Genomic DNA, 241,613 nt, shown 5'->3' with positions numbered 1-241,613 from the left:
CAGGTGTATCTACACTACCCTCCATCTGCAGGGGTACTGAAGACATAGTGCAACTTGGCATCTTTGACCATTTCCATCAGAACTCTGGCCGCAGTGTCCAGTTTACTGTCCCACCCGCCGAATTCTCCATTTGCATCAATGATACAGTTGAAGCCTTTGGCTAGAATGACCAGCCTGGACATAGCCAGCAACAGTAGAAACTACTGCAGGATGGCCAACTGCTTACTCTTTCCCACTAGGGTATACACATTAATTACTAGATTAGTGGTGCTGGAAGAGCACAGCAATTCAGGCAGCATCCGAGGACAGGCAAAATCGACGTTTCGGGCAAAAGCCCTTCATCAGGAATAAAACACATTAATTAGTCTCAGGGGAGCATTTTTGTATGTAAAGTTCGTGATGAGGAGGCGTCCGCCCACCATCACTTTAACCTCTGAGATGAAGTTGCCTCCTTGCAGCGGGATACCCAGGCCAGAGGAGCTGTTATCATTGCTACCCTATCAAATTGATGTCCCATGGGCCCACAAGCTCAGCCATCTCCTGTAGCTGCTGAGGTGTGGTATCCCACACTCCTACAGAAATGATATATTTGCTTTACCATTCAGCTAGGAAAGTTAATGCTGACAATTTTAACACCCATTTAAAGTTTGAGGTTACCAGTGTCCATTCACCAATGGTCCTGTCCATGGGGCAGCTGTCTGCATCCCTGTGATGTGGGCAAACTGTTGAACCCTCGCATGGCTGAGGTAACTGTTCAGATCCTGCCCGGGAGCATTTCCCAACTCTGATGTCATCGAAGTAAGCCCAGGGTCCGCAGAGTTCAGTTCTGTGTCTGACAGAGGGATTGTCAGAGGATTGCGGCTCCCAGTTACTTGGAGCCGTGGGGCAGTGGGTACCCCCTGGTTCTCACCAGGTGGGGGCTGGGCTTTACCAGTCCTCTCGGGGGTCCATTATTTTTGGGGTGGAGGCGTACTCCTCTCCTTTTCCCCTGTGGCGTTCTGCCTCTTCTTTTGGTGATGACCGTCCTTCTGCCCCTCTTTGCCATCTGAATAGCTGCTAGTGTCGTCATCATGTAGTTGTCATTTCCCACTTTGCTGTGAGGCTTTGGAGGCCTGGCGGGTTTTCCTCTTCCTGTGTTTACTGCTATTCACTCCTCTACCTCTTCGGTTTCCTCCTCCTCCATTGCCTCTGTCTGTACAGCTGGAGCTTGGGTCAGTTTTTGTGCCTCCACACTGGCTGCCGTCTGTTCCACTCCAGCTTGTCCTTCTTTCTAGGTGCTATTTGACTCAGTTCTGGATAGTGGTGCCTTGTTGATCCTTGGGGGTCCACGGCTGACATTGCCACCTCCAGCCAACTGAGTATACGTTATGTTCCCCCCCCCCCCCTTCCTGGGCACGCCTAATACATGTGGCCTGCCTCCCCACACAGGTTACATCTTTTGGACTCCTTGCAGTCCTTGGTCAGGTGACCTTCCTGTTTGCAGTTCCTACAGATCGTTACCTTACAGTCCGCTGCCATGTGTCCTGCCCTCCTGCAGGTTTGGCACATTCTAGGCTGCCCTGCGTATCAGGTAGCCTCTGCTCCCTCCAATCGTGAAGCTGTTGGGTGGGTGGAAGATATTCGCACTGGCGTCCACCTTCAGGGTCACCTTGACCTGCTGCTTACTGGTCCAGATTCTGAATGGGTCCACAACATCAGTGGTGTCTCCTTCCAGCTGCACACGCCTTCCCAGGAAGGTCAAGACATCTGCTGCTGGAACGTGTGGGTTGTACATATGGATTGCAATGTTTGGCTCATTGTGCCAGCTCTTTGAGAAAAAGTTATTCAGTCACTTGCATTCCCTGTCACCTTCCCACAGCAACAGTAGGGGGAGCACCTCTTGCACATTTCAGTATCAGATCCTCTCTTTAATATAGGCCCAATTATATTATGGAACGCTACATTCTACATGATAATTCAGGTGCTAATCTTCCAGGATTGTCCTGAATTCTCCAAAAATAAATGTAATCTCCTGGGCACTGCGAGGCACAGACCTAGAGAATTCCTGGAGGAAGACATGTGCTGAGAAAAAAGTGTGTATTGTACCTTATTATGATTGCAACAAATGGTAATTAATACTGGACAAGGCATTGGGCATAAAATGTTAACTGTTTTCTCTCCGCAGATGCTGCCAAACCTGCAATTTTTCCAGCAATTTCTGTTCTTGTGCATTTCAGATCTCCAGCATCCACAATTCTTGATTTATCCCAGACTAAGATATGGTTGACAAACCGTAAGTTTTACACTTCTTTTGTTTCCTGTGGAGTTCAGTCAGTGAACATATTCAGAGGAGGCTGCCGATGTACTTATAACAACAGAGCACAAAGATTATTACACAAAATAAATGAACTATATTACATTGTAACAATGATGTGGAAGTGCCAGTGTTGGATTGGGGTGTACAAAGTTAAAAATCACACACCAGGTTATAGTCCAACAGGTTTATTTGGAAGTACTAGCTTTCAGAGCGTTACTCCTCCATCAGGTAGCTGTGGAGCTGTTATCTAGGTCTGTTCAATAGACCGTTTCAGTTGCATGACACTGTGATCTTTTTCTCTCAGTTCTGTGTCTTACGATCTTGCTCCACAGTTACAATAGACAATAGGTGCAGGAGTAGGCTATTCTGCCCTTCGAGCCTGCGCCACCATTCAATATGATCATGGCTGATCATCCTTAATCAGTATCCTGTTCCTGCCTTGTCTCCATAACCCTTGATTCCACTATCCTTGAGAGCTCTATTCAACTCTTTCTTAAATGAATCCAGAGACTGGGCCTCCACTGCCCTCTGGGGCAGAGCATTCCACACAGCCACCACTCTCTGGGTGAAAAAGCTTCTCTTCATCTCTGTCCTAAATGGTCTACCCCATAATTTTAAGCTGTGTCCTCTGGTTCGGCACTCACCCATCAGCGGAAATGTGTTTCCTGCCTCCAGAGTGTCCAATCCTTTAATAATCTTATATGTCTCAATCAGATCCCCTCTCAGTCTTCTAAACTCAAGGGTACACAAGCCCAGTCGCTCCAGTCTTTCAGCGTAAAGTAGTCCTGCCATTCCAGGAATTGACCTCGTGAACCTACACTGCACTCCCTCAATAGCCAGAATGTCTTTCCTCAAATTTGGAGACCAGAACTGCACACAATACTCCAGGTGTGGTCTCACCAGGGCCCTGTACAGCTTCAGAAGAACCTCTTTGCTTCTATACTCAATCCCTCTTGTTATGAAGGCCAGCATGCTATTAGCCTTTTTCACTAACTGCTGTGCCTGCATGCTTACCTTCATTGACTGTACAAGAACACCCAGATCTCTCTGTACTGCCCCTTTACCTAAATTGATTCCATTTAGGTAGTAATCTGCATTCCTGTTCTTGCCACCAAAGTGGATAACCATACATTTATCCACATTAAACTGCATCTGCCATGCATCTGACCACTCACCTAACCTGTCCAGGTCACCCTGTAATCTCCTAACATCCTCCTCACATTTCACCCTGGCACCCAGCTTAGTATCATCAGCAAATTTGCTAATGTTATTACTAATACCATTTTCTATATCATTAATATATATTTTAAAAAGCTGCGGTCCCAGCACTAATCCCTGCGGTACCCTACTGGTCACTGCCTGTCATTCCGAAATGGAGCCGTTTATCACTACTCTTTGTTTCCTATCCGCCAACCAACTTTCAATCCAAGTTAGTACTTTGCCCCCAGTACCATGCGCCCTAATTTTGCTCACTAACCTCCTATGTGGGACTTTATCAAAAGCTTTCTGAAAGTGTGGGACTTTATCAAAAGCTTTCTGAAAGCTTACCTGATGAAGGAGCAACTGTAAAAGCAGTTTTTACAGTCTCATTATGTATATCAGAAAGATTATTTCAATCCTTATACCCCAATCTTATAGACACACTACCTTCATTGAGGGCCATCCCTATCTCCATGTTGAAGCTCCTTATTCAGCTGACATGTCTTATAATTGGTTCAGCCATTATCATGTTGAATGGTAGAGTATGCTTGAAGTATATTGGGTACTGTTTAATGGGATAGTCTCTCAGAGGAAAATAGAAGTGGCAGTCAGATTTTGGGTACTGAGAATGAATCTTACAGTAAACAGGATTTGTCAAGATTTAAAAGAATAATTGTCATAGGGGACTCTCCTGTCAGGAACAGAGACCGGAGATTCTGCAGCCATGAGAATGATTCTAGTATAGTATGTTGCCTTCCAGGTGCCAGGATTAAGGATGTCTGAAAACGCTTGAAGCATATTGTTGATGGGGAGAGTCAGAGCTGGAAGTTGTTGTACACATTGGTAGGAATGACATAGTTAGGAAAAGGGTTAAGGCTTTGCAGAGTGTATATAAAAGGTAAGGTAGAAGGCTAAAGAGCAGAATCTCAGGTAGTATTCTCTGGTTTACTCCCAGTGCCATGTTCTAATGAAAGTAGGAATAAAAAGATAGGACATATAAATCAATGCTTGCTAAGATAAATCAATGACTGAAGAGATAGTGTAATGAGCAAGAGTTTAATTTTAGGATCCTTGGGATCTCTTCTGGGCAGAAAAGATCTTTTCAAAAGGGATGAATTTCACCTGAACTGGAAAGGGACTAATATCCTGGCAGGGAGATATTTCGGGAGCCTTTAAACTAGTAGAGAGAGGTGGTGGAGGGTTTCCTAAGTAGCAGTAAAAGTAGAAAGAAAGATGAGAATCGTTCTGAATCAGAAAAGAGTAATTTAAATAGAAAAGGCAGACAAAAGCAAGTCAGAGGGTGAGGTGACTCTAAAGAATTAGACTGCATTTATTTCAATGCAAGGGGTCTTACAGATAAGGCAGATAAACTCAGGCTGTGTATACGAACATGGGACTGGGATGTCATAGCCATTACAGAAACATGGCTGAGGAAAGAACAGGACTGGCAGTTCAATGTTCTGGGTTTTAGATATTAAAGGAAGGATAGAAAGGGAGGCAAGAGAGGAGGGGCAGTGGCATTTTGATTTAGGTAAACATTACCACTGTAGGTAGAATATTTCTGAGGAATCATCCAGTGAAAATGAAATGGGTAGAAATAAGAAAAGGATGATCACTTGATGAGATTGATTTGATTTATTATTGTCACATGCCTAGGTATGGTGAAGAGTTTTGTTTTGTGTGCAGAACAGGCAGATCATTCCATACAAAGATCATAAAGTGATTGCACAGAGCAAGGAATACACAGTTATGGTTGCACAGAAGGTGCAGAAAAGCAAGATCAACATGAGAAGTCCATTCAGAAGTTAATACAGCAGGAAAGAAGGTGTTCTTGAACCTGTTGGAATATGTGTTTAAGCTTTTATATCTTCTGCCTGATGGAAGAGGTTGGAAGAGATTATAACTGGGGTGGGAAAAATCTTGGAAGATGTTGGCTGCCTTTCTGACATTGTTGTGCCTTCTTGACCATCATATCAACTTGGGTGGGTCCAGGACAGATTATTGGTGATGGTCATTACTAGGAACTTGATGTTCTCGACGATTTCAACCTCAGTTCCATTGATGTAGATAGTGGTATGCCCTCCCCCTTGCTTCCTGAGGTTGATGATCAGCTCTTTATTTTTTAGACAGAGTGTGGGTCGTGTGTGGAATGAACTGCCAGAGGAAGTGGTGGCTGCAGGTACAGTTATAGCATTTAAAAGACATTTGGATAAGTACCTGAATAGAAAAGGTTTGGAGAGATATGGGCCAGTTGCAGGCAAGTGGGAATAATTTAGTTTGGAACATGGTTGGCATGGATGAGTTGGACAGAAGGGACTGTTTTCATGTTGAATGACTATAAGATTGAATGGCCTACTCCTGCTCTTATTTTCAATGTCTTCTATGTTTTATTTTCAGCAAAGTTCTGTACATACACTCAGTGCTTTATTCTCAGTTGCTATCCCTTCCAGAGACCCTAAAGCAGCCTTTAACAGCCTTCTGTTTCTGGAGATTATTCCAAGCAACTGAGGACATTCCCTTTTTTTAGAGACTACGAAAATAAGAGCACCTCTGCTGTTTGTACCTTTTCTCTTTGAATTAATCTGTGTATGGACCTCTCTCTCCCTGATTCAAACTCAAGTCAATAAACAGTTTAACAATTATCTGTCAGGATCTTGCTTCACTAGCTAAAACTGCATGTTTTTCCTTGTAAATGCTGTCTTTAGCTCTCCGTTTAAATTGTTCTTCTAATCTTTTAAAAAACACATCAAACCTCAGTAGAATTGTAAGCTAAAATTAATTTGTCTTCCACCTTAACCTAAGATTCAAAATAATATTATATGAACTTTCTTCACAAAACTTTTTATCAACTATATTTATTAATTCTGAAAATATTAGCGATGTGGAAAAAGGTAGGTTGACCAGGCCGTGGTCAGAGGTAGAACATCTTACATTTAGACTTCCAGGAGTATGGTCACTGAGAGTTGACAACCTTTGGCAATACCTTCACAAAAGTCATGTTGCCGACCATTTGGCAGCACCTTTATGTATACATTGTTGGTCCCTTTAAAATTTAACAGTTTGTATCTATTCTGATGAATACTAGATGAAAAATGTCAAGAAGTATATAATTTTAACTCAAATTCTGTACTTTCAAGTAGCTTTTCGTCGTTTCATTTTTAGACAAGAAATGATTGCAGCTGGCTAGTTTAGTTTGATTTATTGTTGTCATATACACCAATATACAGTGAGAAGTTTTACTTTGCATGCTATATAGGCAGATCATACCATATAAAGTGCAGAAGAGTAGCAGGATCCCTGGACGGATGTGAGGGGAGCGGTGTGAGTGGAGGTTTTGCACTTCCTGCAGTGGCAGGGAAAGGTACCAGGAGTGGGGTGTGGGCTGGTGGGGAGGGGGTGGGGAGGGGGGAGGGGTGGGGGGGGGGGTGAGCGTGGACCTGACGAGGGAGTTGCGGAGGGAATGTTGTATACATCGCATCATCCTTCGCCACTTCCACCATCTCCAAACTGACCTCACCACCAGCGTTCCGGAGAGACCATTCTCTCTGCAAAACCCTTGTCAGGTCCAACCCCACCCACCAGCCCACACCCACTCCTGGCACCTTTCCCTGCCACTGCAGGAAGTGCAAAACCACGTCAACACCACTCCCCTCACCTCCATCCAAGGCCCCAAGTGATCCTTCCACATCTAACAGAAATTTACCTGTACCTCTACCAATATTATCTACTGCACGCATTGCACCCGATGTCGTCTCCTCTACATTGAGGAGACAGGATGTCTTCTTGCGGATCGTTTCAGAGAACATCTCTGGGACTCCCACACCCACCAACCCCACCACGCCGTGCCTGAACACTTCAACTCCCCCTCCCACTCCATCAAGGACATACAGGTCCTGGGTCTCCTCCACCCCAAACCATTACCACTCGTTGCCTCGAGGAAGAACGCCTCATATTCTGCCTTGTGACCCTGCAACCACATGGGATAAATGTGGATTTCAATGGCTTCCTCATTTCCCCTCCCCCCACATTATCCCAGTTCCAAGCTTCCAACTTGGTACTGCCCTGCTGACCTGTCCATCACTCTCCCCTCTGACCTATCACCTTCTCCCTCACCTTCATCTACCTATCGCTTTCTCAGCTACCTTCCCACCAACTTCATTCCCCCCTCCCATTTATCTCTCAGTCCTCGGCCCACAAGCCTCATTCCTGATGAAGGGCTTATGCCCGAAACGTCGATTCTCCTGCTCCTCGGTTGCTGCCTGACCTGCTGTGCTTTTCCAGCACCAAACTCTCGACTCTGATCTCCAGCATCTGCAGTCCTCACTTTCTCTTATCATTTAAAAGGCATCTGGATGGTTATATGAATAGGAAGGGTTTGGAGGGATAGGGGCCAAATGCTGGCAAATTGGACTAGATTCATTTACTCAGCATGGATGACTTGGACCAAAGGTTCTGATTCTATGCTTTACATACCAAAGACACTATAACCTGAGCTTCTTTGTCAGAAAATAATTGAAATTTTCCCATAGAGCCAAATTTCACAAAATTTTAGACATGCCCATGGCACAAATACCAATATGTAAACAAAAATTCAACCAACTAAAGAGTTGAGGGTGAAGCGTCTAAAGGGAAGATGGTGCCACAGTAGACTAGTAAAACAACTGAAGGCTAATGTTCTGTGGACACTGGTTTAAATCCCACCATGGCAGATGATTAAGTAATTCAAATTCAGTTAGTGATTAGGGACAACAGGGTGTGATTGTAAGTGAGGCAGATAGGGGGATCCTGAGTTCAAGAATGCAGGAGCCTTAGTTTTTGACCTTAACTAACAAGTTGTATGGATGAGGAAAAGGGCTGCAGGGAGGATTAACAATGGTACCATGGTGCAGAAGGCCATTCAGGAGGGGGGAACACAAAGCTAAGTGGGTAGTTATAGCTGGATTCTATAATTAAGGGATAGATAGTACCATTTGCAAGCCGGATCAGGAGTCCTGCATGGTGTATTGCCTGCCTGGTGCCAAGGTGCAGGATATCTCTAACTGGCTTGAAAGGATATTGGAGCGGTTGGAGAAGGATATCATTGTTGTGGTCCACGTTGGGACAAACAACATAGGCAGGGCTAGGATGGGGACTATCAAGCACTAGGAATGAAATTAAGGGACAGTTGTTCAAGAGTTATAAAATCTCCGGATTACTGCCCGGCAAATTGGGTTTGGGATAAGAAAATAAGAAAAACATGTGCCTCAGGGACTGGTATTGGAGGGGAGGGGGGAGGCGGGTTCCATTTCATGGGGCATTGGCATCAGCTTTGGAACTGGGGGGAATCTGTACCAATGGGATGGTCTCCACCTGAACCAATTTGGAACCAGTGTTCTAGTGAAAAGGATAAATAGGCTGATCACTAGGACTTTAAACTAGTGATTTGAGGATAAGGGAGAGGGAAAACAACAGGAAGTACGATGGTAAATAAAAAGGTAAGCATGTGTGCAGCAGGGTTTAAGTTCAAGGCAGACTATGACAGAAGTAAAAAGGAAGAATAATTCAGGAGATATTATTAGAGATGTTGGAAATCATGTGTAAGAAAGTTAGCTGAATGCTTGTAGCATTTGTAACAAGGTCGATAAGTTAACGGCACAAATTATTGCGAATGAATATGATTTAGCAGCCATTACGAAGACATGGTTACAGGATGGTCATGACTGGGAGTTACATGTCCAGGGGTATCAGACTATTCAGAAGGACAGACTGGAAGGTAAGGGAGGTGGTGTAGCTCTGATATTCAAGGATGACATCAGGGTAGTGCTGAGAAATGATATCGGTTCTGTGGAGAATAAGCTTGAATCCGTCTGGGTGGAAATTAGAAATTCTAAGAAGAAAATGTCACTGATAGGCATAGTCTATAGGCCACCAAATAAAATTGGGGTGAGCAATAAACAAAGAAATAACTAATTCCTGTAAAAATGGTATGGCAATTATCATGGGGGATTTTAATCCACGTGTCGATTGGTTGAACCAGCTTGGTCAGGGTAGCCTTGAGGAGGTGTTCGTTGAGTGTATCCACGATAGTTTTCTTGAACAGTATGTAATAGAACTGATGAGGGAGCAAGCTATCCTAGATCTGGTCCTGTGTAATGAGACTCAAATAATTAATAACCTCATAGTCAGGGATCCTCTTGGAAGGAGCGATCACAGTTTGGTTGAATTTAGAATACAAATAGAGAGTGTGAAGATAAAATCTAATTCCAGGGTCCAGTGCTTAAACAAGGGAGACCAAAATAGAATGGTTGAGGACTTGGCTAAAGCACACTGGAAACAAAGATTTTATGATGGGACAATTGATGAGGACTTTCAAAGCCATTTTTCAAAGTACTCAGCAAAATTATATTCCAGTGAAAAGAAAGGACTGTAGGAAAAGGAGTAATCTGCCATGTGTGTCTAAGGAAATAAGGGAGGCTATCAAATTGAAAGAGAAGGCATACAAAGTGGCCAAAAACAGCATGAAACTAGAAGATTGGGAAAACCTCAAAGGTCAACACAAAGCCACAAAAAGAACTATAAAGAAAAGTAAGATAGAACATGAGAAAAAAACAAGCACAGAATATAAAGACAGATAGCAAAAGTTTCTATAAATATATAAAATGAAAAAGAGTGGCTAAAGTAAACATTGGTCCTTTCAAGGATGAGAAAGGGCATTTATGGGATATGATGAAATGGCCGAGGCATTGAACAGGTGTTTTGTGTTGGTCTTCACAGTGGAGGACACTAATAACATGCCAGTAATTGTCCAAAGAGACAAAGGTAGGTGAGGACCTGGAAACAATCATTATTATGGAAGAGGTAGTGTTGGGCAAACTAATGGAACTAAGGATAGACAAGTCTCCTGGCCCTGATGGAATGCATCCTAGGGTACTAAAAGAGATGGCAGGAGAAGTAGCAAGTGCACTGGTGATAATTTTCCAAAATTCGCTGGACTCTGGGGCAGTCCCAACAGATTTGAAAACAGCAAATGTGACGCCACTGTTTAAAAAGTGAGGTAGACAAACGAAGGGGAATTATAGACAGGTTAGCTTAATCTCTGTAGTGGGGAAATACTTGAGTTTATTATCATGAAAGAAATAGCAAGGCATCCCGATAGATATTGTCCCATTGGGCAGACGCGTCATGGGTTCATGAAGGACAGGTCATGCTTAACAAATCTTTTGGAATTCCACGAAGACATTATGAGCAAGGTGGACAACAGGGACCCATTGGATGTGGTGTACCTAGATTTCCAAAAGGCCTTTGACAAGGTGCTGCACGAGAGGCTGCTACATAAGATAAGGATGCATGGCGTTACGGACAAAGTATTAGCATGGATAGAAGATTGGTTGACTAACAGGAAGCAAAGAGTGGGGATAAATGAGTGCTATTCTGGCTGGCAATTGTGGACTAGTCGAAAGTGAGGACTGCAGACGCTGGAGATTAGAGTCGAGAGTGTGATGCTGGAAAAGCACTGCAAATCAGGCCGCATCCGAGGAGCAGGAGAATTGACATTTTGGGCAAAAACCTGATTCTTGATGAAGGGCTTTTGCCTGAAATGTCAATCAGTGACTAGTGGTGTGCCTCAGGATTGGTGTTGGGACCGCAATTATTCCCAATTTATATAGATGATTTGGAGTTGGGGACCATGAATTGTGTGTCAAAGTTTGCAGATGACACTAAGATGAGTGGCAGAGCAAAGTGTGCCAGAGGACTGTGAAACTTTGCAGAGGAACATAGACACTTGAGTGAGTGGGCAAAAAGTCTGACAGATGGAATACAATGTTAATAAATGTGAAGTCATCCATATTGGTAGGAGTAACAGTAAAAAGGATTATTACTTGAATGGTAAAGAAATTGCAGCATTCTGCTATGCAGAGGGACCTGGATGTCCTTGTGCATGAATCACAGAGGGTTGGTCTGCAGGTACAACAGGTAATTAAGAAGGCAAATGGAATTTTGTCCTTCATTGCTAAAGGGATTGAGTTTAAAAGCAGGGAGGTTATGTTGCAGCTGTACAGGATGCTGGTGAGGCCACAACTGGAATACTGCGTGTAGTTTTGGTCTCCTTATTTGAAAAGGAGGTTGGGGGGGGGGGGGGGGGGGGGTTCAAAGGAGTTTGACTAGGTTGATTCCAGAATTGAGGGGGTTGGCTTATGAAGAGAGACTGAGATTATATTCATTGGAATTCAACAGAATGAGGGAGGATCTTATAGAAACATATAAAATTATGAAGCGAATAGATAAGATAGACGTTGAGAGGATGTTTCCACTGGCAGGTGAAACCAGGGCAAGAGGGCATAGCCTCAAAATTAGAGGGAGCAGATTTAGGACTGAATTGAGGAGGAACTTCTTCACCCAGAGGGTTGTAATTCTATGGAATTCCTTACCCAGTGAAGTAGTTGACGCTACTTCAGTAAAAGTTTTAAAAGCTAAGGTAGATTTTTTTGAACAATAATGGAATTAAAGGATATGCTGAGAGTGCGTGTAAGTGGATCTGAGACAATGAAAAGATCAGCCATGATCTTATTGATTGGCGGAGCAGGCTCAAAGAGTCAGTCGGCCTACTCCTGCTCCTAGTTCTTATGGTGTAATCTGAAATCAGTTTAAAAAAAAAAGATAACCTAATGATAACCATGTCATAAATCTCATCTGGTTCACTTAAAGGAGGGAAATCTGCTATCCTTACCTGGTCTGATTAAGATGTGACTGCAGACCCACAGTAAAGTGGTCAATTTTAATTGGCCTCTGGCACTCTCACCTATGACACCCACATCACACAAACGAATTAAAAAAGAAACCTCCCCATTAAAGAAGCTTCCAGCACTTACCCCACATTAGTGTGGCTTTTATCACCAAATCATATTTTTCTACATTCTTCTGACACCCTTCCTCTCAGAATCTTGTTCTATTCATTTTGCCTTTCACCTACAACCCTAATTGCCTACTATAAATGTACCATGCTAACTTTCTTAGCGAGAGATCTCTGTGCTTTTCTCAGCTTCTGCTTGTGTAACTGGCTTTTCATACTTGGTTAACATCAACCTCCATCTTAACTTATCACACTCTTTACACTTTTGAGTTCACTACGTTCCTCAATCCTTTGTGTGCGACGTATTGTCACATCGGTGAAACGCCTTTAGACATTTTACTGTGTTAAAAGCATTTTGTAAATGCAGGTTGCTGTTGAGTAAGTGGTGAAGTGCATTGGCAAAAAGTGAAAAGTTTGGAACGCTACTGATGATTTGATCCGCGGTAAAAACAATGACTGCAGATGCTGGAAACCAGATTCTGGATTAATGGTGCTGGAAGAGCACAGCAGTTCAGGCAGCATCTGAGGAGCAGTAAAATCGACATTTCGGGCAAAAGCCCTGCCTTTCTTCCTGATGAAGGGCTTTTGCCCAAAACGTCGATTTTACTGCTCCTCAGATGCTGCCTGAACTGCTGTGCTCTTCCAGCACCACTGATCCAGATGATGATTTGATCCGTTTCAAAGTATATCTGAAGAAAAGCATGTCCATAAGATATCCAACTTCATTAATTTTCTATCAGGAACTCATCTGCCTAGTACTTAGCAAGTTATATCTGTTCGAGAATTACGCAGATGAATGTGAATGGGTTGCGACACCACACTTCTCATTCACAATTCAATTAGACGTGCGTTCAGCATAAGGTTGAGCATCTGTAATGGTTTCCAGGAAGGTTCATCATGACCACGCGATAACATATACATTCACTTTCCCCCAAGAATCCTCGACTGTGACCACTTGCTCGCTTGATAGTACGTGCATGCAGACACGATCCAATATCTTGTCAATCATTGTCTGGTCTGACCCGCCTTCGCAGCATCATATGTAGATGAGCACGTGACGCATTATGACGCAGCCTATAAATAGAGGCTGTCAGGCGTAGGCGTGGCCTACTGCAGATCTTGGTCAGAGGAGACATTAACGAAGTGGTAAGTTGTAGCGAGACATGTAGCAATTTAGAATTACAGCCACTGAGCAATAATATTTGATCAACCACTATGTTTGCGACATAGTAAATTTTGCATCCCTATTTAATACAAAACGTTATACTTGCATCACATTTAATGTTATACATTAAGTGCTGTATCACGTCATGTATAAAATTGAATGTAAGTGTGTATTGGTATCGTGATACAAAGGGATACATTTTACTCTGTTGCATTACTGCTAAAGTGATTGTGTCACTCTTTTAGCAGCATTCTAAGTCTTATCCAATTGCATTTATCTATCGGTAGTGCAGCTTTTTAAAATGCTAAATTGATGTAATTATTGTGTAGTGTGTTGTTCTTGGTGAGATGGCGGAGCCGGGGCTGTCCTTTCCTGTAAATCGAAACAGCGCTGATAATCTCCACCACAATTTGGAAGTCGCGTTGGGAGGAAGGGTTCAGAAACAGATGCGATTGAGTCCTCTCCGTGATCTTGCTGCTGACAGGCGATGGTCGCGTTTTTCTCTCGCCTCGGGTCCTGCCTTTCTTGCGCCTGGCACCATCTGCGGAATGCGAACGCTGCCCTCTGCTGTGTAGCGCGGTACACGTGCATGTTGTAAGATGCTGCGGCAAATGCAGCGGAGGTGGCTTTCTTGCCTGGGTTGGATACCCACCTACCTACTGTAGTCCGAAATCATACAGTTGATGGTAAATTCCCATGTTTGAGCTCTGACGAAGAGTCATGTAGACTCGAAACATTAGGCTGCTGTCTCTCCATGCTTGTTGCCTGACCCGCTGTGATGTAGATTCATACAGCACGAAAATAGATCCTTCTGTCCAACCAGTCCATGCAGAGCATAAATCTCAAACTGAACTAGTCCCACCTGCCTGCTTCTGGCCCATATCTCTCCAAGCTTTTCCTATTCATGTACTTATCAAATGTTACTTGTCCAAATGTTTTTTAAACATTATATTTGTATCAACATCCACCACTTCCTTAGGAAGTTCATTCCACGTGCAAACCACCCTGTTTTTAAAAAAAAACCCTCATGTCTTTTTAAAATTTTTTGCCTCTTGCCTTTAAAAATATGCCCTCTTGTCTCAAAATCTCCCATCAGGGGAAAAAACATCTACCATTAACTCTACGTATACCCCTTGTTACTTTATAAACTTCTATAAGGTCTCCTCTCAACCTCCTACGCTTCAGTGGAAAAAACGTCCTAGTCTTTCTTTAAAACTCAAGTCTTCTGAGCCCAATGACATCCTTTTTGTTTTCAGTGCAGATTCTAGCATCTGCAGTAGTTTGCTCTTCCAGTGCTCGAATTTGTTTCAAAAACTGTGAATTAGCAAGTTTTGAGAAGATTTGTAGCTCAGGTTGAGGTTCTGTATGTAGGTTTTGCTCACTGAGCTGGAAGGTTTGTTTTCAAATGTTTCGTCACCATACTAGGTAGCATCATCAGTAAGCCTTTGGATGAAGCACTGGTTTTATGGCTTGCTTTCTATTTGTGTTTAGGTTTCCTTGGGTTGGTGACATCATTTCCTGTTTTCTCTGAGGGGATGGGAAATGGGATCCAAGTCAATGTGTGTGTTGACCTGATCAATGCCCAAAGAGCCCCACTCCTAATGAATTACGCTGGCACTCATTTTGTAAGATTCCACAAACACAAGTGAGATGAATAATCAGCTGTGCTTTATTTGGTGACACAAAACAAAATCAACAAACACATTGACTTGGATCCCATTTGCCACCCCCTAAGAAAAAACAGGAAATGACACCACCAACTCAAGGAAACCTAAACACATAAATAGAAAGCAGGCCATACCACCAGTGCTTCATCCGGAGGCACCCTGCTGATGTTACCTAGTATGGTGACGAAATGTCTGAAAATGAACCATCCAGCTCAGTGAGCAAACCTACATCCAGAACTCTGTGAAGTAATTTGATATTATCCCAGGAGACACAATGAAATGAGGAAAATGGTTTTGTGCAGTTTTGACCATTTTGAGGCAACTAACGAGGACTACAGAGATCTGTCTAGATTGAATATGAGTGACTAAACATTATTTTTTTAAAAGCTAAGCATAACTAGCATTTACTGCTGTATCCTTATTTTCATCAGGAATTCAAGATAACTGAACTGATAGAAATCAGAAGTGTATTACTTTGAGGAATTTAGTAGAATTTTTTGGTTTTTAACTTCCAAGGCATTCGCCTTGGTGGTGATCAAGGCAACAATTAACACAGATAGTAAATTTTTATTTCTACACAATAGTGATGGTGGATTTATATTTCTGAAAACTCCGGATTAATGCAAAGTTTCCCTCAAGTGAAATGATTATGGAATGGATTTTTGAGACAAAAGCTTGAAGCAAAAAGTGAACTTAGTTAACTACTATTATGGCTTCTTTATGAATGCAAACACTGCTGTCTATTGGATATTTTTTTAACTGCCCTGTGAATTACTGACTATTGAAAATTTTCCATTGTCAAATCTTGGGATTCTTCCTGCTTCTGCTTGCTGTCTCACTGGGCCTGGTTTTCAAAGTAAAAGTTTGAATCGACAATTTTATTGTATGTTTGTACTCCTAATTAGATAGAGCCAAGGTTTCTGTGATTTTCTTTTGAATAAATGAAAGCCTGCTGAGTCAAGATCTTTGGTTAGAGTTGCCCAATGGGGTCAGGTAACACTTATGGCAAGAAAATTATATCACAGAAAGGAACTGGTTGGCCCACTGAAGGTATTCATGCTGTAAATCTTAGTTGCTTTCATTTGCATGAATTCTTTTTATGTAGGCTTTGTCTTCAAATATTCATGCAATCGCATTATTAAAAAAAAATTAAAAATACAATAGATGTCCAGAAGAAATTTAATCCAGCATTTTTAAATTACATTTTCTTTTTCAATCTCATTCATTTGTCATGCTGCATGGAGCATTCTACAAAAGCAGGGTATACAAGAAAATTTAAAATATGATCAAAATTGCCTCCCTGTTTAGTAACATCAAACTGCCCTTTTTAAGTCTTGTTGTACACTTAAGTAAGCAAAATGTTGCAGAATCTGGAAACCTGCAATAAGTCAGTGCTGGTAATACACAATGGATCTGCCTGCATCTGTGGGACAAGAAACAATTATTTCCAGTTGTGTATATCCAGTTTTTAAAACCCTTCTGTCACCTGTTAGTTTAGTGAAGCTGTTAATTACAGCAGGATGCAAGGCTGCATTTTGAGCCCTAATCATTTGCTGACAAAATAAAATTCAGGATTCTGTTGATGTGCAATTCACCCTTTTAAAGTTAAGATTAGTGATAATATCAATGTAAAACTATCACAAGATTTATTACAAGGTGTTGATGAGTCACCTTCCACTGTTCTTTACAGCTTTCCCTGCCAATGTGCCAATGACAATGGCAGAATGTTAATTATTTTAAGTATAACAGTTAGATTTTAACTGGCAGTTAGTGTTACAGTGCTTAACTTCATGTATTGCTGTCTTGGGAACAGGAAAATCGCAGAATGGACATTTAAATGAAATCTTTGATTATTCCTGGACATCTGGTTCACTGCTTATTTCAGAAGACTGTAGGTGACACCTCAGCCAATTTATCTGTTAACTGTGTTTGCAAAAGCAATTTAGTTGAGCGAAATGGTGTTTACGCAATAATGACTGTGCTTTTTCTGGTCTTGTGTAACTGCCTGTTGAAATTTCTTCTTCCTTTCTCATTGGACTGATGTCAACTGTGCAATGTTACCAAATTATGTAGATTCCATAACCACCACCCTCCAGAAATGATTCAGTTTAGCTTGCTTACATTTTTTTTCTCACATTTCCTTCCTATTTTATCTCTCCACTCCCTCCCTTCCCTGCCATGCAAGTACAACTAACCTGGAGTTAGACATGCATAATTAAAATTTGCACTTTGCTACTGCTTATCCCATAGTTATTTTTTGTGAAGATAATAAAGGAGTTTTCATGAAAGTTATTGTTCATTGTATTTTTTATCTTACGGTATTTCCAACAGTTTAATGGAGGTGGGCATTAACTACAGAGTCACTGTTTCTTATTGAATAATTTATATAAATCATGAGATTCCAGAGTTTCTGAACAGCCACAACTTGTCTCCGTGTTGCAAAGTGGTTGGTTAGTTTAGTTGAATGGATGGCTGATTGACAACGTAGGGAAAAGATGAGAAGAACTAGACACCAGGTCTGGGTTGGAAGATCCGTGTGCTTGTAAAATGGTGATTGGGTGGTTTCTTGGAGACCTAACAGTGAAGGATATGTAGGGTAGGCTGAAGATTTTTAAAACCGAGTGGAGGGTTACACGATCCAAAATGGATGATGGATAAAAGGAACTAAAGTGCCAGTTATATAATTTAAACATTAGCATTTATCAATGAAACATTAGGGAAGTTGTACCTGGAAATGGTTAAGGCATAATCATGGGGTATGGGATTCCCAGGGATAGAGATGAGAGATGGAATTGGACAGTCTTGGAAATCTGTTAATTCTTAAATTTGAAATCCAATTTGGAACAAAATACCATTTCCACTGAGTATTGCTAAGCAGTTGGGAAGAACAATGTCACTATGGTTGGGGTGTGGAAATGTTGGAGTGGGGAAGTAGTTTGAAGTGGTTGGCATAGTGGAAAATAATTTGACTATTGAGCTGGAGAAAGCTTTGCATCAATGAATTGATATTATTTAACGTTGCAAACCACTGAATTCAGTGTGGTGATAGAAGTACAGCTGAATATCGGCTGACATATGAAACCTGATTTTCATCCAGTGGATGGTATGTGCAAAAGCAGCATAAAGAGGAGGACTGTTTTGAATTGGACTAAATATTGTAGGGCAACCAAGCTGTAGTTGTATGCTGGTTATGTTGGGTTATGAGAATAGAATTGTTACAGTGAGGGGTTGGTGCATAAATGACAAGGCTCGAGTGGTCTCCCTAACAGATCCTTCAGGCATCTGGAATGTTCTATTCCAAGCTGCACTTTCCCCACTGTAACCTTCATACGTTCTCCGGTTCTGGAGTCTGTGGCAATTGAACAGTAATTAGAGCACAGATTTAAGATCATTGACAAAAATTTGGAGAGGAGCTAAGGAAAGAAAATGTAACTATTGCTCCCAAATAAATACAATCTACCCCATGAAGTCTCAGACACCTGGAAATGATGAATTGTGATCAGCCTTCAATTCGCTAAATCCATACATAACATAAAACACTGGAGATGTAAGCACGTGCAGGGTGGCTGCCAGGAACATAAAGCATTCTACCCATAATAACAGGTTTAGGCTTTGGATAGGCTGAGGTGAATGTCTGGAGTTTCAGAATGTGATGTGAGAAGCCAAAAATAAAATGGATCTAAATAGATTGGGAAAATAGTTGCAAATAATAATCAATGTGGACAAATGCAATTTAATGAGATGAGGTAAGTGGAATGAGCAGTATGATATAAATTACATTACCCTAACCTGCAGAATATCAGGGATTGAATGCTGTTGACGGAAAGCTTATTGAAACCAGCAGTACTGTGTGGCAGTAGCAGTGAAGGTGAGTCAGATTTTGGAATGCATTACCAGCCTGAGATAAAATGAATTTTAAGTGGCCAGTCTATAGGGAAAAAAAAGCTTGTACTGCCACACCTGAACTCTGCAAATAATTTTGGTCAGTGATTGTAAAAATATCCAGGTACTGAATAAATATCTGATTTAAGAGATCAGAGTTAAAGTATAGATAAGCTAAGAGTTATTTACTGTGAAGAAGGTTCAGAAAATATTATTCAAGAAGTGAACAGATGGCTGGAACGCTAGTGCTTGTAGAAGCGATTGAAACCCTCCTCATAGAAATTCAAGGACAACCACCTTTGCCAAACTTTCTGTTCATTTTGGGAGCCCCTTTTCCTATTTTGGGAGCAAATAGCTTTTGACATACTTTCAGCAAGGCTTTGAAATTATTATCGTTGAGGAATGCTGGAAAGATGAAGTGCAATTTGAGCTTGGTATTCTTTCTAAAAGCAATTTCTAAGGCAACCATATCATGATATATACAAATCAAATGGAGTAAATTAATTAATTGGATCATTCAGACTGTGATGTTTCATCAAGCCAATCTGGACAGACGTACCAAAGAATGTATCTTTTAAATTGAAGTTTGCAGCTTGTTACAAACTTGTTTTATCTAATTTGTTGTATAATTAAATAAAATAATGATGTATTCATACACATTGCAGAGATCGTTGGACTTCAATATTTAACAATTCTACTTCCTGATTTGTAATAGTGTGCTTCTTGGAATGTTTATAAGGTGTATGTTAGACTGATGTGAATATCTTTTCTCCTTTAGCAGCAAAAATGGCATCCCTCAAGGAGAAGCTGATTGGGCATTTGGCGACAACACAGTCCAGTCAGTCACACAACAAAATAACAATAGTTGGTGTGGGTGCAGTAGGAATGGCATGTGCTATAAGCATCTTGTTAAAGGTAAGATGGAATTTGGATGTGGTAGATCATTTGGAGTTGCTAGTTTTTCATATTTAGATGGATTTCTGCAGTTCTGAGATCCTCCAAGGATGGATGATCTTGTGTGCCATGGAGTGTTATCACATAGTCATAGGCAGGACCTTGGTGTAACATCTCCTATACAAGAATGAATCTCTAACAGTGAAATACTGAGGTAGAATATGGGCCCAGACCTCTGTACTCCATTCTGTACAATAAAACTTAAATCTGCAATCTTCTGAGTTTGAGACATGGGTGTAACCTGACAGACAGCTTAAACCCCAACTTTCTACAAGAGTACTAGTTGGCTAGGATTCACCTACTTGAGATCTAATCTGCCATTTGTTTCAAGAATATTAAACTTTGCAGTTTATGGAATTAGGTATTGCCTTCATGATAGCTGTAACCAATATTGTTGTTTGCTTCAGGACCTAGCAGATGAGGTGGCTCTGGTGGATGTAATGGAGGACAAATTAAAGGGTGAGATGATGGATTTGCAACATGGTAGCCTCTTCCTTCGCACCCACAAGATTGTGTCTGGCAAGGGTGAGTACAAGATCAGTGGGAAGACAAAGTACATAATTATTGAGTGCACACGGAAGTAATGTGTTAACATGTAATCAGGCTTTGAGTTGTGCCAACAACAAATAGCAGTGCATGCACAAACATCCGGGGTGGGAAGGTGGAGAAATGGGTTAGAGGAAGGAGTAATGATGCTCATTTGAAGAGCGTGTGCAGGCATGAAGGGCTGAGTGGCTACCTCTTGAGTCTTCACAATTATGATTGAGTGGTAGAAGACTCCAAATGTGAAGCATAGACTGGTCTGTTTCTGTTCTGTGGTTTGTGTAAAGGCTTTGAAGTTTGTCAGCCTTCTAATGATGAAATAGAAACTTTGTTTATGGGCCTAAGGCCTGGGGTTTAGGGCCAGAATGTTAATGCATGTGCAAATATTGTGTAATAGGGAACTAAAATATGGGGCTGTTGTTTACCTTGATAGTTTGCAACAATGAGGTGTGTAACACCACTAAATGTTAATGTAACTGTTATTAATTTGGCAGATTACAGCGTGTCCGCTGGATCCAAGCTGGTTGTGGTCACAGCTGGTGCTCGGCAGCAGGAGGGTGAGAGCCGCTTGAATCTTGTTCAACGTAATGTGAATATCTTCAAACATATAATTCCTGACATCGTCAAGAACAGCCCAGATTGCATCATACTGGTTGTATCCAATCCAGGTGAGCATTTTGTAACAGTACACAAAGTTTGACCATAATTGTGCTTGCTCAGAGTTGGAGAAAATGCAATCCTTTTTCTATCTTGTTGGGGTTGGATAATTGTTTAAGTTCTACTTTGCTGTGATATAATTTCCTTTCTGAAGTTGTCTCCTACATCTTAAGGACAAATTACTTTTATGATCTACTATGAAATAGTTTGCATAAAATTGAATTATTAAAGTTAATAACTAGAGGGCATTAACAGCTTCAGTTGGAGCCATCCTTGACCCAGTAATCCTCACTATTCCACATTTAATCTCTTTGGTTTGTTAATATTTCACTGCCAGTTAATTTCACGTTTACTTTCATTGGTTTTAAAATCCTTGAGTCAGCTTTGGCTTGGTTTACATCATTGACATACTTTGTGACAAAACTACACCACTGTCTTTATTTGTCTTCCTTTATTTGTTATGACAGCCCAACTCTACTTTGACATGCCTCTAGTAGTTTTTGGTTTAAGTTTCACTCCTCCATGTTTTAATGGCTTTTTCTTGCATGGTAACTCAAAGCTTCACCCTTTTCGTAATGGCATCAATTAGTAAAGTTATTATTTTTCAAGCCCAATCTAATTGGCCATCTCTACACCCTTGCCATTGTTACATATGCTACTATTTGTTCTGATATGTAAAAAGTCCTGCCTGTCCACAATTTTGCAAGTTAGTATCGACAGACAAAGCTACCTTCGTCAAAACACAAGTGTTCTATCTTCCCTTCCCTGACTACTTTGTTAGATTGAATCAGATGATTTTTGGACACTGCCTGAGTTTGAAGAGTTTCATTTCTGTCTGTAGTGTACTTGATTCAAGATTTTGTCTATAGGTGCTGCCTTGCATGTACACCTTCAGGTCTACTTGCTACAGGTGCTGCTTCAATTTTGGCCTTTCAATTTTACTTACACTTTGACTTCAGTAGCAGTCTCTTCAGCCTGCAATATGTATTATAGCCCAACATGGACAGTACAGGGATGTCAAGCTGCTGGTTGGCAATTTGGAGACTAAGTAAATAGGGTGGCTCAATCTGGATGTGGGTATTTACTTTCATTTTTAAATGGGCTCTCACTGAGGAATCTGAATGAAGAGATTGTGAGTAAAAATGAGCTGGTGAGGTACAGGAGAAGACTGAAAAATAACTTCCCTGATGGAATGTGCAGAGCCAGCTTTTCACAGTAAAGAGCACTACCACTGGAAACTGCAAACTATTCATGGTAAAGCTGCCTCCACAACAAAAACTACTCCAGGTTCAGCTTACTGTTCAGTCATGTGCTAAAATGAGATTAAAGGGATAAATCTCTAATGGAGGCAAATGAGCCTTTTCAGTAATCCCATGAAATAGTTCAGCTGTTAACTGTTTATGTGCTGGAATTAACAGGAAGTTTAGTGGCAGTGAGAAATGGGAGTAGTAGACCATTGGCCTTTTGAGTTGCACCATTATTCAGTCATTCAGAGTGATCGTATCTTGTATTTCTCCTTCAGACAATCGAGGTGAAACGAATGAAAGAATTTATCCCAATGTCATCTGCTAGCATTGTTTAATCAAAGTTATCCATTTTCTAGAGAAATGCAGACTGCTTATTTAGCTACAGACTGAGTACATGTTTCTCTGTATGGTTTGGGTAAGAAGTTGCTTTTGAGGGTTATTCTATGTAATTACATGTTTCTTTCTTTTCCACTAGTGGACATTCTGACCTATGTGGCGTGGAAGCTGAGTGGTCTTCCCATGCATCGTGTTATTGGCAGTGGCTGTAACCTGGACTCAGCTCGGTTCCGATACCTAATGGGAGAGAGATTAGGAATCCACAGCTCCAGCTGTCATGGCTGGGTTATTGGTGAACATGGAGACTCGAGTGGTATGTGTGTAAGAGGCAGTCCAATTTATACTTAAGGTTACAGATGAAATTGAAGTAGGTCAAATGTCATTTGGCTGTTTAACATGGAAACAAATAGCTCTATCACTGATTCACTTAGTTTGTTTCCAAAAATGTCTGCAGCCTGATATTTGGTCACTTTGAATAATACCAGCAAACATTTTTGGCAGCTTTCGCTAATGAGCATAACTTGTGAACAACATTTATTTGGCTGACAAACTACTTGGCTATACTCTCAGGACAAGGGGTTGCTCTATCCCATCCCATGAACCAGTGGACAATTCTATTGTAAATTTTTTTCAACTGCAATAAGTGGAAAGGTTGAAGCAATATAATCTCGTTGTTTTATCTGGAATTTAAACTAGGATCTCTCAGCCAAGATAAAATTAGAAATCCGGTGGAGGATAATCTTTAGAAGTAGAGGATTGATTGCAGTCAGTTTAAAAAAAACATATATACAAGTTCTACTTTAGAATAATGTTTGTAGTTTCATATTGCTGAGGGTCATCTGTTTTAGACCGCATTGTTAAATTACTTCAGGAGCAGAAGGTTATTTTGCAGAGCTCTGTAAACCATATAACAAAAAGACCAGATCGTCTGTCAAGTCAGTTCTGTTTGGTTATGTTTGTGAAGCATCATGACTCCTAGTGCTTCTCTCCTACCAGTTATGTAATCTCAAAAGTAAATGCTACAAATACTCAGTTGCTCTGGTACCATGTTGAGATAGAAAAACTCAGTTTCAGGTCAATGATGTTTCATCAGACTCCCACAGATCCTACCAATCTGCACTTTTTTTTTGAGGTGGGGGGGGAAGAGGGTGTTTTTTCATTGAAAATAAATTAGTATCTAAGCCAATTCAAAAGGATATATTTCTGGGTAATTTCTTGTTGAAAGTGAACCAAATTGAATTTCAGGTAATGATGGGGATCATGAGTATAGTACTCCAACAACTCGTCTGTCCTTTCCATGCAGTAATATTTTTTATATGCCCTTGGGAACCACCTTGAAAAGACTTTGGATAATGATGTAATCCAAGAAGGAGCAGGCATGTTTGGTCATTTTGTCCTTTCCTGTAATCCTTTCAAATGAGTTGCAAAGTGTAAATTCCATTCCATCTCAAAAGAACAGTTTTCCAAACTTCATTTAGACTTGTCAAGAGTACTTTTTGTTGCATAACAGAATATGATGACTGGTGGATTATATTGGTGTTGTTACTTATTCACCTTGTTTTGTTTTATCATAGTGCCTGTGTGGAGTGGTATGAATGTTGCAGGTGTGAACTTGAAGGAACTCCATCCTGAGCTAGGAACTGACAAAGACAAAGAGAATTGGAAGAAAGTGCACAGGGATGTGGTGGACAGGTAAGAGTTGGAGAGATCTGACAAACTTGTATTGTGGCCATTAACTGGAATGTTAATGAAGTCTCCAAATAGCATGGGCACACAACTTCTTAGTGCAACTTTTTGACAGGTTCCACTTCTGCCCTGTTGTTGGAGAGGTTATCTGGGTAAAAAGGGGGTTTAGGGTACACTCCAGGGAAAGAGTGAGAGGGGGCAGAGAGAGCCCGGGAGGTCAGTCATTTGGAGATGGTACCTGGGCTCGATCAGTCCAGGACTGTTCTTGGCAGCGTTTCAGGAAGTAGAGTTCACTTTTAATCACTAAACAAAAGACGCGATCAGTGTTGGAAACACATCATTGATGTAATGTTTCTATCGGGACCGCGAGACCACCTTCGGATAATCTATATTCCTCACCAATATCACAAACAAAGCTCACATCCTAAGAGAGGGTGAGAGGAGGATGATCTTCCAAAAGTGAATTAGTTGGAATACAATTGAACTGAACTGCAATATTGCTCAATGATTGGAAATTTACATCTCAGCAGGAAACTGCACAAACAAGCTTCATCTTTGATAGTGTACAAATAAAAACAGTCCATTTTTCATGTACTTCAGCTTGATAAATACACTTTACAAAGGGTATTCCTCCATCTTGGCAAATGGCAAGTCATCTTAGTTAAAGCATCCAGCTCTGAGATTATTGATTATACACAGTATATGCATATTTAAATATACAATGTTAGTTGGGTCTGAAGCAGTACCTGTTGGATACAGGAGGAAGGGGTGGGGTGTGGGAAGAAAACTCTCTCCTGTTACTTCCAGCTATTAATGAAAACCACTGAACTGTTGATTGGGGAGTTCACTTTTTATTGCTTTTTCCACAGTGCTTATGAGGTGATAAAATTGAAAGGATACACTTCCTGGGCTATTGGGATGTCTGTGGCAGACATGGTAGGGACTATTATGAAAAATCTGAATAAAGTGCACCCTGTATCCACAATGGTTAAGGTAAGAAGCATGTTTTGAATTTGGTAAGCAATATGACTATCAACTGAACTGTTTGTGTCATTGTGCCTGCCTTTGTAGGAAGGCATGAGATCCTGGAAGAGGAAAGTTGAAATAACTGAGTAGCAGCAATATTCTGATCATCCTATTCTTTCTCTAGGATTTACATGGTATTAAAAACGAAGTTTTCCTGAGCCTTCCATGTATTCTGGGTAACCATGGAATTTCTAATATTGTGAAGATGGTGCTGAAACCAGATGAAGAAGCACAGCTGCAAAAGAGTGCTACAACCTTGTGGGATATTCAGAAAGATCTGAAATTCTGAACCTCTCCCCTCTAGCCTTCCTCGACAGCAGTAACGAAAGCAAACTTGCTGCATGTAGCCCCTTGTAGGAAATGGGCAGTATCCTTGTTTACTGTCTTTTTTGTGATCACTTCTGACCATGAATTGCCAGACTTGCAGAGAACCTTTCATGTAATGACTGTCTTCCTCACTTCACTGCTGTTAATGTCTTAAGTATTTATGTAGAGCAGGCAGCTATGTATTGAATAAAACCATCAGATTAAAAAAAAGTTTGATCAACTATCTGTGTCATGTGTTTAAGTTTGCAGTATTAAACTCAAGTTCTAGTTTGAAGGGAACAGGGAGGATTATTATGTAGGTGACAAGAATTTTATAGATGTATGGAAGACTTTGACAATAGTTAGGTGTATATAAAGGCTGGTGCAGAGTGTAAGTAGTTCTGAATTGTTCTTTAACTCAAGATTGTGCTATGAAACACTGTGGATCCAAGATTTAGAGTAACTAGGAAAGTGGACATATGAAATTATTTTGCTTAAAATGCAACTGGAAGACATTTCAACTTTTCTACAACAATGGGGCCTGCCTCTGTGACTGTAGATCATACAGAAAATCTAGAGGGATGTTGCCAATGCAGGACATAGCAACGTGAAATTGAAGTTCAAGCATGTATCTTGTCCTGGAACTGTAAAAACCTGAAGGGACCTTCTGGTTTTCTATTGTCTTGGATAAGCAGTTTAGTTTAAAAAAATGTTATTGAATCAGTTAAGTAAAGTCGACCACCATTTCTCCAACCCATCTGTCAATAAGTTTGGAATTTAAAGCTTTATTCCAATTTAAGGTTACAGGTAAATACAAACTAAATAATTTAGTGGAATATGTTCTATGAAACTGGTTAATTGCAGACAAACTAAGTTGTTAGATCTGATGAGTCAAAGAAAGAATTACTTAGTACAAGTCACTAAGACCTGCTGTTTTCCTTGCTTTCTGCATCAATGCTCGAAGCTGGAACTGTTTACGAGACAACAGTCTTACATGCTGCAGAGAGAGAACAAAACATTAACTTTTGCAGTGACCACAAAATACAAATTTACAAGTAGTACTGTTTCAAAAGCAGGGTTTTTGATTTTTAAAAATTCCCAGAATAGTAAAAGCAGGGTTTTTGATTTTTAAAAATTCCCAGAATAGTAACAACTCAAATGACACTTGTACCTGAGATGAACATTTATCCTAGTTGCAATGAAGGATCTTAATCTTGAGTAACAAAGCATAGCCTCCAAACACTGGCAGTGAAATATTAATAAGAATTCGCAATAGACTACTATAGGCCACTCCTTCACAACATTCCCTCTTAAGACAACCCCTGAAATCAATCTAGTTACCTTCTCTAAATGGTTTTCAATGCAAGCATATCCCTACTGAAGGCAGCAAAACAGCATACAGTATTGTGGTGCACTCACATCAATGCCCTATATGGTTTACCAATTCCCAACAGTACATATCATTTGCTTTACAATAAAGACAAACAAACATTCTCTGCCTTCCTTGCATCAGACCTGGAAAAATTACAGAGGGAGTTTGAGTTAGGTACAAAAGGAAAATGGCAAAGAGAAGATTGTCCCCATTTTGCTTAATGCTGTCATCTTCTGTTACAAAGAAACAAAAGAATGGTCATCACCAACATCTGCTGTACAACAGTATAACTCAATGTGGAGACTAGAAGTTTGTAAAGTAACCAATGAAAAATGAGATGTGGCTCCTCAAGCTAATATTGGGTTTCATTGATGGAAACCAAAGAGAGATCAGAGGGGGAACAGCAGAGAATTAGAACAGGTAGCCTGAGCTCTGGGTCATGCTTGCAGAATGAATGGATATGTTTAACAAAACGATCATCCAATCCAATTTTGACTTCCTCCATATGTCCACCTCTCTCTCTTCTGTGCTTGCTTAAGTTACAGCTCTAACTTGATTTCAAGTTCTGACATGTCAGCATTTTCTGTTTCATATTTCTGACTTGTTTTGGTTGCATATAAATGATGAGAGTATGTAAGAAGCTCCAATTTCAACCTCCCCCTGAGAACCAGAGAAGCAGCATACAATTAAGCAATCCCACAACCAACACACCAGAGTTCTGCAGTCCTGCCACACAGCTGAGATTGGTGAAGGTCAGTTTAACAACTAACCAGAGGTGAAAAATCACCATCGTCCCAGAGGACTATAAGGCTCCACTCTCATTAGTGAGGGACACTGGTGTTGGTTAAACCGGAGGGTCACCATGCTTCAGATAGGGGTAAGAGTTTGGACCTTCATGGTAACTTCATCTTGTGTGGAAATTGAACGTGCATTGCTGGCATTGCTCCATAATCAAACCAGCCAATTAAGCTAATTGACCTTCAAAGCAGCTCCTCAAATGATGGGGGAACCCAACATATCAGTGAAAGGACAAGACTGGAGCATTGGTAACTATCCTTAGCCAGAGTGTCAAGTTAACTATCCACCTTGGCCCCTCTGAGGTACCCATCACTACAGGACAGTCTTCAGCCAATCTGGTTCACTTCATGTGATATCAAGAAATGTCTGAAGACATTGCATATTGCAAAAGGTTTGGACCCTGACAACAGTAGTACTGAAGACCTCTGTTCCAGAAGCCTCTGTGCACCTAGCTAAACTGTTCCACTGCATCTGGCATCTTTGTAACAATGTGGAAAGTTGCTCAAAAATGTCCTGAATTTTTTAAAAAGGACAAATTCACTCCGGCTAGTAACAGCCCCAGGCTACTCTCAAATCATCAGCAAAGCAATGGAAAGTATAGTTGACAGTACCATTAAACAACATTTACACAGCAATAAACTACTCACTGATGCTCAGCGAAGGTTCCACTGGGTATTTCAACTCCAAACCTCAACAATCTTGGACCAAGAAAGGTTAAACTTTAAAACAGAGGTGAGAATGATTGCCTTTGACATCAAGACAGCATTTAGCTAAATGTGGCATCAGGCCACTCTGGCAAAGCTGAAACCAATGGGAATCAGGAGAGGAGGAGCAGCTCCTTGCTGTTTGGAGTCATGATAACCACATTTGGTGTTGTAACGTGATGTTTGTGGTGGTTGGAGGTCAATCAAGCCAGACCCAGGACATTCCTCCGAGGAGCTTCTGCAGCAATGTCCTCAGCCAAAGCAACTTCACCAGTTCAATGGCTCTCCTTCACTCAAGATTAGAAGTGGGAACATTTGCAAATGATTTCACACTGTTTCGTGCCTTCAGCAGCTCCTCAGATATGAACATACTCTACATCCATATGCAGAAAGATTGTACAAAATTTTTGGAGGAAGAGGGTGTTGATGAGTGGCAAATAACACGTACATTGCACAAGTGCCAGACAATGACCATCTCAAACAAGACAGAATCAAGCTATTGTTCCTTGATGTTCAATGGCATTATTATTCCTGACTTCCCTACCAACATCCTCGGGGCTTATCATTGACCAGAAGTTGAATTGGGCCAGCTGTTTCATCAGTTGCTGACACTCTTAATTCAAAACAGAATTTAATTATTTCAATAGGAAAATTGCAAAGATGTGGAGAAAGAGCAAAGTGTAGGACAAATTGAATAATTCAACTAAACTGTCAATGCAGACACAATAGGCCAAATGTTACCTGCGATGAGTCGATTCAGCCAATATCATTTGCCATTCCATTTGCTTTGGAACAAATATAACTTAATAACAACTTCAATCAAATGTAGTTATATAGTTTCCCCTAATGTAATTTAAAGAAAACCTACAAAAGCTTGGTTAAAAATACAGCCAGACAGGCAGAGGTATTTTGGGATGGAATTATAAAGCTTAGACAAGAGCAGGTAAAGGTACAGCAACCAGTGGTGATCCCAAATGGGTGCTCATAGGGACAATATTAGATTTGTTGAATTAAAAGAGGTTGCAGTAATAGGGAGTGACCAGGCTATGAAGTGATTTGAAAACAAAAATAGGTATTTTAACAATTGCGTGGCATTGCTTAACCAAAATCTAAATATAGATCAGTAATGTCAGGTAAGTCATCCGTCAATTTGAAAAGTAAAAGGACAAGAGAGGTGTTGGTGAGGTAAAGCTCGATGCCAGAGTGTATGCAGAAACGGATATCATATTTAGCAGGTACTGTTGTGAGGCAGTATGCACCTGCTCTGTAATTTCAGATTCAAGCTAAATTTATTGAGAACAACAACAACCACATCATTTTAACAATCATTGTCAGGACTCCTCTGCATAATTTTCTTATGTTAAACACGGTCAGATGCAGTAGTTAAAGAAAGAAATAATTCCCAAGTCAGTTTGGTTTTAATTACCTTCAAAAAGACCTCCAGATCAATGACATCACGTCGCAGTGCTTCACCTAGGTAGAAAATGGTGTCCTCAATGGCATTCTCCTCAGCATAAAGATTAAGGATCTGTTTGTAGAGGGGAGCTGTTGGTATCACCACCTCATCAATGTCGTTATTTTCAGACTGGCTTTCCATTTTCTCCAGTGCAATGCTCAGCTCATCATCCTTTTTCCTCAGTACTTCAATATTCTTCTCTACATCAGCCTAGGAACGTGACAGTTTTGAGTCACTGAAACCTCAAACGGTATAAACAGTTACAGCAATCAGACTTTTATAAAATATTGCAGAGTTGACATGATAAAAACCAGGAATATAACTGAATCCAGGTGGCAATTTACAAGACTGATTTCAAAAATATGTGAATATAAGTCAGAACTGCGCTTGGACACTGTTCATGTTAGTCCAACTGAAAAAAAAACTTAAGACCATGTATGTCGAATGAAGAAAAGGTCATCAGACTGCCTTACACCTCTGGAAAAGGAATGAAAAGGGAAAGAAATTTGCTGGTCTCTGTCGCCAAGATATTTTGCTGGTGCCAGCATCAGCAAATATGTATGCAAATTAGCTGAGATAATTGATATATGCTAAATTGTAGGTCATATTGCAGCCATTAAGTATTGTACATGCTAAATCCAAGATCTATGTGGCGTCTCTGTTCAAAGGAGAAGGTTCATCATTCACATTCACTGATAAAACCCAAATATTGAACTGGGCTATGTTTTACTGTGCTAGTGTGAGACCTACCATGTTAAATTACTGGTTTGGAAAAACAGTAATCCTCTTCTGGACTCACCATTTCTTGGTCCAAGTTACTGACCATCATCTCCAGCTTCTGATGGCCTTTTTTCAAGTCTTCTTCTGTTCGTTTAAGTGCATCAAGTTCAGCCTGAGCACGATCCATTTCTTCTTTCATCCTCCAGCGCAGTTTATCACTAACTGCAGAGATCAATGATGCACGAATCATGTCTTCAGTGATGGTTCCATCTCTGGCAGGACCTGTAACAACGACATGTGGTTCCAAATACCATAGTTCCTTGAATAATTTTCAGATGCTATCTATAAAAACAGACATTACTGCAAACTTAAGGATTCTGGGTAATCTTAGATGGAGGATGGGAAAATGTTGTGGCTGTAGAAGCTATTCCTTTTTTGAGGTATTATCAGTGTTGGAGCTGATTTCCTCATATTCTAGAATCCCAAATTATGGTTTTATAAGCCATTGCATTATTTTGGAACTTTGGGGGAAAAAGGATCAAAACAACAGCACTTGAAAAAGGAGAGACACAAAGGCAGTGATCACATGGGAAGTGAATCAAACAGAAATAAACCTGCACTACTGTCTGACCCAGCAAAGAATTTGCACAGCTGACTGTTCTGTTTGATTTCAAGTATCTCTGGACATCAGAGCTTGTTCTAAGAAAAATTAACAAACAGACACATTCACAGCTGACCTCGGAAAAACCTATGTGGGAGAACTGACAACAGGGGGCAACTAAGTGGCTTTTTAAAGTGCAATCTTATTGTTTTTATAAATCTACAATCGTGAGTAGAGTGGGTTTTATTGAGATCTGTCTCTTGATTAAACTTCAAAACCATATAAAATAGGTACTAAGTTAGCCTGGAGCAGTTTTTTTTTTAAAAGAGCATAGTCATAGAAATGTACAGCATGGAAACAGACCCTTCGGGTCCAACCCATCCATGCCAACCAGATATCCCAACCCAATCTAGTCCCACCTGCCAGCACCCAGCCCATATCCCTCCAAACCCTTCCTATTCATATACCCATCCAAATGCCTCTTAAATGTTGCAATTGTACCAGCCTCCACCACTTCCTCTGGCAGCTCACTCTATACACTTACCACCCTCTGCTTGAAAAAGTTGCCCCTTAGGTCTCTTTTATATCTTTCCCTCTCACCCTAAGCCTATGCCCTCTAGTTCTGGATTCCTCAACCCAGGGAAAAGACTTTGCCTATTTACCCTATCCATGCCCCTCAATTTTGTAAACCTCTATAAGGTCACCCCTCAGCCTCTGACACTCTAGGGAACAGCACCAGCCTGTTCAGCCTCACTCTATAGCTCAAATCCTCTAACCCTAGCATCATCCTTGTAAATCTTTTCTGAACCCTTTCAAGTTTCACAACATCTTTCCGATAGGAAGGATACCAGAACTGCTGCAATATTCCAACAGTGGCCTAACCAATGTCCTGTACAGTTGCAACATGACCTCCCACCTCCTGTACTCAATACTCTGACCAATAAAGGAAAGCATACCAAACACCTTCCTCACTATCCTATCTATCTGCGACTCCACTTTCAAGGAGCTATGAACCTGGACTCCAAGGTCTCTTTGTTCAGCAACACTTCCTAGGACTTGTCATTAAGTTTATAAGTCCTGCTAAGATTTGCTTTCCCAAAATGCAGCACCTTGCATTTATCTGAATTAAACCCCATCTCGTCAAGATCCTGTTGTAATTGGAGGAAACCCTCTTTGCTGTCCACTACACATCCAATTTTGGTGTCATCTGCAAACTTACTAACTGTACCTCTTATGCTCATATTCAAATCATTTATGTAAATGACAAAAAGTAGAGGACCCAGCGCCGATCCTTGTGACACTCCACTTGTCACAGGTCTCCAGTTTGAAAAACAACCCTCCACCACCACCCTCTGTCTTCTACCTTTGAGCCAGTTCTGTATCCAAATGGCTAGTTCTCCCTGTGTTCCGTGAGATCTAACCTTGCTAATCAGTGTCCCATGGGGAACCTTGTCGAATGCCTTACTGAAGTCCATATAGATCACATCTACCACGCTGCCTTCATCAATCCTCTTTGTTACTTGTTCAAAAAACTCAATCAAGTTTGAGAGACATGATTTCCCATGCATAAAGCCATGTTGACTATCCCTAATCAGTCCTTGCCTTTGCAAAGAGAGAAAGTGAGGGCTGCAGATGCTGGAGATCAGAGCTGAAAATGTGTTGCTGGACAAGCGCAGCAGGTCAGGCAGCATCCAAGGAACAGGAGAATCGACGTTTCGGGCATAAGCCCTTCTTGCAAAAACATGTACATCCAGTCCCTCAGGATTCCCTCCAACAACTTGCCCACCATCGACATCAGGCTCACTGGTCTTTAGTTCCCTGGCTTGTCCTTACCGCCCTTCTTAAACAGTGGCATCACGTTTGCAAACCTCCAGTCTTCCAGCACCTCACCTGTGACTATCGATGATACAAATATCTCAGCAAGAGCAGTAAGACAGTGTTATTTTCTGGATCCGCGGAATGTTAAGGAGCAAAGATGGCCTTGAGTAGAGCGATGTGCTCTTCTTGTAGGATGTGGGAGGTAGGGAGTTTCCATGTTACTGACTATTTCTGCAGGAAGTGCATTTGGTTATGAATCCTATCGGATCGCATGGATCAGTTGGAGTGGCAATTAGAGGCAATGAGTAATTTACAGGAGCTGGGAGTGCAATGGATAGTAGTTGCAGAAAGGGAGATAAACTTAAGATACAGTTTCAGGTAGATGGGTTACCTCCAGGAAAGGTAGGAGGGTGAGGCAGGTCGTGCAAAATCTCTTGCGGCTATCCTCATCTCAAACAATATACTACTTTGGGAAATGTAGGGAGTGATGGTTTCTCAGGGGAATGTAGCCATGGTTTCTGGTACCGAAACTAGCTCTAAATGTAATGAAGGGTCTGTCAGGTTCCAAGCGATGGATTGGGATAGGGGACTCTCTTGTCGGAGGCAGAGACAGACAGACATTTCTGCAGCCAACGAGACATAAGAAAAGTGTGTGTTCTCCCTGGTGCCAGGATCAAGGTTATCTCTGAGAGGGTGTAGAATATTCTCAAAGGGGAATGGGTCCAGGAGGACATTATACACATTGAAACTATTGACATAGGACAAGGAAACGATGAGATTCTGCAGAGAGAATATAGGGAGTTGGACAGGAATTTAAAACCGAGATCCTCGAGGGTAGTCATATCAGGAGGAGGAGGTGGTGTAGGAGGTGGAGGATGAGGTGGTGTGTGCGCGCGCACGCAAGAGAGGAGGGCAGTGGCATGTTTGGTTAGGAATAACATTATGACTACTTAGGGAGAATATTCCTGAGGATAGTCAGGGAAATTTGGTGGAACCGAGATATAGACAAAAGATTATCACCTTATTGGGATTGTACTATAGACCCATGCCAATAGTCAGTGGGAAATTGAGAAACAAATTTGTAAGGAGATGTCAGTCATCTGTAAGAATAATAGGGTGGTTATAGCAGAAGATTTTAACTTTACAAACACAGACTGGGACTGCCAGTATTAAGGGCTTAGATGGAGAGGGATTTGTAAAGTGCGTACAAGAAAATTTTCTGATTCAATATGTGGATGTACCTACTAGAGAAGGTGCAAAACCTGACCTGCGCTTGGGAAATAAGGCAGGGTAGGTAACTGAGGTGTTAATGGGGGCACACTTTAAGGCCAGTGACCGTAATTCTAATAGTTTTAAAATAATGATGGAAAAGGATAGACCGGGTTTAAAATTTAAAGTTATAAATTGGAGTAAGGCCAACTTTATAAATGGTTTTAGACAAAAACTTTCAAATGTTGATTGGAGCAGATGTTTGCAGGAAAAGGGACAGCTGGAAAATGGGAAGTCTTCAAACATGAAATAACGAGAGTCCAGAGACAGTATGCTCTTGTTTGGATGAAGGGCAAGGCTGATAAGGGTAGGGAATGCTGGATGACTGGAGAGTTGGGTTTTGGTCAAGAAAAAGGAGGAAGCGTATGTCAGATAGAGAGAGCAGAGATCGAGTGAAACCCTAGAACAGTATAAAGGCAGTAGGAATATACTTAAAGAGGAAATTCAGAAGGGCAAAAAGGGAACATGAGATAACTTTGGCAAATTGGGTTAAAGAGAATCCAAAGGAATTCTACAAATACATTAAGGACACAAGACAGAATAGGGCCTCTTAAAGATCAACAAGACTGCCTGTGTGTGGAACCACAGGAGATGGGGAGAGATACTAAATGAATATTTTGCATCAGTGTTTACTGTGGAGAAGGACATGGAAGATATAGAAGATGGGAAAATAAATAGCGACATCTTGAAAAATGTCCATATTAGAGGTGGTGGTGCTGGACAGCTTAAGATGCACAAAGATGGATAAATCCCCAGAACTTGATCAAGCGTACCCTGAATTCTGTGGGAAACTAGGGAAGAGACTGCTGGGCCCCTTGCTGAGATATCTGTATCAATGATAGCCACAGGTGAGGGGCCAGAAGATTGACTAAGGAAAAGCCAGGGAGCGAAAGATCAGTGAGCCTGACATTGGTGGTGGGCAAGTTATTGGAGGGAATCCTGAGAGACAGGATTGACATGTAGTTGGAAAGACAAGGACTGATTAGGGATAGTCAACATGACTATGTACTTGGGAAATCGTGTCTCATTAACGTGATTAAATTTTTTTTTTGAAGTAACAGAGGATTGATGAGGGCAGATGGACCTCAGTAAGTCATTCAAAAGGTTCCTCGTGGTAGACTTGTCAGCAAGATTAGATCAGCTGGAATACAGGGAGAACCAGTGATTTGGATACAAAACTGGCTTGAAGGTAGAAAACAGAGGGTGGTTGTTCAGACTAGAGGCCAGTGACCAGTGTGCCACAAAGCTTGATGCTCGGTCCAGTGCTTTTTATCATTTATATAAATATTTTGGATGTGAACATAAAGTGGTATGGTTAATAAGTTTGCAGATGACACGAGAATTGGAGGTATAGTGGACAGCGAGGGAAGTTGCATCAGAGTACAACAGGATCTTGATCAGATGGGCCCATGGGCCGAGGAGTGGCAGATGGAGTTCGATTTAGATAAACATGAGGTGCTGCATTTTGGAAAGGCAAATTAGGGCAGGAATTATATACTTAATGGTAAGAACCTCAGGAGCGTTGCTCAACAAAGAGACCTTGGAGTGTAGGTTCATGCTTCTTGAAAGTAGAATCGCAGGTAGATAGGATAGTGAAGGTTGTGTTTGGTGTGCTTGCCTTTATTGGTCAATGCATTGAGTATAGGAGTTGAGAGATCATGTTGCAGCTGTACAGGACATTTGTTAGGTGACTTTTGGAATACCGCAAGCAATTTTGGTCTCCCTGATATCAGAAGGACGTTGTGAAGCTTGAAAGGGTTCAGAAAAGATTTACAAGCATGTTGCCAAGCTTGAAGGGTTTGAGCTACAGGGAAAGGCTAAATAGGCTGGGGCTATTTTCTCTGGAGAATTAGAGGCTGAGGGGTGACCTTATAAAAACCATGAGGGGCATGGATAGGATAAATAGATATTTTCCCTGAGGTGGGGAGAGACAATAGTCCAGAACTAGACGGCATAGGTTTAAGGTGAGAGGGGAAAGGTTTAAAAAGGACCTCAGGGTCAACTTTTCCATGCAGAGGGTGGTGTGTACAATTGCAACATTTAAAAGGCACCTGGATGGGTATATGAATAGGAAGGGTTTAGAGGGATACGGGCCAAATACTGGCAAATGGGACTTGATTTAGAGTCAGAGATGTACAGCATGGAAACAGACCCTTCGGTCCAACTTATCCATGCTGACCAGATACCCCAACCAATCTAGTCCCACCTGCCAGCACCTGGCCCATATCCCTCCAAACCCTTCCTATTAATTTATTTAGAATATCTGGTTGGCATGGATGAGGGTCTGTTTTCATGCTGTACATATCAACGATTCTGTGACTCTATTGTCTGTTAGAATCTGCTCCAATTCTCAAATGATCATTTGGACACCTTTTCCCTGGTCATTTCAAGAGTGAAGAGACAGGTAGATATAAAGCTCATTATTTATTCCAAATTACATTCATTTTCAAAAACCACTTCATAGAAGCAAAGAATCAAACATTTTAAGGCAGGGACTCTACAAAAAGCAATGCAGTCACTTTGAAAGACCACCTGCTGTTAAAAACAGCACAGCGCAGGAACTTACAACTTGGACAAATATCAATACACAGGAAAATACACATTGACCAGGTTCAAGTTACAGGATAAAAATTAAAATTAAATTTAATAATAAAATTCACACTTCTCACCTTATGACTGAGGCAAGGTCATTGATAAAGCAGCTGAAGGTGGTTTGGCTGAGGACACTACCCCAAAGGAACATGTGCAGAAACGTCCTGGAGCTGAAATGACTGACCTCTAACCACCAAAATCAATTTTTCCTAGTCAGGTATGACTGCAATCAGTGGAGAGCTCCTCTGCCGCTCAGATTTTCATTGACCCCAGTTTGGCTGGGCTCATTGATGCCACTCTGTCAAATGCAGCTTTGCACACCAAGGGCTGTTATTCACACCACACCTCCTGAATTCAGTTCTTTTGTCTATTTTTGAACGGAGGCTGTAATGAGGTCTAGAGCTGAGTGGCCATGGCAGAACCCAAACTGGCCATCAATAAGCAGGCTAATGCTAAGCAAATGCTGGTAAATAGCATTGTTAATAACCCCTTCTACCACTTAGAGTCATAGCCATAGAGATGTAAAGCAAAGAAACAGACCCTTTGGTCCAACTTGTCCATGCCAACCAGATATCCCAACCTAATCTAGTCTTATTTGCCAGCACTTGGCCCAGATTCCTCTAAACCCTTCCTATTCATATACCCATCCAGATGTCTTTTAAATAATGTAATTTACCAGCCTCCACCATATTCTCTGCCAGCTCATTCCATACACACACCACCCTCTGCATGAAAACATTGCCCCTTAGGTGTCTTTTATATCTTTCCCCTCTCACCTAAATCTACGCCCTCTAGCTCTGGACTCCCCCACCTCAAGGAAAAGAGCTTGTCTATTTGTCCTATCCAAGCCCCTCATGATTTTATAAACCTTTATAAGGTCACCTCCCCTCAGCCTCTGACACTCCAGGGAAAACAGCCCCAGCCTGAAGCCATGGGCGGCACTGTCTTGTCCTCCAAGTAGACCCAGTTGTGATCTATTACTATAAATTTACATTGTAAGATGTATTGGTGGAACTTTCTGACTCCAAATTTGACTGCTAAACCTTCCTAGTGTATCTGGGCATATTTACACTCCACATTAGCCAATGTCCTGAACGCATACACGACTGGGTATTTCTCTCTATTGGGCCTCCTATGAACCAATTCTACCCAGATGCCATATGGGGAGGCATCGCATGTCAATACGTGATCTCGCTTGGGATCATAGTGTGCCAACACCTTAGAACACGATAGCTGTTTCTTCACTTTTCTGAAAGCTACGGCTTGGCTATGAAAGCATTTCCAAGGCTGACCACTTTTTAAAAAAAAATTGATGCAAAAGGTGCCAGGATGGAGGCCAGGGCACCTTCGACTGCCCTTGCTTTATCTCCCAATGAGTGTAACCTGGTCTTGTCAGTTCTGTAGCCCAAGCAGGTCATTTGAGGTGCCTGGAACAAACGTTTTTCCCTATAGGTGTACACTGTCTGAGAGAAACATCTATGTCCAAATTCTCTAAGCGCTCCTTATTGGTCTTCCCTGTTATTAGTACATCATTGAGATAAATGACAACCTAGGATAGACAGTGTACAATGTTCTCAGTCATCACCTGAAAATTCGCAAACAACAGTCTCGTATACCACTACAAACCCTTATGGGTATTAATTATAGCGTACTTCTGGGAATCCTCACCTAATTGCAATCGTATGGCTCATGTCCAGCTTTCTGAAGGACAGCCTCCCAGCCAGCTTTGTGTATAAATCCTCATTGAGAGGGATTGAATATTTATCCAGCTGCAAAAGCAGTTTGTTTAAAATCCCTACAAAGGTGAACTGACTTATTGAGAATCCCAATAGGTACAACTGGTGCTGCCCATTCCATAAACTGGACTAGTTTGATGATTCCTTTGCTTTCCAACGTTCTAATTTCTGCCTCTACTTTTGCCCATAAGGCAAGTGGTAATGGGTGGGCCTTGCACTATTGTGGAATTGCTTCCTGGTCAACATGCAAAGTGACTGTGGCTGCTTTGATAGTCCCTAGACCTTCCTGAAAAACATCTGGTTATTTAATTTGGACTTCACTCAGACAGCCATTTTCTAAGTGAAAAATGTTGAGCTAATCTAGATTAAACTTTCTCAACTAATTTCACCCCATCAAGCTTGGGCCCATACCTTTTACTAAATTCAGTGGGAACTGAACCAGTTGCTTCTCGTAAGAGACCAGAAACAAAGTTGTACCCTTAATGTGTAACGGTTCCCTGGGACAGGTTTTAGGTCTAGCCAAGATCTTGTGCAAACTTAAGGGTTGGAGTACAGAGTGAATTTTGTTAAAGACTGGTTCTGTGATTACTGAAACAGCTACGCCAGTATTGAACTCAATCAGAACCAGGTGACCACTTCACCAGATGTTTATTTTGATTGGTTGTGATTTGGACATTGCTAAGCAATTTAATGTTCCAAACCAGCTGTAGGTCGACTTCCTAAGGTTTGCACTGTCCTGGATACAACTCTAGGAGTTCTCTTACTCAATTTAGGTCTGGTGGGATTGCTGACTCGAGACCACATACCAGCAGCAACTAAAATGGCTTGCCAGCTCAGATCCTCAAGAAAACATAACCCATTCAGCTGAGGCTTGACTTTGTTTTGGGGCTTTGCTGTGGACTGACCTAGAGTCAGTCTGTTCAGGACATGCCCTGAGTGACACTATGCAATTGCCTTTCCCCAAGCTCAACTGGACTGCTGAGGGTGTCCACTTCCATTGGAATACACTGCAACTCATTTGCTCCACTCACCGATGATCAAGAGTAGACTGACAGAACAGTAATTGGATGGGTTGGATTTATCCTGGTTACTGTGTATATAACATACTTGGGTAATTTTCTAAATTGTTGGGTCAATGTCAGTGTTGTGGCTGTACTGGAATAGCTTGGCTAGGTGTGCAGCAAATTCTAGAGCATGTCTTCAGTACTAGTGCCAGAATGTTGTCAGGGCTCATAGCCTTTGCAGAATCAAATACCTCCAGCTGTTTCATGATATGACATGGGAGTGAATGGAGTTGGATGAAGACTGCTGCAAATGCATCAGCCTCATCCCTTGCACTAGTGCTGGGCTCCCCAATCATTGAGGATGGGGTTATTTGTGAAGCCTCCTTTTCCAATGAGTTGTTTAACTGCTCTCCATCATTCATGACTGGATGCGGCAGGACGAGGTTTGATCCAGTGGTTGTGGGATAACTTAGCTCTATCACTTGTGGCTTGTGCTATTTAGCATGCGAGTAGCCCTGCCTTGTAAATCCATCATGCTTACAGCTCATTTTTAAGTATGCCTGGTGCTGCTCCTAACATGCTCTCTTGCACTCCTCATTGACTGAGGGTTGATCCTTGGGCTTAGAGGCAATGATAGAGTGGGGAAATATGGTGGGCCATGTGGTTGCAGATTATGGAGTACAATTCGGCTACTGATGGCCCACAGTGTCTCAGATGCCCAATATCAAGTGGCTAGATCTGATTTAAAGTCTTTCCCATATAGTAGGGTGATAGTGTCACATAACACAAGGGAGAGTATCCTCAATGTGAAGATGGGACTCCATCACTTCAAGAAAGTATGGTGTTCAGTTTCACCTATCCTATCATGGATGATGCATTTGGAGGCAGCAGATTGGCGAGGATGAGGACAAGTATGTTTTCCCCATATTTATTGTTTATTCCCCAATTTCCACAGACCCAGTCGAGCAGCTATGTTCTTTAGGACCCAACTAGCTTGGTCATTGGTGGTGCTGTGCCACTGTTGGTGATGGATATTAAAGTCACCCACCCAGAGTATATTCTGTGCCTTTGAAATAATCACTATTTCATCCACTTGGTGATCAAAGCAGAGGAATACTGATTCAGCAGCTGAGAGAGGACAGTACATGGTAATCAGCAGGTGGTTTCCTTGCCCATGTTTGATCTGATGCAGTGAGACTTTATGGGATCCAGATTCAAAATTGAGAAATCCCAGAACACTTCCCTCCTGAATGTCTACCAGCATGCCGCCACCTCAGATGGGTCTGTCCTACCTGTGAGACAGAATGTTCCTGGAAATGACAACCGAGTTTGGAACACTGTCTGCAAGAAATTATTTCAGGGGTATGAATGGGTTAGGCTGTGACTGTTTTTAAAAAAATCCATCACAAGATGTGGGCATCATTGGCTAGGCTTGACTAGTCCGAGACATCTCTCCATATTTTTGCATTAATTCCCAGATATTGATAAAGACGACATTGCAGGACTGACAGTTGTTTGTGCTGTTGTGTTTACCGGAGTTTTGATGCTTGTGGTCTGTTTGGTTTAACATATTTTTTTGCAGTTGATATGATTAACTGGTTCAATAGAGTGCTTCAGATGACAGTTAACAGTCAATCACATTGCTTGGGTTTGAAGTCACACGTACACAAGAACAGGTAAGGATGGCAATTTTTTGTTTCCTAAAGAACCAGCTGGATGTTTATAACGACCAACAATAGTTTCACTTGGCTTTTAATTTCAGATACCTTTGAATTCAAATTACACATCACCCCAGAGCAAGGATGGCAAAAGGAGGGTAGGAATAAGAACGTATTTCTAAAATTAGTTTTTAATATAAAAAGATCTTTCCATTACTATTTTCTATTTGAAAAAAAAACTCATACTAACAAATACACACACAATAAAAAGTAATTTAGACATGCTGGTTTTATAACCCAAGAAATCTCAATTTCTTAATACTAGAATGAGAGACAGGTTTTTCAATGCAGAACTGTTGCTGGTGGCTGACTGAAGTATCAAGTTGTTTTTAAAGAGTCAGCAAATTTAGAAGATTCCTCACTGTTAAACTTAATAAGGCTTGTCGTGCAAATCTGTTAGATGCCAGAGGTCAGCTAAGGTTTCTGTTCCTGATATAGCAGAGTGACATTAAGAAGTGCTCTCAATAGTCTCATGTTCAAATGCTGCACCATATAAATCAGTACATGTGGACTCGATCCCTAGTCTGTACCGAGATGGATGAGTTTCAGTCAGTGTACTAATTAGAATATTACAATAAGTCTTTGCACCTTGCACTCAGACGGTGATGAAGTTGTATCAAACAGGGTTCTTGCTCTTGATGACTTATGTTTATTGGAAAATACATACAAGGCCATCAAGCAGTGCACAGGAACACATTTTGCTGTGGTGCCTCAGTTTGGGCTCATGAATGTAAAATGCCCACTTGCCAAGATACTCAAAGATATTGTGCCAATGGACTCTCAATGAACGTGTTCAAGTGAGAAAGTTGGTGGAAAAACTGACACCTGACAACACGACTGTCTTGACTGCGTTCAGTGCCGGCACTTACCAAGGCAGAATGCAGACCCTTTCCTCTGCACAATGATCAACAGTACCAAGCCAACCTTTGCGTGAGCATCTTTTTAAAAGAACTAAACCACGAACCAAAAACTAAGATTTAATCACATTTTTTGCTTAGTTATTACAATTATTTTCAAGTAACTAAAATGCAAAATGAATGGCTCCCTTACCGACAGCTGCAGCAGGTGACTGGCTGGGATATGGAGTATGTTGTGCAGTGCCTGTAGTTGGAGGATATGAGGTTGAATGCGGATAAGGATACACAGGAAAACCACTGGAAACAGGAAGGAGAAAGGAAAGTATGAAGTTATCATTGCACCATATAAAACTGACAAAAGACGACGACAGTACCAGTAAAGTGCACAAGCAACACACTGACTATCAAAAAAAATCCAAGATTTTGTTAGAAATTAGGAAACATAATAATAAAACATAGACTGTTTTTATTGCAGCTTCCAACTATATAATCAGAATGAGTATTTAGTAACCAGAAAATAACAGGCCCAGATTTCAGCTATTATAAATAAATTTATTTGATAAGCTGGTAATACCCACAAGTAATACCCACAAGTAATACCCACAGCACAAGTAATACCCACATCTCAAACTATTAATTTAATTGCAGCAGCTACAGAACCTGCCCGCAAAAAGCATCTGTGTACCATCAAAATTAAAATGCATCAATGCATTACAGTTGCAAATTCAGTCAAACTGCAAACTTGCCCTCCTCTCAAGTCTCAACTGTGGACATAATGCTTACATCTTGGTTCAGATGGTTTCCAACCAACCTGTTCAGAGGTGTTATTACATACTTCTGGAGCAGGTGGGTTTTGAACCAGGCCTCCTGACTCTGAGGTAGAGACACTAGAGCCCTCTGAGAGTTTCACAAAAGGGCCAGCAGGAAATAATTCCTCACTAAACCAAAACAATGATCGTCATAACCATGAGCAGCATATCTTGAAATTTGTTGCATTTTCATATATCTTTTAGAAACTACTCAATTAAACTTCTATACTTCAAGAAACATGTGTCACTTTTCAAGGGCATTGCTTCAGGTGAATGCAATTCTTGCCGGGCCAATCCTCATGCTTTTCAATTGTTTATTTTCATACTGTTTATTGACACCAACGATCCACTGATAATTTCTTAGTACACATACTCATCGCTAATTTATTGTGCAATAAAAAGCTGACTTTTAATAACTAAAACTATTTTAAAGCTTTTTAAAAATGTACTAAAAATAATTTTATTCAATTCTTTACATGTATTTGCTAGCTTTTAATCACTTTTAGAAATATGATTGACCCATTTTGCCTTTGAAGTAATTTTTATCTCTCCTTCCAGGCTATCATGGATAAAAAATGGACTGCTCTTTCCCCTCTTCCACCTCTGGACTTGGTGAGATTTCATATCTTTATCTTTCCAGTTCTATCAAAAAGGACGCTGACCTGAAACAGTAACTGTTTCCCTCTCCACAGATACTACCAAAGTTCAGTATACCAACTGTTTTCAGATTTAATTGGGCCTGAAGCTAAGCCTAAATGAGTTGTAATCATAACTTTTCCAGAGTCTGATTTACATAGTTCCCAATGTTACCTTATACAGCTATTCTATCAATCAACCTTCTGAAAAAATTACAAAAGTTCAGAACATTTAAGTGATACAAGTCTTAAGCAATAACCATTTTTAAAAATAATGACTAAGTACTTTCCTATGACATTACCAAATTCCCACCTTGATTAGAAATACAACTAGGTCAGCCATAGAAGCTGCTCGACTACAACAGCAGCTCGGTGGGTATTCTGCAACTCACCTCTGACGCCCCAAAGAGTCATTCTCACATACAAGACACACCAAAACTACATTAGAATATTCCCAGCTTACCTTGGTTAGGCATGGTTTACACACTAAATGATTAAGAAAAATACAGTAAAAATATTATTCAGGACAATACAATCAACATGACTGACATCTCATCTGCTAGCTGAAACATTTACTCCTTGCACAACCAGTGTCCCACAGCTTCACTGTATATCTTCACCAAGATGCATGACAGAAAATCATAAAGCCTTAGTCTGCACCTCTCAACAACATCATCTTGAAGGACAAGAGTTGCAACTATATGGAAGCTGCTTTACTCCAAGTTTCCCAATGTTGCACACACCAACTTTACTTTGATGTACATCTGTTTCTTTGTTCTCTCTGGGTCAAAATCGTGCAGCAGTCAACGTTAGTCTTGTTAAAGCACCTTCAGCACAGAAGATGCACAGGTAGTGGCAAGGATTAGGAGGAGTGATCACCATCAAGTTGGTGTGGAGCTGAAGCTCCGTCTTCATATAGGTTGTGGTAGTAACACCGTGCTCAAATGGTAACGATTTAGTGACTTGGAAACTGAGCATCCATGATGCACTGTGGGTCATCACAAGAGCAGAACTGTATTCAACCCTGTAACCTCATGACCATTACCATCAAGTTGAGAGATCAGCCCAGCTCAAGGGCATACCAGGAGACACACCCAGCATAGCTAAAAGTGAGGTATCAACATGGTGAAGCCACAACTTGGGACTACTTCCACGTTAAACAGCAGAAGCAGCATGCAATAGACAGTGTTTAAAAAAATCCCACCACTAACAAATCAAATCTAAGCTCTGCAAGTCCTACCATTTCAAGCTGTGGATTTTGGTGAAAGCAAGACAATTAATAGAAGGTAGGAAGTCTCACAAATATGGAGAAAGTGAGGACTGCAGATGCTGGAGATCAGAGTCAAGTGTGTGGTGCTGGAAAAACACAGCAGGTCAGGCAGCATCCAAGGAGCAGGAGAATCGATGTTTCGGGCATAAGCCCTTCATCAGGAGTGAGGCTCATGGGCTGTGGGCTGAGAGATAAATGGAGAGGGGGGATAGCTGAAAATATGATAGATAGATGAAGGTGAGGGAGAATGTGATAGGTCAGAGAGGAGGGTGAAGCGGATAAATGGGAAAGGTGATGGACAGGTCATGGAGGTGGTGCCGAGTTGGAGGCTTGTGACTGGGATAATGTAGGAGGAGGAGAAATGAGGAAACTTTTGAAATCCATTTGAATCTCATGTGGTTGCAGGGTCCCAAGACGGAATAAGAAGCATTCTTCCTCCAAGTGTCGGGTGGCAGGGTTTGGCAATGGAGGCGGCCCAGGACCTGCATGTCCTTGACGGAGTGGGAGGGGGAGTTGAAGCGTACAGCTACAGGGCGGTGGGGTTGGTTGATGCTGGTGTCCCAAAGATGTCCTCTGAAACGATCCACAAATAGGCATCCTGTCTCCCCAATGTAGAGGAGACAACATCGGGTGCAACGGATATAGATGACATTAATGGAGATACAGTTAAATTTCTGTACCACAAATGTCCCCATTTTCAATAATAGGGAAATTCAGATGTAAAAAACAAAGCTGAGGTATTTACATCCATCTTCTCCTGGAACTGTTACATAGGTGATTAACTTCAGGCTCCAACATCCTCAGCATCACAGATGCCAGTCTTCAACCAGTGTGATTCATTTCGTGTGATGCCAAGAAATGGCTGAGAGCACTGAATACTGTAAAGCCTATGGGATCTGACAGCATTCTGGCAAAAATGCTGAAGACCTGCGCTCCAGACCGCTGAACCCCTAGCGACTGCTATTCCAGAACACTTAAAACATCTACCCAACAATGTGGAAATTGCCCAGGTGTATCTTGTACACAAAGTAGTAAAACAAACCTGATCAGCAAGTGTTGAAAAGGGGTCGTCAACAGTGCTATCAAGCAGCACTCCCAAACAAATACTGACTCAGTTTAGATTCTGCCACGGCAGTCTACTCCTGATCTCATTATAGCCCTGGTACATACATGGAAAAAACAGCTGAATTCCATGATGAGATGAGTGTGATTGACCTTCATATCAAGGCATTATTCAACTGAATATGATATCAAGATGCCCTACCAATGACAATGATAGGGATACTCCCCACTGGTGTGATTCACACACAAAAAAAATGAGGATATGGTTGTTGTTGGTCAATCATCCAATGACCTTCTCTCCATCATGGGATCAGAAGTAGGGATGTTCACCAATAATTGCACAATTTTCAGCGCAATTGATGACTCCTCAGATACTGAAGCAGTTTATGCTCAAATATAAGATCTGGACAATATCCAAGCTTGGGCTGAAAAAAATGGCAAGTAACATTCACACCACACAATTTGAGGCCTCGATCTATCTCCAATAAATGTCAATCTAACCACCAAGCCGTGACATTCAATGAATGATTTTTATTATCATGTGTATTTTATAGTGAGAAAAACAGTAAAATACAGTGAAAAGCTCTTCAAGCAGAAACTGTTTCCATAGAATCCCTGCAGTGTGGAAACAGTCCCTTCAGCCCACTAGTCCACAATGACCCTCCAAACAATAACCCACCCAGACCCATTCCCCTATTAACTCTACACTTACCCCTGACTAATGCACCTAACCTCCACATCCCTGGACACAATGGGCAATTTAACATGGCCAATTCACCTAGCCTGCATATGTTTGGACTGTGGGAGAAAACCAGAGCACCCAGAAACCCACGCAGACACAGGGAGAATGTCCAAACTCCACACAGTCACCCAAGGCTGGAACTGAACTCTGGTCCCTGGAGCTGTGAGTCAGCAGTGATAACCACTGAACCACCGTGCCACCCTTCCATTGTTACCACAAACCAGTGCCATTTTGAATAGTGTTAAGAATAAGATAAAATAGAAAGAGATAGCTTTGAAAGAGTCCATCTGTCCTGAACCAGCTCATCAATTATCATCTCACCATCTACACTGGACTCAACCAAAGCCACCACACTTTAGGTGCCATTTTTCACTGCTGGGTCAATTCTCCACTGCCACCTGCATGGACCTGCCAATATTAGAGTCGCATTTCTTACCAACGGGCCCACCTCGATGGTGCTGTGATGCCCGTCTGTGAATGGAGCAGCCACCAATTCAGTTGCCAGGTCCCGTGCTCACCCTGCAAAAGTAGGGGCTCGTGCTGGGCCCACTCACCACGAGTTTATGCTGGGCTTATGGTGCTACCAGCACTAACTCCCACACTAATAACATCCTGGAGGTTACCAGTGACCAGAAACACAACTACATTATCCACATAGGCAGTGGCTACAACAGTATGCTAGGAATTCCAGAGCAAATACCAAATCTCCTGACTCCCCAGAGCTTGTCCATCATCTACAATACAAGTCTGAAGTTTGATGGAATACTCCCCACTTGCATGGATGGGTTCAGCTCTAATAGCACAAGCAGCTGACATCGAGGACAAGTTAGCCTGCTTGATTGGGACCACATTCACAAGCATCCACTCCCTCCACCACCCACGCTCAAAAAGAGCAGTGTGCACTATCGAGAAGATGCATTGCAGAAATTTACCAAAGATCTTTAGACCGCACCTGACAAACCCACATCCATATTCAATTAAAAGGACAAGGACACAGATATGTGGGAACACTACCAACAGCAATTTCCCCATCAAGCTGCTCAGCAGCCTGACTTGGAAATACGTCACACTACTTCAGTGTCACTAGGTCAAAATCCTGAAATTCCTTCCCTCAAAGCATTGTGAGTTAACCTACAGCACGTTAACTTCAGCAGCTCACCACTACCTTGTACTAACTCTTCTAGTGACGGACCACAAATCCTGGCATGCCAGCGAAGCCCATGTTCCAAGAGTGAATTAAAGGAAAAAATGTCACCATTCATGCTTGATAGTAGCAACATATATCATTGACGAGATGCACTCCAGTATCTCACCAAGACTCCTCCAAATGAACGTTTCAAATTCCCCCTTCAAGGGCAAGGACAGCAAATGAATGTAAACACTAGAATCTGCCAGAGTTGCCCTTGAAACCACAGACTATCCTAACTTGGAACTACATCACCGTTGCTAGAATTTCTTTGTAGCAGCATTGAGGGTGTCCCTATGCAGCCTATGGACTGCAAAGGTTCGTGAATGCAACTCATCACTACCATGTCCAGAAAAATTAGTGTTGAATATTAACTGCTGGTCTAGCCAGCAATGCCACGTCAAATAAAAAATTGAGTAGTAGCAGCAACCATGCAACTCCATCTTGGTGTTGGTCAGAGGATATAATATTTTAAATTTGTTTTCATTTATCCTGATTTCAAAACACAACATGCTGTTAAAATTTGCTCATATAATCAGGTTGAATTATTTGAGACACAAATACTGTTTGGGTTTTACACTGGTTTATTAATCATCTTGCCCAAAGCTTGGTGGACCAAGCATTCATTGGAGGATAGACTGCTTAATCCTTGATCCATCAGTGCGATGAATCTTTCATACCCACTCAATCAGGTAGAAGGGACTTCAGTTTACCAACTAACAATGTCATCGTCTGGAGTATGCTGCTGAAGAGTATCAGCCAGAATTAAGCGACCAAATATAGCATACAAATAAATATCTAAATAGCTTTTGAATGCAAATCTCTTTTGAAGCTCTTGCAAATATAAATCATACCCAGCATTGGTGTGGCCAGATGGATATGGTGTAACTCCAGCTGGCATTCCAGGCATATAAGAAGCTGAAACAAAGAAAAAGAAAAATCAGAACACATTAATACAGAACCTTTCAGAACACAGTCATGCTAAAACAGCACATAATAGTTTGCATATCTATGTCTTTCCAATGGTTACTTTGTAAAAATGGCACGTGCTTTACATTAAACATTTACCCAGTGTGTATAATTCACACCATGAAATTACGTCAAATTTGACCCAGTTATATAATCTACCCCATCTAATTACTAACATAGAATGGCTACAGTGCAGATGCTCTTTCAGCTTATGGCTATACCAGTTCACTGCAAGAGCTCCTCAGCTAATCCTACATCTCTGCCTTTTCCCAACAGCCTTGTAACAAATCTGATTCGAATGATTGGACAATAATTTATTTATTTTGGACCAGCATGAAATTCAATTTGAAACAACTTCCTTTCTTATATCCTTTTGCAGGTTTCCTTCACATTACATATTTCATTACAGGTCTCCATCAGAAAAAAATAATTCCTCAGGTACACTGTTTCATTCCTACTTACGTATAGGAAATGCTTAGTTTCTGCAAATATTTCTTTCTATGGATACTGAGCTACAAACATGCACATTACTCCATAGCACACAACATTACAAACACTTGTCTAGGTGCTATCAGAAATACAGGCAACTTATTTATCTTCAAATTAAATGCCTTTAAGCATTTCTGAGTACTGTTAAAGAACCAAAAACCTGTTCCAACCAAAAAAAACAATGTAACCATGGCTTACAGAAATCAATAAAAGCAGGTTCAACTGGACTATTATATTGATGCTGTGATTCCGTATTTAATTTTTGGGCGGCACAGTGGTTAGCACTGCTGCCTCACAGCGCCGGAGACCCGGGTTCAATTCCCGCCTCAGGCGACTGACTGTGTGGAGTTTGCACGTTCTCCCCGTGTCTGTGTGGGTTTCCTCCGGGTGCTCCGGTTTCCTCCCACAGTCCAAAGATGTGCAGGTCAGGTGAATTGGCCATGCTAAATTGCCCGTAGTGTTAGGTAAGGGGTAAATGTAGGGGTATGGGTGGGTTGCGCTTCGGCAGGTCGGTGTGGACTTGTTGTGCAGAAGGGCCTGTTTCCACACTATAATGTAATGTAATGTAATCTAATCTTAATTGTACTATTTCTTAATTTTAAAAGGCTCTCAGAAATATTAAAACTAAACTGAGAACTTTTCATGGATTAAGTATGTTGCCTCGAGTACAAATTACTATAGAAACTAAAACTAAAGAGCAGCTAATGAATTAATATTTTGATTGTGACAAACTACATCCACTTAGACTAATGGAGATAAATATATACTTCAAATTCAAACAATTACCAAATGAAAACCCACTTGGTTGCAGTTGGTTTCTCTACAATTTAAAAAAAATCTGAGTGGGACTAAGTGACTTTAATGAGACTAACTGTACTATCCTTTTATTCACACTGAAGTCACCAGAATTCAATGCACCAAAGATGCTGCTGATTGACAATCCTCACAGAACACTGCAGACAGCCATTTTGGAATTCTTTTCCTTTGCAATTGGTCAATGTAGTGGAAATTGGGCAGGCATTGCTTCTGGCTTGCACACCGAATTACAATCTCACTCTTAAGAAATCAGAGAACTGCACGTTGATACAAATGGACAAATATAATAAAACAAAACATTTTAATCTTCACCTAGCTGCGCCAGATCCAGAACCAAGAAGATATCCAAGGAAGGGACACTTATGAAACTAAATCATGCAAAGAGTAACTAGTATGGATTAAATATTTGTGAGGAGCAGCATTTGTTTAATACACTTGTTCGGATTTGTTTTTAATTAATTTATCAGGTTAAATGCCAGTTACATGGCAAGGACAGATTTATTACCTAGCCCTAATTTCTCTTGAAAAAAACTGATAATGAACTGTCTTCTTGAACTGCTACAGTCTACTTGCTGTAGCTACCACCACAGCACTTTCAGGTAAGGCGTTCCAGGATTTTGAGCCAGAGAAAATGAAGGGTTCAAGTCAGAATTGTGCGTAAGATCGTAAGGAACAGAAGTAGACCAAATGACCCCTTGAGACTATTCTGCCATTTAAATACAATCATGGATAACTTGCTGCCTCAATTTCACTTATCCACCTGCATCAAAGCATTTCTAATGTTGCCTTGAACATACATCCACAAGCCAAATATTTCCAAACATTTTTTGAAGAAACTTCTCAATTCAGTCTTAAATACTCAACCTCCGTGTCTTGATTCCAGACTTGCCCCCTCAGCGCACAGTAAGTCAAACCCTTCAGCACTTAAGTTTCAATTACACCTCTTCACATTCTTCTGATCAGACAGTATAGACCCAAATTACTCAGCTGCTCGTCACAGGGCACATGATGCAAGATGTGAGATTAACTTTTTTTTTAAATCAATTATTTTATTGCTCAGAAATTTGAATTTGAACTGGTGACATACAAGTTTTCTGTCTGTCTGAAGGAATGTAATGGTTAACTTGTATTTCTGTACCCATGGTGATTTACTTTAAAATGGAGTGAGAAAGAGCTCCCAGAGTGCAATGGGTTTTTGTTTACAATGGGAGAATTTTATGAACACATCAGGGAAACAGTTGCGCATTAGGCTCTAGTTTAGAATGGTAGGGATTGATTCTTTTCCACTGTTTAAGGGAAGATACCCATAGCTCGAAAAAGCAATTGCTCCTGAGAAAGGGAGAAGATAATTTAGAATTGTTAAAAATGATTTAGCTCAGTGCAAGAAGTTTAGTATAAGTTCAGACCAGAAGGATTTGGTTAAAACCCTGAAAGGGTTATTTGAGACTGAGAAAATTTAAGCTTAGTTATATGAAAAGTCCAAGAAGATGCTGGGATCTGAAGGTAAAGTTAAATTCAGACATATTGGAGTGATAGAGAAGAGAATTCTCTCTGGTGACTACTGAAAAGTGGTTATTTTTTTGGTTGATGGGATTATATTTTCAATTGCATATTTAGAAGCATTTATTTCAAAATCTTTAAACATGTACGTTGGAGTCAGTTGTGCCATACGAAAGCAGACCCTTCTGTCCAACTTGTCCATGCCAACCAGAGATCAGAAATTGATCTAGCCCCATACACCTGCATTTGACCCATATCCCTCTAAACCTTTCCTATTCATGTACCTATCCAGATGTTTTTTAAATGTTGAAATTGTACCAGCCTCCACTACTTCCTCTGGCAACTTATTACATACACGCCCACCATCCTCTCTGCAAAAAAGTTGCCCCTCAGGTCCCTTTAGTATTTTTCCCCTTACACCTTAAACATAGGTCCTCTAGTTTTGGGCTCACCTACGACAAAAAGACCTGGCTATTCACCCTACACATGCCCTTTGATTATAAAAACTAAGGTCATCCCTCTGCCTTCAACACACCAGGGAAAACAATTCGTTTGGTTTATTATATTTTATCGCATTTTAATTTGTGTAATAAACTTGCTTTTATGTTAAATTCAAATCTGCAACATTGTGTACTTACATTTCAGTAAGAGATCATGAGGTAAAACCAAAAAAAAAGTCAGATTTCAATCTGAAGTCCAATAATGTCAGCTGGTATCATAACAGACATTGCTGTCATTCGAAGAACAAATGTAGTGAAATTTCTACTTTCCACCTCCAAAGCAAGTATATCCTTCTTTCATTGTGAAGGCCAAAAACTGTGCACAGAACCCAAAGGTTCCAAAAAAAGTCCAAATAATTATAGCAAGACTCCCTTAGTCTATAGTCCAGTCCCCTTGTAATAACGATCAACATTCAATTACCCTTCTGAAATTTCAATCCCAAACGCCGCAGCCTAGTTATGGAACTGTAGTCTAGCTGTAAACTCACAATAAATATTGAGGAGAAAGGTCAGTAAAATGACTAAATAATCAAGGAATTGTTATCAATAGCCTACACAATTAACTGAATGTGTCTTTACTGATAATTCATTATCTATTACTCTGAATTATGCAATTTTCAAACATAATTATAAACATGCTGTAAAGAAATAAGCAACCTTTGCCCAGCCTTGATTTATCTTGTTATTCCTGTCCTGTTATGAAATGAATCTCATTCTTTCAATGAATTACTCTTTTAAACAAAACATATAAAAGGTGCCTATTTTGGACATGAGCCAGATCATATTACAGGAAAAGGCAAACAGAAAAATCGAGGGTACTGCTAATATGGCCAATGTGTTATCCAATCCAAAGTGTACTTTGATCTGAGGCCAGTTAAGAATTGACAGCAAGAGTCTACAGTTTATGTAACAGGCAGATTTCCTTCCCTAAAGCTCATTACAAAGCCAGATGGGAAATATAGAGCTGCAGAGCACAATGGGGACATCAAACAAAGAAGCTGACAGCAGAATCAGAGTGCAGGAGTTGCCTCATTTGAATATTACCCAGACTTAGGGAAATCAAATGCAGGTTCATAAGACCCATGCTGCCATTAACTGAACAATGCATCCAGATTTGGGGATCAAACATGCAATCCCCAAACTCAGTCAACTAGGACCTTCAACATTTAGCAACCATATAATTTGTGGCAAGCATGTTGTATAAACAGAAATGGTAAACCAAGAACTACAGTAAAACAGCAGCATCAAACAAATATTGCCTCGACAGGTTGGAACGCAGGCATAACTTTGGCCAAAACAACCAGGATGTGCGTAATCTTGACAACATGACGGAAGTCACAATCTCAACTTTCACTGAAGTAGGCAGTCGACACAGTCACTTTCACAGAAACAATCCCATCAGATTTTAACCAAAGTAGATCTTGCCACGAAGTGAGTACATTACGCAAACCCAAAGCAAAATCAAAAAAGGTTAAAAAAAATTTATTCCTGTCTTTTCACCTCATCTCACCTCAAAGGCAACATTATGTTGACTGAAGACTTGTTTAAAGAAAAAAATACATCTGCCACAGTTTCAAATCATGTGGGCCTGCTCTCTGAAATAATATGACCAACATACAATACTTGTATTCAGAAGTGTCCTCAAAGAAAACATCCTGAAGTCTTGAAAATGGAGCCAGCACTCAGACCAAATGTTACGAATGAACATACAGGTTAGGAATAGGCTACTCATTCTCTTCAGCCTGCTTCAGCTTTCAAGATGACCATGGCTGATCTGATTACTTCACTTACCTACCTACCCTAGGTAACCTTTTCATCCCTTGCTTAGCAACAATCTACCAACCTGAAAATATTTGAAGATTCCACTTTCACTGGCCTTCAAAGAGAATGCTTTGAAATTATTTACATATTTCCATAAATATGGAGAGCAATACTGTACACAGTTCTCTAGATGTGGTCTCAACAGTGTTCTGTATAACAAACGCATAACCTCTCTACTTGCATGTTCAATTTCCCTCAATAATTGATAAAAAATCTATTAGCTTTCCTAACTACTTGCTTTACCTTCATATAAACCCTTTACATTACTAGGTCACCCAGATTCCTGTGCAACTCGGAGCTTTGTAAACTCTCATCATTTTTATAACATGCTTGATTTTTATTCTTCCTGCCAAATTGAACAATTTCACATTTCTCCACATTATACTCCACATGCCAGATTTTTGCTCACTCAACTTATATCCCTTTGTAGCCTCTATGTCTTCTTCACAACTTACTTTCTGACCAATTTCTGTATCATTAGCAAATTTGGCAACCGTACCTTTTGCACCGAGAATACTGTATGCAGTTCTGGTCTCATCTAAGCAAAGATATTCTTGCCATAATAGGTAGTGCAACAAAGGTTCACCAGACTTGCTCTGGGATGGTGGACCGTACTATGAAGAAAGGTTGCGCAAACTGGGTCTGTAATCTCCAGAGCTTCAAGAAATGAACAGCAATCTCATTGAACTTAAAATTCTTAAAAGGGATAGATAGGGTAGATGGAGATAAGATGCTTCATCTGGCTGGGTAGACTAGAGCTCGGTGTTCAAGAACATTTCTGATGAAGGGCTTATGCCCAAAACATTGACTCTCCCGCTCCTTGGATACTGCCTGACCTGCTGAGCTTTTCTCTTGCCACACTCTGACTACAACTGGGGAGGGGGGGGGGGAAGCACTATTTAAACCGAAGTAGGATGCCACTCAGATCCAAGATGGGGAGAAGGTTTTCAGAGGATTATGGACTTTAGCAATTCTCCACCACAGAGGGCTGCAGAAGTGCGGTCTTTGAGACAGAGATTGATAGAAAGGGACAGAATGTTTGAATGTTTCACACTGGAGCAAGGAATCTAAAATTGTGGGGAAATTTGATCATAAAACAAAATTTAAGGATTTGTATCTTAATGCACAAAATATTTGGAAAATAGATGAACTAATGGCACAATTCAAATTTAATGGATATGATCTTATAGCCATTATGGAAACACAGTCACAAGGGGGTCAAAATTGGGAACTCAACACTTGGACATTTGACCTTTTCTGAAAGACAGGAGAAATGGCAAAATTGGTGGAGTAGCACTGACAGTAAGAGATAAAATGAAGACATTTGAGGCTGAGATAATGTAGTCCGATTGGAGAGAGGTAAAAAAGAAACAGCAAGGGAAAGAAGATACCAGTAGCATACCAGAAGTTCAAGAGTGTCATCGGGTGGAGAGGTAAGTGTAATGGCCACCTTTAAGGAAAAGGTGCTGGAGCAGCTGAGAGGTGTGAAGATGGATAAATCACATGGATCAGATGGACTACACCCAAAGTTCTGAAGGAGCTAGCTGAGAAGATTGTAGAGGCATTGGTGATGATCTTTCAGGAATCACTTAATTCAAGGAGGGTGCCAGAGGACTGGAAAATGGCTAATTTAATGCCCTTGTTGAAGAAGGAAGGCAGGCAGAAGACATGACATGACACCTAAATCGTGGATAAGATTTTAGACTCAAAGTGTGATGCTGGAAAAGCACAGCAAACAGGCAGCATCTGAGGAGCGGGAGAATCGATGTTTTGAGCATAAGCTCTCCATCAGGAATTATTTTAGAGGCCATTATTAAGGTTGAGATTGCAAAGTATTTGGAAGTGCATGGTTAAATTGCTGAGACAGCACGGCTTTGTAAATGGGTGGTCATACCTGACAAGTCTGTTACAATTCTTTGAGGAGGTAATGAGCAAATTAAACAAAGGAGAACCAGTCGAAATGATCTATTTGGATTTCCATAAGGCCTTTGACAAGTGCTGCACAGGAGGCTGCTAAATAAGATAAGAGCTCATGTTACTGGGACAAAGTACTTTGGGATTGGCTGACTGGCAAAAAGCAGAGTGGGGATAAAAGGGTCTTTTTCAGGAAGGCAGTGCAGTAACTAGTGGAGTTCGAGGTCATCCATGTTGGGACCACAACTATTCACATTATACATTCATGATATGGACGAAGGAACTGAGGGCGTTGTTGCTAAATTTGCAGATTACAAAATAAAAACCAAAAGAACTGCAGATGCTGTAAATCAGAAACAAAAACAGAAGTTTCAATGGGCGGCACGGTGGCTCAGTGGTTAGCACTGCTGCCTCACAGCACCAGGGTCCCAGGTTCAATTCCAGCCTTGGGCGACTGTGTGTGGAGTTTGCACAACCTCCCTGTGTCTGCGTGGGTTTCCTCTGGGTGCTCCGGTTTCCTCCCATAGTCCAAAGATGTGCAGGTCAGGTGAACTGGCCATGCTAAATTGCCCATAGTGTTAGGTGCATTAGTCAGAGAAAGATGAGTCTGGGTGGGTTGCTCTTTGGAGGGTCGGTATGGACTGGTTGGGCCGAAGGGCCTGTTTCCACACTGTAGGGAATCTAACATAATCTAATGTTGCTGTGGGTCGAGTGCCACACAGGGCTGATCATGTTAGGATAGCAAATCTCTTTTCCTATTTGGGACTTCAGACCCACAGAATTGCCCATAGAGTAAGGTGCATTAGTCAGAGTGAAATGGGTCTGGGTGGGCTACTCTTCGGAGGGTCGGTGTGGACTGGTTGGGCCGAAGGCCTACTTCCACACTGTAGGGAATCTAATCTAAAAAAAAGCTGCTGCAAAAGCTCAGCACATCTGGCAGCATCTGTGAAGAGAATCAAAGTTAAAAGTTTTTGGTCAGGTCACCCTTCCTCACACCCTTCTGAATGGATAAAGAAGTTGCAAAAGGATTAGAACATGGGAAAGTGTAAAGTTATGCACTTTGGTCGGAAGAAAAGAGGAAAAACTATTTTCTCAAGAGGAAAAGGTTTTGGAAATCGGAAGTACAAAGGGATTTGGACTCTTAAATGTTAAGATGCAGATTCAGTTGGCAGTTAGGAAGGCAAATACAACCTTAGCATCCATTTCAAGATGGATGGAGTACAAGAGCAGAGACGTACTATTGAGGTTGCTTAGGACTCTTGTCAGAACGCATTTGGAATACTGGGTGCAGTTTTGGGCCCTGTATCTAAGGAAAGATGTGCTTGCCTTGGAGAGGATCCACAGGAGGTTCACAGAATGATCCCTAGAATGAAGGACTTGTTATACGAGGAACAGTTGAGGACTCCTGGTCTATATTCAAATGGAGTTGAGAAGGATGATGGGCGATCTCATTGAAACATACAGACAGAGGGGGGCCTGAAGAGTTGGATGTGGAGGTGATGTTTCCATTAATAGGCCTCAAAGTGAAGGGATAACCCTTTAGAACTGAGAGGAGAAGGAATTTCTTCAGCCAGACTGTGGTGAACCTGTGAATGCATTGCCACAACTGGCTAGGGAGGCCATGTCATTGAGTGTATTTAAGACTTTAAGAACTTTAATAGGTTCTTGATTAGTAAAGGGATCAAGGATTACGGGAAGACAGCAAGAAAATAGAATTGACAAACATATTAGCCATGATTTAATGAGAGCAGACTTGATGGGCTGAATGGCCTAACTCTGCTCCATATCTTAGGGAAAAGCTATACATCAACAAGTAATAAGAGCATGTAAATAGAATAGGGAAACATTGTGAATGACCTTGATCGTCATGGTGATAGGGTCAATCAAATTTGAATGGTAGCTACGACACTTCGTCTGGGATAGTTTCCTAGAACAATATGCCATAGAGCTAACCAGGAAGCAGGCTATCTTAGATCTGGTAATAGGTAATGAGGCTGATTTAAATGACTTCAGTTTAAAAGATTTCTTAGGAAGTAGTGATCAGAATATACCAGAATTTAATATTCAGTGTGAGAGTAACTTAAATAAAGGGAATTACAATGAGATGAGGATACAGTTAGCTAAAGTGAACTGGCTAGACAGTTTAGCAGGAATGACAGTAAGTAAACAATGGCAGATATTTAATGATACAATTCATGGCTCTCAGCAAAAACATATCTCAATGAAGAGGAAAGATTCAACGAGGGAGAGAAACTATAGCTAACCAAGGATGTTACGGAGAGTATCAAGTTCAAAGAATAAGCATATAAAAGAGGCAAAAGTCCTGAAGACTGGGAAAGATCAGAATTCAGCAAAGGAGGACTAAAAAAAATTAAAGGCAGTGAAAATAAACTCTGAAGGTAAACTACTGAGGAATATAAAAAACTGACAGCAAGAGCTTCTTTAAATACATAAAAAGGAAAAGAGAGGTCAAAGTGAACAAATGCCCCTTTGAAGGTAAATAAGACACGGTCATGGGAAAGGAGGAAATGGCAGAGGTGTTAAACAGAGATCTTGCAACAGTTTTTACGGTGAAAGATACTCTGAACATCCCATCAATACTAAAGAGTACAGGAAGGAATTAAGTACTTCTCCAGTGTTGGTGATGGTATTATTAGGTAAACTAACGGGGCTAAATGCAGATACATTGCCTGGCCCTGACTGTTGCATCTTAGGATCCAAAAAGAGGTAGCTGCAGAGGTAGTGGATGCATTGGTAGTAATTTTTTAAAAATGCATGGATTCTGGAGAAGTACCAGGGGACTGGAAAGTTGCCAATGTGACAGCTCTATTCAAAAAGGAAGAGAGACAAACAAGAGTAACTATAGGCCAATTAGCCTAACATCAATTGTTGAAAAAATATTGGAATAAATTATTAAGGAAGCAATAGAAGAATATTTGAAATCCATAATCTAATCAAGTAGAGAAAACATAGCTTCATGAAAGGGAAATAGTGTCTAATTTATTAGTTTTGAAGAAGTATCAACCAGATTGGATAGAGAGAAACCAGTAGATATATTTGGGCTTTCAGAAGGCATTCGATAATATACCTCACAAAAAGTTACATCATACAAGAGCCCACGGTGTCGGAGGTAGTGTTTTGCATGGCTAGAGAACTGACTCATTGGAAGCAAACAGCAAGTGGGGATAAGGGGTTCTTTTTCTGGTTCGTGACCTGTGGTTCCACAGGGATCATGTTGGGACTGCAACAGTTTAAAATATATAAATTAGTGACTGAGAGGAAGGAAGTGAATGCAGTGTGGCCACATTTGCAGACGACAAAAACTGCTGGAAAGGCAGGTTGCAAGAGGGATATAAACAGTTTTCAGAGATATCGTTAGGTTAAGTGTGCAAAAAGTTGGTAAATAGAGCATAATGTGAGAAGACGTGAAGTTGTGCATTTTGGAAGGTAGAACAATTGAACACAGCATTGTTTAAATTGAGAAAAACTGCAGAAAGTTGCAGGGAAAAAGGGCCTTGGGGATTAATAGTAATGTGTTCATGAAAAATTATGCAGTAAAAAATTACTTTCTCAAACAAACATATTGTAAGTGAGAATTACATTGATCTAAACTTTATAGATAATCAAACAGTGAACTAACTGACACTTGGTGGAAACTGACTGCAGCTTAGACACAAGATTTTCCTTTCTCTTTTCTTGCCATTAGAAACCCAGACATTACACCTCTTGGCCTCTACCTCATCCTGGTAATGTGCTGCTGGCTAGTGGCAACACAGTAACACAGATGCAGAAAAAGTGGATCGAGTATCGGACCAGAAGTCCAGTATGACCACCATCTGGGGTCATAACACAGTAAGATTGAGGCATTTATTTCTTATGTTCACTGGCCATAACACTAAGCAAGCAGATTTTAAAATTTTTTCAGAATGTGGGAGAAGTCCAAACACATACCAACAGGAAACATAGCACAAAGTTGTGTAGAAGTAAAGTTTAATCATGAGCAATTTCACAAGGATTATCCAAAGTTAGGAAGAAATCTTGAGGAGTCAATGCAAACGGATATTGAACATACAAGGAAATTCCACCCCCTAATTCAGACTTACTAAAACTTCACTCATCTGCCTCCATGCATTCAGTTGATAATAAAAGATACATTGCAAATTGTTAGTCATCAGCAGATGGCAGCTCTGTAATAAAACAGAACTGAAGCGCTTAAAGGGCAATACATGTAATCTAAGACATTCAAATAGAGATAGTCTAATTGAACTATATAAAAAATGAGAGCTAGGTTTATTACATCCATAAATTCAGATAAAGCTATGTCTATGTCCCTTTAATCAGGTTTCTGCCCGACACTGCACTAAACCCATTCTTATCAAAGCCATGAATGCCATCTGTGTAATTGTGAAAAAAGCAAACTATCCTTCAGCAATCCTGACTGATCTGAAGCTTTTCAGACAGTTGACCAAATTATAGATTTCCTCCACCTCCCAAGTCTGTTAATCAGCTGGGTGAGGTTGTACTCACCTGGTTCCATTGTATTTTAAATTCACTTGTGAAACGTGGGTGACAAAGGTTGGCCAGCATTTATTGTCCTTCTCTAGTTGCCCTTGAGAAGATGGTGGTGGTTAGATTGTCTCTCACCGGAGATAATCATTGCCTGGCATTTGAGTGGCACTTGACAGCCCAAGCTTGGATATTGAGATTTTGAACATGAATGGCTTCAGTATCTGCAAATGGCGCTGAACATTGTGCAATCATCAACAAACATCCCCACTGCTGACATTATGATGGAAAGGTTATTGGTGAAGCAAATGAAGATGGTTGTGCCTAAGACATCACCCTGAGGAACTTCTGCAGAGATGTTCTGGAGCTGAGATGACTGACCTTGAACAACCCCACAACAATCATCTTATTTGCCAGATATAACTCCAAACAATGGAGAATTTGCACCGTAATACCGATTGATTCGAGTTTTTCCAAGACTCCTTGATGCTACATTCAGTTGAATGCAGCCTTGTTGCCAAGGGTTGTAACCTCATCTCTGGAATTCAGCTCTTTTGCCCATGCTTGAAGCAAGGCTGTGGTGAGGTCAGGAGCTGAGTAGCCCTGGTGGAACCCAAAATGGGCAGTGAGCAAGTTATTGCTGACCATGTGCTGCTTGATAACACCGCAGATGACACCTTCCATCACTTTACTGATGATCGGGAATAGACTGATGAGGTGGTAATTGACTGGGTTGGATTTGCCCTGCATTTTATGTACAGGACACATTTGGGCAATTTTCTACATTGTTGAGTAGATGCCAGTGCTGTAACCATATAGGAAGAGGTTGGCTGAGGAGTGGCAAGTCTAGAGCATAAGCCTTCAGTACTACTGCCAGAATGCTGCTACTGCTCATGGCTTTTTAACATTATCCAATGCCTCTAACCATTTCTTGATATCATGTGGAATGAACTGAATTTACTGAAGACTGGAATGTGATGCTGGGGACCCTTGGAGGAGACTGATTATCCTCTGGGCAATTCTGGCTGAAGATTGTCATAAATGCATCAGTCTTATCTCTTGCACTGATACATTGGGCCCTTCCATCATTGAGATTGGGGATATTTGTGGAGCTACCTTATCAATGGGCTGTTTAACTGCCCACTACTGTTCAGTGTGGCAGGAGTGCAGAGTTTAGATCTGATTATTCATTGATGGGCTCGCTTAGCTCTATCACTGCCGTTACCAAGACACTATTTTTAGGTATACCTGCTGCTGCTCCTGGCATGCCCATTGAACCAAGGTTGGATCTTAATTCTAACCAAAGTTGGATCTTAATTCTAACCAAAGTATTAACTGCAAATGGCTTCCCTTCCCACTTCTGCACCATTAATGTTTGTGTCCTCCAAAGAAATATTCTTGGCTCCCTTGTAAATCTCATTTGTATGTTGCCTCTCAGCAACATTATTTGGAAACAGTTTTCACATACAGATTGGTGTCTTCAGCATTGTTCTCCCTCTCTGGATTCCTACACTGTTAAATTATCAAACTGGATCAGTAGAAATTTGCTCTAATTAAATATTGGGAAGATGTCCTTGAATCTAGTTACAAACTCTATTCCATAACCATCTCACCCCTCTCCCTTGCAACTTTGTCACAGACTACCTCAAGACGAGTTTCCAATCACATAAGACCATAAGTCATAGGAGTAGAAATTAGGCCATTCAGCCCATTGAATGGCAGAACAGACTCGAATATGGCTGATAGATTTTTCAACCCCATTTTCCCACTTTCTCCCTGTAATTTTTGATCCACTTGGCAATCAAGACCTTATCCATCTCTGTTTTAAATATACTCAATGAACTGGCCTCTCAGACTTCTGTGGCAATGAATTCCACAGATTCACCATACTCCGGGGAAAGAAGTTTCTCCTTATCTCTGTTCTAAAAGGTCTTTCCTTTACTCTAAGGTTTGTCTCTCTTGCCAATGGAAACATCTTCCCAATATCCACTTTGTCCAGGCTGTTCAGTATTCTGACAGTTTCAATCCCCCCCCCCACCATTTTCACTTTGCACGTAGTCACCTAAAGGTGTAGGTTTTTCTAAAACACACCACCATTTCCTTTCCTTACCATCCTGCTCGACAAAGCTCCCACTCTCAGATCTTCTCACTAGCTTCCACTCACCACCCCTCACCTGAACCCTCACTCACATCAAGTAAAGATCCAGAGCAAGAATTGGTGAGTAGGACACTCGATGAGTAGGGAGGGTCTAAAAGTGAAGCAGACAGTCAGAAGACAAGTGAGTTGTGACTGATAGCGAGTTAAGAAGGTAGGGGGAGGAAGTGGAGAGTCAGAGTTGTGGGAATTGTTGATTTAAATACAGAAAGCAACAGACAGGTAAAAGGTGAAAGTTAGTAGGAGTTAATAAGAGCATTTGGGCCAGTCTGTTCAAGGCAAAGGGTGGAGAGAGTTAAAAGTCAGAAACGTAACACATCTGCTTTTCACATTTCTTATGGGAAACTGATTTTCATTTGGAATATTTTCATTTAGCATGCTATTTTTAAGAACACACAAGGGGATAGCTGTATTGTAATGCATTCCCATCCAGATTCCATATTGTACTCTCCTCAAATTTGAGATCATTCAAAACTCTGCTGCCTATCTCTTTACTTGCACCAAATCCTATACAGTCATTACCCCTCTGGTCACCGACCTACCCTGACTTCTGGTTAAACACTGTCTTAACTTAAAATTTTCACTCTTGTTTTCAGATCCCTCCTTGATCTTGTGCCTTTCTGATGTTTGTACTATCCTTCAGTCACACATCCCTCCAAGACCTCTGCACTGCTTTAATTCTCACCTCTTGAGAGTCCCCGATTTTAATTGTGCTGCGATTAGTGGCATAATGCCTAGCATCCTAGTTCAGATATTTTCTCTCTAAATTTCTTTCTCTTTTAATTTAAGAGATTCTTTCAAGCCCACCTCTTGAGGTTTTACTCATCTGTCTTAATATCTGCTTCCTGTAAAGTGCCTCGGGGGAATATCTTATTAGCTTATAGGCACTTTTCAGGTTCTTGTTCTTGTTGATGTAGCACGGAGTCATTATTGCAAGAGAGAGAACAATCAATCAAGGTTTCTCCTGTCCATAGATTCCACTGACTATGTTGCAAGTGGCATATTGAAGTCAGCTAAAGATGAATTAGATTTAGTTACAAATATCCCTGTGAAAGTCCCTGCTGTCAAATAGTCTAATATTTACTGTCTAGGCAATACAACAAGATTTTGACAGGGTTTTGAAAGATAACTGTAGAATAACAACCGATTATTTTTTGTGGGGGGGGGGGGGAAGAGGAAGCGAGGACTGCAGATGCTGGAGATCAGAGCTGAAAAATGTGTTGCTGGAAAAGCGCAGGTCAGGCAGCATCGAAGGTTTTTGAGGTCAGCAGATGCTGCAGATCAGTTTTTTGAGGACTGCAGATGCTGGAGATCATTCCTGAAGAAGGGCTTATGCCCAAAACGTCGATTCTCCTGCTCCTTGGATGCTACCTGACCTGCTGTGCTTTTCCAGCAACACATTTTTCAGCTATCAAGAGACAGTCTTAAGTACTCATGGCTTCAACTGAATAAAAGTTAAGGTCCCTGGTTTAATCACATTTTACTCAGTAAACAACTTACTGGTCGGAGGTCCTGTGGCTTGGTATTGTGAATACTGTGGAGTTGCAGCTGGTCTCGAAAAGACTGGAGGCTCCTCTCCAAACATGACTATCATCACCTGAATCAGCCCATACAGGTCAGAATGTGGCTAGAGGAAGGAAGAAAATGCACTGAAATAGTTTCATTAAGTTTCCATTTAAACATTTCACATTTCCACAATGGTACACAGTGTGAGCTATATTTCCATATCATTTGATTTATTATTGTCACGTACCTAGTTAGAGTGAAAAGGTTTGCTTCGCATGCAGTACAGGCAGATCATACCATATAAAATGCAACAAAGAGTAATTGAACAGAGCAAAGAATACAACGTTCCAGCTGCAGAGAAGAGCTCAACACCAAATTTAAAATTTGAGAGGTCCATTCAGAAGTCTAATAACAGTGGGAAATAAACTGTTCTTGAAACTGTCAGTAAGAGTGTTTCAGTTTTTACATCTTCTGCCTGGTGGAAGAAGTTGGAAGAGATTATAATTATGTTGGATGCCTTTCAGAGGCAGTGAGAAGTGTAGATGGAGTCATGGAAGGAAGGTTGGCCAATTTGCCTGATGGATTGAGCTGTGTTCACAACTCTCTCGTAAAAGGAACAGAGAATTGCACCCTGGATTTAGGTCAATTGTGACAGTTGAAAGGAATGCTAATAATAAGAACTGCTCATCAAGTGTAGAACATACCATAAAAGCAATGAAATTCAATTAGCAATTCAAAGGAGTTGAAAATAATCATGTTCAATGTCTTATATTGGTTTTAACCAATGAATAAATGCTTAAATATATAGTCACTACAGGGAGAAAAAGTTACCTGGCATTATTCTGGGACTGGGCACCACAATATTCAAGGTATCATATTGTAGCATGGAGATCAGAACCATATATTGAAACAAAAAGCATCATTTTCATAAGTGATACAGACATAGCTTCCACACTTGCTCTTAAACAAGTCATAAGATTGCCAATAAAAATGCTAATTGGTTCCTCAAATGAGAATCAGGCAAAATTTCTGAGATCTTTTCTCCTTGATCCTCAGAATCCTGTGTTCTCAGCTGAAATGCAGCTCTGATTTCAGTCATATCACCAGGCCAGGTTCCTCTATTTCCAGATGTGAGAGCCAGCTACTTCTGCTTTGTAAACCATCGTAATCTCAGAGACTGACAATCTGATCTTTGGAGCCTGAGCATTTTAGAGGGCCTTCATATACTATGGATGCATTGAAATACAGCTGCACTATGGCAGAGCTGATACAGTATAGAGGTATGATTTAGTGAGTCATAAACAGGTCAGGTGGCACCTGCTTTCTCACTCTCTGGAAACATTGCCTTGGCTGTATTCAGCAGGCCATCCTGGTCTTGCTACTATCCAACATACTCACTCCATCCCAAAGCACATGACCTATCAGTATCTGCATATGAGCATTGACTGCCAATGCAATCTCTTCCCAACTTTACAGGTGCCAGTATTTGCATGGAACAAGGAAGAACATACCAGTGTCTTCTTTAAAACAGCACAATACTTACATGTTTCCACTCATGCAGGTAGGGGAGATAGATCTTCCCATTAGCATCAACATGTTTTCCTGTTTTAATCATCATGGTGCTTGTGGGTTTTACAAAGCAGATAGGAGGGTTGTAAGGATAACTGTCCAATAACCAGAGGCACACAGGAATGTTATACATATTGCCTGCAAAGACATGAAAGAAAAGATTGAAACAAAAGCAGAGTTATAAAATCACTTAAACAAATTTGTGGGGAAAGGGAATCAATCATTCCAAATACTCCCACATTTTGTAATGAAAACCAATTAAATTAAAATCAAATCAAATTTCTTACCAATTTCAAGAACTGGCATGCTGCTGGGTCAGAACGGTGACAATAAGCCCATGGTCAGTGAAGACAGAGACCCTGAGCTTATTTATCTCCTTCGTTCACCTCCAACCCTCACCTCTAGGATGCATGCAGCTTTCCCCTTCAGTAATAAAGTTAGAGCCCATGAGTTTATTGGTGTTATCAAATTATATTTTGAAAGGAACTTTAATTTGTTAGACATGCTGCAGTTACCCAATCTCTCAGTCTTTTGATTGCTTTCTTTTCCCCAGACATTCCGAAACCCTCCCTTAAGAACACCTCTAACATAAAGCTTGCCCCTTTCATTACACATGCATCACTCACATATGCCCATCCACTTATCACCCCCAGAAGACCTTTTGCACTGCCAATCCTCTTCCAGAAGGACTCATATGATGCAAAATCCAACAAACTACTCTTTACACCCAATTTGACACTTGTTTTGTAGTCATTCAGTTCTTACCTCTGTAGCTGACCGGGATAGTCCCAGTGAGACTCATCAGCTCTTGAGATGAACCATTGTTAAACACTGAAATCAGACAGGGAAAACCAATCAGCAATTTAGGCACATTGAAAAAGATCAATGGAAAACTACGAATGATTCTGAAAGGGTTAAACTTCACCAACACCTTGTAGGTTAAATACGTCACCTAGTGTAGCATCTTAGAATATCATAGGATGTAATGAAAACTCAACAAATAGTTCAACACTCGGAGTAATGTAGAATTGTAGTTGGGTAAGGAGGTAGTGGTTATTTCAGAGCATTGAATAAATTCTTACTCTGTTAACACATCATGTAAGCACTGGGAGCTGCACTGCTATCCCTCTGGTCCAACAGTCACTAAAGCTCAATGCATGGATGCACTAATGTCAAAAGGTAATTTTGGAAGAGGAAGAAGATATCCTCAAGTAGCATAATTCCATTTCTCAGTCATAGCCTGCCACTTAAAGCATCTCTTATAAGCCCAGATGGAAGCCAAGCACAGGCAGTGGAAGGTGAAAACATCAGCATTCAGAGCTCTGTGCCTCTTCCAACAGCACCTGCAGCAGACTGCACAGATTGAGCACTAGACTATTTAGCCACCTCAAGACCCACAATTCCAGAGCAGAATAAAGTCTGCTTTGGTCTTATCAATCTTTTGACCCTCAGCAATTGACTCTTATTCTTTAAGTGGAGAAGTACAGCGGCACGGTGGCACAGTGGTTAGCACTGCTACCTCACAGCGCCGGAGACCCGGGTTCACTTCCCGCCTCAGGCGACTGACTGTGTGGAGTTTGCACGTTCTCCCCGTGTCTGCGTGGGTTTCCTCCGGGTGCTCCGGTTTCCTCCCACAGTCCAAAGATGTGCAGGGTCAGGTGAATTGGCCATGCTAAATTGCCCGTAGTGTTAGGTAAGGGGTAAATGTAGGGGTATGGTTGGGTTTCGCTTCGGCGGGTCGGTGTGGACTTGTTGGGCCGAAGGGCCTGTTTCTACACTTTAATGTAATCTAATCTAATAATCAAGTATCTAGTTACTTGGCGAGTGACTAGTATTTATTATATTTCTAAGGTTCAATATATCATAATAACTGGTGGCAAGGGTAAGAAAATACTACTAGTTTTGGTCAGAGTCAGGAACAGAAGTGAGACTGCTAATGAGGCAGTAAGGGGACCCAGAAGTCAACAGCCTCAGCATTTGCAACAGTCCAGCAGGTTTGAGGTTCTTTCAGCTTGTCGAAATGAGGTGAGAGCTGCAGGATTTGTCAGTTAACTAACCATTGCACCTTGAAAAAGGAAATCGTTCAATAGAGGAGGACAGGCTGATCTGGTGGCAGTACGGAATAATGCCAGAGTGATTGACATTGTTCTTTTCAGCAAAGAGTAAGTGTCTAGTTGGCTATTCTGCCGAGACTCAGAACATCTGCTAGGGTTGAAGAGAACCTGCAATGGGAGGGTGAGGATCTAATCATTGTTATCCATTTAGTTAGCCAACAACATATGGAGGTCAAAGGAGGAGGTTCTGCACAGTCAGTTTAAGCAGCTCAGCACTTAATGCAGAACATCAAAACATCTGCATTATAAGCTGAGCCACGTGCACCCGGCACAGAAAAATCAGACGAGAGAGATGAATGCATGGCTCAGACTGGTGGGGGGTGGGTAGTACGGCTCTGGTCCTTCCGCCATTGAACAAGTCTGGGGAAAGTGGGATCTTAGTATTAGGATGATCTCCACCTGAAATGTGCGCTCATGTTTTTGTGGACCACATAGCTAGTGAAATAGGGAGGATTTTACATCAAATAGTGAGGAAAAGGGATTAAATTCAACAAGATTTGTAAATAAAGAGTAAAGTCAAGGCCAAAAAGAAAGGTATTTGTGCAGAAAATGATAAATGTATTGCGTCAGGAAGTGATAGCGGACAAATCCAAGAACCACCAACACAAGATTAGAAATTACAACAAGAGTAAAATAACAAATTAAAGGCTCTGTATCTGAATGTATGCAGCATTCCAAAAAAAAAGATGAACTGAGTGCGCAAACAGAAATAATTAAGTACAATCTGGTAGCAATTATAGAGATATGGCTGAAGAGGAACATAAATTGGGACCTGAACTTTGAAGGACACTTAGGAAAGGTGGGAAACTAGCAAATGCTGGAGAAGTGGCTCTGCTAATTAATGATGATATTAGCAACAAAAAGAGGCGGAAGTGACAAATTCAGGAAATCAAATACTAAAGCAGTTTGGATAGAAATGATAAAGAGCCTGTACTCCAACAGCTTTCTTAATAAGAACCACACAGTAGGTGGAAGGAAGAAATAAGAGCTTTTCAGAAAGGCACAATTATATGGAAGATCTTAATCTACATGCAGACTGGAAAAGTCAGACGGACAAAAAGTAGTCTAAACATGCTCATTAAATGTTTTGCAGATAGATTGTCAGAACAACAGGGTATGGAGCTGACCAGAAAGCAGGCTGTCCTAGACCTGGTATTAGTCAGAGATGTAACAGACCCTTCGGTCCAACTCGTCCATGTTGACCAACTATCTTAAATTAACATAGTCTCATTTGTCAGCACTTATACAGACATTGAGATATGCAACACGGAAACAGACCCTTCGGTCCAACCCGTCCATGCCGACCAGATATCCCAACCCAATCTAGTCCCACCTGCCAGCACTGGGCCCATATCCCTCCAAACCCTTTGTATTCATATACCCATCCAGATGCCTTTTACATGTTGCAATTGTACCAGCCTCCACCACATCCTCTGGCAGCTCATTTCATACATGCACCACCCTCTGAGTGAAATTGTTGCTTCTTAGGTCTCATATCTTTTCCCTCTCACCCTAAACCTATGCCCTCTAGTTCTGGACTCTCCCACCCCAGGGAAAAGACTGTCTATTTATCCTATCCATGCCCCTCATGACTTTATAAACCTCCGACGCTCCAGGGAAAACAGCCCCAGCCTATTCAACCTCTCCCTCTAGCTCCAATCCTCCAACCCTGGCAACATCCTTAAAATTCTTTTCTGAAACCTTTCAAGTTTCACAACATCTTTCCAATAGGAATTGCACACAATATTCCAACAGTGGCCTAATTAATGTCCTGTACAGCCGCAACATGACCTCCCAATTCCGGTACTCAATACTCTGACCAATAAAGGAACGCATACCAAACGCCTTCTTCACTATCCTATCTACCTGCGACTCCACTTTCAAGGAGCTATGAACCTGCACGCCAAGGTCTCTTTGTTGTTACGACCTTACCATTAAGTGTTTAAGTCTTGCTCAGATTTGCTTTCCCAAAATACAACACCTCACATTGATCTAAATTAAACTCCATCTGCTACTTCTCAGCCCATTGACCCATCTGATCAAGATCCTGTTGTAATCTGAGGTAACCTTCTTCGCTGTCCACCACATCTCCAATTTTGGTATCATCTGCAAACTTACTAACTATACCTCCTATGTTCACATCCAAATCATTTGTATAAATGACGAAAAGCAGTGGACCTTGTACAGATCGTTGTGGCACTCAATTGGTCACAAGCTTCCAGTCTGAAAAGCAACCCTCTACAGCCACCCTCTGTCTTATACCTTTAAGCCAGTTCTGTATCCAAATGGATAGTTCTCCCTGTATTCCATGAGATCTAACCTTGCTAACCAGTCTCCCATGGGGAACCTTGTCAAACACATTACTTAAGTCCATATGGATCACGTCTACTGCTCTGCCCTCAGCAGTCCTCTTTGTTACTTCTTCAAAAAACTCAATCAAGTTGTGAGACATGATTTCCCACGTATGAAGCCATGCTGACTATCCCCAATCAGTCCTTGCCTTTCCAAATACATGTACATCTGTCTCTCAGGATTCCCTCCAACAACTTGCCCACCACTGACATCAGGCTCACTGGTCTATAGTTCCCTGGCTTGTACTTCCCACTTTTCTTAAACAGTGGCACCACGTTAGCCAACCTCCACTCTTCCAGCACCTCACTTGTGACTATCAATGATACAAATATCTCAGCAAGAGGCCCAGCAATCACTTCCCTAGCTTCCCACAGAATTCTAGGGTACACTTGATGAGGTCCTGGGGATTTATCTACTTTTATGTGTTTCACGACATCCAGCACTTCCTCCTCTGTAATATGGACATTTTTCAAGATGTCACCATCTATTTCCCTACATTCTATATCTCCCATATCCTTTTCCACAGTAAATACTGATGCAAAATACTTGTTTAGTATCTCCCCCATCTCCTACAGCTCCACACAAAGGCCGCCTTGCTGATCTTTGAGGGGTGCAATTCTCTCCCTAATTACCCTTTTGGCCTTAATGTATTTGTAAAACCCCTTTTTATTCTCCTTAATTCTATTTGCCAAAAGGTATCTCATGCACCCTTTTTTCCCCTCCTGATTTCCCTCTTATGTATACTCCTACCGCCTTTATGACAGACTAAGGATTCACTTAATCTGTCCTGTCTATACCTGACATATGCTTCCTTCTTTTTCTTAACCAAACCATCAATTTCTTTAGTCATCCAACATTCCCTATACCTACCTGCCTTTCCTTTCACCCTAACAGGAATATACTATCACTGGACTCTCGTTATCTAATTTCTGAAGGCTTCCCATTTTCCAACCTTCCCTTTACCTGCAAACATCTGCTCTCAATCAGCTTTTGAGAGTTCTTGCTTAATATCATCAAAATTAGCCTTTCTCCAATTTAGAACTTCAACTTTTAGATCTGGCATATCCTTTTCTATTACTATTTTAAAACTAATAGAATAATGGTCGCCAGCCCCAAAGTGAGACCTCAGTCATCTGCCCTGCCTTATTTCCTAAGAGTAGTTCCCTAGCTTCCCACAGAGTTCCAGGGTACACCTGAACAAGTCCTGCCGAATTATCCATTTTTATGCATTTTAAGACATACAGTACCATCTCCTCTGCAATATGGAGATTTTTCAAGAAGTCACCATCTATTTCCCCACATTCATATCTTCCATGTCTTTCTCCACAGTAAACAGATGATTGCAATCAATAGGATTTACTATTAATCTCATCATGATGGTACCTCTAGGTAGAAGGCACCATAACAAGACAGAATTTTACACAATAGGGAATGGGTCTGAGACGATGGTTAAAAATTTAACAAAGAGGAATTATACAGGACATGAAAACACAGCTGACTAAATTGATTTGACAAATTGGATTGAAGGATAAGTTATTAAAAGTACTGGGCAGACATTTAATGGGATATTTCAGAATACCTAAATGAGATACATTTCAACAAGTAAGAAAAATTCCAACAAACAGACTCACTGTTTGTGGTTAACTATGGCTATTAAAGGCAGCATCAAACCACAGGGAAAAAAAACACATAATTGGGCAAAGATAGATGACATGTCAGAAGATAAGGAAAAATATTAGTATGAGTGAAAGCTAACCAGAAATGTTAAGCTAATTAGAGTTTCTCCGAATATTTAACAAACGAAAGTTAACACAGTGATTACTGGCCCTATAAAAAATGAGACTGAAGAATTAATAATCAAAAATAAGGAAATGACATATGAACTGAAAAGCTATTTTGCCTTCGTCTTCACTACGACCGATATTCCCCTCCAAACCATTAGCATAAATGACGAAAAGCAGTGGAACCAGCACCGACTCTTGCGGCACAACGCTCCTTACAGGTCTCCAGTCTGAAAAGCAACCCCCCACCACCACCCTCTGTCTTCTACCTTTGAGCCAGTTCTGTATCCAAATGGCGAGTTCTCCCTGTATTCCACATGAGGATACAGAAACAGCAACAAATGAAGTAGTACTGACTAAATTTTCAGAGCCGTAGGCTGTCTAGGTCCTGATGGACATTATCCTAGACTCTTTAAACAATTGGCTCGTGAGATAGTGATGCACTAGTTTTAATTTTCAAAATTTAAATAAAACTAAAATTTCCAAATGTCTATTCGGGGACAATCCTATTGGACTGGAGGTTAGCAAATCCAACACATATGCTCAAAAAGATGACAGACCAATATAGGGAAAATGTTAGAAACAATTATTAAAGAAATTATACAGGGCACTGGTTAGACTGTAACTGTAATGTACAGAGTTTCTGGTCACCTTATTTAAGGAAGCATGTAAACACATTGGAGGCAGTTTGGAGAATATTTAGACTAATATTTGGATTGAGGGAGTTGACTTATGAGAAAAGACAAGCTAGGTTTGCATCTGAAGTTTAGAAAAGCAGAGATGATCAGTGAAACATATAACATGCTGAGGGGTTTTGAGAGGATGCAAAAATCTAAAACAGGGAATCACTGTTTAAAAATTAACCATTACCTATTTCAAGTGGAGATTAAGTGAATATTTTCTCCAAAACCCATAAATCTTTTAAACACTTTTCCTAAAAAGATTGGATGAAGTAGAGTCCTTGAATATTTTTAAAGCAGACTGGGAGAGATTCTCATCAAGCAAGGGGTTAAAAGTTTATCGGGGTAAATCAGGGAATGCGGATTTGAGGTTACTAGCAAATCAGCCATGATTTTACTAAGTGATGCAGCAAGTTGATGGGCTGAATGGCCTACTTCTGCCCTCATTCACGTTTGCATGCAGAATTTCGTTAGATTGATGCCCAGGAACACCAGTTTTGCTTTTGGTCCCCGTTACTCTGACCAGCAAAGGAAGCTACACTGGAAGCAGAACAATTTTCAAAAACATTGGATAATGCAATGACAGACACACAATGTACATATGATCAGTCACCTTGGTCAGCTGCTACACCAAAACATTTTAGCACTAGCTTGGGAGGATCTTTCAATAATTGGCACCTCTATGGACTGGTAAATAATGCTTGTTTATGGAATATGGGTATCACTGGCAAGGCCAGTATTTATTGCCCATCCTTAATTATCTTTTACTCAATGGTTTGCTGGGCCTTTCAGAGGACAGTTAAGAATCAGACCACTGTTGTTTATGGTCCTTACTGGGTAAAGATGGCAAATTACTCACCATTGAGACATCTGTGAAGCAGATAGAGTTTTACAACCAATTAGTAGTTTTACAGTCACCAATTCTGATACCAGCTTTCTATTCTTGATGTATTTATCAATACACCCTCGTTGCCATGGTGCAATTTGAATCCATCTCTGGACCAGTATTTCAGGCCTCCGGGTTTCTAACTCAGTAAGATAAGCACTGAAGTATATCCCCGAAATATAAGCAGTAGCACTGACACTAAACAGAATACTGACAGAGAGCAAACATGCACATGGGGCGAATATCAACGCAACATTAACAATATATCCCAGCGCATCACTAACACAATTGGTGAATTGTATAAAACCAGGCCATTCGAGCCGGCTGTTATCTAATATGTGGATGTATTGTTCTGAAATTTGAATAGGTCCAACTAGGAAAAGTGTTTCTTCCCTCTGAGCACTGATTTACTTTTTAAAAAGACCTATTGGCTGAAATTTTCCAAGCATCCATGGCACCAAGAGACCTCACACAAAGCAGACTGTTTATCAGAAAGTTACCCTTTAGCCAATGAAATGGTATGGGAGAGATTACTCTATTCGGTTATTTGACAAAGTAACAAAGAAGATTGATGCAGCTAGTGTTGGTCCTGTTTTATATATATATATAAACATTCAAAAGGTGCTTTACAAAGTACCACATAATAGACTTGGCAGTTTTAACAGAAGCCTTTGGATTAAATGGACAATGGTTCCAGAAACACTCAAGGACAGAAAGCAGATAGTAGTAACTGTGATGATACAATGACTGTAAGGTATATTTTGTTCTTTTTCTTAAACGAAGACAGGTTGAGACAGAGCAACCAAGCAGTCTGTTCCAAGCTAATAAAGTAAACAGCTTATGAGGCCTTGGAGTTTTTTATAAAAGAACAAAAATGTTGGAATAGAAGCAGTATGAATGTGTGCAGTAGGGTTCCCACAGGATCAGAGATTTTGTTTAGATTTCAGTAGTTATTGGGGCTTGAAGTCGGGTGTGGAAATGTTACATCTCTCTTGACGAAAGCAGAAAGCTGGAGCTCTTTCTGCTGCCAGAATCACATGGGAGATGGAAATGTGTTGCTGGAAAAGCGCAGCAGGTCAGGCAGCATCTAGGGAACAGGAGAATCGACGTTTCGGGCATTAGCCCATCTCTGATCTCCAGCATCTGCAGACCTCACTTTCTCCTCAAAGAATCACATGGGAGACAATCTATTTTATTGAATGTGTCTACGCCAAGGGTGTGTTCATAGAATGTTACTAGATTGTAACAGCTGCTGTTTAGTAGTTAAATAAACTATTATCCTGTTAAGTTTTTCAAGAGAGTTAGATCAATTCTTCTCTTTTGTTTATGAACTGGGTTTAAGAACAAGTGTGTTTTGCGACCAATTGAATTACAAATCACATCCTATTTGCACAAACAGTCCTCTCAGCACTTAACAAGTACCCAATTCCCCAAATTTCACGTTCTCAAACTTGTATTTAAATCATCTTCTCTATAACTGCATTGCATACTGCAAAAGCTATACACGTTCCAAATCCCACATCACCTTCGGCAGTCTTCATTCCTGACCCTGCTCTATTGCATATTCACCTAAGCTCACCCTATTATTGGTAGCTGTCAATTCAGCTATCTAGGCCCCACAATAAGAATTCCTTCTTTAAATCACTCCCTAAGTATATCTAATCAAGACTGTAGTTACCTCTCATAAGCTCTCTTGACATTTTTATCAATTACAGCTCTGCCTAGCATATTGGAGTGCCTTGGGACATTTTTCAATGCAAGGTCTGCATAAGGATTGGTAGCTCGGTTGGCAGTTGCTGTAGTTGTGAGTTAATTCATCAAACTGGGAATTGTAGACGTTTCAAGATGTCTAGATAACATCTTCAGTGCTATGGAGCCTCCTGTGAAGTGTTGCTCAACTGTGTCTTCTCGAATTTATTCAGTTCTGTTCCTGCTGGTTCCAGTTGTTCATTGTAGTGGTCGGCATATTGGGTCGAGGTCTATGCGCTTGTTGATGGAGTCCGTGGATGAGTGCCATGCTTCTAGAAATTCTCTGGCTGTCCTGTTTAGCTTGTCCTATGATTGTTGTGTTGATCCAGTAGAATTTGTGATCTTTGTCATCTGTGTGTATGGCTACTATGGACAGCTGGTCGCAATATTTCGTGGCTAGTTGGTGTTCATGGATGCGGATTGCTAGTTGTCTGGCTGTTTGTCCTACAGAGTGTTTTGAATAGTCTTTGCATGGCATCGTGTAAATTACCTTGGTCTTGCACATGATGAGTATAGGTCTTTTGTTCTGGCTGAGCGTGGCTGTTGGCTGAGCGTGGCTGTCAGTTTATGGCTGTCATGAATCCGAGTGGTCAGAGAAGTCTAGTTGTTAGTTTCGAGATGGCGTTCATCCATGGACTTAGACCTAGACCCAATATACTGAGCACTACAACGAACAACTGGAAGCAGCAGGAACGGAGCTAAATAAATTCCATAAGCCAGTATAGCAGCGCTTCACAGGAGGCACCAAAGCACCGAGGTTTCATCTGGACAGGGGATGAAACATCTGTAATTCAACTTTCCAGCTCAGCGAACATATCCACAATTATGACATTTCTCTGTCTTGAGAGAACATAAATGCTGCTACTTCACATTGCAGAACCTCTCTTTCCCAATCACACTTCATTGGCTAAAGAGATTGAGACATCTTGAGGCACTATAAAAACACAAGATTAAAGTGGTGCTGGAAAAGCATAGCAGGTCAGGCAGCATCCGAGGAGCAGGAAACTACAAGTCTGAGGGATTTTGGAGTACATTGTAGTGTGTCTACCACGGAGATCGGAGGCACAGGTTCAAATTCCACCTGCTTTAGAAGTGGGTCATAACATCCCTGAACAGGTTGGTTAGAAAATATTGAAGCGTACAAATCTTTGCTTACAACCACGAATCTGAGGCAACATTCTTCTGCAGCTGAAGAGCTCCATACCATAGGGGCACAGCATGCCAAGGGGACAGATGGATGATTAACCACAACTCAAGCCTTTGTAATGAATACACCTGAAAGTGTAGCAAATTTATACTAGCATCTTACTAGGTTGGTGAAGAAGGCATTGTCACTTATGTAGTGACCAACTTTTATCGATTTCCATATTTCATCATTTAAAGTGCTGACACCTGGTTTGGGCTACAATTCCCCAGGCTCTAGCTGCTCCTGGTACCCTTGCCTAAGTATCAGCTCATACTGGCTATTTGATAATGTGGCATCAGTATTAAACACAACTGAGCCAAAACACAGTGGTTGGCCTCCAAGTACAAGATTTCTATTGCTAACCCAGGGTAAAGGCTAGATGGATTTTAAAAATATCACATTACCAAACCTGGCTTCTTCCTCTTATTCATTGATTACTGCCATAATCAAGCAATTCATCACAGGAGTCAAAATGCCTGTTCAAGGTAACTATACACATTGGTTGTTGCATTGACTACAGTCAGACTAGTCTGAAAACACGTTCTGGAAACCAAGCAGACTTTGGCTACATGAATTGGAGGCTGCCTGAGAATACCAGGTGTAAAACACTTTTGAAGGGCTCATGTGGCATAATGGATGTGCCCTGACTTTTTGGCCAGCAGCCCAGATTCAAGTCCTGCTTGCTTCAGAGGTGTGTTTATATCTCTCGATAGGCAGATTCAAAACATGTACTGGCTATTTGTATAAATTTAAATATCACTCACCAAATGCATCCAATGCAGGCTTGAGGTCTTTGTAGGTAGAGGTAACATTCAGAATTTCCCTCACTGTCAGATCCCTGTATTTATACTTTAAAGAAAAGCAGTTTAATCCTAAGCAGTTTCCACAAAATCACACTGCCCCCTCAAAACGCTCACTTCCCACCACATTCTGACTGATTCAATCTCTCTCCACCCAATTACCCTCTTCCCTTTCACATCTCTCATTCCCCAATTCTCCCTCCCACGTTTCCTCTCTTCCCATTCCTTGTACTAGCGCAATTTCACATCACATATTGCTGTCAAACATACACTCATTTTTGCTCCCATCTCCTGTTTCCTCCCTCACCATCATCCATGCAACAGTTACCCTATTCCATTGCTGAGTTCCCTCACCCACCTTCCCTGCGCCACCATCTCACACTACCAGTCTCATGGCCCCATCATGTGCCATTCTCTATTGCCCTGTGTAAGGTTCACTTTCAATCCCTGTGCCAGGTTCTTATCAAGCCATACCCACCTCAATCCCCTCCCACACGCTTCCCCATCTGAATCCCTCTCTCACTCACTCTCCCTCAATTCACTACCCCTATAACCTTACATACCTCTCTCCCTCCCATCCAGCCTCCCCCAACCCTCTATCCCTTCCCAGCCCCTCTGTGCTGCCCATCTCCCTCCCTTCCCCACTTTTGTCACAGCCTACTCTCCACCCCAGTCAACTCCCCTCTCTGTCCCCCCATGCTAGCTTCCCTCCCCTTTTGCACTCCCCACTCACTCTCTAATATTCCCTCAATCACTCCCCCAACTCCCACCATTCCCCAACTCATACCCCTCCCATTCCCACCCTCTCCCAACTCCCAATCCTCCCTGTAATTATCTCTTCTCTACCTTTGATACCATTTTCTTCAGCATTCCTTCAGGTACCGCCATTGTTTCAGCCTCTCCCCTCCCTTGCTCACTGTTTACTCTTCTCTGCTTCTAATCGACATCAACTTCCCCCTTCCGCCTGGCCTCAGCTGGACCGGAAACCATTCAGCATCAGTCTGGGCATGCGCACACCGCTCAATTGGTTCCGGAAACCAGGATCAGTGGGCGGGGCCTTGCCCGTGAGCGGGGCGGTGCCATGGGAGGGGCCTTGGCTGTGGTCGGTGCAATGTGTCGGAGACACCAGAGATGAGCTCATTGCAGCGGACGGGCTGAGATGATGGATGAGGGGTCAATTGTTAGGTCATAGTAGTGGACGGAGCTGTGACTATGGGCGGGGTTATGGTTGCGGGCGGGGCCAATGCCTCAGGCGGGACTATGGTAGTGAGCGGCCCTGATTCTCCCTCTCACTGAAACACTAATTTGGAGATGCTGGTGTTGGACTGGGATGAACAAAGTTAAAAATCACGCAACACCAGCTTATAGTCCAACAGGTTTATTTGGAAGCACTAGCTTTATAACACTGCACCATGTTGTATTCTCCACCTCCTTCACAGCTTATAAACATATCAGTGCGCAACCTGTTGGCTGGAGGATTCAAAACTGAGCCCTTCCTTTTCGGATCTACACCTTTCGAAATGAGTCAATTTGGTCCTGAAATTAAGGTTGGGGGTGTCTATCTCAACCAGTCTCCATGCAAAACTTGCCCTGCTCCAACGACCTTCTGAACACATTTATATTAAACCGCAGACCGTTTCAGGTCGAAGGAAAAATCGAACTAACGGTGAAAGGCTAACCCCACCTTAGCGAGATGAGTCCAACGAGTTTCTGGATTCATGTCGTAGGTGCTTGTCCCAGCTTTCAAAAACTCCCCACCGATCCTCGCGGGGAGTGGACGTCATTGATTGGCCAGTATTTGTTGCCGAACCCTAGTTGCCCTTGACTTTGAAATTGCAACATGATCTGTTCCGTCATATATCGAATTATAATGACAAGCGCAATTAATGAATTAGTAATCTATAGCTGTAAATTCATAATCCCACAAAGCATCAGGGTGATTTTAAATTCAGAGAACCAAGTCAATCTGAAATATTTTTTTTAAATCGGTAGTAGTGCCTATCAAATTATTAGTCATAGAAATCCCTCTGATTCACATATTATATCGATATAGTCTGTATATAGTTATCATTAGCATATTTACGCTATATCGGGCACTTTAACATTTCTATTTTTGTCTGGCGATACCAGAGAGGTTTAATAGGTTCATCTATTTTCACTTTACCTGACTGGCAGTGTCTGTTCAACCAATTTTTATGTTACATTAATTCCCTAGATTCCCTACAGTGCGGAAACAGGTCCTTCGGCCCAACACGTCCAGAAGAGTAACCCACCCAGACCTACTTCCTTCTGACTAACGCAATGGGCAATTTACCATGGTCAATTCCCCGAACCTGCACTTCTTTGGACTGTGGGAGGAAACCGGAGCCTTCAGAGGAAACCCACGCAGACACGGGGAGAATGTGCAAACTCCGCACAGTCGCCCCGAGGCTGGAATCAAACCTGAGTCCACTGGTGCTGTGAGGCTGCAGTGCTCACCACTGAGCCACCATGCTGCCCATTGGTTCACTGAATTTAAAATCACCCTGATTCTTTGTGGGATTATGAATTTACAGCTATAGATTACTAATTCGTTAACTGCACTTGTCATTATGCACCGCATTGATTTTCAGTATTTACACAGTCCAGCCTCGGCGAAGCCAGGGTAGGAATTCTACACCATCTTGATATCATAGAGTCACAGAATTGTATCAGCTTCACATCCACAGTAATAATTATCATTAAAGATACTGTATTTGCTATGCAATTAGTTCATGCATGACCTATGTTTTCTGACTCCCTCAAATATTCTCTTTTGTTGAGAAAATAATTGCTGATGTGGATGGTGGTCACAGTATGTAGTGAAGTCTTCAACTATCAGTCAATTAATCTCTTCCTGGTGTATAACTAAACTGTATATTTTACGGAATCTGAAAATATTTCTCCACCTTTTGTGATTAATTTAGAAATGCATGTAAATGTATTACATTTAAAGTAACACGTCAGAAACAAGTAGATATTTTCATTTTATAAATAACATTGCAAGATAATACATTTATTTCAAACATTGTTTGAATATCATCACAGTCTGAGAAATTAATATTTCCTACAACTATATTATTAAAACAAAATGCATTATGAAGTATTATAAATCTTGGTTATAAAATTATACTGTTGTTTTCACTTATTACGGTTCTTGGAAGTCACTGTGGCTGAGAGAGGTGGGTGGTTCTACTCTGTTCTCTTCTATAGCTTCAGCTGTGGCATTACATATCAGTGACTTGCAATTTGAAACTGCAGAGATCTATCTGGATCACTCCGCTACACTTTGAGAGCCAGCAATATACATGACATACAACTGTGGGATGGAAATTTTCATGCATTTACACTTCATCTTCATTATAAAATTAGTGAATGACTGTGTTAATTGATAATTGCATTGGTCTGGATATTTTTGATTCATGAAGATACCACAAAGAGCCACGGTTTGCACATACCAGTTATTCCGTGTAGTGTGATAGCACTGTTCGTAATGAATGGTGATCAGAATGCTCTGAGAACTTCTTTCCATAGAACTTCCTTTTTTTAAAATTTAACATACACCTGAACAGGCAGTGCTACTACAAAGCCAAGCTAATACATTTATGTTGAGCTAGTTGGAAGACAGCAGTGGTTATATACAGAACATGACTACATATAAATCAAGGTGTGCAGCTGCCAGTGACAGGACTTGGGTGTTCTGGATAGAAATAGGGTAATGTTAAATGCTGGAAGTTGATTGCAGGTTCCTCAGCTTTGCCAGCTGTCACTTACAATTGTTCCAATCAGCAGCTTAAATTTTTAGCTGCTGAAGTAAGCTTTGAAGGGTTGCTGCACTGCTCCGCAGCTTTGCTTCCTCATCCTCAGATAGCATTGGTGTAGTTACATTCACCACTCCAGCCATGGTCAGTATGCATGGTAAGCTGAGGAATACTTCAGCACTGATTTCATACCTGTCCTGTAGGAAAAACATAAATTGGGTTAGTTCTCACAGAATCAGAGCACAGCTAGGCTAAACGATGATAGTTTCCTTTCTATCTTTTTCTCTTCTATTCACGTATTCTTACTCAATACTCCTACATTTTAAAACTAGGTCAGCCTGAAACCATTCACCAGTCTCGAGGAGATATTGGTTTCAAACAACTTCAACTACAGAACCAGAATACATTAAGTTAGCTGTTGCACCATTGACTCGTTTGTTCTGCAGGATTTGCTTACATTGAAACCTGGAATGAGATTCACCCGATTGATGTTCTCATACATTAGCTCACTTAGTCCAGGATTTGACTGCTTCTTGAATATCTTTGACTTTACCATATTATTTGGTGCAATGTTCCAAGCATCAAATGAAAACATACTTTCTAATAATGAAACATGGGAACAGCCATTTAACACCTCCAGACTATTCCACCAGTGAACATTTAGATTAAGTCAGGATAGATATATTTATCTATCTTGATTCCATAACACTTATTACCCTTGGGTAACAAAATATCTATCAATCCCAAATGAATTTAATTTTTAAATTTGGCTGAATTAAGGGAATAGCTCCAAATTTACATACCAATGACAAAGTTTTTCCTGTTATCAACATTCAACAGCCTAACATTAATTTTAAGTTGCAGCTCCTTGTTTTGGATTTATCCATTCTACAGGAAACAGTATAATTCTATTTATCTAGTATCACACCATTCTCTTCCATACTCAACCAGTCTAGGCAAACCATCCACATCATTCAACTTACTTAGCCTTGAAACTATTCAGATGAATCAGTATTTAGCCCCTAGCAAGGACAACATACCCTTGTTAGGAGAGTGAGGGCAATGAGCTTCCTGAAGTGTCTGCAGCTTTAGTGTTCTTGTGCCAAAATTCAGTTTATTCTTCTAATGAACAAGAATTGGCTTCAACCCTAATTTTGGATGACCCCCATCTCAAGCCTGTTGCTAAACAAAATTTCTAGATTATATAGCTAGACATGTTATAATTATTCCTTATACCTCATTCCTTTCACATTGTCACTGGTTCTCCGAACCCCTTCCAACAAATTTGGGGCATGTATATTTCATGTGACTTGATGAGCAACAAGCCTTCGTATTGTTACCACTCCATTGTCCTTGTTTTATTTGCCAACATTCAATAATTTTAATTATTTCTCAACATTGTCTACTCATTGAAAATAGTGAACCATCATTAATTCAAGTTCTTTCTATCTGTTCTGGGTATTTTTCACTTGGCATGTTACACTTTACATTTCTAAACATTATGATTAAGCAGAATTTTTGCAGATCTAGTCAGAGGAAAGGATTTAACTTCAGTGATAGTGCACATCGCCAACACTCATAGGTTCATTGATTCATTGATGAAAAAGCCACCCAAGGGCACCTAAACTATAACAAAACACCCACACATAATCAATCTATTAAGAAGATAAAATTACATTCAAACATTATTTTCTTTTCATAATAAATGCAACCAATGTTCAAAACAGTCCATCAGCCAGCTCAAGCATTACTTTTGCACATTGCTTGGTTGCTCTCCTAGCCTCCTGGATGTGCACATAGACCACAGCAGGAAGTCAGAACCATCTTGACTAAGGAAATGCTGCAGTCATCCAGACACATTGTCATTTCACTGTGGGCCTGGAAATTAATGGAAACTCACCTTCATTAGGGTGGAGACGGAATGTGAACGTCCCAGATTTCTCAGGATCGTCTCAGTTATATCAGCCACAGATAGACCAACTGACCATGACCTCTGACCTTTCTCCTTTAACCCTTTAAAAACCCTGAAATAATAAACAAAAACGAATCTGAATCTACAAACACAGGTGAATTGCTTTTGACAGTCTTCTTCCAAACTGTTCAAAAGGCTAATTTCCAGACTAGTCTGAGTACCACAAAACCTCACAGGACATTTATGCTGGTAAAACTGAACTATGCAAACTAGAAGGTTCAAGTCTTAGATGGTTAGTTTTTGCTGAGCTCTCTGATTCAGCCAATGCTGCAGTCCAAGCACAAGTCTGCTTCAGTTTTCTCAATTACAACAATGATTACACTTTAAAGCCACAGTATGACTGTGAAGTGCTGAGACATCTTAAAGGCATAAAAGACACCATATAAAGGGAAGACCATTTTCATTTCTCAGTTTATGGAGGAAAAGGTTACTTGAACTCCCATTCATAATCATGATAACTACTGGAAGATCATCAGTGAAATTATCACAAGGTCTAGATCAGACTCAGCTGCATTTTGTTTCCATTGCAATTCCCAATGGCTAGACTAATAAATGGAGAATAAACACATTACGTATTCAATTAATATCCCATGGAAACTTTTTATTCTTTTGTGAGATATGGGTATCACTGACTAGCCAGCATTTATTATTCATCCCAAATTCCCCTTGAGAAAATGGTAGTGAATTGCTTTCTCCAACCACTACAGTCCATGTGCTGTGGGTTGAACCACAGTGCCCTTAGGGAGGAAATTCCAGAATTTTGACCTGGTGATACTGAAGGAACGGCGATTTATTTCCAAGTCAGGATGCTGGATGTTTTGGAGGGGAACATGCATGTAGTGGTTGTCCTATGGATCTGTTGCCCTTGTCCTTCTAAATTGAAGTGGCCATGGAGTCATATAGCTCAGAAACCGATCTTTCAGTCCAACCAGTCCAAGCTGACAATAATCCCAAAATAAATTCATCCCATCTTATCCCTCCAAACATTTCTTACTCATGGATTTATCTAAATATCTTTTACAAATTGTAACTGTACCCACATCCATCAATTCCTCTGGAAGTTCATTCCACATACAAACCACTCTGAAAAAGTAAATTGCCCTCATGATATTTTTGCATCTTTCTCCTCTCACCTTAAAAATGTGACCCCCTGTCTTGAACTCCCCCACCCTAGGGAAAGGACAGCTACCATTCACCTTATCTATAACCCATCATCCTCCTGGATTGTAACTCTCCTAGGACAGAGTTTCAGAGGCTCTGTGTTTTTATCTCCATCAGGGAGATGTGGACTGAAGGAGGGATAGTGCTTCTCAGTGAATGTCCCACTGAAAGTGTAGATTTGTGTCTTGTTCTCTGACTTATAAAAGGACACCTCCAACCCTCATAGTCCAGACAGATTCGACTTTTCCTCGGATTCACCCTCAGCTCTAAGTGTTTTGATGATTTCTCAGGAGCCCAGTATGTATTCCCCTTTCTCAGATTTGCAGAGATTTTTCCCTGCCTGTCAATGGACTCCTCAGCCATATACACACATACACACACATCTTGTTTCCTACCTCCACCTCCTAGGAATGTTTCCTAGATTTGAATCCCGCTGAGCCCAGGATACAGGGACAGCGATCAAATCTCTCTGGATTGTCGGGAAGTTGCTGCCATTCCTCAGTGTTCCTCACGGTGCTCAGGTCCTCTGACAGAAGGGCAGGATGGGGTGTGTTGGTACAAGCTGACTGGAGCTTCACAAATTCTCTTTCACTCTGATACAATAAGAGGTCCTGGGTTTTAAAGGTGCTGCCTTTGGTGAATAATCCAGTGCATCTTGTAGATCGTACAAACTGGTGCTACTGAACATCAGTGGTGGAAGGAGTGGTTATGGTGCCAATCAAGTGGCCTGTTTTGTCCTGTATGGTGTCAAAGCATCTAGAGTGTTGTTGGAGCTGCATTCATCCAAGCAAGGGAGTGTTTCTTGTACCTTGTAGTTGGTGGACAGGCTTTACAGAGTCAGGAAGCGAGTTACTCAATACAGTATTCCTAGCCTGTGACTTGCTCTTGTAGCTACTATATTTAAATGGCAAGTGCCATTGAATGTCTGGTCAATGGTAACCCCAGTATGTTCATAGTGGGGGCTTTCCATGATAGTAATATCATTGAATGTCATGGGGCAGTGTTAGATTAACTGTGGTGATGGTCATAGCCAGGCATTTGTGTGGCACAAATGTTATTTTCCACATGTCCACCCAAGCCTGGATATTGCTGCATTTGAACATGGACTGCCTCAGTACCTGAGTAATTGCAAAAGGTGCTGAACATGGTGCAATCATTGGTGAACATCTCCACTTCTGACCTTATGGAACAAAGAACAATACAGCACAGGATCAGGCCCTTTGGCCTCCAAGAATGCACGGACACATTTTGCCCTTCCATACCAAAACTGTCTTCACTTAAAGGATCTGTATTCCCCTATTCCCTTCCTATACATGTATTTGTCCAGGTGTTTCATGAATGCTACTATTGCGTCTGCTTTCACAATCTCCTCTAACAGTGTTTCCAGTTACTCAGCACCCTTGGCATGAAAACTTTGCCTTGCACATCTCTTAAACCTCCCCCATTGCACCTTGAACCTGTGTCCCCTAGTAATTGACCTCTCCACCCTGGGAAAAAGTCTCAATTTCCACTCTATCCATGCCATTCACAAACTTCTATCAGGTCACCCCTCAACCTCCTGCGTTCCAGTGAAAACAAACCCAGTCTATTCAGCTTTGAAACATCAGCTCTCTTCTCTCCTTACAGATGCTGCCAGACCTGCTGAGATTTTCCAGCATTTTATCTTTTGGTTTCAGATTCCAGCATGCGCAGTAATTTGCTTTTATCCAGTGTTTAACCCACTGCCACCTCTCTTCCAGGAATGCCTACCCTGAAGAAGTACTGCTCTTCTCTCCGACAGGAATTTTGTTTGTCTCTCTCCCCCTGTCCACCTTCACTGCTTTCCTTTTCTCTCAGTGTTAGACAAAGTACTCACTAAGACTTGCTTCCACAGCCATATTTCCTTCCTCAGTGACTGTCTTCGCCTCCGACTTACTCCACGTGGATTTCAACTCAAATTCCACCCTGTATGCAGCCTCCAGGATTACAGGTACTTGCACGATATACAACACTTTTCCAACTGCTGTTCTCGCCGCATTCTAAAAGCCACTCTCAAGGCCATACGCCACCACACGAAAGCACTCGACACCTCTCTCCAGACCTACTCTCTCTCAAAGCTGTCCTGGTCCACAGTTTCATTTCATCCTTCATATTATTTGACGCCTTAACTCCAAACCTTTCCTGTTTCTCTCAGATGTTAAGGAATGCAAGCTTAAACTTCTCATCCACACCCCTGCTCACCCTCCACCTTCCAACAGTCCCAATCCCTCGAACCCCATCTCTTCCAACCCCAGCCCTTGCCATGTGTTCACCATACCCTCTGACCTTCCCCTCTCTGAGGCTGAGCGTGCTGTTCTCAGCAAAGGACTCAGCCTTGTATCCTTACATCCCCACCTCAATGAATTCCGGGCCCGACATGATGCTGAGCTCTTCTTCCATTGCCTTCGCCTTCGTGCTCACTTCTTTGCGCAAGAGTCCTCCTCCCGCTCCACAGATCCTTTTGCATCCAACATTCCACCTCTAATTGGACACCCCCGCCAGGACAATTTCCTGCCCTTGATCTTTTCATTGACAATTGTCGACGGGACATTGGTCACCTTAATTTCTCTGCCTCTCTTATCCATTCCAACCTCTCCCCATCCGAACTTTCTGCCCTTCGCTCCCTTAGGTCCAACCCCAACCTTGTTATCAAAACTGCTGACAAAGGGGGTGCTGTTGTCGTCTGGCGTACTGACCTCTACCTCGCAGAGGCTGAGCGCCAAATCTCAGATTCCTCCTCCTACCTCCCCCTGGAGCATGGGCACACCACTGAGCATCAAGCCATTGTCTCCAACACCGTGACTGACCTCATTTCCTCTGGATGCCTCCCCCCACAGCTCCCAACCTCAGTCGCCCAACCTCGGACAGCCCGTTTCTACCTCCTCCCCAAAATCCACAAGAAGGACTGTCCCGGCAGGTCCATTGTGTCAGCATGCTCCTGCCTCACTATTTCCTCCTACCTTGACTCCATCCTTACTTCTTTGGTTCACTCCCTCAACACCTACATCCGGGATTCCTCTGATGCCCTGCAACACATTGACAGCTTTCAATTCGCAGGCCCTAACCACCTTCTATTCACCATGGATGTGCAATCTCTTTACACCTCCATCCCACACCAAGACGGCTTGAAAGCTCTTCGCTTCTTTCTCGAAAAGAGGCCCGAACAATTTCCATCCAACACCACTCTCCTCGGCCTGGCTGAACTTGTTCTCTCTCTCTCAACAACTTATCCTTCAACTCATCGCAGCTTTGACAAAGGGTCAGTTAGACTCGGAACGTCAGCTCTTTTCTCTCCTTACAGATGCTGCCAGACCTGCTGAGATTTTCCAGCATTTTCTCTTTTGGTTTCAGTCTTTTCAACCTTTCTTCATAGGTCATGTTGCAGTTGTACAGGACATTGGTTTGGTGACTTTTGAAATATTGCGTGCAATTCTAGCCTCCATCCCTTATAAACCAATGCCATTTCTAGAGTTCTGGACTCCCCACCCCAGGGAAAAGACTTTCTATTTATCCTATCCATGCCCCTCAAGATTTTATAAACCTCTATAAAGTCACCCCTCAGCCTCCTACACCGCAGGGAAAACAGCCTCAGCCTATTCAACCTCTTCCTATAGCTCAAATCCACCAACCCTGGCAACATCCTTGTAAATCTTTTCTGAACCCTTTCAAGATTCACAACATCCTTCCGATAAGAAGGACTCCAGAACTGCACACAATATTCCAAAAGTGGCCTAACCAAAGTCCTGTATAGCCGCAACATGACCACCCAATTCCTATACTCAATACTCCAACCAATAAAGGAAAGCATACGAAATGCCTTCTTCACTGTCCTATTTACCTGCGACTCCACTTTCAAGGAGCTATGAACCTGGACTCCAATGTTTCTTTGTTCAGCAATACTCCAGAGGACCTTATCACTAGTGTATAACATGGAGGAGTACTGATTCATCAGCAGGAGGGAGGAGTGAGAGGAGGGAATAAAATTGAAAGGAGGAGTTAAAGGAGACTGAAATATTTCCCTGAAATAGTTTGAATTTCTACAAAGCTTCTGAATTACTTAGTCTTCCTACCTGCATGCCAACTGCTTATGGCTGTCATGGTCTATGATTATGTCTGGGCTCCTATTTCGCCCACCACCCATTGCAGGGCCCTGCCACACGGCCACTGAAAAACAAATTTAAAAATCCAAAGCGTTAGCACAGTGTTGAGGATTTTTAAAAATTCGCTAACAGGATGTGGGACTCACTGAGTAGATTAGCAACTATTATCCATCTTAATTGCTCTTCTCCAATTAGCTATAAGATTAGGTCACTTCTGGATCTGTTATTGAATATTCTATTATTTTGCATCATAACATCAAATCAAACATTTCAATGTATAATAAAAGCCCAGCAGGTCTGGCAGCATTCCACAGATGCTACAAGATCGGATGAGTTTCTCCAGTATTCTCAGTTGAAATATGGGACACATGCTCAAGTGGGCCTAAAAATCAAAGTAACTGCTGTCCCTTTAATTTTCACACAGATGGTTCAACACTTTTGACAGAGGGAGAGAAAGGCAGCATCTGGAACTGAATTCTCAAGGAACATCAGAGCAAAAAATTCACTGGAAGCACGAGTGATATTTTGCGTCAATAACTTATCATTAGTATCAACGATTGTGATAAGATCACTTGCCATTCTGTTTAAGACATATAAATTCATCTGGGTATACAATATCAATCTGGGTTAATTCTAATCCAGATTTCAAAAGGAGACTGGACAGTGCCAAAACCAAGATAAAAGTCCAACTTTCATATTTCTACAGCTGCCCCAACAGGTGCAGTCATAGTTTGGCTTACTTATGAACAGTAACATTTTATTCTACTTCAGTCATAAAACTACATGGATTGTAGCAATACTTATTTTGTCTCTTCATGAAAGTACTACTAGGCACAGTCTTTCTTAGATATTCTGAACAAGTAATTAGCAGCTCGAGCACCTCTTCTCTATTAATAACACACTATCAAGCAGTAAGTTCACCCACATTACTTAAAGCATCAACCATACAATTTTTTGGATTGTACATTTGGAGGAACCAGTCTGCTATTTTTATCAGATTCTGATCAGAACTTACTTGTTCTTTCATTCCACGTCATTGATAGCAATTCATTGCACTGCAGAGAATGCAAAGCAACAGCAGAAGGATTGGACGCAGTGATCAAAAGTAGCATTTTACTTCATCTTGCTACATCAGATCAAGGTGTACAGAGAGAATTAAATTGGTTTGCAACATAATACCTTCATTGTCTCCATGTTCACCAATGATCCAGGCCTCCTTCTCAACAGATGATTTCAAGTATTTTCCCAGGATGGACTGGAAGCGTTGAGTATTCAAGTTACAGCCAGTACCAATCACGCGGTGTGAAGGAAACCCGCTTAGCTTCCAGCCTATGTACGTCATCACATCAACTACCAGATCAGAGAGCAAACATTACACACTGAGGCATACTAACATACTGTAACAAAATGATCTATAGTCACGGAGTGTTCATAACCAGCAAACAGCAGGTAATTTGAAAAATTTTGCCTTCTATTGGGCACTTTCGATTTGTACTCCCAATGCTGTTAAATTTTCCAAGCAACGACCACTCTTTGGAACTAATAAACAGCTTATATCTCATTCTCTATTAGAGACCTTCTTCAAGACCCAGGAAAATACTAGAGGCTTTTAAACCTTTGTGACCAGCATCCTTTCTCTAACAATCTCCTTAAATCTATACCTCTATATGAAAGCTTAACTAGCACTCCTGAAGTATATCCTACACTGAAGAACATTCCTACTGCTAATAAACCCATGTTGTATTTCCCAGTGAATAATCTATTACATTAATGGGCTGCGTACCTGGCTGGGAAGCAATGATGAGTACACAGTTGGGACTGTATTGCACTGTATTGGGAATGATCTTCCTGAACAGATCCACGTTGCTTTGTAATGCTTTCAAATAGGACTCCTCACCACCCCAGGTATTTGCCGTAACAATTACCACATTTGAACCTGCTGAATTTGAAAAATCTAGAATAAAAGAGAAGATAAAATGCAGACAGGTCAGAGAACAGTTATTTATTCAAAGGTTTGCAAAAGGGCAAAAGCCAAAAATAACAAACAATGACTTTCTAATCTACAACCCAAGCATATTTTTGATCTAAATCATGCTGTTGGGCTGGTGTGAGGACTCTGATACTATTGCTTTTGTTATTGAGGCCCTAAAAATAAGAATCAAAGATCATCAATTAATGCTGCCAGTTATGTCCAGCCAGACCCCACCTATGCTGCCTTTAGAATATTACATAATGCAAATGAACCCTCAAAAATAATGAATGTTCATAAAGCTCATTGCTGTTCTTTTCATCTTTCATGGGATGTTGGCATCGTGAGCCAGGCCTTGGGCTCTGGCTTATTAGTTCAATGACATTGCCATGAAGCTAGAGCCTCTCCTATTGCCATTGGCAACCTGTTTATTCACAGAAGGTTGAGTTTAGATACATGAGATTTTGTTTCAACTTCTTCCTTGAAGTAGAGATAAACCTCTGGTTGTCAGTCATGTTTAGACAAATGCATTGTTTATATGTGATTTTTTTTTGTAAAGAGTTGAAGTTTATGTGCTGTATTTATTCAGTCAGATGACACAAACCACTGCTGATTTCGACTCTAGGCAGACTGAAAATCTCCATGTCCAGCGATCCACCTTTCATAGCATTTTCTGAGGTTGAAATGAGTGCCAATTTTTCTGCAGCTTCCTAGAGATAAATAAAAATACACATTATTTTATCTAATATTCTTTTTTCCCCCAAATTCTTGCCTCTTCTAAATACAACTATTGAGTCTGATAACCCTATAGAATTGTTCAAGTTGATGGTTAAGTTTAGATACGGAGTTTAAGCTAACCATTTGGCTTCCATGTTGGCGGAGACTGACATTTTACAGCCTTAACCCAGTAGCCAGTTAAGGTGAAACTGAGTTTATTTAATCCACTTCAAAATCAAAGTTACAATACAATTGTAACAACTGAATAAGACTTAAAATCATGAAGGGTTTTGATAGATATAAAGGCTCCCAATTCTGGGGAATCCATAACAGTCCTGAAGATGGGTTACACTTGAAATGTCGACTTCTCCACCTCCTGACGTTGCCTGGCTTGCTGTGTTCTTCCAGCCTCCTGTCTGTCTATTCTCGAATCCAGCATCTGTAGTTTTTTTTGTCTCAAATCCAAAACTAAAGCCCATAAGAATAAAATAGTCACCAATAAATGAAAAATTTAATTCAGGAGGAACTTGTTTACCCAAAGAGTGGGTTAAAATGTGTCATTTGCAAACATATGGTGTAATTGAGGAAAATAGCATAAAACACAGTTAATAGGAAACTGAGGGAGAAAGGAACAAAAGACAACAACACGAAGTATCTGATGAAGCTAAATGACAAAAAAAAAAATAGATTCTTCACTATTAAGGGTACTAGGGATTTATGAAGATGGAGTTCAGACAATAAATCAGATAAGCCATGAAATTACTGAAAAGTAGAGCAGGCTTAAGAATTAGATTACATTACATTACGGTGTGGAAACAGGCCCTTCGGCCCAACAAGTCCACACCGACCCGCCGAAGCGCAACCCACCCATACCCCTGCATTTACCCCTTACCTAACACTACGGGCAATTTAGCATGGCCAATTCACCTGACCTGCACATCTTTGGACTGTGGGAGGAAACCGGAGCACCCGGAGGAAACCCACACAGACACAGGGAGAACATGCAAACTCCACACAGTCAGTCGCCTGAGGCGGGAATTGAACCCAGGTCTCAGGCGCTGTGAGGCAGCAAGGCTAACAACTGTGCCACCGCGTATGCTCACAGAAGTAAGGTAGGGGGATGTTCATGGGGAACATAAATCCTAGATGACTCTACACTTGTAGGTAACTTTATTTCACGACTTTATAACTGCCTTAAGACATTTGTGACAAAAATGTTCAAAGAATGGCATTTACCAATTTTTCACCGGAGAGATTTTTGAAATTAATGCCAATTTGGACAGTACTAAATCAGCCAATAAGGGAATTGCTAACCTTTTCTTAACATAATTAGGTACTTCATGGTATTGCCACCAGCATTTTAACAGGTTACCTTCTCAACGGATGTTTCAGACTTGGTCTTGGTTATGTTTGTTGAGCTAGGGCTTGGTCTCATTCCTCCTGCTGTCTGTAGGCTTCCCCTAGTCTCACTCACTCTTATCACACATTGATTTCAGTCATGACCTTATTAATTTCAGAACTTTAAGGTTGATTTTCAAAAATGATGGACAAAACCACATTTTGTTTGTTTTTGTGTTGATACAAAAGTTAATCATGGTTTTAATAAACTGAAGAGGAAGGTGGATGCATCAAATAGAAACAACACAGCTCAGTTAGTCTAACTAATTTAGTTATTTGGTGACTTAAAGGCAAGTTATCTTGGCATTTCCCATCTCTGAAATCTCCTGCAAACATTCAATGTCTGTTGTGCTTTAGTTCTGGCACATTGCACATATCTGACTTTAATCACTCCACCACTGGTAGCAGTATTTCCAGCTGTTGGTCCCATGCGCTGGAATGCCCCCTTAAACCCCTACGTTTTTCTATCATACTTTAAAATTTTTCAAAAACCTACTTTTCTACCAAATTTTTATAAGAACTTAAGAACTAGGAGCAGGAGTAGGCCATCTGGCCCTTCAAACCATCTCTGCCATTCAATAAGATCATGGCTGATCTTTTCATGGCCTCAGCTCCACTTAGCCACCTTCTCACTATAACCCTCATCTCCTTTACTGTTCAAAAAATTATCTTAGCTTTGAAAGCATTTACTGAGGAAACCTCAACCCCTACACTGGGCAGGGAATTCCACAAATTCACAACCCTCTATGTGAAGAAGTTCCTCCTCAATTCAGATCTAAATCTGCTCCCCGTAATTTTGAGGCTATGCCTTCTTGTCCTAGCTTCATCTGCCAGTGGAAACATCCTCTCTACTTCTATCTTATCTATTCCCTTCATAATTTTATATGTTGCTATAAGATCCCCCCTCATTCTTCTAAATTCCAATGAATACAATCCTAGTCTACTCAGTCTCTCCTCATCCGCCAAAACCCTCAACTCTGGCATCAACCTAGTGAATCTTCTCTGCACCCCTTCTAGTGTCAGTACATCCTTTCTCCAGTAAGGAGACCTACATTGCACTCAATCATTCAGGTGTGGCGTCACCAGCACCCTGTACAGCTTAAACATAACCTCCTTGCTTTTAAACTCAATCCCTTTAGCAATGCAGGACAAAATTCCATTTGCCTTCTTAATTACCTGTTGCACCTGCAGACCAACTTTCTGTGATTCATGCACTAGGACACAGATCTCACTGCACAGCAGCATTCTGCAAGTTTTTACCATTAAAATAATAGTCCTTTTTACTGTTATTCCAACAAAATGGATGACTCCACATTGTACTCCATCTGCCAGACCTTTGCCCACTCACTTAAACAAGCTATGCCCCTTTGCAAAGTTTCACAGTCCTCTGCACACTTTGCTGTACCAGACATCTTAGTGTCATTCACAAACTTGGTCCTCAACACCAACTCATCGATGTAAATTGTGAATAATTGCGGTCCCAACACTGATCCCTGAGGCACAGCACTAGCTACTGATTGCCAACCAGAAAAAGAGCTGATTTTTTTCCCACTCTTTGCTTCCTATTAGTTAACCAATCCTCTATCCATGTTAATACATTTACTCATCTGTCCGAATGTCTCTTTCAGTGGCTTGGCATCAAATTTGCACTGTTAATACCCATGTAGCAACTACTAACTGATTTGCATAATTGTACTTCCAAATCCCTCTGCTTCTCTATTGCACTTGGACACTAATTCCTGAGAAGTGCATGGCATCCTTGTTCTTAATCAAAAAAACGTAATCGCTTTACATTTATCCAGATTGAGGTCAGAAATTTGCAAATCACATTGCCATACTGCAAGTCTATTAACATGTCCCTATATTTTGTTGCACTCTCCTTCTGTATTAACTACGAAGTACACTTCACTCCATTTGTTGTTGTCTGCATAGTTTTAAATTGTACTTCCAGTTCCCAAGTCCAAACTGTTTACGTAAATGCTGATTAGAACGAACCCTAATGGAAAGCCATTTTCCAATTTCTGACAGACTGAGTAAACAGCTTTAATTTCTAACCCCCCCTGTTTTCTGCTTTATGGTCAGCTTGCTATCCCATCTGATACTTATTGTCTGATACTACAAGTGCAGTTATGAGTTTACTATGCAGTACCTGATCAAAGGCCTTTTGGAAATTTTCATTTTTCAGTATTTATTTTCCATTTCTTCAGAGAATTCAATAAAATTGATCTTTCTTCTTAAATCCATGCTGACCATTCCATTATATGTTAAGTTCTAGATTTCTAAGATTATATCTTTAAGTGAAGTTTCTATTATCTTTCCCAGGACTAAATTCAAGGTAATTGGACTTGTTCTATCCTCCTTTTTAAGCATAAGGAATAAACTCACAAGCTATCAGTCCTCTGGCAGTATTACACAAATTCATATGAAAAGTAGAGTTATGAGATATTGTTTCAATTTATTTTCTAACCTTACTTTATTAGGAATAACTGTAATTCTTCTGGATCTTCTCTAAGTTGGTTAGTTCATCAATTCTCTGCTCTCCTGCCATCTTTCTACCATTAGTACCTTTTTAACATTTTCGATTTCTTCTCTCGTCCCATTTTCACATTGTTTTGACATGAACCTGGAGGGTTACAAAGTAGTTATAATATTTTTTCAAACTTTCTTCATTAGTGCCTCCAATTTAGCCTTCAGTGGCCCTATCGCTACTCTCTTTTTTTTAAAATAATATTTCACTGTTTACTTTTATGGGCCCTTTATTGTTTCTCTTTGCCTTCCTTATCACTTTATCAAAATTCATTCCTACAACATTTTATATTCAGACCATAAATGTTTCAATGCTGTTAGTATTATACAGTAAGAAAGACAGCTTAAATTCAATCTTGGGCAAACAATGTCGAGACATGGATATATTAGGTTAACTGCTTTACCTTTGCCAAGATGCTCATAGCACATGCCATTCCCAAATCACCATCACCAAGCACAGTAACTTTGCTGAAATGTTGCTCTCCAGCCTCCAGCTTTGACCGAAGACTGATGTCAGACAGACCTGTACATGAAGATTAAAACCACATCACAGTCTCATTCTCACATTATGGTTTCTTAAAAACAGCAATTTTAAACATTTGCTCATTTTCTCTATTTAATCCCTTCTTTGTTGAAAATACTGAATTCCACTGAGATAAAAGTTTCGCAACTACTAGTAACTTTTTGAAAACTTAACCAAGTAACCATTTCTCATGTCAAAGCAGATGATACTGAAGTAGATCTGATGAGCCATGTTGGCCAGCCTGGAGCTTCGCTGTTGGTTAGGGATTACACCTGTATCGGTAAATCAAAACTATGATTCAGAAGTCCTATTTCCATACTTGTGACCTGGACCTTTGTCATACAAAATCACCACCTGTGTTTTATTTAATACTGGGAGCTCAAAGATGGTCTGGTCCTTCATAGCGTTATATTCTATGCTCATATCATGGATTGTTATATTCATTCCTGAATTTAAAAAAAGGAGGATGGAACAAGTTCAGGGAACTATAGACCAATTGTGGTAAAGCTGGTAACATCTTCATACTACTCCAGCCAGTCTGCTTATTGATCCCATATATTCCCTTTAATCAATCATCCACACTGCAAAATTTTCACTTGCAAGGTCCTTATCACCTTTGGCCTCAGCTCTCTGGTTGTCTTCTTGTAGTCCTTACGCAGTCTCTTTATTCAGTGATTCTTTATCTTTAGTGACTTCAACAACATTGAACCATTTCCCTATGCCATTAACTTTTCCAAACCATATCCTTACACAGCCTCTTAACAAATAAACTTTCTTATATTTGTTATCTTGCATCTTTATTTCATTATCCCACTTTTAAAGTCAGGATTTCTTATAGGGTACTTTTTGACTAGATCATCTTTACCATTCATAGCTCCTTATGAACTTCTACACATTTATTCCTAAAATAAAGTACCATCCGGCCTCTCAATAAAAAGGTTTGTAAATCTCAAAATCCTTGCCTTTGATCCATTATAGAGACTTTAAAGCCATGAAAGTTTCTCCAGATATTTCTGACTGGCCAGTTATCGGTCTTTGGGGACAGCCTCAGTTCTTCTATTGAGCCACATCCATGACTTGCATGTCTTGTTAATCAGAAATGGACACAAAGGCATGTGGTCCAAACTAAACTTTGTATGCTTGGGATTGTCCCAATTTGTAGTCACTGACTCAGCATTCTATTAGCTTTATAAACTGCAGTTTTACACCAAATGGGCATTATAATTCCATAAATTGCATTCAGTTAAACCTCAGTAGTTCAGGGAACATTCATATCAGCAACTTGTTTTCCCTTTGTTCAGTAATTCACACTTGTCTAAGTTAAATTTCATCTGCTCGCATAATTTCATATCTTGAAGCCTGCATTGTCTGACAGCATCTCCATTTTGTTTCTAAATACAAATTAGAAACAGTAAAGGGTAATTCCACATAGTTCTGCTAAGAAGCACGTGTCACCTCCTACTTTTCTTAACCAATGTTGAGGGCCAAAGGGTCTGTACTGTGCTGTACTATTCTATGTCTATTCTCAGTTTTTCACTGAATTGCCTCAGCTTTAAGTTTTAATTGTTTTTCATCCTTTACTGTATCAATTTTTCCTATACATCAGGATGCAACACATCATTTTTTGTTCATAGTCCCCTTAGCAAGGCACTTCCTCAAAAAAAAAAATCAAGGATGTTGGATACTGGGGTTCACATTGACTATTGCTTATTGGGTTATCATTCAGATAATCCTGAAAAGGACACAGGTAAACCTTACGCGGTGTATCTTGATGTGCAGAAAACTAAAACTCTTTCATCCTCTACTTTGTAAAATTAAGGTTAAAGCTGTGAGAACTCAGGTTAAACAACAGGAATAGATAAAAAATTGACTCAAGAATATTAAGTAGAAGGATTAATGAAGTGACAAGTAATACCCCATGATTAGCTCTGTATTTGGACCCATACAGTTTAGGGAAGGCATCTGGCTCATATCCTTCCTAGTGAACGCTTGTCAGGAAGCAAATTAGCTATCTTACAATGATCTTCATTTTCAACTGAATTCAAACCTTTTAGACTTTGCCACTCCTCTCTGGCTGTCTTCTTACTGTTAGAATAATGAAAGAAATTCTACTGGTTATAACTCTGGTGCGTGTAGGTGAAAGTAGGAACTAGATCCAGTCTTTACTTGGAGTGAAAGATACCTCCTAACTTGGCTCACATCCTAGGTCATTAAATGTCTCTTTATGTTTGCTCAGGTAACCAATGTCCTTCTATAAAAATGCAACATCAATTAATAGATAACACCACTGTTAGCTCTGTTCTTTTCCAAATCTCTTTGTCGCTCTGAACATTTAAAAAGATGCCTGGAAGACAACAGAATGAAAGTATCCACAAATTTGAAAGGAGACTGCATAAATTTATTTTTGAAAGAAATGACTGAACATTTTAAGTGTTGTGACTGGGCCAATGATATACATGGTTATATCATTTGGCTCTAAATACTTTAATGCCAGAGTAAAATAAAATTCACACACCTGAAGAAATATCAGCCAAGTAGGTATTGAGCTCTGTCAGGGACATTCCGTCAGTAGAAGGCTTTGCATATAAAGGTGGCACTTCCTCGAACTTTGTGATCATTTCATGTAACAAACCAACTACATTTGTTTTTGGCTATAGAGTTTTACAAAAAAAAAATCAATAAAAACATATTTTTAGAGAAAAGTTGCCGAACTTATGTCTCTTCTTCACATTATATCATCTATTTAATACAGTGGAAACAACTGATAAACACCCTGGTCACAGAGAAAACAGGACCAATCTGTTTGCTACCAACTAATTTTCAGTCTGACGTTGGTAGGTGGGAGCTATGATAGGGTTGCATGATTTACCATCTCATGTTCTACCTTAATGGGTAAAATCTTGAACAGGACAGTTAGGTTCAGGTTCTTCTCACTGTGAAGCTACAGTATCAAACAGGACCTTGCCTAATCCAAGGCACTGCTTAGGTTCTCCTCAGAGGGCAAGCCTTCAGAATGAGTGCATAAGTACAACTGCTGATGATTAGCTTGTACAAATTTCCCAGAGCCTACAATCAACACCAAATGCCATTAGTGCAGTCCTGCACCTGTCTCTCAAACCAAATGTCTCACAAATCAAATGTACTCCTGCATCATGGGTCTCTGTATGTTCAACTGTTCCCCACACAGCCCTTTGACTGACACTGTTCATGTGCCAAAGTTTCCCAGTTTTACTTCATTATAATGCTCCCACTGTCTCAGATTTCTTACATGACTCCAGTGTTGTAGGTATGGTAAATAAATGCGTCCTTGCAAATCTACATGTTTGCCCTCACGAATAATCATGTTTGAGGTTGGTCGCAGGAAGCACAAAGGTGGACCAAAAGGATGAGAGTCAAGAATCCATATTCGAATAGGAATATTATAGGATGATCCTGGATAATATTGCAAAGAAAAACACATTTTAAATTACTTCAGTACATAAAGTGTCCATAGATTTAAAAAGTTTGTTTGTATTTGTTCAAAGGATTTTCTTAACAGTCAAAACAATGCTGAGGAATGGAAACCAAACTAGAAATCAATAAAGCTAGATTCTGCCATTTCTAATACAGACAAACATCACAACTACAGGAAGCTGTAACACGTTGAGACACAGAATCTGTCAGTAATCCAAAGTCAATAAATAACATTTATAGATCATTCTACTTCAAAAGCACATGAAGAAAGGTTGCAGCTGAATCATGCAGTTTAACAGAAAGATCTACCAATTCAGGTCAGAATCTAATAACTACTTTTTTAAAAAAAAATGAGGAGTCAGATTTTATTCAACTTCCAGAGATCAACATTTGGCCACTTTTGTGGGTCTGAAGATGGGGAATGGAAGTTTTCCATCTGGAAATCCTCCTGGCCTAGTTCCCTTCTCTACAATTTTTAAGAGAGGAGAAAGTTTTAAAAAGAACATGAAGGGCAACATTTTTTTTGGTAACACAGAGTGTGATTTATGTGTGGAATGATCTGCCAGAAGTGGTAGATGCAGGTACATTTTAAAAGACATTTAGATAAGTACATGAATAGGAAAGGTTTGGAGGGATATGGACTAAAAGCAGGCAGTTGGGACTAGTTTAGTTTGGGAATATGGTTGGCGTGGACTAGTTGGATTGAAGGGTCTGTTTCTATGCTGTATAAATGTCAAATTGTTTGTAGATCCTGTACAATCCAGAGTATAGGCTGGACTGCTGATGATGTTACTCACTAACCCCTAGTAACTGAACTAAACCAGTCAGATTCATGTCTACAAGACTAATAGCATGTCTTTTGTTAACAAAGTCCTGCAATCAAACAGGTGGCCTCCTTTAATTTACTTGAGAAGATCATCTACATAATCAGTTCCACATAAGACGATAATTGTCATCATGTGAAATTATGTTGTACCTAAATGCCTACAACAGAGGGCATGATTTGGAGATGCCAGTGTTGGACTGGGGTGTACAAAGTTAAAAATCACACAACACCAGGTTATAGTCCAACAAGTTTAATTGGAAGCACTAGCTTTTTGAGCACTGCTCCTTCATCACCTGAAGGAGCAACCTTCAGGTTGAACCACCTGATGAAGGACTGGCGCTCCGACAGCTAGTGCTTCCAATTAAACCTGTTGGACTATAACCTGGTGTTGTGTGATTTTTAACTTTGTACAACAGAAGGGTTGACATTCAGATACAAAGCAAAGCAAAAAAGCAGACTTATGAGATGACAGAGGAATGTTGGGAAGAAAGAAATAACTGGTGTTCTTATTTCAAGGCTAGGCTGTTGCTGCATGTACCTTTTCTGAACATATGAACATACAAATTAAAAGCAGGGATAGACCATTCAGTACCTCAAGGGTGTTGCACCATTCAATAAGATCGTGGCTATATATCACTCAAAATTCATGTCTGTTCCTGATAATCTTTCATCAGCTCACTTATCAAGGATCTATCCACTCCTTGCTTTTAAAAAGATCAAGGGAGGTAGACAAAAGGTGGGGAATTATAGACCATTTAGCTTAACTTCTGTAGTGGGGAAGATGCTTGAGTTTATGATCAAGGAAGAAATAGCAAGGAATCTAGATAGAAACTGTCCAACTGGGCAGACGCAGCACGGGTTCATGAATGGCATTTGGAATTCAATGAAGATGTTACGAACACGGTGGACCACGGGCACCCAGTCAATGTGGTGTATCTAGATTTCCAACAGGCATTCAACAAGGTGCCACACAAAAGGCTGCTGCATTACAGAAAGATGCAAGGCATTGCAGGCAATGTATTAGCATGCACAGAGGATTGGTTAACCAACAGCAAGCAATGAATGGGAATAAATGAGTGTTATTCTGGTTGGCAATCAGTGACTAGTGGTGTACCTCAGGGATCACTGCTGGGACCGCAATTATTCACAATTTACATTGATGATTTGGAGTTGGGAATCATGTGTAGCGTATCAAAGTTTGCTGATAACACCAAGATGAGTGGTAAAGCAAAGTGTGCAGAGAACTGTGAAACTTTGCAAAGGGGCATAAATAGTTTAAGTGAGTGGACAAAGGTCAGGCAGATGGAGTACAATTTTAATAAATGTGAATGCTCCAGTACTCCAAGCCTAATCATCTCCAACCACTTAAATTAGATTAGATTAGATTATTTAGTGTGGAAACAGGCCCTTCGGCCCAACAAGTCCACACCGAACCGCCGAAGCGCAACCCACCCAGACCCATTCCCCTACATTTACCCCTGCCCCTAAAACTATGGGCAATTTAGCAATTCACCTAACCTGCACATTTTTGGACTGTGGGAGGAAACCGGAGCACCCGGAGGGTGCCCATGCAGACACGGGGAGAATATGCAAACTCCACACAGTCAGTCTCCTGAGGCGGGAATTGAACCCGGATCTCTGGCACTGTGAGGCAGCAGTGCTAACCACTGTGCCGCCCACAATGACGTTTCCTCCAACTTAAGACCAGAAGCAAAGATGTTTGTGGTTGACTGTACAACATTCAGGACCAAATTACGTCTCCTAAGATATGTTTATAACCCAACAAATCTGGACGACATCCAGACGTGGGCTAATAAGTGTCAAGTAATAATTATTCCATTCTAAGTACCAGTTAATGACCATTTCCGTATAATAATCAACATCTCTTGACCATAGATGCTATTGCCATCACTAAATATTCCATTATCAATATCCTGGGGAGCTTATCATTGATCAGAAACTGAACCAGAACTGCTGTGCAAAAAACGCCAGGGGATGGCACTAGGTAAATTGCTCATTCAAAGACACAGCACTGGCACAATTGGTAAAGTGGCCTCCTTTTCTGCTGTAACCATTCTGTGAACTCCAGCCAAGTAAATTTCAGATGATTGTGTGTCTATATAATGTAGACATGGCATCACAAGCAATCAGCATTTCTGCACAAAATATGTGGCATAATCCAAATTCTCACTGACTGGAAAAAGACTTCTCACAGTGAACTTGACTAAGGAAGTGAACCCTTAAGTAAAATTCTGAAAAAAAGATGTGATACATTACATAGTCATCTCTCACATTGTAATAGTGAAACATTTTATGGTAGGTGGATGTACTGGCAAGGTTGGCATTTATCACCCATTCCTAACTACACCGAGTGGCTTGCTAAGTTGCTTCAGACTGCAATTAAGAGTGACTGTGGTGGGTGACTTACTGGTGCTGGTTAATAAATAGAGAAAATACCACAGGTGATTTGGTGATGGAAAAAAAAATGTCCAGTTGTGTATAACAGCACTTCCTAACATACAAAAAAAACTTGAAAAGTGACTGTGGGTCTGAAATAAGTCATTCACCAGATCCAGTAAGGATGGCAGATTTTCTCCCTTAAAAGTCATTGGTAAACCAAAGGGGCCTTTATATCAATATTACACAAACAAAAAGGACACAGACCCACTTTAGGCTGCAGGGTAAATCCAAATCACACAACAATGCTTTGGCTTTGTGATAAAATGGTTACAATCTCAATTCAAAATATTGTCATTAAATATTTGTTCTTCACGAACATGTGATGTACCTCTCCCTTTTGAAATTTCTTCTGAATGTAATTTTTGCAAGGTATGGTTCATGGGATCAGCAGTCTCTCTAACACTGCTACCATCAACTCACTCTCACAGCACATTGCCCATGTGGTTACTGCGTGAGGAGTTCAATAATACTACGACAGCAATGTGAAATGTTCATTCTGAATCTATACATGGAAGATCAGCTAGTAGTAAATATTATCTTAATCCAAACTTGGGCTTTGAAGAGAACATTTTAAGCAGTAGAATACTGGATCAATCCAAGTTTGTCACCAAAGATCGGAGAAATATAATGAATGGAATTAGAATGTTAAAAATCATTGCTAATGAACCGCTTAAAGTATATCTGTTTGAAGTACATTCTTATTTTTCAGCACATAGCACTATACATCTAGTAACAATACTGGATTCTTCAACTGATAGGATAAGGCTTACCTTCATAGCAAAAAGAATTATCCTGCACTGACAGACTGAGGCTTACTTTGATATCTAATGGGAATTGTTTTCACTTCTAACACGAGGAGAAGAGTTTACCTTGATATCTAACAGGAATGGTACCAATTAAGTTCAGCAGATCTTTCTGGGAGCCATCGCTGAAAGCTGTAATTAAATAGAAAACGTTTTTAGTCTATTCAGCTGATGGAATCTGATGGGATTGGTGTATTGAGTGAAGAGTTGTTTGCACTTCTATGGCTACTTGTTCACAAACTATATTAAAGAGACTCAATGACTTGACCACAGCCTTCTGTGGAAATGAGTTCCACAGATTTACCACCTTCTGGCTGAAGAAAATCCTCATCTCAGTTCTAAAGGGTCACTCCTTCACTCATGCCCCCAGGTCAGAGTCTGTAATACTAATGGAAACATCTTCCCTACATCCACTCTATCCAGACCTCTCAGCATTCTATAAGTTTTAGTGAGGTACTCCCTATCCTTCTAAACTCCATTGAATACAAACCCAGAGTTCTCAACCACTCCTGGTATGACAAGCTCTCATCCCTGGGATAATTCTTGTAAACCTTGTCTGCACCCTCTCCCACACCAGCACATCTTTCCTTAGATATAGGGCTTAAAACTGTTCACAATATCCCAAACGTAGTCTGACCACATCATTATACAGCCTCAGAAATACATCTCTGCGCTTGTATTCTACCCCTCTTGAAATGAATGCCAACATTGCATATGCTTTTCTAACTGCCAAATGAACCTGCATGTTAACCATAAGAGAATCCTGAACTAGGACTCTCAAGTCCCTTCTGCTTCAGATTTCCAAAGCCTTTCCCCATTTATATAATAGTGTCCGCCTCTATTCTTTCTACCTACTGTTCCTATACTTTCACACATTGTAACCCATCTGCTACTTCTTTGCTCACTCTATTAGCCTGTCCAGGTCCTTTTGCAGCCTTCCCATTTGCTCAATTCTACCTGTCCCTCCACTTATCTTTGTTGCTAAGTTTGCAGATCAGACCATGCCCTCAGTTCCTTCATTCAGATGGGTAATGTATAACATGAATAGCTGTGGTCCCAACACTGATCCCTGCAGAATTCCACCAGTCATCGGTTGCCAACCTGAAAAGACACCTTTATCCTTATTCTCTGCCAGTCAGCCAATTCTCTATCCATGCCAGTTTCTTCTCCTAATGCTATGAGCTCTTATCTTACTTTGCAGCTTCCTTTTCAAATGCCTTCCAGAAATCCAAATAGATCACGTCCATTGGCTCTCGTTTGTCTAATTTGCTCATTTCCATCTCAAAAACCTCTAATAGATTTGTCAGACATAACTGCCCCTTGATGAAGGTGTACAGACTCAACCCTATTTTACCATGCACTTCCAAGTGTTCCTCAATCTCACCCTGAATAACGGACTCTAGAATCTAACCAAAGACCGGTGTCAGGCTAACCAACCTATAATTTCCTGTCTTTTGTCTCCCTTCCTTCTTATAAAGGGGTGTTACAGGAGGCATTTTTCAGTTCCCATGGACCCTCCCCGACTCGTGATTCCTGAAAGATCACTACCAATGCCTCCAAAATCTCCTCAGACATCTCCTTCAGAACTGTGGGGTTTAGTTCATCTGGTCTGGGTGACTTAGCCACCTTCAGACTTTTTAGTCTCCCCTTCTCTGGACGTTCTCCTTAGTGATGGCCACTACACTCATCTCTGTCCCCTGACTTTCTTCTGATGTGCCACTGGTGTCTTCTACCGTGAAGTCTGATACAATGGGGAAGATGATGGCCTAGTGGTATTATTGTTAGAATATTAATCCAGAGACATGGATAATTCCCAAGGATCCAGGTTTGAACTCCTGAGCTTTTCCACACTCTCTGCCCTATAACCTGTTCAGGAAACCTTAATAATCTCTGCTGAGCCCTCCCGGCAGCCTTTGACTTTTTCCACGTAATTGAACTCACCCCTACTATTTAGTTTAAAGCCCTATCCACAGTTAAGCCTTTTGCCAAGGCTCTGGTCTCAGCATGATTTAGGCAGATCCCATCCCATCATAACAGTTCCCTCCTTCCTCAGAATTGATGCTAATGTCCCATGAATTTGAACCTGTTTTTCCCACACCAATCTTTGAGCCACACATTTACCTCTTTAAATCTTGTTCACCCTGAGCCAATTAGCTCGTGGCTCAGGCACTAATCCAAAGATTATTACTTTTTAATGACTTATTACATCTGTCTTTTAATTGAGCCCCTAACTGCTCATATTCTCTCAGCAGAATCCCTCACCCCAAACCTTGAATGCCTCCCTCTAGTATGATGCTATGGTCAGTTTGCTCATCCTTCCTACAACCCTGCTCTCATCTACACAGGGAGCAAAAATCTCAAAGCTGTCAGATAGCTCAAGGGCCGAGGCTCCTTCAGCACTACCTCCTGGATCTCTCTACCTGCCTTGCTGGTAGTCACACCCCTCCTGTCCCTGACCACTGACTGAATTTGAGGCCATTTAAGGGGTGTGATTGCCTCCTGAAACACAGGTACAGGTAACTCTCCCCTTTCTGATGTGTCGCAGTGTTCAAAGCTTAGACTCATCTGAGCTCGAGTTCCTTAAGCAATCAACACTTACCACAGATGGGGTCACTACAAATCACAATGGGGTTCACCAGCTTCCACATCATATCGATACAACACATCGCCTACTGTGGCATCTTCTTCCCCACATCTCACCTAGATTCTATAATTCAGAATAACTTGAGCTGCCAGTCCTGTCTCTGCTTCAATCACATCTCCATATCAGCAATGATGTCACACCCCATGACTTAATCAACAGACTCAACTCTTATGCCTTATTCAGAAAACCTCTTATATTAAAATAAATACCATCCAACCTTGCCATGCCCGTGCCTTAACTGATTACATTCACACTGCCTTCCAGATTGACTCAATTCTTCTTCTATATTCATTTGTGCATCATCATTTGTGTACCTCCACTTCATATCTCATTCCACTGCCAAATTAGTTAAAACCCCCACACACCCACAGTTGAGAAAACACCAAAGTGAAATGCAAGTCTTATTCTTACTGGACACCCACACACATGCATTTTTTCCAGCAGAGATCAGGAGAAAAGAACCTAATCTAATTTTTTCTCTTTTACCAGTGGCATGGGCCTCAGCATTTACCAGCTAACTCCGCATAAACTGATCCACAGGCATAAAATATAATTTGCTTCCATTTCATTCTCCTAATTCTCATCCACATTGTCCCTCAGCAACACTACCTGAAAGTACAGATTTAATTTTCACATGGACACTATTGACACACATCTCCACCTCACCTCCATTGTTGCCAAATTATCTAACATGCGCTACTGAAATTTCTTCCAATTACATATTGCACAGACTGGAGACATTGCTTTGGGTCCCTTCTCAAAACTCCATTCCCCAAATATTGATTCCATCTATCTTCCCAGGCAACTTGGTCAACTTGGGTTTGTTCATAAACTTGATGTCACATTTGATCTCAGGAGGAGCTTCCAAAATCATTTGTGCCATCATTAAGACTGCTTATCTCCACCTCCATAGCATCACCCAACTTTGTCCATCCATGAAATCACTTGCTGCTGAAATCCTCATTCATGAGTTTGGTAACTTGACTATTCCAATGCATTACTGGTTGGTCTCCTATCTTCTGTAAATTTTACATTGTTCAAACCTCTGGTGCAGTTTTAGCTCAACTATCCTGTTCCCTCTGTACAACTGTGATTGCTGACTCACAATGGATCCCAAACAAATAACATACTGACTTTAAAAATTCTTGTCTTTTCTTACAAATTGCTTCATAACTTTGCTCCTCCTGATCTCTAACCTCCTCCAGACCGTAATCCTCAAAGAGAGCCTGGGAGGGTAGCAGAAATAGGCAACTTCTTTAAAAATTTTAAAAGTGTATGTGGATGAGCATTTGAAATATCATAGTATTCAAAGTTATGGGTCAAGTGCTGGAAAGTAGGGTCAGTGTAGGTAAGTTGTTGCAGACTTGATAAGCCAAAGGACCTCTTCTATGTTAAACAAAAACTGAAAGAACTGCGGATGCTGGAAATCAGAAATAAAAGACATTTCTGGCAAAAGCTCCAGTTCTGGCAGCATCTGTGGAGAAAAATCAGAGTTAATGTTTCGGGCCCAATAATCCTTCCGCAGAACAACTGACCCAAAACATTAACTTTGATTTGTCTCTACAGATGCTGCTGGACCTGCTGAGCTTTTCCAGCAAATTCTATTTTGTTTCTGACCTCTTCAGTGCTGTATGATTCTATAACTCTCAGCTAGCTAGACGGCTGGTTTGCAGTGCTGAGTAACATCAACAACATGTTTAATTTGCACACTGGCTGGGGTTGCCATGAAAGAATCTCCTTCTCAAATTCCCCCCTCTCCTGAGTTGTGGTAACCCTCACATTAAACCACACCTTTTGTCTCTCTCTAATGAAAGAAGAGTCCGATCGTCCAGCAGGACAATAGCAATGCTTTAAAAAATGACAATACCTGTTCTCAGATTCTAGCTATTTGGAATCCCTTATTTAAATTACTGCACAACTGGTGTCTATGCCCAAAGCTCTGGAAATCCTCCCACTTCATCCCACCCCCATGTTGGATTTATTCTTTAGACCACTTAAAATTGACCTCTTTACAGAGTCATAGAGATGTACAGCACAGAAACAGACCCTTCAGTCCAACTTGTCCATGCTGACCAGATATCCCAACCCAATTGAGTCACACCTGCCAGCACCCAGTCCATATCCCTCCAAACCCTTCCTATTCATATACCGATCCAGATGCCTTTTAAATGTTGCAATTGTACTAGCCTCCACCACTTACTCCGGCAGCTCATTCCATACATGCACCACACTTTGACCAAGCTAATGATCTGATCTAACATCTAATCTGTGGCTGTCAATTTGTGTCACACGTTTCAGTGTCACACTCCTGTGAAGTGTTGGGTATTAAAACCATTATATGGCTTCTGGTTTGTTACTCTCTAACCTACTGCTTGGAGTTAATGTTGGGCTGCCCTGCTAATATTACCTCCCAATCACTGATCACATCCTTCAAATTCGTCACACAGGCCCAATACTGTCAGTCATGTTTAATTATAGATAGCTCTGCAATCCACCTTTTTTGAAGAATTTGATTTGAAAAGCTTACTGTATGTGTCCATTGACGATTTAAGTTCAGGAAATATTTTATGCACATTCTTCAGATCTTCTACGGTTAGGTCCCGAAATTTATACTGAAAAGAAAACACAAGATGAAACCAGTAAAGATGAAATTTAATCTACCCAATATTCCTCCCCCCCCCCCCCATCGTATTTCAATTTCTTTAATAGATATCTCCTGTTTTCCTTCGCCCCTCAAAAGTTATCACCTCTCCCCACTTCACCCCCCCCCCCCCCCCAAACATCTCACCTTGCTTAGCTGTTTTATCAGGGCTTTTTCATTAAACTCCATTTCTTAACAGAGTATTTCAATCTTTCGCTTCCACTGTTACCACTTCCGCTTCCAACTCCTCAAACAAATAATGTGAGCGGGGACTGGAATCTTGCGCGAGGCGTGCCTGGTGGAGATGGGCGGCTCTATCAGTGTCAGAGTGAAACGAAATGTTTCCTTAAGCTCGTGCTTGAACTGTGTGGTTGTGAGTCAGCAGCACTGTCCCGTTACGGGTCCTGTAGCAGAAAGCAGGGTGAACATTATAAAGTGAATATTGTCAATAACATTGACCGACTTTAGTAAACATCATAATATTTTTACCTGCGCGACCTTCGTACTGAGACGGTTAGTGTCACTAACACCCTGTAAATAAGTGAATATAAAAAAGGCGTTATCTCTTCATTCTTGTGAATGAAGCTGAGCAGTGTGATTTAATCACTAAACAATTCCGCTCTCCTGTTCGTAGGGATGGATGCAAGCAGCAGGAAAAGATTGGGCCAAGGGCACGCATTCCCTAATAACAATTTCCAGGGCATGTGATGACGTTCCGCCAGCAAATGTTTTCCTTAGTGTCAGTTTCAACTCCATTATTTGGAGAATACCCTTTTGACCGCCAATTAAGTTCAATTTTGGTGGAACGTTTTGGTTTCCAACTTGGTCAAATGCTGCTTTAATGTCATGCAGTAGTTAACTTTAGAGGGTGGGACTGAGCTAGCCCCGCCCCCTCAGGCGCAGAGACCTACTGCGAATAGACCCCTATTTTCTAATTAGAAATAGGGGTGAATAAGAACAAACAATGCAAACTTTCCAGGACAGTTTTAATTGTCTCTTCTGTTAAGATTTGCTAACTCAGCACCGGCAGGGGAATTAAAGCTGGTACATTCGAGCCCATGGAGGTCAGTTACACGGGCGACCTCGTATCCGCAGAATTGTTTTCCGCGGTATCAGTTACCCGCGGTCCAAACATATTATAGGGAACATCCCAGGAGGTTGCATGGAAGGTACATTTTCCATTGAAATGAATGGGTTCGCTCCAATCAGCGGTTTTAGGCTTCTGCTTCAGGTCCTGGAACGTATTCCCCGTGGGATGAGATAACAAAAAGTCTCATACTTTCTGTGGATGTGGTCATCACTGCTAATGCCAGCATTCATTGCTCATCCATAAATGCCCTTTGAAATATGGCGACAAGTTGCCTTCCGGAACCCCTCCAATCCATTAAGTCAAATTACTCTCTCACTGCTCTTAGGTATTCCAAGAATTTCAAGGATTCAGGTCAATGAAGGAACAGTGGTAGGATGGGGCGGGGAGACAACAGGTATGCAACTCGCAGGCAAAGTTGATTAGATTAGATTACATTACAGTGTGGAAACAGGCCCTTCGGCCCAACAAGTCCACACCGACCCGCCGAAGCGCAACCCACCCATACCCCTACATTTACCCCTTACCTAACACTAGGGGCAATTTAGCATGGCCAATTCACCTGACCTGCACATCTTTGGACTGTGGGAGGAAACCGGAGCACCCGGAGGAAACCCACACAGACACGAGGAGAACGTGCAAACTCCACACAGTCAGTCGCCTGAGGCGGGAATTGAACCCGGGTCTCAGGCGCCGTGAGGCAGCAGTGCTAACCACTGTGCCACCGTGCCGCCCACTCTGTGGGTTGTGGGAAGGGGGGAGAAATAAGTTGGAAGTGATGAAGTTCCTATGACATTGACTAAGAAAAAATAATTAAAAGGCAAAATATTTTTATTTTTCATTTTTACAAATTGGAAAGAGCAATGCAATGACTCAACATAAAATATTTAATAGACATGTATACCGTAAGTACATATACTTCAAACAAATATATTAGACACTTCAACATACACTGAATCACCACACAAAGATAAAATGGTCAGACATGTCTTCGTAAACAACTTAAATGTTTTATATAAGACTGTAAATATTTTGTTTTTCCAAAATTCATTTTATGCACCTGAGACAGTAATATAATAAAATAACATAACCATAAAAACTTATAATGCAGAATCAGATGAAAAAGACTTTGTTCAATCAAAACAACTTTTTCACATTTGCAATTGATGTAGAAGCTTGAAGACGACCTTCCATTCGGGAAGATGGAGTCAATGAGCGAAACAGCATTGATGGTTGACCTGTCAGCTTGTTAGTGCCTTCCTATTGGGATTAGAACAAAAATAAATGTACAGCATACAGTTATATAGTCACATTGTGTTTTAGTTTATCGGATGCAACAAAAAGAATATTAAAGTAAATATCTCCTAAAAATATATGTTTAATCTAGACTGATACTTAAGTGCTGAGGCATCTGGTCCTTCATAGCCAGCCTTTGGGTGAGATGTTAAATCAAGGCCTGATCTGACTGTTCAGATGTGTTTAAAGTTCCCATAGTAATAAATAAATTTGAACATGGAATTCTCCTAGGAGCTTAGTCAACATCAACTGACACCGGAAAAACAAATCAACCGGTTATTTGAAGAAAGTCATCAACCTGAAACACTAACTCTGTTTTTCTCTTTCCACCAACAGTGTGTTCTGACACAATGATGAACCCCTCTGTTAATTAAACCAAACACCCAGAAAAACTCTCCTCGCCTCGTAATCTGTTAAAATATGGGTGACAGAGATCTGCCAAATTCTGCTATTTAAAGAAAATAATATCAATTTATTCCTTAACTCTAAAAGTGAACATTAAACAACAGCTATTCACAACTCTAAGCTCCCTTTCTCTTAAGTTCTTATTATCTGCCTCCAACTGTATAACAATATACTGTTACAATAAAAACACACTAAAATTACATCAACCTAATTTCAAAACCATACAATGACTGTCGTCGTCAGTGCCTCTCTTTTGGCTGAGGATCTCCTTGGGTCTTCTTTCTTTTACTGCAAATATTTTTATATCAAAAAGGTACCTTTGATAGAGAGTGTTTTTGAATGGCAGTCTTACTTGAAGGCAGTTAATTTTTCTAACTTCAAACTGCCTGTTTTTAATACCTCCAGCATTGGATCATCTCATTGGTTTGATGTTGGCAAAATAATAAATTTAAACTCAATTGGGTTTTAGTATCCTGGGGCATAGTTTAAACTGATTGGCTAAATTTGACTTGTTCTCAGAACAGCAACCAAATCTGGTATCTATTTCACAGCCAAATGTCACATATTTTCAATTTTCCAGTTCATTCTGAGACTGCGAGTTAGTCATATGACAAAAGCTTATAAGCTCACAATGTAAAATAGCATTCAGTCTCTCTTAAACGTACAGTACACAACTTCAACTTCATAACACCTCCCCCCTAAGAAAAAATGAACCATCAAAATGAAAATATAGCTTTATGTGTTTTTCCCAATTCTTAATCCCATTACAATGAAATAAATAGGAGATCTAAGTTCTTATTAATTTCTGTACACATGTTTATAACATTGGCACCTATTCAATCTTATCTATACTTTATCCTTTAAATCTGTGATAATGCATTTGCTATCACATTTTTATGACCTGCAACACCTTCCACCCCGACCTCAAATTCACCTGGACCGTCTCACACTCCTCCATCCCCTTCCTAGACCTTTCCATTTCTATCTCGGGCTACCGAATCAACACGGACATTTACTATAAACCGACCGATCCCACAGCTACCAAGACTACACCTCCTCCCACCCTGCACCCTGTAAAAACGCCATCCCACATTCCCAATTCCTTTGTCTCCGCCGCATCTGCTCCCTGGAGGACCAGTTCCAAAACTGTACAACCCAGATGGCCTCCTTCTTCAAGGACCGCAATTTCCCGCCAGACGTAGTCGACGATGCCCTCCACCGCATCTCTTCCACTTCCCGCTCCTCCGCCCTTGAGCCCCGCCCCTCCAACCGCCACCAGGACAGAACCCCACTGGTCCTCACCTACCACCCCACCAACCTCCATGTACAACGTATCATCTGCCGTCATTTCCGCCACCTCCAAACGGACCCCACCACCAGGGATGTATTTCCCTCCCCTCCCCTATCAGCGTTCCGAAAAGACCACTCCCTCCGTGACTCCTTCGTCAGGTCCACACCCCCCACCAACCCAACCTCTACTCCCGGCACCTTCCCCTGCAACCGCAAGAAATGCAAAACTTGCGCTCACACCTCTCCCCTTACTTCCCTCCAAGGCCCCAAGGGATACTTCCATATCCACCACAAATTCACCTGCACCTCCACACACATCATCTATTGCATCCGCTGCACCCGATGTGGCCTCCTCTATATTGGGAAGACAGGCCGCCTACTTCCGGAACGTTTCAGAGAACACCTCTGGGACATCCGGACCAACCAACCCAACCACCCCGTGGCTCAACACTTCAATTCCCCCTCCCACTCCACCAAGGACATGCAGGTCCTTGGACTCCTCCATTGCCAGACCATAGCAACACGATGGTTGGAGGAAGAGCCGCTCATCTTCCGCCGAGGAACCCTCCAACCACAAGGGATGAACTCAGATTTCTCCAGTTTCCTCATTTCCCCTTCCCCCACCTTGTCTCAGTCAAATCCGCCTTCCTAACCTGCAACCTTCTTCCTGACCTCTCCACCCCCACCCCACTCCGGCCTATCACCCTCACCTTGACCTCCTTCCACCTATTGCATTTCCAATGCCCCTCCCCCAAGTCCCTCCTCCCTACCTTTTATCTTAGCCTGCTGGACACACTTTCCTCATTCCTGAAGAAGGGCTTATGCCCAAAACGTCGATTCTCCTGTTCCTTGGATGCTGCCTGACCTGCTGCGCTTTTCCAGCAACACATTTTCAGCTCTGATCTCCAGCATCTGCAGCCCTCACTTTCTCCTCAGAGATTAGCGCAGCAGGTCAGGCAGCATCCAAGGAACAGGAGAATTGACGTTTCGGGCATAAGCCCTTTTTCAGGAATGAGGAAAGTGTGTCCAGCAGGCCAAGATAAAAGGTAGGGAGGAGGGACTTGCGGGAGGGGCTTTGGAAATGCGATAGGTGAAGGGAGGTCAAGGTGAGGGTGATAGGCCGGAGTGGGGTGGGGGCGGAGAGGTCAGGAAGATGATTGCAGGTTAGGAAGGCGGTGCTGAGTTTGAGGGATTTGACTGAGACAAGGTGGGGGGAGGGGGAATGAGGAAACTGGAGAAATCTGAACTCAGATTTCTCCAGTTTCCTCATTTCCCCTCCCCCCACCTTGTCTCAGTCAAATCCCTCGAACTCAGCACCGCCTTCCTAACCTGCAATCATCTTCCTGACCTCTCCGCCCCCACCCCACTCCGGCCTATCACCCTCACCTTGACCTCCCTCCACCTATTGCATTTCCAAAGCTCCTCTCCCAAGTCCCTCCTCCCTACCTTTTATCTTGGCCTGCTGGACACACTTTCCTCATTCCTGAAGAAGGGCTTATGCCCGAAAAGTCGATTCTCCTGTTCCTTGGATGCTGCCTGACCTGCTGCCCTTTTCCAGCAACACATTTTCTGCGCTAATCTCTGGCCAAACTTCATATACTTGCTAAGTCCCATATCTCTTAATATCTTTGTTTAACAGAAAATTATCTATCTTACATTTAAAACTAACAACTGATTTAGCATCAATCGCCATTTGTGGAAGATAGTTCCTTACCTCTCCCACCCTTTAATTGGTTCCTAAATCTCTACCGGATGGTCTGGCCCTAAATTTTAGACTATGCCCCCTAATTCTATCATCAGCAGAAACAGTTTACTGTTATCTACCCTGTCTTTTCCAGTTAATACCTTGAGGTCTTTGATCAGATTACCCCTTAATCTTTTAAATTCTAGAGAAAACAGGCCTTATATATAAAATATCTCCTCATAACTTAATCCCTGAAGTCCAGGTATCATTCTTGTAAACCTGCATTGCACTCCTTCCTAAGGTATGGTGCACAGAGCTGCTCTCAGTTCAGGCATTCCATACACTTAATTTTTTAACTTCTCTGACTCTGTCTCTCATAGTAATATTAAGGGAGATAATATTAAGGTCCACGTGTCCAGCATGACTCATAATGTAAAGTTGCTGTTAGGTTGATAATAATAAAGCCTAGAACTGGGATTTTCACTTCTCACCTTGGCCAACCCGTGATTTTCTTGTCCATTGAAACCAATGGAAGGAAGATTATGGATTGTAATGCCAAGTCAAGACAAGTAAAGCTAAACTGTACTTCACAAAAAAATTTTAGATTTGCATTTGACACTGTACCATATTGTAGAGTTCCACTTGACTGGGACTGTAGGTTTCTAAACGACTTCCCTTTATCCCTGAAACGCAATTAAAGAAATAACAATTAAAATACCGTCAATCCCTTAAGAACATGCTTCCATCTAGATACGTGTAGTTACCAGAACACTTCAAAACAAAACTGCACTAAAGTTATTACTCTAAATTTAAATACTGCTGAAAAGTTGAAAATGTCCACATTTGGAATATTGTGTTCAATTTTGGGCAGTTTCTTTATGGAAAGATGTTAAAGTCTGAGATAGAGTGCAAAGAAAATTTATGTGAATGATACCAGATTTGAAGGGTTATAGATACAAGGGAAGATTAGAGAAATTGGGTTTATTCTCCTTGGAGGAGAGAAAATTAAGAGGTGACCTGATAAAGATGTTCAAAATTATGAACAATTTTGACAGGGTAAAGAAGGATATTCTGTTCCCACTAGTTAGTCAGTAGCTTGGGGCCACAATTTCAAGACTGTCAGCAAGAGAGTTCAGAGTGAGTCAAGGAGAAACCTTTTTACTCAGAGCTTGTAGTATTTGAAATGCACTGTCTGGTGGAGGCAGATTCCATAGGAGGTTTCAAAAGAGAGGTGGACATTTCTTTGAAAGTGATGAATTTGAAGGCCTACAGAGATAGGGCTAGAGAATAGGACTAGCTGGTAGCTCCTTCAGAAATTGGTACCGACATGATGAGCAGAATACTCTCCTTCTTTACTGTAAAATTCTATGATTCTGCTTTGTCAAAGCTATTCATCTTTCATCAATCAGGGCAAATGTGAAAATACCAAATTTCAAATGATCATGTCAATTTATAAGGAATGGAGAATAACCGGCTCTCTAATCTCCCAGCTGACTCATTAAAGAACAAAGGCTCAAACATATTTCTTTTCTTTCAGAGAAAAAGTCCATATATATGAATATAAGTCACGTCTAGCAAGTGTATATGAACCAAGCTACGAGTTTAACTAAAACTAAAAAGGCCTCAAGGAACTTAGCAAATCTGGCAGCATTTGTAGAGAGAGAAACAGTTAATGTTTCAAGTCCAATAGCATGACTTAGAGGCATAGAGATTTATAGCACAGAAACAAACCCTACGGTCCAATTCGTCCATGCCGACAAGATATACTAACCTAATTTAGTCCCATTTGTCAGCACTTGGCCCATATTCCCTCTAAACCCTTCCTATTCATATCCCCATCCAGATGCCTTTTAAATGTTGTAATTGTACCAACCTCCACCACATGCTCTGGCAGCTCATTCCATACACGCACCACCCTCTGCGTGAAAAAGTTGACCCTTTAGGTCCTTTTTATATCTTTCCCTTCTCAGTCTGAACCTATGCCTTCTAGTTCTGGACTCACCCACTCCAGGGAAAAGAACTTGTGTATTTACCCTATCCATGCTCCTCATGATTTTATAAACCTCTATAAGGTCACCCCTCAGCCTACGACACTCCAGGGAAAATGGCCCCAGCCTATTCAGCCTCTCCCTATAGATTAAACCCTTCAACTCTGGCAACATCCTTGTAAATCTTTTCTGAACCCTTTCAAGTTTCATAACAACCTTACGATAGGAAGGAGACCAGAACTGCACACAATATTCCATGTGACCATTACATGAACCAATGCACTGTACAGCCGCAACATGACCTCCCAGCTCCTGTACTCAATACTCTGACCAATAAAGGAACGCATAGCAAACGCCTTCTTCACTATCCTATCTATCTGCAACTCTACTTTCAAGGAACTATAAACCTGCACTCCAAGGTCTCTTTGTTCAGCAACACTCCCGAGGACCTTACCATTAAGTTAAAAGTCCTGCTAAGATTTGCTTTCCTAAAATGCAGCACCTCTCATTTAGCTGAATTAAACTCCATCTGCCACTTTCGGCCGATTGGCCCATCTGATCAAGATCCTGTTATCATCTGAGGTAACCCTCTTCGCTGTCCACTATACCTTCAATTTTGGTGTCATCTGCAAACTGACTAACTACACCTCCTATGTTCACATCCAAATCATTTATGTAAATGACAAAAAATAGTGGACCCAGCGTCGATCCTTGTGGCACATCACTGGTCACAGGCCTCCAATCTGAAGAGCAACCCTCCATCACCACCCTCCGTCTTCTACCTTCGAATCAATTCTGTATCAAAGTGGCTAGTTCTCCCAGTATTCCATGAGATCTAACCTTGCTAACCAGTCTCCCATGAGGAACCTTGTTGAACGCCTTACTGAAGTCCATATAGATCACGTCTCCCGCTCTGCCCTCATCAATTTTCTTTGTTACTTCTTCAAAAAACTCAATCAAGTTCTCTTCAGAACTTGACTGATTATCTTAAATTATTTGCTAGTATAACTGTTTGCCTATTCAGAATTGGTAACAAAGTTGCTGTCTCCATGGCAATTCCTCAGCTCATAAGAGGCAAATTACTAACCAATCAGCACTATTTTTTCCTGCAGTATAAATTATGATAATCTGAAATTTGACACTGAGTGCAAGACAAATAGCTTCACAACATGCCTCTCTTTTCAACAGTATTCAATTTCTGTACCACTCAATGAGTACTTTAAGCTTTCAATATTAAGACACATTAATGATAATCCAAATAAACATCAGCATATTCCAGTTGAATAATCAGAACATTAGCACAGTGGTAATGTTACTGAACAAAGAATACAGAAATCTAGAACATAAATACAAATTCCACTATGGCAGAGAAATATATGGAAGTTTTAAAAAACGCTGGCATCACTAATGATGACCATGAAGACATGGGATTGTGAATATGGATATGAATGATTTTATTGTCATGAATATTTTACACTGAGAACATCAGTAAAATACAGAAAAAGATTTCCATTATCACCATTTTGAATGGTTTAAGAATAAGAAATAAATAGAAAGATATAGCTTAGGGAGAGTCCATCAGTCCTGAGTCAGCTCATCATCAATGACACTGCACTGTCATCCCTCCTCTACTGCCTCACCACCATCAATACTGACATTGAAATCGCCACCCTTCAGGTGCCATCTTTCATTGCTGGGCCAATTCTCCTCCACCACCACCTTGCCACTGCCTGCACTATACCTTCCAACATCAGAGTCACATCTCTCACCACTGGACCCACCTTGATGTCACCGTGATGCCCTTCTGCGACTGTGTCACCACTGCTAGCACCGGAACCAACTGACAAAGTCACCTATCCTCAGGTGCCATCTTTAGCCCCTGGGCCAACATTGCCTCTACTGATAGAGCAGCTGCTGATTACAATACCATGTCCTGTGCTTGTCCCGGAGAAATTATTAAGGGCTCATTCGAATCTGCTCTAGGCTCACTCGCTGTTGCCACCACAAGGTCCGCAGTGGGATCCCTCACCACCGTCGATAGCATCAAGCTCAGGACAAGAGGCAAGTAAAGCAAAGGAGAAGAAAAAGAATAGGAGGAAATAAAAAGAAAAGAAAGTGGTTGGAGTGGATGAGCCCTGGCAGGAGCCCTTGTCTGCTGCCAGCTTAATTGTTATTAAAACCCAACTGTTTCACTAATTTTCTTTAGGGAATAACTTTGCTGTCTTTATTTGGTTTGACCCAAACAAGACTCCAAACCCATAGCAATATGCTCTACTCCTAAATTCTCACTGAAACCAGTGAAACTGATCAAGCCACTTACCAAATCTAACTTATATAAAAAAGTAGAATAATAGTAAAACTGCAAGGATCATCTAAGTCCAAGATGCTGCAAAAGGCTTAACAAGTTCACTCAACCCAACAGTCATCCAGACTAATATCTTGAGACTTGTGCCAAAAATATTAGTGTAGTCCAACAGACCAGTCAAGTAACAGACTGATGTAGTTATACTCATTGAATAAAACCTTTCAGTAAAGTCCTAAGTGCCTCCAACGCCAGCTCTGGTTATGTCCTGCACCACCATCATCATCCCTGGATATGTCCTGTAAATGTCCCGACCAGTGGTATAATCATTGAACTGATATTGTTCTGGGAGGCGGTAATGTTCAGTAGTGGCACTTGAATTCAATAAAAATCTGGAATTAAAAATCAAGTTGTTGGAACAAAATCCCATCTGGTTCACTAATCTCCTTTAGAGAAGGAAACTGCCATCTTTACCTGGTCTGGCTGACATGTGACTCCAGACCAACAGCAATGTATTGACTTTTACCTACCCTCTGAAATGGCCGAGCTAACCATCCAGTTGTATCAACTGTGAAAAAGGAACAAGGAATGAAACTGGACAAACACCATTTGGCATCAACTAAGGCACCAATGACAATGGCAAAACCCTGGTGACCTGCAAACTCCTCCTTACTAATTTTTAGTGGCTGGTGCCAAAACGGGTAAGAGCTGTCTCAAGAGATTAGCCAAGCAACAGCCTGATATATTCATACTCATCTTACACAAGCTTCCAGAGAGTGGCATCACTATACCTGGGACCTCCTGCACCACCAGTAGGACAGACACTGCAGAGATAGCAGCACAGCTAAGGATACAGTAAGTTCTGCTATAACATGTGTTTTCTCGATGCAAATTGGCATTAACGTGATTGAAGAATTTAGATCTTGAAGAATTGTAGAATGTCAACTTTCCTAACCTTTATTGGCTTTAATGCGATACCGGCCCCTTTATTTTAAACGGCATGGCCATTGTGTGATTTTCTTATAACATGAGATCGCATGAGAACGGAACTATCATGTTATATCAGAACCAACTGTCCTGTCAGGAGGGAGCTACACTATGAATCCTCAAAATTAGCTCTAGACCCTGTGAATTCTCATGGCATCAGGTTAATAATGGGAAATAAAACATTCTGCTGATTACCCTGCACTTCCCCCTTTAGTTGATGATCAATTTTCATCCATGTTGACCAGCACTTGGAAGATTACTGAGCATGGCGAAAGTAAAGTATGTTGGGAACTTCAATTACAAAGAGCGTTTAGCAGCAGCACGACTGATCAAGCTGGTTGAGTCTTAAACGACGTAGCAACTGGGTTTGTGACAGGTGGTGAGAGAACCAACAAGAAGGAAAAACTTGTTCTCATTCTTGCCAATCCACCTGCCACAGATGCATGGTAGAAGAATCGGTAGAAGAGACTGTTGCAGAGTCCTCCTGGAGAGAAAGTCCCATCCTCACGTGAAGAATATTTTTCATTGTCTTGTGTGGCACCATGCTAAGTGGGATACACTTAAAACAGATCCAGCAACTCAAGATTGGGCACCTGTGAAGCGCTGACGGCCATAAGCAGCAACCAAATTGTACTTTAACACAATCTATAATCACATGGCATGGCACATTCCCCATTCTATCATTGCCATCAAGCCAAGGTATCAACCCTAGTTCAATGAAAAGTTGTGGGAAGGCATATCAGGAGCAGCTGTAGTTAAAAATGAAAGTGGGAAAACAGTAGACATTATAATATTCCTGAAGAAGGGCTTATGCCCGAAATGTCGATTCTCCTGTTCCTTTGATGCTGCCTGGCCTGCTGCACTTTTCCAGCAACACATTTTTAAGCTCTGATCTCCAGCATCTGCAGTCCTCACTTTCTCCCATTATAATATTTGTGTTGTAATTATTTGTACAAAATGTGGGTGTTTGTAAGCCACTAGAGTTAGTTTTACACTTCACAGTGATAAGACTGACTCCCCCTCTATATGCAAGAAATTGACCAGATTGACCAGATTTCTGGAAGTTCTTATCAATTTGTCCAATAACACTGAACAAAATAGAAAAGTTAATTAAGGAAGACACAAAAGCATTTATCAGGAATATACTGAGGTGAAGTTGAAGAACGGGAAGACCCAATGAAGATGGGGCTACCTGTACTATGAGGAACACTAGCACTCATGCAGAGGAAAAATACATCTGTCACAGCACAACTCAAGTGACCATCGAGCAGGTCTGACAGCGATTGATCATACGATTCAGATGCCTAGATAGATCTTGTGGAACAATACAATATGTTCAAATAAATACTTCCAAATTATTGTAATGTGCTGTGCTCTAGTCAGCCAGTCAATCCATAATGGACAGTAACTGAACAATGAAGATATTGGCTCTTCTGCTGATAGGAAAATTGATGGTAAGGCAAAAGAAGTTGCAGAGCATCAGGACAACAGGCTATATGCTCAAAGATGTGCGCATTCATAAACAAACAGTTATAAAATGACTGATCCTTGCATTCAAGATTCAGCACTCGCCAGCTTTCATGGCCTCCCTTTTATTAACTTGACCACTTAACTGGTTACAGTAAGAATGGCTACATTAACTTGGGAGATGTGTTGACCTCAAGGATTGTGGTCCCACTTATTAAACTGGAGAATGCAAAGTGAATTCCTGGTTTGCCATATCAGAAATTTAGTGGCATTACAAATAATCCCAACTGACTTTATGATTGCAAAAAAAGTAATCTCTGGGCACCTGCATACTGTGTTGTTCTCAAATCCATTGTATGTACCCGACACCTTCAGCTGAGGTGAAGGTAGGTGGTTGATCTTTCAACCCCTCCCTCCCTCCCCTCAACACTCACTCTCTTGGCTTGGGATGACCTTGGCCATGATGCACAAGTAGAGGGGTTTCCTTGGTTGTTGCAATTGATTGAAGTGCTGATGTGTTTCTGTGTGCTTCAGGCAGCTGCCTTTCCACCTTTTCAGGCAGACTGATACTTTCCACCTATCTCAAGTGTCCAAGAAGAGGTGACACTTTAAAAAAGCTGTTGTTTTGTGAATCTGACAGAGGTGAGTTATGATGTGTAGCTCCACACGTATATTTAATATTCACATAATGATCTGCACAAATAGTTGTCCACACAACAAGAAACAGAAAGTCATTACTGAGTGTACTGCCTAGGCCACCATGCAGTGTGAAAGATATGGGGGATCAAATATGTTGTTAAGTTGCAGAAAGAAGAAGAACTATACAATGGATATAGTGGGGACATTTAATTATGCTAATATAAACTGAGAAGAATGTAAAAGGGGCAGAGAGGAGGAAAAGTTTATCATTCAGAAGAATTTTCTTGATCAGTATGTTTCTAAGCCATCAAGGAAGGAGGCGCTACTGACCTTAGAGCATGAGATGGACAAGTAGAACAACTGTCAGTTGGGGAATATATAGGGAAGGTTATTATAGCATCTTAATGTTTCGACTAGAGATGGAAAATGAACAAGTTGAGAAACAGAGTAAAAATAATTGTTTGGGGGACAGCAACTTGAGTGTGGTGAGAACAAATCTGGCAAGTTGGAATCAAAGCTTTCGCAGGCATAACTTTTGGAGCAGTTGTATTCAAATAAGCGACTGTTTGGGCGGCACAGTAGCAAGCACTGCTGCCTCACAGCGCCAGAGACCCGGGTTCAATTCCTGCCTCAGGCGAGTGACTGTGTGGAGTTTGCACATTCTCCCTGTGTCTGCGTGGGTTTCCTCCCACAGTCCAAAAATGTGCAGGTGAGGTGAATTGGCTGTGCAAAATTGCCCGTAGTATTAGGTGAAGGGGTAAATGTAGGGGAATGGGTCTGGGTGGGTGGCGGGTCGGTGTGGACTTGTTGGGCCGAAGGGCCTGTTTCCACACTGTAAGTAATCTAATCTACATTTGACTTGATAAGAGGATTAACAGGGCATTAATCACGGGCGGCACGGTGGTGCAGTGGTTAGCACTGCTGCCTCACAGCACCAGAGACCTGGGTTCAATTCCCGCCTTGGGCAACTGTCTGTGTGGAGTTTGCACATTCTCCCCGTGTCTGCGTGGGTTTCCTCCGGGTGCTCCGGTTTCCTCCCACAATCCAAAGATGTGCAGGTTAGGTGAACTGGCCATGCTAAATTGCCCGTAGTGTTAGGTGAAGGGATAAATGTAGGGGAATGGGTCTGGGTGGGTTGCTCTTTGGAGGGTCGGTGTGGACTTGTTGGGCCAAAGGGCCTGTTTCCACACTGTAAGTAATCTAATCTAAGTAGAGTACATCCTTACAGGAGGAAAGATAGGACAAACAAATCCAGAGCTCCCGAGATGATGAAAATAGTAAGCTTAATATGAAGCATAGGAACGATACCTATCCTTCATGGGAAATGATTGTCGTTGGTAAGGCTAGTATTCGTTGTCCATCCCTAATTCGTTGTCCATCCCTAAAAAGATGGCACTGAGTTGCCTTCAATAAGCACAGTACATTTAGAGTAGATAGTGTTGTTAGCTAGGTAATTCCAGGATTGGATAAAGTGACAGTGAAGGAAGTGGCTTGGAGAGAAACTTGTCGATGGTGTTTGCTACCCACCTGCTACGATTGTACTTCTAGGTAATAGAAGTTGCAGGTTTGGAAAATGTCGAAGGAGCTTAGTGCATTGTTACAATATATTTATTATATGGTACACATTGCAGGCACTTTGTATCAGTGGTGGAGGGACAGAATGTTTAAGGTGGTTAATGGTGAGCTGATCAAATTGTCTTCTTTATCTTGATAATATCTTTCCATATATTTATAGGATATGACCTTCATTACCTGCGTCAGCATTTATTACCCTTCTCTAAATGCCCTGGAGAAGGTGGAAATGAGCTACATTCTTGAAACCTGCAGTCCTTTTGGTACAGACACACAATGCTGTAAAGGGGAGTCCCTTCCACTAAAGGTACAGCAATATGTTTCCATAGCGAGTATCTCAAAGGGAACTTGCAGGTGGTGCTCTTGTCCTTTAGATGGTAATGGGTTTGTGTCTGGAAAGTTCCACCTCAGGAATCTTGATGAATTACTGCAGTATATCTTGTAGATCATACACTGCTACTGTGCACCGGTGGTGAGGGAGTGAATGTTTCTGGATGTGGTACCAATTATGTGAGCTGCTCTGTCCGCGATGCTGTCAAGCTTCTTCAGTATTATTGTAACTCATCCTTGCCTCATCCAGGCAAATGGTGAATTTTGCATCCCACTGCTGATTTGTGTCTTGTTGATAGTGGACAGGTTTGGGAAATCAGGAGGTGAATTACTTGCTGCAGAATTCCTGTCCTCTGACCTGCTCTTGCAGCAACAGTACTTATATGGAAGCCTTGTTCAGTTTCTTGTCAATAGTAACACTCAAGCTGTTGATAGGGGTATATTTTAATGTATTTGTACATCATGGGCAATGGTTAGATTTTCTCTTATTGAAGATGGTTATTGTTTGGTACTTATTTGCATTGATGTTGCTTGTTGTTTGTCAGCCCAAATCTGGATACAATCCTTGTCTTGCTACAACTGGACATGAATTGATTCATATTCAAGGAGTTAAAAATGGTGCTAAATATTGTGCAAGACCAGCAAACATCCATGTGTTTGGTCTTATGTCGGAGAGATAGTCATTGATGATGAAGCTGAAAAGACTGGGCTCTGCGACAGCCCTAAGGATCAGTGGTCTCAATTGTCACAGCCCCCATTTGCTTCTCATGTGTCTGTGTTGTGTTCACTGGACTATGATTCCAGACCTACTTATGAATACCACCTCTAATCTGAGAGTATCTGCCCTGTGAAAGTTGTGTGGGAATGATGCGTGATGTGTTGTCTGTAGTTCCCTGCTCCTCCTCAGAAGTGGATGGCTGACCAACAGTCTGTGCAGCCATCTTCTCACCTTTGACCTGAGTGAGAAAGAAGAGTAATTAGAAGATGGCAAGTGTGTCATCCTGTCCTTCAGTGCATTCCTAGCTTGCAGCTCAACCTGACAGATGGTGGAAATTGAGTATTATCCCTCATACTTGCCAGGGCAGTGGTTAGCTCAGTTGGCTTGAGAGCAGGTTTACAATGCAGAGTAACACCAAAATTACCATGAAGGATTCCCTTCTCAACCTTTCCGCTGACCTGAGGCATGGCCATCAGCAGTCATCTCTCTCTCTCTCTCTCTAATGAGAGCAGCCCTAGTTCAGTTAAGAGTATGGAAAAATGACGACTTTCGAGACCAAAGAGAAGAAGTGGAGATGTAGGACTGGTTGAGCTGCCCTTGAAGAGAGCTGGCATGGACATAATGAGTTGAATGGTTTCCTTTGATGCTGTAACCATGAGCCAAATGGGCCATTGAGTCTGCTCGACCACTTGATCATTCCTGATATGTTTCTCAACTCCATTTTCCTGCCTTTAACCTTTGATCCCCTTAATAATCAAGGACCTTCTGTCTCTGTCTTAAATAGACTTAATGTTTTGGCCTCCGCAGCCTTCTGAGGCAATGAGTTCCACAGATTTACCACCCTCTGACTGAAGAAATTCCTCATCTCAATTCTAAAATGTTGTCTCTTTACTCTAAAGCTTTGCCCTCAGGTCCTAGTCTCTTCTACTAGTAGAAACATTGTCTCCATGGGCACTTTATCTAGGCCTCACAGTACTCTACTTTTTAATTACAGCACCCTCAATTCCAGTGAGCACAGACCAGAGTCCTCAAATGCTCAAATGAAAAGCCCTTCAGTCCTGGAATCATTCTTGTGAACCTTCTATGGACTCCTCCAAGGCCAGCATATCCTTCCTTAATACAGGGCCCAAAACTGCTCACAATATTCCAAATGTGGTCTGACCAGAGCCTTATACAGCCTCATCAGTACATGCCTGCTCATGTATTCTAATCCTCTCAAAATGAATGCCACCATTGCAATTGCCTTCCTAAATGCTAACTAAACCTATATTTAACCTTAAGAGAATCCCGAAAGAGGACTCCTAAATTCCTTTGTGCTTCAGATTTCCAAAGCCTTTCCCCATTTATAAAATAGTCTACACCTCTGTTGTTCTTACCGAAGTGCATAACCTTACACTTCCCACACTAGATTCCATCTGCCACTTCTTTGCCTACTCTCCCAGCCTGGCCAGGTCCTTCTGGAGCCTTCCTATGTGTTCAACACAACCTAACGCTCCACTTATCTTTGTTATCTGCAAGCTTAGCCACAATTCCCTCAGTTCTTTCGTCCAGATCGTTAATGTATAACGTAAATGGCCCCAATACTGATCCCTGCAGACCTCCACTAATGACTGGCTCCCATCCTGAAAAATACTCTTGAACCATTCTCTCTGCCTTCTGCCAGTTAGCCAATCCTCTCTCTAAGCCAGTACCTTACCCCTAAAACCATGGGTTCTTATCCTATTTAGCAGTACCCTGGATAGCACCTTGTCAAAGGCTTTCTGGAAATCCAAATAGATCATGTCCAATGCCTCTTGTTTGTCTAATCATTCTATGATTCTATGATAATTGGAAATAATATGCAACATGGTTTGGTATTTGGCTAGGAGTTAGGGATAAAGGATATTTGCTCTATTTGGCAAGCTGTGACAACTGATATTCATCTGTAAATCTGTACTGGGGCATTAGATTGTCATATATAGATTAATGACTTAGATACATAATTAGATTTGTTTATCCATGTTTGTTGGAAGGTAAATTGTATCATTGGGACCATCGAATTGACTGGACAATATTATGGCAGATGCAGTTGAAGTATGAAACTGTAAAGTCATCCACCGTGGAACCAAGGAAAATGTATTTGAATATTTTCTAAATATTGAAACCTTTACAGAAATAAAGAGCAATGGAGGGAAAGGAATTAAGAATCCATGCATACAGGTACAAAAAGTAATAGTTCAGAGAGATGGATGGGTTCAAAGCTTATCCTATCTTTGGATCAAAATCCAGACTCAGCTGTTTGGTTATTCTCAACTGTGGAGAGAAATGATCATTTAGAATGATTAAGGTTTCTTAGAAAGGACATCAGGATTTATACCAACTGATAGACAGATTTAACTCCGATTACAAGCATTGAATCAGTTGCTTACCAGATTTCCGGGACTGTGGATGCCGAAGACATGGACCACCATTGCATTCTTCTAAATGTTTTATGTTAGGACCAACAATCAGTATTTTATTTATGTTAGATAATCCCAATACCTAAAATATTGTAGAGAACAAAATGTGTTAGTCCCTGCGAAAGAAGGCCTCTTCAGAGAAATTCTGAACTGAAATATACAAACTACAAATAGAGAGAAAAAAATTTGCATTTCTTTCAATTTTGACCAAACATATTTTGAGATTGTATATAGTGAATAGTGATCCAAGATAACTGAATTAGTTACAAAAACAAATTTACTGCTGGTGATTCATTCCTGTTTGTCTACAGGTGGACAGGTTGGTTCACTGAATGAGTTGCAGAAGGTCACTTAAATGTTTCTGTTCATGAGTTTTCCTTGATTCATAAATTCCTGCAATTCTTAGACAGTAACTTATTTTACTAGCAACAATGAAGTTCCAACACACAGAGCAGTGCAGTGGCTTCATGGGGCAGGTTAAAAGATGGGAGAACAATATTTTTAAAGTTGTCAAATTGACTACCGCCAACGCAGGCAGTATGTATATCTTTGATGGGTGAGTAACAAAGAAAATTTGTGTTTGCAGAGAGAGCTTATAGTTAGAGAAAAAGCTCAAGTATTGGAGGTGGCATCAGTCATTCTCATGTCAACGGAAGAAAAGACTTCAGAGTTAATAAAGTGTGGAGGGTGAGCAGACAATTGCTGATGATGAGACAAGTATGATGTATGAGAAAGTGAGTGGCCCTTTGGATGGGCAAAATAGATCCTCTGACGAGCACAAAGTATAATCTAGTACTGGTTATGTACAGGTGCAGATAATAGGTAATCAGAGGGATGTGCCCCTCATCACTCTTTTCTCTTTTGCAGGTTTCCAACATCTGCAGTCCTCATTTTTGCCTAGTTGATTTTAACCTTACTGTGAATCGTCTTGCAAGGAAGCCTTGAAGGGCTTTTGCCTGAAACGTCGATTTTCCTGCTCCTCGGATGGTGCCTGACCTGCTGTACTTTTCCAGCACCACTCTAATTTAGACTGTGAGAGTAACAAAACCATCTTCGCTTTGGGACAAACAGTAAAAATAAATCAGAATAGCATACCACTGTGCAAGAAATAGATGCAAATGAAAACCAAGTGTATTTTTTTCTGACAGATGTCAGCTCCTCAAGATGACTTCTGGTATGCTGATGTTTCTGATAATGGCAAGAACTTGTTTTAAATTAGATACCAGGGTCGGTGGCTCATTCTTTCTGATATTGTAGAGTGGCTTAAGCTTCCCCTTTTCAACACTCTACTGTCCAACTGCAAGGTGCAGGATGTATTTCAATAACAATCAATTACAGCTGCGTGCTACATAGCACTGTAACAGACATGAGTTTGCAGAAATTCTGCATATCATTTCGAATCAACATCATTCCTCACTGAATAGAGAAGTTTGTCTTGTCTTTTTTCAGCAGCAGATAAGTATGATCTACCCTTCTTTGATGACACTCCATCCCAAGAGAACAGCAGATATTTTTTGTAGCTCCACCCCCTTTTTATGTCAGGCTCAATGCAGCAGAATATGAGTGTGTCATACATGAAAGCGTCCAGGCAGAGGAGGCCAGGTTTCACTTACACTTGATCTCTGATCACAGAATCATTGGTTCCCTGGTTGAAGGAGACCATTTGGTCTATCAAGTCCAACTGATTCTCTGAACAGCATTCCACCCAGACCCATCTCCCTACCCTATCCCTGAAACCCTGCATTTCCCATGACTAATCCACCTAGCCTGCACATCCCTGGGTTTAGGCAAATTAGCGTCACCAATACACCTAACCTGCGTATCTTTGTGTCCAGGGGGAGGAAACTCATGCAGACATGGGGAGAATGTAAACTCTCTACAAACAGTCGTCAGAGCCTGCAGTTGACCCTGGGTCCCTGGCGCTGTGAGGCAGCAGTGCTAACCACTGAGGCATAATAGAGTTCTCAAGAAAGAAGCTATTGCCATTGCTGATGATTTGATGGAGGATCTAGTGCTGGATCCAGCCATGCTCTTTGAGCACACTCCAGAAATCAACAATTCTTGGACAGCCTCTGTCCATGCAGTATCTGTTATCTGTTCTGACCAGCATCAGACCTGCACTGACTACACTGATGCAGCTGTGCCTTTGTCTCACAGTTCCACTGAGCATTTCATTGACAAATCTTAGCAGCCACAGTTGGAAGCTTCACTCCTTTCACTTCAAGTGACACTGCAGCTCAATATCCTTCAGCAGCCAGAATGGCCGATGTGGCAGTAATGTTTCCTGATAATGTAGGGGTGCTCACTGTGGATGTCCTTCCCACCATCCTGTCTGCCTGATGCTAGAGTGTAGAGTGTAGTGATCTGGCTTTTCCATTATGTCTTCAAGTCAGTATAGCCAGTACTTTTCTCCAATGAGACACCACTGAATTCTCAAATTCTACAAGTTAGCCTGCAGAACTGTAGTGATTGTTTTTTGAAAACAAAGTACTTATTTTTACCTGAAACTTTCTTTATCTTCAGGGATGTAAGCATATCAGTTGTTTTAGCGTCTCTTCGTGCAGATGACATGTTACATTGTCATGTTGAGTGTTTGGAATTCTTTGATGGAGCACCTGAAGCGCTTCATTATTCTAATTTACCTTGACGTCCTTTGACTTCGAGCAAGCCTACACCTCAAAATCAGATGCTTCATAATAATGCTCTTAAATTCTCAGTGCTTTTACCTTAACTTTCAACGTGGAGTACAGTACAAGTCTCCTACTTAGATAATACTCCTGTTTAGGAATTCACAGAAGACCCATCTTCTTCAGATTTTTTTAAATAATATATTTAATATATTTTTATTAAGAAAAAATAGATTTTTAAATATTACAACAAATACAAAACAATGCAATTCAAAACAGTACAAAAATAGTACAAAACTAAACCCAAATAATAAAAAAAATTCCCCAACTCACCCTCCTATACGAATGTATAAACATATATAGAGAAGTATAAAATTTTAAAAAAACCTAAACTAGCTATTTAACTAACTAAATAAATACCTAACAACAAACAAATAAATAGTAATAACTCAGCCCAGCCAAACAAAACAGTCATACATTCATACATTCACAGTTCCTCCTCCCTGAATATTGGACTCATGAAACACAATCGTTATGGCTATGTTAGTGTGGCAGATAAATCTGTGTCCAGGTATTTCAAAAAGGGTTGCCATGTCTTGTAAAAATTCTCAGCTTTGTGGTGTATCATATTTGTGAGAAAATCCAGGGGATTATGCTCCATAACAATCTTCTGCCAACCCGACAGGCCCGGGGGGGTTTTGTGATATCCAACCTAGCAAGATATTCTTCCTTGCACAGAATGTACGAATATTGAAAAGTTTTGCCTTATGCGAGTCTGTAGGAAATACAATGGGTAGGCTCAAAAGGAGCGAAATAGGGTCCTTCTCCACGCCAACACCTAAAATCCTCTCCATTGCACCCACCACAGTGCTCCAATATGTTTGAAGCCTGTCACAAGACCAAAGACAATGGGTAAGAGTACCCGTACAGACCTTGCACTTGGGACATGCTGAAGATACCCCTGGTTTAAATTTTGACAAACGGTCTTGGGCTAAGTGGACCCTGTGGAGAATCTTCAACTGTAAAGCATGGGTCCTATTGCAAATTGATATCTTCCTTGCATTCTCCCAAATATCCTCCCATGCCTCTGAAGAAACTTCAACTCCCAGCTCTCTTTCCCACATCTTGCAGAGTCGATCAGACTCATCTGAGGTGGCACCCCCCAATTGGTGATATAAAGTACTGACAGAGAGTGTACTCTTAGCCCTTAGTACCCCTCTTTCTATGTCAGATTTGTAGGGATCAGTCAAAAGTGTGGTCTTTTTTTGAATAAAATCCCTAACTTGAAAAAAACAAAAGAGGTCTCCATTAGGTAACTCGTACTTCCGTACTAACTGATCGAAGGACATCGTTACATCTCCCTCAAATAAATCACCCATGCAAGATATACCCCTAGCTGCCCAACATTTAAATCCTGAATCTATCATACCTGGTTGAAAACTTGGCATACCCACTAAAGGTGTAAACAAAGATGTTTTGTCAATATTACCTTCCTTCTGCCGTATTGCCCTCCATGCTTTAACAGTTTTGATGACTATTGGGTTATGGCAAAACTCCCTAAATGTCCTCACCTTGTCCAAAAACAGCAAACTGGTAAGGGGGCACCTTGCCTGGGAGACTTCGATATCTAGCCATATTGAAAGAGGGTCCCCACAAACCCAATCACTTACGTAGGTCAAGAGCGAGCTTAATTCGTAATTTTTAATGTCCGGAAGGTCTACTCCCCCCAATCTGTGAGGCAACTGCAGTTTGGCTAATTTAATGAGAGGCCGTTTACGGTGCCAGATAAAGGAGCTGAACCAACTGTTCAGTCTCCTGAGTGTTTGTTTATTGAAAATCAGGGGGAGTATAGGGTATAGCAAACGAGGGAGAATATTCATCTTAATAAGCGCTATCCGACCCAACCATGAGACTGGAAGTGCCTCCCATCTTTGGAGATATTGTTTAATTTTTTCAAATAATTGAGTAAAATTGGCTTTGAACAGCCAATCCAGAACTGGAGTAATGAATATGCCCAAATACACAAACCCCCCCCCCCTGTGGCCACCTAAATGGAAATCTATAGTCACTCTCAAGAGCCAACTCTTTTGTAAGACCACCCATAGGCATAGCCTCTGATTTAGCAAAATTAATCTTATCCCTGAAAAAGCACCAAACACGTGAATGCGTTGTATCAGGCAAGGCACTGAGACTGCTGGATTTGTCAAGAAAATTAGAACATCATCTGCATACAGTGAGCTCTTATTTAATTTTGACCCCACTTCTGGAGCTGATATATTGAGATCCCCACAAATGGCCTCTGCCAATGGTTCAATCACCAACGTAAAAAGTAATGGTGAAATATTAAAATTGCTTGATCGTACCCCGTTGGTAATGACCGCAGCGAGAGGTACACTGTAGAGAACCTTTACCCATCTTATGAAAACTTCGCCCAGACCAAACCGGTCTAGAGTATAGAAAAGGTACGGCCACTCAACTCGGTCAAATGCCTTCTCTGCATCTAAAGAAATCACCAATCCCTGTACTGACTGCTGTTGGCATGCTTGAATTACGTTAAGCAGCCTCCTTACGTTATTGGAGGATCTGCGACCCTTTATGAAGCCCGTCTGATCCTCTTTAATAATAGAGGGTAACAAAGTCTCCACCCTTATGCAAGAGCCTTAGAGAGGATCTTAAAATCCACATTTAAGAGCGAGATGGGCCTGTATGAAGCACAGTCTTCCGGATCCTTCCCTTTTTTAAGGATAAGTGAAATATTGGCCTCTCTCAGAGATGGTGGGAGACAAACATGACTGTATGAATCATTAAACATACTCAGCATTGGGCCTGACAGTATACTTCTAAATTCCTTATCGAATTAACTGGGTAGTCCATCAGGGCCGGGTGCCTTTCCACTCTGAAGCTGCCTCACAGCTTCCTGCACTGCTTGCTCTATTAATGGGGCATTGAGAAAGGACTGTTGTTCGGGAGTCACACCCGGGAGCTTCAAATCTCTAAAAAAGGATTCCATTTTGGCCTGCCCCTCCTCACAATTCTCAGACTGATGTAACTTAGAGTAGAATCTCTGGAACGCCACATTAATCTTTTTAGAATCATATGTTAGGTTCCCAGACCCTTCCCTAATCGCTGTAATGGTTTGTGGGGCACTTCTCTTTCTGGCAACGTATGCTCAGTATTTGCCTGGCTTGTCACCATGCTCATATAACCTTTGCTTTGCAAAAGCCAGCTCCTTCTTTGCCGTCTGCATGAGCACGGAATTTAGTGTAGACCGCAGTGCCGTAATCCTCTGTAGTTTGACCAACGAGGGTCTGTCAAAATAGGCCTTCTCGGCTGTCTTCAACCGTCCTTCAAGGAGACGTTGCTGCTCACCTTCTGCTGCTTCCTATATGAATATGAAATAACTAACCCTCTGGCATAAGCTTTGGCAGTTTCCCAGAGAACAAATGAGCTATCAACCGAGCCTATGTTGATGTCTAGGAATGCCCGAAATTCCCGAGAGAAATACTCCACAAACTTGCTGTCCATGAGAATAAAGGGTTCCATTCGCCAGTACCTTGAATCCACTGTAACATCCTTAATTTTAACTATGAGGTACACTGGAGCATGATCAAAAATGGCAATATTACCAATCGTACAGGATGCCACCAGATCCAGGGTTACCACAGGGGTCAGAAAAAAATCAATTCTCGTGTGACATCTGTGCAGATTGGAGAAAAACGTGAAATCCCTACCTGTAGGGTGGAGACACCTCCAGACATCCACCAATCCGAATTCCCCACACAAACCCAATAACTGTTTAGTTTGTGCAGAGGATATCGAGGGACCTTTAGGCAACCTGTCTACTGTGGGGTCCATGAGGCAGTTAAAATCTCCCCCTATAATGATGTGCCGAGACTTGAGACTTATCAGTTTAGAAAAAGCATCTACCAAGAATTTAAGAGGATGAGCTGGGGGACAATAAACATTTAAAATGCCATATTCTTCCCCATTTATCAAGGCTTTAAGAATTACATACCTCCCGTATGTGTCTTTAACACATTCCAACAATTTAAATGAGAGATTTTTCCTTACTAATCTAGCCACTCCCCTACTTCTGGTATTAAATGAGGAAAAATAAACTCGGTCAAAGCCATTCTGCTGTAATTTCAGATGCTCCTTGTCATCCAAATGTGTCTCCTGTAACAAAGCAATATCCACCTTCTCTTTTCTAAGACTCAAGAGTACCTTCTTCCTCTTAATTGGTGAGTGACTTCCCTTGATATTCCAGGTACACCATTTAATCAAATCATTAGCCATAATCTTCTGCAATTACATTTCAATTCCAGAGAGGAGGAACCTGAACCACAAATTGCTTAGCCTTAGTGTCGCATGGTCCACCAAATATAAAAACTACATAAACTAAAACCACTACATTTAACAAACATACAAAATTATTAAAAATAAAAAACAACAAAAACCAGAAAACAAACCAACATATAAAGCACCAATAGCGCTGAGTAGGGGAACCCACCCCCTGCCCGGAGGGGGAACCTACCATCCCGAACTACCCATAAATAGGCATCTAACCATCTCAACCACCTTCACGTCTCCCAGCTAGAGCCACATCGCAAGCACAAGCTAAAAAGAATAAACATAGAATATCAATATAAATTTAAAAAATTCTTTTATTAAAAAAAGGGAATACCCCATCCATCCTTTGGTATGTCCTAACTTAGAAATTTAAAATGTACATCTTAACCACCGCCAGGCATAGTTTGAACCAAATTATTATCAATGGAGGAAAAAAAGGGGAAAAAAACAAAGCTCCAACCGGATTTCCTCCATTTCTTTTACAGAATGACAACCGCATACCCAAGCAACAATATTTATACATACTACAATTGTTTAAATTAGGTTAGTTTGTCCACAAAGTCTCTTGCCTTCTCCGATGTGTCAAAGAGATGCATGGATCCATCTAAGGTGATCCGAAGCACTGCCGGATATCACAGGGAGTACTGAATCCCAAGCTCCTTCAATCTTCTCTTGACACCATCATACGATTTTCGTTTCTGGATCACCTCCGCTGAAAAGTCCTGAAAAAACATGATCTTAGACCCCTCGTAAATTAGGGCCTTTGGATCCTTCCCCTGGAGTCTGGAAGCCTCCATGACTCTCTCCTTATCCCGGTAATGATGGAACCGCACCAGGAAAGGACGAGGGCGTTGACCCAGACCCGACCTCCATGCTGCGACCTGGTGAGCCCTATCTTCAATCCTCTCATGCCAGTCTCCAAGTCAAGGAATTTCGGAAGCCAATCTTCAACAAATTCTGCAGGCTGCTCACCTTCCTTACCTTCAGGCAGACCGATGATCCAAATGTTTTTTTCTCCTGCCCCTGTTTTCAAGATCATCCACTTGGTCACGCAAATTACGAACCTGTGTCTTCAGGGCTTGGATCTCTTCCTTGAATGAACTGGCATCAGCTTCCACCACTGTGACCCTGGGCTCCACCTCATCCATCCTCTTCTCCAAGTCTCCCAGCTGCTGCTCATGCTTCTGCACCATGAGAGAGACTGGAGCCAGCTTCTCTTCAATCTGTTTCCCCAACATCTCGCGAGATTTCGAGAGCTGGTTCACCAGGTCCTGGAGAGTAATCGGCTCCGAGGCTACTGCAGGCTGAGCTGCAGGCCTGGCCTCAGATGCTCCTCCTCCCTTTTTTGGCATTCCTGGACAGCTGAAAATACAGCTAAGTCAATTTTTAAATGTTTCTTGGGGCTCCACAATCTTTCCAACGCCCCAAGAAATCCTGATGACCTGGGTTGGGTGGGTTAAAGGACCGTCCTGCTCCTGCTGCAATGCGAAGCTCTGCAGTGTGATCTTCTCAGATCGCCGCCATCTTAGATCCCCCTTGTTCAGATTTTAATGATGAAAAAGAAAATTACTGGGATCTTGCACAGTTTCCTACTTTCCATAATCTAGAAATTTTGTCTTTTCAAGATACAACCAGAGATTCAAGAGTGGCAGCCCTCACACCGTCTGCTGACCAGTCAATCCTTCCTAAGGATTCAGTCTTGCTTTTGTCCATAGCACTCCAAAGACAATGTTGCCATTGTCAAGGCAAGGAGAAACCTCTGTTTGGGAACCAAAAGGACTATAGAGCAGTCCAAGATTCCTGAATATTAACAAGCTATCCTAGTACTGACAAAAATTGATATATTCACCCTAACAGTCCCATGGAACGGCCCAAAGGAGAGTCTTATTTTGCTTGCTTTGTGTTCTTGTTTGTTTCTAGAGGTGGAGTTCAGTTAATCTTCCATAATTAATCACATGAGTTAGACAGCTGGAGTGGTAGGTGCTATATTTCCCAGGTGCTGAAGATTCTCCCAGAGGTTCAGAACAGAGCATGGACAACAAATTGAACAAACCACTTGGGGAAGATGTCGGATAATGAATTAGATTCTATTGTGCTAATGAATGGTATAAGGCATCAGTGATGCTGATATGAGATAAACTTGGAAAAAGTGCCACTCCAACATGGTTCCAGAAATGCTCTATCATACCTATTTATGTGTATACACTAAATAGTTAATAAAGGTTCTTGTTCGGTCATATGAAAATAGGCTTGCCTCTCTTTACATCCTCAGTATCATCTCATAACTCCAAAGTATGCACCAAAGAATGGTGTCACCCTGACAAAGCCCCATCCAGTTCTCTCCAATCCACAATATATTCCCCTCTCCTGGCATAAACAGTGTCATTTACGTATCTTATGCAGCAGCAGGTAGTGAACTGCAGTTATACATGGCATTTGAACCAGCCTGGAGAAGCCCAATGTATGGGATGACTGGAAGTTCACAACCATAAACAATGTTGTCCATGCCCTGCTTTGACCCGACAGGTCTGACTGTAAAAGTTTGCAGAACATCATGAATACCTCCTGCATAAAATTGAGATGACATCCAGAGGTCAGAGAATTGCTCCCAAAAAACTGAGGTGAACAACGTCTCCTGCTGAGGACTTTCCCACCCCTTCTCCCTGTATGTTCTTTTGTGCAGCTTCTGCTCTATTTTCCTATCATGTTACAGGTCAGCAAGGTTGGTAACTGCAGCATTCACATCTAGAAGCAAATGTTATGTACAGAACCCAAAGAAAAACCAGTAAAATTATGAATGACACATGCTAATCTGACTCATCTTGCTTATTTCAAACAGTTTTATTCCGACAGTATGTTCAATTCCAAGTATTACTGTTTTTTTAACCTCCCGGATCAGAATCAAGCCCTTCGACATTTATGGCATCACTTCCACTTGACTTTCTCAACTTAAAACAACTCTGGAAACCACCAAACTCTGGAAACCACCACTACAGATACACACAGAGATAGGAGAACTTAATCAGCAACTAACTTCAGAGTGGCTTAGGATCCATTTAAATAGCATTGATAGCATTACTTCTGCCATTGAACATGTGCTTAGTTACGTGTTTAAGAAAGGGCAGTAAATGAATTGATGAGGTTGAAACCAGTAGCACTGGGTCAAATCAGTTTGACACAATGACTGACACCATGATCTTGCATACTTTGTACTTTTTAATCAATCTGTTCAGAGATGTTATGATTGGTCTCTGAAGCCGGTGGGACTTGAACTTGGGTCTGCTCGCCCAGATTTATGGACCTTACTACTGCATCACAAGATGCTTCTCTAATATATTTTGTAAATTTAAAAAATATTAGCCTATTTTTCTAACCAAACTTTCAGAGATGTTATTACACATCCCTGGAGACTTTAACCTGGGCCTCCTGCTTCAGGGGTAGGGGGCTTTATCACTATGCCACAAGAAGGCCCTTTGTGTACTTTGTATAATTATGGCAAACACTTGTACCACCTGTACTATGACCTTTTCAATTAAGTCACACTTGAGTCTGTATTCACAGTGTGGCCAATAATGTGGAGCCATAAATATTAAGAGGCTGAATTTTGCAACCAAAATGTCTTACTTAGCAATAGTAATTGTTACAAAAAGTAAGACTCATCAGGAGTGTCTAGATTGTGCTCCTCCTTGTCACTCTCTAATTAATATATGAAAGTGCGGCATTAAAATTAAAGATTCTTATGCATTTCCAAAAATATAATATATATATGCACTGTTATTTTTATAACGGATTTATTAACTATTTGAAGATAGATTTCATACCTGGTGTGTAGTTTTTGAAATATAACAAGGAGCATCATATTGTCGCTGTGACTGTACATCCTCAGCACTCCCATAAACAAGAAACGCATCCTCTACTGTCCCATCATAAAGATCAAATCTGTTGTTTTTTTCTATATCCACCACATAAGATCGAGCCAGATAAGCACAGATGCTATTATATGACCAGCCCTAGAATAAAATTAGTCATTAGATTCAGGAAGAAGTAGATGAATAATTTTGTACAGTTTTCTTTTTTTTTCAAATTAAAACATCCTACATTTAAAGAATAATCATCAGTCGGGAAATTCAAGCTGTCAACATACAAATGACATAGAATAAATATTGAAACACAGAAAGATTTATAGCACAGAAGGAAAGCATTCAGCCAACAGCGTCCATTCCAGAAGAAAAAGAATAATCCAATTCAAACTCATCTTTCATCTTTTCGTCTGTAGCCCTGTATGTTATGGCATCTCAAATGTATATCCAAGTGTTTTTAAAATGTAATTAGGGGTTCTGCCTGTTATGCTTCAATCTTCCCTCTAAATTGTTTGACAGTTTTGTTATTAAAATGGCACATGTTTTCTGCTTATGCAGTACACTAAATTCAATTAGTTAGATTTCGATATTTCGTGATAAGAGAATTTAGAATGAGGGAGCATAATCTTAAAATAAGCACTCAGCTATTTAAGTGAGAAATCAGGCAGCACTTTTCAGACAAAGGGTAGCAGATATCAAGAATTCTCTCCCTAACACTGATAGAAAATAAATTTTAAATAAAAATTAACAAAAACTAAAGAGGGAAAAAGTCTCAGAAGACAGTTGTAAAACAGTGCAACAGTAAGTAATTCCGTAGATCAGTATCATAAGCATTATCTAAAACCTGTGGCTGCAGGAGCAAAGAAAAATTCAATTTTTCTAAAATAATGGGTGAAATAGGATGCTGTATCATTGGCACTTACTTGTAGTACATAAAGTATTATTTTCATGAGATTATACAATTTTCACTATGATTCCTTTACTTGTTTATGGATGCCCATTATGTTTATTTTGCAATTTTTAGCACCACACCTCCTTAGGTATGTGAATGTCTGGGACAACCTACCACCAGTTCTGGTGCAAGTAGTCAGTCTTGGACATAACTCAGCACCTGCATTACATATAGCAAACTTTATAGAATAATAATGGAGAATAATCATATATAATAATGAAATAAAGAATGATATTACAAGATATCAAGGGAGAAGTTGTAAGTCAGGAGGTGGAAGGGAGAGAGGAACATAGTGAGATTCCAATCATTAGGGAAGCATTATTAAGCAAACTGATAGAGCTGCAGGCATACAAGACTCTAGATCTAGATGGACCTCATCTTAAAATAGTTGCTAATGAGATGTTTCAAGAGGAGATTAAACTGATTTATACTTTGGACTGACTGAGTTGTCTTATAACGATAGATTGGACAGGCTGGGCTAGTTTCCATTTGAGTTTAGAATAATAAGCTGCTGGGGAAGTATCCCAGAGGCATACAAGAGGCTGGCTACAATGTAGATTGGCAGTAGAAAATTTCCAAAGTTGATTTATGAGGCTCCAGGTGCAGTTAGGAGGCAACAAGTACAAAAGGAAGCGCTGAGATCCCAACAATCTCTCCAATGAGGTTTCACTTTTGTCATGTGATGCCTTCACCTTCAGCCCTTTAAATTTTGAGTTTCAAATATCCTCTGTTTGGGTACACCTCCATTTTTAGGTATTGACCTGCCTCACAGGACAAGCCAAACAGAGACATGCATGAGAATTCCTAGAAGCATGGCATTCCAACCAGAACTCTATCAACAAACACATTGACTTGAATCCCATTTACCACCCCCTGAGAAAAAGAACAGGACATGACATCACCGCAGAAAATGACATCACCAACCCAAGGAAACCTAACACATAAATAGAAAGCAGGCCATGCCACCACTGCTTCATTCGGAGGCTCACTGATGATATTACCTAGTATGGTGATGAAACATCTGAAAACGAACCTTACAGCTCAGCGAGCAAGGCTACGTCCAACTGTTATGAAGACTGGTTTTCACAGTTTCTTTATATTACTCATGAGAGGGTGCGGTTATTTGACTCCTCAGAACAAGTGAAAAATTTCTTGGACAGTTTAAAATAATTTGGATAGATTTATAGACATGGATGTTATGAAGACGTGAGTTTACTTTAAGAAAGTTAAAAGCAGCAGAACTACTGGATACAGCACCAAGTATACTCAAAAAGGTAACAATGTAACAATGGGTCGAAGAACTTGATTTCATTGCTTAGAGACAAAAACAAATTGGAATCCAGCCAGTTTAAATTATATCCGAAACATATCAAATTCCAATCAAATTGAATTAAAGCTGATGCTCTGGAGCATAAGACCGGGTAAAACTGAACAGTTGAGAGGAGAACTACCACAACCTAGCATGTATAAAGATGCCTGAAAAATAGCTCTCTTAAAAAGGCACCTTTTCAATCAATAACCTGTAAAGCAGAAATTCCTAACCAGAAGAAAAGAAGACACAGGAAGATCTGAAGACAAGAACTAAAGGCTGTCTGGTTTTGATACAGGAAGTGCTGTTTTCTAAATTTTAATTGGGAGTTTTATCAGACTTGTATTTTAGAAGGGAAGGTAAAAGATAAGTTAAAGAAAGAAATTGTAAATAGTGCTTAGTTAATTATACTCTGTTATACTTTAAGAAATAAAGGAGTTAAATTTTACTTTAAATAGTTCTTGTCCACTCGATTTTTATATATTACTGCACAGGAAAAATCTTTACTGTGTTGCTGGTTTTAAATTAAGCAGGAGAGTTTACCCTGTGTCGTAACAGTTTGGGGGCTCGGGTCTGTGATTTGAACTGGTTGAGTCAGATTTGAATAGATTTGAGGGTACAAAAAATCACAGAAAATGAAACATTTGCAGATTAGTGTCCTAGATCTTTAAATAAAATGCAGGTGAGACAATTGTTTAATTTTGGTGACTTGTGGTTGATTACATAAAATGTCAGAGAAATGGCTCTTAAAATTGCTAAAGAGGTTCTGAGATTGGAAGATGATTCTCAAATTTGCCAAGAAAGTTTCGAAGGAAAGAAAAAGGCCATACTTTTAGAATGAGCAAATAAGTTAGATTTGGGTTTAACCAAAGACAATCTTGACTGATACACTATCTAGGCTGATGGCCTTTGTGTCGCGGGATATTATTATAGAGGGAACTTTAATTGCCTTATGGATTCTGTGCTGGATAGAATGCCCAAAGACCCCCAAAGCTTTTTTTTTTAAGATTAGATTACTTACAGTATAAAGACAGACCCTTCGGCCCAACAAATCCACACCAATCCTCTGAAGAGCAACTCTCCCAGATGTATTCCCCTACATTTACCCCTTCATCCAACACTACGGGCAATTTAGCATCGCCAATTCACCTAACCTGCACATTTTTGGACTGTGGGAGGAAACCCACGCAGACACGGGGAGAATGTGCAAACTACACACAGACAGTTGCCTGAGGCGGGAATTGAACCCAGGTCTCTGGCACTGTGAGGCAGTAGTGCTAACCACTGTGCCACCCATCTCCACAATCTAAACAGTTGGGGCTTTACATTCTTTTCCAATCCTCATAAGTGCCATACAAGGATTAATTTTTTCCTAACTCCTGCGGCTCGTCTAGATTCGGTGGTATCTTGTTCAAATGGCAATTTAGTGGTTGAAATTACTGGTACTGGTGAATGGATCCCTTCATCCTCAAGGATTGCATGTTCATTGAATACATTTCTCGGGAATTTGAAGCATTCTTGGCCACCAACTCAGGCACAGCTAGTAATCCGTCCATTCTTTGGGAGACTGCTAAGGCCTACGTTAGAGGGATGATTATCTCATACTCAGCCACGGAAGGGAGAGCAGCAGCGTCTGCTCGAGACATGATTGAAGGCAGCTGAGACGGCATATTACAGTAGACCATCAGTGGCTAAGCTGCAGCAGATCACAGCCCTTCGATCCACCTTAAACTCCATGCTTACGCATACAGCCTGGAAGGATGGTGATAGGCTGGGTAAAAAGTTGGCATGAGCCGAAAATGTGTTGCTGGAAAAGCGCAGCAGGTCAGGCAGCATCCAAGGAGCAGGAGAATCGACGTTTCGGGCATGAGCCCTTCTTCAAGAATGATTCCTGAAGAAGGGCTCATGCCCAAAACGTCGATTCTCCTGCTCCTTGGATGCTGCCTGACCTGCTGCGCTTTTCCAGCAACACATTTTCAGCTCTGATCTCCAGCATCTGCAGTCCTCACTTTCTCCTAAATATTTGGCATATCTGGTTAGGAGGAAGAATGCCTCCCAATCTATTGCTTCTATTAGGGAAGGGAATGGGACTCTTACTTGTAATGCTAAAAAGATCAGTGTGGCGTTTCAGAGGTTCTATTCTGAACTGTATCAGTTTGAATGTTGTGAGGATAGACAGGATAAAATGGAGTCATTTTTTTAGGAACTGGGATCTTCCAGGGGTGCATGCTGAGCAGGCATCTCTCCTTAGTGCTCTTTTAAAAGCACAAGAGATACAGGAGGCAGTGAGGCAACTTCAAAGTGGAAAGGCGCCTGGTCTTCTCAGTGAGTCTTATAAAGAATTTGTAAAGGTACTGTCAGGACTGATGCTAGACACGTATAACTATTTATATAGTCGTGACTGCCTCCTGCCATCCTTGAGAGAGGCTAATATCTCTCTTATCCTCAAGAAAGGGAGGCCCCAGAGGACTGTGCTTCTTACAGACCCATCTCGCTTTTAAACTCTGATTCTAAAATTTTGACAAAGCCTTTGGCATTGAGGTTGGAAGGTATGTTGCCCTCTATTGTTACAGAAGATCAGACAGGCATTATAAAGGGTCGCAGATCCTCTATTAATGTTAGGAGGTTTCTTAACATAATTCAAGTACGCCAGCAGCGATCGGTTCAAAGATTGATGGACTTTCTGGATGCGGAGAAGGTAACTGATCGGGTGGAATGGTGTATCTTTTTTATATCCTGCAGCGGTTTGGTCTGGGTGAAATGTTTACTAGATGGGTAAGGGACCTTTAAAGTGATCTTCTGGTGGCGGTTCTCACCAATGTTATAAGGTCTGATCATTTTCAGCAGCGGTAGGGGCAGTCAGCAAGGCTGTCTCCTTTCAACTTTGCTTTTCACTTTGGTGGTTGAGGTGTTAGCAGAGGCCATTCGTGGGGACTGTAATATAGCTGCCCCAAAGGTAGGGTCAAAAATACATAAGATTACGTGACATGTGGACAATGTTCTTATTTTTCATACGAACCCCGCAGTCTCTGTGCCTTGTTTGATCATTAGGTTCTTTCTTAGGTTGCAACTTCAATTTTTCAAAATTGGAGGCTATGGCTATGGGTGGGTCTTAAGAGGAATACCTGATGTGGAAGGTGGGTTCCCCTTTAAGTGGGCACAGGGTGTTTTTTTCAACTTGGGCCTTTCTGTTAGCCCCAGCTTTGACCAATTATTCAAGGCTAATTTTGTTCATTTGTTTGACAAGATTAAATAAGACCTTTGAAGATGGGGGGCCCTTCCAATATCATGGTTGGGTCGAGTTGCTCTTATCAAAATGAATGTTCTTCCTTGCTTATTGTACACTTTGCTGATGCTCCCTTTGCTCTTTCCTAGGCAAACATTTTGGAAATTGAATGACTGGTTTAATTCTTTTATTTGGTGCTATAAGTGGCCCCTTGTTAAGTTTGCAAAATTGCAATTGGCCCAAGGATTGGGGGAGTGGTCCTCCCAGATATTAGATGATATCAACTGAGCTCCTTTCTATCTTTTGTAAGTGACTGGGCCTGTGGGGACTTGGTGTCAACATGGTTAGACATTGTCAAGACGAAGTATCCTCTTATCAACCTGTTGTTTTTAGACAAAATGAGGAGAGTTGCAGAATATTGCAGTAATCTAATAGTTACTAACATGGTCAAAGCATGGAGGGCAATGAGACAGATGGAGGGTAATATATCCATAACATCTTTTCTTACTCCCATAGTTGGCATGCCGGGTTTCCGGCCAAGGACAATTGATCCCAGGTTTAAACTTTGGGTGGATATGGGAGTCTCTTGTTTGGGTGATCTGTTTGAGGGTGAAATGTTAATGTCATTTGATCAAATAACTCGGAAATATGGATTGTAGTGTAGGGACCTCTTCTGTTTTTCTCAGAGATTTTATCCAAAAGGAGACCACGGTCTTGACTGAGTGTTATAGATCTGATACGGAAAAGAGAATGCTACAGGCTAACAGCATTCTCTATCATTTGTTGGAGGGAGGTTCCTTGAGTGACATCGAGCTTCTACATGAGGCCTGGGATAGAGAGTTACGAGTTGAGATCACTCAGAAATATGGGAGGACATTTGTGAGAATGCGAGGAGGATTTCAATATGTAATAGGACCCAGGCTATGCAGTTAAAGATTCTTCATAGGGCTTATCTGGCCTCAGGTTGTCTTACAAAATTTAAGCAGGGAGCATCTTCAATGTGTCCCAAAAGTAAAATAAATGTGGGTACCCTCACTCATTGTCTGCGGTCCTACCACAGGCTGCGTGCATATTGGAGTGCTATTTCAGGAGTAATAGAGAAGGTATTGGTAGGGAACGAGGTCAAGGTAGGCCTGGTCTATTTGCTCCTAGGTTTCCTGAATTTACCTCCCTTACATGTATATGGAAAAAAGCTTTTCAACATTCTCACTTTTTGTGTGAGGAAGAACATTCTGATATGCCGAGTGTCTGTAAACTCCACCCTTCCCCCAAACCACTACCCCCCCAAATCCCCCCGACCTGCCGGGTCTGTCAGAGTGGCATAAGTTCATTATGGAACACATTCCATTAAACTTTCTTATAAATATGGTGCACCAGAAAACAGACAATGTTTATAAGACATGGCAGCCCTTTTGAATTCTTTGGAAACAGATTTGTCCGCCATTTTGATTAGGGCTTTTGTTTAGCCATGATGGTTTGGTCCGGTAAACTTAATACCAGGAGAGGAAGAATTTCGAACAAATGTGGGTTTAATAATTGATGTTCTGGAAGGTTGACAGCTATGGGCTTGTTGTGGTGAGCAGCGTTATTTATTTATTTATTGATTTGTTATAAGTGTAGTGTTGATTTTTTTGTTGAGTAGTATAGTAGTTGGTTTATTGTTGTTTTTGCTGTTATGATGCTATATTTTCATATTTTTGGAACTTTCAAATTTTGTAAAGAAACATTTTTCAAGTATTTTTAAAAAATCAATTTCAATGTCTTTTTTCATTTTGAAACAGCTAAAGGCTAATATTTCAAATAAAGATGGACGATGGGAAAAATTTCTGGCTGTAACAGCTGCTCCTTTTTTGAAGTATTTTAGGTGTTGGAAGCGATTTCTTCAAATTCCAGGAGTAGCAATTACTGTTCTACATGCTGTTGCATTGTTTTGGAACTTTCGAAAAAAAAGTTAAAACAACAGCACTTTTGAAAGGGAGAAGAACAGACAAAGGAAGCACGTGGTGAATCAGTGCAGGAGAGAGAGAGAGAGACAGAGAATGAAACCTACACTGCTAATTGACACAGCAGTGAACCTGCACAGTTACTGCCTTTGCTGTTTGAATTCATGTATTGTTGGACATTAGAGTGCGTGTGGGAAAATTAAGAAACAGTGAAATTCACAACTGATCTTGGAGGAACCTGTTTGGGAGAGGTCACATCATAGAAACAGAGAAGTGAATATTTTAAGCATGGCCTTACAGTATATCAGCAGTAGTGTGTAGAGTGGGTTCTTCCTTGATTACATGTTTTACTGAGATATGTCTCTTGATTAAACTTAAAATATAAGCCATAAGCATTAATTTAACCTGGAGCAGTGTTTTGTGAAGGAATAAGACAGAGCTATTTTCTGGGTCTGGAGATTGAAAGAAGCAAAAGTGACCTTTAGTAGAGTGATATGCTCTTCTTGTCTGAAGTGGGAGTTTAGGGAGAGTTTACGAGTTACTGAGGATTATATCTGCAATAAATGCCTTTGGTTGTGAATCCCATCAGATCGAATGGATCGTTGGGGAGACAGTTAGAGGCAATGAAGAATTTACAAGTGCAAGGGGAGGTGATGGATGGCAGTTATAGGAAGAGGGAAAAGTCGCAGATACAGTCACATAGATTGGTTAACTCCAGGAAAGGTAAGAGAGGTAGGCAGTTAGTGCAGGAGTCTTCTGTGGCTATCCCCATTTCAAACAAGTATGCTATTTTGGAAAATGTAGGGAGTGATGGATTCTCAGGGGAACGTAGCATGAACAGCCAAGTTTTTGGTGTTGAGACTGGCTCTAACACAATGAGGGGTATGTCGGGTTTCAAGAGATCGATTATGTAGGGGACTCTCTGGTCTGAGGTACAGACAGATGTTTCTGTGGCCAGCAGCGAAAAATCAGAATGTTGTGTTGCTTCCCTGGTGCCAGGCTCAAGGATCTCAAAGAAGGTGCAGAATGTTCTCAAGGGGGAGATCGACAGCAGGAGGTCATTGTACACATTAGAATCAACGACATAGGAAGGGAAAAGGTTGAGATTCTGAAGGGAGATTACAGAGAGTTAAGTAGGAATTCAAAAAGGAGGTCCTCGAGAGTAGTAATATCTGGATTACTCCCGGTGCTACGAGGGCAGGAATAGGAGGATAGAGCAGACGAATGCATAGCTGAGGAGCTGGTGAACGGGAGAAGGATTCACATTTTTGGATAATTGGAAGCTCTTTTGGGGTAGAAGTGACCTGTACAAGAAGGACAAATTGCACCTAAATTGAAAGGGGACTAATATAAAGGCAGGGAGCTTTGCTAGAGCTGCGAGTGAGGATTTAAACCAGTAAGGTCAGGGAGGAGCCCAGGGAGATAGTGAGGAAAGAGATCAATCTGAGACTGGTACAGTTGAGAACAAAGGCGAGCCAAACAGTCAGGGCAGGCAGGGACAAAGCAGAGAACAAGGTAAGACCGATAAATTAAACTGCATTTATTTCAATGCAAGAGGCCTAACAGGGAAGGCAGATGAACTCAGGGCATGGTTAGGAACATGCGACTGGGATTATCATAGCAATTATAGAAAAATGGCTCAGGATGGACAGGACAGGCAGCTTAATGTTCCAGGATACAAATGCTACAGGAAGGACAGAAAGGGAGGCAAGAGAGGAGAGGGAGAGGCGTTTTTGATAAGGGATAGTATTACAGCTGTATTGAAGGAGGATATTTCCAGAAATATATCTAGGGAAGTTATTTGGGTGGAACTGCGAAATAAGAAAGGGATGATCACCTTACTGGGATTGTATTATAGACTCCATAATAGTCAGAGGGAAATTGAGAAACAAATTTGTAAGGAGATCTCAGTTACCTGTAAGAATAATAGGGTGGTTATGGTACAAGATCTTAACTTTCCAAACATAAACAGGGAATGCCATAGCGTTAAGGGTTCAGATGGAGAGGAATTTGTTAAGTGTGCACAAGAAAAGTTTCTGATTCAGTATGTGGATGTACCCACTAGAGAAGGTGCAAAACCTGATCTACTCTTGGGAAATAAGGCAGGGTAGGTAACTGAGGTGTCAGTGCGGGAGCACTTTGGGGCCAGAGACCATAATTCTATTAGTTTTAAAATAGTGATGGAAAAAGATAGACCAGATCTAAAAGTTGAAGTTCTAAATTGGAGAAAGGCCAATTTTGACGGTATTAGGCAAGAACTTTCAAAAAGGCAAAAGTGAGGACTGCAGTTGCTGGAGATCAGAGTCGAGATTAGAGTGGTGCTGGAAAAGCACAACAAGTCAGGCAGCATCCGAGGAGCAGGAAAATCGATGTTTCGGGCAAATGCCCTTCATCAGGAATGAAGGCAGGGAGCCTCCGGGGTGGAAAGATAAATGGGAGGGGGGGGGGGGGGGGGGGGGGGGGTGGGGCTGGTGTGAAGGTAACCAGGAGTACAATAGGTGGATGGAGGTGGGGATGAAGGTGATAGGTCAGAGAGGAGGGTGGAGCGGATGGGTGGGAAGGAAGATTGGCAGGTAGGACAGGTCATGAGGATGGTGTTGAGCTGGAAGTTTGGAACTGGGGTAAGGTGGGGCGAGAGGAAATGAGGAAACTGGTGAAGTCCACATTGATGCCCTGGGGTTGAAGTGTTCCCGAGGCGGAAGAGGAGGCGTTTTTGCTCCAGGCGTCAGGTGGTAAAGGAGTGGCGGTGGAGGAGGCCCAGGACCTGCATGTCCTTGGCAGAGTGGGAGGGGGAGTTGAAATGTTGGGCCATGGGGTGGTGGGGTTGATGGGTGCGGGTGTCCCAGATATGTTCCCTAAAGCGCTTGCAAGAAGACATCCAGTCTCCCCAATGTAAAGGAGACCACATTTTGAGCAACGGGTACAATAAATGACATTGGTGGAGGTGCAGGTGAAACTTTGATGGATGTGGAAGGCTCCTTTGAAGCCCTGGATGGAGTGGAGGGGGGGAGGTGTGGGCGCAGGTTTTACAATTCCTGCAGTGGCAGGGGAAGGTGCAAGGAGGGGAGGGTGGGTTGTTGGGGTGTGTGGACCTGACCAGGTAGTCACGGAGGGAACAGTCTTTGCGAAACGCGGAAAGGGGTGGGGAGGGAAATATATCCCTGGTGGTGGGGCCTGTTTGGAGGTGGCGGAAATGTCAGCGGATGATGCGGTTTATGCAAAGGTTGGTAGGGTGGAAGGTGCGGACCAGGGAATTCTGCCCTTGTTGCGGTTGGAGGGGTGGGGTTTGAGGGCGGAGGTATGGGACGTGGATGAGATGCGTTGGAGGGCATCTTCAACAATGTGGGAAGGGAAATTGCGGTCTTTAAAGAAGAACACACCAGATGGCCTCGTTCTTTTGCTGTTGCTATTGAACTAATGACCTACAGGGTGAGAGATTAACATGCTACCAGCTGAGCCAAGCTGACAGTAATGTATGATCGGGAACTCTTGTAAACTATTCAGAGTCATAGAGATGTACAGCACAGAAACAGACCCTTCGGTCCAACCTGTCATGCTGACCAGATATTCCAACCCAATCTTGTCACGGATATAGGTGGGAAATGCCTGAACTAAGAGGGAGACGCTGGAGTTGAGATAGGACGAGATGAGTTTGGTAGGATGGGAGCATGCCGAGACAATGGGTCGGCCAGGGTAACTGGGCTTGTGGATCTTGGCGAGCAGGTGGAACCAGCAGTTTGGTGGACTGTACATTTGGAGGCAGTGGAGGGGAGATCACCAAAGGCAATAAGGACACTGACGGTGTCTTGGATTTGGGCATGATAGGTCCTGGTGAGATTGTGGCAAGGGGGAGGTAGGATGTGGTGGCGGAGAGTTGGTATTGGGCCTCTGTGACATAGAGGTCCGTCATCCAGATTGCCACCGCCCCGCCTTTGTCAGCGGGTTTGCCTCTGCATTGCCAAACCGGTCCCCACCCTCAATAACTTTTCCTTCAACACCTCCCATTTCTTCCAAATCAAGGGGGTGGCCATGGATACCCAGATGGGCCCCAGCTACGCCTGCTTCTTTGAAGGCCATATCTTCAGCACCTACACAGGTACTGTACCCCAATTTTTCTGCTAAAACATCGATGACTGCATTGGTGCAGCATCCTACACCCAGGGGAAATGGAGCAGTTCATCGACACTGCCCACAACTTCCATCCTGCCCTCAAATTCACTTATACCATCTTGGACACCTCCCTCCCCTTTCTCGACCTCACTATTTCCATCTCCGGCGACAGTCTCCAGACGGATGTCTATTAAAAAACCTACAGACTTCCATAACTACCTGGACTACACCTCCTCCCACCCAGTATCCTGCAAAAACTCCATCCCTTTCTCCCAACTCCTCCACCTCTGCCGCATCTGCTTGGATGAGGAGACATTCCACTCGTGAACATCCCAGATGTCCATCTATTTTGAGAAACGCGTTTTTCCTCCCTCCATCATCCAGATAGCCCTCCACCACACCACCCTCATTCCCCGTTCCACCACTCCAAGCCCTCCACCCCCAACACAATAAGGACAGAGACTCCCTCATCCTCACTAGTCTCCATATCCAATGCATCATCTTCAAACACTTCCGCCAACATCGTCCCCTCCCCACCCCTCTCAGCCTTCTGCAAGGACCATTCCCTCTGGCAGTCCTTGGTTCACACCACCTCTCCAATGAACCCCCAGGTACCTTCTCTTGCACCAGAAAAATGCAAAACCTGCCAGTACACCAACTCCCCATACCTCCCTCCAGGACCCCAAACAGTCCTTCCAGGTGAGACAGAGGTTCACCTGCCTCTCTTCCAACCTAGTTTATTGCATCAGGTGCTCCCAATGTGGTCTTCTCTACATCTGGCAGACTGTATGTAAACTTGGGGAACGGCTCACTGAGCATCGCAGCTGGATCCATAGGGGCCGACCGGACGTCCCAGTTAGTGCCCATTTCAATTCCCCCAACCACTGCCTTTCCAACATGACCATCCTTGGCCTCCTCCATTGCAAAACCAAACCATTACGTCTATTGGAGGAACAACATCTCATCTTCCGCCTGGGCACCCTACAGCCTTGAGTTCTCCAATTTCAAACCTCCCTCCCCATCCCCTGACTCCCTTCCCAGCCCCTCCCCCTCACTGCCATAGCTCCCTGCCACCAACCAGATCCACTCCCCCCATTGACCAACCAGCTTGTATCTTCTGTTTTCTTCTATCCCCACTTCACCACCCTGCCTCTGCCTCCCCCGTTATCTGCAGCTCCCCCCACACCCACCCCCAGTCCTGAAGAAGGGTTACACCCTTCTACACCAACTGGTGCTTTCTTCCAGCATCCTGCCTGTCCACTTTGGTTTCCAGCATCTGCAGATTTTTGTCTCTATACATGTAAGGCAGCAAGATTAGAAAATGAATGCTAATTTCATTGCTCCAGCTCTCATTTTCCTTTTAAGGGAAGTTCCTTGCCGAAGATGCAGTATCTGAAAATTTACCTTACAATACCAGCAACAAGAACATAATTACCTGATATGTTATATCTTCCATCATGATTGTAATAGCAATGCGAATCCCTAGTGCTCGCCAGATTTTATACTCAAGAGAAGGAAATTCAGAAAAGACATCAAAAGCTTCAAAGAGGTCATCAATTGAGATGTAACAAGTCTGAAAAGGGGAAAAAAAAGAAATAACATGACGAAAGTATTGGAACAAAGAAAAATTTTCTGTTGTTTTTCTGAGAACTAGGTCTACTACTAGAACAAAGTGAATAGTATATAATCTTAACTGTCAATTTCATTGTTATCTTTTCAATTTTGTGTCGAATAATAAATCAAAGGAACTGAGACCACTGAAAACGGTTCTTTAATTCCAACATTTTAATACGACAGATTGCATTGATTTTAATCAACACCAATTCTATTTCTGTCTGTTTTATCTTTTTGTAAATACAGTACCTGATTTGCTCAAGAACATGGCAGAAGTCGCAAGAAGAAATACTCTGCACTAGCTATAATTAAATCATAAATTTTTAAAAATATAGGTACACAAAGGACTATATAAAAGTATTTGTATGACATATTTGCTGTTCACCAATTTTGGTGTCTACATGACTGTAATAGGGATGGCATGAGGGATGGGCTGTTGGTTTCATGCAATAATAATACAGGAGGTCCTGATTTACAAATGTCTGACTTACGAATGCTTGACCTAATGAATGAGATCCAATATTAATACTAATTTTGAAGATCTGATAGGCGAACATTGGTGCATACTTATGAGCGGCTTTCTTTTGCTACTGAATTGTATCATATTGTGACCCGACTTACATATAAACTGACTTATGAATATACTCAAGAACAGAACCCATTTGTAACCCGGGGCTGCCTGTATTCAGAATTAAATTTGGTAGTTTAAAATGCTCTTTTTCTGTTCCTTTTCTATTCATACTTCCACTAATTTTATATCAGAACAGGCAACAATGTTTAGGGATGTAGTCAGTGCAGTGTTTGTATGACTTCAATTCTATGAGCTAAGTCATAATGACAAATTAATTAGAACATACAGCAACACTATTGCTGAATCAAATTCCCAGAGCTCATTATCTCACAGAATTGTGGGAATACTAGCATCAAGTGGATAGTAGCAAATTAAGAAAATTTGCAGTTACTTCTTCTGTGACAAACCTTCCTGGGGAACACAAATGGACTGCTTTAGAAACTGACTATAGATTGTATGAGTCAAAAGTGTGGCGCTGGAAAAGCACAGCAGGTCAGGCAGCTGAGCAGCAGGAGAGTTGACATTTTGAGCATAATCCCTTCATCAGGGATGTGGGGTGGGGCAAGGGGGCTGAAAGATAAATAGGAGGGGTGTGGGCCTGGGAAGAAGGTAGCTAGGAAGGCGAAAGGTAGATAAAGGTGGAGGGTGATGCTGATAGGTCAGAGGGGAGGGTGGAGAAGATAGGTGGGAAGGAAGATGGACAGGTAGAACAAGAGGGCCATACCAATTCGGAGGGTTAGATCTGAGATAAGGTGGGGAAAGGGCAGAATGGAGGAAGAACACCTCATCTTTCGCCTTGGGAGTTCACCTGGGTGAATGTGGAGAAATGATGGGTTGAATCCCACTAGAAATTGACTAAGTGACAATTTTGTTGAGTTTCATGGTTTCCCTCTGTAAGCTTTTGTGAGCTTTCTCATGCTAGCTTTCCAAATGCATCTCATTACCAAATATCAATTTCCGATGGCGCTCCACTGGTTATATTGTCCATCCACTACAGGCAGAAGTAATGGCCATTGCCAGAACTTTCAGAAATTCCTGGTGCTGATAACAGTTAATGGAGTCAAAATGTTATTGGGGCTAGAGGGGAATATGGAAATTGAAGTGCAAACAAATCAGTCATGGAAAATAGGCTCGAGAGGTCAAATGGTTTACGTCTACTTTAGGTTCATTTGTATGTACTGTATCTGGGTAAATCTATTGCTAAAATATCGAACACTCAGAGTGAGTGTTCTGACCAGACAATCCAGGGTATTTTAGAAGTAGACAAAGTATGGTGTTTTTAAAACTTAAATTAACTCACTCCCTCAGGATGATCAAAAGCTATTAGGAGGTCCCAATTTGATGGATGTTGAGAGATATAAAGTGCAATGTAATTTTCTCCCTTTTGAAGCAGGTGGTTTGCCAGCGAGGCAGAAGGCTCGATTTGGGATATTTACTGACTGGACAAATGGTTTAAAAGGTCCAGTTAAGAGCAATCATGATTCTGGGAGGGTGGTTTGGGAGACACAGTCAGATTGGCCGACCCTGGGGAAGTAGATGTTAGACAGTAATAAGGTGGGTGAGTGCCAAGGTGGGCTAGTTAGAATGCTAGCCTTTGATCTTTCAAACTTCATCTGGATTATATTTAAAGCATTTTGTCTCTCTTGCCATCACCCCCTCGACCTCCTCTCCCTCCCGCTGCCATACACTCTCTTCAACCCCTACCCACTCCCAATGCCTTAAGGGCTCCATGCCCATTTACTCAGGAAGCACAGAACCAATCTGCCATACAGACCATATTATAACAACGGCAATCATTGAAATTATGATGAAAATAATACCCATTCAGAATTCTAGTCGGAATAAAAACTGCTCTATAGCCCTCCAAAAAGTTCATTCAGAGAGACCCATTAGAATCACTAACAGTAGTTTTACCCAATTGACACCTCTTAATCTGATCCATATAAACATATAGATATTGATAAAACAAATCATAGAAAGAATAATTTATTTTATCCTCAAAATGATGATAATTAAAGAAAGTAAACACTACACTTTACTTTGTACAAACATAACCCCTAGCTAATCTATTTGTAATTCTTGGAGCTTAGCCAAACATGCATATCAGAGGAAGATGGAATACCAGATGTCTGGTCATCTGTTTGTACTGATACAGTTCATATCTGAATTCATTTGTTGCCTATCCATAAGTGTCCTTATGAAGGTAATGCTGAGCTTCCTTCACAGTCCTGTTAGAAATTCCATGATACTTTAACCAACTCTTTGTCTTGATGGTGCAGAGTTCACTGAGTGATGCTGGAACTGCACTCATTCAGTTAAGTAAAGAGTATTCCATCATGCTCCAGATATGCATGTAGATAGTGGACAGACATTCTGAGGAGATAGCATGTTTGCTGCAGAATTCCTAGCCTCTAACCTGCACTTGCAGGCAACGTATTTACGGTAACAATATAAATGTATACAACTTTGGTAATAAGAGAACATGAGCATTGTGCAGAGGTTTGTTCTCCATATCTAAAAAACAATATATCTGTCATGGAGGCAATATAAGGAAAGTTCACTAGTTTGGTTCCTGTGTTCAAGGGATTGTTTTGTGATGAGAGGCTGAGTAAATTACTCTTCTACACATTGGAGTTTAGAAGAATGAAAGATGATTTCATCAAAGAATATAAGATTCCAAGGGGTCTTGGCAGGATAGACACCAAGAGGTTTCTTCTAATGTGGGAATCTAAAATATAAAGCGTGGTATCAGGATAAGACATCAATCATTTTGACTGAGATGAAGAGAGATTTGTTCATGCAGAGTATTATGAATCTTTGAGAATTCTCTACCCTAAAGCTTTGTGGATGCTCCATTATTGAGGACATTCAAGGCTGAGATAAATAGATTTTTGACACTAAGGAAATCAAGAGATCTGGGGATAAGGAGGGAAAGTATAGTTGATGTTAATCAGCCATGATCATATTAAAGATGGAGCAAGTTTGAGGGGCCATATGGTCTAATGCTGTTCCTATTTCTTATGTTCCAATACCCGGAATTCTGTGGGACCATAGATGTCAAACAAAGAATGATAAACTTATCATTCTCTTGTAATTAATAAAATAGTTTCCTTTGAACATTAGATATTGAGACCTGAGCAAGATTTCTCACTTCTGTACTTGCCCACCTGCGAGCTTTTATTTAGTTACTTAAATTTAAGGTTTGCGGAAAGATTTGTAGCTCGGGTGTCAGTTGCCGTAGTGTAGGTATGTTCGCAAGCTGGGATGGTGACATTCTCAGTGCTTTGGAGCCTCCTGTGAAGCGCTGCTATACTGTGTCTTCTGGAATTTATTTGGTTTCGTTCCTGCTGCTTCCGTTTGCTGGTTCCAGTTGTTCATTGCAGTAATTGGTATACTAGGTCTAGGTCAATGTGTTTTTTGATGGAGTCCGTGGATGACTGCCATGCCTCGAGAAATGTGCTGGTTGTCCTCCGTTTAGGCTTGTCCTATTATCATGTTGAAACTTTATTGCTGGAACAGCACAGCAGGTCAGGCAGCATCCAGGGAACAGGAGATTCGACGTTTCGGGCACAGGCCCTTCTTCAGGAAGCGCTGTGAAGCGCTGCTGTACTGTGTCTTCTGGAATTTATTTAGTTTCATTTCTGCTGGTTCTGGTGTCAGTTCCAGTTGTTCATTGCTGTGGTCGGTATACTAGGCCTGGGTGAATGTGTTTATTAATGGAGTCCGTGGATGAGTGCCATGCCTCTGGAAATTCTCCGTCTGTCCTCTGTTTAGCTTGCCTTATTATCATTGTGTTGTCCCAGTCAAATTTGTGGTCCTTGTCATCTGTGTGTATGGCTACCAGGGACAGCGTTTAGTGGCCTGTGCCCGAAACGTCGAATCTCCTGTTCCCTGGATGCTGCCTGACCTGCTGTGCTGTTCCAGCAATAAAGTTTCAACTTTGATCTCCAGCATCTGCAGACCTCACTTTCTCCTATTATCATGTTGTCCAGTCGAATTTGTGGTCCTTGTCATCTGTGTGTATGTCTACCAGGGACAGTTGGTTGTAGCATTTAGTGACTAGTTGATGTTCATGGATGTGGATTGCTAATTGTCAGCCTGTTTATCCTATATAGTGTTTCATGCAGTTTTTGCATGGAATCTTGTAAACTATGTCTGTCTTGCACATGATGGGTATTGTGTCTTTTGTTCTGCAGTGAACATGCCCACAACTACGGTATTTACTTAAATGGATGGAAAACCCATGCAGCAAACTGCTGAAGCTGAAAATCTCACTCATGGTCAACATTGTGAAGTCTTCCTAGGACTCTTATTTCTTCTGAAGATTAAGAAACAATGTATTTACTATGTTTCTAGAAACAACCGATCTAGAAAATCTTACTGGCAGATCTAGAAAACCTTGCTAGCATTTAAGATGTCAGAAAAGACTGGAGGAAAGTAGTTTCATTTCCTGTAAAGGTACTAACTTCAAGATCACCTAATTTTCAAATGAAGATACCTAAAATGTTTTACAGTAAATTTCTCTAACAACTTCACTTTTACTTGATGTGAACATCAAAAATAATGTTACTGAAGAGAATATTGTGCAAGTTTTTGAATGAAATAACTCCAAAAACACCTTTTGGGTTGCCATTTGCTCAAGAGTGTGTTCACTCAAATTGAAAATCTTTGTTAGTTTAAATATTTAAAATTGGCAATATAAATAAATGTTATCATTAACAGTGAAAGAAGTTTGTCCTGACCTGTGCTACAGTTTCACAGGTAACGGTTACTTCCATTCTTTGCTGAGTTAGGCAATTTAGTTCTCCAATAATCGCACCACTGCTCCTGTAATCAGTGAAGGTGGGTCTGATTTTGTCTGATGGTAATTCATCATCTTCATCTATATCCATGCCTTTACTGCTGATTCCAAGTAATGGTTTGACACCATGTAGCTATTAAACATAGGGAAGATGATCATATTTATAATTTTCTGACAGTAAGAACAAACTAAATCAAGAACAAGCAAAACTTCTGAAAATCCACGAGATGTCTGAATGCTCTGCTAAAACTAATTTGACATAAGGTGCAAATCCCAATGTTTCATGACACAGTAACACACTTCATCAGTTATGTAAAATATCAATTCAGACACCATTAGATGCACAACACTCGTCTCCCTGGAACAGCACAAGCTTCAGAATCACTTGCTTCTGCTTTAAAGAACACTGGTCAGATAAATTGAAGTCAGTATATTCAAAAAAATCAGAATAGAATTAATTATAGGTGGTCACACCTAGAAAATGAAATATTCCTATCTTAGATTTACTGGCAATGTTTACCATATGAAATAATCTAATTTCTCACCACAATGAGAAATATTCATCTTTTAAAACGCTGGATCAAACTGGGATTCAAACATTTCTCTTTGATAATGGTTTTAATTTTAAAAACAGTCTCCTGATAGTGCAGAACTTGAAATATTGCTGAAAAGGGACAAGGGTAATTGCAAGAATACCAAATTTGAAACACACAATTTATACTACACGATTAATTCTCAGGCTGTGGATGTTGCTGGTAAGGTTATAATAGTGCCCATCTCTGGATGATGTAAGATGGTTGAGTAGAATTTCTTCTTGAAATAGTGCTTACAGAAATTGATGTGTTACAGTTTCCCAAGTAACTGTTACTTCCATCCTTTGCTGAGGTAGGCAGCTTAGGTCTCCAAAAATTGTGTCACTGCTCAATTAATCAATGAAGGAGGGCCTGAAGTGTCTTGCTGGGCCACTTCTAATGGGACTTAAGGGTCAACCAACTGGAGTGAGGTTGGATTCACATACAGCCCAGACTAAGGAAAGACAGCAGTTTTCCTTTTCCAAAGGGCATGAGAAACAAACTGATAATAATTGAGAGACATACTGTAAGGAACTGTGTCCTATAGCTTGTGGGAAATTCAAACATATGTTCAGTGCTTCTAGTCAGTAGCTTTTCAATTCAGACATGCCATTATCATTTAATTAAGGATACACTATCCAAAAAATGGCAGTAAGCGTGATAAAGAAAAATTCAATATTTAAAAGGGCCAATTCACAGATGCAATTTCAAACAGTTGGAATTGGGAAGGATTAATTGGGTTTAAAATGTATTCATGATGGCAAAGGCAGCTTCCTGTGATGTCCTGTGAAGGGCTTTAAGAAGCTAATAGGAGTAGGAAACTTGCAGCGGAAAGATTGCCTGGAAGGACAGCAAGCTGGAGCCCAGTGCCATGGTCCTGGATGCAGCACACTAACTGTTTAATGACTTAAGCAAGTTAGAAATGGTGGGAACAGTGGCAGAATTACCTACATCTTGCAATGAGTATTGTCCAAACCCCTCACTCTGCCTTTTCAAGATGATGTCATCACATCACTTCTCATGCTCATTTAACTTGCAGGTGCACTCATCCTTCTCTCTCAATGCAGTTCTTTGTACCCCATCTATCTATCCACCAATGACCCATCACTGCTATTCACAATCATGCTTATACAATTTCATTTCTCTCACAAATACTCACCCTTACCATATGAACATCAACCATTGGTTCAACAGATGCCTTTACTTTCAGCCATAGGTTTTATCTTTTCCTCATCCAGAGAACAGCATGGAGTGAGAGATAACTAAAGATCCCCCTCTCGCCATCTCACATCTCATAAGTGCAAAGGAGTAAGTCAGAGTGTTTCGGAATCGCCGAGAAAGGGAGATGAGAAACATCAAGATATTTGGTGACACAATTCAATTATTGCCACCTCCATTTTTTATGGCAATTAGTCACATTGGGTAGAATCTTACAGGGGTCTGAGCAAGATGGACGATGCCAAGATGTATGGCAGAATTGGGCAACAAGCATGGTGAAGACCATCCTGATGTTTGGAGAAGCTCGCACCATCTTTCATGCTTTTCCAAAATGACATGGTGAGATCTCAACAGGCAGTGGTGAATTGCCAACTGATGGGATGATTGATTGTTAAACACTTTGTATATTGACGAGGTGAGTTGGGCTGTTAACAGCCTCCCATCTTAGCAAATCTGTCAAACAAGTTCGATGTTGTGAAAGCTAAACAAGGAAACCTAGGTTGGGACCTGGCTACTTCAGCTTGCTGCTTTCTCTGAACAACCTCCTTGTTGGACACCAGGCACCAACATTTCAGTGCATGTTCAATGAGTACTATCAATGGCATTTTACATGTGCAAGCCTCATGGTACATCTTATGCAGGGTGCTTCTGTACTTCAATACTGCACCTTAGGCTACTTTGGCAATTGTTATTATCATGCTGTAGCAACCATACATTGCACTTAAGGACATGTAACCAGCTCATGGACTAGCCCAGGTTGTATCTCTGGGCTCTTCACTTGGTCTCATAGACACACAGTGAGTGGGCTCTATCTGCATGCTGACAGCAACCCTGCCTTGTCTTGCATTGCTATGCAATTGTGCAGACATATAACTAGGCACCCTGCCTTGCTGCATAGCAGTTGTCAGACAAAGCGGTGAACATCTTGTTGAAGGCAAGATTGCATCAAGTTCACACATGCTCCATGGACCAGCAGCTAGGCAGCAAATATATTGAAGATGCAGTATGCAAGCAGCATGTTTCAAAATCTTCGAGAAGTAGACCTATCCACAGTCAGAGGGACCCACCAGTTCAGGGATACCCCGTACAGTAAGTCAGGACTTTAGGATGTGAAATGAGGTCAGCCAGTGGATCTGATAGAATATGAGTTCCCTGATTGGACCAGGTTAACAGCCTCAATCAAGGAGTCCTGGCTCACAGATATGAAGAGGGATGTCAGAGGACATTCAGTCTAGGAACCAGCTCGTGGCTAGCTGGGTCAGTGTCAGGTACTATACACATGTAAATAAAGGGTGACTCAGTTACAGGATACTAGCCTTTGTGGAGTTATTTTAGTGGCGATGAGAAAAAAACATGCCATTGAAGAGGTTCGCTCGCAACAATCATCTTTGAATTGGGAAAGCATTTCTGGCATCATGCTGCTAGTTAGGAGGGTTGACTCATTCAATCCTGCTGAAGATTGGGCCCAGCACATGGAAGGAATGCATTATTTTTTCAGACAAATTACATTGGAGCAGATGAAAAGCAAGGAGTTATTCTCCTGACAGATTTTAGGCCCACAGCTTTATCAGTTATTAGAAACTTAACTTTCACTGAGGCACCAGATACTAAAACTTTAAGAGTTGACAGATTGAGCCAAGTCTCTTCTAATTCTGAGACGCTATTGGTTTTACTTGGCAGTTCGTGAACTAGGGGAATCCATATCGGGATTTTTGACAAGGTTAAAACAAATGGCAGTGGCACATAATTTTGGTTTTACCCTAAGTGAGATGCTGAGAGAACATGTGGTATGTGGGATTAATGATGTGATCATGCAAAAGCGCCAATTAGCTGAAGCCCAACTGGACTTCAAACAGGCAGTACAACTGGCTTTTTATTAGAAAACGTGGCAAGTAGAGCATATGAGTTACAGGGTATGCCAATGAAAGTGGACACCCTCACCAGGCTGACTGAGTTGAGTGAAGGCAATTGCATAGCCTCACTCAGGACATATTTTGAACAGAGGGACTCTAGGTCAGCCCACAGCAAAACCCCAAAACAAAGACAAGCATCAACAAAACGGTTAAAATTTTCTCAAGAATATGGGCCATCAGGCCATTGTAGTTGATACCAGGATTCATTCCAAGACAGGAAAAGTGTCCCACTGGGCCTGAATTGAGCAAGAGAACTCATAGGCCGGTATCCAGGACAGTGCAAACCCCAGAAAGTCCACTTGCAACTTGTTTGAAACGGTTAAATTTCTTACCAGCATCCAATCAGAACCAGTCAAAATAAATGTCTGGTTAAATGGTCACCCAGTTCTAATGCAGGTTGATACAGCATGGCTGTATCATAGATTGTGGAACCAGTCTTTACCAAAATTTGCTCTGGTCTTCAACCCTTAAGTTTGCATAAGACCTCAGCCAGGCTGAGAATCTTTCAGGGGGAACCCCTACAGATTAAGGCACAACTTTAGTCATAGTCTCTTATGAGTAGCAGCAGGTTCAGTTATCACTGATTGCAGTAAAAGACTCAGGCCCAAGCCTAATGGAGTGAAATTTGTTGAAAAAGATTCAACTTGATTGGCTCAACAGTTTTTAATTCGAAAATAGCTGCCTGAGTGAAGTCTTCATTGAATACCCACAGATTTTTCAGGAAGATCTAGGGACTATCACAGGAGCAAAGGCCACCTTACATGTTGACCCAGAAACAATTCCACGATTCTGCAAAGCCTGCCCAGTGCCATTTGCCTTACAAGCAAAAGAGGCAGAAATCAGAAGGTTGGAAAATGAAGGAATTATCATATCAGTCCAGTTTGCAGAATAAGCCGCACCAGTTGTGTAGATTGTGAAGCCCAATTTGTCAGCTTGCCTTTGTGGGGGATTTTAAACAAATGACAAACTGCTTTTTGCAGCTGGATAAATACCCAATTCCTTGCACAGAGGATTTAAACGCAAAGCTGGCTGGCATGTCGACCTTCACAAAGCTGGACATGAACCATATGTTCTCATAATTGCATTTAGATGCTACAATTAATACCCATAAGGGTTTATACCAATATACGAGACTACCATTTGGGGTACTGTCAGCCTGTGCAATTATTCTAACGGATGATGGAGAACATTTTACACAGTCTACCCTGGTTGCCAAATATCTAGATGACATGCTAACAACAAGACCATTAAGGAGCCCAATAAGAAACACTTAGAGAATTTGGACATAGTCCTTAGATATTTCTCACAGGTAGGCATATGCATTAGAAGGGAAAAATGTGTGTTCCAGGCATCCCAAGTGACCTGATGTGCTAGAGTCAACAAGGTCATGTTACACCTGTTGGAAGACAAAGCGAGGGAGATCAAAGTTGCCCTGGCTCCCATGTCTGTATCGGAGCATAGATCTTTCCTTGGTCTGGTGAACTACAAGGGAAGGTTCGTACATAATCTGGCCTTCAACCTTCAACTCTGCATCAAAAAATGGTCAGCCTTAGAAATGGTTGCGTAGCCAAGTCAGAGCCTGCAGGCAAGTGAAGAAACAGCTATCATTCTCTAAAATGTTGGTAAACTATGATCCCAAGTGAGATCTGATGTTGATATGCAATGCCTTTCTATACGGTCATAGGTGGTCCAAGCAGAGGAACACCAATAGTGCATACATCCAGCACTTTGACTCATGCAGAGCATAAATATGCCCAGATAGAGAAGAAAGACTTGGTGGTCAGACTTGGAGTCAGGAAGTTCATAGAACATAGAACAATACAGTGTAGAACAGGCCCTTCGGGCCTCGATATTGCGCCGATCTGTGAACTATTCTCAGCTCATCCCCCTACACTATCCCATTATCATCCATGTGCTTATCTAAGGATTGTTTAAAACTCTCTAATGTGGCTGAGTTGACCACATTAGCAGGTAGAGCATTCCACGCCCTTACCACTCTCTGCATAAAGAACCTGCCTCTGACATCTGTCTTAAATCTATCACCCCTCAATTTGTAGTTATACCCCCTTGTACAAGCTGACGTCATCATCTTAGGAAAAAGACTTTCACTGTCTACCTATCTAATCCACTGATCATCTTGTATGTCTCTTTCAAATCCCCTCTTAGCCTTCTTCTTTCAAATGAGAACAGACCCAAGTGTCTCAGCCTTTCCTCATAAGACCTTCCCTCCAGACCAGGCAACATCCTAGTAAATCTCCGCTGCACCTTTTCCAATGCTTCCACATCCTTCCCGAAATATGGAGACCAGAACTGTACACAATATTCCAAGTGTGGCCGCACTAGCGTTTTGTTCCACCAATTCCTTTACAGATATAAATTTGTAATAACAATGGATCATAAATCCCTACTAGGTCTAGTTAAAGAGGACAAGACAGTGCTGCCCATAGCTTCAGGCCAAATTCAGCAGTAGACTCTAACACTAGGTGAGTATAATTACAAGTTGGAACACCATCCAGGAGGCCAAGTGGCAAATGCGGATGCATTGAGACAGCTCCTGCTTTCAGCTACAGGTAGTTCTCCTATAACACCATTGTTCCATTCCAGTGAAATCTCACTGAATAGAAAATCACTTAATAAAAATAACGGAGTCTATGGGAAATGTGCGGTTGGGTAGACCAGCAAAAAATAATACTCATGATTGCTCAAAAATTACCCAAAAACCTAACAAAAAATATAGCATAGCCTGAATGAAGGTTTAAATCATATTTATGAACAAAATGTAAATTTAACACATTACATTGAAAAAATATTATTAATGCAGGGACAGAGGGATCATCATCACCACCTTCAAGTGCAGTTGGAATTTCAGAAGTGGATGACTGTGGTTGATTGTCTTCTGATTGTTTCTTGGGGATTGATTTAGATTGTGTGATATGCAGGTCCAAGAACAAATTAGAAAGGCAAATGGTATGTATAAGAGCAATGCAGTCCTGCAGGAATTATATAGGGCTTACACAGGAATTATTCAAGAATATCCTTGTCTCAGAGGGAAAGCAATGAATATTCATTAGTTTAATTTTGGAGATGAAGTTAATCAATATTTAGTACTGTACCTCTCACATGCTCTGATGGCAGCTGACATTGGTGCATGTGCAGAACGGTGCAGAGACTTCAGTGCATCCGTAGAAAGGCACGGAGACTTCAGCGGATGAGCAGAATGGCGCAGAAACTTCAGCGCATGTGCAAAACAGTGTGGAGACTTCAGCGCTGGCAATGGTGCATGTGCAGAACAAAGCGTGCAAAACAACTGCTGCTAGAATTGCACTATTGTGAACAGAGGCAAGCATTCTTGAAAATAATCCTTCAGCGATGTTATAGCCAAATACGCTTTATACAAGAACTACCTGTACACCACTGGAAATGTACCACCACTGGAAGAGTTTGTAATGGTTTTAAATTTTCTGGACGCACTTCCAGTCACAGCTGACAATATTAGACTTTGGATGCAGAAACATCTGCTTCTGGCAAAACTAAACAGCTGGTGGTGTTGGGGGAAACCAAAGGGCTGTCACAACGAGAACTGAAACCTATTTGGATCTGGAGAAACCCAATCACAGTAGAGGATGGAATCCTATTATAGGCAGCAAGAGTGATTGTCCAAAACAAAACTCACTCCAGATACCCCTCATCACGGTCATCCAGGAGTTTCCAAAATGAAGTTATTGGTGACAAGTTATGTCTGGTGGCCAGGATTGACTGGAGACCTAGCTGCATTGGTGGGGCAGTTGTGAAGCTCAGAGTGCCAACAAGGACAAAAATTATCACCAGCAGCTCCCCCACATTTGTGCGAATGGCCAAGTAAATACTGGACTCAATTACACAGGCAATATGCAGGTCCTTTCATGGGTTCAATGTTTTATTCAATGTGGACGCCCACTCAAAATGGCTGGACGTGCAAAGAGTTCGGTCATCAAACATGATGACGACAAAAGAAAAATTGCATCTTTTGCAATACACCGACTCCCAGAAATGTTGGTTACAGATAATGGGCAATCATTTACCAGCAGAGAATTTGAGTCCTTCCTAAAGTCGAATAGTATTTGACATATAAGGACAGCTCCATACCATCTATCATCCAATGGTGTGGCAGAAAGAGCAATCCAAACTTTGAAGGCAGGCTTAAAGAAACAGCCTACAGCTTCACCAGATACCAAATATTTCATCAGAGAATCACCCGCTCATGCAACTACAGGGATAGCTCCAGCGAAATTGCTAATGGGGAGAAGACGACATACCACGTTAAATCTGATCTTTACAGACTTTGAGGGATGGTTGTGTATGAAACAGCATCAGGAATGTCAATGCCAGACATAAGACTCCGCTAAGTGAGGGAGACGGTGTACTTCAGGGGACAAAGTTTGATGTTGGAGCCAAGGGAATGGGTAACAGGTAGTGTCGATATGAGGTCAGGTCCAGTGACATATAAAGTTCAGGTAGTTGTGATGGCCCTTGAACAAGCACGTGGACCATATGAAAGCTGTGAACTTGTAAACGTTGCAGAAGTAAAACATGCCCAGCTGCATGACTGCCTTTCTGACTGTTTCAGAATCTGTGGATTTTCCCTTTCCATCAAGCGCTAAAGATACCTCGGAGTCTGAGGAGGACACTGTCCCCTTGATGCTTTTGCTGCCTGAAGAGGAGAATGTATTTCTTCAGGACACTTTGGGTGCAAGGGGCGAGCTACTGCACATTACACTCTGCCCATGTAAGAGACAGAGTGGAGGAACCAGACCTGGTGCTAAAATGTCCCAAAAAAAAACTGAACTATGTTCTTGGACACGGGGAGGGGGGGGGGGGGGGTTTGGTAGGGGGAAGGTAGTGACTATAACAAGCTCATAAAATATGAGTTCCCTGAATACAGCTGTTAATTTGGTCCATTCAGGGAGTCCTGGCTGATGTAAACAGATGTGTCAGAGGTTATATTCACTTTAAAAGCTGGCTCGAGGAAGCTAGATCAATGTCAAGGATTCTCCATGTGTAAATAAAGGATGACTTGGTGATGGGATACCAGTTTCTGTGGAATTATTTCACTCCTGATTCAAAATTATGCAACCTATCATGAAACTTTATTGAATCTCTTTGATCTGCATTGCCCCCTTCCAATTTCAACATATCCTTTCAGAGAACTGGTACCAAGACTGAGGAAAGTACTCCAGGTAGAATCCAACTGATGCCATATACAGCAGAAACATAACTTACTCGTCTTTATATGTCTGCCCTTTAAAGATAATAGATAACATTTCATTAACCATTTTTGATTTCTTTGTATCTGTTCACTAGCTTTTAGTGATTTGAATACATGGGCAGTTTAAAATTTCTTTACTTCTCCATAGTTCCTATATTCTTACCATTGGCTGACCAAGATAAAAAGGTTCTAGCACTGCCTTTTTAGTGTCATCGCAGGCCTGGGGGAACTTTTCATCTCCACAATACAGAGTAAAAAGATAGTTGAGTTCAATTTTGTTACGCAATAAATCCACATTGGGAAATGTTTGTGCCTACTCAGCTCTCTAAACTCTTTTTCGTTACCTTTTACAGCAGCTTTTAGTATGGACTAAAACCCTTTGTGTCACCAATAGCATTCAAAACCATTCTGATGATTTTATAATTCCACACAATAAAAATCTTTCATTTAATCTATATACATTGTATTCCAGCTCCCATATGTACTACTGACTATGTCATTTGGCTTAGAATCATCTGCAAACTTTGATGCATAACTTTCCCTGCAGCTGAGTCATTGAGAAAAAGAGCATCTTTCAATGAAAAGTACAATCACAACAGGATGAATAGGGTAGTTAAAAAAAATCAATACAGTCTCACCTGTGTACCATTTCTGACAGCAGCCTAAGAAAACATTTAGTGGTCTCTGAGGAGTAACCAAAGTTATAACATTCACATTTTAAAATAAAAAAAACAGAAAATGATGGAAATATTCAGTGGATCTGGCTGCATCTGTGGAGAGAGAAACAGAATTATGATCCGGGTTGATGACCTTTCAACAGGAATGGGAACTGAAACAGATCTTAAGGAAGTGGGAAGATGGGAAGTCCATGATTGGGAGAAATACAAGAGAGATTAAATAATGACAGAATAGTTAGCTGCGCAGCGTCAGACAGTGATACTGGGCCAATAAAAGGAACAAGGAGACAAAGGTGTGCCTAGAGCAAATGTGCTGCTGTTAAAAGCAAACACAGTATAAAAGCTGAATATGCAATGTGAGTAAACCAGATGGGTGCAAAGGTTATTGAAACTATTGAACTCAAAATTTAAAGATGATGTTCAGTTCCTCAAGCTTTGAGCTTCATTGTGGAAAATTAAAATGTCAAGCATCCAGTTGGTCAGGTCATGTTTGTGGTCTGAATAAAGATGTTTTATAAAGTTGTCACCCAATCTGTGTTTGAATTCCCCAATGTAAAGCAGAGAGTATCGTGAGCAGTGATTACAGTCTATCAAATTGAAAGAAATGCATATTTCAACTTAATATACTTCATTTAGTATTCGCATTACAGCCTGCTTTACACCAGGGAGACCAAAGAATGATTTGTGCAACACCTCTGCAAGCATGACCCAAGTTACAGGTTACCTGCCCTTTTAATTATCCATCTTGTTTTCACATTGGCCTTTCTGTACTCAACCTACTGCAGTGCTTCAATGAAACTCAATGGAGGAACTGCACCCAACTTTCCAGACTTCTGGACTCAACATTGAGTTTAATAATTTTAAACTACAATTTTTGTCTCCATTTTGTTTCCTTTTTTTTGCATTTTTTTTTCTCCTTGCTTTTGCTTCTCTGGGTACACCTCTAGTTTCTTCCAATCACCACTAACTTTAGCCTGCACAATGAACTCTTCTGTCATGTCCCTTGCCTACAATATTAAAGAACATAAACCTGCCCATTAGTTCATTTTCCCATTTATCCCCTGCTCAGAAACTATTACACATCTGACTTTTCAGAGTTCTGCTGAAAGGCCACAGAACTAATTAACAATCTTGTTGTAAAAGAACATCGAGAAGCGAGTGACCAGAATATGATAGAATTTTATATAAAAGCAAAATACTGTGGATTCTGGAAATCTGAAATAAGAAGTTCTGAAGAAGAGTCATACTGGACTTGAAAAGTTAACTTTGTTTTTCTCTCTCTCCACAGATTCTGCCAAAGCTGCTGAGTTTCTCCAGCATTCTCTGTGTTGTTTCTAGTCAGCTTTTTGGTGGGTTGGATTAAACGAAATGGTAGGCACTGGATTTTTTGTGTCTAAGATAATGGAGGGAATTAGGGAGGTGGTAGATCTGAAGCCTCACCTTAAATTTTAGCTGATATGTTTGATTTTCAATCTTCATCTTTAACCACTTATTTCTTGTTACAGAGGTATGTGACCCAGAAACATTACACAAAAGATTGTCTTGCAGTGTCAGCACTGTTTGGCTATGGTCAAATGCAACTTAATGTCAGGGGCACTCACTTTGCCTCTTTTAAGTCAGTATTTTATCCATATTTGAACTGGAGCCATAGTGAGGACTAGAATGTGTGCCTCTGATAAAATCCAAACTGGGCACTGGTGAATGCATTTTGCTGACTGTTACTTGACAGCCCTGTCATCAATCGAAATGCATCATTCTACTGATGTTTTAGAGTAGACTGATGGGTCGGTACTTAGTCAGATTGAATGTCTTTTACTTTGTGTGGACTAAATATACTGTTGCAATTTTCATTATTCTCAGATTGATGTCAATATTGTAGCTACATGGGAGAAGTTCGACAAGAGTTGGTTAATTCTGGAGCTCAAGTCTTGAGTAATATAGCCACAATTCAGCTGAAGTCAAAGTCTTTGCTGAATCCAGTGCTTTCAACTGTTCCTTGACATCACATGAATTTAATCAAATGAACTGAAGAATGGCCTGCATGAAACTAAGATCCGCAGGAGAACTTGCTGGAGATGGTTACAAATATTTTAGCCTTATCTTTTTCTATGATGTACTGGGGTCTTCCATAATTGAGAATGTAGATGCTTTTGGAGCTTCCACTTTAGTTGTTTAATTACACACTATTCATGACTGTACAGCTTGGATCTGATTTATTAGTGTGGGATCATTTTGCTCTGTCGATCACATACTGTTTCTGTTGTTTAACATTCAGTTAGACTCATGTTGTATCTATATCAAGTTGGCATGAACTTTTTTAAAGTATGCTTGGGTAAATAAAGAAGAACCAGGAGAGGTAATATTCTTGTATTTTCCAAGGACATTCAATAAAGTGCCACATAAAAAGTTAACATGCGAGAGCACATAAAGCGTTATCTAATATATTAGCTTGCATCAGGAATGGTTGATGGACAGAAAGCAAACAGTGAGAATAAATAAGGCGTTTTTAATTTGACAGGGAATAACTAGAGAGCGTCAAGGATCAGTTCTGAGATTTCAGCTACTTATAATCCACATCAATAGCATTAAAAAATAAGAAATGGCTCCAATTTTTGTTGTTGTTACAAAGCTAGATGGGAACATAAGCTGTGAAAGACAGAAGTGCTGCAAGAAGATATCAACAGATTAAATGAGTGGGCAATAAGGTAACAAATACAGTATAATATAATGAATATTCACTTTGGTGATAAGAATATAAGAACCCACCTGTGGTGCAGGGCTAATATCCCTACCCCTGGGCCAGAAGGCCAGGGTTCAAGTCCCATCTGCCCCAGGGATGTGTAATAACATGTCTGAACACATTAATTAGAAGAAATAGCAGGTTTTTTTTCAAAAGATGTGGAACTTCAGGTCCACAGTTCCCTAAAAGTGGAAACACAAGAATGTAAGACGGTCAAGAAGGCATGGACCATGCTTGTCTTCATCAGCTGGGGCATAGAATATAAAAATTGGCAAATCATGTTGCAGCTGTTTAGAACTTTAGTTAGGTTATGTTTGAAGTATTGCATACAATCCTGGTGCCACATGACAAGAAGCATGTGGAGGCTTTGGAGAGATTCCAGAAACAGTTTACCAGGATGTTGCCTGGTTTGGAGGGTATTAGCAATGAAGATAGATTGGACGAACTTGGTTTCTTGGCACTTGAATGTCGTAGGATGTGGGACGATAGGAGTTTATGAGAGGTATGGATAGAATGGATAGTCAGTTTATTTTTCCAAGGGTAGAAATATCAATTACTAGGGGACTTAAGTTTACGAATAAAGGAGTAAGTTTAAAAGCTTTGTGAGAGGCAAGGTTTTTTTACACATAGAGTGATAAGTGCCTGGAATGCATTGCCAGACAAGGTGGTGGAGGTTGATAGAATAGCAACATTTAAGATACACCTTGATACATATATGAATAGACAGGAAATGGAGGGACATGGACAATGTTTAGTTTAGAAAGGTGTCATACCTTGGTACAGTCCTGCTGAGCTGAAAGGCCTGCTCCTGTGCTATACTGGACTTTCTCCTTTGAATACAGAATGGTTGCATGCAGAGCCCGCAAACAATTATGAAGGCAAATAGCAGGCATGCTTTTATTGCAAGGGAATTGGATGACAAGAATAAACAAATCTTGTTCCAGTTATATAGAGCTTTGGTGAGGCCACAACTGGGAACTATGCATAGAAACTAAGAAAATAGGAACTGGAGAAGGCCATTTGACACTTTTTTACTGGTTCATGGAATAACGTTGGTCTGGCTAGCATTTGTTGCCCGTGCCCAGGACTGAATGCCTGGCATTATACTAGGCAATTTTAGAGAGTATTTGACAGTCATCCATGTCTGTGTGGAGTTTGCACATTCTTCCCATGTCTGGGTGGGTTTCCTCTGGGTGCTCCGGTTTCCTCCCACAGTCCAAAGATGTGCAGGTCAGGTGAATTGGCCATGCTAAATTGCCCAGAGTGTTAGGTGCATTAGTCAGAGAAAGATGAGTCTGGGTGGGTTGCTCTTTGGAGGGTCGGTATGGACTGGTTGGGCCAAAGGGCCTGTTTCCACACTGTAGGGAATCTAACATAATCTAATGTTGCTGTGGGTCGAGTGCCACACAGGGCTGATCATGTTAGGATAGCAAATCTCTTTTCCTATTTGGGACTTCAGACCCACAGAAATGCTAACTTAACTGCACTCTGAAATGAAACTCAGATGTATAAAACCATTGAAAAGCATAATAAAAGGAGCAAACCTGGATGGAACATTCAGTAATGAACTAGGCACCAGAAATTACAATGGCAAATTTAGCTCTGTTAAATTTGCAAAGTCATTCTTACCAACATCTGGGGCTAGTGCAATAATTAAGCCAGCCATCACACAGACAAGCAACAGCCTGACACTATCATGCTCATGGAATCGTATCTTAAAAACCATGTTCCAGACAACATGATTACCATCCCTGAACTGCATCACAATTACCACAGCACAGGAAGCAATGGGATGCATGAGGTGGGAGGTGCCTGGGAGTTCTCAGCATTTACTCTCAACCTTATGAATTCTCATGGCATCAGGTCCAACGTGGGCAATAAGCTGCCTGATTACCATATTCCCTTCTCTCCCGACTGATGTATCAGTGCATAGAGATATATGTGGATATACACAAAATGGGGAGTAAACTGAGGTCATTCAGCTCATTAAGTTTGCTCCACAATTAAAAATGATCATCTAATGGAGTACCCTGTTTCCACTTTCTCCTATACCCTTTGATCCCTTTTGCTGTAAGAATTATTTCAAAGTCCTTCTTGAAAACATTGAACATTTTGGCCTCAACTACCTTCTTTGGCAGAGAATTCCACAAATTCACCAATCTCTAAGTGAAGAAATTTCTCCTCATCCCAGATTTAAATGGCCTACCCCATAATCTTAGATTCTGACTCCTGATTCAGGATTCACCTGTCATTAAGAACATTCATCCTCCATTTATCCTGTCCAGACTTGTCAGATTTTACAGATTTCTAAGAGATCCCCTCCCCCCCCCATTCTTCTAAATTTCAATCACTATAGCCTGATCGATACAGTCTCTTTATACTTCAGTCATGCCACCCCAGGAATCAGTCTGGTAAATCCTCATTGCACTCTGTCCACAGCCAGAACATCATTCCCTCAAATAGCCACTCATCCTCCTGACCTGGAAATATTTCACCATTCCTTCACTGTTGCTGGGTAAAAATGCAGGAATTCCCTCCCTTATGGCATTGGTAGGTAAACCCACAACAGGTGGACTGCAGCAGTTCAAGAAGGCAGCTCACGACCACCTTCTCAAGGGCAGCCAGGGATAAGCAATAATTGCTGGTCAGCCAACGACGTCCACATCCCATTAAAAAATAAATAAATAAATAAACACCAAACCTACACAGAATACTCTAGGTGTGGTCTCACCAATGCCTTGCAGAATTGCAGCAAGTATTCGTGATCCTCTACTCAAATCATCTCACTGTGAAGGCCAACATACCACTTGGCTTCTTCAATTCCTCCTGCACCTGCATACTTCCTTTCAGCGGGTAATGTACAAAGACACCCAGGTTTTGTTGCATTTCCCCCTTTCTCAGTCTATTGTGATAGATAATCTGCCTTCCTGGTTTTGCTACGAAAGTGGATAACCTCACATTTATCCACATGATACTTCAGCTGTCATTTATCTGCCCACTCACTCAATTTGCCTAAATCACAGTGAAGCATTTCTACATCCTCCTTTCAGCTCACTCTCCCGTGCTGACCTGTGTTGTCTGCTTCTCCATGTTATGCGTTACTTTGAAACACAGAAACATGGAAACTAGGACGCTCAAACCTGTTTTGCCATTCAATATGATCATGGCCAAACTTTTATATCAATGCAATATTCCCACTTTTTCTCCATACCCCCAATGCCTTAAATATGTAAAAGATTATCAGTCTATTTTTTGAAAATACTCAATGAACCAGCCTCCACAGCTATCTGTGCTGACTAACCCACCTCTCAACTCCCTAAAGCCTCTCCAAAATCTAGAAGGCACAAGTCATGAGTGTGATGGAATACTGCCCAGTTGCCTGGCTGAGTGCAGCTCTAACAACACTTGGGAGGCTTGGCACCATCCAGGACAAAGCATTCTGCTTTACTGACACCATATCGACAAATATCCATCCCCTTCATTACCGGCATACAGCAGCAGCACTGTGTACTATTGACACGACATACTGCAGAAGTTCACCAAGACAACACCTACCAAGCCCACTACCATCCTGAAGAATGAGGGCTCAGATACCTGGAACCATCATCATCTGGAAGTCCTCCTCCATGCCATTCACTTTAATGACTTGGAAACATACCAATGTCCCTTAAGTATTGTTGGGTCAAAATTCTGGACTTCCTCCGTAATAGCAAACTGGTGTTTTTATACCAAATGAAATGCAGCATTTCAAGAAGACAACTCACCATCACCTCCTCAAGATCAATTAGGAATGGGTAAAAAATGTTGACCCAGCCAGAGAAAACCACACCCCCAAAATAAATTAAATTAATAAATCTGAATTTTATTCAAGTGAATTTCAGGCTTCTGAAAGGGTTTGACAAACAGACACTGAGATGCTGTTTCCTCTGGTTGAGGATTCCAGAACATAGGGATATAAATTATTTTTATAATTGATGCGTAATGACATACCTCAAGGGTAAGTGAAACTGAATCTGGAACATCTGACTCAGAGCTTTGGATACTGCACCCCAAGTCCACAAACACAGAAATATATTTAGTCAATATTCAGATATGCTATGACACACTTCTACAACACAACCCAAACATGGAAATCTAAATATTTATAGTCAATCTGCTATGACACACCTCTAATCCAATGGGTCTTGACACTAGGCATTCTGACCCAGAAGCAAGGACACTGTGCCACATGAGCCCTTAACAAAGGGATACTATCTTGGGATAAGGGGTTAATAATTTAGGAATGTGGTTAACAGTGTGGTAATCATCAAATAATTTGTTTTTGTGATATGATTAGGAAATAGATATTGGAGAGGATACTAAGAGTAACTCCCCTCTTCTTCAGTAGTGTCCCAGGATCTTTTACACCTGAACAGTTAAGACAGTACCTCAATTTCATGTCTCACCTGAAAGGCTGAAAGTGCAGTGTTCACTCAGTACTGCACTTGGTTTTTATGTCCACGAGCCCTGAAATGTGTTGTGACCATATAGCTTTATAGTTCAGAGGCTAGAGTGCTACCAACCGAATAACAGCTACACAGGTCTTGGTGCAAGTTAGAATACATGGAAGCAAAGTTTTGATATGCTAAAGTTCACAGAGAGTGAAAGATGGAATGCCAGCTAGGACAGCACACAAGTAGTCAAATTCATAAGAAACCAGAGCTTCAGCAACAGATACGCTGAGGCAGGGATGCAGACATGCAATGTTACACAGCTATAATTAAATGGCACAGAAGTGAATATGCAATTGAGAGGCAAGGTGGCTCAGTGGTTAGCACTGCTGCCTCACAGCACCAGGGACTTTGGTTTGATTCCAGCTTCGGGTGACTGTCTGTGTGGAATTTGCACATTCTCCCCGTGTCTGCATGGGTTTGCTCTGGTTTCCTCCCACAATCCAAAGAAGTGCAGGTTGGGTGAATTGGCCATGCTAAATTGCCCCATAGTATTCAGGGATATGTAGGTTAAGTGCATTAGTCAGGGGAAATGTAGAGGGAATGGGTCTGGGTAGGATACTCTTCGGAGGATCAGTGTGGATTTGCTAGGTTGAAGGGCCTGTTTCCATACTGTAAGGATTCTATTCCATTTTAAAAAATCAAATAAAACACAATGGTGTGAATTTCTGATTCATTCTCAGACAGTGAGCAAGCAGAAGGATTCAGCTGAGGGTCTGGAAGTGGATTTTATGATAGCTTCCTAATGATTTCTGCAGTAAAACCATGTTATTGCAGAGACCTAATTGCATCTTTGTACAAAGCCAACCCCAAACAAATAAGGAGGTGATTTATTAGGGTTCAAGTTGATGATACCTCAGCAGTCATTCATTAAAATGACTTTGCCTTTATATAGCATCTTTGATGACCTCAGATTATTCTAAAAGAAATTATAGCCTCTTAATGTGACAATGAGATGGGTGCATCTTTCATCCAATTTACATCCATTTAAATAGGTAGCCTGAAATTAAGCTTTCTCAGTCCTTTTCAAAGTATTCACACCATATGGTAGCTATGATGTGGAGGTGCTGGCGTTGGACAAAGTCAAAAATCACACAATGCTGGGTTATAGTCCAACAGATTTATTTGAAATTGCAAGCTTTCAGAACTCACTCCTTCCTCAGGTAGCTAGAGCGTGGCTCAGAAAGCTTGTGGTTTCAAATGAACTTGTTGGACTATGACCTGGTGTTGTGTGATTTTTGACTTTGTACACACTAGATGGCAGCAGAGCTCCATTACTGGATAATTAAACTTCAGCACAAAAATGTGGGAACTTAAGGAGTCCTCTCAGGAAACTTTTTCCAAGAGAGCATTTCAGATAACAAAGACATAACAACATAAAAAAATGAATTAAATATAACATCTTAGTGCCACCTGCAGTCTCCATTATTGATCCTGACAAAGTTTGAAAGCTGGGACATTTAGGTCTGGGACAGATTGTAGTTTTTCTGAAGAGAACTCATTTTAAAGAAGCTAGAAATACAGTCTCAGTGTGATAGATCAAAATTGTGGAAAATATGATAGCCTTCTCTGGACAGTAAGTAAGCTCACAGGTCACCCTGCTTGGGTGTTGGGCACAAAGCCAATTCCATTCCTGGCCCCTGTTTGAGATTGAGTATCCAGACAATCATCCCCGAAAACTGTCTTCTCTCAAAAATGCCTGGGCTCTTGGGTGTTCCTTCCCTATCTGTCCTTCAAGTCATGACCTTTAAACTCTGACTACTTGGGGTTCAGAGACTCCAGTACTTTGACTCCAAAGACTGGTTATAGTCCCAGAAGTGACCAACCACTCTCTGGCAGACATCAACGAAAGGGACAGAAGGTCTATCCATACTCAATTTATACTGATTGAGGAGGGAAGGTGATAGTGGAGAGAATGAAACCTGCCATCCGAAAAGTTTCATTAACCATTAAAAGCTTTCAGAAAAAAATAAGCTGCAAATCATTATTTTTATTGGATATCAATAAAATGGTTCAATTGACATCATAGAATTTATATGCCATAGAGCAGCCATTTGACTCATTGCACTTGCATCACATTTTCCACGCACCTGAACAGCTTTTCCAAAAATCACAAAATCTTAAATAGCTAATTTCAGCTGGAGTATCACTTGTAATGGCACTATTATCTCTGGTGACTCCCCCTGCTCTCCCCACCCCGGCCCTCCCCAAGGGATCTGTCTTTATCCACCTTCCTACTTTTCATTAACAAATAAACCATTGGCAACATCATCCAAACGTATGGTGTAAGTTTTTCACAACAGCCAGATTTACCTCAGCACGACCACTCTCAACTCTTCCACTGTTGCTAAATTATTTGACTGCTTATCTAATGTTCAGTATAGTGAAGTAGAAATTTCCTCCAATTAAATAGAATCATAGAATCCCTACAGTGTGGAAACAGGCCATTAGGCCCAACAAGTCCACACTGACCCTCCAAAGAGTAACCCACCCAGACCTGTAGCCCTACCCTATTACTCTATATTTACCCCTAACTAATTCCTGATGAAGGGCTTATGCCCAAAACATGGATTCTCCTGCTCCTCGGATGCTGCCTGATTGGTTATGCTTTTCCACCACCACACTCTCGACTTTGATCTCCAGCATCTGCAGTCCTCACTTTCCCCTAACTATTGCACCTAACTTACACATCCTTGAATACTATGGGAATTTAGCATGGGCAATTCAACTAATCTGCACATCTTTGGATTGTGGGAGGAAACTCACACAGACATGGGAAGAATGTGCAAACTCTATACAGACAGTCACCTGAGGCTAGAACTGAACCCGGGTCCCTAGTGCTGTGAGACTGCAGTGCTAACCACTGAGCCACTTGTTGGAAAGACTAATGTCATTGTTTTCACTATCTGCACCAAACTCCATTCCCTAGCTACTGATTCCATTCTTGACACCTAAGTTAATAGTTTATGATCAAGCAGCATGTTCATTTTTAAATGTTCATGTTGTTTTCAATGCCCCTATGTCTTCACCCCTCCCTTTCACTGTAATCGACTCCAGTCTCAGAAACCTTCAAGACTTCTGAACTATTCCAATTATTAAGCATTCCTGATTTTAATTGCCTTATCAATGATGGAAAGCCACTTAAACCCTAAATTCTAGAATTCCCTTGACACCTCTCGGTTTCTCAATCTAATTTCCATCTTTTAGGACACCCTACTGCTTTGATTAAGCTTTTCTTAATCTGATCTAATATCAATTTATATGGCTTTATATCTTTTTTTTTTGATAATGCTTCTGTGTAACACCTTAGAACATTATATTAAAGGTGCTATATAAATACAAGTTACTGTTACATTAATATATTAATTAATTAATTTATTTCACTGACGAGTCTATATAAGTTATTATTGTTTACAGCTTTGAAAGTACTTCCACATTAGGCCACTCTTTATCCATACCCCAACAATTTCATTTCTATATATTGAATTGAAAAATTAGTATCAAATCAACTGCTAATACCCTTTCAGGCAGTGCATTCAAGATCATAAAAACTCAGCTTGAAAACAATTTTCAAATTCTGTTGGGTTCTTCAGCCAATTATCTTAGTGTTGCCCACTGCTTACCAAGCCATCTGCTAGTGGAATTATAATTTCATTAACTTGTACGCTGGACCAGACTGCCTCAACTGCAACTGTGGAGCTGCAAGCGAAAAACACGAGTGGGGCTTAAGTCCATTCCCATTATTGCCGGGATTCTATTTTTTCCATTGGGCAAAAATAAGGTGGAATCTATGATTCGTCCAACAAGGAAAGAAATTCTTTTGGTCCTGTTTCCCTTTGACTTCAAAGGGCTTTTGTGGGACAGACCCTTTTGCTTTAATCTCAGTGGTGGTCAGATGCCAATCCTCTTCTGATCAAGATTCTGAGATTTAGATGATATTCTTTTCCTCCACTATGAGCCATGTTGCCAGTACTGTGCCCCGGAACTCCAGGTATCCTGAGTGATTTATCACACTAATTAAAATTGAGTAGTTATAACTTTCAAAGTATGTCTATCCAAAGGTCACAGGAAATTTACAAAGATGTGCAAGTCAGGTGGATTGGCCATGCTAAATTACCCAGAGTGTTCAATGATGTGTAGGTTAGATGCTTTAGCCATGGAAAATGCAGCCTATAGAATAGGGGGATGAGTTTGGGTGGGATGCTCTTCAGAGGGTTGGTTTGGGCTTGCTGGGCTGAATGGCCTGTTTCCACACTGTGGAAAAAAATAAAAAATGGAGTCACAGATAAACAGGTGATGAAGAAGGCATATATCATGTTTGCCTTAAATGGTCAGTGCATTGAGTATAGGAGTTGGGACAGCATGTTGGGGCTGCACAGGACATTGATGAGGCCAATTTTAAAATACTGCATTTATTTCTGGTCTCGCTGCCAAAGGAAAGGTTTTATAAAACTTGAAAGCGTTCAGAAAAGATTCATAGGGATGTTGCTGGGATTGGAGAGCTTGAGCCGTAGGGAGAGGCTGAATAGGCTGGGTTTCTTTTCCCTGGAGCATCGGAGGCTGAGGGGTGACCTTATAGAGGTTTATAAAGTTATGAGATCAGGCAAATAGCAAGGTTTCTTTCCCTAGGGAGAAGGAGTTCAAAACTAGGGGGCTTATTTTTTAAGGTGAGAGAAGAAACTTTTAAAAGGACATCAGGGGCTACTTTTGTTTGTTCATGTGTGGAATGAACTGCCAGAGGATGTGGTAGGTGCAAGTACAGTTACAACATTTTGGATAAGTACATGAATAGGGAAGGTATGGAGAGATATGGACCAAACGCAGGAAGGTGGGACTAGTTTAGTTTGGGAACATGGTTGGTGTGGACTATTTGAACCAAAGGGTCTGTTTCGGTGTTGTGTGACAATGATTCTATGAAATGGGATGAGATCAGATTAGGATATCTGGTCAGCATAGATGAGTTGGATTGAAAGATCTGTGATTGAAAGGTAAAACTCTATGACTCAAAGCTTTATCATTGGAAAGATATTCCCATAGATTAAAAAAGAACACATTGTTCCAGTAAAACGAAACTCTTGCTTTGCTGAAGAGATATGGCCAAAACATGAATCTGTCAATTCTGTTAACAGTTGTTACATCAGTGTTTCCAGCATTTTCAGTTGATGTTATTCCAGAATTCTTAACTCAAGACAATGACTTACAACGATATGAAATGTTTAGGATGTAGCACAGAATACGAGCACACTGTTCCTTTCAAAACAACTCAACCTGACAGCAGCACCTGAAAGCAGTCTTGGTAGTACACGACATAGTTGCTAATGTTTTGATGACTAACAATAACTAAACTGTTTTAGTCAATTAGCCTTATTATCTCAAACAATGCAAGCACAGAATGAGATACACATAACTAAAAATAGCTGGTTTATATGATCAAACCAGCTGCAGTTTTGGAGCCCTCTTGTGGTACAGTGGTAGTTTCCTTACCCCTTCACAGGAATCCTTGGTTCAAGTCCTACCTGCTCTAGGGGTGTGTAATAACATCTCTGAACAGGTCAATAGAAAAAATAAGTTAAATTTAGGACTCTCCTGGGATGCAGTAGTAGTGTCCTTAAGCTTTTCACAGGTAGGCCTGGGTTCAAATCCCTCCTGGTCCAGAGGTGTGTAATAACATCCCTGAACAGGTTAATTAGAACAAATAGGTTAAATTAAAAAACTAATACACTACTGGCAAAAAAATCTGGATTAGTAATGCTTACTGCTCGGTGTCAAAATAGTATTTTTGGTGAACCATAGAAGTGCTGGACACTACTGAATCCAGTCAGTCGCATTCCCTTGCTCTATCCACATAGAGCAGAGTCCTTCAAATTTACTTTGCTCAAATATCTAACTAATTTCCTTTTGAAATTATTAATCATCTCTGGACAGGAGTCCCCAGGTCCCTCTGTATCTGACAGTTTTTAGAATACTGGCATTATAGTTTATATTGCCTCTTCCTATTCTTTCTGCCAAAATGAATAACATCATACTTCTCTGCATTACATTTCATCTGCTATTCATCTGCCTATACTGCTAGTCTAAGTTCTATTCACCTGATTTGTATGACCCTCAATGTTTGCTGCACACCTAAGTTTAAATCTAAAGCAAGCAAAATAAGGTGTTGCCATGGGGCAAGTGACATATGAGGATATTGTCTTCTTTAATAGTTGCAGGTTCACTACTGGCCATAGTAAAGACCATCCAAATAACTGTTTGGAGCATAGTAATGAGCCTGTTTCCCTCAGGTTAGCTACTACTGCCTCCAGATATGTCACACATTTTCCTGCAAGAGAGTAGTAAATATGCCATGTAATCTGCTTTGCTAACTTAACATGTTTGAATATCTGGACACTGTAGCAAACTTTTGAGATATAAGTGTGAGGCTTGAAACACTGTTACGTGCTGGAGAGTGTATTTTACGAACATGAATGTATATGGATGCCAGAAAAGAGCCGTGATTGATAAAGACAGTTGGTAGTCAAGGACAATGTAAGCATTCTGGCAATAGTATTGATGTTCTACAACCAGCAGCATCCCTCGTCAATGTGTTCCATTGCGGCTACAACATTTGGATCCATCTAACAATGCCAAAAATTGGACAGGAGACCGTCCACAAAAAGCAGGACAAATCCAACCCCATCACTTAAAATGCCATCAACACTCTCCCGAGCACTGGCAAAGTAACAATGTTATCAGAATCACTAAGCAATAATGTAGTCACTGAAGCTCAGTTGGGATTCTGTAAGGACTATTCAGCTCCTGACCTCACTACAGTCTTCAACCAAACATGGACAAAAGAACTGAACTCAAGAGGTGAGATCAGAGTGACTGCACTTGGCATTCAAGCAGCATTTGACTGAAGTTTGCACCTAGAGGCTCTTGCAAAACTCAAGTAATTGGGAATCAGTAGGAAAACTCTCCACAGACCAGGTTCATTCCCAGCAAAAAGGAAGGTGGTTGGGGTTGTTGGAGGTCAATTACCTTAGAGTTGTGCCCGAGACTGAAAATCTTCAGCTGTTCCTTCAATATGCAATTTCAACCTCCTGGCATCACAAAGTAAGAAACGGGGATGTTTACGAATTATTGCACAATGTTCAGTATAATTTGTGACTCTTCAAATACTTAAGTAGTCCATATGTAATGGATAACATTAAGACTTAGGCTGATAACTTTCAAGTTAGATTCGTGCTACATACGCCAAGCAATGACTATCTCCAACAAGAGAGAATGTAAATGTCTTTCCTTGAACTCTCATCCATAAGCACTGTAGATACCAGATGAACTTCATACCTTCTCAAGATAATTAGGGATTGGGAACAAATGCTGGCCTAAAAAGCAATAAAAGCATTCCACGAACAAATACATTTTTAAAAAAAGGCTCATATACAGTTGGCAAGATATGCCAAGAAAACATGTATTCGCCGACCTTGATTGCTCGTGTGAGATAATTAAATTTCTCACGTCACCACACCCTGGTCCCAGGTCTGGACTTCCTCCCTTGCTTGTTGAATAGCGCATCCTATGTATTACTATTCTTCAATGTTTTCAAAATAACATTCAATTCAACAAAGACTCCTTGCACCTGTTCGGACAATGTACTTGTCCTTTACCAGTTGCATGATGGCTTTAGTCAGACCAGGCTCGATTTAACTGATACCAATCACTCAGGAAATTTACCCTTGCAATGGTGTCTGGCTCGTCAACAGAGTGATCAGTATTTGCTGGATGCTGAAACCATTTAAAGAAGAGTGTTGCAGTCAACAGACATGAGTTAATTCCATATTATGCCCTCATGCCTGCTTTCAGTGGTTATCAAAATTAGCCCCAAATACATTTACAGAAAAAAGATATCCACTGTTCCAGTAATATTTTAAGCAATTATTTACATCCATCATTTTCAAAGGTATTTCGGAAGCATAATGAGTCATATTGCATGCAAAACATGATCACCTCTATTACGTTTGAAGTTTTATGTTTTGGAATGCTTAATTGTAATTGCTAACTCTTTTTTTCCCAATATTTACAGCCTTTGGTCAGCTTTAGTGTTTAACAATACCTATTGGAATATGTGTCACTTTCCGAATTAACATGTTTGAGGAAAATTAATTAAAATAATTTCCAAAGCAGTATCTCATTCCCAATATTCTGCCATTTATGAATCCAATTTGCACTCTCTTACAAAATACAGAAAGCTATTGTGCAATTAGATTAGAAGAGAACATGTTTATTCTGGTTGCAAACTGACACCAATTTTAAATGATATTGCTGAGGTACAGTGCAATGAAAAGACTGAAGATCTGGAATTTTGTCAAAGTTTTTATTGACCCGAAACAAGACTCAGACAAATGATTTCATTGTCCAAAACCAAGTTTTTATTAATCATGCAAGGGACAAGTCCTTAAAATATAGGAAGCATCCCTGAAGTTATTCAAATTATAGTCTTTTATAACAAAATCCGCAGGAAAGTCTACACATGACGTATTCATTTTAGTAACAAGTACAGTTATGATAAAATGCCATGCTGTTAACAAATGAATGCAGCTACAGTTTTATAGTTTCAGTTAGTATAGTATAGGTCACAGCTTGTTCACGTCACAGAAACGTGTGTTCCTTCCCAGGGATTCTAGCCAAAAAGGCCTATACTCGCTAAGGGTCTTGATTTATGACCATAAGATGTCTGCTTGACTAACAAGCTGCCTACTTTAAAATGATTACTGCTTTATACTTAGGCTAAATGTCTTTGTTGTTAGTAATAATATTGTTATGAAGGTGTAGGTGTACTGTACCTTAAAGACAGCGAGGAAGCTGGCAAGGACTGAAAGCACTGAGTGTGCTGAACAATTTAAAAATGTAACATTTGATTGACACAAATAGCTTCTGTGTTGCCATGGTCCAAAAACAAGTTCAAATTTGGCTAATCAATTTAAATTATGCCCCAGATACCAAAATCCAATCAAATTTGAATTTAATATGTTGATGTCATCAAACCAATGAAATGATCTAATGTTTTGAGGTCTAAAACTGGGCATTTTGAACAGTTAGAGAGAACAGGAAAGAGTTGCCAAGCAAGCACCAATATAAGGCCAGCCAGATAACTCTCTGAAAGATACCTGTCCATGATAAATTTGTGGAGCAGAACATGGAAGCTGAACTAGAGACACCTACAGAGAAAGTTTGACATCTGAAGACAACAATTGGGTTTGAAATTGATTTGCCGTAAATTTAAGAGGGAATTTATTGAATCAGTATTATAGAGTGGGAGGTAGAAATAGGTTTAAGAGAAAGGAGTTATAAATAATTGTTGTTTAATGTTCTCTTTTGACTTATAGACTAAATTTAAGTAATGATATTTGGGATAGTTCTCTGCCATTCTTAATTTAACAGATTACAGCGCGAGGTGAGCTGTGTGTCTGGTTTAAATTAGCAGAGGGGTTTACTCCATGTCACAATATATTTTAATCCCTAATCTACTTTGTCTTTTATATAATCATTAAGCTACTCTACCTTTCATGTTGGTCTAGTAAGCAGTTTTATTCTTCCACAGCTCCAGATCATAGATGGCAAGCAAAAACCATTCTTCTCAGCTGCAGCAAGTCTACAGCTTGGAGTGGTAACTGTCAACTTGCTCAAATAAATTTGTAAGATGTCACTGTGCACTAAACCACTCAGTGAAGAACAGATCCTAAAGGTATACAATGATGTTTTTGCAAGTTTGGCAAAGCTTCATGGAGAACATGTCTTGAAATAGATGAGAGGTTAGGATCAATTCTGCATCTGCCAAGAAAAGGCCAGTCTGAAAGGCAAGACATGGAAAAAAAAGGGAGTAATCTATAAAGTGACAGCTCCTACAGAATGGATTAGTAGTATAGTTGTAGACTAATAAGCTGGAAAACGGTGGTTATGTACTGACCTGAATTCTAAATAAAGCTCTATACAGACCTCACTGCCTCAAGCCAACCATTGAAGGAACTTATCCACAACCTCCAAGTGCAAAAATATTAACTTCACTACATGTGAAGGATGGGCACTGGCAAGTGAAGCTGGATGAAACAACAGTTTTCTAATCTCCTCAAGAGATAGATGGTTGGACATGCTGTTTGGTATTTCCACAGTTGAGGAGTATCAACACAAGCAGCATGAGATAGTTAGTAACCTTCCTGGAGTAGAAGTTATAGTGTATGATCTGCTAGTATATTGATGTAGAGACACAATGAAAGAAGCCATTTCTGTTCACAATCAACATCTAAAGTAAGTGCTCGTTAGAACTTGTCAAGTGAGCCTGAACTGAACAAGAAAAATTTATATTAAAGATGTCCAAAGTTAAATATTGTACAAGGCTTGAAGTCATTCACCTGGATCCCAAAACGTTGACAATTTTAGTAATGATGTGGTAACCAATAGAGGTAATGATTTGTTGGATTCGTCTACAACTTAACAAATTCACTGCTCATCAGAGGGTGAACTATTATGCCAACACACTGCCAAGGATGTGGAGTGGTATTAGGGCACAGAATATAAAGCAGTGTTCAATAAAATCAAATAACTATTGTGAGTAATGACAGCTGAAAGCCTATGAGATAAATGATGAAATCACCCTTAAGTGTGACACCACTGAGACAGGATTTGGAATTACCCTAATATGGCAGGGGCAACTTGTAAGATTTGCATCCAAGGCAGTAACAGATAGATGCTATGTTTAAATTGAGGAAGAGTGCCTGCAATGTGAACATTTCCATCAATACCTATTTGGAAGAGACAAATTTACAGGTGAATTTGACAATAAGGCATTTCAAAGTATTTTCCTACAGCAATTAGTTTCTGCTCCAAAGCATCTGCAAATAAGGTTACTCCATTTGCAAGGATATGATCTGGATGTGACATAACACAAGTATGGGAAACAGACGTTCATTGACGATACGTTGTCATGAGGAACATGTCCTGGGAAGAAAGTAAAGATCCTACAACAGACTGTGAAATCTTGCAGACCTGATGTGAAGGAGCAGTTTCACGAGCTCTGGAACTGATCTACCAAGCAGAGATATTGCACCTATCAGAGGCCTTACTCAAATCAAATGAATTCCCTAACAAAACACAATTTTTCAACCTTTGCAGAAAATGAAAGGATGACCTGAAAGCATCCATGCCAGTCCTATGGTCACAAGAGAATATTATTCACACTGAGATGAACTGACAGCCCAAGATGGTACACTATAGAAGGGAAATAGTGTAATTATCCTTAAGGAGATGAAAGGAGAGATGCTAAAGTCTATCCTTGCAAGCCACTAATAAATTCAGTCAAGTCTGGGGAAAGCATGAGAATTGAATGTCCACATCGGCAAACATATAAAATGAAATCAAGGACCACATCCACCAGTGAAGTGTTTGAAATGAGCATCCAGCTAAGTAAACTAAATTCAACACCCTAGATCATCTTCACACTATTCCCAGTCAAATGGAAAAGCTGAGGCAGCATGGTCAAATGGTGAAAGGAATCATAAAGAAATTAAGCAAATCCAAGTGAGGTAAATTCAAGAAATCCAAAACAAGTAATCCTTGAGTGGAGAAACATGCTTACTGAAAGGATGGGAAGTCGTGCAGTACAAAGACTAATGCCATACTGCATCCAAACTATCTTTCTAATTGCTAAAAATAAAATAAATGAAACCAGAAGTAATAACAAGTCTGACTGACAAAATCAATGTAAAACAGCTGACAGGCAAATTTCACTTTGACATGTGAAAAGAGATATTAAGAATAGAAATGCAGTGCTCTATTAACCAAAAAAGAGAAAATGCTGGAAAATCTCAGCAAGTCTGGCAGCATCTGTAAGGAGAGAAAAGAGCTGACGTTTCGAGTCTAACTGACCCTTTATCAAAGGGTCAGTTAGACTCGAAACATCAACTCTTTTCTCTCCTTACAGATGCTGCCAGACTTGCTGAGATTTTCCAGCATTTTCTCTTTTTTGGTTTCAGTTTCCAGCATCTGCAGTAATTTGCTTTTATCCAGTACTCTATTAATGTGGCTTCTGCCTTGCCATACTCATGAAACATAAACTGCAGGCATCAAACCTACAGGTGATTCAACAAAGATACAGTACAAGCTAGACTGTAGTTCTGTGCTCTTGTAACACTACTGAATGTACCTTGTTACTAGAATTCAAAAACTTGACCTTGCTCAAAAGATTGAATGAAGAGAATGTTATTGAAAAGAATCCTGTAAGAATCTTCCTGATGGATCAGGGAATACAGAAAGCGAGAAGGAGCTTGGGAATTTTAAACAGAAGACAACATTTTTGATGAAGGAGATATAATATAGAAACATGGTGTTTTAATTTGGGTTTTCAGTTGTGTTAAGTAAACAGGCAACCCTTTCTGTATGAAGAAAGTGAGGGCTAAAGATGCTGGAGATCAGAGTCAAAAAGTGTGGTGCTGGAAAAGCACAGCAGGTCAGGCAGCATCCAAGGAGCAGGCAAATTGACTTTTTGGGCATAAGCTCTTCATCAGGAATGTTAAGTAAACAGGCAATCCTTTCTGTATGGAGCAAGTGAGGACTGCAGATATTGGAGATCAAAGTCAAAAATTGTGGTGCTGGAAAAGCACAGCAGGTCAGGCAGCATCCAAGGAGCAGGCAAGTTGATGTTTTGGGCATAAGCCCTTCATCAGGAATGTGGGGGGGAGGGGTGGTTAGCTGAGAGATAAATAAGAGGGGTGTGGGTTTGGAGGTTGGGGGGAAGGTAGCTAGGAAGGTGATAAGTGAATACAAGTGGGGGGGTAATGGTGATAGGTCGGAGCGGACAGGTGAGAGAAGTTCAATAGGGTGGTGCCAAGTTGGAGGTTTGATCTGTGATAAGGTGGGGGGAGGAGGGGAGATGACGAAACTGGTGAAATTGATGTTGATGCTGTGGTTGGAGGGTCCCTAGACGAAAGATGAGGCATTCTTCCTCCAGGCGTCGGGTGGCTAGGAATTGGCAGTGGAAGAGGCCCAGGACTTGCATGTCCTTGGCAGAGTGGGAGGGAGAGTTGAAGTGGTTGGCCACAGGTTGGTAGAATTGTTTAGTGAGTGTGTCCCGGAGATGTTCTCTGAAACATTCCACAAGTTGGCATCCTGTCTCTCCAGTGTAGAGGAGATCACATCGAAAGCAACTGACACAGTAGATGAGGTGTTTGAATGTGTAGGAAAATCTCTGCTGGATGTTGGAGGATCCTTTGGGGCCTTAGATGAAGGTGAGGGGGAAGGTGTGGGCGCGGTTTTACACCTCTTGCGGTAGCAAAGCAACGTGCCAGGAGTGGAGGGTGGATTGGTGGGCGGCGTGAACCTAACGAGGGAATGGTCTCTGCGGAAAGCTGATAGGTGTGGGGAGGGAAATACATCTCTGGTGGTGGGGTCTGACTGTAGGTGGCGGATGATGCATTGCATCTGGAGATTGGTGGGGTGGAAAATGAGTTGAAGCGCCACCACACTCTTTGATTCTGATCACCAATATCTGCAGTCCTTGCTTTCTCTGGGGTGGAAGGTGTGGGCCAGGGGGTTCTATCCTTGTTGTGATTAGAGGAGTGGGATTCAATGATGGAGATGCAGGAAGTGGAGAAGATGTGCTGGAGGGTATTGTTGACCATGTGGGAGGGAAAATTGCAAACCTTGAAGTAGGAGGCCATTTGGGCTGTTCTGGAGTAGAATTGCTCCTCCTGGGAGCAGATGCCGTGGAGGTGGAGATATTGGGAGTAAGCGATAGCATTTTTACAGGAGGTGGGGGTGTGGGGGGTAGGAGAAGTTGTAGTCCAGGTAGCTGTGGGAGTCGAAGGGTTTGAAGTAGATGTCAGTGTTGAGTCGGTTACCAGAAGTGGAGATGGAGTGGTCCAGGAAGGAGAGGGAGGTGTCCGAGATTGTCCAGGTGAAGTTGGGGTCAGGATGGAAGGTGTTCATGAAGTTGATAAACTGTTCAACCTCCTCGTGGGAGCATGAGGTGGTGCCAATACAGTGCCCATGTAACTATGGAAGACTGGGCTTTTTTATGTACTCGACAAAGAAGCAGGTATAGCTGGGGCCCATGTGGGTGCCCATGGCTACCTGTTTGGTCTGAAGGAAGCGGGAGGATTCAAAGGAGAAGTTGTTGAGGGTGAGGACCAGCTCAGCTAATCAAATGAGTGTGTCGGTGGAGGGGTACTGGTTGGGTTGGCGGGAAAATAAGAAGCAGAGGGCTTTGCCATGGCAGACCCTTTATGTATTACTAGCCTACTCATTAATGTTTAGTCGATAGCATTATTAGTATGTTTGTTACAGTAGAAGACATTAAACTGAAATCTTGTGCAATTCTTTGCATAGGATACTGGGAAATTCCTATCTCTTTTTAACATTAGAACATAAGAAATAAAAGCAGAAGATTATACTGTCTGTTCTACCATTCAATATAACCATTCCTGGGCTTCAACTCCACTTTTCTGCCTGCTATCTCTATATCATGGCTCCCCAAGAGATCAAAAATCTATCTCAATGCTAAATATATTCAATGATAACAATTCCAGAACCCTCCAGGGTTAGAGAATTCCAAAATTTCAAAACCCTTGAAAAACATTTCTCATTTCAGTCCTAAATGATTGGCACCTTATCCTAAATCTTGTGATTCATTGTTCAAGATTCATCAACGGCGGGAAGCAAGATCCCAGTGTCTATCTATTGAGCTGCTTCATAATTTTAAATTATTAAATTATACCACTTCTAACTCTTAATTTCTGATCAACCTTTTTCAGTGATGTTGTCGCACACCTTTGGAGCCGATGAGATTTGGACCTAGGCCTCCCCATCCAAGGGTAGAGACACTCCGATTGTAATGTGAGGGGATCTTTAATTCTTCTAAATGCCAGAGTATAAACACAATTTACTCAGCCTCTAATTGTAGCAAAACCCTCTCTTTCCAAGGATTAATCTAGAGAATTTTCATTGTACTATCACAAATGCAAGTATATATTCATCTTTAAATGGACTCCAAAATTGTACAAAATATTCCAAGTATGGTCTCACCAAAACCCAATGCTATAAGACATCTTAAGTTGTGTCCACTAATCCCCTTGTAATATGGCCAATGTGTCATTGCTTTCCATATTGCTTACTGTACTGCCACTTTACCCTGTGGGAGGAAATTGAGCACCAGGCAGAAACCCACATAGACCAGGGATGAATGTACAAATTCCACACAGTCACCCAAGATCGAACTCAGGTCCCTAGCATTGTGAGGTTCCAATATCGAACCCGGGTTCCTAGCATTGTGAGGTAGCAGTGCTAGCCACTGAGCCACCACGCTGTTCCAATATATAAGGAATTATGCTGACAACCAATTTAACTTGCTCGTCAGGCTCTCAATGTAGTGCACCTGCTTGTACTGGAAGCTACAAATATTAATACACAAGGTATTGGTCTTTGAAATTACTCCCCTTGGATTTCCCGCTTGAATGTCCTAATGGATGCATAATTAAAAGTTTCAACAAAACTATTCAGCAACATTCAATTACTGTAATCAAAAACTGAAACAAATCTGCAGATGCTGTAAATCAGAAATAAAAACAGAAATTGCTGGAAAAGCTCAGTAGATCTGGCAGCACCTGTGGTAACAACTGAGAAAGGGTCACTTGACCCGAAATGTTAACTCTGATTTCTCTTCACAAATGCTACCTGACCTGCTGAGCTTTTCCAACAAATTCTGTTTTTGATTGAAATAATGTTTTTATGTTCTTGCAACCAAGGCAAATAACTTCATAATTCCTCTCATTATAAACCATCTGTCAACTTTTTGAATACTCAATTAACCTGTCTATATCTCTTCACATTCCCATCTAGCTTTGTATCAGACTCAATGGGGATAATAACTGTGAGAAACTATCCTAAATATCTCATGCTGTATTATTGAACATTTGAAACCATGGAAAAGTATAAAAATATGGTTTGTATCTGCTAGAAGGGCATGAAACCAGTCATTTTACTGAGTTTGATAGACTATGGGCAGTTAGAAGAATCCAAATGGACATTTCTACAATACCAAAAGAGGCAAGAGATCTTAAAGGTCATCAGATATGTGACTGGTCTGACTTAGAGTGAGAGAAAATCACTGTGAACTCTTCTCCCTCCATGAGAAACCACAAATGCAATTTTAAGTTGTGTAGTGCCAAGGAGGCCTACAGAATGTGCTGCTCCCTACACAGTCCATTTGGTGTTGTTGTATTAGAATGACACTCACAGGCATCGACAGGAACTCAAAGACCTTCAATGCATGCTCAATTAGCATCAGTCAGCTAAGCAGACTGATATTAGTGCAGGATACCAAATTTGGTCAATAAGTGCAGGCAGTGTCTTTGGTAGTTGATCCTTGGATCAAGTGTCATGAAGCATGATGGGCCCAATACTGGAGCTCATAAAGGACCACTTAATAAGCTGTAGGTGAAGAGTTTTTGAGGTGTGGTGACCCTCAAGTTAAACCACTTCCAGTTGAGCTCTCTCTAATGAGAATGCAGGACAATATTGACTGCACCTTAGGGTCTCTCTTGTGGTGCAGTGATATCTCTCTACCCTGGACAAGGAGGGTGGGGAGTTCAAGTCCCACTGACTCCAGAGGTATGCAATAACATCTCTGAACAGGTTGATTAGAAAAATAGGTTAAGTTTTTAAAAAGTGTTTTTGAATTTTTTTATGCTGAGACAAATTGTGTAGAAATACCGTTTTAGTTGTTGGAGGATTTGAGCTATAGGGAGAGGTTGAAAAGACTAGGGCTGTTTTTCCTGGAGCGTCGGAGGCTGAGGGTGACCTTATAGAGGTTTATAAAATCATGAGGGGCATGGATAGGATAAATAGAGAAAGTCTCTTCCCTGGAGTGGGGGAGTCCAGAACTAGTGGGCATAGGTTTAGGGTGAGAGGGGAAAGATATAAAAGAGACCTAATGGGCAACTTTTTCATGCAGAGGATGGTACATGTATGGAATGAGCTGCCAGAGGAAGTGGTGGAAGCTAGTACAATTGCAACATTTAAAAGGCATCTGGATGGGTATATGAATAGGAAGGGTTTGGAGGGATATGGGTCAGGTTCTGGCAGGTCGGACTAGATTGGATTGGGATAGCTGGTCGGTATGGACGAGTTGGACTGAAGGGTCTGTTTCCATGCTGTACACCTCTATGGTTCTATAAGTTATTGGGCGTTATTTATAGACATTTGCCAGTCAATGCAAAGAAGGAATCTACTATGCACAAGTATAGAAGAAGTTATTGCAGTACAACTTGGCTTACTACATGACAAAGGCATATAGGTAAGGATGCACAAGTGGAGGGGAAAATAAAGGGCTCTTCAGATAACTCTACTCACAAATTATGTTCCAGGAGTAAAACGCCTAATTAGCTAAGAGTCAGGTAAGGGTCCAGGAAAATTACACTTCACCAAGGAGGTAATCGTACAGTTGCAAAAACTCCTCTATATTGACCTTACACTTATAACAGACTCTATATCACGAAGACTCATTGGCCGATCCAGGAATAAAAGCCAACAGCCAAATCCCTCACTTAACAATTTCTTTCAGAAATTTCCTTCAGAAACAATTTCTTTCACTGGAATCTGGAGCAGGAGTAGGCAATTCAGCCCTTCAAACCTGTTCTGCCATTTAACATGATCATGGCTACTCTTATCCCAGTCTCAACTCCATTTTCCTGTCTGCTCCCAAAAGACCTTTATCCCACTTTTCATCAGAAACATCTATTTCTTTCTTGAATCATTGATTGATTAATTCTATCTCCAATACATGGTAGGACAGTGAGTTCCACAGATTCACAACCCTGTGAGAGAAATAGTTTCTCCTCATCTCAGTTTTGAACTTACTTCTTCTCACTCTATATCTATGATCTGTTGTTTCAGACTGACCCACAAGGGGGAACATCTGTTCAACGTCCACCTCAACAATCCCCTGTAGCATTTTATACATCTCTATCAAACACCCCTTCATTCTTCTGAATTCCAGCCCTGAGTACAATCCCAAGTTATTACAGTGCCCTCGTATGACAGCCCTTTCACCCCAGAATCAATTTGGTGAATCTCGACAGACTCCAGTGCCATTGTATCCTTCCTCAAGTAAGGAGACCAAAACTGGACACAATACTACAGCTACGTTCTTGCCTGCACCTTACATAGTTGTAACAACAGTTCTCTGTTTTTATAATCCAGTCTTTGCAATAAATGCCAAGATTCCATTTGCCTTTTTTATAGATTGCACCTACATACGCACTTTCTGTGATTCATCCAGATACCTCTGCACTGACTCATTTTGAATCTGCTTCACATTTAATGAATAATTTTCCCTTTTATTTTAAAATGGATAACCTCGCACTTATCCATGTATCCAGCTATGTCTGCCAGATTCCGACCCATTCTCCTAGCCTATCAACATTTACCTGTAAACTCTATTTCCTCATCACAGCCTGCTTTCCCACCTATTTCAGTATCATATGAACATACAATGCAAACCACTGTCAACATGTGATTAGATTCTGTGCCATTATCCCCTGATCCTGACTGGTTTTAGAGGGTCTACTTGATCTAAAGTAGCTGGGGAGAATCACTACATAGCCTAATGAGAAGAGGCTCCTGTCTTGAACATATGCAGTTTATTACATGATAGCAATCCAGTACGAGTTACCCAAGGTAAGATAGAAGTTTTAACAAAAACTATGAGGAGAACTAGATGATAGGTCTGTTTAGTTCAGGATCTAGAGCTATTCTGCGTTTCTTCATCAAAGCACTTATTTACATCAGTAGATTGGGTGGAGCTTAATGCAGAGGCAAGAGTGTGGTGCTAGAAAAGCACAGCAGGTCAGGCAATATCCAAGGAGCAGGAGAATCGATGTTCGGGTTTTAGCCATTCATCAGGAATGACGGAGCTTAATGCAGTCTTCATCAATGATCCTTTCAGAACCATTATCTTTAAAAAAAAACCCCAAGGATTTTTCCTATAACGTGTGTAGATTAGCGTGTATAATTACATTTACCATGATCCCATCTCTCCTCAAGTCCCTGACTTCACAATACAGGCAGTCTGAAGGTTTCACAATTCTTCCAGAACATATTCCCTGAGAGTTAGAAAATTGCTCAATTGTTAGTTAAAGGACTGTTGACCTTGGTTCTGGTCTGTAAATTATTTTTCATTGGAGTGCCTTGTATCTCTTGGACATCTTTGAAGAGGCCTTTAGTCCTGCTGAATAAAGGAATCAGTCCATTACCCCATCTGGAGGACTCTTAATTTTCTGAATCTCCTTCATAGATGAACTGCTTCCCGCTGAAACATGCAACTGCTCCCTAACATCTTCTGAAGCACCTTCAATCTGATGAATATTCTTCAAGGAAGACAGAAGCCCTGATGAAAGAGGCATTTCCTTTTTTGCAGTATGCTGAGTTTTTGAACAAGGCAATTTCTTCTTAACTGTGTTCTGAATCTGTAGATGTCAGTTAACACACCTCAGTAGTGACTTCCTTGGAATCTTATGCAGGTGATCTTCAATTTGTATAAAGAAATCTTAATTCTCAATCCTCTGGCCAATTTGTGCTGAATTAGGTAAACATTGCACTTCAACTTGTTGACTAAGTTGGATGCTTGCTCTCACCGCCTTGGTTGCATTATGATTTACCTCCTCAGTCATACTACTTGAGAACTGTTGCTTAATTATGTAGGCATACAGCTGGAAGTCTCTAACTGTTACAATTTAGTATTTTGAATCATATTTCTGCTTCACTTTTAAAAAAAATCTATTTGTAAAACTGAACTGAATTCTTCCTTTGTAAGCACTGATTTAACCCTAAGAATGACTGTACTCTGATAAATCCAGCATTAATGTAATCAATAGCAATTTGTTTTTAACCAGAGATTTTGGCCTTTTTCCCAAGGATATCATATCTACAGTTGATGTTTTGACTGGATACTGTCTTCTCAGAGCTGTTTTACTGTTGCTTAGAGTAACTGTCCCAAATGAACCTTGAACTATGCATTGGAATAAAGATTATCCATACATGGGTTATCAATTAAATTAATTGCAACTGATGGACAGTATACATTTGATAGACATTATCAAGGACAGTCAACAATCTGAGATTGAGAGAGATAGGACCCATGCTTTGTTTAGATCTTTTGAGAAATTCTAGATGGAGGGTTTGAAAAAATTGGAATGGAACCTGAAATTTGCACTGCTCCAAGAACATGCTGCATCTGCAGGTGGTCAACAATCAACCACTGAAGGCTACTGATGGAAGGTACATCAAAAGAGTCACTACTTGGAAGTTCACCCCTGCGTAAAACCAAATCCAATGTAATTTTGACTCTTTGTGGGCTGTCCTGAGTTTATTGGAGGGATTATCACTGAGAGGTCTGGCAAAATTTCTCAACATAGCTGATAAAATGGGCCTTACTAACTACCTACCCAGCCCCCATGGCATCTCTTATATACAATTCTACCACATGCCATTCCCAAAACAACTGGCCATTCAGTGGAAATCCGCCCAGTAACAATTCTGTCTCTTGTACATTCTGATTTCAAAGCCCATGGTCACATTTTTCACTCATCTAGAGAGATCATTAGTGAAATTATCAATGGATTCCTGTGAAATGCTCTACTATATCTTACTCTTTGAACAACTTTATTTGTTCTCATATTGAGGTCATTGTCAAAAGCTTGTAGATTTCATCAAGATTATCTGCATCTTGAATCCAAAAGTGGCTTCATTTGGTCAGGTTCTGATTTAGTATCCTGCTTGGAAACAATGCTGTGTCTTAAGATCAGTTATATTCCAAGTCAATCAATTCTGTGTTCTATGTGGTCCATCTCTGAAGTTAAACCTTCCTGGTAATATTGGTTTTCTTGCCATTACTTCCTAATTTATGTATTTATTCTTCGCATTTTAAAGCTTTTTAATTTGCAGATCCAAAAATGTTCAGTCTTTCCATATTTAAGTCATGATGACAGCATCAGATTGGGTACAGCTTAATGTAATATTCAGCAATAATTCTTTCACAACCATTATTTTATACAACATAAAATACAAAAATTATGCTCTTGTGCATCCTCCAAGATATTGGAGACTTTTGTTCGTGCTGTAGAAGAAGCTCAGACATTAATTGGGTTGACAACTGGTAGGTTCATGTTATTTAAATACCAACCACGGTGGGAGGAGGTCCTGAACACGCTCAATTGATCCATGTGCAGAAGGACCCTTGACACTTCCTCACTGCTGATAAAAATGCAGTGGAGCATGGGCTGGTGGGTAAATGCTGGCAACACACCCAATTTTACAGGCTCCCACTTGCAGGACAACTGTTCCCAGAGGGCTACATGATTCTCAGATATAATGATAAATATCACACAACCTCTGTGCGGAAAAGCGGAGAAGACATCAATTGTGTAGCTCTGATTCTCCAACTTATTGTCACTTTCAATAGGGTTTCCTATTCCTGGGAGCACAAGGTCTCTAAATTTATCCATTAATTTGCTTTTTGCTTATACTGTTTTCTAAGTACAAATTTTGTCTTGAAGTCATTGATATCATCAGGTTTATTAATCACAGAAATATTCTTAAAGTCACTCCATGTGATTTTTTTGAGTGACACAAATACCACAGTCTGAAAGCAAAATAATTTCAGTGATTCATGATATGGGATAATTTTCCAATTTCTCATTTCCAGTAAATAATTTCACTGTCCAAAAGTTCAAATTGAAAACCATCACTATAATGTATTTAATGGCCATGTTTTGTTACTTGCCAGACACAGGCATATTTATTAATATAGAAGACATGTAACTCAGACATTTAGCCTCCATAACTAAGCGAACATTATTAAACAGCAAAGGCTCCAGTTCTTCTGGAGCTTATGTCAGTCAAATTTATCATGAAGTCTCATAAGATTAAGTATTCATTATTTGTAAATTTTCAACAAATAAACTCCAGCTATAAGCACAATAGGGAAAAAGCTGTGCCCAGTGTTGCTACTTGAGCAGCATTTCTCAATAATACCACTGAGGAAAGCTGCTACGGCCAACAACTAAAGGTTTGATCAATTGGTCTGAGATTTTTAGAACTCCTTTCTGCCAGAATCAATGTAAGAAAGCAGAATTCCTCTCTGCCCAAAAACACATCACAAACTTCTGGGACAAGAATATTCTTTTATGGCAATTTCAGTACAGTGATTCTGACATGTATAATGATCATCTGAAAATCCATGATATCAACCAATGGGTTATGGCAGAACTGTCAGCATTGGGTAAATGTTAAGCATGCATTTTGGCATCATAGCCTGTATGACATTTAAACGTATGGGGCTGAATTTTTTTCCCTTTATAGTTGTGTCATTTTCATGGAGATTCATGGAGGTTTTTCCCGCAATGTTCCATTTTCTTACACAATCTTCTAAGGTACACTTTACTAATTATGCACTGGGATCCATGGTGCCCTTCTCATTCAGTTGTATGGTCACAGAAGCAGAAGTGTTTGCCACTAATGCGTTCCACCAAAGTGCTTTATTTAGCTTCTATCTCCGGATGTTCTACAAACAAGGAACTGGCCATCACACTCTGCTGCACTAATGCCATTTACTGAGAACATGGCTAATAAAGATAAGCTGGTACCCTGCTTTGCTAACAGGAACCTGAAGGTCCTGGTGGATGGGGTGGGTGGTGGAGATGAAGTCTGTCATCTTTCCTCCCAGCTGCCAGAAAAGGCCTATGGGACTTGACACTAGCTGCTTGGATGGAGATAGCCACCTGGGTCCAATTTAAAAAGTAATGCCCAGCAATGCAGAAAAAAATCAATGACCTCCTTCTTCACTCCAATAGGTTAAATGCCACCAACTTCTCTTTGTTATCTCCCACTCACTCTTATTCTGCCACTGTGGACACTATCAACCAAGACCAAGTATGTACTACTACTGCTATTGCATGAAGCATCTCCACTCAATGCATCTTATCCACCTGATCCTTCCAAGGACTAACCCTTCCTGCACTTTGTAGTCACTCACTGGGGACACCGCACCGCCTTACTGCTGTTGCATCGCCACACACTGCTCTTCTTTTAACTCACTAAATTCCTCACTTTGTCTTATTGTAGGAAAATGTGGCATAACAGGGTGGAGAGGGCAGAGGGAGGTGATGACGTAGCCAACATTTGTGTCCTCATCCTTATGAGGAGAAGATTCTCAAAATGGCTGGAATGAATCAAGATCGCCCTTGAGAGGCCACCATGTACCCTGCTTTCCGACCACTGTCAATGTATTTTTAACAAACTCAAGCTTCCACAACTAATTTGCAACTAATGTCCTCTCTGCTCTTATGCAGGCACCAGCAGCACCCACACACTTCTGCCACAAAGGGGCCACCAAAGCTAGTTCTCTTTCTTGACAGCGCCATTGGCATAGTGACAATGCCAGTGGACTAGAAATTCAGAACCTCAGGCTAATGGTCTGGGGACACAGATTCCAATCCCACCACAGCAGGTGTTGAAATGAATTCAGTAAAAATCTGGAATTAAAAGCTAGTCGAATGGCACCATGTAGCCATTGCTGATTGTTAAAAAAAAGTATCTAGTTCGCTGACATTCTTTAGAGTAGGAAATCTGTCATCCTTTCTTGGTCTGGTCTACCTGAGACACTAGATCCATGGAATGTTGTTGACACTTAATTGTCTCCTAAAATAGCCCTAGCAAGCCACTCCGACCAAAGGGTAGTTAGGGACGGGCAATAAATGTTGAGCCAGTTAGCGATGTTCACATCCCATGAGTTAAAAAAAAGGATCATAATCTGGTGAGCAAATCACCATAATGACTCCAGAGCTATTTAAGAAAGAAATGCCCAGGGTGATGGCACTCAGTAGAATGCTGGAGATCAGGCCTCTCATCAGGTTCAGGAGATGATGATCCCAAGGTATAGGCCATTAATGATTCAGTGCAAATGCATAATTAGTCACTGAAGCAGCAGGCAGACCTGTTGGAGAGATTCAGTAGACTTAGATTGAAGCCTGAAGGAGTCCATCAAGTTCATTTGTACTATACTGGCTCTGGGTTGCATGCATTCGGCTGTCTCCATCAACAAGTTGGTGTGCCAGTTCCAGCAAAACACTCAGTGGCTACCAAAATGCATATCACTTTAGTCATAGGTACTCAGCATCAGCAGTAACGCGAGAGAGGATTGAGATACTCAGCCTCACTCAAGGAGCCCCTTCCTCTCAGTGAGACAGGTGCCTCCCTCTGTTCCTGTCAGGATACTCCAGAAGTGTCAAGCCATTCCACCTCTCCCCTTATTGTGAACCACAATCCTGTAGAAGCAAAATCTACATTTGGGCAGGACTTTCTCATCCTCCCAAAACATCCAGGCCAAAAGGCTCTGCTCCAGCACAGGCTTCCTTCACACAAAATGTGGAACCCAGCACTACATCCAGAAAGAGTGGGAGGGCAAGGAAAAACAAATGCTCTGAGGGCACATAACTGGCATGGGTACACTTCATTATAAATACTCTTACATGTATTAATGTATATGCAATTTATATTGATTGCCATTTCAACTGCAGCACCTGGGTATGTGGATATCATAAGCAGCCTTGACATAAGGAGTACAGAAGTTATAGCACACTCATCGTTATGAAGCATCTTGGATAACAACAGATTTCAGACAACTTTCAATACTTATTTTTATTAGTGTCAAGATTTAGCACTTTCGTGAGGATATCATGGAGTCCAATGCTAGTGTGAACACCATGTCTTTGCCTCCACTCATGTTCCACATTTACAGTTTCTTTGTGTATGACTTTATGATTTTTCATGACTGTACACTTCTCTGGGGACAAAGGTTCATTCTACCTGTGTGTCTTACAGTGGAAGATAAATTTACTTAAGGTTGGCTGAACTGCAATACTCAAGTAACATTCAAATTCTGCCTCAAAGTATAAACATGTCAACCCTGTGTCTGCAGACAAAATAAATTATTTTGTTAACTGTAAATGCGCTGGCAACCATTTTTCAAAATTGATTGCACACTTGAGATTTGGTGGAATTTGGCATGCTAACCAGTTTGCACTCTGAGAGCAGGTTCCAGTCTCTGACTGATAGTTAAGACACGCAGCCACCTGTGTGGCCCCTTATGTGTAGCTATCCATGTTCTCTTTAAAGTCAAAAAGTGTGGTGTTGGAAAGGCATAGCCGATTAGGCAGCATCCAAGGAGCAGGAGAGTCGACGTTTCAAGCATATGTTCTCTTCCAAACCCATTATTTGATGTTCACAATCCCCAATGCTCCCCATGCTTACTGCATTGCTATGCTCACTATTGTTATCTGCTTTCCCCAGTTGAAGCCAGAGTGATGGTCTTTCACCAAACTCCCTTCCATTGTACTCCATGACTTCCTATGTAATATCAACTTATATTTGGATTTATTTTCTCCCCATTCAAGCATAATGGCATCAATCCCCACATGAGTTTTCCATTTTCCCCAACACAGCATCACTGTCCCCTGACAGTACTCCTTGAATATTTACTGCCCCAGGATTGAGATGAGGAGGAATTTCTTCAGCCACAGCATAGTTAACCTGTGGAGGCCAAGTCATTCAGTATATTTAGCATATAGGTAGGTTCCTGATTAGTGAGAGGATCAAGGGTTACAGGGCAAAGGCTGGAGAATGGGGTTTAGAAACATATCAGGCATGAACAAATGGCGGAGCAGATTAGGTGGGTCAAATGCCCTAATTCTGCTCCTATATTTTATGGTTTTATGGACTATATGTAGGCTACCCCTCAACTGAGATTAGGTGATGCCCTTGGCTGGATCACACACCATAACTGACCTTAGGCATCCTTCACTCAATTCAGCCCTACTCCCCTGAGACTTCAGACATGGACTTTTGGTTGAAGCACATGTTTAACATGTAAGCTGCTGGCTCATGCTATAGATGCGAAATTTGCATTGCATGGAGCCAAACAGCAACATGTTCACACCCTTCAATTTTCAGTGCTGGAAACCATGGCAAGGTTTCCATTTGCCCTACGAAACAAGGCAAGGCAGAGATGCCAAGAACTGTTAAGTTCTGACTGAAGCAGAAACGTACTAAAAGTCAAGGCAAACATGCTGTGAACCTATAAGTTCTAAACAAAGCAGCAAAGTGCAAGCTAGCAATGCTATGAGTGTCCAAGCAAGCATAAAGTAAGTAAGGGCTAAGAGCCTTGAATGCATTCTCTTCAGATGCATTCAATGATTCTGTCTCCATGCACAGAGAGCGACCTGGTCAGAGCATTATGACATAAGGTTGAAATGCTGAAATGTCTTCTCAGTTAGTCCAAGACTGGCCATGATGATGTGGTGTCACTGATGTTTCGGCGATGACGACTTCCATTGGTGAAAGGTGGAATTGGTTGCTGTCCATGAAGTTAACCATGAGATATTGGGAAATGGAGGTGAACGTGGAGGCTCAGAAAAGCAACTGACAAAGTTCATCCACGAGGTAACTGCTCTGATTTTTCAACTTGTGTATTGGTGCCGAACAATTTCTCAACAGTGCCTGAGAGAATTGCAAACTGGATTAAAAAATGAGTTGAGATTAGGTAATAATGAGACATAAATACATGGAAATAAATTCCTTGCTGCTAACAAATCTGATTCTCATCTAGCTTTTAAAACCTTTAGGGGAAAATCACACTTATTTTTCTTGATATCAACTATCTGATTTTTTTCATTCTTGCCATATTAGTTATCATCTAATATGGTCTGAAAGGACATCTAAATTGTAATGAAACATTGGAACAGGTGATAGATATATTGATTCATGGTTAATTGGGTGTTGATATATAAAGTTGTGAGCAATAAATCAGTGAGTTTTGTTGAGTAAAGTTAGCTGAAATAAAGCGTTCCGTAGAAGTTCCTGGAATGTTGTTCAAAAAAGTTGTCTTCTTTTAATATGTTAGTACCAGAGAACGTTTGAGTCAAAATTTAAAGTTTTAGATTCTGATTTCCCAATCTTGTTTTCTGAAAGTGAGCCTTATAACCAAGGGAAGAATGAAGTAACCATGTGGATCTAAGCTACTTCTTTAGCAAAGGGTAAAAAAGGAATGGCCTTGGAACTTTGTTACCATACAGCAGCAGTATAAGAAACATACTTTTCAGAACTGGACAGTGATGATTAGAACACAGATGAAAGTTTGGAATAATTGATAACTGTTATGATTAAAATTTATCAAAAAGATTATTTATTGACTACTTATGTTTATGACTGTCAGATTTGACAAATTTAGAAAGACAGGATAATACCTGTAAAGGTACATAATGCAATTTAATAGACTGAATGCAAGACTGCAGAAGTCTTAATTGTATATGCTATAGTCTGCGCTGTTACTTATTGGGCTGTGCCAATGTGTGGATAAACATACACTGAGAGAGCAGATGTCAGAAACACAAAAAATTCTGAGGCAAGTATTCCTTTCCAACAGTGTTTGTAGCACTAGAGGGGCAACTGACAGAAAAGGAGGACATAATGTTAACAAATTGGTGAAATGATTTCGATGCAGGTCATAGTGACAGTATGAAAAAAGAAACATAACTAAGAAGTGAGGACAGAAATGGTATTGATGATTTTGAGAACTGAAGAAAGTTTGGGATTTTCAACAAGAGAACAAACTCTAGGAATGCTCTGTGTAGTCAATTATGTTTCATTTTGGTGACAGTGATCACTCCTCCTTGACCTTTACTGTACTCATGGAGAGGGATAGGACCAGATGGTATGGAAAAATATTTAATTCAGGGAGGGGGAATTACAATGCTATTAGACAGGAACTAGGACACCTAAATTGGGAACAGATGTTCTCAGGGAAATGCACAACAGAAACGTGGAAGTTGTTTAGGAAGCACCTGCTGATACTGCTGGACAGGTTTGTCCCACTGAGGCAAGGAAGGTTTGGTAGGTTGAAAGAACCTTGGGTGACAAGGGATGTGGAACATCTAGTTAAAAGGAAGAAGGAAGCTTACTTAAGTTTATGGAGGTAAGGATCAGGCAGGGCGATAGAGGGTTACAAGGTAACCAGGAAGGAACTGAAGAATGGGCGTAGGAGAGCTAGAAGGGGGCATGAAAAAGCTTTAGCGGTAGGATTAAAGAAAGCCCTAAGGCATTCTACACATATTTGAGGAACAAGAAGATGGCCAGAGTGAGAGTAGGGCCGATCAGGGATAGTAGAGGGAACTTGCACCTGGAGTCAGAGGAAGTAGAGGAGGTCCTTAATGAATACTTTGCTTCAGTATTCACTACTGAGAGGCAGCTTGACGTTTCTGAGAACAGCATGAAACAGACTGATATGCTAGAACAGGTTGATGTTAGGAAGGAGGAAAATTTTGGAAAACATAAAAGATAAATCCCTGGGCCAGATGGGGTATACCTTAGGTTACTACAGGAAGTGAGGCAAGAGATTGCTGTGCCTTTGGCAATGATCTTTGCGTCCTCACTGTCCACTGAAGTAGTGCCAGATAATTGGAGGATGGCAATTATTCCCTTGTTCAAGAATGGGAATAGGGATAATCTTGGGAATTGCAGACCAGCCAGTCTTATGCAGTGGTGGGCAAAGTATTGGAGATGTTTTGAAAAACCATACTTTGATAGGAAATAGTCAGCATGGCTTTGTGAGTGTCAGGTCATGCCTCATAAACCTTCCTGAATTCTTTGAGGATGTGACAAAACACGCAGGTGAAGGTAGAGCAGTGATTTTACCAAGGCATTTGATAAGGTTCCCCATGGTAGGCTCATTCAGAAAGTAAGGAGGCATGGGATAGAGGGAAATCTGGCTGTCTGGATACAGAATTGGCTGGCCCACAGAAGACAGAGGGTTGTGGTAGATGCAATGTATTCGGCCTGGAGCTCGGTGACCAGTGGTGTTGCACAGGGATTGGTTCTGGGCCCTCTGCTCTTTGCGATTTTTAGAAATGACTTGGATAAGGAAGTGGAAGGGTGGCTTAGTAAGTTTGCCAATGACACGAAGGTTGGTGCAAAGGGACATTGACAGGATGCAGAACTGGGCTGATAAGTGGCAGATGGGGTTCAACCTGAACAAGTATGAAGTCATTCATTGTGGAAGGTTAAATTTGAATGCAGAATACAGGGTAAAAGGCAGGATTCTTGGCAGTGTGAAGGAGCAGAGGGATCTTGAGGTCCATGTCCGTAGATCCCTCAAAGTTGCCAAAAGGTTTATAGGGTTGTTAATAAGGCATATAGTGTGTTGGCTTTCATTAGTGGGGGATTGAGTTTAAGATCCGCGAGCTCATGCTGCAGCTCTACAGAGTCCTGGTTAGACCACACTTGGAATATCGCATTCAGTTCTGGTTGCCTCATTTTAGGAAAAATGTGGAAGCTTTAGAGAGGGTGCGGTGAAGATTTACCAGGATACTGACTGGACTGGAGGACATGTCTTATGAAGAAACGGTGAGAGATCTAGGGCTTTACTCATAAGAAGAAGGATGAGAGGTGACATGATAGAGGTTTACGGATGTTGAGAGGTATAGACAGAGTGGATAGACGGAGTATTTTTCCCATGGCGGAGATATCTATCATGAGAGAGCATAATTTTAAGGCGATTGGCAGAAGGTTTAGGGGAGATGTTAGAATAGGTTCTTTACACAGAGAGTGGTGGGTGTATGGAATGCACTGCCAGCAGTGGTAGTAGAGTCAGACACATTAGGGACATTTAAGCAACTCTTGGATAGCACATGGAAGTTAGTACAATGAAGGGTACGCAGATTTGTCTGATCTTAGAATAGGATAAAAGGCAGGCACAACATTGAGGGCCAAAGGGCCTGTACTATTCTGTTGTCTTCTTTGTTCTGTGTTTCTGCTGATTCAAAGTAGAATTACACCATCGACTGTCCCAAATGATGTAACAGAGTAATTGAAACTAAACATGAAAGAAACATTTTGGAGGAAGAAAATAGATGTACAGATTAAAGAGAGAGCATTGTATTGGTCATAAGATATTGCAGCCCAGTTACAAAAGTGTTGGCGGCAGCTTTCAACTGTGCATTTTAGACAGTGTGAGGAAGAGATGGGTAAAAATGTTACCTAATTTGAGTAATAAGGATTAGGACAAGGTTAAGTAATTTGTGATTTCACCAGTGTTAGATTTTTGAGTGATAACACACTAAAATCTTAAGAAGTGGTCATTCTTTGCAAAATATCTGGAATTAATCATTTTATTAGCATGGATGTAGCGTATAGTAAAATACTGCTGTAATTAAATAGGCTATCATTGAAGAAAGCTCAGATGAAATTGAACATGGAAAATGACAAAGCTACTGTATTTGGGGAGATCTGTGAATTTGCAATTTACACAATTGGGATGCTATTCTCTTCCTTTCATGAAACATAACCTCTCCACTAAAGAAATTACAGACGTGTTATTGATGTGTGGATAGAAATTTAGAAGAAAACGTCAATTGTGTTAAAATTACGTAGGCAATTTGCCCACTCATCTTCCAAAGGGTTAAACATTTTGGTGAATGATGCAGGAATAAGGGATGGGAAGTAAAATAAGCTTATGGATGTGTTAGAGGTGAGGTTTGGAAGAAATACAGAAGGACAGTCATGGCCGATAGATTGTTTGCCCCCTTAGCAAGATGTTTCAATACTACAGATTTAAAGATAAATGAGATAGACACATTTTCACTTTTGCATTTGCAGATTTGGCAACCAGATTTAGCTAGGCAACAATAACACATCATACAAGATGAGAAAATAATTGCGGATAAGATCATTAGGATCAGAACAATGAGGGAGAATTTGCTTATGTTGAAATTACAGATGTGTGTAAGTGAACATAATAGCGATTAACACAGCACAGAAATCCCTTTTTAGCAATGTGGTATGTAAGGAGAAACACACAGTAATATACAAAATATTTCAGAATATTTTGGCAGATCAGCCAGACTGTAAGCTATCATCTACAGTAGTGTGGGCTGTCCATGCTAAGGATTCATTGTAGATGGCAGGAGAATGTAGTCCACAGGTTTTATACAGGAATCCTGAGGTTCCATCAGTATTTATGGCCCTAACTTGGGAAGGAGAAACAATTACTCTTACATTCTTTAATGGAGCATTTGAATGCATTAAAGGCAGATAGGCTCTAATTAGACCGAAGTCTCAAAAATATGGTGAGCTTTAAGATATAAGGTACAAGTTTCAATCAGGAACTTTCTTTTATAGTAGACTGAGGGGCATAAATAATGGAAAGGCCTGGGGAAGGTTATAGGTAAGTTGAAAAATAATAATTGTACAGCATGGGAACCAAATTATTGGTACTGTCTTTCAAGGTTTCTTTGGTATAGATTATTGATCTTCAGATACTTATAGAAAGTAAGCAGGAGCCAGGAATTTCTCCCACTGCAAATGGTGTACACCTATGAGATTCAAAGTTCCACAAATAACAGTTTGTTTGATGGATGCCTCAGTTTCATTGGTCAATACGAGGCAATTAGTCCCAATTGGCTGCTCATAGCAGTTACTAAAGTTTACCAGAAGAGAAAGTCAATGGAGAAATGCAACTACTTGTATTAGTAAGATGACTTAATTAAACTGTGGGTTTTCTGTGTGACTGAAGTTAATTAACTTGTAACACAGTGAATGGGTTTTATGCACCTCTAATGGATTTCTGTTCATTTTAGTTTGCCTGGAGACCCAGAAAGATAAATAATAGGACCTCAAGGTTTGTTAGAGACTTATGGAACTTGTTTTTTTAAGTTTAAGGGAAAAACCCACAGCTCACAGTAGAGGACTTTTCTGGGTTGTAGTTTCTGCTTTATGCTTTTGGGTAGTCCTTGGAATAGGATGGCTGTATAGAAAAGGGAATGATATAAAACAAATGAGGTTACTCTTAAAGTGAAGAGTTAGTGTTCACCCAGATAGGTTGTGTTCGGATAAAAACCTGAAGCTGAGCACACTTTAACCAGGTGTATAATAGCTCCAGGGAAACATCCACATTCCCAGTCTAAACGCTGAGTCACAAGTGATTTAAACCTACCAAATTATTAGATATAGAGACTCAAATGTGAGTATTGTATGAGTAGTGTTCTGGGTGCTATACCAAAGCTGTTCTGTCTACTATACAAAAGTAATTTTGTTTCTTTTCAATTTCAGTGGGAGAGTTTTTAAATTAATGGGATTATACTTTTACTGTGTTTAAAAATCTTTGAATTTGTATCATAAAACAGAATAAACCAAAACTTCTACTTCATTTCTTTTGGTAAGAAACTTCTGTTTTACTGTTAGGGCAAAAATTATATCATTTTCTGCTTATGTTTCAGAGAGATCCCACTTTGTTAGGCCAAATTTTGATTTGTTTCTGTTCTATCAAGCCAGGTTCCTGACTGGGACCTCCATAACCAGCGCAACAAACTTTTATCTAGCCACCTCCATAACCAGCGCTCCTCAAACATTCCAGAAGATTCCCCCGGCCTCTGGAACTTCTCGGACGCCATTAGCCATGCGGCTGGTGCAGCTGCCATTCCCACGCTGATTGATGATGTCACTTCCGTCCCCATCATGACCACTCCCACAGCCACTTCCACCCCTCACAATTCCTCATGCATTACATGTGACATCACCTCCGGCCCTCACATCATCGCTGATGTCACACGCTCAGTGGCTTCCGCCACCCCTACTGCCGTGTCTGCCACCACTTCCACCCCCACCAACGCCACTCACCTGCATTCTGCTGACACGCCCCCCACAAATCCCACTGTCACCATTCCCGGACCCCAGAACCCTGAGGGGAACACCACCCCTGCTCATGACTCCACTCCCATTCCCCCCACCATCACACCCACTCCAGTTACCGGGTCCGCCCCCACTCCCAGCTCCACACCCACACCAGATCCCAGCTCCCAGCCCTGTCGAGTTTTCACCATCCCTCCAGATCTTCCCCTCACTAAGGATGAACGATCAATCCTCAGCAAAGGACTCACCTTCAACCCCCTCCGTCCACGCATCAATGAATTTAATACACGCTGTGACGTCGAACACTTCTTCCGCCACTTCCGCCTCCGAGCTTACTTTCACAATCAGGACTTCCGAGGACCCCTTCGCCCACCTCCAACACACTGCATCCACCTGGACACCCCGTGCTGGCCTATTACCTGCCCTCGACCTCTTCATTTCCAACTGCCGCCGGGACATTAACTGCCTCAACCTGTCTACCTCCCTCCCCGACTCCAAACCTCTCACACTCACAACGCGCAGCCCTCCAAGCCCTCTGCTCCAGTTTCGACCTCACCATCAAGCTAGCAGATAAAGGGGGTGCAGTGGTAGTCTGGGGCACTGACCTCTACACCGCTGAAGCCAAACGCCAACTCGAGGACACCTCTTCATACCTCCCCCTCGACAATGACCCCACCCCCCCATCACCAAACCATCATCTCCCAGACCATACAGAACCTCATTATCTCAGGAGATCTCCCACCCACAGCTTCCAATCTATAGTCCGGGAACCCCTCACTGCCCGGTTCTACCTCCTTCCCAAGATCCACAAGCCTGACCACCCTGGTTGACCCATTGTCTCAGCATGCTCCTGCCCCACTGAACTCATTTCTACCTACCGTGACACTGTCCTATCCCTCCTGGTCCAGGAACTCCCCACATACGTTTGAGACACCACCCACGCCCTCCACCTCCTCCAAGACTTCCGTTTCCCCGGCCCAAACTCCTCATCTTCACCATGGATATCCAATCCCTCTACACCTCCATCCGCCATGACCAGGGCCTCCAAGCCCTCCGTTTTTCCCTCTCCCGACGTCCCCAACAGCACCCTTCCACCGACACTCTCATTCGTTTGGCAGAACTGGTCCTCACCCTTAACAATTTCTCCTTCGAATCCTCCCACTTCCTCCAGACAAAAGGGGTAGCCATGGACACATGTATGGGCCCCAGCTATGCCTGTCTCTTTGTTGGTTATGTAGAACAGTTGATCTTCCGTAATTACACCGGCCCCACTCCCCACGTCTTCCTCCGCTACATTGATGACTGCATTGGCGCCACCTCGTGCCCCCACGAGGAGGTTGAGCAATTCATCAACTTCACCAACACATTCCTCCCTGACCTTAAATTTACCTGGACCATCTCTGACACCTCCCTCCCCTTCCTGGACCTCTCCATCTCCATTAATGACGACCGACTTGACACTGATATTTTTTACAAACCTACCGACTCCCACAGCTACCTGGATTACACTTCTTCCCACCCTACCTCTTGCAAAAATGCCATCCTGTATTCCCAATTCCTCTGCCTCCGCCGTATCTGCTCCCAGGAGGACCAGTTCCACCATAGAACACACCAGATGGCCTCCTTCTTTAAAGACCGCAATTTCCCTTCCCATGTGGTTAAAGATGCCCTCCAACGCATCTCGTCCACATCCCGCACCTCCGCCCTTGACCCCACCCCTCCAACCATAACAAGGACAGAACGCCCCTGGTGTTCACCTTCCACCCTACCAACCTTCACATAAACCAAATCATCCACCGACATTTCCGCCACCTCCAAAAAGCACTCACCACCAGGAATATATTTCCCTCCCCACCCCTTTCCGCCTTCCGCAAAGACCATTCCCTCCGTGACTACCTCGTGGGCAGCACGGTTGCACAGTGGTTAGCACTGCTGCCTCACAGCGCCCGAGACCCGGGTTCAGTTCCCGCCTCAGGCGACTGTCTGTGTGGAGTTTGCACGTTCTCCCCGTGTCTGCGTGGGTTTTCTCCGGGTGCTCCGGTTTCCTCCCACAGTCCAAAGATGTGCAGGTCAGGTGAATTGGCCATGCTTTAATTGCCCCGTAGTGTTAGGTAAAGGGTAAATGTAGGGGTATGGGTGAGTTGCGCTTCGGCGGGGCGGTGTGGATTTGTTGGGCCAAAGGGCCTGTTTCCACACTGTAAGTAATCTAATCTAATCTAATCTACCTGGTCAGGTCCATGCCCCCCTACAACCCACCCTCCCATCCTGGCACCTTCCCCTGCCACCGCAGGAATTGCAAAACCTGCGCCCACACCTCCTCCCTCACCTCCATCCAATGCCCTAAAGGAGCCTTCCACATCCATCAAAGTTTTACCTGCTCATCCACCAATATAATTTATTATATCCGTTGCTCCCGATGCGGTCTCCTCTACATTGGGGAGACTGGACACCTCTTAGCAGAGCGCTTTAGGGAACGTCTCCGGGACACCCACACCAATCAACCACACCGCCCTGTGGCCCAACATTCCAACTCCTCCTCCTATTCTGCCGAGGACATGGAAGTCCTGGGCCTCCTTCACCACCGCTCTCTCACCACCAGATGCCTGGAGGAAGAACGCCTCATCTTCTGCCTCGGAACACTTCAGCCCCAGGGCATCAATGTGGACTTCAACAGTTTCCTCATTTCCTCTTCCCCCACCTCACCCTAGTTCCAAACTTCCAGCTCAGCACTGTCCCCATGACTTGTCCTACCTGCTATCTTCTTTTCCACCTATCCACTCCACCCTCCCCCCCACCCCCAACCTATCACCTTCATCCCCTTCCCCACTCACCTATTGTACTCCATGCTACTTTCTCCCCACCATCCTCTAGCTTATCTCTCCACCCTTCAGGCTCTCTGCCTTTATTCCTGATGAAGGGCTTTTGCCCGAAACGTCGATTTTACTGCTTCTCGGATGCTGCCTGAACTGCTGTGCTCTTCCAGCACCACTAATCCAGAATCTGGTTTCCAGCATCTGCAGTCATTGTTTTTACCTAGTCTGGTAATAACATAATCTAGGATCACAACAAAGTTCAAATAGTGCGTCTGGGAGTGAACATATCCCTCGAAAGAGATCACAAATAATTGAAAGGAATCCTATTATTTGGAGTGGGAGATCAAATACTCCAGAAACAGAGATGGCTAGACAGAGGGCACAGTCTAACAAGGTCAAAAAATACACTACAAACTAGGAATAATACCAGGGGCTAAAGTCCACGTGGCTGGGAAGTCTTAGTGGCCATGAACAAATCAGACAAGTTAACCAAAGAATGCAAACATCAAGAATTACAAAGCTGGTGGGAATTGAGTGTACACATATGTGTGAGATAGGGGACAGCTAGCCTTATCACAGTGGAGGTTATTCACGGAAATCGTGTTTCCTGATACGACGTAAGGCTAAAGTAAGGCTAGTGGCAATGGTTTTGAAGATCTTGAGATATCTTTGTTTTTAAGCATCTGTTTTAAAATTGTTGAGGAAGAGATCTCAATTTGAATGAGTGGATAGTACCAGTCAGTTTTCTGTTTTGTTTTAAACAAAGAAAGCTTTAAGGAAATGTGCAAAGAAATCAAGGAATATATCATTTTGTATATTGCTTGTTTTATCGTTCTCATAATATTTTGATTTATTTCAAATGTAAGAAGAGAATCTGTTATATCTGCAGGGATACCTGAGACCTGATGGAATGAGGGAATAGATTATGGATATATTAAGGAAGAGTAACTGGGTCTGAATTACTTGCTTAAGTATGTGGAGCTAGTAATCATATTCTGTTTTATGGAATATGGTTAATTGAAATAAAGCTCTCTCTGAGTGAGGACTCTGTTCAGAAACCAGTTATCTTGTGAATAATATCATCCCAAATTTCTCACCATTGTATGTGCCAATCAGGGCTGAGAAAGTTCTGCTATGAGTGCTGAACTTCTTCAGCATTTCTGCCTTAAGTCTATCTAAAGTGTGACAGAACAATGAAAATTACGTTAGAATTCCAACATACTAGATCCTTGCCTGTAGTCAAGTTTAGAAAGGTTCCATTTGATATAGAAAAAATTCATCCACCCGACACATGGTCTTTCAGAGTAGTAACATTACAAAGGACAGCCAGTGCTTAAGCTAAGATGTTTACTTGGAACCAATTTTGATTATGCTAGACAACTAGTATGACAAGAAATTCCTGATGGATGGAACCAACGGCTTATAGATTTCAGGCTTTGCCTGAAATAAACGATATGACAAAAATCGATTTTTTTTGTTCTTAAATTCATAAGCAACTTCTGACGGTCTTCAAACTAGAAAATAGATAAATGCAGAAAAATAGGAGCTACAAGCATATTTGGTCAAGAGTATGATCAAGACAAAAAAAACCAGAAGTGACACTGAAAACATAGTAACTCATGAAGTAAAAATAACCACATGTTCTATATTACTGCTTCTTCTACTGTCACTAGCTCAAAATCCAGAATGTACTAGGTTTGCATTGCGTGCTTAAACCCTACACTCTGCAGACGGAAGTGGTTCAAGAAGGTAGCTCACCAGCACCTTATCAATGAATACTGACCTTGCCAGCAGGTCAGCTATAGAACTACATTTGTTCAATGATTGAAAATTGCCCATATAACCTGGTTTCTTTGCAAACATAGGAGGAAATCATCTTCCAGCCAAAAACAGTGAGAATGAATATTATTTAAAGTTATTGTTAAAGTATGAAGTGAAAAAAAGTACAAATCATTTCTATCCTCTGCATTCTAATACTTGTGTCAATACATATTTTATCTCCAGCAGAAATAGATGCAGTGTAAATTAATGAGAATTGAAAAACTGAACATAATATCACTGAGGGTAGGTTTTAATATTGAGGTACTGCACTTACGTATACAATTTTAGAACATTATAAAACTTGGAACTGTCGTCTGAATTTCAGATTGTAGAAGCCACCAAACATAGTTCCTGAGCACCCAGCTTTTTGGCGCTCCAAGTGCAGTTTTGTCTCCAAAATGGAGTCATTTTGGTGCTGGTTGCCATTCCAGTAAGGATATATGCACACATTGATGTTCAGAAAAACTGTGCAAAGTGAGCAGATTATCATGGTGGTCAGTTTTCAGTGCTGATTTGACACCAATGTTGCCATTTCAGAGCTCAACACAACAGCTAGAACTGTCTACTCAAAATGGACAATTGGACACATGTTTAACAACACAAGACTGCTCACTACTACTATTTAAAGGTTATCAACTAGTTCCAGCATAATAGCAGACTACAAGTAGAAGTATTTGGTAATTTCTGAAATTGTTTATTTTGCAACATATTATGCATTCCATTCAAACTGCAGTGTGACCAGGAGACCGAAAAGTGACATAGACCTGGTCAAATTAATGGAAGCAGGAGAAGGAGGACCACGAGGAGAAGGGCTCTCAGCAATAGGTCATAATCAGTTTAGGTGTTCAGGGAGCAACTATTTCTAACTGAGCCATAGTGACAAACAGTGTGACATACATCTGGATGTCCTCAATGAAATCGATCACCTGCTGCAGCACAATTGAAATCTCAGGATGGTGAGGATAACAATATCAGTGGCTATAAAGGTGATGTTTTTCAGGCTGTTTTTAGACTGCAGCATGCATCATTCTCATGTCCCAATTTGTTGTCCACAAGGGAAATCATTGATATTCTGCATTCCAGTTCACTTTTTTCTTGCCTGGCAGTGTGAATACATAATTTCAAGAGGAGTACAAATTGTCATCAATTCAATGCATATCACTTTGCATTGCATGTCAATTGAGATGTACCACAACCAAAAGGGATCTCAACATCCAACTGAAGTTGCCATTCAGCAGAGCATGCAAACCAATGGCAAGTACCCTGGCAGCAGTCACAATGCCTTAATTTTGTGGCACTTTGCTGTTAGCTTATTTGGTTCACAGACAAGTCAAAATGTATCCATAAAGCAACAAGGATCACACTTTGAAATGGCTCATGACTTTGATGTGCATACTGGGCAAACATAGACAGGGTGTATGCCGTAAAAAGACAAGTTGCCGTACAAAATGTGATTGACCACTGGGTGGTCAAGTTCTATATGAACTTCTGTGGAGGAATTCTACAGTACTCTGTGCTGCACAACTTCATCAACAAGGGGGGGGACCCTTACCAGGGTCCATATGCAACCTGTTGAGGAGGAAGTCAACACAACCACTTTCTGGAGAGACTATCTGAGAATAATTCCTTCACCTGCAATATAAGTGACACTACTTATATAGAACAAATCCTACAGATTGCATATAAATGGCAACTATTAACACTTGTACATTCTCATAACATCTGTCTTATGGGCATTGTCATCTTACCTGATGCTCTGACCCAGTGGTGTCCTTGAAGCAGCAACATTGCTGGTAGAAAACTGAATTGTCAGTGGGAAAGATTGCAGATAGCCTTGTAAGCTGATACCAAACAGCTCCAGTCCTTGATCCTACTTTCAGATTGCATAGGTAGCAGCAATCTGGAGGCTGGCTGACAGGTCACAGCAAGCGTAATGCTAGCAATAGGACAAATTCTCTGTTCCTTTAAAGCAAAACAGGCTTATATTCTATGGTGACATTACCATTCCTCAAGGTTGGGACCTCATTAATACTAATTTTCAGTTGCAGCACCTGCAAGCATCTACAATACAGGTACCTGCAGCCATGAGTACAGCAGTCTGATGAATTGTAAGATGAACTTGCACGAAAGCAGTTTGCTTTCACAGGTAGGTTCACAAGTATTTTCTCAGAGGTGTGCATGACTTCCACATGGAGCAGGCTCCAAACTCTAGGCAAGGATTTGTACCATGTTAGTGTTGCAATGTTTTTTGAAAACACTTTTGTCAAACAACCTTCACTCTTGAACCCCACCCCTCCAACTGCAACAAGGATAGAACCCATCCCCATGTCTTCACCTTCCACCCCAGCAATCTCCGGATACAATGCATCATCCTCTGCCATTTCCACCACTTACAGTCAGGCCCCACTACCAGAGATATATTTCCCTCCCCACTCTTATCAGCCTTCCATAGAGACCATTCCCTCCGCAACTCCCTAGTTAGGTCCACACCCACCAACCCATCTTCCACTCCCAGCACGTTCCCTTACCACCACAAGAGGTGCAAAACTTGCAACCACACCTCCCCCTAAACCTCCATTCAAGGCTCCAAAGGATCCTTCCACATCTGGCAGAGATTTTCCTGAACATCCAAACATCTCATCTACTGTGTCCATTGCTCTCCATGTGGTCTCCTCTACATTGGGGAGACAGGATGCCAACCTGAGACCATTTCAGAGAATATCTCTGGGATGCACGCAACAAACAACCCTACCACCTTGTGGCCAACGACTTCAACATCCCCTCTGGTAAGGACATGCAAGTCTTGGGCCTCCTCCACCGCCAAATCTTAGCCACCCGACGCCTGGAGGAAGAACACCTCATCTTCCACCTAGGGACCCTCCAACCACATGGCAACAATGTCAATTTGATCAGTTTCCTCATCTCCCCTTCCCCAATCTTATCCCAGATCCAACGCTCAAACTCGGCATTGCCTTCTTGAACTTCTCCCACCTGTCTATCTTCCTTCCCATCTATCCACTCCACCCATCCGCTCCAACCTATCACCCAACACCCCTTACCTGCATCCACCTATTGCCTTCCGAGCTACCTTCCCCCAGCTCCACCCCCTCCTATTTATCGCTCAGTCCCCTTTGGCCCTGCCACCAACCCCAACCCCACCCCCACATTCCTGATGAAGGGCTTACATGTCTGAAACGCTGACTGTCCTGCTCCTTGGATGCTGCCTGACCTGCTGTGCTTTTCCAGCACCACACTTTTTTAACTCATTTGTACGTACTTTCTTTAGTGAGACACCAGAAGTAGGAAAGTAAGAAACTAGTGTGAGTGAAAAGCATTAAGTTAATTACGTAATTACTTTATTAAACTATGACACAAAGAAGACAGGGTCAGCTTATGTGTTGCAAATGTGGGGTTTACTGGATGCTGTTGTGATCCACTAAGTGTCTGCGTCTTGAAGAGCTTCAACTCTGTATATGAACTGGAGGCTGAGCTGCAAATACTGACACAAAAAGAAGGGGGAAAGTTACCCAGACACATTGTTCCAGAAGTGATTATACCTTTTAAGAGAGGGTCTTCTGATTTGGTCAGTAGTTGGCAACAGGAGAATGTGGCTGCAAGCCAGGCATGTACAAAGGGAGAAGCCTTAGCCTTTGCAATTGTCAAACAGGTTCAAGGTTGGTGAATGCCACTGGCAAGGCTAAAACCAGTGGCTGTGGGATGAATGAGCAGATTACAGGACCATGGTACAAGAAGTCTTGGGGATATGATAGTCATCAAAGAGAACAGTCAGGAGGATGAACACTGTTCTCTGCAGCCAACAGCGACAATCCCAATGATTGTGTTGCCTGTCTGATGTCAAAATTCACAACATCACTGGTAACTGAGAAGACAGCCAACCAGTGTTGATACCAATGACATGGATAAATCTAGGAAAGAAGTAGTGTTAAGGGAGTCTGAGTCACAAGGAACTAATTTAAAAGCAGATCATTAAAGATAGTCTCAAGATTACTACTTGAGCATTAGGAAATTGCATAAGGTAAATAAGATGAACAATTAATTTTACTGAAAGATTGGTGTGGGAGAAATGGTTTTAATTCATGGGATACTGTATCGATACCAGAGAAAGTGGGGCTTGTATTTTTGAGGTGCTCACCATCGGAACTCAGATGGGACAAATGTTCAGGTGAGCCATATATCTAGGTCAGTGGAGAGAACTTTAAACTAAATAGTGGCAGTCACAGAAGTTTGGGAAGGTGGGATCAACTGATTAGAGAAGACACAACAGGATAGCGATGTTGCAATAAATAATGATGTTGCAGGAAGAGGCAGCATAAAAACCGAAGTGTACTAGCAGATAAGACTAGAAATTACAAAAATAATGAACGACAGAACTAATGGATCTGTTTCTGAATGCACACAGGATGCATAACAGATGATCCTATAGCACAAACAGAAATAAATATTTTTATTTGGCAGCCATTACACAGACATGGCTGCAAAGTGACAAAGACCGAGGTCTGAATACTTAAAGGTACATGATGCTTCGGAAGTATAATAAGCTATGGTGAAGAGGTAGCTCTGTTAATGCGGAATACTGTTGTATAGCAGAAAGAGATGATCTTGGTACTTGAGACCAACTATGGAATCGGTTTGGGTTGAAATAGAAACAAAGTTAAAATGTGGCTTGTAGCATATGACCTCCTGGGCAATAATAAGGTCATGTGAGAAAGGCATAGTGATAATCCTGGGTGATTTAATGTCCGTATAAACTAATCTCCATTGATAATTTGATATCACAGATTGATCAGGAGACCTGAAAGTGGGTTGAGTTATGGCTGAGCACAGCCAAGGCAAAGCTCACTACAGCAATAATAGCTTTCAACATGCTGCCAGACCTCTGTTGAGAGTGTATAAACACTTTTTAATTAGCAAAAACCAATGCTACTTACTAGTGGCATACATGATACAAACGTAACAATGGTAGGTTGGAACTGAGCAAGGCTATATATTTAATTAAGGAATTCAAATGAAATAAACCAATAGTGCAAATAAATTAGATTCAATCTCCTGCATTTATAATTTTGAATAACCTGCCTCATTCAAAAAAATGAAACAGAACTATTTTCTAATAATAGAACTAAAAAATACAATGAGTGAAGACCGAGAGATTGTTGTGACATTATCACTGCAGAAGTGAATTTTAGGATTATAAAGAGTCATGCCTTATAAAAAGCTTTATTTTGTACAATTTTTACCATAAACGTTTGAGGCATAAAACTTGCTGTCATATTTAAGTATCATAATATTTCTTACTTGCAAATATAATTTATTAGTGGAGTACTTAAATTCAGAATTTGTAAAATGTTGACAAATCAGATCCCTGACACTGACCAGTAGCTAATAATAAAGCTAAGAGCACCAAAAAAGTCATTCAAAATCCTTCCAATTCATCCTTTGTCCTTTCTCACTGATTCAAAATTAAAGTTTCGAATTAAAATTCCTCTAGTCAAGTCCTGCAACAAGGATAGAACCCCCCTGGTCCTCACCTTCCACCCCGCCTATCTCTAAATACAGTGCTTTAACCTCTGCCATTCCCGCCACCTACAATCAGATTCCACCACCAGATATATATTTCCCTCCCCACCCCGATTGGCACACTGCAGACACCATTCCCTCTGTGACTCTCTTGTTAGATCTACACCCCCCCCAACAACCCACCCTCACCACTGCAAGAGATGTAAAACCTGCGCTCACACCTCACCCCTGTCCAAGGGCCCAATGGATCCTTCCACGTCCAAGAGAGATTTTCCTGCACATCCAAACACCTCATCTACTCTGTCCATTGCTCTCGATACAGTCTCCTCTACATTGGGGAAACAGGACTCCATCTCGCAGAATGTTTCAGGGAACATCTCTAGGACACATGCACCAAACAAACCCACTGCCCTGTGGCCGACCACTTCAATTCCCCCTTCCACTCCACCAAGAAAGTCCTGCGCCTCCTTCACCGTCAAATCCAAGCCACCCGAGAAGTGGAGGAAGAACGCCTCATCTTCTGCCTTGGCACCCTCCAACCACATGGCATCAACGTCAACTTCACCAGTTTCCTCATCTCCCCTCCCCCATCTCATTCCAGATCCAAAGCTCCAACTCAGCAACGCCCTCTTGAACTGTCCTACCTGTCCATCCTCCTTCCCATCTATCCACTCCACCCTCCACTCCAACCTATCACCATCAAACCCCACCTGCATCGACTGATGGCATTCCCAGCTACCTCAGCCCCACCCTCCTATTTATCACCCAGCCCCCTTCCCTCCCCCAACATTTCTGATGAAGGGCTTATGCCTGAAACATTGATTCTCCCACTCCATGGATGCTGCCTGACCCTGCTGTGCTTTTCCAGTGCCACAATTTCGATTATTGCTCACAGGCCCAAGCCCAGAATATAACAGATATTTTCACAGAACTTTCCTTCTGTTACCAAGTTGCCTACAACTCTCAGAATGCTGAAGTTGAAACATTTGCAACATGGAGAAACATCCACTTGAGGACGAGTAATGACTATTTCATTTTAACAAATAGAACAGTGAAGAATTGATGCTTTTGTTTAACAAAGTTTTGGTCTGACTCCATATGGAGTATTTTATTCAACTTTGAGCACCATATGTCAGGATAGATGTCATAGCCTTAGAAGGTAGTGCACAGACTCACCAGAGTTATACCAAGGTTAAAAGAACTAAATTATGAGGACAAATTGCAAAATTCTGCTTGTATTCCACTGACTTTAAAAAGTTCCAGAGCAATCTCAAAGATGTACATTTCAGGGTCAATACAGAGAAACTATTTCCTCTGGATTATGCAGAACAAGGTGGCATGATTTTTAAATTAGAGGTCGATGAAGAGCAGAAAAGCGCTTTCCCACATACAGCATAAAGGAAGTCAAGACACGTAAAAGGGTAAGGACATCATTTGACTTACAATTTTCAAAACTGAGAATGATAGATTGGTTTGGTAAGGGTATTAAAAGTATGGAGTAAAGATGGGTATTTTAACTGTTAAAGGGAAATGGAAACATAGGAGCAAGAGTAAGTCATTCAGATGTTCATGCCTGCTCTGCCACTCCAGGTCTTGGCTGACATCTTCCTCATTTCTATATTCCTGCACCATCTCCATGTCCTTTTCATACATTTTTAAACACTAATGACAATCTGTCCATTGGGTACATTTTGGACTGGGTTTCCACAGCCCTCTGGGATAGAAAATTCCAAAGATTGATGAGTGATGAAATTCCTTCTCTCAGGCCTAAATCGTCTGAGTGATGAAATTCCTTCTCTCAGGCCTAAATGGCTTGTTATACAGCAGGGATTATAGCTTGTTAAATGCCTTATTAATGCCACAACTCACATCATTAATATTTATTTTCCTGAGCTACCAAATGCACTGTATAGCTAGATGTCAAGAAATCTCGATGTGGAAATCAGAGCAGGTACCTGGTGACTTCAGCTCACAGCTAGCTGAGAGGAACTTCCATTTTTCTCAGCACCAAATAGTATGTCAGGGCATGATCAACACTTTCCATCCCCACACAATGTTCATCAACAAATATGAGCATCTGATATTTGTGTTCCCTCATGACCATCATGGCATTCTCTAATCCACTTGCAGGCTGTTTAGGAAGTATAGACTTTTACTGCAGGGTGCATTGGCAACTAGTGTTAAAAGACTGCAACAGGGACGCTATGCACACAAGGGCAGGCATTGGATCTGTTCACTTGCTGCCTTAGCATTGTTCTATCTGCCTTCTATCTGCATGCTTGTAGCATCCTTGTCTTGCCATGTCATACCTGTTAGCATGCTGCCACTTTAGCCAGAGTCAAAGGCAATCTGCACTAACAGTTTTGCTGTTTTGAGCAGACACATAGGCTGTTTGTCAGTAGGGAAACTATTTGGGGGGAGGGGAACATTTTGCTGCACACTGAAATGTCAGTTTACACCATAGCATGTGCCAGCTGCCTGCAGAGTGAGCACACTACAAGTGTATTAAACCAAATACATGTCAAAAACGGTGTTAGATTTTGATAGGGTTTGTCCAGCCAAAAGAGGGCTGTTATCAGCCTGGAAATCTGTAGGGGCACAGTCCATGGGTTTGGCCCCTTTACCTGTATCACTTGCAGCCATACTCCCCTGTGCCTGACCAGTGACCAAATCAGAAGATCTTATCCAAAGGGGAGTGATCGCCTCCTGGAATAGCGTCTGGTAATTTGATGTATCTCTCCCTGATATGTCAGGGTTTGCAGGTCAACCTGCAACTCAATTATTCGGAGTTGATGTACCAGCAGGGGCAAATAGTTGCTGCAGGTATGTTTCCCCTTGATCTCACAGGCATCTAAAGCTGTCATATTCTGTAATCACAGCACATCACTTTCTCTGCCATCTTTAATGTATGTTAATTAATAATTAATTGTTAATTTATAATGAATACAGCCCATACCTCCCATTAAGTTTCAACACTGCCAGTAAACGTTTTTCACAACAATGATAAACTTTACAGTTTCTAATAACATCAAATGTTGATTTTTATCTGCTCCTTCTGTTACACAGAATTGGACATCAAATACCAAAGTCTGAAAAAAGAGCAAAAGAAAAATGCACTTGTCCCTCCCTTCACCAAACTCCTCATTCAGGACAGTTTATTTCTTGCAGTAAACCCTACTTAAAGTTTATCTTTCTCCTATGCACTAAATTCCCACTTTGAAACAAATTCCCAAATATAATTGCTTGGCCTCTGTCTCACTCACTGTGCCCTTAGTCCTGACAATCTATGTGGCCTTCACAAATGTAAACTATCCTTTCCCATTCTCCCCAACTTTTAATAACACAATGGATCACCCCATCTTCCTCCAAATCTCTCCACCATTATCCACCTATGTGGGACTTCATTCAGCTGGCTTCATTGTTATCTATTTAATCCCAGGAGAAAGTGAGGACTGCAGATGCTGGAGAGGCAGTGTCAAAAAGTGTGGCAGTGGAAAAGCACAGCAGGTCAGGCAGCATCCAAGAAGCAGGAGAGTTGAAATTTCAGGCATAAACCCTTCATAAGAATTGTGGAGGTGGAAGGGGACTGAGAGATAATAGGGGGTTGGGGGTGGGGCTGGGGGGGAGGTAGGTGGGAGGTGATAGGTGGATGTAGGTAGGAGGTAATTGTGATAGGTTGGTAGGGAGGGTGAAGTGGATAAGTGGGAAGGAAGATGGTCAGGTAAGATAGGTCAAGAAGGCAGTGCTGAGTTGGAGGTTTGAATCTGGGATAAGATGGGAAGAGTGGAGATTTGGAAACTAGGTAAGGTCGATGTTGATGCCATGTGGTTGGACAGTCCCTAGGTGGAAGATGTGGCGTTCTTCCTGCTGTTGTCGGGCAGCTTTGATTTGGCAGTGAAGGAGGCCCAGGACTTGCATGTCCTTGGTTGATTGGGAGGGTGAGTTGAAGTGGTTGTCCACAGGGCGGTGGGGTTGTTTGGTGCATGCATCCCAGAGATGTTCCTTGAAATATTCCATGGGTTGGCGTTCTGTCTTCCCAATGTAGAGGATACCACATCAAGAACAACGGACACAGTAGATGAGGTAGGTGGATATGCAGGAAAATCTCTGTCAGATTTGAAATGATCCTTTAGTGCCTTGGTCGGAGATGAGAGGTCAGGTGTGCACTGAGGTCCTTTTAGACCTCATGCAGTGGCAAGGGAAGATACTGGGTATGGAGGGTGGGGTGGTGGGGGACATGGACTTAACGAGGGAGTCACGGAGGGAATGGCCTCTGTGGAACGCAGATAGGGGTGGGGAGGGAAATAAATATTTGATGGTGGGGTGTGACTGTAGGTGGTGAAAATGGTAGAGGATAATGCACTGTATCTGGAGATTCGTGGTGTGGAAGGTGAGGACCAGAGGGGTTCTATCTTCGTTGTGGTTGGGATTTAAGGACAGAGGTGAGGGAAGTGGAGGAGATGTGCTGATGGGCATTGTTGATCACATGGGAGTGGAAATTGCAGTCCTTGAAATAGGAGGACATCTGGGATGCCCTTGAGTGGAACTGCTCATCCTTGGCAGAGGCAGAGGAGTTGGTAATAAGGGATCACATTTTTACAGTATGGGGATTGGGAGGAAGTGTAATCAAGGTAGCTGTGGGAGTCGGCAGGTTTGAAATTGATATCCGTGTTGAGTCGGTCACCAGAGACAGAGACGGAGAGGTTCAGGAAGTGGAGAGAGGAGTCGGAGATGGTCCATGTGAACTTGAGATCAGCTTGGAAGGTGTTGGTGAAGTTGATGAACTGTTCAACCTCCTTGTGGGAGCATGAGGTAGCGCTGATACAGTAACCAATGTAGCTGAGGAAAAGGTGGAGGACAGTGCTGGTGTAACTGTGGAAGAGGGACTGTTCCTTGTACCCAACAAAGAGGCAGGCATAACTAGGGTTCATGTGGATGCCCATGGCTACCCCTCTGATAGTACAAAGTGGAAAAATTCAAAGGAAAAATTTTTGAGGTTAAGGACCAATTCTGCCAATTGAATGAGTGTGTCGGTGGAGATGGACTGCTGTGTTGGCAGGAGAGGAAGAAACGGAGTGCTTGTAGGCCTTGGTCATGTGGGGGGGACATGTATAGGGACTGGATGTCCATGGTGAAGATGAGGTGTTGGAGGCTGGGGAATTTAAAGACATGGAGGAGGGGGACAGGAGGAGTCAAGATGTGAGGAGATGAGTTCAGTGGGGCAGCAGCAGGCAGAGACAGTTGGTCAACCGGGCAGTTAGGTTTGTGGATTTTGGGTAAGAGGTAGAATTAGGAGGTGTGGGGTTAGGGAACTATAAGATGGTGTACTTTGGTTCCTTAATGTCTGATAAGCCGGAGAAAAGTCATTGGTTAAGGGTGTGGATCTTTCTGAGGATGAAGAACAGCAGTATACATACGTTCCTTAATGGCTGATAAGCCAGAGAAAAGCATTAATTGATTCTCACCAAAGAATCACAAGAATGGTTCCTCTTCCTTTCATGGACAAGTATTTCTGGGGTCCCCTTACCTCCTCTTTCTCATCTACCTATTTCCCCTCAGTGACATCCAAATACACGTCAGTTTCCAAAATGCATCACCTCACATTTCTGTGCACTGAGCTTCATCTGGCATCTATCCACCCATTCCAATATTACTATGTCCTTTTGAAGTTCTACATTGTACTCCTCACAATTTATAATTCTCCCAAGTTGTGTGTCATCCACAAACTTTGAAATTGCTCTCCGTACACCAGCATTTAGGTCATATATAATTTGGGGAACCTCATTATAAACATTCCTTCAGCCATAATATGCCCATTTGCCATAACTCTGGCTTTCTATCTCTCTCAGCCTCAGGGATAGGCTGATTATTCCTTTTTTTTGATGAGGTCCACAACATCATACCTATATTAAGGAAAAGAAGTATTGCCAATCCAAGTTTATTAGGCAATAAGCCAAACAATAAGCAAGTGAGTTATAAATTAATTGTTTCAATTGGGATGAAAATATTCTTATTAGTCTGGATGATTGTTTTCATATAAGACTCACCCGAACCATTCCTGATACAATGAGATGAATTCCTCGTGGCTGTTCACCCTGGTGCACAACGATGTCACCATAGTCAAAATAAAGTAGCTTTGCTTTATACTGAAACAAAAAAGTAAACTTCAAATGAATGAGAGTGCTAAAAAAGTAAGAACAAGTCAAATACACCATCTGGGCTACATTATGAGTCCCAAAAGTAATAAACCTCAATATAGCATGAGATATAAATGCATTTAAGGAGAGCATAGAAATAATTTGGCCTTTAATATTGATTGCATCAACCTTATTGAGAGTCATATGAAGCAAAGTCATGGAACTTGGAACACTGACGCCAATCCGATGACTGGTAAAGCCTATAAGTGATTTCAATTTTGAGTATTGTATTAGTATATTGGAATATTTTCCTGGGCCTGCACTCAAGTTGGACTTCTCAATCATTAGGAAAAGAGGTGAGCCTGAGCCCACAACTAAAGAAACATATCCAATTCTGCTCCAAAAACTTAACCTACTGCTTTATCTTATAATCCAACTGCAGGAGAAGACTCTCAATTAAAAACTGTTAGCATCTGTTAAAGATAACATAAAACTTGTTTTGTAAATTTACCCTTGGTGAATACTGCATGAATACTCACGTGGCTGGGTTTACAATTCTAGGCCCCGACTCCATGCCTCTTCAATGTCACTGATCAGTTATGTGCAAAGAGAATTGAGTTTGGATTGACGACACTGTGCAATATCAATAGCAGCTTGGAGGGAGGACAAAGTCTTTGAGAGACCTTTTAAAAGAGCAGCAACTGACATGACAGGGCCTGTCACTCACTGTAGAGCTGGCTGGCCAGCGAGGTGAATAAGATTGGGCAGAAATTACCTGCGGCAATAGGGCACAGAGTCTTTCCAGATTTTCTGATGACTACCTGAGGTTGTGGCTGAAAGGCTATTGGTTTTCTCTCCAAACTTTGGTCCAGGAGACAAAAGCTGGAGGGAGATGAGGAGTTATGAAGACACCATGAGGACATGAGTCCGATACCACAAGTGCTTCAAAACCATTATGAGATCTGGGAAGATGAATAACAGTGGCAGGTTTGTGTTGAAACTTTATTGCTGGAACAGCACAGCAGGTCAGGCAGCATCCAGGGAACAGGAGATTCGACGTTTCGGGCACAGGCCCTTCTTCAGGAATTCCTGAAGAAGGGCCTGTGCCCGAAACGTCGAATCTCCTGTTCCCTGGATGCTGCCTGACCTGCTGTGCTGTTCTAGCAATAAAGTTTCAACTTTGATCTCCAGCATCTGCAGACCTCACTTTCTCCTCGAATAACAGTGGCACTCAACTGCCAGACCTCCAACTCTGTATAGAGCAGCATGCACATTGTGCACCCTAACATCATTACAAGTGTCCAGTTGTATCACTTGAATGTCAGTCCACCTTCACGTGGGGCCAAAATGAGAAGGGGACATAATTATAGCAACACAACAGTTTATGTAGGTGTCATAATCTGAGTGTTGAAGGATGGTAACCTTCTCATGCATCATTTTCCCTTCTTCCTGCAGGCAAAGTGCATACTAATAGTTAGGAGATGATACAGAAAAAGATGGGATGCCATCCCTGCACCAACTACCAATCTTGCACCAACTGATGGCCATTAAGGAAATGGCACTGTATATTGTGCAGTGCTGTTATGGTAGGACATTAATGCTGGCAAGGCTGAAAACCAGCAAGAGCTGGATCATTTGATATTCTGTCCTCAGATGAAGGGCATAGGGGAGATTCCTGGCAAATATATACTGTAGCTCCTTGACATCTATGGCCTATGGAGTTGGTCGTGCTGAAAAATCTGTTCAGTTGTCTCAGTTCTCTTCAACATTTTCCTCTCCTTGTTTCGCCTACAGAGCCTGCAACATGGGTTGCACAAAGGAACCGAACATGAACAGTGTCTGTTTCCTCAGTAGAGGAAGATTCCAGCACCATACAATCCTATCTCCAACACAGACACAGCCACTGACCACTGCAGTGGAGTATGAACCTACTTTTCTTTTTGGGGTTGGGCCACTGAGTAAACATCACATTACAAGTGAGGAAGAAGAACAAAGTGAAGTTGCCAGTTGTGGGAAGTCACCTTCTGAGGGCTGACAACGAAGACTTATATGGCAAAGATGTTGAGCGTCACAGAAAAGGAAGGTCTTGGGCAATGAATTTCGAAAATTTTCAGAGGCATTGCCTGAGGCAGACAGTAGAGGAGTCCAAGAAGTTGTTGTTTACAATCTGGCAATAATCTGGCACTTAAACATGAGCTTCTCTTTGAAAGAATACCCACCTTCTTAGACAGCCAATTGTAGCACCACTTTAAGTGGGAGCAGGAGCAGTGCTCTGACATACAAAAGAAAATGAGATTCAGTCTTGTGGAACACTCAGTGTTGTTAATGGCATAGAGATATAAGGTACGGATGCCAATTGTGACCTGGGGATGACCTCAACCAGCTACCAATGGTACCGTTAAGGGATTGAAACATGTGAAAGGTCTCCGAAGGGGAAGAGAGCACTTCTCAGTGAACTGTTGTCATCTTCTGTCCTCAGACTCTCTAACAAGAACCATTCATGCTCTAAGATCCTTTGAAAAGGCTGGCCCTGCAATGATGCAAGCACGAAGACTGTGGAAGAGCCCCCATGAACATTTCCAAGGTGAGGATGAGAGCCAGGAGCAACTCAGCCAGATGTAGATATAATGGAGCAGCTTGCATTCAACTCATCCTCAACTTAAACGGAGCACAGTATGGACGTGGCCACTATCACAGGCCCCATAAATTTCACACCATAGGTAAGCTGTGTGATGTTTGCTGTGTTTCTGTTTTCATTTATTTATACAGTTATAAAAATAGAAAAGGGTTCAGAAAAGATTTACAAGGATGTTGCCAGGGTTGGAGGATTTGAGCTATAGGGAGAGGCTGAACAGGCTGGAGCTGTTTTCCCTGGAGCATCGGAGGCTGAGGTGTGACCTTATAGAGGTTTACAAAATTATAAGGGGCATGGATAGGATAAAAATGGTAAATGGATAATCCAGATATGTGTACTGGCTGGAAAATTGGCCTCAATGGTTCAGTTACAGTGTGGAAATCATAAGCCTGGAAATGATATCTTCAAGGGATAAGCTGCACCCTCACCAGCCACCAATGGAGTCTGAATGTTGGCCTGAAGTGATATGATACCTGGGACTCTTGCGGGTGAAGGAATCATGATAACTGCCAAGGAACTAAGTGCAGACTTGCAAGATTCCTGTGGTCACAGATCAGTTGCAAATTCGACACATGAAATCCTTTTCTGCTGCTGAATCTGGTTGGTTGGTACTCGAATGGAAATGTGGGTATAATCAATGAGCTGCTGGACCTGGGGGAATCCATCGCCAGCAAAATAGGCCAATGTTTTCTGTGTAGCTAGTTCCATTTGTCACACTTGCAATAAACCTCTGTGGGGAACCACCACAGGGGCCATAAGACTTCAGGTTGCTAAATGCTAAAAAGAATAGGATTGTCGAACAGTATGGGGTGCAAACAATCTTGATGATGTCACTCATCATTGCAGATGAAAGATGCTCATCTCTCTGCAGCAGGAGTAATTACAGGTTAGCTTAAAAGTGAGCAACAAAGCACAAAGATAATGCAAGATTTCATAGACTGCATGGGCATTGACTCCTTTTCACACTGAACTGCATCATGCTCTGATGTACAATGATGCCTTTCTTAGGTGATTTGGTGTTGGGAGGCAATTTCTCAGTACTCAAGCAGCAGCTATACTCTCTTACCATTTTTCTTTAACAGGACTAATGCTGCCAAAGTACCAAATTGAAGCATTCTATGGTCCTACTTGTTGGAGTGATTCATATCCCACCAACTCCCCAACCCCAGGGAAAAGATTTTGTCAATTTATCCTATCCATGCCCTTTATAATTTTGTAAACCTCTATAAGGTCACACCTCAGCCTCCGACGCTCCAGGGAAAACAGCTCCAGCCTGTTCAGCCTCTCCCAATTGCTCAAATCCTCCAACCCTGGTAACACCCTTGTAAATTTTTTCTGAACCCTTTAAAGTTTCACAACATCTTTCCGATAGGAAGGAGACCAGAATTGCACGCAATATTCCAACAGTGGCCTAACCAATGTCCTATACAGCCGCAACATGACCTCCCAACTCCTGTACTCAATACTCTGACCAATAAAGGAAAGTATACCAAATGCCTTCTTTACTATCCTATCTACCTGCGACTCCACTTTCAAGGAACTATGAACCTACAGTCCAAAGTCTCTTTGTTCAGCAACACTCCCTAGGACTTGACCATTAAGTACATAAGTCCTACTAAATTTTGCTTTCCCAGAATGCAGGACCTCATATTTATCTGAATTAAACTCCTTCTGCCACTTCTCAGCCCATTGGCCCATTTGAGCAAAATCCTGTTGTAATCTGAGGTAACCTTCTTCACTGTCCACTACACCTCCAATTTTGGTGTCATCTGCAAACTTATTAACTATACCTCTTATGTTCGCACCCAAATCATTTATGTAAATGACAAAACGTAGAGGACCCAGCACTGATCCTTGTGGCATTCCACTGGTCACAGGCCTCCAGTCTGAAAAACAGCCCTCTACCACCACCCTCTGTCTTCTACCTTTGAGCCAGTTCTGTACCCAAACGGCTAGTTCTCCCTGTATTCTGTGAGATCTAACTTTACTAACTAGTCTCCCATGGGGAACCTTGTCGAACGCCTTACTGAAGTCCATATACATCATATCTACCGCTCTGCCCTTATCCATCCTCTTTGTTACTTCTTCAACATACTCAGTCAAGTTTGTGAGACATGATTTCCCACGGACAAAGGCATGTTGACTATCCCTAATCAGTCCTTGCCTTTCCAAATACATGTACATCCTGTCCCTCAGGATTCCCTCCGACAAATTGCCCACCACCGACGTCAGGCTCACTGGTCAATAGTTCCCTGGCTTGTCCTTACCGCCCTTCTTAAACAGTGGCACCACGTTAGCCAACTCCCAGTCTTCCGGCACCTCACCTGTGACTATCAATGATATAAATATCTCAGCAAGAGGCCCCGCAATCACTTCCCTAGCTTCCCACAGAGTTCTAGGGTACACCTGATCAGGTCCTGGGGATTTATCCACCTTTAACCATTTCAAGACATCCAGCACTTCCTCCTCTGTAATGTGGACATTTTTCAAGGTGTCATCATCTATTTCCCTACATTCTATATCTTCCATGTCCCTTTCCATAGTAAATACTGATGCAAAATACTTGTTTAGTATCTCCCCCATCTCCTGCGTCTCCACACAAAGGCCGCCTTGCTGATTTTTGAGGGGTCTTATTCTCTTCCTCGTTACCCTTTTGTCCTTAATGTATTTGTAAAAACCCTTTGGATTCTCCTTAACTCTGTTTGCCAAAGCTATCTCATGTCCCCTTTTTGCCCTCATGATTTCCCTCTTAAGTATACCCCTACTGCCTTTATATCCTTCTAAGGATTCACTCGATCTATCCTGTCTATACCTTACATATGCTTCCTTCTTTTTCTTAACCAAACCCTCAATTTCTTTCGTCATCCAGCATTCCCTATATCTACCAGCCTTTCCTTTCACCCTAACAGGAATATACTTTCTCTGGATTCTCATTATCTCATTTCTGAAGGCTTCCTATTTTCCAGCCATCCCCTTACCTACAAACATCTGCCCCCCCAATCAGCTTTCGAAAGCTCTTGCCTAATACTATCAAAATTGGCCTTTCTCCAATTTAGAAATTCAACTTTTAGATCTGGTCTATCCTTTTCCATCACTATTTTAAAACTAATAGAATTATGGTCTCTAGCCCCAAAGTGCTCCCGCACTGAAACCTCAGTCACCTGCCCTACCTTATTTCCCAAGAATAGGTCAAGTTTTGCACCTTCTCTCGTGGATACATCCACATACTGAATTAGAAACTTTTCTTGTACACACTTAACAAATTCCTCTCCATCTAAACCCTTAACACTATGGCAGTCCCTGTCTATGTTTGGAAAGTTAAAATCTCATAGCATAACCACCCTATTATTCTGACAGGTAACTGAGATCTCCTTACAAATTTGTTTCTCAATTTCCCTCTGACTATTAGGGATCTATAATACAATCTCAATAAGGTGATAATCTCTTTCCTCTTTCTCAGTTACACTCAAATAACTTCCCTGGATGTATTTCCGGGAATATCCTTCCTCAGTAATGCTATCTCAGTAACGGCACTCTCCCTCCTCTCTTGCCTCCTTTTCTATCCTTCCTGTAGCATTTGTATCCTGGAACATTAAGCTGCCAGTCCTGCCCATACCTGAGCCAGATTTCTGTAATTGTTATGATATCCCAGTCCCATGTTCCTAACCATGCCCTGAGTTCATCTGCCTTCCCTGTTGAGCCCCTTGCATTGAAATAAATGCAGTTTAATTTATTAGTCCTACCTTATCCCTGCCTGCCCTGACTTTTTGACTCAACTGTACCCGTTTCAGATTGATCTCTTTCCTCACTATCTCCCTGGGTCACACACCACCACCTTACCAGTTTAAATCCTCCTGAGTAGCTCGAGCAAATCTCCCTGCCAGTATATTAGTCCCCTTCCAATTTAGGTCCAGAACTAGAGGGCATAGGTTTAGGCGAGAGGGGAAAGATATAAAAGAGACCTAAGGGGCAATGTTTTCACGCAGAGGGTGATACGGTATGGAACGAGCTGCCAGAGGAAGTGGTGAGGCTGGTACAATTACAATATTTAAAAGGCATTTGGATGGGTATATGAATAGGAAGGGTTTGGAGGAATATGGGCCGAGTGCTGGCAGGTGGGACTAAGATTGGGTTAGGATATCTGGTCAGCATGGATGAGTTGGACCGAAGGGTCTGTTTCCATGCTGTACATCTCTATGACTCTTTGAATGTAGGAGTTTATTAAGCTGTCATTTTTAAGTGATGCAAATGCTAAGTGCTCACTTTAACAAAGACCCGTTCTGTTTGTGATATTCCCCACAAGGTTTATTGCAAGTGTGACAAATATTTTTGGATACAGTCACACCAGGGGTTATTGTTGTTGCTGTTATGATTAAATGAAAATGCTGGAACATACTGTCACTGAGCTCGCATCATCACATTTTTAAAGGCCCCCCCTCTTCCTAACCATCCCTTCACTTGTGAATAGCATCCCCAAATCAACTTTTGGTAGTTCCTGTCTAATACCATTAAAACTGGCCTTACTCCAATTTAGAACTTTAACGTTTTGATCTGTTTTATCCTTTACCATAATTATTTAAAAAATAATAGAGTTATGATCAGTTGCTCCAAAGTGCTCCTCCACTGATACTTCAGTCACTTGCCCTGCCTTATTTCCCAACAGAAGGTCAAGAATTCCTCCTTCTCTAGTAGATATACATATTAAATAAGAAGATTTCCTTTTACACTCTTAACAAACTCCTCCCCATCCAAGCCCTTAACACTATGACAGTCTCAGTTTATTTTGGGAAAGTTAGCATCCCCTATCATTCTTACATATATCTGAGATCTCCTTAAATATTTGCTTTTCAATTTGACTCTTGGTTGAACAGCCCTTCGGGATGTGCAGGAGATACGGAGGTCTTTTGTCCTGTGTGCCATTTCCTCCAGATAAGTGACGCATAGCTTTGCTGCAGGCTCAGGATGTCCTGGACATTATTATAGAAATATGTCAGGTCCTGGAGTAGGGCTTGCAACACAAAGGATTGGGTGCCTGTGCAGCCTCAACAGCCATCCAGGTGACAGTTGTGCTGAATTTCTGTGCATCTGGTTCCTTCCAAGAAACCACTATGTGGGATCTCACCTGTATGGGATTGATCTGTCCTCAACACACAAAATGAATTAATTTTAATGCCAATACAAGCTGCACCAAATCACACCACGTACATCTCGTTTCCTCAAGACAAGGTCAATGCTATAGTTTCTGCAGTTGGCTTTAGCAACATAGTTAACTTCCCATGTGCAGGTATAATCGATTCTACATAAGGGTTGTGGAGAGGGCCATATCATAACCCAAATGAGTTAATTAATAAAAAATGATTCCATTCAATCAATATGCAAACAGTCTGTGACCATCAGCACCACATCTTAAAATCTGCAGCAGGTACCCTGGGAGCTGCCAAGATGCCTATATCCTTGAGAACTCTCTTGTTCCTGCTGCATTTCAGGGGGCAGACATCTTTTGAGGATGATTACTGTTGGCAAATAGGCCTCCTGAAAATAAGGTTCCACTTCATGGATTGGTCTAGGTGGGTCTTGCAATATACACCAAACGGTGTGTTGCTTAATCCCTTGCATGTTGTGCTAGAAGCTGAAGAGTTGGAAGAGCAGGAGTAGTCTTCCAAGGAAGAAAATGAGCACACTGAACAAGAGGGGCATCGTTGTGGGTCTGCAACCACACGTAGACCAGACCAGGCAAGGATTCCTTCCCTAAAGGAATGTATGAAATGAACTGGATAGATTTTTGTGACAATCAATAGTGATTTACTAACAACATTACTGAGATTAGTTTTAAATTGCCGATTTAATAATTGACTCAGCAACTGTGGTGGATATGAACCCATGTATGCAGAACAATAGTCCAAAACTCTGGGTTACTAAGTCTGTGACATTGCCACCACAACATAATCTTCTGGTAAATTAAGACTATTAAAAATCAAAAGGCTAACAACACTATTTTGGTTTGACCTCTTTTTTTTTGAAAATCAAGATTTATTAACTAATCTATCCCATTAATATAGTGTGCTGATTACACCCAGGCTGGTGTAAATATTGGATTCACTCCAACAATTTAATGTCTACCAGGCATTTATATTCTGGTATATGTGTAAAGAACTGATCACAATGCATATTTCGGACAATACTCCACAGATATATTTTCATATTTCGCAGAGTTTTGCTATGTTTGATACCCTTCTTGATATTAACAAATAATCAATTAAAAAAAAATACCTTGATGAATTCAATTTGTTTCTCTGAATTTTGCAGCCATGGTAAATTTTTTAACAATTCTTCTGCAGTTGGAGGTTGTATGGAAGGGGGGAATTTCAGAAGACGCTTCATCTTTACTTCAATCATCTATTTCCAAAAATAAGGAATAAAAGTTTGGTCAAACTTCATGCAGAATGACAACTATATATGTTTATTGCTTTTCACATTGTATACTGGCTGGGGAATAAAAGTGCAATGACAGTGTTAATTCTTCAAGGGTAGTAGCTATTCAATAAGTTAAGCCAGTATCAAAATTACATTTGTGACCAGTCAACATAGCAAGGACTTTTATAGATGGATAAACTGCTACCCTGGGTTTGTATGGGTAATGAGCTATGCAGCAATTAATAGTTTTCATAAAACTTTAAAATTAATTGTCATAATACTACAGTTAGAACTTACAATCAAATATCATCAGACATTCTAACATCTCATTCATATTCAAAGGGTGTCATGAATGACAAATGTAAGTACTGGAAAAATTATAGAAATAATTGATGACACAGTAAGATTTATGAATGACTTTGAAAATGAAGACAGATAAAATAGCAAAATGTTAAGGCAGAAAACTCCAGAATAGAGATTCGGTGGATGAAGACTGATACCAGAAAAGAGACAAAAGTTGCTGAATGGGACAGGCATAACTACTCTTCTTTATTTCATACAGAATATTTACAAATATCTAGGTTTCAAATGCAATCTGTTCCGTCTTTAATAAATTTCAACATGGAACCAAAGTTGATAGAACCTTGACTGATTTAATGGCATTTTGATAATTGGCTCAACTGATATTATCTTTGTGATACATTGACATAAATGTAGTTTATTTAGCACTTTAAAGATTACCAATTAACTGCTGCATTTCGATACTGAGCAATGAGCAATTGTAAATTCATAATGATTTACCGTCGCACAGGAAGACATCATTCTTGCGCTAGTATCTCTATGTATACAGCAACATATGTCTGCTGAGAGATTATTGCTAAACATGGGCAAAGGTCACTTCTGTGCTGTCTCTTTGCAGTTACATTTCTAAAACTGACACTCTTACCCAATACATTAATCATTACTTAAAACTATTGTCATGTTCCTGAAAATTGTGACTTTAAGTGAAACTTGGGTTCCTACATGAATCAATGTTAAATTGGAGTTAAGTTCTGTATGATCTTCCTTATCAGAAAAGTACTAAAATATTATACACTGCAAGTTGAGGCATTTTAAATTTCTACATTGTGAAATGAAATAACGTTTAAAACAAATGTGAAAAAAATATTAATATATTTTTTAAAAATCAGAAATCTGAGCTTCAGGGCAAAAACTAACGAAATTTAAAAGTGCTTTTCACACCTCAGCACCTCCATTCCTATACAAGTTCTAGTTGTGAAAGTGCAAGTCCTGATGTGGTAGAAGCATTGGGCTGTTCTCTGCTTATTTCTTGTTTCTGGAATCAAATTGCTTCAAATAATTTTCTATCTTAATATATCTTACTCACACTAACTCTCAGAAGATGGAAGATAAACTGACACCTACTCTATTCTACAAGAACAGCAGTTTCATACGTCATCTCAAATGCATTGTTTCACTGGTGACATAGCAACTTTTTCCATGTTCAGTTTAGTCAGCATTGGAATAATGCAACTACTGACACTGACAAGAGCACCAACCACATGGTGGGAACTTCACTGCCATTAGGCTACTGTAAAATACTGCATCTAGTTGCAACCTGACCAATTTATCCATTGAAGAAAAATTCCAAAGAAGGGTAAAGGTTCCTGATTCACAAGTGTTTGTTTCAAAGTTCAATTAAGACTAAAACTGAACAACTTCAGGCTTTGTAGAGATACATGTCAAAAAGTTGGGCAAGAGGAGGGGCTGCAAGTCATGCAGAAAATAATGTAAAATGAATTTCACTGTGTTCATCATGATTACAGAACCTATTAACTTAGTCCTGTTTGATAGCACTGTTGATGACATCTTATGTCACATTACTGATTCAAGTCCACACCAACCCTCAGAAGAGCATCTCACCCAGACCTATCCCCCGATCCCTGCATTTCTTATGGATAATCCACCTAGCCAGCACATCCCTAGACATTATGGGCAAGTTAGCATGGCCAATCCACCTAGCCTGCACATCCTTGGACCGTGGGATGTTACTGGAGCACCCGGCAGAAATGCACACAGACATGGGAAGAATGTGAAAACTCCACATTGACAGTTGCCTGAGACTGGAATCGAACCAGATCCCTGATGCTGTAAGCCAGCAGTGCGAGCCACTGCGACACTCCAGGTCAGTCAGCTCAGCTCCAGAGCATTTCAGTAGGAGTTCCTTCGGGTAGTGTCCTTAGCTTAACCATCATCAGCTGCTTCATCAATGACTTTCCCTCCAAAATGTAAAAAGTGGGGATGTTTGCTGATGACTGTGCAATGTTCAGAACCATACATGACATGTGGAGACTATTTAAGGAGCAGTTGTTGCGAGTGATGCATGAATTTGTTCCTCTGAGACAGGTAAGAAGGGGTAAGATTAAGGAACCTTGGATGACGACAACAGATAAACTTCTCATCAAAAGGAAGAAGGCAGCTTACGTAAGGTGGGGGAAGCAAGGATCTAGCACAGCCTTAGAGGATTACAGGCTTGCTAGAAAGGAGCTCAGAAATGTACCGAGGAGAGCCAGGAGGGGGCACGAAAAAGGCTTGGAAAGAAGGATTAGGGAGAACCCAAAGGCATTGTACTCATACGTGAGGAATTAAAGGATGATCAGGGAGAAGGTAGGGCCGATCAGGGATAGCGAAGGGAACTTGTGCGTGGAGTCTGAGCAGATAGGAGAAGCCCTAAATGAGTTTTTGTTTCGGTTTTCATCAAGGAAAGGGAACTTGTTGGAAATGAAAACTTTGAGGAGCTGGGATACAGGCTTGACCAGATCAAGATTGATGAAGTTGATGTGCTGGAAATTTTGGAAAATATTAAGATTGATAAGTCCCCAGGGCCAGACCAGATTTATCCTAGGCTGCTCTGGGAAGTGAGAAAGGAGGTTGCTAAGCCACTGGCGAGGATATTTGCCTAGTCACTCTCCATGCGAGTCGTACCGGAGGATTGGAAGGAGGCGAATGTTATTCCTCTTTCCAAGAAGGGTAATAGGGAAATCCCTGGCAATTACAGACCAGTCAGTTTTACGTCTGTGGTCAGCAAAGTTTTGGAAAAAATTCTGAGGGATAGGATTTATGACTATTTGGCAAAGTATAGTGTGATTAAAGGCAGTCAATTTGGCTTTGTGAGGGGCAGGTCATGCCTCATAAATCTTACTGAGTTCTTTGAGGAGGTGTCAAGACAGGTTGACAAAGGTTGAACAGTGGATGTAGTGTATATGGATTTCAGCATGGCATTTAATAAGGTTACCCATGGTAGACTCATTCATAAAGTCAGGAAGTATGGGATACAGGGAGATTTGGCTATCTGGATTCAGAATTGGCTGGCTAACAGAAGGCAGAGAGTGGTTGTAGATGGAAAGTATTCTGCCTGGAGGACAGTGCTGAGTGGGGTCCTGCAGGGCTCTATTCTTGGGCCTCTGCTCTTTGTAGTTTTTATAAATGACTTGGATGAGGAGGTTGACAGGTGGGTTAGTAAATTTGCAGATGACACAAAGGTGGGACGTGTCGTCGATAGTATAGAGGGCTACTGCAGGTTGCAGCGCGACATAGACAGGATGCAGAACTGGGCTGAGAAATGGCAGACGGAGTTCAACCTGGATAAATGTAAAGTGATGCATTTTGGAAGATCGAATTCGAATGCTGAATATAGGATTAAAGACAGGATTCTTGGCAGTATGGAGGAACAGAGGGATCTGAGTGTGCAAGTACATAGATCCCTCAAAGTTGCCACCCAAGTGGATAGAGTTGTGAAGAAAGCATATGGTGTTTTGGCTTTCATTAACAGGGGGATCGAGTTTAGGAGCGGCGAGGTTTTGCTGCAGCTCTACAAGTCCCTGGTGAGACCACATTTGGAATATTGTGTCCAGTTCTGGTTGCCCTACTATAGGAAAGATAGAGAGGCTTTGGAGAGGATGCAAAGAAGGTTTACCAGGATGCTGCCTGGACTGGAGGGCTTGCCTTATGAAGAAAGGTTGAATAAGCTCGGATTTGTCTCTCTGGAGAGAAGGAGGAAGAGAGGAGACCTGATCGAGGTATACAAAATAATGAGAGGAATAGGTAGAGTCAATAGCCAGAGACTTCTCCCCAGGACAGGACTGATTGGTACTGGGAGTCATAGTTTGAAGAAATTATGAGAAAGGTAGAAAGGAGACGTCAGAGGTAGATTCTTTGCTGAGAGAGTTGTGAATGCATGGAATGTGATGCCAGTTGTGGTATGGGGGACACTTAGGTGACTGCTGGACATGCACATGGATAGCAGTGAGTTGAGAGGTGCGTAGGTTAAGTTACTATATTTTATATTAGGATTAAACCTTGGCACAACATCGTGGGCCAAAGGGCCTGTTCTGTGCTGTACTTTTCTATGTTCTATGAATCCTCAGACAATGAGTCACTTCATGTCCAAATGCAGCAGGACCTGGACAGTATGCAGGATTGGGCTGACAAGTGGCAAGTAACATTTGAACCACACAAGAGCTGAGCAATGGCCATCTCTAACAAGACAGAATCTAAGCATCGTCCTTTGATATTCACTGGTATTATCATCATTGAATACTCTCCAATCAACATCCTGAAGGTTACCAAACTGGACGAGTTAGCTAAGTACTGAAGTTATAAGAGAAGGTCATAGGCTAGGAATCTTTTTTTCAGCTGCTGGCTCCCTAAAGCCTCTTCACAATTTTCAAGAACACAAGTCAGTAGTGTGATGGAATACTTGTCTGCGTGAGTATAGTTCCCACAACACTCAAGAAACTTGACACACACCAGAATAAAGCAACCCTCTTGATTGGCATCACTTCCACAAATATTCAATCTCTCCACCACTGACACTCCGTAGCAAGGGTATGTACTATCTACAAGATGTACTGCAGAATTTCATCAAGGCCTGTTAGACAGTACCTTCCAAATCCATGAAAACTACCATTGAGGACATGAGAACACCATACCTGCAAGTTTTCCTCTAAACCAACTTGGAAATAAACTGCTGTTCCTTGAGAGTCACTCGTCAAAATTCTATAATTTCCTCTCTATTCACATTGTGGATGTTGTTACACCAAATGGAATGCAGCAATTCAAGAATGTTGCTAACCACCATCTTCTCACAGCCAACTATGCTGCGCCATATCAAAACAATTCTCAAATCTATCTAAAGAGCATTGAACCCCTTTCCTCTTGCAAGATGGAGCGGAGTAGGACACTCCAGCCAGAGCTCATTCTCTTCGTGCTCTTTTCCTTTTCTTCTTTGTCTTTTCTTTTCCTTCCTCCTAGAGATTTCTTTCATCGTTTTCTCCTTCTTCCCTTCCATTCCTGGCCTTCAACAATGATCCCCAGTCTCTGGCGAGCAATGATTCTCAGCCTATTCAAGAGTCGCTTAACTGTCCCTAATGTATCTGACTATCCTACCACTGCTGGCAGTGTATTCCACGTACCCACCACTCTCTGTGAAAAGAACCTACTTCTGACATCGCCCCAAACCTTCCTCTAATCATCTTAAAATTATGCCCCCTCACGATAGACATTTTGCCATGGGAAAAGGTCTCTGTCTAACCACTCTATCTATGCCTCTCATCATCTTGCACACCTCTATCAAGTCACCTTTCATCCTTCTTCACTCCAATGAGAAAAACCCTAGCTCCCTCTATCTTTCTTCATAAGACATGCCCTCCAGTACAGGACAGCATCCTGTTTAATCTCCTCTGCACCCTCTGTGAAGCTTCCACATCCTTCCTATAGAATCCTTCAGTTCAGCCAGAACTGAACACAATATTTTCAGCGTGGTCTACCAGCACTCTACAGGCTCTTAAACTCAATTCCTCTGCTAATGAAAGCCAACACCTCATGCACCCTCTTAACAACTATATCAACGTTGGTAGCATCTCTGAGGAATCTATGGACATGGACCCCAATATCCCTCTGTTTCTCCACACTGCCAAGAATCCTGCCTTTAACCCTGTATTCTGCATTCAAATTTGACCTTCCAAAGTCAATCTCTTCACACTTTTCCAGGTTGAACTCCACCTGCCACTTATCAGCTCAGTTCTGCTTCCTGTCAATGTCATGTTGCAACCTAAAGCAGCCCTCCAAACTATCCACAATTCCATGAACCTTTGTGTCATTGACTAACTTATGAAGCCACCCTTCCACTTCCTCATCCAAGTCATTTATAAAAATCACAAAGAGCAGAGGTCCCAGAACTCATTTCTGTGGAACACCACTAGTCACCGAGCTCCAGGCTGAATACTTTCCATCTACCACCACCCTGTTTTCAGTGGGTCAGCCAATTTTGTATCCAGACAGCCAGGTTTCCCTGTATCCCATGCCTTCTTGCTTTCTGAAGTGAGCTACAAGTACAAAAGCATCCTGTAAGTGAATCAGAGATGTGCCATGGAAGTTCTGAGAAATGTCAAATCTCAGATGTCAATATTCGAAAATGTGGGGTGCATGCAGCCAATTTCCTGAAATGTAGGTGCCAGGTGTCCAAGACAGAGGTGCAGAGGAGCAAACAGCGAGCTGGAGTCACAGGGTACCTGCTCAGACTTCCATGCCATGAATTTTTGGTGTCTATTTTCCTCGCAATGTGTGGTGAATTAAGAATTCCACACCAATGATGTAAGATCTGCAGTTAATGAGGATGAAAATACACTCTAATCCCTGTTAGTAGGCATCTTGCCACTACTTAATGAGAATCTTTTCTCAATTGGTACTCTGCTGGAAAATGCAACTAGTTGGTTCTGATGTCGAAAAAAGCATCAATGGACTTCACATGTGATTCTCCCAGATTTCTTGTCACCACACACATCACTCACACCCCTGTAAGTTTCCGCCCAGAGCAACTGAAATAGTGGATCAGAATAAGAACAGATCTATGATAGGATATAAGGCAAAAGAGATTAAATAGCAAAATGTTTTATATTGAAATGCCAAATGGCAGTAACAAATTGTGTGATGATCATTGTGTTTTAGAGGTAAGCTTACATTTACATGGGAAACAACATGTGTGCTTTTAACCATGTATATTTGTTGTATCAACTATTTAATGCTAGATCTACCTTGTTATCTGAATTAGCGTTCACCTTATAATTCTATTTGAATTACTTCAATTTTAATTGGTTTGTTGCAGAAGAAGTTTAAAATGCAAAATTTTGTCCATCAGCTTTCTTTCTGTAGGTGTCATGCAAATCCCTCTCCTAAGATTTCATCAGCCTCTCTGAGTATTGTTTACATTGGAGAGTAAATAAAAGAAAATCTGTGTCTAGAGGAGGCTGGAATGGAAGAATTATGAACACCTGCCATCTGAAAGCCAAAGAAAAAATGGAAAGAAAGATTAAAGACGACGAGAAAAAAATTAAACCCAGCAAAATAAAAAGAAGCGAAAGGAGACAGAGGATTTGCTCCAAAATTATTGAATATAACGTTAAGTATGGAAGGGTAAAATGTACTATTCTGGACATGAGGCACTCTTCTTTTGAGTTTATCTTGAGCTTACTTGGAACAGTATAGGAGGCTGAGAACAATGGACACACTCACAACAAGGTAGCAAATTAAAATGGCAGTGACTGGAAGCTAGGATGCACTTTCAGACTAAATGTAAGTATTCCTCAAAGTAGATCCTAACCTGTGTTTGCATCCCCAAAGCAGATGAGACTGCATTGTGATTAGTGAACATCTTCTATTAAATTGAAAAAGTAAAAATTATAACTTTGGATCTGGGAAGGAAGTTTTTGGCATTGGACAGTAATAAGGGAAAAATAGGAGTTGCAACTTCTGCATTTGCATTTGGGATGATTGAACAGTGAACTAACGTGTCACAAAATGATTGGCCATTTCAAAATTATGCAAGGGGAATGTGTATTTGGTGGTGAAATCATCCAGCAGTTGGTGCAAATGGTTGAGGATGATCAATTGAATATTGTGTGATGGAAGTTTGTAATGCATTGTTGTTTGGAACCTTGCATTCCAAAGTGGAGAAAGCAATAGATTTTAATTTTCAGTTCTGTAAAGCTTTATGATTTGTTGTTTAACAAAAGTCAGAATGTCGTTTGAGCAGTGAACTAAAGACAGCTTTTCTAAGAAAGCATACAACTTAAGATAATGCCTAAAATGGCTACCTGTGAAGTTAATTTCTAAATGTTTACAAAATTGAGTTTAGAATATAGAAACAAATGGTCAGAGATCACTAGGACGTTGAATTCAGAAGAAGTCTCCAAGCAAAAGGACAGCTTTTAGAATCCAGTTTGAATCTTTTGGCTGTGAAAATTTTGTTTGTAAAATATCTCTAAGCTGTGAGAGTTGGCAGAAAATCTCCAAACTGTTATAGTTGGAAAGGAGTAGCCATTTGTCAGAGCTGGAAAGAAGTCTTCAGATCATCACAGTGGTACAAGGAAAAGGGCTGGAAAGAGTCATTTGAGAAAGAACATAAAGTTAGGAGAGGAGTAATGCTTCTCTGGAATTGTGCGACTGTAAAACACATTGCTGGGAAAAGGATTGAATGTTTCTTTTTGCTGTTTATATTGAGATCTTTCTAAATTGTCAGGTAAGTTCTTTTTTTTCTTTCATATAATAAACTTGTATGAGCTTGTTTAAAGAACACTACCAGACACATGTGATTATGTTCAATGATCACCTTGGTAACCAAAATGTTAAAATGAAATTTATGATCCATCAAACCAGGTTTCAATCTGAGATCTGATTTGCCTAGCATTACAATCAGCCAGGATCATAACGATGGAGCTTAAATGGCAAAAAAAATAATTTCTTGATGAAAAGCCAAGAGGTATAATTCTGGGTCAGATAAAGGTATGATGGAAAGTAATGCTAAGGGAAACGAAGTTCGGGAAAAATGGAAAACAGTGAAAGCAAAATGTGTGAATTAGGATGGACCCAATCAAAGACACAACCAAACATCCTGGAGGCAAATTCTTGATTGAAGAAAATAAAGACATTTTGGAAACACTAGTGTTTTGAGGATTACCTCAAAGGAACCATTATGTCATAATCGTGGATCATTTCCTCGCTTCCCATTTCAGCATGCTAAAGTGCCTCTATGCAATATATTCATCATTTTATCGTTCACACACATTTGCTAGACTCAACTTCTGCTTCTATAACTTTCCCAATATTACTTCCTTTGGTTTTTCATCATGTATCAATAGTTTTACCACTTAATCTCCCATACTTCTTACCTATCAGATTTTTTTTCTCATTTCTCTCTCCTAAATTATTTAAAACATATTACATTTCTCAAGATCTGAAGAAAAGTTACTCTGTTTAGCTTTTGACAGTTTCAGCTACATTTACTGAGTATTTCCAGCATTTCTGTTTATGTTCCAGGTTTCCAGAAATTACATTATGCTTCTATAGAGGACGTACTTTAGCCAGTTTATTCTAAAAAAATTAGCTTATGATCTACCATTTTATATCAGTAAGCAATCAGTACCGTTTCTAATTTTAATGCTTCTGCATCATCAAGAAGACCTCCAGCCATTAAAGCATGAATTGTGTCCCGGGCACTGTTAAGCACAGTTCGGACTGCCTGTCTGGTCTTTACTGATATTGCTATCTCTGGGTGGTCACGTTGCAGAAGACCTAAACAAATAACAAAACTATTATTTGCACACAGTTTTACAAAACCTGTAGCCATTCGGAAGTAAGATTTGTACTTATACTGTCTCTTTCATTGTCTCAAGAATGTCACAAAGCACTTAACAGAACAAAGTACATTTTTATGTAATGTAATGTAGGAAACATAGCAGCCAGTTGGCACAAATCAAGCTTACAAGAGCAGCAAATTGATGTCTCGGTGATCTTTTCTTTAATGATGTTGGTTGACAGTTAAATATTGGCCAGACCAAGAGAAATAAATGTGTTGTTCAAATAGTCTGAAATAAAATTCTGTCATTGAATCTTCTACATCTACCAGAAAGACAGGTCTCAGCTTAATATCTTATCCAAAAACAGCATCTGCCTCAATAGTGCACTATAGTGTCCGCTTAGGTTTGTATATTCAAGTTTTTGTAGTGAAACTTGCATTCAAAAACCTCCTCCCTCAGAGAGAGAAGAGCTGACAATTGAGACATAGCTTACATCATCGCATTGGTACATCTTATCTTTCACATTTGGAATGCTATACAGGGAAACTGACAATTCTGCAGCAAAAGAAACCCTTATTAGAGTTCATAAAATGCGCTGAAGAACAATAATTTTAAAATTGAATTAGATCAAACTAGAATTGTGATATTTGAAGAGATGGGGTGAAAAAACAAATGGCTTCATTTTCTGAAAGTGCATGGAAAGGCATTTGCTTTTCTAGAAAACAAACAGAGAATGATGATTTCAGTCTGAAAGCATCTGTGGAGTGAAACAGAGTTAAAATTTCAAGTGTGGTGTGAATCTTCTTCAGGCTCTGAAGACGTCATACTGGCCCCTGAAATGTTAACTCTTTCTCTTTCCACAGATTATGCTTAACCTGCTGAGTTGCTCCAGCATTCTCTATATTCATTTTAGATTTCTAGCATCCACAGTATTTTGATTTTATATAAACTTCTACTTAGTTACATGAAATGTAGATTAATTATGTAGATTTGATGCATACTTTTTATTAAA

The 241,613-nt window shown here is 41.3% G+C and overlaps 4 protein-coding genes across 6 annotated transcripts; 1 reads left to right on the top strand and 3 right to left on the bottom strand.

Moving 5' to 3' along the window:
• Positions 1-13,340: 13,340 nt before the first annotated feature.
• ldha (lactate dehydrogenase A4) lies at positions 13,341-26,037 on the top strand. The gene is made up of 8 exons (XM_043706098.2): positions 13,341-13,472; positions 19,819-19,955; positions 20,402-20,519; positions 21,032-21,205; positions 22,917-23,090; positions 24,352-24,469; positions 25,333-25,456; positions 25,614-26,037. Exons 2-8 carry the CDS (start codon positions 19,827-19,829, stop codon positions 25,776-25,778), a joined length of 1,002 nt encoding a protein of 333 aa, XP_043562033.1. The 5' UTR covers positions 13,341-13,472; positions 19,819-19,826; the 3' UTR covers positions 25,779-26,037.
• Positions 26,038-26,560: 523 nt separating this feature from the next.
• tsg101a (tumor susceptibility 101a) lies at positions 26,561-78,426 on the bottom strand. The gene is made up of 10 exons (XM_043706096.2): positions 78,284-78,426; positions 77,402-77,486; positions 66,655-66,720; positions 65,864-66,027; positions 64,315-64,441; positions 48,999-49,062; positions 42,634-42,737; positions 30,925-31,127; positions 30,096-30,335; positions 26,561-26,792 (listed from the first exon to the last, which is right to left on the bottom strand). Exons 1-10 carry the CDS (start codon positions 78,323-78,325, stop codon positions 26,703-26,705), a joined length of 1,185 nt encoding a protein of 394 aa, XP_043562031.1. The 5' UTR covers positions 78,326-78,426; the 3' UTR covers positions 26,561-26,702.
• Positions 78,427-80,425: 1,999 nt separating this feature from the next.
• Positions 80,426-109,252, bottom strand: uevld (UEV and lactate/malate dehyrogenase domains). 3 transcript variants are annotated; one of them, XM_043706093.2, is made up of 13 exons: positions 108,917-109,247; positions 108,575-108,831; positions 108,314-108,398; positions 103,209-103,274; positions 98,869-99,032; positions 98,116-98,251; positions 95,482-95,600; positions 91,041-91,146; positions 90,251-90,421; positions 89,647-89,817; positions 88,438-88,531; positions 83,117-83,240; positions 80,426-81,413 (listed from the first exon to the last, which is right to left on the bottom strand). In XM_043706093.2, exons 2-13 carry the CDS (start codon positions 108,614-108,616, stop codon positions 81,249-81,251), a joined length of 1,443 nt encoding a protein of 480 aa, XP_043562028.1. In that variant the 5' UTR covers positions 108,617-108,831; positions 108,917-109,247; the 3' UTR covers positions 80,426-81,248. The 3 variants fall into 3 exon arrangements, 2 of the variants coding, with proteins under 2 accessions (XP_043562028.1, XP_087852791.1); XR_015760191.1 differs by lacking the exon at positions 80,426-81,413 and adding an exon at positions 84,745-85,529 and having other exon boundaries at positions 83,123-83,240; positions 108,917-109,252; XM_087996665.1 differs by lacking the exon at positions 80,426-81,413 and adding an exon at positions 88,206-88,307 and having other exon boundaries at positions 83,222-83,240; positions 108,917-109,250.
• A 1,222-nt stretch (positions 109,253-110,474) lies between these two features.
• LOC122558097 (sperm-specific sodium:proton exchanger-like) lies at positions 110,475-240,577 on the bottom strand. Its single transcript, XM_043706417.2, has 9 exons — positions 240,448-240,577; positions 230,823-230,948; positions 221,828-221,926; positions 155,935-156,126; positions 150,443-150,580; positions 137,429-137,617; positions 126,601-126,712; positions 114,814-114,872; positions 110,475-110,774 (listed from the first exon to the last, which is right to left on the bottom strand). Exons 1-9 carry the CDS (start codon positions 240,493-240,495, stop codon positions 110,652-110,654), a joined length of 1,086 nt encoding a protein of 361 aa, XP_043562352.2. The 5' UTR covers positions 240,496-240,577; the 3' UTR covers positions 110,475-110,651.
• Positions 240,578-241,613: the final 1,036 nt, after the last annotated feature.

Source organism: Chiloscyllium plagiosum, unplaced genomic scaffold, assembly GCF_037043375.1.
Source record: "Chiloscyllium plagiosum isolate Xiang-an unplaced genomic scaffold, Cpla_swu_hap1 HiC_scaffold_18, whole genome shotgun sequence".
NCBI lineage: Eukaryota > Metazoa > Chordata > Chondrichthyes > Orectolobiformes > Hemiscylliidae > Chiloscyllium > Chiloscyllium plagiosum.
The sequence above is the reverse complement of the archived record's forward strand: the minus strand, read 5'-3'. Positions and strand labels throughout refer to the sequence as shown.

What these genes read in the sequence shown, in the direction of transcription:
- ldha (XM_043706098.2), top strand. Translation starts at nt 19,827, where the DNA reads ATGGCATCCCTCAAGGAGAAGCTGATTGGGCATTTGGCGACAACACAG. An exon ending in ACTGGTTGTATCCAATCCAG is followed by an intron (nt 21,206 to 22,916) that starts GTGAGCATTTTG and finishes CTTTTCCACTAG; the next exon opens with TGGACATTCTGACCTATGTG. An exon ending in CACAGGGATGTGGTGGACAG is followed by an intron (nt 24,470 to 25,332) that starts GTAAGAGTTGGA and finishes CTTTTTCCACAG; the next exon opens with TGCTTATGAGGTGATAAAAT.
- tsg101a (XM_043706096.2), bottom strand. Translation starts at nt 78,325, where the DNA reads ATGGCGGTACCTGAAGGAATGCTGAAGAAAATGGTATCAAAG. An exon ending in GCCTGCATTGGATGCATTTG is followed by an intron (nt 66,721 to 77,401) that starts GTGAGTGATATT and finishes GTCTGATTTCAG; the next exon opens with TGTTTAACAATGGTTCATCT. An exon ending in TATCCCGGTCAGCTACAGAG is followed by an intron (nt 66,028 to 66,654) that starts GTAAGAACTGAA and finishes ATGTCTTTGCAG; the next exon opens with GCAATATGTATAACATTCCT.
- uevld (XM_043706093.2), bottom strand. Translation starts at nt 108,616, where the DNA reads ATGGAGTTTAATGAAAAAGCCCTGATAAAACAGCTAAGCAAG. An exon ending in ATCGTCAATGGACACATACA is followed by an intron (nt 103,275 to 108,313) that starts GTAAGCTTTTCA and finishes ATTTAATTACAG; the next exon opens with CTTTCAGCGATGGCTCCCAG. An exon ending in CCGTCTCCACCCTAATGAAG is followed by an intron (nt 81,414 to 83,116) that starts GTGAGTTTCCAT and finishes TTTTTCCTACAG; the next exon opens with GACAGGTATGAAATCAGTGC.
- LOC122558097 (XM_043706417.2), bottom strand. Translation starts at nt 240,495, where the DNA reads ATGGCTGGAGGTCTTCTTGATGATGCAGAAGCATTAAAATTAGAAACG. An exon ending in TTTCAAAAACTACACACCAG is followed by an intron (nt 126,713 to 137,428) that starts GTATGAAATCTA and finishes ACAATATTTTAG; the next exon opens with GTATTGGGATTATCTAACAT. An exon ending in AAGTGGAACTCTACAATATG is followed by an intron (nt 110,775 to 114,813) that starts GTACAGTGTCAA and finishes TAATCCCAATAG; the next exon opens with GAAGGCACTAACAAGCTGAC.